The following is a 226,439-nucleotide window of genomic DNA, read 5'->3' as shown; positions in this document are numbered from 1 at the left end:
ATTAGATCCTAATCAGACACAGCTCACAGAGGCTGCTCTTTTATCCCCAGGCTTCACAGAAAAGGCAAACAAAGCGCTGCAAACTGTCAAGATAAAAACACTACTTGGGATTGGTCGTGTCTTAGGGCTTCTTAAAGGGCAGTAATCTTGCCGTGCGCTGCTTCCTGAGATGACGTGCTGTAAAGACTCCTGTGTTTGCTCTTGTGTTGGAGTGATAAGGCCGCTCCTCATCACGCCTCACTTCAGACGAGGCTCGTCTCCCCTGACGATGAGAAGATGAGAAGGTGTTGGAGGGACAGAGAGGGGCAGACGTGAAGGTTTTTTACACTGTAGATGATCGGGGTGATGACAGGAAAAGTGATGAAAGATGTTCCAAATGAGAGACAGAGAACTGAACCTGAAGCTTTTCTGTTATTTTGAGGAACATCCTGAATTACATACTTCCCTTTTTATGTAAATGTACACTTGTATGATGAGAAATGTTGATGACACTAAGTTTGAACCTGGATTTGTTCTAATAAGCTGAACTCCAACTGACCTCCCGAAAGAGGCAAAGGTACATGTTCACTCATGATTGTTTAGCCTGTGAAAAAAAAAGTGCCTGGGATGGTTTTTCACTTAAATTTGAAGGCTGGACAAAGCATTCTTAGGAATTTAAAGACAATACCCTTTCTTTTCAAGGCTATAAAAACATCTATACAGCTGTACAAGGTTTCCTGATCCAAAGGCAAAGTACGTGTCAGATATTCCTATTACCAATCAGGATGGCGTGGCCTGGAAAATAATATACAAGATGAAACTGTGGCCTGTTAAAAAAAAACGGATCCGATTTCCCTTTCTATGTGGAAAAATGGATGTGGCCTCTTGTTTTGAAACCATATTTCCCTCAAAAACACTCTGAAAACTAAACAAAATTGACAGTGTTGGATTTATTGTCTTCTGCTCTTTTGTCTTCGCTGGCCACTGTTTGTGCCTTTGCCATGGAAACGGCAGGGTTATTTATCTTTACAGCCCTTTTACAATAACGTCCCTTTCCTGACCAAACAACAGAGGAAATATCAGGTCAAGCCTCTTCCCCCTTCTAATGATCAGGTCAAATCAGCCTCAGTATTTCAGACGCTTCATGCACAGTCACACGTGTGCCCACACGCAGTTATTGTATTGATGAGAAACTACAGTTTGTGATTAAGATTTCCGTCTCCTTAGCGTGTTGTTTTTTTTAAGACTTTTTGTTCTTTAAGTGGTTGTAGTGTTAAAGGAAAAGGGAAGTGATGGTATGCTATTTATGTTCTGGATGTCTGAAAGCTCTAAAAGTGGCTTCAGACTGAAACACTAGATGGAGACAGAGGAAACTGACTCCCAGGTTGCATTTTAGAAACAGGTCTGAGACAGTTCACAGTGTGTGAAACACAGGACAAGCCAACTCACAAAGAAAGCGTTGAATATGTTGTCTCCAGTTTTTGGCTTTTTTTTTTGTGCATTTTTTCCTGTGTTAGAAGACGTGTTTAACATGTCTCTCAAAGGTTACTCAGAATTTAGCTTCTTTCTGACAGAAATTTAGAAAACCTTCTGAGTTTTACTTGCTCTGAGTGCTGCATTTTTCCTCTTCACAGGATAAATCTAATAATCTCCTTTTCTCAGATAAAATGTGCTCTGTGCAGTCATCTGCGAACATCTTGCAAATCCTTGTGACTTGTGTATACTCTAGTATACTTTAGCTGTCGGGTGCTGTCCCCTCTCCTAGCATGGGGGAGAAGAGCAATTACTCCTTTTAAGGAGCTGTTCTCGTGAAAGTTGCCTAGAGTATATGCAGACTACTTTCCTCAATCCACATAAACAGCGCTGATAATAGAGGAAACTGACAATTTAGATGAGGAGGAATAAGCATAAAAGCATGAGGTGCGTAGAAAGTGCATGTCACAATTAAATTACTTAATGGGTGAAAGTCCCACGATAGATCACATGTAATTTACATCAAGAGTCACTGTAATAAAGACTTTGTAAAACTTACATTGAAATTCAATTAGAGTGTTGAATGCATAACCAAAGCCGTGAAAAATGAACTCATTGGGGGTCCCTTTTCATTACTGCCCTGAGGCAAAAGAGACCATTAATTTAATACATTCCGTGTTTTTTCACATGAGCATTTTTAAGTTAGTGCATATTTCCGCCCTAATGTATCTAATACAAAGAGAGAGCCTGCCAAAGACTGCATTATACAAGCAGCAAAGAACCCCCCCCACCTCTACATCCACCACCACCACCACCACCCCCTCTCCAGTTGTTACCTTGAGTAGTCAGACCACTTTCAATCAGTCAAGCTTGAAAAACGACCTGGCCCTAAAAAAAACAAAACAACAAAAGAAGAAATTATGATATTGTTTTATTGATTCATAGCGCGGTTGAATATTCCTATACTGCAGGTGCCGCCTCTGGCACAGGGGTACAAACAATGGCGCTGACTCTGACTGTAAACAGTTAAACGGCACGTCTTAATTAAGATATTACTGTTTTATCTTAGAACAGTGGATCTGCACCCTTCAGTCAACCACAAAGCCAAAACAAAACAGGGACCCCTTCAGATGTTTCACCCTTAAGAGGAGTGCTAATTAAAAGACTGTTTCATTAACTGTTCCAGCTTGGTAAACTAGGGGTCAATAGACTTTACAACACATAATGATTTGGAATATAATTACTGTGTAAAGGGAGCTATGAAAAATACCTTCAAAATGAAGCAAAGTTGTTTGTCGGTCCAACAATGACCCAGTGTGTCAGTCTTGGTTAACGGAGTGCAGAGGGCAGGTCATGTTAGCTGCTGTCAACTTGATGCACCAACAGTTTATCAACCTCCTTTGCACCTTTATACTTTATACACACGGCTGCCGTTAAGTTAGCGGCTAGGGAGTCACAATAAACCACAAACACTCACTAATACTTTTATTCAGCTTTGTTGCAAACAGGTGAGGTAATTACAAACCAGTTAATATTATCTATAATAACTTTGTAAGGGCTCTTTTTGCTGAAAGTGGTGAAAACATTTGAAATCATATTCTATTGTCATTACTCACATTGCAGGTGTGAAAACATTTAAACTTGCCAGCACTTTTGAAATAACTGTTTTCACACGCAGGAGGAAAACCCATAAGCAGGTTTTCACATGTAGAAATTAGTTTTAATTGTACAAGCTATGGTCTTGCTCAACTCATGATCCCTTTTTTTTCCCCTCTCATTGTTTTTCCAGCTCTGTACACACAGGCTGTTAATGAAATCAGCCCGTAGAACAATGCCTCTTATAGTCGACAATTCCTCTAATGAGTGAATGCAAACAGCATGTGAAAAGTCTTAAAACACATATTTTTTTTAGGATAAAGATGAAAGAGAGTGACACTGAAGCCCCGTCTAGGCGAATCCTTGTGGGGGAAAAAAAAAACATGTATTATTCATTGAAAAACTGTGAATGTTAGTGCTTCTTTTCCTTGTTTCAGCACGCATTTTTCCATTTGTCTTGTGATGCTAAATTTTTAACGTTTTCCCCACATCGCATTGATGTTGCATATAATTAGTGGCTTTACAACAAAATCACTTCTGACACCACCGTGTTCGCAAATTAGAATACTTCAGATAGGGAAAATTCAACTGGGAAAATGGGGCTGGGAGAAGTATGAAAGTGGTCTAAATATTATATGCACGGCCCCGCAAATGTGACAAAATCATTTGAATTAACAGAAAAGATGTGAAGGCTAATTGAAAACTCTTGGTTTATTTATATACGTTTAGAAAGCTCATCATGTTTTCAACAGCAGGATGTGCCCTCCACAAACACGACACCACATTCTACGCAGAAAAAGAGCAGGAAACGCTGAAGTGCATATTTGATTTATTTATTTTCACCCAGACGGATACTCAGAGCTTTATACAGATTTTGCCATTTGGAGGTTGAAATAATGGATGGGGCGCTCATCCATTTTTAATTCCTCCATGTTGTGTGAAGGGTAAACATGCTGTTTGAGATGTCTTTTCTCTGCTGAACTGTGTTTTCTCATTATGAGGCTGTGTATAGGGAGCAAAAACTAGTCACGGAAGTCCTTAAAGTGTATTGCAACAAGTCATTGAGGGTGACTTTCCAATAATGCCTATTCCCAAAAGCCACTCATTTCTGAAGAAGAAAAAAAAATCAGCCTCCATAGGTGCTCTTTGTCATGTAATATACTGTATATACGCACACAAATCCAATGATGGTTGTGATTTTCTTTTAATTAATTTGTAGCACTCAGTGATCTAAGGACAGGGATCTTTGTTGACAGACCATCCACCCATGGGAAGTTATTCTGCTAGTAATACAGTGCAACAGCGCTCAGTTTGGACCCAGACACCAGCCCACAGATCCACTGATAATTTGGAATCATTTTTAATAAGTCATAATTACACAGAGGGTCTGATTGTGCTCTGCAGCCCTTGAAAATGAAATATGTTACATTGGGGCCTGATGGTAAAGGATATTGCTTGCCGTTCATACATAATTGAGCAATCTTGAATGTCAAACCAGTGGGAGAAAATGCAACAGAAGCAACAGTACACCTCACCACAAAACTACACAGCATCCTCTCCTCTCTGAGCCAGCCAGCAGAGAGGAACATGTGTTATGTGGTGTACCGAAGTGCCCGAAGGAGGTGTACATTGACAGGTTTCGTATTCGAGAGTGTTTTCCCCAAACTGCTGCTCTTTAAGTACAGCTTTTTTTCTATGTGTATCTATTTTTTTTTGCCAAATTGCTGAAGAAAGATATCTTTCTTTAAAGACCAAACACCAAATCAACTCATGTATTTTGTCCTAAAAGGATGATTAAATTAGCTAAAGAAGAATACCGTTTGTATTTAAATGAAAATGGAAGCGTAGATGATGAGAGATGAGGATCGTTTTCTTCCGGTCTCTTTCTCTGTGCCTCTGATGGAGGATGGAGGTCTGGCAGGAGGAAGAGAGTTGTCTGTAAACAGATAACCTGACTTTGTTAGTAAATGAAATACACAAGAGCTCGGGGATGGAAGCTTTTTATTTCCTCCTCCTCTTCATAGATAAATGACTCGCTGTCTCCTGAGCAAAGAGCCAGCTTTATATTTTTGACGTTTTCGTGTTTAATGTGTTGTATATTTTATATGGCCCATCTTTATGCTCTGCCTTTTTGCATTTTCTTTTAAAGCTCAAATGCAGTTATTGATGCCCTGCCTCTAGTACATTATGCATTATTTGTTAGTAAGTACCATTTTTGCATATTGACGGTAACAAGAAAATGCATGTATGGAAATTCTAATATAAATTGACTTATATGTATAGGCCTAGACTCTGCTCACGAAGCTCTTCTGCAAATAATATATAGTTCTTTATGTTGCTAATCCTGAGGAGCAGTCTGGAAGACTACCGGCTTGAAGTGGGAGAAAAAAAAAACCAACCTGGACATTTAGCTTTTAAAGACTTTTATCTTATATTACAGGAATGACAGATTGTGCCTCTTTCTAAGGCTTTTATGCTTTGTTTCAAGGGGCCTGGGAAGGGGGGAAGAGAGATGCACGAGGAGACGAAGGGTGATATTGATAAGGATGGAAGGTGCAGAGGAGTGTACTCCAGTGTAATGCAGCTTTATGATGCCCTTTTTCATTTAGCATGAATGGTTTTTATGATTCCATTTCTTAGGTGAACAGGGATGACAGAGGACACACTGAGACACCCTTTGCCATCTTCACGGTCAACACAAAAAAAAAAACAAAAAAAAAAAACAAAACCTTCCACTAAGTGTCTAAAATTGATATTCAGGCAGAAATATGAGTGGAAATCTGGCTGTGAAGTTAATGTGTTTCCTTCAAAACAGCTTTCGTTTGTACAACCTGGCTGATAATAAGCTGCTACAGCTGCTCTGAAAATATTCACCCCTCATTAACAATTTGCACATTTTGGTAAAGCTACACAGTTATTACCTTGTTATCAGATTTTTTTCTTTGGGATTTTTGAAATGTGGAAAAAAAATCACTTTTTTTAATCAAAGCATTACATTTAACACACTGAGCTCTTATTAACACCCTTTATTAAACACCCGTTTTTCCTTCTGAGGAGTGTTTTCCCCACAAATTTGTGAATTCTCTTAAACCGATTGAAAAGTACAAAACCCTTACTGTCGGCTGCTACAAATTATATTCAGGTGGACTCATATAATATAGGACACTGTATGTGTTTCCAGTCCTTTCTAACATAGATCATCACCTTTCTGTCACTTCAATAAACACCAAGAGACAAAAGATGCAATCTTGGTGTGTTTTCTAACTGCACGAACCAGAGCTGCAAAACATTCCTGAACCTTTATTATTTACATTTTCACACACAGTAACAAGGAGGTTTGTTTTTTCTTTTTTTTTTTTCTTTTGGTCTTGTTGCCAATTCTTGGACAGCATCCACAACTGAGCTCTATGTCCCTTTATGATTTTTTCTAAGGGTAAGTCAACCTTATATCGATGTTTGAGGGGCAAGTTCAAGAAAAAGAAAAATATAAAAACATTTTAACAAAAGCATTGAGATACAGTGTAATCCAGCGATACAGCCTGAGAAACATGAACAGTCATGTAAGTCCAGAAGAGGGTGAATCCAACTCAGTAAAGAAGTTATTTTAAACATTGATTTATTCCTTAAATTATTCATCTCTCTTTCCATTTTCTTTGTTTTGTTGGACATCTATTTGCTTACTCAGTCTAAGCTTTTCTTCCTCAACTTCGAGTGTATCGGGGTTAACTTTTCTTTTCCTCTACACATGTTTGCCAGTACTCGGTGTTAGCTCTGTAGGGATAAGGGGGGGGAAAAAAAGGACATGAACTTTTTATGGGTCATATTTCTGATGCTTTTGTCATTTTATGTTCTTCAGTTGGGTTTATTTCTGTCATGGATAATTATGTTTTAGATCCCATCTAGGATTATAGATCTTTTATGTTCAAAAGTAATGAAACATCTGTTATTTCTGTCAGTAAATGTTGGTGAAACTTTAAACAAACATTATTATATCACGCAGAGCAGATCCTGTCTATGACTGTAAGCTGATTGATACACACTGATACATCTTTATCCACCGACTTTGAGTTTAAGCAGAACAGCTGATGTGTTTCTAAATAAGAAAATAAGGAAATTGTAATAATGCGGAGGTACTCAGCATCTGATAAACTCATATAAATCCTTTAACGCTGGATGTAAGCGCACCTCGATGCTCAAACAGAGACCTGAAAAGGTTTGTAAAACATATTAGAGGAATGCTTTGGATGGACGACTTCCTTGATTCTTACTTACTCATCTCCGCTCTGTGATCCCGATACCGATACTAGCGGTTAAAGCATCCACTTCCCAGGAGCAGGGCATCATTTTTCTGTCTCTCAATAAGGTTTTGTGGGTTTATCCTCTGTGTCTAAGGCACATAAAGGCTTTATAAGGGTGCTTACAGACAGACTCGAGCAGAATCAGGCTTTTTGAATCTGTTTAAATGATTTTAAAGGCGGGGCTGAAGGCTATGATTTTCTGATTTATTGCTTCCCCCTCTTAGTTCAGATTGATGTTTTGCTTTTCAATGCCTTCCTGCTTTTATGGCATCATCTTGTGTCCAGAGATGTGGCTCCTCCAATAAAGAGCCTTTTAACTTTGCTCACATTTCTATAAAAAACAAAAGGATGAGCAACTGTTTTGAAAACTTATGGAAATGTATTGTATTTTAACAGTATTCCTGCATGTGTGTACAAGGCATGTGTGTGATGTGAATGAGAAACGATTCCTGCAACCAGTAACACAATGCAATATAAAAAGAAACTATGTGGATATTTTACCACTGGCAGTATACTTATAATTCTCCTTGAGGCTTTCAGTAAGGGACAACAAATCACATGTTATTTTATGCTGCTGTATTAAGACGCATGCAACAAGAAAATCCTCTGAACCACAGCGTCCTCATGTCATAAGTGTCACATTGGGCTGTTGTCTAAACAAAGACATGGCCTGGAAACAAGAAGGAGTTAGGGGGACAGGTTAGGCACAACGAGAGACATCCATTTTAATTAAATGTTACACAGTCCCACTCCCAGGCCTTAATACAAGTAGGCTTACTGCAAAGATCTCATTTAGGACAAACAAGATGACTGCATCTTTCTCTAACTATCACCCACAGCCGAGGAGCGCCCTGTGATACAGGGCTGTAAAATGACTGATGTTTGTAAAAAGCGACATTTCTGCCTAGTAAGCACTTCTACAGGGACGCTCCTGAGTTTTTATGTGCGGGTTCATAAACTCCCAGACTAATGCACCCTGACACTCTGTTTTGATATCATTACGGCATTATACTCATCCTTTTTTGAGTGAAAAAATGCAAGTACTTAGAAAGTCGAAATTCATAAATAAATTTATGTCAAACTGCACTTAATATTGATTTTGTTAGTGTACAGATTCAATAATAAGGTACCGAGTGCATGAATATTTAAATATAATCTTCATTTCTGCATCTCCTAATGGCCTTTTCTCCTCTACACTCAATTTAAACACAATTTGGAAACTATAATGTATTGAAAATGACTGGAATTCAGCAATAAATCATTGCTGGGATACTGTAGGCCTTTTATAAGATAGTCCAATATTAGTCCCCGAGGGGATCCGCACAATTAGATTTCTGTTTTTTAAACTTAGCAATTATCATTCCAACTATCGTTTCACTAGAAAGTGTTGTCTCCCCCTTTTCCAATTTCCATGCAGAAATGGAGAAAAGCCTAAATGGACTGCACAACAAAGAGGCTAACCAGAGACGTCAAAGGTCAAATTACAGGCAGTGAAGGACAACCACAGACCATGCAAATGATCTCCACTATGTTACTTTGTTTTTACTGTTTGCTGGAAACTCAGCAACCTGCATAAAGTCAGTTATTGTTAACAGCTAATGGATAAAAGTAAAAGAAGAAGAGTGATGTGTAGTTCAAGGCAGCAGTCCAAGCTGGCGTAAATGAATGAACAAAACCCTCTAATAGGCATGTGGAGCCACAGCGTGCGATCCATATGATGGCTATCAATAATTCATTCTTGGCTTTGGCCTTTTGGGAGACATTAAGGTAATATGAAGAGCAGTCAGGCCAAATGGTTTGCAAATCCCTTTTAAGCAGGATACACGGTATCATTTACCTGATTTCTGCACAAGTAGCAACTTTATAGTGTGTCTAACTGTTTTTGATAAGCACAATCAAAGACACTTGTGTTTGTTTCACTTGATGTACTTATAACGTATTGTGTGTATAAAGATCGGAGCAGGATAGCAATATCAACACAATTGATCGATTTTGCTCATTGTGGTTGCTTCTTTTATTGTTGTGATGTGACAAAACATAAAAGTGACATTAAAAATTAACAAAACATAAATAAAAATGAATATTTAACAAGAAAAAACTGTTTTTGTTATAAAAGTAATTTATAAACCAATTAGATTGGGACAAACTGTGGGTCCCAAACTCATATGGGCTTCACACTCTGCCACATTGACAGCTGCTAATAGTTTGTTGTTGGAACTTCCTCTGTAAGCAACTTTGCCCCGGCCCATGTGGTTCTTGTTCCTCAATCACACTTTGTTGTCTTTACTCACCCTAAGAAAAGCACCGCTTCAGCATTAATAATTGGCTTTTCAGAGACATTTTGATTTGTCCCCACTCTTGGATGGCATATGGATATGATTTGTTTGCAGAAACAGGCTTCCATTCACACACAAACGGTCAATTGATCTCATATGATAAAAGTTAACTGAGGAGGATTAGCAGACTTTAATCGTTACCCAAAGCTGACTGGAGGGGAAGGATTTTCCTGAAAATGGTTTTCCGGGTGGCAACAGTATAGAGCGCATAAGCAACACATGAGGAGTTTGTTATCATTTCTGCATCCCAGCTTGTTTTCCCTGCATGTGAATGGAGTGAATATAGACTATAGGCTTAAAGCAGTTTGACTCCTCAGCTCAGTGATTAGTCCACACACACCATATTATGTAAAGGTGGCCCGGCAGTGGCGGCTAATGGCCTTCCTGTCTCTATAAGTTATTGATGTAGCCTTTTGTGCTGCAGGGTCGCACATAAAGGCCCCTCTTTTTAATTCACAGTCACCCATGGTCAGGCTAAATGGCTGACAGTGGAATTGGAGGCCCACGTTTATTCCAGTACACACTTATATGCACATATACTTTGTTTCGAAAATGGCTATTGACATTGACTGAAGAGCTTGAGCTGCTTTTCTGCAGTGTTTCTACAAGGTTAAATATCTGAATCTATGTGTTTTGTTTTGTTTTTTTGCTTGTGTGTGAAAAATGTCTTCCTATGACAGATTAATAGAAAACATGTCTTGAAAATATATGTCAGAATACGCAACACAGAGGACATCTAAAGGCACAACTGATGATGTATGTTTGCTAATCAGAAACTGACAGTTAAAGTACTTCAACTGTCTTTGTACTACCAGTATTTAAGCCTGTATTTCTCATTTGTTTATGTTTTCATTTGCATACACTTACATGCACAAACATGTCTACACCGAATACACTAAGAGATTGTGCTGCTTGCAGAAAAAGGAGACATTTTTACTAGTTTTTCCATAAAAAAAAACCTGCCATGAAGTAGCTGTATAACATGTGGTACAACATGTGTAGTGTACCTGGCAACTGTGGCTGGCAATATCTCTAATTCAAGCTTCATAATGTAAAAGCGAGGCCTGGCAGCCCTTCATGTTAATTGTGTCTGCGCCTTAAAACAAAGCTTGTTTTTGCAGCCTAACACTGATTACAAAATGTTGCAGAATTCTGATCTGTGCATTTCTGAGCAGCACTTCATTTTTTTCTCCCTTGAGTAGATTATTAAAAATTGATCATTCTTTGTAATAGCCTCATTTCTGTCGGTTTTCATATTTTAATCCTGTTTTAAGGAAAACATGATACATTAATCAAATATGACAGAACATACTCTTAATGTAATCATGCAGGGGAATATGAATTGCAAATGCCTCTCCACCCCACCGCCCCCCCTCCACCCAAATGTACTTCCATTAATGTTACAAAATAAAATAATCATGACCATTTTAAATAGAAATCAACTACATGGAATGCGACGGAATATTTTAGAATTGGGTTTGTGTGAAATGGGCGAAATGTGGAGTCTTTACATCAAAAGTCAGCGGTGTAATGCTGTGAACAAGCGCTGGCGCCTTGGGACAGCGACTCAAGACAAATGCGAGACGACGCACGCTTCGCCAGGCCCCATTTCCTCGCTGATCGAGATGGAACACAAGTTTTCTGTGTCAGGAACAAAGATTCTTCTTAGCTGAGATGATTCTTGACTAATGGTACTGCGTCATTTCCTCTGCTGTCCTTGTTGACTACATTGACAGGTTGAGCCTAGGAGTCCTGGATGTATAAGAGTGCACTGCAGAGATTGCACGACATCTCTCCGCTCACAATGGATGTTTAAGAAATTAAAGATAAAGACGCATGATTTAAAAGAAGAATGAAAAGCCCTCCACAACTGCAAAAACAACTGGTGCCTTGGAGTTCCTGAGATGTGGAAATTAGTGCACTGATGAGGACATCCTGCAATTAATGTAATACATTATGAACGACTAGGCGCCACTATAGATCTGTACAGGATTGCATTTAGAGACTAAAATATCTCATCAGCGTTTGGAAGTTTTCCTTAAAGAGATTGGGACCGAGCATTCCAGAGACATTCACTTGAAATGGAGAGGCACCTTTCAAAACAAGTCAATATTCAGCACAGAAGAAAGAGGTCCTAATTAGATTCATTTGCCTCGTGGATCAATGTTTTCCTAGGGATGTGAGTTATAAAGTCAGAGTGGAGCATAAATAATCAAAAACAAATAAAGTTGTGTGTTTGGAGAAATATGGCTGATAGTGCTCATAAAATCTCAGCCCAGCATGGAAAAGCAGAATGAATATTTAAAGATGGGAAGGAAAGAAAATAGCTCAGGTAGGAAAAAAAAAGAAGCAGTTTCTAAAAAGGTCTGACCTTGGCCAGCAGAGTGGAGGAATCCTTTAGAGGGTACCTTGGCCATACTTAGTGAAAAGTAGATAATTTGTTAATGTCACGCACTTGTTGGAAATGGCAGATAAATGGATTTCAGCCATTATTTTCCAGCCTAAGTGAAGTGAAGGAGGAAACGTTGCGGAGAGGACAAACCCAGTTATGACTGATAAGTGTCTAAAAGCTAATGAAGGCTGGCTAGGCCAAGGTCAATGGCTGCTAGTGAGATGCTATGTGCTGCTCCGTTGTCCTGCCGCTTAAATATAGAGGAAATATACATTGAGCTTTTAACACCTTGAAACATAGGAGAGACTGGTATATGAAATATGGGCATGTAATGGCTTTTTAATGACGGCCTCCCAGCCCACTATTCTGGCCTGAGATTGGAAATCGGAGGTGAACCTTGATATCACTGCGCTAAGTGCTTGTAATGCACCGTAACTTCTGGCCATCCTGTTGAGCGAGACAGTTCAGGCCAGGAGATAAATGCCCCTGTACTGGACAGGGGCTTGTGCTGGCAGGAGGACACGGCACTCCCTGTGATCCCAGCGAGACTTACTCCGTAGGTGAAAACAGTGACAGCTCAGTAAGCAGTGATTTGTTGATTTGCAGGTCAAAAGATGTCAATAAAAGCGGGCTGGAAAGTTGGTTGAAAAGTGAAGATTTTCAGACAATGCAGGTAGGATCTGCTCTTCATTGACATAGTCATTTAAATGCTGGTGAAACAATTCTTATATGTCTGCACTTCAACCGAATTTAGCCCAGTTTTAACCAACACACACATTTTAAAAGAATAATGTTTGTGAATACAGCCTCCTAGTTCGCAAACACATCATCAGCCTGCACAGTGAGAGTCAAACACGCAAGGGAAGTAATTCAATTTTTCCCAGCCTTTGAGCAGTATATTCACAGACCTCACATGAATATTGGAGTGACGAGAGAGTGGAAGTTGCTTTACATGCTGCTGCTACAGTTTGGGTACAAGCTGACCCTTGGCTGGACTTTCAGTTTTGACTCCTATAATCCAATCAGCTGAGTGAATAATTACAAAATGATAACACCGATGCAACATCATCTTGGCTCCATCCAGTAGAGTGGCTTCCCTTCCGCCACTTGTGTGCTTAATGTCCTCTAAAGACCCATATTACACCCCAATTAGATGGCACTCTTGTTTCCTTACATCAAGGGCTTGACTCTACTGGCTTGTCACCCTCCCTTGGCCTAATCAATTTCATTACTCCAGTTACAGCCCCAGCCCCGGGAAAGCTGTGCCCTTAAACTTCAGCTCCTGCTTCAATCGATCAATAGCCCGCGTTCCTGCCAAGGTTCCATTTAAAGTTCATTTATTTCAAGCCATCATATAAAACAAGACAGAGCATCGATGCAGCCCCACTTTGCTTTATTTGACTGAGGATTTCCACCATGACACTCAAATCCACTCCAGTTTACTCCCAAAGCTGTTCTGAGAACAGACACCAGGTAGGATCACAATACTGCTGAGTTTACTTACTTCCTGTTTTCCGGCCCTGTGCTCTGAGTCACATGTGCACTTCTGCTTTGTGTGCCGTAACACGGAGAAAACACCACTTATTTCCCTTAAATGACATGAAACCTATTGTTGTATTCAAAAGCTGTCGCCTCAACATAAATGAACAGTTTTCTATATGCAAAACACGCCTTTCATGCATGTTCAAAACTCGTGTTTTTCTCCCCTTGGAACAAAAACAATTTAAAACAACCTTTTGCTTGAGGATACAAACACTGAGCAAGTGTTCACGAGTTTCAGGGAATAATCGCACGCGTAAAAATTCACAGAAATCTGTGCACCTTCTGCACATTACCGCCTTCACAGTTCCCCGTGGATCCCGCAAGTGTAACATCCTATATTATCACCAGTTAATTAATTTCAATGATTAATGAAATATAGCTAGGTCTGTCTCCTCCATTACATACTTTATTTGTGAAGTCTATAGAGATGCCAAGCTTTGGTGCGCAATTATATACAGAATTAAGGACCTTAAATATTCATAAGGGTTATAGAAGATGATCATGATTGTGAAAGCCTGCATCTTCAGCCCTTCATTAACCAGACAACTTCATTATCATTCACAGCTTGACAAATCAGTGGAATGGTTTTGGAAATCTAATGAAGATAATTTGCTTTGGATATTGTGAATGAGGTCCCAATTTACATGAAAGTGGCCCCCAACATTGATTGAAGTGGTATGTTTTACTTATTTTGCTGCTTGGAGTGTGTTGCTACTCTGCTACTGTATTTCACAACTTACAGTAGGAACGATTATTGTCGAAAGTCTATTTGTTTGGTCCAGAAATGAACGCCGAGCTTCAAATGAGCAGCCAAAGCAAGTTGCTTGGATTTCAAGTTGCATGACAGGCGTCAGGACAAAACTCAAGTGACTCTTCCTGAGTTTGTTGATTTGTGCTGCTGGTAGTGAGTCAAAGCATGACGGGTCAACCGGACTCCTCAGACGTCCAGTCACTGCCACATGAGAGTGACTTCACAACCTGTCAGAGGACATTTTCACCCAGCAATTTTTGTCCTTAACCCTCTGCAGTTACAGCTTCCAATAAACAGCATATTCTAATGATATTTCTAATTTAATCATTGCTCAGAATATATAAAAGTTAGTGGACGAATTGAAAGTTTGAATATTTTAAGGGTTATTTAAGTCTTAACATGTGTAGAAAATAAGGTTTGTGCATTAAATCCTATGTCACATGAACAAATAGAATATACAAATACAAATAGATATGTTTTGAATATTGTTTGATCACAAAGACTTATTTCAAAACTCTTAAAAGTGCAGAATGCAAGCTTTAAATACATTTACTTTACCAGACATAGATGCAGACTATCAATGAAAAGATAGCACTAAATTTGTACTGTAAAAAGAAAAGATCCCATTTATTAGAGGTAAAAAAAAGGTAGTAACCAATACAAAACCCAGTCACTAGTGGAAAATGCCTATAAATGCCTTAATCATCACACAGTAACTACTATATATATATAGCACCTTTCAAGAGCAGAGATGTCACAAAGTGCTTCACAGAAGAAATAAAGCATGAACATACATACAGGCATAAAACACAATAAAAACAGAATTAAATAGAAAATAGAAAAATTACATAAAGGCAAGTCTGAACAAATAGGTCTTGAGCAGCTCAAGACCTATTTGTTCAGACTTGTCAAGGCGTCCACAGAGTTTACAGATCTTAAGGCCAAAGGGAGAGAGATCCAAAGTTTAGAAGCCACAACCTCACACACACACAGACAGCCATTAATATAAAGTCAGGGCCCCTTAAATGTCTGAAAATAATGCCTTAAACTTCCCTTAATCTGCAAGATTAATAAAAGCTGCTCAAAAAACCTCAAATCATATTAAAACTCTTAATCATTAATGTTAGACTAAGCTAAGGAGCATCAATAACGTTAAGGGCTTCATTTTGGTTTCTTAAAGATCACGTTCAGTTTTTTTTCTCCACTTAAGAGTGCTTATTTCATGCACATTTTACTTTAATTTCAATGTGAAAGTGATAAAAAGCGTATAAAATTAAAAGGCTCTGTTTGAAAACTTACAAAGATTACCTCAGACTCTATGGGGTTTTAATAACAACTGTCTGAGTTTTAAGAGCGATGTTTCATGCTGGCCTGAGCGGCACTGACTGAACTCTGAGTTACTGTGGTCTTTTAGAACACCACTTTGATGAAACGGGCTTGATTCAGTAGCACATTGGGCTTTAAACCAAATAAAAAAAGCCTCTCTTGGTACAATGAGCATGTCAGCTTTGCCACACATGGCAAACCCTACTGTAGTAGGGCTTGGCAGGGAGAGGCCCATCTCTGGGAGTGATTTCTTCCAAAGCTGGCCCAAATGAAAGCATCTTGTTTTAATCAGGGATTCTGGCTGCGATAGCTGCAGTGGGAGCTGTGAGGATTTGGCAGTCGGTTGCAATGCAGACTGTGGCACTCGTACAAAATACACAAATATTTCCACAGTAATTATGTGTCAAGTTAAACAAGCAATTGAGGGCTCGGGCTGAATGTGTTGGGAGGGAGTACTAAGCGAAAGCGCACGGTGTGTTACTTGGATGCAGGGGATTGAGTGAGACCCCCAACAAGACAAATTAGGCCATCAGACTTTGATAGGCTTTAGGATATTTTTTTTTTTTTGCTCTGGCAAATGCAAGAGACCACATTGTAATTGTGAATACTCAGAGGATTGAACAATATCATGTGGTATCGCCACATCTCGTTCCAGTGGAGGAAGGCGCTCTAAGTTCAGTTCACAAGATAGAGTTCAAAGACTGGGTGGATGGCCAAAAGGACTAAGTAATTGTGAGATCAGTGACTTGTGCTTTTTTGTGGTCCCTGGTTTATATAGGCACATTTGTAAATCTACATTGGCATCAGTACTTGAAAATGAAATACAATCGCTGTCTGACTCCCTGGTTCAAAAGCTGCTGGAAAAGGGTAGAAATTTAAATTGATGTGTTTTGCACTGAATTTTTAGTGTAAAAACTTATGCACAAGTAGAAAGTATTCATACATCTACCAAGGCTGCACAAGCCTCTAAATGTGTGTTTTATCGACAGAAAATGTTTGGAATATTTCAATGTGCAGCTGGATGCAATCTGCTTCAAAATACACATGATGTGATAGACAGTCATGGGATACAGATTTTTTCAAAAAAGGTTTTAAAAAGGTTTTTTTTTTTTTTTTTTTTTTTTTTAAAATCCTGGATCTGTACCAAAAACAAATCAATACTTTCTTGGCCCAGGGTCTAACTCTCCATCAAATTTCACAAAAATGTGTTCATATATTTCACAAACAGGACCAAAAGCTTAACCTTTGTGTTGAAAGTAAGATAGTAAATACAGTATATCAGTACAGTTATCTGCAGTGTGGGTGTAGTTGTCTTTAAGGGCCAGATTTGAGTCCATGGAGGGAAAACAAACAGCTACAAGTCAGCCGAAGAGTCATCTCACCTGGCTGAGGGAGTCTGTCGCAGCCACTCTGTCGCACTAACTTTTCCATGACCTTCCAACCTGAAGACACTTTCCACACGTTGAGTATCATTGCACCTGATTTAAAGCTGGCTGATCTGAACAGGAAACCAAACACTTGCCATTCAGCAAAAAGAACCCCCCCCCCCTCTTCACAGACAGACAGATCTCAGTGCCGTCCAAAAGAGGCTTTCGAGGTATCAGGAGGCTGAAAAAGTGGCATCACAGAGATTTCTCGCAATTGTCCTATTGTAAGACCTCCAGTAGGGGAAGTATTCACATTATAGAGCTGCAACTAATGATTATTTTCATTATTGATGAATATGTGAAAATAGTAGTAATGAAAATAGTGAAAAATGACCCTAACAGAGATGTACAACAGCAGCAAATCTTCATATATCAGAAGCTGGAACAAATATCTGGCATTTATACTATAAATGTTGTCAATTCGTATTCTATCTGTCTATAGATTAATAGATTAATTGATCATTTTAGCCCTAATTCACATTCTTTACTTAAGTAGCAATTCCCAAATGGATTTTTTAAACAACTATTAGGATTAAAATACAATTAAGTCAAAAGGCAAAAGTAAAAGTAGTCATCCAGATGACGGGTCCCTAGTGTTGAAGTTTACGACATGCATGAATATATGAAGTAAATCCTGAATCAGAGAAAATTAAAATGTGGGTTTTGGGAGGTTTTTATGCTTTCAGATTACACACTCTTGTACTCTTCTACTCTTCTTCTACAGGTTAATAATAATGTCTTGATATATAAAAATGTCTAAAAATGCATGTTATCAAGCTGAAACGAGGATGTTTTTAATGCAATAGTCTCTACGGACAACTGTATTAAATATATTTATCTCATTGTGATTCCCTCTGAAATGTAGCTGAGGTAAAGTAGAGTCTCCCAGTCTTAGCATACTCTAGTGAAGTGTCAGTACATCCAAACTGTACTTAAGTACAGTAAGCACCTCTGCTCAAGTGACCAGCATGCAGCTCTTTTAGTTGAGCACAATCCATCCTATCATAAATATTCATAAAGTTCGTCTAACCAACAACGAAATCTCTGTCAATTTTTTGTCCAAACAGCATCTCGGGCCTTACTGCTGTGTATGTCTGAGCTCTCCCACTGAGCTTCTCCCAGCAGTGTAGCTATGACACTCTCATTACACCCAATCCAATATAAGCCCCCTCATTTCTCTCCTTACTGTATGGAACCGGCACTCAGAAGTGACACCACCTCTGTGAAAGAATATGCTCATTAGCAAAACCAGCTAACAGTAGATCTCCCCATGTCTATTAGTGTTACATTTACCTTTGGGGTGACAGTGATTCATCACAAATATTAGCTTTGACTGGAATCCTGTCTCTGTACACTTCTATTGCTGCTGTGACAACCATTAAATCACCTGCCACGGAGCAACCACTTTACTGATGCTGCTGTTGATGCCTGGCTGACCTGTCTAGCCCCGCAACAGTACATACTTCTGTTTTATGTCACATATAGTAGCAGTCCATGACCAGACAAGTCTTCTTTTGTGCCTCTACTTCCTGTGAAATCAAATGATTTACCTTTTCCTCTGCAATCCATTCGAGCAAACAGAAAAGTGAAAATTACATGTGACTTTTTTTTTTAAAAAATCTAAACGTGTGAGTGCAAAGATGCATAGAGAAACATGAATAGTGCACCAGAGATTTTTCATAATTATCACATATCATAAAGCGACGTTCTTTTTCGTTGCACCACTGTTCTCTGGTTTCAAACTTGTCATTTCCTGATTTCCTGGTTGTTGGTTTTTTTTACACCTAAAGAAAAAAAAAAAAAGAAAAAAAAAAGCGCCTGTTTCTGTTTTCTACTCTTTTTTGTGTTGCTTTCATGAACTAAGCAGGGAATTGAGAAATAAAGTAAACAGTTGGGCTCAGATTCCATTTCTTATTTAAATGCTCGCATTGTCTGTGCCAAAACCATGATTTCCCTCCTCACTCTGCTACACACAAAGCCCACCTTCCCAGGTGCCTGCTACAGATGGTGATAAAAGGTATTTGCTTTTTGAAGGCATTGTCTTGGGTTTTTGTGTAAATCCATTATTTAGGATATCCTTGAGTGGATGTTTATTGTTATGAATTTTTAGAAAACTTCCTGGTTCCTGGTGGTGTGGAGTATGAAGTAAATGCCCCTGGATACTTCATCTGTGCAACTGTGCAAATTCAAAAGTTTTAATGAAAAGTGAGACAAGAATGACAACTGTTTATGTGCAATAGACCTGCGGTTCTCAGCCCTGCAGGTTTTCATCTCGACCGAACACCGCAGCGGCCGATTTAGCTGATTGGCTCACTTTTAACCAGAGAGAGGGAATATCTGGTGAAATCATCTAGGGGTTTGGTGGGAAAATAAACTTACAGATTTGTGTGGCTCAGTGGCACATTGCTGAGACACAGATGTAACCAAAGTCAACTTGTCCCGGTGGCTCGTTTGGCAAAGGTACTTACCGCGCAGTTTGAATCCCAAATGAAACCTTTGTCAAATCATCTGTCTTCCATATTTTCTGTCTCCTCGCTGTGAAGTTGCCAATAAAAACAGAAACACGCCCTAAATGCCTTTAAAAATGACTAAATAGACAGGAATGACATTCATGCTTCCAAACAGATTTTTTGGTAAGAGCCTCTGAATAACAGCAGCCACACAGACAGAGTTGCCAAGTGGGGCCAATAAGCGCCAATAACAGTTTAGTGGAGCACATTTTAAGGCTCTTAACCAAAGTCTGAATTTAACACACATTAAACAGTGATTGTCAGAAAAATGTGTCTTTGGTGGATAATTCAACCAAGAGTCGCAGAGAAAACCTGATTCTTTCACATGACACAGGATTTTGCAGAACACTTACATACATCACATATATCTACAGATTATGTCCTTTAACACAGTGATTCTCAAACTTTGTCATGTGAAGGAGCCCTAAACTGACTCATATTAGACCACGGACCACCCAGGGTCCCCCGTCTGATGAGACTTCTTCTTTTAGATATGTTATCAAAGAAAGTGTAAGAAACCCATGACCAAAACAGTCACACTTTCTGTCATTGTGTTACTTATGGATGGAGTAATAGTGAAAATAAATTATTCCCCTTTTTGCTGGGGACCCCCTGGTACTCCACTTTAAGAATCACTGCTTTAACATTTAAAAATACTAGCAGGTAAAGTCCAGCTCAGCAGCCTTCAGAATTTGAGTGTCATAATTTCTAAAAGGCCCATAAAAAGGTGCAAAAATGTGCTGTCTCCTCTCTTACTGATCCTATTACATGTCACACACTATTTTACACAAACTGTACTTCCTTAAACAGTCTTTCCGTTTTAAAATCAGACTAACAGCAGTCGTTCAGGTGTGTGATGAACCGTGCAGAGCTCTGGTACTGAGATGCGCCAGTGGGAGGCGCTTTAGCCTTTAGCCTGTATTCAAACTACCAGTGTGCAGCACGGAGAGAAGCTTTTTCTCCTCAGAGTGAGAAAACTTTTTTTGACAAGCACTTGGTTTATTTTGTACCGCCTAACAAAAAATATCATCACATTCACAGCTCTTAATAACACGTGGCCTAATCATTAAGGCGATCATAGAGGAAAACAAACACTGTGCGATACATTTATTAATGTTCGTGTCGTGCAGAGGGACAATGGGCAGTTTCCTATAGATGTTACAAACATGTCGGTGATGCACATCGCAGCGTGTTTTGCTGTTTGCATTATATACATGCCAAAACTATTGACGCACACGCTACAAATAAAGTTGTTCATATTGATGGAGCCTCTTTCTGCATGCGCGTTGAACCATTGTCACCATCTAAAGTGACAAAAAAAGCTGCAGAAGTCGGTTCTTCAAAAGGTAGTTTGAACAAAAAAGTATATATATATATATATGTATATATATATATATATATATATATATATATATGTGTGTGTGTGTGTGTGTACACAACACACACATGTACAAATGATTTAAGAGTCAAACGCCCAAATATTGTTTATCCAATTAATAAAGCTCGTGCATCTGGTGACGGATGGGCTGGGGGTCAAAGTGCTGTTTCTCACATTTCAGTTCATTTGCACAAAGACAGTCAGACGCCTCGACCTACTGCGAGTCAATACCGTTAATAACAAAGGACAGGATCCTGGTGTGACAACGCCTTGAAGTTGGACATGTCTCCGGATATACTCGCAAATAAGGAGAAGGCGAAAACACACACAAACAGAAACGCAAAGTGCAGCACAACACTGGAAAGAAAAAGGGAGCATTAAGCACCAAAAGGAGACTCTCCCAGGACTCTTGTCATTTAGCTGTTTAGCTTTATCACAGGGGACCTGCTGCAAATAGCAGGGAGGAGAGAAAATAGCTGAATGCAAACGATCTGCTCTCTTCTTGTTGGGTATTAAACACTTTATAGAAAATTAAACCTTTCAGAGGTAGCAGTAAAAGACCTGGGTGCATCTGTCTTTTCTCCACTATAATAAGGCATTGGTATCCAAACAATGCTGGGATAATGCATTTAAATACAAGTCCTATTATTTTTTATTGTTATTTTGCATTTTCTCATTCCCTGCTTCGCATCTTTGGCTACCAGATGTGTCTCCACATTGAAGAATTATTTCTCCTCCCCAGAGTCAAATAAATGCAATCAATATGAGTATTGCTCTCAGGCCTTGAAATATTACATTAATGTTCCATGTGGTGACATTTTAGCTGGAATTTTCAAATACATCATGAAGGCTCAAATTAATATTTATCAGCAAGAGGCTTTTATGCTTTGCAAAACAGTATTAGCGTGAACTCCAATAATCTTGTCCTCTAAGCAGGGAAATGGTGTCGGTATATAGGCTTGAACAGACAGGTTTGGGATTTTATAAGCCTACCAGATGTCTCATTTTTGTCTCAGATCCGTTAAATCTACATAAATTAAAACAATAATAAAGCAAATGTCTGTAATCTTCAATCTGAGGGTCATTAATAAATATTTACATTTCACATGTATTTATTGCTTTTCTTTTCCTCCCTCAAGGTGGTGAGAGTCAGTCTCATCTGACGTAAGTAAGGGGGTGGGGGTCCTGCATTGATATTATTATTTATTCAGGTATGTTAAACAATTTGTCCTTCCTATCCTTGCTGATCTGAGCAGAAAAGCCTAAGAAATTCAGAAAAGATCGATTTCTCAATATGTACTTGAACTCACCAGATAAAGACACAGAGCCACCAAATAGGGCAAAGTGTGTTTATGCACACACATACATAATATTATATAGCATAGGTTTTTTTTGTTTTTTTTTACACATCCACATGTGCAAGTGTATGTATATTTTGTAAAGCTTTTGGAGGTTTATCTTGTCAATCTAGAAAAAATGTTATGCATCTGTGACCATAGGGAATAGCATTCTATCGTTTATAGATCTGTTTTAAATTATTCTTGTCATTGAGCCCCAAATTTATGCTACCATTGATCCAGCAAGGAAAATATGAAACGAATTGGGGTTGCTATTTGATGACCTGCAGGTCAAGGAGATTTTAACATTGGTATTATTGAGCGTGGCATCTGTCGTTTTTCACCTGGGCCGCTGCCCTCCTCACTTTCCCCCTGCTCTCCACTGCCAGAATGAAAACAAACGCCTTTTCTTTCAGCAAGCAAAGATCAAAATCTGACGCCTGCAAGGTGACAGTTGTAGATTTAAATCTGAAAAATACATCCAAGAAAGAATCTCAGCTAACTTTAAACTTATTTAATACTGATGTGTAACATAAAGCCTCTAGATTATTGTTAAATTGTGTTAAACAGCATCCACAGGATTTGGCACAATGAAGTTCTCACTCATTCATACATTCATTCAGTCATTAAATCATTCATCATGTGTTGTGCAAGCTATTTACATTTGATTATTTTGAAGACATAGTGTGTAGTCCATGCGTCATAAATCGGCCAAAAAAGAAATGTAGTTGGTGTGTTTAGTTAAAATCAGCTCAGCCACTGATTTTTCAAGAATATTTAATTTTATATTAGAAACTTAATAGAAAAACAGGAGTTGTCCTAAATGCAGGCCTGGTAGGTCATATACACTTGTATATTTGTGTGTGTTCAGGCCTGTGCAATATATCCACTATTCATTATTTACACAACAGATTGTTGCTAAAGTTTCCATAAGGGAGTTTAAATGACACAGTCCATATGAACAGTGGATCCTGAACTATCCTTGAGCAGTATGAGTCTATTTTCACTCCGATAGCCAGACTGTGGCAGAGCATCACCGCTCTGCCTCCGAGCTCAGAGCAGAATGAGCCAGGTGTTGTGGTAACAGACTTCCCCTGTGGCCCACTGATGAAGAACATCTGGAGTGCTTCTGTTCCGCCACTTCTTTCCTGTCCCCAATATGACCAGGCGATGTAGCTAACAGTGCGACGCTTGTCGACACATGGCTCCAAGGTCCCTAGATAGGGTATGAGATGCTCCGATATTCATACCTGACAGGCCTGCCCCATTGACACAGTGTGCACTCTTTCCATATGTGTGGCTGGTGTTGGGTGCAAGGGTGCTGATCCCAGTCAGAGAGTTTACAGCTTAACAGGTAACTGCTTCCTGTAACTCTTTCAGGCCTGAAGGGTGAGAGACAGCAATACTCGGTGTAAGGTAAATGGACATTTTGTCACTAAACTTAAAAGTGAATGAAATCACAGAATGGAAACTAAACTGACTTAAATATGTGAAAATACAGCTTATTTTGTGTATTAAACACAAATAAGATACTTTTTTTAAATAACTGTCTTTGTTCATAATTCTGAGATGTTTGGGGAAACAAGATTCCTCTTTTTGTTATATATAATTACTTTAGGTAAGTTTGGTGTCACATTTTCCAGCTGTAATAAATTACAAGAAACACTATGGTAGCTTCACTTGTACTTTTAACTTAAAGCTTTAACTATATCCATTCCGACAACCTACATTTACAACATGATTAATAGCTGGGAATAAAAGTCTTCAGCAAACAAAGTAATGCAGTAATACAACTTTTGTTTTACAATGCTGCAGTCCAATCTGAGTACATGGATCTTAAATCATTAGGAGTGACGTACTGGACCTCGCTGCCAGGTGCGTATTTAAAATGCAGATACAGATTCAGCTGCAGTATGTGCAAGTATGAGAAATTGTCAAATTTAAACATTTGAATGATAATCAGAAAAAACTGTAGCACAAGATAAATGTTTTATTATTTCAAAGTACAGATTTTAAAAAAAAACTTCATTTCAAGAAGAAGTGTAATGATTTTTATAAACACGGCCTGAAGGTGCTTTTAATCCCTGACATTTAGATAATGCATATGCAAAAGTCCTGTCCTACTTTTATTCACACGAACAATTCATCTAAGATTGTTTTTGTCCTTCTCCCCTCCTGACAGCTGAGGCTATAAAAGAGTTAAATCTGCTGGAACCTTGCCCTGCTGGCCAATTGAATGGCAAGCACAGTGATCCAAAACACCCTCTGCAGAAATAAAACAATATATAGAAATGTGCAATACTGGGATTTAATTTTCCTACCACCATCCATTTATATAATACATGAAATGAACCTCAAATTAATTTGCACCGAGGCTCTAAAGTAACAATGTAATCTCAGTGTTATAGCACAGTTGCAAATGGATTTCTGTCTCTTGTAATTTTATAAGAAGCACTCTAGGGGTCACCTTAAAAGATGTCGCTATTTTTTAAAAGCCAAAACTATCCCGTGGCCTGTCAGCAAAGGGAATCTCTGCAATGCAATCTGTTTTGTGCCATCGATTTGTCTGGTATTGCGCCTTGTCACATGGTTTGCCTGTTACGTTTGCTGGTATTGGCAGAGAAGACTAATATTATACGCAGATGTCTATAATAAAGTGTGGAGTATCTGCTTACTTGTGCGCAATCTGGTCCTTACAACTTCCTGACCAGTGCAGAATGACTTGAACCCTGTTAAATGTTAAAGGAACAACATTACATTACATCGCATTGCAAGAGTGACGGAGAGAGGGGCTCAGCAGAATATGATGATCCTTCTATTAGTGCTCTTCAGCTGAAGAACATGCGGCTGATTTTATTAATGCCCTTTATATTACATTCATATTTTACTGAATTGTTCCAACCATTTATTTAAAGACATAAAGGAAAAATGTCCATTCTAAGATTTTAAACTTCAATTCTTGTCAAAAATAAGTATTTACACACTGATTAATATATTGTAATGCTCTGAGTGTATCCAGTCATTCCCAGTAAAACACAGAAAAGGTTCTCCAACATTAAAAAGTCATAAAACCAGTATCTTTCCCATTCCAAAAGGGCACATATGTGACATATGTCAAGCAGCACCTGTCATGCAATCAGTCACTACAGAGCACATCTCCACAGCTATAATGTATTCCATCTTATACTTCAAATCCACTCAGCCTTTCCAGAACTTTTCATATGTCACATGATCCCACCCAGATATGTCCTGGGCCATAACTCAGTACCTAAATTTAGGCAATATATTAAGACGCTTCCCTCTGGACCCGATCATGACTTTTGCCTTTTTTTGGGAGCAAAGCCTAGCGTTTCACACTGGCTGGATCGGAGGCTGTCCTTGTGTAGTGTTTAGTTTTCAAATTACCACAAAGACTCGGTGAAGGTCGCTCAGAATACACAATGTGACGTGATTTAAAGAGTGTTTTCATGACGGTAGTTGAGAGCACAACGCTGCCAGAGAACACAGTTGACCCACACAGTATCATAGCTTAAATAAGACAAAATACAGAGCATTAACATTATATAATTTGATAAAAGTTTATTGTTTGCATTGTAGACCTCAATAATGTCATGATAATGACACTATAAATGGCACATCTTGATTTGCTTCTGGGTGAAGATGACTTTGTTCTCCTCAGTGTGATTGTCTGCTTGTCCTTCGACCTTAACGCCCTGCAAGTACCCTGATCAGATGGCTTGTTAATTTCCTCATTTCAGAGTTTTATGGATTTTCCAGTTGCTGTTGTGTTCATAAACGAGCATTTCAGCTGACCCCCCTTCACTCTTTGTGTGTCAGCGTTTTCTCTGAAGGAGGAATTTAGAGCTCAGAAAGTTTATAAATAAGCCTTCTATCAAGTTCCACAACAGGTGTGACCCCTGTGTCCTAAAACTGAACACTTTCAGTGGGTGCTATTTGGTAAGTGAGGAGGGGAGGACAAACTACTAACTACCTCATCATATAGAAACCTTGCCTTGGCATGTGTGTGTGTGTAATATATTTTTAAAAGCCACAGTCGCTACATCATGACAAAGTGTTAAACGGGCTCAGTTTGACTTGACAATAGCAGCTGTAGTGAGGACAGACATGTCAAGTTCTGTTCCTGCCAGGGGAGTTTGAGGTATTCAATAAAGCTTTCAAGGATAAACGCCATATCAGGTGATATACTGTACTCAACAGCACTCAGTATGACACACTGAAAAGAACGCAGCTTGTCCCTATGGTGTTTCAACAAATGCAAAAGGAGGGGGATTGCAGAGCTTGCCAGGGAAGTTGTGAAGGACCAACTTCTTTTCAACACCTAGCCTCAGAGTTAAGCAAGCTCCCTTTAACTGCTGCCACAGCTCCAAATATTGCTCAAGATATAAACAGGCAAGGAAAAAGGAGATTAAAAAAACATTATTCAAATGTAGAACAGAGAGGCATTTTGGGAAGTATCAATACTTAACATGTAATATATCGATCCTACTGCCATAATCCAGGACAGGCATGTATACACAAAAGCCAGGACACACGTTTAGGACATACTGTACAATACTTTCCCAAAAATGGTCATTTTACAAAATGATAAAACACTTACTGCAGTTGAACAATTTGTACTTGTTGCGCAGTTACAAGGTGTAAGTGGAGCACAGGTGTGCCTGTATGCATCTGTTAATGACACTCGAAGTAACAGGAGAGTGCTTCATGTTTTCTCTCTGAGATGAAATGTTTGAAATGTTTGAAACTCCTGAAGGAATGATTTTTAAAGTACACTGCATAACTGTCAAGCGGTTTTTCATGCCTTTTTCCTACATTATGCTCTGATTTGAGTATAAGCAGGAAAGTTTTTGAAAAATTGAACTGGAAGGAGCTTTCAGATCCCGAGGGAATAATTATGGTCAATCATAAAACTTTATCACAGTGTGAGACGAACACAGTGGCAGAGTCTGAGCTGATTGCTCAAATACAGTCTAAACAAAGACGCTCAGTCATGCATGACTGATGTGCTTTACTCTTCAAACCCATAAAGGTTATCAGTTATAAGATGCAGTTTACAATTATGACTTTACATTTCTCATGTAGTCTTAGTGTATATAATGTGACACACTTAACATAAAATGAAAGCATTTACATTCAACCTGGGAGAACAGCAAGAATAAGAGGGATGTGCTGTATGTATAGTACAATAGTTATGGACAAACCCACCTTTAACCACCTTTAACATTTTCACCTCTGAAAGTTCAATTACCTTAACAGGTGAACATACTAGAAATGATTTTTACATTGTACACATCATATGAAGTAGCAGACATAATGCTCTATATAAATAGCTGCTTTTTTTTGTGCTCCTATCGGCAGTCTAACACAGCATTTTATTTACCACAACATCGCTGGTAAGAACAGACGAGAAATAAGAGACGATGGGTAATGGTGGGTAAAATGTGCTCCTCCATGTCACTCCCATGCCCTTAAACGTCCCTCCCTGTCCCCTGTCAACTGAGAGCAGTCTTAGAATTAGGAGCAGGTGAGCCAAGAATGAAAGCTGGCTGGATTACTTTACGTTATTTCAATCAATTATTCAAATGTCCCTATTGCCTTCATGATGGCTTGACGAGGCATGCCAAATAATGATCCTTGCCCACACACGCACATGCTCGCATGTAAGCACGCATGCTCACCTAAATACTCACGCTCACTTACAAATACTCAGCTGAGCATGAAAAGCTCACATGCACAATCTCACGACAACAGTTAAACAGTAATTTCCTGTTGATTGGGCCAAACTGCGGAAAGATGTCTGTGTCAGGTCGACCTGTGTGAGGTCAGTACCAGCGGGTACTAGAGCTAGTTGCATTTAATGTCTCTGTCACCTTAGTCACAGATAAACAGCTGAAGCAGCACAGCGAGGAGGGGGAAAGGAATAAGTATAGCCAAACAAGTGCAAGAAGAACAGCGTACCCTTTGTCCCAGACTGTGACTTTAAAGAGTGTCAAAAGCTAATAAATATTTTAGAATTAGGTGTGTGTCAGGGGCAGGCCCACTCTATCAGGCGTCTGCTCTGTTTACTCTCCCAGGGAAACAGGTGCAGCCACATGAAGGAGAATTTCATTTCAAAAATAGCATTTAGCATTTTACTCCTCCTGGAGGCCTTCTCTGAGAGAAATTCTCATGTAATCATACACCATGGTTACTGAAAACTTCTGAAGTTGATCCACCGAGACATATGGTGTCTTAGGGAGGGGAGGAGCCACAGTTGCTTGAGGGACGTAAATAGGATTTAAATGTTTGGTTTGTGATTATTTTCAAAGGGGAAAATTGCTGTAACAACTGCATGAAATGACATGCTTTGCTGGTTCATAATACAGGTATCATAAGTAATACTTTGCAGTAACATAAAAATATGTGTTCTTAAAATATTTATCATTTTCCATTAGTTGCACATTTAAATGGGCTTACATCTAAAAACATAACCGATTAGTGTAAAACATCTACAGTACAAATGCCAAACAAAATATCCAACCTCACCATCTCTTTATCTAGAATCCTAACAGCATCTTTATATCTTTCAACATTTTCCTGAGATAGCTTTGTGTAAGGCCCTGTTCATTTTGATTATTAGAGGAGTGTGCTGTCTCCCGAACATCCAGGTCGAACTCACACTCCCTCTGAGCCTTCGCATCTTATTTTTGAGTTTTTCCATTCGCGTCATCAAATGCTGCCTGCAACATAATGAGAGATGTGGCAATTAATTTTCTTTTAATCAAGGTCGAAATGAAGTAAATTGGTGCAGCTTGGCGAGCCCTCATTTTCTATTTTTGCAGTGATGCAAAACAAATACGATAAAATTATGGCCCTCCTCACCTTCTGTAATTAGAAAGCATGAATGATCAGAGGGAGATGATATGTACTATACAGTACCTCCGCCGATGCCTCTCCCCCCAGAGATCAGATTTCAGCTCTTTTGAAACAGATGACCATGTTTTCCTCCCCTCGCCTCCCTTATTTGTCTGTTCTTTTTTCCCTCTACTGGAGTTACAGACAGAGGGAGCAGCTCAACATGACATTGACTGCAACGTTGTTGTAATGCCTCTCAAATCTTATTAAAGACCACAGCTGTGAAAGACCTTGCTGACTCTACACATTTCCATTAACTACGTTGTTTCAGTATCCCTCCAAGCTGATTAGGAATTTATTAAAATTAGATTTTACCTGGGCACCTTATCATCACCATATGGTGCGGTGACCAGCACTGTTGAAGATAGCATTTGTTTGTCATTTTGACATGTGAATACAGCTTCTGTAATGATATTTTTAAGCAATAAGTCTTCCCTAGTTATCATTTCACACTATGAACTTTCAGTACAGACCCAAATCTCAAGTTTCTCTTTCTCTTAGCTCAGAATATACCATTTGTCCTGGGAAAAATTTAGATTGGTGCGATACTGCAGTCTTCATGGAGGACCCACACCTTAATTTCCTGTTGGAAGTGATTGAGGAAGTAGCCACCTACCTGTTATTGTCTGCTGCTTAAACATGTAAATAACCTAGATGGAGAAAACATGTTGCCCCAAAATGAAAAGACAAACAACCAGATTTCATAGAGACTTTGAACATTTATATCTGTGTTTGTTACTGGTAAAAAGATATGATATAAGTGTGGGAGAGAATATATTCTTCACAATGCCATATTTCCAGGGCCACACTCTTTGAGGTCATGAGACATTCATGCTTATGCCTGAAGTTTGTAAGAAAGAGTAATTCACTGTCTAAGGCATTTCAGCTTTTGCCCTCTGCTGCTCATGTGCTCCGTACATCTGTCACACCAAATGTGTCTCTGTGCGGCCTCAAACACTAGGTGTACACAGTGTTGAAATGCACTGGAAAAATATATACAAAGGCTTGATCGAGCATTAGCTCTAAGTCAGCACAGTGAGGTGGGTATGGCGACAGCTGTCCAATCTTCCCCTCGCCCCCTCCTCCCTCACCAGCCACCATCACTTTTCAAAAATGTTCCCTGTTTACCATACATAGGCAGCTGCCACTACCGTTAACTTCCATAAGACAGCCACCTGCTAAAGGACATTTGTACATGTCTTTATTTAATTAAGGTGAATGCCAGTTCATTGGCCCCCTCATGCAATGCGACTGAAAATAAGTCGACCTTGATCAGACTCATGCCAGTGGATGTTTTAGAGGTTTGTGGAGGGAATGTCTTCTTCATTGATCAAAATGTCAGTTTTCACAAAAAAAATGTTTTTTTTTTTTACAAAACAGCTAATATCACACTCTACAACCAGATGCATACAGTTTACCTTTGCTTGAACTCAAACAAAACAAAAAGAAAAGCCACACCACACACAGCACTATTCCACCAAAACATTACAAATGATCACACCCATGTTCAACTGTGATCTTCTGTCCTACACAGTATATATATACAGTATCACTTACCTCAAGTGTGAAACTTGAGATTGTTTTGATGAAAATAAAACAGGTATTTGTACTATTACTGATGATATGCATACACAGAACTCTTTGCCAACTGCCGTAAGTCTTTTTCTGTTTATGAGTTTTACGTAATTCAGTCTTCTGGCAGGTTGTGTTTAGGCTGCAGAATTTTATTTTCAAACCGTTGTATTCTGGTAGCAGTTGCTGCAACTATCTTGAAAAACAGGTAAAATACTCGCAGGCGACAAGGATGAATGTGATTGGGCTAATAAAAACGCTACTTGCACTAATGCACTTTATTTGTATGTGTATCAATAGTTTTTTCAAATTTATATTTTAACAGCACACCTGGGTGACTCTGGAGGCACACTGGTTGAAAATTACTGCATTACATAATTAGTAAGGCTTATAAAGGAACCGTCTGACATTTTGGAAAATGTGTAATATACAGTCTGATGACAAGTTTGATATAAATTTCATCAGTGTTTCCAGCACTGAGATAGGTTCAGCCAGGGTGTGTTTAACCTAAAAAAAAAAAAAAATTGTTTTAAAAAATCTGAAGCTATATGTTGAATCTCTTTTTCTGAAAATGTAGAAATACAGACATTAAACTGAGACATTGTCGCATTACGAGCAGTTGCAAGTTGGAGTTATTTCTTGACCAACAGCTGCTGGAAGCGAAGAGTGCACTCAGAATCTCCAGAAAGTCCTGTCCTCATTTTGAGGTTGCCATATAATCTGTATGACTTTTGATAGTAATGCCGACTAACTTTAATGGTAACAAGATACATCATAAGACACCTTTCAAGAAGTTGGAAGATGGATGTTTTTTATTTTTATTTAGATGGAGCCGGGCTACTAGTCTACCGCATGCTTCCAGTCTTGTCTGTGCTGAAACTGATATCGATCTTCTAATCTGACATCCCAAAATATGTCTATTTATATATATAAATATATATTTCCCAAAAAAAGAGTGTTCCTATAAGCAACAGAGCTAATTCGCAGTATCATATGATGCTATTCATAATCAGTACTCCATCATCCTTTTGACATAGATATACATCATGCTGTTACAAGCTTCTGTATGAATCAAAAATATGTATCTTCTCTCAGGATGAAATGAACCATTTAGTTTAACCAAACTGTATGTCTTTTCTAACCTTGGACTGCCATGTGATTAGCTTTTAATGTTTTATAATTAGTAGTACCACTGGCAAAGGAGTCAGCAGGGCAGAGGTGGGGTGGGTACGCCCTTGAGAGCAGGCCTTATGAATCAACGGCTGGCGATAAATGGACTGGATCATTACTGAATCAAGTGATCTGCAGAATAATCTATTGATTTTCTGGTCTTTCTTACTTCTTTATTATTCTGTATCACAGTATTGCAACATCAGGAGGAACCCACTGATGGATGGGATGCTTGGACCTCTGCAGTGACCGTGGGGGGGTTTTGTTTAAGAGTGTAGTATATATAACACATTCCAGGGTACTGGGCATAAAATATATACAATAACACATGAGTTTATGCCTCATAAGGTGTGCTTTTTTGAATTTACCACCGACTTTCTTGAGTAAATATAGAGCATGAATGTTTTTGAACGAGTCGAAATGTTGACGTTTCGTTTGAAGTGGTAGGAGAACTGGTAGAAGACATTGGTTGTAAGGCCTCAGTAGCATTAAATATGTACACTGTGTAACAACATACAGCCACAGATAATCGGAGAAATGTTTCAACTATGGACAAGCCCTACAATATTTATAATAGAGATTTTTTTAGCTGAATATATTCCAATCTAATAGTGGCAGGTGTTAAAGGCTATCCATTTATAGAGAAAAGTCAAAATGCCACTGAAAACCTTTAATCCACTTAAAAAGGCATGAGGTGAAGTTCTTGTCTGAGATGATTCAGCCTAACCTTGAATTTCTGTGAAATGGTCATTTTTAGGTTCAAATGCTGCAGAAAAATTTAAAGAGGATTTCTGAAATGAGGATAAAAAGGTTATTGGATTATAGTATGACAAATCAATTAAAAATATCTTAGATGTATTGGAGGTATACCAAGCAGTAGATCACAATCCTTGAATCCTAAACCCTACAAGCAAGGTAGAGATTAAAGCACTAGCTACCTTGTTCGTTGACTTTGCTATTGATCTTCTTGATTCTTTATTATGTACAACGTGGTACATCACAAAACTGCTAATTGGCAATAATCTGTTTGTCAATAGCTCACAAGACTGCAGAATTTAGATAAGGAACGTTCAAGTTTAAAATACATTATCACAGCCCAACTACTCCTATGGGCTTTGCTCCTGGAATATCTTCAAGGAGTCTCATGCTTAGAATATTTTACAGTAAATTATTGATGTATGGTAGGTGGTAGGAAAGGTGAGAGAGAAGGAAAACAAAGAGAGGAGGTGACATTAGTGTTCTGCCAATAGGAAGGTAAACTTTAAATGGACATGGAGAGTGCTGTAAACAGTTATTGATTAACTGTGAAACTTAAACCACACAAAGAGTGATCCTTGTGAAATGATAAAGGATACATATATATATTTTCTTTCAATTTAAAGTTTGAAACAATGCAAAAATATTATTTATGCCACTAAAATAATATAATAATTTCCTTACTGGAAATGAAACATTAACCTCAGCCAAACCATGCCTGGACGTGACCCAACTTTAAGGCTGCACCAATTATTATTTTTTCCTATTTTTCCCCTCTGAGAATTATCACCTCATTGTGGTGAAGGTGTGACCCTGCCAGCTATGTTGTAGTGGTAAGGTGTCCCAAGGCAAATTGTTTCTAGGTGAGGGACTAGACAAAGACCCTAAATGCAATGGCAACATCGTAGCTACAGCGCCACCCCAAGAATAGGGAACACCCGAGATTCAGGTACTCAGTCGGGCACAGCCTGAAGGAGTTACTTGGAGCCTCTGCCCTCCACCCACTGGGATAGGTGTTGAGGTCAGGTGTATTGCCAGTCAGGCAACAGGCAGGGGTCGTACTGACTGGATAAATAACGAGAGGATCGCCTTTATGCGACTATGTTTACAATTTACAATTTACAATTTAATTTAACAGATGATTTTATCCAAAGTGACATATATCTGAGGGCTGATACAACACAAGCAGGGATCTAGTCAGGAGAGAACAACACAAGTAAGTGCCATAAAGCTAAGTTTGAGTCTGATAGGACGTGGAATCACTTCTCTTCTCTTTGCAGATTATGTGGATCTGTTAGCTTTATCAGACTGTGACTTGGAGCACACACTGGGGTTTTTTGCAGAGTGGGAAACTGTTGGGACGAGAGTCAGCACCTCCAAGTCAGAGGCATGGTTCTCTGCTGGAAAACAGTTGATCCCTCCAGGTTGAGAGTGAGTTGCTGCCCCAAACGAAGGAGTTCAACTATCTCAAGGTCTTATACACAAGTGAGGGTAGAATGAAGTCTGAGGTTGACAGGTGGTAGCAGAAATATGGGTATTGAACTGGACTGTTCAGTGAGGAGGGAGCTAAGCCAGAACCCTCTCTTATGGTCACAAGGTTTTGGTAGAGGTTGCTGGACTCACCCTTAAAAGTACGATAAGGAGCCCAGACATGCAGCCACTGTAACCCAACCTCAGATAAGTGACAGAAGATTAATGGATGGATGGATAATTTATATTTATATTAACGATGGATCAAATGGCAATGTGTAATGTTAGGCCAGTAAAATTTGAACTCCATAGTGTGAACAGATACATCAGAACTATTTCTTTAGCATTCAATGACTACAACTCCCATGAGGCTTTGACAGGAGGTTGAACTTGGTTAGAGTGTTGAACAGATAGGCCTACTAATTGAGCTGAGGACATGAACAGGGAACCCCAATAAATGTCTTAACTGTAAAATAAGACATGTGATGACAATAACGGAGTAGCTAACCACATAAACGCTAATTGGGAAAGAAAGTTTACTACATGTCTCTCATAGTGACAAACCCACAGATAATCATCACCCAACTCTGTGGTTTATCTCAGTTCAGAATGTTTTAGTGCCTTTCAGCTCATTGTTTTAGTTTCATAGCGAGCAACTTAATTATTTTGATTTAATCTCACCTCTCTCAAAACCAGCCACAGCAACTGTTTTTGGCTCAAAAGGTCTGATAAATCCACTGTACGCTACTTGCCTATCACTGGCTAAAGAGCTCAGAAGATGGTGGAAACCCAAAATAGAGCTAAATTGAGAGAAATGAATACAAACATGGCTCTATGTCTGCTGGATGTATAAATAGATTGTTTGCTAACATGTTTCCTACAACAACTTTAATATTAATATAATAACATTAACATAGTTGTATTTACAGCTTGCTCCACTACACCAAGTGGCCAAAAGAAAATAATTTATTTATGTTTTAAGAAAACCAAAAATTGAACCAAAGTGGTATTACAATAGTTTTGTAGTTATTTTGCAGTTGCATTGTTTAGTCAAAGGAATATCTGTGCTTCTTGTAGTGTGTCCTAAGTCACAACTATTGCATTATGCCTGCGATTATGCTTTATATAGATAATATATGGGGGTCCATTATAGGGTCCAGCTTTCTCTGGACAGAGTGCTGTCTATAGCTGCTATATAATATTTGACTTTTTCTACAAAAAAAGCATTAAGAAATAGATTACATATATTAAATTTCACTTAAAAGACTTCAGGTGGAGTTCCTTTTCCTAATACCACTGAAAATCAACGCAAAATGTATTTTATCATAATGTTTGACTTCATTTGAATTGTAATTGTATTTATTTTGACTTCATTATACAAATCCAGTACACTACTCTGTTGAATATTTATTATATGTTTTGGATGTGTTTTTTTTTATTTTGTGGAGTGTGTTTATTTAGGCAAATATATTACAGGGGCTATATATTTTGTTATGACAGAATAAAACCAAACCAAACCAAGCGTTATGTAGCTGTAGAGACCAACAAAACAAAAACAAGTCATACCCCACTTCTTAACTATCCTTTTTTTCATTTGCTTCTGTAACAGGTTTTCTAGTTGAGTTTCTTTCAAACAGGGTTTCTGTGCTTTATCTGAGCTAAATGTATATACTAATATACTGTACTGGCCAGTAATATTTGAACTCCATAGTGTGAGCAGATACATAAGAACTATTTCTGTAGTATTCAACAACTATAAAACCAATAAAGCCTCCCATTAGGCTTTGACAGGAGGTTGAACTTGGTTTGAATGATGAACAGATAAGCCTCCCAATTGAGCTGAGGGAACAGGGAACCTCAACAAATGTCTTATCTGTATAATAAGACTTGTGACGACAATAACGGAGTAGCTAACCACGTTAACGCTTATTGGGAAAGAAAGTTTCCTACATGTCTTTCTTTAAAGGACCAGTGTGTAGGATTTAGTGGCATCTAGTGGTGAGGTTCCAGATTGCAACCAATTGAATACCCCTCCCCTCCCACTACCCTTCCAAGCGTGTAGGAGAATTTACGGTGGGTGTGAAACTCGAAAAACGCGAAAGGCCCTCTCTAGAGCCACTGTTTGGTTTGTCCATTCTGGGCTACTGTAGAAACATGGTAGTATATGGAGTTTTTAAAACTGGTGTCTGTGGTGACATTCCTGCACTGGTTGGATGAATGCATACTGCGCATGTTCTGTGGACTTCTGCTGGCCGAGCAGCTAACATCCAGTTAGCCCTCTGCTAACTTAAAATAATTAAAGTAATTTAATCGTGCAGCTTTTCAAATGTTATCGGATCAAATGGATCAAATTCTGACAGTGAAACGAGTTATTTCACGGGGGTTGTGTGACACTCAAAACAATTTATTCACCGCTTTGCAGCCGCAACAGTAGCTATGACAAAAGCAGTCGACAGTGTTTTTGTAGTTACTCTTACTACCAAAGGGAGGAGACAAAAATCCTGAACTCGAGCTTTAAAGTTCACATACATTTGCTAAATGCCTGGAAACAATGGGTTCAGATCCAGCAAGTGGTTAGAAGGACGAGGGTGCCTGATACTATGTGTAAGTGCTGTAGATGAGCTTGAACGACTTGATAGGCAAAAGCCCTGTCCCATAACTTAGTGATAAAACTTATTTGACACAACTTTGGGTCATATTTTTTTGGCAGACAAGGTGATGGTTCATCACACTATTTATTTATCTATCTAGAATGTCTGAATTATCGTTTCTGAAATAAAAGGTAGCAATGGAGCAAACTGTTTTGACAAGCTGTCAGCTGAGATGGGAACAAACGCTAAACTCCAGTCCAGCTTTTCCAACCAACACCTGCTAACCGAGAAATTCAATTAAGGACTCCTCTTCCCACTTGGAGTGGGTCTCCAGGGCAGATCTTCCGGGCTGCTCGCCCTGTAAGAAATTAGAAAATGCTACAATAAAACCTGAAAAACTGAAAAAAAAAAAAAAAATGTGGCAACTTTAATAATGAAAGCTCTCACGCTATCCACCGTAAACACACACGTCCCTTTAGTTGGAAGTCACCGAAAGACAGCGAAGTACCACAGGTAAGAGTTTTCCTTTTCCTCTCAACTACTGTTCATTTCCAAACATATAACTCGCTGCCGTAGAGAGACATCAACGTGCTCCTCGCCGCAGAGGTGACACGAGAATGGAGGATGAATAAGCAGTTTAAAAATATTTAAGAATTGACAGAAGAGGACAGGGACTTGATGTGAGGACTTGTCGGTAAACACGGCGTGACTCCCAGCCTCGATGCAGCGGCAGGAGCAGCGCCGGCAGACAGCGGTGTCGGTGCGGAGCGACCCATGCAGTCTGTTAGTGAACCTCTTGTACCGACCAGGCTCCCCTTCAACTTTGATAATTCACACACCGGTCAAATTATATGCCAAAGACCGGATGGAAACCAAACCAGCTTGGTTACAAAGTTGAGACAGATATTGCAACTCCCCCGCCCCCCTCACTGTTCGCACTTTTTGCACAGTCAAGGCTCAAATACTCCCCAAATGTAAAGAATAGAAGAGACAACGTTAAGACAGGAGTGATAGGAGGTGTTTTATTAGCAGCTCAGACCTGCAGTTTAGTTTTTACTGACCGCTGACACTTCTCCAAAACTGCATAAACGAGCGACTTTTGGGTGCGACTTCAGCGCACGAAAGTCCCGGTTTTTGACGAGAAAAACTTAGTGAAACTCCGCTGGTTGCCCCTAAACAGGTAGTAGCCCACGGTATCATTTACTGTAAATAGAGGAACTACTATAAATGCAATCAATATTCAAAGTCTAAAAAGCGGAAGTTCTGCTGTTGAAGATTGTCTGTAAATGACTTTTGAAAGCATGTTTTCTTTGTTTTGCTTCCCCCCCACCCCCGAGGTTAATTTGCACTGCAGTGTCACATATAAGCCTGAATTGCAACCTGCTAAATGCAGGAATTCATCAAAAATGTTCTACTAATTATTTATAGTCTCCTCAGGCCATTGTATATGTAAAATGTATATTTTTAATAAAAATACCATTATAAATATTACATTATTAAATAGTTTTTAGAAGCTGACCATTCGCCCACAGAAGTTCAGCTTTTGGCAGGTTATACACCTTCGTGACAACCAGAGACACACACACACACAAGCACACACAATGGATTTGCAAAGGTAAATATGATTTTTCTGCAGTTCCTGCTCTCAGTGGCTGTAAGGCAGGTTTTTTTGACTTCCACCTCCTGTAGAACAAACAATCTGTTTAAAAACACTGTACGTACTCTGCATGTTTGCTTAGTTGTGATCTCTACAAAACACCACTAGGATGTGAGATTTAATTTAACATGCTTTTGTAAAGGGTCACTGTTTGTTCTCATGCGCATTTGTAAATGTCTGCGCTGTGTGCTTGCCACTGTGTTTGTTATTATTCTCAGGGATGAAGATGAGGACAGGAATAGATCACTGGCACTTTAAACCCGGAGTCCTCATATTCTCGCCGGATCTTTCTCCTTTGCTAATTATTGTGTTGTTTTCAGAGCAAATATGTCATATCCATGGCGACCAGGCAGGTTTATTGTCTCTCCCATGCAATAGCTCACAAAAGTAATTAATTATCCTTTTTTTTCCTCTCCTTCCTGTCTTTGGTTAAACAGATCATTCATGGAAAGCCATCTTCTATATTAAAAATGCCACTGCTAGTACAACACAAGGTAAATGTTAAAGTTTTTTTTTTTTTTCAATTTTACAGTTCTGATGTACCTTTTTGTGCTTTGATCTTTTTGTCTTATAAAACGGTTGTCGATGGAATAATTTCATGATGTAAAAGATGCATTATGCTCACAGTGTTTGCTTTTGAGGTATTTTCCATAATACCCTCATAATGCAGCAGCTGTGCAGCCTAACTGTTGCAGATGTATTCATGCATGCAAAGCAAGCACACACTTGACACTTAAACAGGCAAGCTTAAAAACACATGTTTAGGCATGAAATCAGCTTGCATTTTGTGTGATTTGAATAGCAAGCATTAGTCGGGCCAAAGGTAAGTTTACTTTAGTGGTGTCTCTTATTTTATGAGGTCACCAAAAATAATAACCGGCAGCAGGTGACACCACAGGGTACAATAGTTCACCTCGGTGCATAGCAGTGGCATTGTACAAGCGCTTTTCTACTGTTTGTCTAAAGAGAGCTGTAAGTTGAAGCAGTTTCCAGCTCTTCATCCTGTGTGCTCCCTCAGTGTAAGTCTGGAATGTGACGGCATGTATCTGCTGTCCGGAGGTCCCTCTTCGGCTGGGCACCAGCCAGCCTTCACTGTCAGACTGGTGGTACAGGTTCTCATCTCTCTTCAGCATTAATGAGACACCGCAATATCCATCTGTCAAACATACTACCCTTCTATCTCTACCTCTCTTTTGCTCGCTCTCTGCATGCCTTCCTTCATAATTTTTCATTGTCACTACAGGTGAAAGTAGAGCAAGGTAAATCTCCTCAGCTGAGAAAGCAGACATGCTAATTGTCCATTCGTGCTGTTTTAATTTGGTTTGTGTGTATAGTTCAGTGTTTATGAATGTGGTTCTTTAGGCCTTTTGATTGGGTCTCTCTCTCTTTAAAACGGCACTTGAAATGTTAGTGCTGTGCTCCCGGTCCATTTGACTAGTTGAGAATCTCATTGGTTAATCAGTATGTGATGCCGCCAACGTTCTTATTTCCTGCAGCCCTATCCGTCAGTGAAATGCCTCATGTCTCATAAGTACCCATCTGCATCTGTCAGGGGGTGTGTAGAATTAAACCCATGTGTATTCCTTTTCTGTTTGACCTTGGCTGTGGACCTCAGGTCTTTGATGTCAAATAAGCGCCAGTAATCCCAGGCGGCATTTGACAAGCTTCAGGAACCATTACTTTTGTTTCCCAGCACATAAGCTTTATCAATTGCCCTCAGTGTAATGATTTTGTATACAAATTCACACTACCACAACCATAGTGTTTTGCCTTGTAAAAATATACTGCCTTCAACACGTACTGTTATACCAGCACAAATAGCACACATGTTTTTTTAATCATCATTATTGTTTTTATTTTAGTGCTGAGGAAATGTCCTTTTTGCATGCTTGATCAGCCAGTAGAGAAATCCAATATAATGGAGGTTCAAGGTGAATTGCATCCCGTGCATTTCCCCCCTTTCGACTGAAGGAATATTCCAGAGCAAAATAAACAAATCACACAGACAACAGTAATATAGGGTTGATTTTGAAGGCATGAAATAAGTATCGATTAAATCCTGCAGTTCATAGATGAAAATGGCCTTTTTGGTAATTTGTCCTGGGTCCTTTCAATACAATGGAGAAGGAGAGAGAGAGAGAGAGGCATGAACTGAGGGGAGAGGGAGACTGCAGAGAGAGAGAGAGGGAGAGAGAGAAAGAGAGGGGGAGAGAGAGGAGAGAGACGGGGAGAGAGAGAGAGAGAGAGAGAGGGAGAGAGAAAGACAAGTGAACAGTGAGAGAGAAAAAAAGACAGAGAGAAGAGCTTTCACAGAGTTGAGAAAGGGACATGCTGCCCCTTTCCGAGCTCATTATCATTCTTAATAAGTCTTAAGGAAAGAAGGAGCATTGAGTGTAAATGCACGGTAATCCTTACACTGGCCAAGGTTAGTAGGGACGTCAGCACATGCGCACCGTTCCCAGCTGGCCACTTTGGGACAGGGAGGGAACCAGAGGAGCACAGTTAAGGATAGATGTTCAAGGAGAAAGTGAGGACATTTAGACGCTGTATAAAGGTTAGGCCCTTTCCCCCAGCCTGTAGCTTTTCAGTGGCTGCACCACCTGGCATTCAGTGAGTAAACAGTTCAGCATCGCACTAAAAACAGCCTTATTTGGCTGTAGGACCTGGTGCGGGCTGTAATAACTTAGAAGAATTGCCAGGTGAGATTTAGAGTACAAAGCTTCATTAAAAATCTAAATAGCACAGTTTTGAATTTGGCACTGTTAACCACAAGGGAACTTGAACTTGTAGAGAAAGTAACTGTTGGCTGCACTGCATGCCTAACTCACTGTTCCTTGGGTGTGGTCCAAAACCAAGCATTAAGATGAATTGGATGAACTGGTGAACAATTAACTCATTTAACAAATTACCAGCCACTTGTAGTGGTTGTTCAACCATGTTGCTTTAATGGAAATCCAATGTAGTATTTATTTATATACTGTTCTAAGCGTACAGTCCAATGTGTAACCCTATGCATTCTACAGTGTTGGTAATATTACAGTATTCCTGTTCATTAATCAAGTCAGATGTGAGACATGTCTGGCACATTAATCTTTGTCCACAGTGAAACCACACCAAGAGGTGCTTTTTCTACTTTCATTAATTAGTACAGTGAGTGTTTTTTTTCTGTTACATTGTCTGTCAGTTTTTAAACACTCATCACATATGAAACCAGAATGTGAAACTGATGCTGTATGAGTGTGTATCTCATTGTGAAGACTGTTGAATATAGAACTCACTTAAGTGAAAGTCAAGTTTTTCAGTTTTTCTCTTAAATATTACCAGACAGTCCTGCTGACATCTACTGATGTAACAGACATTCATCCCTGTCCTCGAGTTTATTAAACAGCCTGTAAAAACCTGAAAAACATTTGATTTTCATAGCACAAGTAACTCTTCAATCTAACAAGAATATGCTTTGGTCTTTTAGTAATAGGTGTAATCCGGAGTTTCCCTAATGAGAGAAATGATTTTCAATAAAAAGTTCTAATGTCATATGACCAAAATGTTTATTTAGAAAATTTCCCTCCAACAAAAAGAATGTAAAACTTGGAGCATGAATGTGTATAATTTGCTGCAATAAAATGGTCACAATTTGAGAATATTATTAGCACACAGTATAGGCTATAAGATTTCTTCAGGCCTTTAAAAAACTGAGTCTCTGGAGGGTGACAAATTATGTCTCATATTTGAACCTTGTGGTGAAGTTGTGTTGTAGCCATTTTGGCTTGTAACCAGAAACTTTTTTCCTACATGGATATTTTGGTTGTTCAAATGTAATATGTAGTTTTTAAAGTCTGGGATTCAACAACCACATTGACTGTTGGGAGAAAATTTGTTTCCTGGCCCAGTCTCCAGCTCCATACTGCTGGCATATTTGTATCTTGATGAGAACTCTGTGGATCCTCTTGGGAATGTGTTTGCTTAATTGTCCAAGAAGGGGACAACAGTTAAATAATCAAATGAAATTTGAGCTGGTGGTGTCTTTTTGTCTTGCTCAGTGTAATGCCATCTCTGTGCCGTTCTGTCATGTAAGGATGATTTACCCAGAGACAGATGTTCTCAGACCTTTGCTCATGAACCTGCACCATTTTGTTCTATTTTTTAACCTTTTAAAGGTTAAAGAGGCTTTTCCTGCAACATGCCAGCCTCTTTTGATTGCTGAGGTGTCTGTTGGTCTGTTCTGCCGTGTGCTGAGTTTAGAGGCTGCACTGATAGTGGACTTAACTCTGACTGGGCTGAAAACACGTTAAACATGGAAGATGCTTTTTGCAACATGTCTTCTTCGCCATTCTCCTCATCTGGGTGCGTTTTGGTTGCAGCTTGGTTGGCAATGTACTTCCTTGCTGCCCCCCTCCTCCCCACCACCACCAACTCTCCAAACCCCTCCAGGGAGCCTTGGGAGGCAGAGAGCCATCACCATGGTGATCTGAACACAGATCCCCCACACACCGGTCCATTGTGACTGGCGTGCGTTGAGGTGAGAGGGAACAAAATGTCACAGCAACAGGTTTTTTTGTGTTTTTGTTTTTGCCTCAATTCTCGGTGGGATTGTGCTCAGATCCATGCGCTCAGTTACACTGGAGGGACCGCTGGAGAGACTGTGGGAGTTAGGGAAACAAGTTGATTGGAGAAATGAATAGAGTGGCATGGAAATAGACTGTAAATACTAATCAGTCTGTGTGTTTATTTTTCTTTTTTTCTGTGGTCGTGTTCAGCATCAGGGCAAAAAACACAAAAGAAGTGTCATGAGTGAGTGTCATTGTTATTATCTAATTTGCAAACACTTTTAATCAAAAGTGTTTGCAAATTCTCCAAATATGCATATCCCAAAGTTAAATAAAACCAACAGAGTTTCTAATAATTTTTTTTTCACTTGTATGGCTTGAATCACACTATTAATTTAATTAGCATCAGAGTGTTGCTAATAGGCAAATATTTTACGATAAAAAGACGGCTTTCTTTGTGTCGTCCACAGAGATTACACAGTTTTCCTGTCCAATTTGTGGAGATGGTGGATAATAGCGGTCACCAGGAGGCCCTTTATACTCCAGGGTCTAACTTGCTCCATGCTCCACTGTACTCCTGCCATTGTGGCTCGTGATTAGCTTATGGTATTGCCCTTTAAGTGCTCAGTTTATGCTGATCTTTGACCTGTCTTGATCCGGGCAACATGCTATTGGCTACAGGCCTTGGAGAGGGAAGGGGGTCCATAGATAATGTGGCATTGAAGAGGTGGAGCAGATTTTGCCCCCAACCCTGAAGAGGATGTGGGCTGTTCCTATGACAGGTCCAGGGTTGCCCTCAGTCCCAGAGGTTGGGAGGGACAGTCAGCCTGTACCAAAGGGCACAAGGGTGGCTTCAGACACACAACCCAAACGTCTGGCATAATGTCTGGGCCTCTTGCCCTCTGCTCTGAGTAGGATACCACCCCGTGGCTCCTATGATATTAAAAATAAAAGTGATCTCGTCTTGTTTTATCTCAGTATTTCTATACATACATGTTTGTTTTGCAGTCAGTGAAGCAGTGTGTACACTGCATACATATGTGTTAACTCAATAATCTGTTTTATTATGCAAGAACCAGAAGTCTCATTAATATTTGTTGATATGTAGCTATAGCAGTCAGGTCTTTTCATGCCAAGTCTGTAAGAGTAAAAGCTCTTCCTGCCATCTCTTTTCCCCGAGCAGATGCAAAGGTGCAGGTCCTGAGAGATCCTTTTATGTTTGGAGACCTCTCCTTGCTCCTTTGACTGCGACCTCAACCACAGCACAGCTCTGTCTCAATCAGCTCTCTGCTGTAATCCCACTTCAGACTTCCTCTTGGCTAAAGGAGTAAATAAATTTTTCAGAGTTTATTAGAATACAGCTTGCCAGAAGGGACTTCTTTCTCCTCTCCTATAGCTGCTCCAGTAATTAGCAAATTGATTAGGAGAACTTCAACACACCTCCTTGGCTCTTATCTCCCTATTCTAGGACAATATTGCTGTGCCATGGGACAGCGTAAATATTTTAAGGGAAACCCTCAGTGAATCTCATTAAATGGCTATGGGGCAGAGCAGCTGTCTCCTGCTGAAGGTCCCAGCCAATTTTCTAAACTATGATTAAAGAAAAGTTTTGGATTATTTAAACATGCCATGTCCTGTGGGGGTTTTCAGTGCCACTGAAGACCTCTGTGATTCTCCCACCCCTCCGTGCCAGGACCGCTCCTCTCCCTTTGGATCTATTAGTTTGAAATCGTTTGGGTGATGACTCTTTGAAAGTGGTGGTCATTCTGGGATGCCATGTTCAAAATGCAACAAAGACCTCTCTTTTATGCACAAATGCTAATTAAAATTTTTACCCCCCATCCCCAAGCTGCAGAGGGAAAGACTTGGTAGCAATTTGGCAGATAATCAAATTGCATTTTAAATGGAGCCGTTTAAAGATGACTGGGTCTGCTCACAGGAAGACACAGTGGCACAAATTAAGCACGAATAAGCTGCTATGTGCACAGAGGAACAATACAACAAAATTCACATCACAATAGGACGATGCTTTTATGTAAATGGACAACATGCAACGTTTGATTTATGTTTTTTTAATTAGTTAAAAGGAACTCAGGTACACAGTCAGATTTGTTTTCTCTAAATGCATGCATGCAGGAATATTGTTTTTCTTTTAATTATGATTTCCCTATGGCTAAGTGGCATTTTTTTCCGTAATGTGTCCTTACAATCTGACCAATTGAGGCAAAAATGCTAATAAGACATGATTTGTTAACGGTTGCGGTACCTTAGAAACATTTTGTTCTTAATTTTAGATTTTCAGCCTGACAGAAATGGCAAACTGGGTGGAAAATGTTGTCAACAACTATGTTTGTCTACAAAAATATGCGCTTAGAAGCTGTCCCCCCACATTTGGTATACATCATTAAGTTCTTCGTAGCCAATCAAATTGTCTATTCACACAGCATTCCAGTACATATTAGTGACATCTCGTTAGCAGAAAACAGAAAACTGACACAAAAAATTTGGGAAACAGGCCTGAATTGTTTATCTCTCAGAATAAGCAGAAAGTGTGATTCTTATGAAATGATAGAACTAGATCAAATGTGCAGTTCCCAAAGCCTCTCTTATCCGCTCGCTTTGTGTCCCTGAAAAACTGCACCAAATGATCTGTTTAGTTTTCAACACCACTCTTAATTCAGGCCACATTTCCTGTTAAGTTTAACATTCATCACAAGACCAATACAGCCATCAGAATTGCTTCATATCCATAAAACCCCATTATGGACAACACAACAAGTGATGCTTGACTTGTAAGTTTAAAGGGTTCTTAATTGGCTGTGATTTTCTGGCTGTACAGCAATGACTGTGGAAGTGGCATAATGACCCTCTGTGGATGATACATTACTTTTCTGGCAACTTAACGCACCTTAACGGTGCTTGTATCTGTAGTCCCCTGATAAAGTGTTGCCTTAATCTCAGCATCATAACAGACTCGCATAGTAACAATGGTTTTGACCGGCAAACTGCAGGTTGCACATGAGTAGACGTGATGTTGACCTCCTTCACCTTCTCTGCAGTCCAGAGGAAGTCCCCTGAGACCTTTTACAATGATCCCTGAAGGCAGTTTCGCTGTTAGATTTGTGGTTGAAAGCAGCTGAATACATTTAAAGGAATATGAAGCACCAAAGCAGCTTTGCCTTACAGGATTTGATGCTCATTATTGAAGCATTTACAGTGTGAACATAGTAGACCCCAAAAAACAATCACATAAATTAACAAAAAAAATGAAGTGTCTCAAATTCTTTACAACTTTCCTGGTAGACATTGTAAACATGTTTTACAGTAATCAAAAGAATGTATCCGTGAAACAACATGTCAGTTTTTTGATTTAGATTTTCTAAGATTACCTTTAAAATAGGTATTCTACTGACTGTTTTATTTGTCCATCGTGCAGCATTATTATGAATAAATCCCTTCAAACTGCCTTTTTCATATTAAACATTTTCAGTAATGAAATGAATAATTTCTTTTTTAATATCCATGTTAACTGGACAAATATCAAGACAATAGTCAGTGTATTTTAATTATCTGCCTGTTTTAGTAAAAATCCCATTTTTAATATGCTTATATACATGGTAATATTGTATTGGAGTTGTGTAAAAAATTGTCCTTCTTTTGCACATTTCCTAAAATCCATATGGTAATTTCCAAGTTGGCGTTTTTATAAAGAAGCATGTTTTTAATGTTAAGCGCAAATTAGATTTCTCTTTGGTAAAAGCAACAGATAGGAGAAGGCGTCCTAATTGGAGCAACACAATCCCTGTCTTGTGACGCTGATTGACAAATATTGTTGCAAAGTTAATGGCACAAGAGGGATTTGATTGATCAAGTGGATGACTGATCATAAAACTGCAGTCAATATTTGGCTGAAGCTTTATTTCCCCTCTGAACAACAGTGTGCCAGGATGTCTGAGATGTATGGTTAGACACACAGCGATGGCAAAACACATATTTACACTTCAATCTCTCTTGAGCATGATGATGCTGCCTCCGTTTGCCATACTGTAAATAATATCCCATCATGCTAAAATGAGCAGTCTTGGAGTATTTATTCAGTTGGAGCAAAGGGTATTGGTTAAACCTGACCAATTTTAGAGTAGTTGGGATGAAAATCTCCCTCTAATTACTGTACTGTGTGGATCCTTTGGACCCACTCCCTCTGCTGCAAATGATGGTATTAAAAAGTCTCTTTTATTTATAGAAATAAAATTTTAGCTGCAGAGACAATAGGCTAGTTCTGTTTTACGGTACAGCAGACTTTATCTTTTTAATAAAAATTCCTGACTTGGTGAAAGTTTAATTAATAAGGGACTTAAAGCTACGGGAATGAGCAAGGGAGTTGGGTCTTTAAGGGGGTACTTATTTTTCCATCTGGGCTATTCTCCAAAAAAACTGTCAATTAGTGTGTTAAGCTGAAGAGACAAAAAACGTCATTAGTTCTAGCAAAAAGAATAATGGGTTTTAAAGGTTTTGCTTTAGAGGCAGGCCAGAAGCACACAAGTGAGTCTTATGTATTTTCATTTATTTCTTGCAATTATCAAAGTTTGAAGGAAAGGCTTTATTGTTCTAAGGTGCATGATTGAAGAAGCAGACACAGTGGCTTGTTTTTCTAAGTAACTGTGTAACTTAATTGTCTAGATAAGACAAATATCTCAGACAGCAACTGTTGAGCGCTTATCTCCTGTTTCTTTACTTTAATTCTTCATCTTTATTTCCAGGTTCAAATATTCTCAGCTGAGCAGCTGTGAACTGTATTATCATAGAGGAAGAAATACGTCATACATTACATATATTTGCATATGTCTGGCTTTTCAGCCGGAAGACAATACAAAACCAAGTGAGCTTGGTAAACAAAATTTTGTGCAGTAATGTTTCTGTCGGCATTTTGTTGAACTCAGCAGCAAGTGCAGTTGTATAAATGAATTTTGACAGTGGTCACACATGTTAACTTTACTTAACAACTAGAAAACCACAAATATTTGACTGATTCGGCGGGAGCTTTGGCTGGATGCGACTGTTAAACAGCTTGTTGACATTGTCTAATGTGTCCAACTCCTTCCCTCTGACTTAAACATGCACAGTAAAATACAGGCCTTGTTATGCTATTTATTGGGTTGTGTTGAATTGATTTGTCGCACATAAAAGCTGCTGCCTTTTCTCACATGTATTCATGCTCTGTCAGCAATCAGCTCAAGTTAACAAAGTTTCATTGGGCTACTTGGGTTGCGTGTCGTGAGGCTGCTCTGCTGTATTTTCCCCTCCGGCATTATTTACATGGTCCTCTTGATTTACATGTAACAGAAATGTCCCCACCATCCTGAATGGGCCTTTTAATAGTTATTTTCATGTTCAACTTCAGAGTAGGGCTGGGTGATCACTTGACGTCAGTATGATGATTAATTGTCACATTCACCTTGATAACGATTAATGAAACGATACCTTTTAAATACGCCTGTGTCCTCACAGTGGACGTCTGTACTGCGCAATGAAACTAAACAAAAGATTACACTAGAACAAAAAAAAAGCATGATTAGTTGTAACTGCTATAGCTGAAACAACATAAAACTCATTATATAACTCACTATAGATTCACTGTTGCAGCAAGTAGAGTGTAGGTGGCGACATGTATGAAGGATTTAATTTATGGAACGTACAAATGCAGCTAAAATAAGGTCAGCTAGAGGGTCATAAGGTTATGGTAACTTTCCATTAATTGCCCAGCCCTACATCAGACGCTTTGCATAGTATATCATGTCTACACATGCATGTAAAAGATTACTCTAGACCAACTTTTATATAAAGTAACTATTGTATCCTGTTTCTTTATGGTATTTATTCATAATGCACATATTAAAGTGTTGAAACATGAATCCTAATTACCAACAGTATGGTTCTTTCACATAAAACTGGCCCAAGGCAAAGTGAGCAAATGAGCAGTAATGAACTTCCAACATTGCAGATAGCCATTTGAATGTTTTTTTTTCTCTCTCTGTGGGCAGAAAGTGTGACAGTGGTGCTTAGATGAGGCTTACATAACTGGTCATAGTGCAAGAGGTTTCAGGCGCTGAGCCCAAAATATGTCATTGACTTGTGCCACACACAACAGGAGATTGCTTGTGCATCACAGTGTGAATGCTAGTAAATGATTGGTTACAGGAGATCCTCCAATAAATTAATTGTTTCCACTTCATGGTTAAGTATGTGCTACTCTTCCAAATCGAGTGCTGGTACTTGGTTATTACACTTTAATAGCTCGCTTGCCAAACTAACGATATATTACTCCATGTGCTGGCTCAGATCAGAGAAGATGAATTGGCTATTAATTAGAGTTGCACTGAGAGGGCACAGGGGAGAGACTACTCATAGCCTCGCAATCAGTGTCAACGGGGGCCCTTTTCTGACTGGGACAGCCAGGGCAGGCCCAGGTCACTGAGTCTTATCATAAAAACCTCTGAATCTGGTGGGAGGAGCAGCATCAAACATGGCCACCATCTTGTCGAGTCAAACAAAGGACAAGACTTTTTAACATCAAGCAGCTGCCATTTCATCTGATGATTTGAGTCAGGAGCACAGACAGAACAGCAGAGATGCGTGGGAGGTTGTTTGGCTCCATGAGGTTCCTTAACAAAAGCCTCACGTCCGAAGGACTTTGAATTAGAAAGTTATGGAGGAAATATTTGACGGGCAGAGATGATTTGTGAGGAATATTATTGTTTGGCTCACTTTTCTTGTGCAGCCTCTGAATTAGCCCTTTTATCACAATTAATTAAGCTTGCCTATAGGAGATGTTCCATCTTGAGCTCATCCACACAGGATAAATAAGTCAAAGCAGCAGGATATATGTCCTTTTATTGGCTGACTTGATCTCGGAAGCATCTGTAGTGGGGGGGAAGCTGTCTCTGTGGTGCGACTTTGTGGAAGAGTCTTTGCCATCACTCACTTTGAATGCTTCTTTTATGATTTGTTAAAAACCTCTTTTTTTAATGCAAGGTATCAGGAGTTATGGCCTGTCTATGCAAATTAGAAAATTTTGACAGTTTGTTATTCATGTCATCGCCTTTTTAAACACTTAAAGGCAATAAATTTCATCATGACAGGCTGCTCCGAAATTGCCACTAAATATTATTAAATATTTTAACAAGTTCCTTGTAAATATGCCTTAAATGTTTGAACGATGGGCAGGAAGAAAAACGGCCTTGCATCAACTTATTAGAGGCTATAAAAGTGGCAGTGATTTATCATAGATGTGGAGCAACTCAGGCCATCTCTTTTTTTGTTTTGCTTATTCTGTAAGCTTGCTTTGTCCTGATGCGCACAATAAAGAGAGAATCATCCTGTTAAAAGCCTGTAGTTTCACAAGTCATGAAAATGTTAGCAGCGGGTATTGTTGTACCTGCGGTCCTTGAAAGGCAGAGCAATATATGGCAACAGCATTTTAAAGTTTTAAAGCTTCTCGTACCCATTTACAGTGTTAAGAGTTAAATTTTGTCATATAACTGGCTGTAACTGGGTGTGTTTATCAAGAAATCCCGTTAAATTTACGTCGCAGTGCACTGATTTGGTTTGATATACACCTGAGGTAACAATTTTCTTTTTCAGCTTTCATTTGACTCTAATTATTTTCTGCCACATTTAAATGGGCAGTAAAACCTAAATATTTTGTGTGTTGTATGACCTCTAGAAGGAAGAAAATTTTGTGCATAAAGAAGTCTTATCTGTCACTGCCTTGTCACATTGTTGTACCTCCGTCCAGTGATGCTGATCAGCAGAAAACTTCACCATCAGTCTGTGTCTTGCAGATGGTTTGATATTGTATTAGGTCGTATCTATAGAAACAAATGAAAACATTAAAAGCCTCTCTACAACTACAACTTCAGTGTCATCTGTATTTTCCGTATCTTCCAGCTACCGCGCTGCTGTCCAAGACAGTAATGGTGAAAGTTTGATAAAAATCAAAACAAAATTCTGTCAGTTGTTGTGTTTTTTCCAGATTTATAATCATCAATCATTTTCACCAGCAATACTACAGATTGGATGTGAAGTTTTAAGTGTATTTAATTACAAACTCGAGCTAAGAAGAGGAGCTGAAGTGTCTAAAAATAGTTTGAGATGGGACACAGTCTTGTGGTCTGTGGTGCACCTTTCCACTGGTTTAAGGCAGTGAATTTAGCATCACATCGGGGTCATTTAGAGTAACATGACTGTGATCCAGAAGATTTCTCTTTTACATTGGCAATACACAGCCACATTCCAGCTTTTAAATTCAGAAGTCAACTTTTTTCCTCAGCAGCCTATCATTTTGTGACTTAAAGTGGTTTCTTAATTTATTGCACTTCAATTACGATTAAGTTCAACTTCAAGTTCTTCTTTATTAACTCTAAGAGGGGAAATCATGTCGGCCAGCACCCACAAAGAGAGGGGAAAAAAGGGGAAAAAAAGAAAAAGAAAATCACAGCTCAGCACAAAATTATAAGACACAAAAAACACTGTCATATTCAAAAAAAGCTGATTGTGCATGTACAAAGAGTTACCTTGGTAGTTTTATAGTCAGTGAGATGACAGAGCCATCCAAAAAGACTTGTGCATATTTATAGAACATGATTGTGCTCCAGTACAATGGTTTAAGCACATGGATGTTCATCATTATTTGCTTTATGTTGTTACTCATCTGTTTAATTCATGCATTGTCTGCGGCCCCGACTGGCACCTGTTATCTTACATATTTAAGAAGCTCCTTCCTGTCCTCAGTGTGCCAGAGATGCACAGCCAGTACAAAGACAAAAAGCTCTGCAGCTCTGTTGTCATTGATCAAAGGATGTGAAATTTATTTTGGATTTTATTCATTTTTCAAGGTGTCCAAACGGTAAATACTACTTACTTAATATTTATACTTTATTTATACGGAATTTATCCGGAAAGGTTGGCCTGTTGTTGGTTTATGTGTCTGTAAATGACCAGATAGGAAAATAAAAAAACAACTATTCAATTATTCATATACTGCAACATTTTTATTGGGATCTGATGACCAGGGTTGAAAGAGTGTTAAGATCACCTTACCTTTCCAGACGCCTTGAACTTTGAATGGTTTTGTTTTGTTTTATGCTCATTATCGACTGCTTTTGCTCCCTTATGCTCCCTTTTAGACACTTAGGTATAAATAAAGCAATCAGGGGTCACGTGATCCACAAACTCCTCACTGTTTTGGTTAGAAGCCACTACAGTGTTCTACAAATCTCAGTGCTGTCTGTGCACATCACTCTTACTGGTTAGTGTGACGTGACGGCTGCCATGTCAGCAACACGGCACATCTCTGTTCTCCCTCTCTGGAGCCCTCTGTGAGTTTTCCCTGGGGTTGGCAGAATACGAGTGCCCCCTTGTCTGACTGGCTATAACCTTGCCACCAGCTCGTGTGTGTGTGCGTGTGTGTGTTTTTTCCTACTCTAAAGACTTGAACAATGATGACTCAAGCCACGCAGAGTACACCTCAGGGAAAATACAGTGGAAATAAAAATAACAAGTGGATTTTTGACTGCAGTCAGATGTGAGAGGAGGCACAGTGGTACTGGGCTAAAAGCCTGAGCAGATTCTGCCCCCCCCACTTCATTTGATTAGGCTGTCTCGTGTTCAGGAAGTGCTGAAAGGCACTGCCGATTGTATCTGCATGAAATGCTGTCCTTACGTCCAGAGACAGTTGCCAGTTCCAGTCTTTGAAATTCCAGAGTAGTTCTCAATTCAGTTAAGGCCTGATATCGTGGTTGTCTCCTTGTTCCCCCCCTGCTGAGGGTTCTTATTAGAAGGGTTAAGTATGAGGATGCCTGTGTTGGTATTTCTGCGGTTGCTGATCTGTGTACCGCACATGAATTTCTTTAAATTATTTATTTTCCTGACACCACCATATGGTGCTGTAACTTGTTTGTCTTGGAGCATACTGGAGAAATGCAAGACCGAGACTGGATTACTTCTTGTGTGTATACATGGGAGACCCTCTTCAAACAATGCCTGTTTTTTGTTATTTCTTTTGTTGGGTGGGCTCTGTTGATGCAATTCTGCGCAACTCCCTACAAGACTTCTCCTGTCATCTACTTGAGAGCGAAGAGATGATAAACATAATTGGGCCAAAATATGGAGATGTTTCAAAGAGATGCACACACACAGACCGCTGTCATTGGTCTGCAGCAGATGGGGCAACTGAGCAAGAAGCTTGAAGAGCCCTGGAAAAATGGGGTCCTGATCTTCTTTGAAATGCCACAATTAATTGCTATGCATTGTCCCCAATGCATGGATGATTAAATGTGCTCCTAAACTGCCCTGATTTGTGGGGGCACCTTGCCGATTTTATTTGCCACTGTTAACATTTTCATTCCTGCATTATGCATGGTGCTGTGGGGCAAGGAAGTGCTGCAAACAAATGGCCTGAGGGATCGGCGTAAACACAGCGTGCCATAAGGGCGAGAAGACTAACAGTTCAGCACCGCCTCCCTCAGCCAGTCTTCACTGACAAACTAGACAGCCCCTCTGCAGTGTGGCTTTAGCTTAAAAGAGCAGTACAATGTAGTTGTCAACAGTCTCACATCAAAATGTGTAATAGCTACGTTGGTCCACAAAACGTATTCATTTCACAATAACGGCTCTAAAATTATGAGATGCCTATGTTTGTTTTGCATGTTTTGTAGTTTTGCCTTTTCTGCTTATCTTCTAATGGCTGACATCCCTTTTATTCTTTTAGTATCTTTAGCACAAAAACAATAATAACAATAATCAGCAATACATTAGGTTAATGTTAAGGCCATATGGTTTTAATTATTTCTGCTTAACTCTGAGAAATCAAGTTTGCTTTTTATTTAGTTTTTGATTGCAGAAGACTATAGAAGTGCACTGTGTTGTGGGCGGACTTGGCATGTTTGATTTCTGTTTTGGGTTGTCTGCCATGGGTGGGCCACTATCTCTGTTAAGAAAAGGCGTTTTATAGCCTGTGATTGTAAAATGTGAAGTTTCTCATTTAATTTTATATTTCCAAGAATATGTGGCTGAGGATATTTCATATAAAATCATCTTTCTTAAAACAGTCTTCCTGAATTCATATTGAGTCACATCATTCAATAAAGCACTCCAAGTTGCGTGTGTGTGTGTGTGCATCAAATCTTGTATCATGCCTGCGCTTGTTACTTGTGCATTGTAGGGATGTCAACGGTCAACTGTTGATTGGCTAACTGCAGAGAATATGTTTGACTGGTTATGCATGTTGGTCTATAGGTTAATTTGCATACTAGGGTTGGGTACTGAGCTTCTTACTTCACCTTATTCACATTAGACCAATCGGTATCTTGCGGGACTGAGAGTGAGCGCAGGGCAAAAATAAATTTTAAAAACACACATTTACCAATCGAAGTGTCTCACACTGAGGTTCTTGACACTGACGGGAGCGCCAACCCGCAGATACAAAGAGATGTGACAGATCTATTTGTACAGCAGCTAGCAGCTAGTTAGCATGGCCAGCATTGTTAGCACAGCTGTGCCGTGCTGTGTGATGCCCATAGACTTAGGGTGACCATATTTTCAAACCCCCAAACCAGGACCTTTAAGTGTACCACACATTCATGCAAGCACACATGTATGTACTTATGCATGCACCATAGGTGTTTTCATCAGGATGGGGAACAGTTATTTCAGTACTTACTGAGGGCATCATTCAACACCATGGACAGTGCCTCAACAGACAAAAAATTATGTTTTTTCTCCCAAAATCCACCAAAGTATTTGTCAGTGTTCACAAGCGCTGGCTAAATGGCCGATCATGACACATTTTCTGCCGGCTTTTTTTTTGTTTGTTTTTTTTAAACAAAAGAAGGTACAAATTTCTTTGTGGCCTATAAAAAAATGTATAGGCTATAACATCAAAATAACTTAAACTTATATCTTCACAATGCTATGCCACGAGCATGGCGTGATTTTACAAAACGAGTTTACAATTGCTACAATTGTTTACAAAAGATAGAAAAAGTAAAAAACGTCAAAACATTAAATCAAAATTGCACCTCGTTAATAATAAAAACCGAGAAAGAGCCTTTCAAGAAACCTTTACCTACCTACCTTTTAAGAAGATTGGCATGTACTTTACGCTTTGCAGTCTTTCTTCTTAGTTAGAGTTTCTTTTCTGTAGCTCTCAGCTCTCAGGGAAACCATCGCTTATGTTTGGCCGTCTTAATATGATCTTTTATACTGGCGTTTTCACTGAGTGTGACCGAAAATGTTTTCTTGCAGTGTGTGCAGAACACAGTATTTTTGTTGCTGGGCACTTTACAATGGAAGGAGTACGTCTCCTGGAGCTCATTAGAAAGTGCCAACTCTCTCTTCAGCATGTTAGCTAACCGTTAGCATGCTGACAAGTTCTGTCAGAAAGAGCCGCTAGCATAGGCTAGCACAGCCTTGATTGAGACCGATATGCTGCCAATCAGTGTGGTAGAGGGTGAGGGAAGGATTGAAAGAGCTAGTTTAGTACCTCAAACCCAAGTATATTATGCCATCGAGAGCTACTGTGGCAAAACACATTGAAAAACACTTTGAGGAAAAGAAGGATGAGCTAAAAGTCAAGCTAACATTAGCTCTGACCACTGACTGCTGGACAGCTCTCACAAACGAAAGCTACATCACAACTTTTCTCAAAAATTAAGTTAGTTATCGGTTAATGGGTGTCGGCCTATCGAAAGCAAAATTAGCTGAAACCCTAGTGCATTGCATTCAACCTCTGCTGTGACATAATTTAATTATTTATGCACGTCACATCTAATTTTTGCCCGTCACCTTCATATATTTCATACACTTCATTTCTTTGCCCGTAGCGCAGTCCATATTTCCTTTGTACAGTCAATATTTCATTTCAAGTTTTATATCCCATTTCAAACTATTACTATTCCATTCTGTGACTAGATTTTAAAATTTCAATTTAATTATAATGCTACTTTTATTTCATTATTATTATTATTATTATTATTATTATTATTATTATTATTATTATTACCTTTCGTTTGTCTACTTTTATTCTTCTGTGTTGTGTTTTTTTGGAGCAAACGCCAAGACACATTCTTTGTATGCTTGCACTGGCTAATAAAACAGATTCCGATTCATGCTGACATAAAATCCCAAAACCAAGAATCATAAAGATACAAAAAATGTCCAGGGTTGTGTCAATAGTAGCCTACGCTTTAATGAGAACGGGTTGTTCTTTTCAGCCCTAACCCTAACCTAAGCACATCAGGCCTTCCTTCAAGCCTGTAGTAAAGCCCTAGATTGTCAGCAGAATTGTAATCTCTGAAGGTGACTAATTTTGGTCACTATTTCCACTAAAAAAGAAAAAACAAACAAACAAAATCAATTCATCCCTGGGCGCTCTAAAACCGTGGCGTTATTTCAGCAAGAGCCAAGGTATGGCAATGTGACATGACGTCATGGAAATACTCAGTGATGATGGAATTTGAAAAATATGAACGTACCTAAAACTTCATTTAAAAGCTGAGTCCCTTTTACTGGCCAGGTATATCTACACGCTTTTATAATAAAAGCCAGTCTCAATTAGAAGCCAGATCTAAATAAATTGTTTTTATGGTTACCACGGATGCAGTTTTGTTTTTCTTTTTATTATCATTTGCAATCAAGTAATGAGCAAAACTCTAAAATGCAGCAGCAAGACATATCTCCATCCTCTCTCTCTCTCTCAGTCCAATTCAATTCAAAGGGCTTTATTGGCATGAAGGGTTCGAGAACAATGTTGCCAAAGCATCAAAATACAATTTGTCCAAATATTTGGACAGTACACAATAACAGTAATATGAACTTTCTCTCTATCTCTGATTTAGCTTGATGCGCAACTTAGTGGCTCCACTTACGTAGCTCTCTCTCTCTCATACGCCTCTCTTTCTCTCTCAACATGACATACAAATCCATCTATCATACACCTGCACAACATAGGCTACACGCAGCAATCATGATTTAACACTGCTCGTCACAACAATGCTTGCTAGTACATATTATTAGCCAACTACAAAAGTACAGCGCGCCTGGATGACATCTGTAGGATTTACTCACCATTAGTAGTGACACTTGTAAAACTGAGTGAAACGTCATCATAGCTCCATTTATCCCCACTGCTGTCTCTCTCTCTCTCTTTCTCGGTTTTAAGCCTTGATATGTCCCCGACCCTGACTGCTGTTGTTGATACATCTGTATGTTTTGTGAAAAATCTATCTGTCTTTATTTACCCAGGCAAGATTGTTGAGCACAAATCATCAATTTTAAGGCAATACAAGTTAAATTAGTTTCTTATTTTTATTTATTTTATTTTTTTTAAACTGATTTCGAGGTATGGCAGCTGACATACTTGCCGTACCCCAATTGACGCCTAAAATCTTTTTATTGAAAGAACATCATCAGTTACATAAAATAACACAGATAACATAACAGCTCAGATAAGTACACAACGCAAAGACAATGATTCAAACAACTACATGGTTTCAGCAATGGCAGCATCCATAGCAATCACCATGGCAACAATAGATATCCAAAATTTCTGTAATAACTGACAAACTAAACATATACATTCACTGAACAAAGATTATATAAATAAAATGCACCTTTTTTGCGAGAAATGTTATCAAAACGCATTTTTAATGCTGAAACTATCTTAAAATATTTCATTTTCCACTGAGAATAAAAGGGATGTCGGCCAGTTTTGTTTGTTTTCGCAGACAGTCATGTCACGTGGATGCAGACCAAGAGAAAAGAATAGGCAAAAAAAACCCCCCAAAAAACAAAACGTGGGCATCTCACAATTTTAGAGCTGTTACTGTGAAACTAATACATTTTTTTGCTGTGGACCATTGTAGCTATTACACATTTTGATGTGAGACTGGGTTGTTATCAGTGTCATTTATCTCAGGCATTCAAAAATGTTGACTATAAATTAGCAGGTGTATATTGAAAATGTAAGGACAGTTTGGGGTTGATAAAATGGAATATGCTCATCTGTACCTTTATTAATCAACAACGAATGCATGTCTGACAGAATATTTCTATCTAACTAATTGAGTATGATTCCTCCTCCTTCAGCATGTATAGGCTGAGGTCACTTTCACTAGTTAATTCTGACAGCCAAAGCAGTGTGGTGCTGGTTCCTTTGTGTTTAGGGATTTTAGCTCCTCATTGCAATAATCAGTGACTGATGGAAGCCCTAGTGTTTTATGAAGGCATGCCAAATGACATGTGCTCCCTTTTGAACATCAAACACAGAGTAGAAATATGAATTTTCACATTAGAGGCATATTAACTCTCTGATTAGAATTTACTTGATCTGGGATCTTGGCTGTTAGAAGTGCAACGCTGCATGCATGGCCTGCCCGAGTTGTCAGCTGTCATTGCATTGGCCCAGAGCCTTATACTTGGCATGTCTCCACCCTCTCACCTCCGGCTGACAATGCAAATACAGGCAAACGATGTGTAGCCACTGGACAGCTCTGTATACACTCATGTAATTCCATATGGATCAGGAAACTTGATGGTGGTGTAAGGTGATCATCACAATAATAGTCTTTTCCACAGTGACAGTTTGCTGTTTTGACAGTGGGATGATTTCTTCATCCTCACTCATAAACCAGTTCATACTCTCAAGTTCCTGCCAGTATATGCAGTATATGTACAGTATTTTTTTTTTTTTTTTTTACCCAGCCCTTGCCATCAAAACGCTCTGCTTGGCATTAATCGTAACTAATGCACTAGGCATTGGAAAGAGGGCAGATATTGTATTTTATGGCCTGACCTTTGAAACATTATTATTTTTTTGATGAATAACTGTTTACTCTGAATGCGGGCATTAAACAAGTTTCCTTAAGGTTTGCAGTCATTGCCCCTGACACAAATGGCAAAACAAAAACATCTCATCCTGTTCACAGCCAAAGTGAAGCGTTCTGTCAGGGGGATATGAAAAGTCGGTTTTAGTGGACTGGAGAGTAGTGTTAAATAGGTGGCGACCAGTTCATTAGGATGCCTTTCAGAGCATGAAAAATGACCTTTTCCCATGTAATTGTAGTCTGAGTTCATAGATAGTTGACTGGAACCAGAGCATACTGTACACTGACAAGGATCACTGGAAACAATTAGCATTGCATCTCACTAGTCTGTCTGTAAGCAGCTCTCAGTCACCACTTTTTCACACCTTCTTGCTTAAATGCCAGCTTGATTTGATTATATGTGACAGATATGTTAGACAAATAAGAAAAATACATCATTTAATTTATTAAGTGTATTGAACTGCATCTAATATCTTTTGCTGTATTATATGTCTCAAGAAAAAGGGAAGTTACAGACAGTGTAAACAAGTGGTGAAGTATTCTTGTGAAGAATAGCTATTGATTTACTTTTAATTATATGTGTGAAATTCATTGTATGTTTTTTTAAATGCAAAAGTACATTGAAATGCTATGGTTGATGGTTTATAACGTAATGTGAGCCTTACAGTGGGCAGACATTAACATGGATTTGTAGTCCTACAGTAAAATGATTAAACTTTTTGACAGTAATGGATAATTTTCAATCAGATTTACAGAAGCATTATCAGTTCACCACATCAGATCACATGGTGGAAGTCAGCACCAGTACTGTGGCTAGTTGGTGTGGCACTAAATATCAATATTTCCTAATTAGATAAACATAAAGACACAATTCATGATCCAAATATAATCAAAAGAGCAGTCCCACCACCACAAGTCAAAACACAACATTGAACCTGCTTTCACCAGCGTATTGATTGAAACATTTTCAACAGAGCGACTAACACTGGTTAACAACTTAGTCTAAATAATTAGTGCTTTCTAATGTCATTAAGGGGTTGTTTACATTCTTTAATTTATGTTTTGAATATATGGAGAAAAACAGGTATATATTGTTTATTATAATGAGGTGGGGAAAATTTTCATATATTTGAAAATCTTCAATTATCACATGGTGGTGCGTTGACACCCAGTTATTACTGTGTTTTGCTATCTGAAATACATATTATTAATGGCAATTTTAGGTTTTTTTCAAAGGTAGTCAGGACTTTTTGTACCTGCATGCTCCTCAATTAGTGTTTTAAATTTTGTTTTACACACATTTTGGGTTCATTATGCTCCATTAACCTATAACTGTCATTTAACTCTAATGCACTTGGTAAAGGTAATAAATTAGATTGAAAGAGATACAATGTTTAATGTATTTGTCTTTTAAACAAACACTTCTCAATCTAATACTATGAACCTACAGTCTTAGGGGAGTGCAGTAAATTTAGGATGCTTGTGGAAAGCATCAAAAGTTAGTCAATATTTATGTACATCTGTTGTTTGGCAATGTTTGTTGCCATATACTGCTTAGGTCATAGCTTTGATAAAACAGTCAGATGTGGAAAATGTTGACTTTTCTTCTTTTTCATCTTCATTGCTGTCATCATCAGTAATGTCTCTCCTTCTCTGTGGTGTTTTGATAAAGCAAATGTGGTTGAAGAGAGCAAATATTTAAGGTATCTGCAAATGTGATGCACATCTGTCAAACAGCCCAAGGGTGAAAACCAGCACATAACAAGGCAACAAATGCTGATCCGGGACTTCTCTGCGGCAAAATAAAATATGGCTCAAGTTTTCATTAAGGTGCTATTGATTAGCTTTTCCTGGCAATGAATTATGGGCGACATTAAATAAAAGGGAAAATATTTTTATGACTTCGCTTAGGCCATGCCAGATTCCCCCTTTGCCTCATGTATGCTCGCCCTGACAGGCATTTTGTTTTCTCTCAAATTCTTGTGGCTTTTGTGAAACTTAGACTAAGGTAAAAAAAAAGTTATTTCACTTTAATTACGGTTCTCACTTTATATATGTATATATGATTTGGAGTAGAGACTGCAGAAAGGGTTTAAAATATCTAGAATTTAGTATTTTGAAATCTTTAAGTGACTAACTTGATATTTTACGCTAGTTTTGACTTGCGTCTCTCTATTCTGGCCTTCAGGATTTTGTTCACTTCATTGCATAGATTTAGATTTCATATTATAGATCACTATTTGTGAGTAAAAGTGATACTCAATTCAATTTATTGAGAATCAAACACTCTTTAATGACAGATTTTAAAGTCTCAAAATGTCCATAGAAACTCCTCACTCTTCTTTTGCATCATAACCCATGTTGCTGCTCTCCCTTCGTATGCAAAGCAGTATATTGCAAACACAGAAACATCTACTGTATGAGGGGTATAATTATGTGGTTACTTGTTCTCTGAAGGCCCAGGTTTTCTACCTGTACCTGGGAATAGTAATTGCCTGAATGAAGAGTTTGATTACGTTAAAAGGATATTCTTGGCATGATATCTTGAAATAGTAAGTCAGCGGTAACTGTACTTGTTCCAGATTCGTTGTGTTTGTTCTGATGAAGTCACTTGGATGAGTGGAGAAACATCTTCAAGACAAAAACAGAAAGTCTATTTGCCTTTGATTTAGTGCTTAAGATATCCTTGATGACTGAGGTTCAAATTCACATTTGCTTCATGACAACAATAATGTCAAAGCATCAAGAGTCAATGAAACAAAATACCAATTATCAATGATACATTTAAAAATGTTGCTACACCCCCGTGCTATTACATCAGCTATCATATCAACAGCTTCTGCCTCTTACAATTGCGTAAGAATTCCTCATGACTTTTATCCCCATAAGTCATCCAGTGTTGAAGCATTGCCTCTGGTGGCCAGGAAGAATGAAATAAAACATGAGTTATAACAAGAGTCTTTTCCCTGACATATGAGTTGAAGTTGGGTGGGGGTAAATTTTTGCGATAGCTGTCACCAAATGCTTCCACAAAGGGAATCAGGGGGTCACCCAAGTCATTGCTTTTCAGATTGTGACACATAGGGTCAAACACAGTGTTAATGAAAACAAAATACAATATCCTACACATATTGTTTTCTTGGGGGGGAAAAACAACAAGAACAAGAAACATATTTTCTCTTCCTTTCTGTCATGCGCCCCCACAAAGGAACACAGTATTCATATTCCCTCAGTATTCACAATCTTGGCATGAGTTTAGACCTTACTATGTATCAGAGGAATGTACTGACTGTTGGTGTTGAACACTTTTATTAGAATAATTACATCTCTCTACAGTAAATAATAGTTCAACCTGTCTGTCCTGTTGTGTGTTCTTACATCCATTTTGTCTTCCTGTATGTAAATTGTCTCTTTCCTTATCTAGGACAAGTTGCAGGGCGAGTTTCACTAACTGCAACATTTTTCATATGTCACGTTTTATCCAGAGTTGTGACAGTTAAGCACAATGTGGTGAATGCTAATATGAGGAGTAGTAGATTTGTTAACATGAGTTAAAACGTTCAGATACTGTATTATTTTAGTTATTGTGTGCATATACGTATATAAGACAGGAAAGGTGCCCTTAGTGATAAGAAATGCAGTTGCAGTAGTGCTACTCAACTGTATTTAGCCCACTTAAAATTCGCCAACAGGTTTGCCCATGCAAGCTTTGCAGAGTGAGGCCTTTTATTCTACGTGGCACTTAAAACAGATTCATTTTTAGAGGCATGTTTGAGAATGAGCATTCCATGCATTCTGTTTGCTTGGTTTCAGAAGACTCAGAAGACATACAGAAGTATGTCCTTGGCATTTACGTCACTGAAAAAAAAACTTGCACTGTTTTTAGAGAAATGCAGCCGCACCTATGTGGCATTACAGCACATGCACATCAAAAGCATAACATTGTGTTCCTTTTTGTGAAGTGCTCAAACTAGTTTCTCAAGGGGAATGACTGAAAAAAAAACTAAATACATGTGAACTGAGTACATTTTTTATGACTGCATACAGGTGGGAAGTTATTTTGTTAGAATTAGATTTATACTGTATATCAGAGCATTTTTAATTGATTCCAGCCAGTAAATAGGTTTTAAAAAAATCATTATTCATTTCATTTCTGATGGCCAGACAGTGAAGTAATTCCAATATGGTCTGGCAGGTTGTTACTTAAACAGCTTTAAGGGTGGTGATGTGTAACGTCTGCAATGAAACCTGCTTCACCCTCCCTCAATGAGCTACTAATCCATCTCCTGTACAATAACACATCATATGTAAACATTTTAGGCATGAAAATTGTCAAACTGAAACTGAATGTTGGGACTGATTTTAAATTAGTTGGTTAAATTAAAAAAAAATACCATAGGCACACTCAAAAACCTATTGGTATAAATCTTCTTTCAGCTGTATTAAAGACACCTGTGGTCTAGTCCTCAGTCACAGAACAGGGTTTTGATGCATTTAATGTTAGTTCATGAGGAGCACGAGCTGACTGATTTGAATGATGTGTTTTTAAACAGACTATTTTTGTATTAATTTAGGTAATTCACAAGTTAAAAGGTGTTGAAATCTGACATTCTAATAGTAAATATAGCTGCCATGCATAATGACAATCAGGAAATGACAAGTCCAGTATAAAGCTGCAGAGCGTAGTTAATAGCAAATGTTTTAGATGTGACAGTGCTTCATAAAAGAAAGCCATGACTGCTAGCTGCTCTTCAGTGTTCAGACTGCAGGCACTTAGTGCGCCAGGTGTTTTGCTTGAGATTTTTCCACAAGACAAATGGAAAAGTGCCATATCCTTTAAACATCCCATTAATATGTCTTATAAGACGCACCACAACTGAGAACCAAAAGCTCAATTTTATTACAGTTTCTTGTCTTTGTCAGGCATAGCTTCCAGTTTACGTTTTCAGGTAATTATAGCGTTGTGCACACAAGAGTGGCACAAATTAGCACTTTGGGGGGAGAATCAGTTGGCTGGATGCCCATCATTGCCTGTATGGCCTGGACATGATAAACACACAAGCACAAATGCCCGTAAAAGGCACCTGAAGCATGCGTCAACATTTTAATGGAGGATGTGTCTCGGCTCTGCATGATTTTGACTCAAGGCTCGATCAAAAACTTAACTGTTTTTTAAGCACAGCTTTTCATGGTAACTAAGACAACTCTGTACACTTATCTCTTCTGAATTCACACAATGAAATGGTTTAATATTGGGCTTTCATGATAGGTGAACCTCGAAGAGTTACTTGTAAAAACAGGCCATCATGCAGGCTAATGCAAGGCAACTAGATTTGAGACTGGACTGAGAAGACACATTATCCTGATGAGCTCAAAACACAGACAGTGTCAAAGGATGTTCTGACTTAAACCCTTCGGGTCAAGTATCTTTTCAAGTATGTGTTTTTTTATGGCTATATTGCCTGGTTGTAAATGGTTGTACTGAAAAAACATTGTTACAGTAATGGTGTGAGGACATCTTATTAAAGACATAGTCAGGGTTGAGTATTTAGACCTTGCCTGTGCATGTGCATATTGTATGAGAGGTTTGATGTGGTCCAAAGAGTTTTTCTATCTCAGATGCCATGAAAGAGAGTTTATGGCTGTACTATATGGCCTGACAGCTGAAACTCATGGTCGGAACTGTAGAACAGAGACCAGCGATTCCTCCTTATTACATGTGGAATTTCCTCCTAGCTGATTGAAGTACTGTATCAGCATATTGCTGCCATATTCCCTCCCACAAGAACACAGTTTTAATAATTTGCAGAATGGAGGGGGCAGATGAGAGGCTATCAAAGTCACTTACATTTGTTTAATCTCTTAAGCACTGCTGTTCACTAACTTTTCTATAACAACAAAGAGCGTCTTATAGTTTTCACTAAAAAAAATGTGTTGAAAGCAGACAACTAAAGCCATAACAGACAAGTCAGCATTAATGCACATTGTTCACCTAGTGTGTATGTATTGTATGTATATAGTAATCAATATGTGCCAAGAAATACTATATATATTGCGTTTACAGTATGATCATGTGGAGGAAAAATAACAATAAGTAATCTCATGTCATTTAGCTGTTCTATGCAAAGTTAATGTAATCCTCTAATGTTTAGTGTAACACATCAATCATGCAAAAATCTATTGTTGCATTAGCCTTGAAAGAACAATAATAATAAAAATGCTGTAATGGTTTTAGCTTCCTTTCCATAAATCATACTTGGAGGCTGGGGAGGGGGCATCTTAACTTGCCATTTCAGCTCATCTGAGCAGCTGAAGGGATGCTGAATACTGATATGATATTGAACAATAACCAGAGCTGCAGTTGGTCACTTTCAACCTCAAGTGGTTTGAAATACTGCGTGACACAGTCAGTTGCTGCTTCTAACCGAAGTTGACCCAACACCTTCTACAATGACATAAAGCAGTTTTCTGTTCGATAGCCACTCAACAAGGGACTGTAAATCAACAGTAAATGCATAAAAACAGTGCAGAGAGGAAGATTTATTGTAACACTGCAAATCCTTTTAAACAAATATTAAAATAAGACCCAAATCAGCCGAACGTCATTTAACAGGTCATGCTCGCTTCAGTTTTGAGCTCGGCCTCGGTAGCTGACAGGCTGTCGGAATTTACATCGATATTAACATTTGATTAATAACGCAGCTCTCACTCTCAAGACTGGTTATGCTCTAAATGTATATGTCTGTGATGTATGAACAAAATGAGAATAGAATCAACACATGATTGGAGCGCGATGTATTTTCCAATGGTTTAACAGCACATTAGGATACATACATGGATGTAAAAGTACAACAGTTAAGCAAATCTCCCGTTCAATAATGTATCATTATACTAACAGTCATGTAGCCAAACACATACATATAGAGAGAATTGCTGAAGAGCACAGCTTTCAGATTTGATAAGTGGAAGTGCATTTCTACCATGTGGTTTCAACCTGGGACCTTTTACAAGTGCTTGTCAGAGTAGCACTCAGAGTACTGCCTGAAGAGGCTTTTCGATTTCACAGAGAATACACTCTTAGGAAGTGGGTGGAGAAGATAATATTCAAAAAGAGGATGAAAAAAAAAAGAAAACTAGCGAATTAATAAACCTTTTTAGTTGGCATAATCATTCATTTTGAACTTAAACTGAACAGAGCAACAAAACAAATCATTTTTGGGGAAAGAATACATGTATTTTAATGCCCTCAAGCAAAACTAATTAAAGACGACACCTCATTTACATAAATAAGCATTATAATTTGCATGCATGCACAAGGGAATAGAGTCAGAAAAGAAAGCAATATTTTGCAGTCTGCTAATTTCATTTTATTCAGGATTTAAGCTTAATAAAGATTCATTTTGGAGGGGAAAGGAAAATAATCAAAGGGGAAATTTGAACTATCTCCAAAGATGCAGCAGCCTTCTATTCAAAGGGCTCTTTCCGAGTCACCAGATGACTCCTAATCTGGAGTGGCACTTCCTGGCCCAGCTCCAACACCAACTCCTTGAAAGGTAAAAAAATTTTAGAGCCCAATTTATTAGTATGCAGTTCTGGCATCGGGTAGAGAATTAATGGCGGTGACTGATAATGACTGTAATCGTGGCACAAATGGGGTGTTGAAATAGCAAACAACGGGCACAAGGCATGTAATGGGGATTTTATTAATTACCCGAGGTCCCTAGCATGAGCAGTCTCCAGGATTTACTGTGGCCATGCCAGCCGGTCGTGGAGGGGTCGGCCAGTCTAATCTGACAATGAAAGGGTCACTACAGAGACTGCGGTGTGGGCAAGAGGGAGTAACGTGGCATGCTACTGCATTTGCTTTAAAACGTCTTTATAATACTGTGAGACTTACTTGTATTGAAAAGATGCAAGGGGTTGTATTCATTTGGCTTATTTATTCATGGTTGGATCATATCGAGCCACAAAATCCTTGAATACTTTTCAGTGAATGGCAACAGTGAGCTGAACTATAACAAAAAGAGGCAAAATTTCCCATTTAGCAAGTGTTTATTCACACAAGAAAACAGATCAATAGACCAGAAACAATTCAAATGAATTACCTTCTTTCTTTAAGGTATTTCAAATAAGTTATATAGTAAATGCAGTCACCTGCACTGAAATAAGCTCCCTTTATCTCTTTGTTGACTAATAGAAAAAGAAATCAGCATATGGTAGCACTGTCAGGTAGGATAGCCCATTCACACATCAACTCATCAACTAGAGAGGATTGATTAAAAGTCCTTTTTATTACTCACTGCATCCTTAATGGACGCTAGACTTTCAAAATGGAAGAAACAATTAGAGTTTTACTGCTTTGTGGGCACTACTGATTTATATAAATCACTGCACGGGTGTAAATTTTCCAATAAAAGACTGAACCACTCCTAGCATACATAATCAACATGTCCACACTTGGTACACACTCTAGACTCAATCACACACAATCTCTTGAAATTGGAAGGACTCAACAGTCACACCAATTCAGTCTCACTCTATCAACAGATTAGGTGTGCTTGATGACATTTCTAAATGGTTTCTATAAGCTTTACCACTACTAATCAAACTCAGTGCTTTAGGCCCAAAAATATACTTTATATCCCAGAGGCAAACAAATATGACCATGGCTGCTTATATTTTAATGTTGTATGGAAATGAAATTGCAGTTTGCTCTAGTTCATTTGGAGCAGTTAATATGAAACCTTGTGTGATTTACCCACAAGTTTAGTTTGTCCAGGCATGTGCGAACACTACATTTGGAAGTTAGAAGCTAGAGGTTAATCTACCAAAGTTGGGTTAATAAACCAAATGGAACTGGACCGCTAACATATGATTTTGAGGATAAGTATGCAAACACCCAAATCTAAGGTTGGTAAAGTGAACGTATAGTAGATGTCCTGGGAGATGTGGTCACTGTGACGCCGTCAATTGGCTTGTTGTAGCAGCATGAAACAGGTGGGGTCATAGCGTGCAAGACAAATATAAAAATGACACTCCCTGTAATATAGTCAATAACCTGAGATTAAAATAGCGTTTTAAAATTGAATGGGTACCTAGATGCAATTTAAACGATACTCCACCCAAAATCTATCTTTATCAAATAACCACCCTCTGTAGGCTTGAAAGGGTGCCGTAAAAAGTTAAAAGTTTTTATCCTCATTGAGAAAGCAGCTGTGGACATATACAGTGCATTACAGTACAATAGAACCTAATAGTGAAAAGCTTTCACAGCAGAAAAAAAAACACATTAAAAGATCCATAAAACTTCTGAAACTGATGCTTTGGCATAGTCTACTTGTCTGCTGTCCATCTATACACTGTATGTTCCAAACAGTCATTGCTTTATCTAAATATATCTCAATCAAATCACACAAGAAAATTATTATTTAAACCTTCAAACTTGTTGCTATTGGAATATATTGTAATCCACATAGATTTAAGTTTTCCTTCTTCCATGTGAATATAGAAAGTACAAGTTTTGTAGCCTGATTGAAAACTGGTGTTTGATAATCATAAGTGAATCTATAAGTGACAGACATGCCCTTAACATGTATTGAAATTCACATAAATATCTCCCTAGTGCTACCATAATTTGAATATTCCACATTAAGAGAGGCACTTGAAAAAGGAAATGAGACTGGCTGTTTGTAGTGTACCTTTTTGTGGGAAAAAAATAGTGACTTATAATTGTACATTGAAAAAATGCTTTAGTCACACTGAATCACATTGTGGTGGATGGGAGATTAAAATGGCTCTTCAATCAGCTACGTATTAGTAGTCAGCGGAGCGGCCGGCTTCACTTGGATATTTCTGCATTGCCTTTAAAATATCAAGTCAAGCCATGAAAACTTTGGCACTAAAGTTCCAACACATCACAGAGGCATGAGCAGCCAAAGTTCAACAGAAGACAACACAGTGGGTGCAGTCTTAGAGAAATTCAAATAAACTAATATGTTAATCTAATAGAGTAACAATTTGTCCTGATTTGTGTTGCTCTGAGATTATAGAAAGAAATGATTCTTCTTTTCCTCTCTCTCTCTCTCTCTCTCTCTCTCACTCACTCACACATACACACACACACACACACACACACACACACACACACACCCTGAAACTAGACAGCTGACAGAGAGTAAAACCAACAGTTGTTTTAAGATTTTGAAAACCTAAATAAAAGCATGACTGAAACTGTGAGATTTAGATGATTATGTGAGCAGTGTGTTAGTACAGGCTGTGTCTCTATCACCAATATAATATAATAAATTGCATTTAGATCTAGTCTTCTTGAAAGGAACAGATACATTTAACATTTTTACTACTGATGTAAACAGTGATTGATATTACTGTTCAGTGAATAAGAATCTTTAAAGCTGGCTATCTTTCTGCCAGCGAAGACTCTATAAAGTAAAAAAAAAAAAAAAATCAACTACATAAAAAAGTAAGCTTGGCCAGCTGCACGTTGCATTTATGGGAAGTGTAATCATGAACGTGGATTCTGTTTTTGCTTAAGTCACATTGCGTGACAAAGGTGTGTGTATATTGTACAGTATATTTATCTCATACTTATGCCCAAAGGCAACTGTTGTTAACATACCCTCAGAAAATCTCACCATTCAGGTTCAGATTTTTTCTTTTTGTCATGCGCTTGCTTTAATGCATGAGTAGTAATGTTTCAAACCTCAAAGGTCTTTTTTTCTTTAGATAGACTCAGTTTTTTTTTTTTTCAAATATTTTACTGTAAATTTGTATACCGATTGAACTTCTTAGAAATGATGAATTCTCATCTGCAGACCACCATAAAATATTTACAGTCACTGAACAGTTAACACATTTCAGCTCCTGTGATTGCTGTTTTATCACCAGAATCAAAATATGCACTTTTTTAGAACCTTCCCTCATTCACATGTTCTGACAAGGCTTTCACAAGTGGCTTGGCTCTGGGCTGTGTTTATAGTATTACTGTGTACTTTAGTAAGTGTACCTTGTTTTTATTTAAATATTGTTTTTAAGGGGATTGCAGGAAAATGTCACATTTATGAAAACAACTGTTAAACTCTCTGGGTAATAATAAAAAAAAGTTCTTTTAACATATTCCTTCCTCTTCTACTTATGTTTCATTTCACTTCAAAACAGTCGAAAGCTTCACAGTCATATGTAACTGTAGACTCACCTGACACAGTGAGAGACAGAGCTGCGGTTAATATCTCACTCTTCAGAGTTACTGGCATGAATAGTTCTTGTAAAGTATGAAGTCTATATACTAAGAACCTGACTGGTTTCTTTTTGAAATATAAGCATTGCATGTCATCTCCCCCCAAAACCCTGATACATACATCCTTTCACATGCTTTGTAGCATTGCCAGTAGCTTTCCTACCCATCTGTGCTTTCCTGTCCCAGAAAGAGTCATCACTGTAATGGAAAATACCAGTCTGAGGCAAATACCAGAAAGTACATACCCCATTTACTTGTGAAATACCCATCTTCCTGAAGCTTTCTGTTGTGAGTGTTTTTTACCTCAAGTACCTGTTCTATGGGTGTGTACATTCTTTTTTCAAATTGAGAGGTCATGTGTAAAAAATGTATTGAAAAACAGTCATGCCGTAACATATCAAAACCTGTTTTTTACGTAATGATCTAGATTTAAAAAAAAAAAAAAAGAAAGAAAAGAAAAAAAGCCATCTTAAAACATCGTTCCTTTCTGGTTTCATTCTTTGTTCCTCTTCTTGTCCTGCCTCTGAGGTGAGAGACTTTGAAACTAAGGTTGGCAGCATTCCTTGGCAGTGACACACACAGATGTATCACCTTATTGCTCACTTTTTGAACACATGAAAAACACAAAGAGCTGAACCAGATGTTCAGGTTCTGATCTTAAAACAGATTGTGTGTATAGCAAGAAAACTGTAAGTATACTTGAAAATTCAGGCAATTTTTGGGTCAAAATTACTTCCGAGAGCCATTGTGGCCATCACTACTCACGGTAACCACCCAGCTCTTCGGTTTATTACAGATTTTCAAAGTTTGGAGCGCCTTCTGGTAATGTAGAATATATCTTTTATTTTCTGGAATGATCTTCCCAATAATGGATATACAGAATGTCAAATGTAAAAACGCTTTTTAAAGAATAGACTGAATGAGTATTCTGTTTTATGAATCAGCAATAGGATAGAAAAAATGTACGTCGCGGTCATTACTGGAACCCACCGTGAACAAGTTCCCTGCATGTCGGAAGTAGCCGTCCCGTGGGTGTTGAAGAGGAGATCCCTCTGCGTTACAGAGGTGTCTCAGACAGGCGTGTTGCCTCACCTGGTCCTGTGTTTACCTCAGATGGTAGGATTAGGAAGCAGCCATATGGAAATATGACTCTAATCCATCATGCCTTTACTTGGCACTCAGTTACGGTCCTCAGCAACACTTCTGCTTCTGTAGAGCAACGCCCTTGAGGAATGCGAGAAATATCAGCAGCATTTTGAGAGTCTCAGAGTGTGATACAGCAATATTTCGACTGCCACACGGGGTGCAGTTCGCCTTGTCGTGGAGGGTCGCAGGTGGGCTGTTGGGGGGATCAGTGATAAGAGGTGTTATGATGGTCCGTGATAGATTCAGATGCACAAGATAGAAAAGTGCATCATATACTATCCAAAGCAGGAAATAACTGAGCTCCAGACTCGTGCCTGGCCTCTGCCAAACATACTTTCATATTCCTTTTTCATCTTGTAACATAGTGAATATTAAACTCTCTTCCAACCTGTAGCACATAAGCTGTGCCTTAAGTTTCTGGTATGTTGTAAAAAGACATATTTTTCCAATGAAAAGAACATATTCTTCACGATCAAGTCATGTTAGCTGAAACATGTATTTTTATATTGTGCCTAAATTCACTAGATGTTGAATGACTCATAATTTGTCACAAGGAAGAATTCTCTAGATGACTAAAGGTACATTTGGTTCGTTGTTGCGTCAACTAAAAAAAGTTGAACAAATTGAGTTCTACATGTACAGTACTTTTCTATCTGCATCTCTTTCTTTTTGTTTTTGGAAATTTAAAAGTTGTGTTGATGAAATTTCAAATACAGGTCAGATTTTGTTTTACATTGAGAAGGCAGTTAGTAAAAACTAATAAATCTAATAAAACAGTGAAGTATTTCATATAGCTGATCATATGTTGATAAATTGCATCACATCTACTGCAGAATAATAAAGGCAGTTCTTTTCAGGCCCAACTTGTGATAACATTGTTAACAGATGAAGAAGACATTTGCACACAGCATAGTCAGATCTAGATTATTGCGCATATTATTTGCATTATCGTTATTTAATGACCATCTGTGCTACTGTGTGAGTCTACAGCTTTACCTTGGGTGTTTTTGGTCATGTCGTAACCACATCACCACCTCCATCACAAACAATAGAAAGCAAAACTCGTATTTATTCAATGTGCTGATAATTAAGCTGTTCTCATTAGTGACATAATTGGAAATGTAATTAGCAATAGTAATAATTATTGCATTTAATACATTTTCTCTTTAGTTATCAGGCTCATTCAAACTGGTAATTAGCAGTCATGAGAATTTCATACTTTTTGTCCTATTCATTTTGGTCACCAATTATTTCTGTTGTATTTTACATAAATATATCATTATCACATTCATTTAGATTTTTCAGTAAACATACAAACACTGCTCACACACTTTTTAGAGTAGAATAGAGGAGAGGAAATATGTCTTCAGATGAGATCTATGATTTTACTTTTGGTTTCACTGCTGTGACATTCCTCGCTATGCTTTTATCCTTACACTGACTGAGAGACCAGCAACAGGAAAGGTTCTCGCCTCGGTGACAGCTCAGGCTGTGTCAACACGCAGTTTGTGAGTTAGCGAACATGAATATGTCCCACAAACCATTAACTTCATCTTCACACTAGCTTAGCTTAGTTGATAACAAGCAAAGTTACATATTGGCGAGATAACAATCATAATTCACCAAAAGACAGATTAATAAAGGATGTTAGGATGCGTCCAGTGGTAATTGCGGTAAAAATAAACAGGGTTATGAGAGGTAGTTTGTGTATATCACTTAGTGGAGCCATAGGTAACGCTAACTCTAATGTTAGTTTACTTTGAACTGTAGCAGTCACCCTCCTAAAGGCAGCATTAGGATATTGTATTGCAGCAACAATCAGTGATGACAGAAAAATGTACACTTCAACGTAGTAACCAATGCAGAGCAGAAGTTGATGTTGGAAGTTGCATTAATGGCAGAGTAAAGCAGACGGCATCTTAGAGTAAGCCGTTGCTTTGCTTATTTCCACATTGTCATTGTTGGATCATACAGGGTTAATATTGTCTGACTGCGCTGTTTGTCATTATCTTTTTTGGCTGGCTGACATCCTTCCGATTTGGCTTTTTTCTTACTTGTAACACTCAACGGCTCCAATTGATGGTGGCTCTTGCATTTCCCCCAATGTATTTGTTGTAGACACCTTCCTTCTTTTTAAATTTTGGCTGGAAAACAATGAAATGACTCACTACCGCTACCCATCGCTATGGAGTGTTCACTGGTGCCGTAGCATTTCCTTCAGAGTCTTTATTTACATCTGGTTGCTTGGGAACACAGATATGAAGATGCTTTCAGCCAACACACACTTCAGAAAAATACACTGTAGTGGCCAAACATAGAGATTAGGGTGGGTGTGGTGCATTATTTTTATTTTGCTTCTATTTTTTTTTAATGCAAAATAGTGTACCTCTTCCATTTTTTTTGCACCTTTTAAAAGTTACATGGTTTCGCTTTAAGACTTTAACCATTAACATCAATCTGTTTGCACAGAGGTTGCTGATCATTATAGAGAAATAATCTCACAAGATCAAAAGTTTGATTTAAATAACAACATTATCATTATTCAGACATCATTATTTATCATTATTTACACAGAATGCCAGAATCAAATTTCCGGCTTGACGTTAAAATATAGTGTGTACTGTATATTATCATTCCAGGGGTGCAGAGCTTTTTCCTGGTGTGACTTTGTGTGACTGCTTTTGAAGATTTGTACATTGACATCCAAACTGTTATTGGTCGCATTAGCATTGGCATCTTTTGTGCAATCTGGTCAAATTCTTGGTGCTTTAAATCTCCAGTTTCAAAGAAACTCTGTGTGATGGTAAACAGCTGTTTTATGTTTATCTACAGAAATCAGGTGGCGGTGTGAGCATCGGCCTGAGGCGATAACTGCTCAGCGGATTCAGCTTTAGCACAGACTGTTCAACAGGAAGGTGAGTCTCATTGTACATGATACACCAATATTTGCTGTAAATTTGATAGCAAATGTATCCAATAGTAAAAACAGTAATGGGAAAAAAAACGATTTCAAGTATAAATTGGTGCCAGATTGGCTTACCATCACCGAGAGATCAAACTAAATGATTTGTAATTCAGTTTTATGAAAAAAACATTTCACACAGTTGTCATTAATTTTCTGTTTCTGTCGGCGGGAAACAAATTATTGGATAATTGACTCTACTTTCACAAAACACAAAATGGGGCCTGTAATGTGCAGTATTGGTGTCTCTGCTCCTCGTTGAAGTTGCACCTCTTGTTTCGTGGAACAACTTAATTGTCTCAAACATGCACGCAAGCAGCACGCACGAGTCATGATACCCCAAGGCCTAGATTAATTAAGCTATGAAAACCCATGAGCAGAGAGCATTCAGCAGGTGCCTGTTTGCCTTGGTATGGGACTTGTTTTTGGCAGTGGTGCACTGGCTCATTATAAATCTATAATTAAGTTACAATTTTATTTGCTTTTTTTAACATACTGTCATCGGGGATCAACATGGCTTAAACTCTGATTTTGTTAAGTGCACTCTTGGCTATATTGCTATTGTATCCTCTATTCTTCTTCTGGAATTATACTTTGACAAATGTGTGAATGAGAGGCTAACAGTGATACCGTGTGTGTCTCTCACTGGTTGCCATCCTCTGCCTTCTACAGGTGTTTTTGTTTTCAACTTGCTGTTGAGACGCATCTCGTAATTCTTAAAATCTCTTGATTTGTTCTTAATCCAAAATAAGCTGATTTGCAGCCCCCCCTCGCCCCAACCCGCATGCTTCCTCTTACCCCTCTGTATCTCAGCACAAAAACAAACATCGAGCCCTCCTGCTGGTTGAAGGGATGGTCCTCAGAGCTCCCACAGTTCAGCTCATCCCGTGTTGGGGTGTGTTGGCAGCGCTGAGTGAATGCGGTGAAGCGGCCCTCTCAGGGCAATGTCTGTTATTTTCAGTCACCTGCCAGCAAAGAGGGAGGGTGAGATGCACAGCAGGAGCCTGAGGGAGGGATGATCAGGGGCTGTGGGAGAGAATCCCCCTGCCTGCAGGGTGGTCAGACTGAATGAGAGTCACCACCACGGCAGTAACGTTTGCCAAGAGCTCGCTCAAGCTAACAATGTGGCCTGTGGAGGGGCAGAGTGGGCAGGAAATTGAGGTTAACAATGTTGTTACATATTAAACAGGGCTCGTGTGTGTGCATAGGATGTGGAATGGTAAATCCCTGAATAGTCCAGCATGTTATTTAGTAATGAAGTCTTATAAAAAAGAATATTTATTCATAATATTTGTTCTCTCTGGATACACTGTTGTAAAGGAGCAAAGAATCAAGAACATTAAAGGTGCAGTGAGTTTATATTTGCTGTGAAAAGCAGCAGTACAGACAATGTTGTTTGACAGTTTCAATGTCTTAGGTTTATTTAATGTTAACTAATTACTGTTTCTATAAACAATCTATTAACTCTTAACTCTAATCACTGAATTTCAGAAAAAGTCCAAATAGATATGAACCAGCTCAAGTTCTGTTATCTCTGAGTGGTCCCAGTGAAACACAGTAAGGTCTTTTAAAAAAAATAGCACTATTTAAATCTGAATGTAACGATACGTCCACAAACCCTCTTCAAGTGATGTGACTAGTCAGCAATTCTGAGTCCTGTGAGTGTTTTCACAGGTGCTAATTGTACATTACAGTACAGGTCTTAGCACTGGTTTTCACAGCTCAAGCCTTACTAGTGAATCTCACCGCTTTCCTTTACTCTTTCCCCCACTGTGCTTTGCCCAGGGGAGAGACGCCTTCTACGTGTTGTAATAAGGGTAGCTGATATAATGAAGGTCATTGTAATCAGAGCTAATGTGCCAAGGAGTCAAGACACTGTAGCTTTATTTGCCAGCAAGGCCCGGCATTTGGTACCCATGGGGATCAGGCTGATAGTGTTATCTTTGCTAACCTGACTCTAATACAGGCCTTGCTCCGCTGTTTGTGTCAGTGTCGGAGCTGAACTTTTCCCAGTGATCCCTTCCATGTGTGGATGGGCATGGATTGGGCTCCACTCCGCTCCATCCTGGTTAAATCCCATCCCAAGGTGTTTGGCTTCTCTCAGTTCACATACTGTATTTAGAGAGCTGTGCTCCCTCTCTCTGACTGTCTGACTTGGAAAACAGACTGGGCTCACATAGGCTTCAATTGAATGTACTTGACATAGAAACATTACTTTGGCGTCTACTGAGTACTGGCTCGTAAGAGATGACCTCTAAATCTAATCCTGTCCCTCAGGATATGCAAATGTCCTCAGCTCAAATTTGATTTGTTTTTGTCAGTTCAGGACACAGCAGTTTGTTTATAACTGTTATCCAGCACAGAGTAAAAAACGGATGGTATATAACATATATTATAAGACATTTTGCTGCTTTGCTCACCAGACTGTTAACTGATAATTTGCCTTAAACTTTGGCATTTCAATTATTTTATCTTAGCTAATCGTTCCGGTAAAAGATAAATTATATATCAAGGCTTTGCTATCAAACTTAACCAACGTCTGATGAGATTAATCAACTACAGCAGTGAATAATTGGACGCAAATACTTCATTGATAAAATATTATATTATATGTAAAATTTGCTGATTACAAACATGTTTGTATATGAACGGAGGGTTATTACCAAAGCTTGAAATTTCAGTCCTGTAATTACAGTTTCACAGCTGTCTTGGTCCTCATTTTTCATCCGTGAGAATTTAACATCAGAGGTCTGATGAACCATATGTGACCGGATAATTATCAGGAACCCCAAAGTCCATAAAATCAGAAACAAAACCCATCTCTATTGGGGATCCTCAGAAGAACTTGAAGGTTGATTACAATTTCTCATATTTTCTATACTTGCCTTCTTAACGTGCCGCTTTCTGTAAGAAACATCAAAGGCCTTTTCCCTATTCATCTGAGCACATCCAGGAAAAAAAAGGCTACCCATATCTAACCCCATGCAAGTCCCCTGGTCCCATCATTCAAACTTCCAAGCCTCTCTTTGTGGCTTCCTAGAGGACCACGGTGAAATGATCTCTTTTGTTTCGCATCATTAGTTCCATCTGTTGTGCGAGCAGGCCTGTCTGTTCCGGAGCATGGCAACGTGATGGTCGCCAGGGGCGATTGGAGACGCTACCGTCCCGGTGGCTTGTGGCTCGACCTCCTTCACCACCATTGCCTCGTCCGTGATCCCCATGACACTCTCACACTCGCTTGACTGTTTTAACTTATTTATTCATACATCTGGAGAAAATAGAAGCACACGTGTACTTCATACAGATGAAAAACAGTCAATTGAGTTGCTTTTTGAAGGATTTTTTTTTTTTTACCATTTATTGTACATCATTAGTACTCTGTATTTGCAGAGCACAGTTTATGAAGTTGTGATAGTAAAGCAATATATACTTGTTAAACAATTTTTAATCTCTCTGAAGTAATTGTGATTTGCAATTTAGTGCAAATCACGCAAGTTGTCAATTTCACACTTTATGTCCACTCTGTGTCAAAAACAGGCTTTAATAGGTCAGATTTGTGTGCTTATTTTGTTGCAGTCGGGAGTAAACGATGCACCAAACAGATGTAGCATTTTCTCTCAACAAGGAAATATTTTATTCATGATTTACATGAATGATAAATCTTCAGAAAGTCTTAGCGCTGATGGGCATACACAATTTAACATCTGTCTTCTTCAGAATAATTAATCGCATACCAGAACACTTGGGACTCAGTGTTGGATTTTTCCTCTCACTTTACTTGATCTAATTACTTCTTTAAGAGCAAAACATTCTCTAAAGAACACTGGAATGATAAACATACCAACTGTAAGCTCCTCTAAAGAATAATCCAGGAAAGATGCAGGAAAATCTCTGGTTTTTGTAAAGACTGTTTTTTAGCCCTGTCAGTGTGAAACTATGTAAACCCAATCATACCTAAGACATGGAAATATGGCCTTATGTTCTAATTATAATTCGTAATTCCCAAATGAATATTTCCATAATGTCTCCCAAGTGAATTGCTCTGGCCTTATCACCATAGTGTGAATGTACAGCACAAGGGCATCTGTGTGCATGTCAATGCGGAGATCACCAGATCATTTTCATTGAAGATGGAGCCATCAAAGGTCATAGCCATCGAAATGACCTAACCTTGCAATGTAACACCTGGGTGTAAAAGTGGACTCATCCTATCCACTGGGATGGGTGTAATGTACCTCTAATGTATAAAGTGCGGAAATAAAATAAGAGTTATAGGTTGGTGGGGGAGATTCAGTGTGAGCTAGAGAATACTGTAACTCTATAGGGTGAAATAGCTGTGTTGGTATCACCCGAGGTGACAGGCTATTGCCAAAGTGCTGTATTTGTTGGAACCATTATGAAATAAAGTCTGTGAAAAAGGCCAATATTCAGTTTGAATTGATTCCTGGAAAACTCCAGAAGTGAATATGCTTTCATTTTGATAGTATTACTATGGACAAAATGTGTTGTGTCAGTTTCACCTCGCCATTACTTTGCTCCATTAAGGCAAAACCGACTGATTTTATTTTTGCCCAGTCTATTTTCTGTGATAAAATGAAAATCTGAGAGCTTTATTAAGTCTGAGTGACACCTAAAGCTGAGAGCCAACAGGAAAATAAGTCATGTGGGATCTAGTTTCAGTTCATTTCTGCTCAATTCCCATCTCCTGATCAAATACTGTGCTTTCCAGTAGGGGCCTAATGGGAGTGTCAAGTTCACAAACGGCCTCTCTCTTCCTCTGACTCCATTACCTGATAACAGTACCCGTTTTGGCACTTATTTGCACAGCGCAGTTAAGCTAGGCTTGTGCTGTGAACATTTGTAGCAGGCTGTAATTGAAGCTATATTGAGGCCATTTTATTAATTTCTACAAATCTTCCCTGCTTATTTTCCCAAGTTGCTGTGGGACTAACCCATCTCATTTTCTCTTCTGTACTTTAACTATTTGGACTGTTCTTTTTTACTGAAGCTTTTGAATGTTGCTCCTCTTTAAGCCAAACAAACATGACCACTGATGTCTTGGGTTCAGGGCCTTTCAAACAACCTTTCAATAAAACAAGCTCAGCTGTGAGACATACAGGATCTCTCATGCTGGGCAGCCCCGCTGAAAATACCCTCCCCTCCTGTTTCAAAGCCATCAGCTTTTGGTGCCCCCAGGAGAGCCAGCATTATCCTGCGGGGTTTATTTAAACTTGTTGGGAAGGTCTAGCCTTTTTTCATCCAGTAGGTTATGTGACATTTAGGAGAACCTCACCACATATGAAACTGATTTTATTGGGCTTATTGATCCGAATTTTGAGACTATAGGTGCCAATTTCCTGTGACAGGTAAATGGCGGCAGGCTTTCGGTTTGGCCCACATGATGCTGGACGGGCCACGCCTGCAGCTCATCTGCCTGTGACGTAAGCATAGGATGATGGAAGCTGAGATGCCTGGGAGGCCTGCTGTGTTTGTCAGACTTTTAGCACTTTGCAAGTGACAGTAACCTGAAAGGTGAGAGGAAGAGCAAGAGAGGGAAGCAAGGAGAAAGACAAATGAGGAGAGATGACAAAGGCATCCTTTACAGCTTGATACTGAGGTATCTGACTTGTTTTTATTGACCTTTTCTCTTTTCTTTTCAATATCTATCTACAGTAGAAGATATGCCACTTAAATAAATGTCATTTGACCATCTCTGGTTTCAGTGTCACACATTGACATGTGGTATTTTGATAGAATCCATTCGTCCATGCGGATAGTGTATTCATTCTGGCTGCTATATTGCATCACCTTATATAGATCTATACTTCACAGAATAAAGGCGCTTGCAGTTGGGGCTTTTCTTTATTTGTCTTTGGCATTTTTACCTTTATTTAAGAGCAGACAGTATAGAGGTAGACAGGAAATGGGGGTAGTGGGGCAGTGTGACATGCAACCGAGATCTCCGGACGGAATCGGAGCGGAGATGCCACGGCTGCATGCGCCTCTGCGGTTTGGCTATCAAGACGCCCAGTGCCAGTCCCTTTTGTAATCACTCCTCCTTTAACTGCCTCTTAAATCATCATACTGGTCAGTCTCAGTGTGTTACTTTTTTGTACCATCTTGGGAGGACAACTATGCTTTGCCTGAGACATTATTGGACCATTAAACTGCAGCCCCTCCCACTCTCAAGCACTTTCAGTTCTGTATAAATGCATCGGAATTACTTCCAGAGGGGGCTGAGGGTGGTGGTGGTGCAAAAAGACCACTGGAAAGGCTACTTATTCTCTTAATGATGTCTTGTCCTTTTAAAAGTCATCATCTTCATTCACAAATGGATGAGTATGGCAGAGGAGCACCTCAGGGACCGAGGTCATCCCAACCTTCTTGTTCCAGCACAGGAAGTTACTTTCTATGAAATGAGGCTGTACAGTTAGCGTTAAAAGTTAAATTTGTTGACAGGGGTGGGGAAGTGCATTGCCACACACTGTACCACAAAGTAATTATTATGGGGGTGGACATTAGTTGACAGGTATTTATGATTAGTTTGCATCCCACTAATAGCTGTGGCAGGAGAAACACTGTAAACATAATATTTGTTTTTGAATAAGTTAGTTACATGTCAAAGCTGAATCCTCAACTGACAGAAGCCAGAAATCTTCTTAATGAATGGCTTTGTTGATTGTTTTCATATATTTAAGCTTGGCTCTGTTAACTTCATCAACTTGTTGTAAATATCTTTGAATTTAAGTATGCATTGTGAAAGAAGTTAGGAATTTTTATCATGGGAGTGTACAAAAAGATAATCCGTTCACTGGGAAACTAGGGCATTAAACTATCAACACCCATCCATTGTGGTTAGTGTCATAGTTACGTGAGTGAACTGTTGCCAAACTGAAATTTTGGGACAAACAATGGGATAAAAAATAATTAAAAAATAGATTTTGATTGCTAAAACTGAGAGAGTCATATGAGTATCGTTACACTCTTTACTCAGTAGTGAAAACCCCACTGCAGGCTGTGTTTTTTTTTTTTTTTTTTTTAAGTAAAACTACACAAAAACTCAAATGTATTCTAACACTCAAGCATTATAGTCCCCAAATATTACACTTTAAATGTGAAACACTTGTCAAAATAAACGTTTTATTATTTTTTTATTCAAGCTACGGATATTTGGGGCAACAATTTATTAGTCTTGTCAATCTCTGTGTCTCTTAAGGCATGATGGGAAATCCCCACATCATTATACAATTTCTCTCTTTGTGGTGTCTTTTAATTTTCTCCTCATTTAGTTTCTGTTATCTGACGCAGGTGAATCGTGCAAAAACTCTCTCCTATTGAACAAATTAATATCTGCATTAATAGTTTGATTTAACTGGAAAAATTGAAAAGGTGAAAGTGTGACAGAATTTTTCTTTTTTTCCCCCAGGGTTGAGTGTATTAATACAGTGAATTTTAAATTAAATTAAGTGCACAACTGATAGTGCTAATAATGAGTGACATTTTTGAATTTATACTTTTTGTCTATTTGGAGGACAGTCACTTAATACTTAATAGATTTGACTTTCATGTGACATAGAAAATATAAGATTAAGTGGATTTGAAAGTATCATGTCAGTGTTGGAAGTAAAAGAGCAGCAGTGCTGGCACAGTGGTACAAAATACCGCTTTAGATTTATGGTATAACGTTAATTTTTTTTTTTTTTTAATCCCAGCACCTTTGGGCTGCCTACAAGCACACATCAAGCGGGTGAGGTGTAGTCAGTGATATACATGACACGCGTCTCTAAGGACCCTCTGATTTGTATAATATCCTTCAGACAAGGTCATAGCAGTTCCTACGTCTTTGAAGATAGAGGAAAGAGAACATGTTCCCCCTTCATTGTGCCTGTGGAATAGAACAAACGTGAGATCATGGTGTCGAGGGGCTTCCACTCTTCAAAGTTGATATGAATCAGACATGAAACGATTTAGATAAAGTGATAGTTATCTTGATTCCTGGCGCCGTCCGTTGAATAGAGTATAACGCGTAGGGAAGCTGAATAGTAGTGTTTTAGTGTGAAATCCTGGGGAAACGTATCCATCTGGTGCATGAATAATTTAGATGGCTCAAGTTGGTTCCTGTTGCTGTTGTGTTTGCGCTCAGCTTTCTCTCTCAGCTCAGCAGCCCCACCACCCTCCCTCCCTCCTTGACATCACTCCTGAGGCTTGTTTGTGATGCTTAAAGGGAAGTTGGGCCACATGAGGAATCGTGGGGAGGAGAGACTCAGTTTCCCTCTCTGCTGTGCTTTCTGTCTCCCCTCTTCTGTCTTTCCTAGACCTACACAAGCCTCAGATAAACAGTTTAACACCCACAGACACACATACTCCTCCATACACACACACACACACAAGAGTAAATATTGCTTGTGGAGACACTGTAGATGTGCTCTGCACTAGACATACAGTACTTCATGTGTACTCACCTCGCACACCTTTTTGGAGTTTAAAAGGCTTGGATTTCAATAATTTAAATTTGATCATTACTGTGCACTGAGCATAGTGTTAATAAGACTGGGTGTGACTGATAATAGATTTTCTTGTGGCACTTATAAATGCATTATGCAGCACTTAACAGAGATGCATCACAGTCGGTGAAAGTTCTTCTCATGTGGAACATGAGTGTAGGGAGTTTAAATTGGACGCTAAAAGTGCTGAATTGCCTAACTGACCCCTCAATCAATCAAACATACACACACACACACACGCACACACACTTCAGAGGACATTACATTGACTTACATTCATTTCCTGAAGACTTACCCTAACCTTAAAATGACCCTAAACTAACCTTAACCTTAAACCAAGTCTTCACCCTAAAATTAATGATTTACGTTAATGGGACTTGCTTTTTGTCCCCGTAAGGCACAAAAAGCAGGAATACCTGGTCCACACACACACACACACCCATCCCTCTTACACAAAATATAAATCTCACTATTCAAATTGCACACATACAGCTATATACCAAATGTGCACATGTTCCTGCAAAAACACACACACACACACACACAAGCTCTGACACAAGCATGCAAATCCAATATAATATGCGGGGCCAGCTATACTTGCCCTGCATTGATTTATTTATTGTAAAAATGAAAACATGCTTAGGTTGAGTTGTGTCCTCTGGTATAATCCAGTCCCTGTCTTTAAAGGAACCAGTCAGGATGAGGGGGGTGGCATTGAGGAATAGGAGGAGGGAAAGACTGAGAGGGAGAGAGAGAGAGAGAAAGAGAGGGAGGAGGGAGTGAGGGAGGGAGGGAGGGAGGAAGGGAGGAGGGGGATGTGACAGGCCCTTGGAATCTCAACCTCTCTCTCCTGGCGCCCGCACTAATCAACCCCTGTAATTTATGCAGAAAATATGATTTATATTTAATTTCACTACACTTGCATTGTTAATTTCAGATGTAATTAACGCGTCGCCACGGCAACTAATTTCTCAATGCCGTAAATTATCACCGCCTTTTCATCAAAATTCAGTTACTTTGGCTCCTGTGTGCAGTGTTGTGATGCAATTAGGTTACCAGGGCAACCCCAAAGTGTTAATTTTCTTTTGTTATATTGCAGCGAGGCAGAAGTTTTTATACCACAAGTCATATTCACTTTTTTTTGATGAACAAAGAACTTTTTTTTTTTTTTTAACTTGAGTTAAAAAAAAAAGCGCGGGGGGTGCAAGGGGTGTTAAACAGGGCCTGTGGAACATGCTGCTCGTGAACACAAGTATACAACGCTGCATGCTGCTCTCTGAAACACTTGTTATACTGTTGTGAAGTAAACTGATTGATTGCTGAGAATTCTCTGCTATTGCAAGTAGAGGTGTTTCCAAGTTGTCCTTTGGGAAAGGGCATATTTGTCAAAGGGAATCTATATAAATGAGAAATGTGTTCATTGTTCAAATTTAAGAGAGCTCGGTCATTCTCCCTCCCACAGCCCCCCTTTCCTCTCTCTCATTTTCTGTCTCATACATACAAACACGCTCACACACATCACAGCACATTTTCAGTACTCACACTCCTTTTATTCCCCCAACAGTGACTGTGAAATGACTCAATATTTTAATCAACTGTATCTAATTTGCACTCCAGCAGAAGATAGGGCCACATGTGTGCTGTTGTTGCCCTGGCTGGCACTGAGTATGCCCACCGGATGTCTCTGAGCCGCCCTGGATTGCCACGCTTGCCAGTCTCTGTGGCCCACTCGGCGCGTCCGTCTCCAATCCATCCCCCCTTAGCTAGTCTTCAGTGGAAATATCAGGTCATTGGCTGCTAAGCTCTGGTTAACTGCAAAGGTAATTAAATTTGTAAGCAGGCTTTTTGAATCTTTTTAGCCTCTTCGGTAATACCGGCAGGGATTACAGCGTTTTTGAAGCACAGCTCTGTTTTGAAGCCCCGGCAGAATGGGGCCAAGTCCCAGTGACCAGACAGAGTTCACAACAGCCTCACTGACTGACAGATCCAGAGCCATGACGTCTTCTTTACTGCAGCGATACAAAGGGAGGAATGTGAGGAAAATTGTTGTTTATTACCAAGAGCAGCCCCTCAAGCCAGATGGAGTTATTCACCTCTGTAGTAATGAACATGTGTGTGTGTGTGTATTTTTTTTGTATTTTTTTTTTTTTTAATGAGTCTAAACAAGTTTATTTGTTATTTAATACCCACTGGGACCACTGGGTCTTTTCGATTGGCACTGATTTGCCACATTTGTGTTTCATAAGAAAAGAGACCGAGGTGGAGAATTTCTTTTTCATATTTGTGATATCGTCTCTGTTAACTTTAAACACTAGTTTGACATTATTTGCAAAGACAGCATAATATAAATGGATTCAACATATGCTCTTTGTAGAAGAGGACCATAGGGAAAGCCCCAGCAGAGGCAATCATTTGACTGTAAAAACACCCTTCTGATATAATTTCCCTCTATTTTAGATTACCTAATAAATGCAAGTGAGGTGATTTTGGTTCCAGTATAGATACTTGGCAACATGTACATGGCAGCTATGTAACTGTAGCTGAAAACCCCAGTGTTTTGATCCCTGCCTGTCTTGATCTTTTATCTATAGATTAACTCCACCTCAGAGTATAAAACAAGCTCGCACTTGCCTTAGAAACTCCTAAAATCTCTAATGTATTTCATCATCTCCAAAAACAGGAAGGTGTATCATATTCTGCTTTAGAGGCTGTTGCTTGTGGATGACATTAACATGGAACTGTATAATTTTGAAACAAAGTTAGCAGCTTGAATAAAAAACTAACAGTCATTTGTCCACTGATGTCAAACTTTGTCTTAATAACAATTAGCGACAATGAGGCTGAACTGCCTAATCAAAAGCAGCATAATAGGACATCTAACCTGTCTGGTATGTTTGGCAAGTCTCGCTTGATTAAAACAACATAGTCAAAATATTCTTGCCATTGTCCTGGTAGATGCAAAGTACGAGTGTGAGGAAAGGTCATCAAGGAAGTTTTTATGTAACTCGCTCTGTAAAAACACTAAGTTGATTAGACTTGTTTATTTATTCAGGTCCAAAAGAGTATTTGCTTTTGTCGCATTTATTCCCATTTTGCCAGCACAAGGGGCCCTGGAAGACGAGTTACCAAGGAACACAAAATTTTAATTAGTGTATTTTAATCATTCAGGCTTTTCAAGCTAATCCACAGACCCCTGAGAATTCCCAAGATGCAGCTCTGTGCTGCTTTACCATTTATTGTTGAGTCTATTATAATTACTGTTAGCAGGTGGGGGAAGGGAGACGTTTATTATGTTTTTCCATCTTTATTATAATTACTAGAAAAAATGAAAGGATGCTGTTTCATTAAGTTTAGAGATGATGCCATTTTCCCCCTGTTTTTCCCCTCAATCTCCTTCCTGCCTTTGTTCCATAATGCTATTGTGCTGGCTTTCATTCGAGGGCTTTCATACGTTGCACAGCTTTATGAGAAAAAAACAACAAAAAGAAACAGATCTCTTATTAAGAACAGAAGAGGGGAAAGATGGTCTTAAAGAACTTAATTTCTGAGACAGTTTTCCTCTTTCTTTTTTTTCCAGTCCAAGCAGTTGCTGTGAGAATGAAGTTGATGCTTCCTCTGAAACACAAATGTTTAATAGAGTTGGACTGGGATCAGAACAGAAATGCAGAAACTAAAATATGTTTGCCTCTCTTTCACATTCGTCAGTAATGAAAGATAAGAGGACTGAAGTAAATCTTTAAGCCCCATGCTTTTGGTGCTCTGCAGGGATTTTAGCATCTTCCAGAAATATTTTATGTTTGTCTGTTTATTTAAATACTATTTCGCCACTCAGTCTTCCTCTTAAATCCCAAATGTGCGGTACTTGTGTATCTAAAACAATCAGGCAGCTGAAGTTTTGAACCAAATAGACGAGTGTTTTCTCTTTTAGATTCCTTTTAGCATCCTTATTTGTGATTCTTTGTGAAAGTTACTGTGTATGGACAACCAACTTGTAGCAAAGTAGTCTCGCTTTTTAATTGAAGATAGGCTGGATTTAAAACTGAATGTGTATGATAGAGAAAAAGATGTCTGCAGTTTGAGTGGATGCCATATGGGTTGACTAGTTGATCAGAGCTTGTAGTATGGTTATGTTGGAGTCAACTACATCTCATAAAACTTAACGCTTGTCATCATTTCAATGTCTGTCAAGGGCACCATTTTGGCAATGGATCTCATCAATTTTCTTAAGTGAGCCAATCTGAAGCTGTCACTTGGCTAGAAAGCAGTATGCAGAACTTTACTTCAGAATGATGTCATTAGACTTCCAGTTCAGTGAATGGACGCTATGCTGTAAGTCTTTATTCACAAACACCTGAAGGGTAAAATCCATCCAAAAAGATCATTTGCATTTTGCTGTTGACAGGTGAAACCACATGTCTAAAACAGGGAGGGAATAAAGGTTTTAACTGGTTTGAAGTCCCCAGTGGTGGTGAAGATCACTCAGCACCCATCTTTGCAAACACGTAGTTCATAAAAGAAAAGTTAAAACAACAATATTTCAGTTATTTATTTAGCACCCAGCAGAGACCGAGAGCTCAAAACTGGTCAAATGGGGGCAAACAGACAGATTCTCACAGTTTGGATGGAGCTTACTTTGTAAAGGACATGGAGGCTGTGTTTGCATACAAACATTAAATTTTATGGTTGAGTGGTTTTATTTAATACGATGATTCAAAGAGGATTCACACCTGTTGCACCTGCTTCAGTAAAACAAAATCAAGTTTTGTATTTGATCTCTCAAACGTTCCATGAGATGGTTTAGTGGAATATTACTTGTTGAATTAACATGTATATATTCATAATAAATAAATGAATGTCAATAATATATAATATATTATATGTGATATTGTATGAAACAATGTAATGGTAACATCATAAATGTATGTTTAAAGAAAAATGTTGCCACTAACTGTGTGGACATTCAGTCTGTGCTTGTGGTTGATTATGAATTAAAGCTGTTACCACTCGTTGCTATTCATAATGATAAAGACGTTGGTTTTCTTTTACACAGAGAAGCTGTTTTACAGGTCCTGCAGTACATGAACCAGGATACATCGCGTGTTATGCTTTCAATGGCAAACCCTCATACCGGGCCAGTTTGGGTGCCTGGCTGTAAGATAAGCTGTCTGTCACATGTTCTGACTAAAAGCAAGTTTATGTTTGCCTGACAAATGGGCAAACACACACTGTAGGTATTGCATGTGTTGTTACAATGTGCCAAATGAACAATGGCACATTTTGCACAGTTTTGGAGAAGCAGGCAAAAGAACAAACTTCCCTATGTAGCAGCCAGCGACTGTTAGCGACTCCACTTGCTGCATTCAAAGTCCAGATGAAACGGCATTTTGAGAGTATCTAACTTCCACATTGTGATGTATTTTTGAGTGAAACAGGATAAACAGGTGGGACATAACGTTGTGAGGAATTTGATTTGAGTGTTGAGAAGTGGGCGAGTCATAACGAATCCTAGCTCTCTGCCGCTAAAAGTTGAAGACTGAGTGATGGGTGGATGTCATATTATTGGTTGAAATGGGTTGGTTCAAGCCTACATAAGCACACATCATATTTTGTTTTATAGGAAGAAAACATGATTGGATTTTGATATAAGAGTACAAAGAAATTGATTTTTTTGTATTTTTTGGCATATATTGTTAAATAGGTGCACAATATGACCGGGGATGTGATCTTAAAGGGTTAAAATGGCATTTTTCATTTCATCTCGTCTTCTGCTTCAGGTTATAGAAACACTTTTCAGTCATCAGCTGCCCCTGTTTCTTTTGGTTCATTTTCCTGTATCTGCAGAAAGATTTAAAAAACAGTCCAGTGAAACTTGTCAACAACTTGTTTGTGTTTAAGTTGGCATTAATAGGAAATTGGAGCACAGGTACTACTAGCTCGCTCTACCCGTTGCCTTCCAGCAGCTGTTGTTTCTATCGTTAAGGAAAGCAGCGCTACCACTGGTTTCTAGCCACTAGCCAGTTATACAGCTAAGGTGCTGTCTATAGCAGCTTGAACCTGTGCCTATCATTGTTGTATCTTTTCAATGGTGCACTCTGACTCAAACACATACCCTTGACTCTAACAACACGTGTTAAAATATGAAGTAATCCATAATTATTTGGCTGTCTGAAATGTGGTTCTGATCTGTAGTGATGCTGAAAGGTGAAGAAAGCCAAGAAAGTTATCTGAGCCAAAAATGCTCAGTTTGTCCACCATTAATCGACACCAGAATACCTCAGACTACTACAGCGGGCCAGAGTGATACAGAGAACTTTGGCAGGCAAAGTGCTCATCAGGTTTCATACTGCAGTTGAAAGTTGATGTTTCCACCTTTTACTCCCCTTAAATGTGTCTCTTGCACTTTAAACTGTCCTCTCTCGATCCATTTCTGAAATTCTTTAGGCTTCGCTGTGTATTTAGCACCAAATCATGGCTCTATTCTGGGATGTTTTTGAGGGCAGAAAGGACAGGAGAGTAAGTGGTCATCTCAAGTGGATATTTTTCGTGTTTTCATGAAAAATTCCACATCTTCTCATGAGGTGGCTTTCGGTGGGGAAAAAAGAGATATATTTCAGGACAGGTCCTAGGAAAAATAATTAATAGACCTTTGAAGTGTGAAAGGCCATCCTAATGCAATTATAGAGTCTTTGTGAAGTGTCAGGATTTTGGAATTATAAAATCACTCTGGATTGGCAGCAGTAATTATTGTGGGTGAAAGAGACATTCTCTCACACCTTTGCTGATAGAGCCCAACTCTTTCCACTCTGTGTGAGGGTTTTCTAGTTTTATATACTGGTGTTTCACTAAAGGCTTTGTAGTTTTGAATGAGTTATGCAATGTGTGCCTTTATTCACAAAATGTATAGTAGGATGTAGCCTCATAAAAACATACTTCTGTCACAGGTGTACACATACTGTAAAGGTCAAGCTTTGTTCACATTATCTTTGACATGATCAGCTCTTTTATGTGTCTTTTTCCTATTTGTGACTTTACAGTCTATGATATTGTAAGACTGTCAAAAAAAATGGTAGATTTATGCTCATTAGTTTATTGACTGGGTGGACCAGCAACACATTTACAATGTGTTCTTTTGTTAAAGTTTAACTGTGGCATCTGTTCTCTCATTTCTGTTGACTAGTCTCTTAGTCACTGGTACAAAAACAATGGCTTCCTGATTAATTACATTAAACTTCCATGCAATCTCATTGTTTTGACAGCGTTTCGTTTTGACAGCGTTTCTATTTTATTTGTAGATTGGAAAAGTGACTCCTACCAGACGAGCACTCTGCCAAACAAGTTTACTGGTAGAGGGGAAGAAACAATAGAAAACAACAAAAGAATTGTGGAAGAAAAGGTTTGAGTTAGAATAAAGAGAAAATGGCCAGTGAGAGCGAAGAAATAAATAGGAAAGGAAATAAATTAATCTGAAGCAAGTTTGGACTAAAACATTGTGCTTGGACCAGATAAAGAAAGATCACATTAATGACAACACCACAAATTTATAAAACCATCTGAAACATCATCACAAAATATGGTATGAAGAAGCAACATGAACAAGCTCTCATATATACACAAGGAGTTTACAAATTCATTGCAATAGTTTTATTTAAAAAATGGTTTTCCCAAGCCGGGTAACAGAAGACGGTCATCTTAACACTGCACAAGAAAACTGTGATTCAAATTTTATCCAGAATCGTTCAGCAAAAAGAAATCAATCTGGATGTTGTGTCCTTTCCAATAAGCTGCTGTGAAAAAGGTGGACTGTAACTGTAAGAGAGGTTACAATAAAGTTGCACAGTTGGTATCCGCATCGCAGTAGAGAATAATTGCTCTGCCTGTGGTACAGTAACAGGACGGTCTTTATTGGACCTTTCAGTAGCATGGCCTTGATAGGCTTTGTGGAATAATAATGAGTGCATCTGTTGTTCACACACAGACAGCCAGGTGATGTTTAGGTTTTTGTATAATAGTCGGGCAAGTGATTCCATTAGCATCCATGATGGGTCTCCTGGGGTTATTTAGGACAGAAAACCTGTATACTGTTTCTGCCTGTTTCCCCCCCTTTTTTTAATGAGCTTGATGTCTGTTGCACCGTGATGTAACACAGAGGCTCTTTTACTATTCTGATCCAAAGGTCCATGTGCTCAGTTTGACTGAGGCAAGCTAACCAGGCCTGATAAAAGTGGCATTAAACCATCAGACTTCTCCCCTCACACAGCACCCACGTCCACATCGTACAAATTACTGCTCAATTTGGCTGCAATCATGCTCTTAACATGGAGCTGGTTTGGAGAGGAGCTTTTCTAATTATGGGCAATCTGTAAAAGATTGTTGTTGTGATTACAGCACAGACATATGCCCCAGTGCAGAGTACATACAAACTAGACACCAGCAAGCTAAAAGCCCATAAGAGACCCTGGTTACTGCTTTACCTCTGGCAGTTTGTTGTGAAATTCATGTCGATATAGTGTGTAATAATTGTCATGATATGATAGCTAAGGAAAAAACCAACAGAGCTAGAATCCAAAAATAAGCTTTATCAATCAACACTGATTTGGACTTTGTATTTCTGTTTTTGAGGTTTTGGTATGACGTAATGATGGAAAAACGGTCAAACTCGCTTGTAAACATATGGCACAAAAAGGCACTGTGTGATTCTTTATCAGGGGTGCAATGATTAAACTTGGACACATTTCCTTTCAGCAATCGTATCAAGAAGAGAAGAGACAAGATCAAGAAATCCTAATTATAATTACAAAATTACACAGGGTACAACAAGGGCATCCAGTCTGATGCTGATAATTACAGACATAAAGGGCAAATAAGAAATACGGCATTATGAGAAACTCACTTTTGTCACTCCGCGGCCTTTTCTATGGATGACTGTGTGTGTGTGTGTGTCTATGCGTCATGTTTGTGTTCTGTTGCTTCAGCTTTCAGTGCTCTGATCAAGAGAGGTTGAGTTGATACCACTGCGCCTTTCAAAAAAGACTTTGGCTCCATCTCGCCTTAGAAAAACTCCTCATCCACCCAAACCGCCACACGTGCCCTTTTCCTGTCTCTGTTTATTACACAGCCATGATCCTCTTACGAAGGCTTCCTCTCCAGTGGAATACCATATGTTTCTAGTTAAGCCCAATTTCTTTTTCTCATCATTCAAGACAAGCATTTGCCAAGCCAAAAGCGTTGAGAAAGCCCCACTTCTGCCATTCTTTTTTTTTTATTTCCCCCCCAACAAGTCTGAGAATATTTCAGAATTTTAAATTAATTTACAGCCACAATAGAAGAGCTCAGCATTTTAATAGCATTGTTAGTAATTTTAAGTTAATTCAGTAACCTTTGAAATAGAGTTCAGGCAGCCACTAAATTGTGGTTGCTGTTGACGAACACAGAGGTCACACAGAGGGTTTCAGCTTATTCATCAAAGGATTAGTGGTATGTGGTAGTATCATTTAGGAATTGCCATTTTTTTTAGCCAATGGCACTCAAAAATGGTCACTGAGACACCGTGGAAAACATAAAAAAACAATTACTAACTTGGTTTAGATTATTTTTATAGCTTCAACTTCTTCACATACCATCTCTAAAGGGAAACTGTTATGTTCAGAATTAAGCAAAAGTCCCTTTTGAAATCACCAAAAGTGTCTTTTCGGAAGCTTTCAGAGGTACATTATACAACGCAGGTAATTCCAGAGCACGGCAGGAGATGTAAATTGAATTGTGAATCAACCACAGCAGTTCTACCAAAATATTACAGAATTCCTCTAGCATGCGATGTATTATTTTGTTTCTATAAGGAGAACTCATCCAGATACACTGTTGAACACTGAACAGGAACGCAGCTTGTCATTAGTAACAGAGAACCATCTGCGTTATTCCAACTACGCTTTTTAACTCCTACAACACCAGCCAGTTAATTTCCTACTCTGTGTTTTTATCCTTTTTCACCCATTAATGCTTTACAACCAACAACAAGAAATAAGTGGTTTCCTTCATAATGTATTCAACACTATGAGAGTATGGCTGTGGTGTCACCTCCTTTTTAGTGTGAATTTCCCCCCCCACATTAAATGTAAGCTGTTATAGGGCCCAAAGGAGCTCAGTAGTCTATTTTCCAATGATGTTGTCAGCCATGTGGCTTACACCCCTGAGAGGTGAAGGTAATCAGCCTTTTCATCTCCAGAGGAGGGGCAATGTCGAGGTCCTGGCTGACTCCATATTTTCCTCAGTCATCCTCACAGTGTCTGAGCAAAGCTTCACTCTTTCTCGACTGAATCTTTTATACTTGTGTGGACCTGTCTCTCTCTAATCGTGCATCAAGGTGTTTTTCATGATTTTCCCTTTAAATGCTTTTTGAAATAAGTGTGTGTGTGTTTGGATGTTTACCGCTCAGAGACCATATTTAAGAGAAATGTTGGACTGTTTAGTTCTCCCAAGATTAACACAACCAAAGCTGAATAAAATAGCTTGAAGATGGGTCTTTGAAGTTTGTCATTTAATAAATATTTGTTATGAGCATGAATTAAATTCAAGCATAAACTAATTTCAGTCCATGGGTCACTCTTATTTACCAGTCTCATTATGTCCTGGGGTCTCTGATAAACATCAGTGGCAATTTATATAAATATGTATAAAAATGTCAACATCCTATGGGTATAATCAGATGTACCAAACTACTGAAGAATGAAAGCTCTTAATTTATGTTGTGAATACTGTGCATGAATGTGTTAATGTTGTTTTGTTGTGGATGAACAGGAATCAGCACTTTGACATAAAATCAAAACCCAATTTTAAGGAAAAGATCAAAACTAAATTCCCTCATTAAAGAACAAATTTCCTGTAAGGCTTTGAAATCACTTTTCTTCAGAGAGCACATCCCCGTTTGCATTTCTTTTGTGTAGGTGTTGAAACAATTGCTCTCTTCTGTGCACCTCCCTAAAATAGCAGACGTACAGGTCTTGTAAGAAAATTAGTCAATTTAATTTACTTGAGTAATGAAAATGTCATGCACCATTTAATAAAACTGCAAGAAAAAAGTCTGCGTTTCACACGTTGGAGATAGCTAGGGCTCCATGGATTTGAAAGTTTGACAGTTGCTCCTTTTGATGTTTTCTCTGAGTTTTGTTTCTTTTTTTTTTCTTGATGTGATTTCAAATTAATCTCAACAGCTTGGATGTAAATATGAAAATGAGACTTGTTTGGTCTCCCCCTGACAACCCAGAGCACTGCTGGCTGAGGTAACCGATATCTCTTTCCCCTTTAAACTGCAAATTATTTTACGTTTATGAGTTTGTCTCATCTTCAAGGTCAAAAATGTAATTTTTGCTCTTTCAAAGGGTTATAACCTTAAAAGAGAACCTCCATCCTTGCTGATTAATGAGAGACTCCTGCATTTGATGTTTCAACGGTGACATTTTAAACTTTAAATATTTTATATGCATACCTATGAAAAAAAATGAAGATATGCATTCATGTGGAATAAACGGTATTGCAGAGAAGAAAGGCTGGGCTGGGTATCATTTTAATAGAACAGTTAGAGTGCAATGGTTTTTCTTGGTGATTTTTATTTGAGGTTTTTATGTGTGCGCAAGCTGATTTAAAGGCACACTAAATCATTGGGGATGGGGAGTAGTGGATTATGCATTTAATCAAGGAGTAGGCCTTGGGAGAGTGGCTGGCCGAGTCACCAGGGCATCAATGAGGGGTTGGCTCTAACATGGGGCCTATCCTCTTTGTTCCTTGCCATAATGGGCCATTTTCACATCATTTGTAAGGAAAAAATGGATGAATGTGCTTCTGTTCCAGCTGTGTTCCCACTGATCACTGGAATTGCGTTTAATATAGAATACTTTATATCAAATCCGTAAAGTCACTTGGCATCTGTGTGAGCAAGCTCTTACAGTAAAATTTTTGCTTTTAGTGCAACACGTAATTGTTGCTGATTTATTGTGCAGGTGTTTTACTTTGTGCTGTCATTTACTTGGATAAAAGTCTGTATTCACAGTTACTTTCATAATGAGTCAGTTAAAGCTCAGATACTATCCAAAATGGTGTGCATGCAGCATACTCGGTTCTGTTTGTACTTCATTGGGTGTCTACATAGGCGAACATGTACATACATGTGCAGATGGCATATACAGTTGATGCCACCCATTACGGTTATGCAGATATGGATTATTTGAGTTTTTTGTCAGTTTTATCGTGGACAGAATAATTACTAAACAAAACATTTGCTGGTCACGTTTTCATGGATGTTAAGACTTGCTCTCCTTTCTGTTTCATATCCCCACAAATTTAACACTTTTTAAATTTAAGGTGTTGTTAACCATTCTTTGTTAGCTGTTTATAATTTTAGTTGTTGGTGGGACTGTGCAAACAATTTTAAGATGGGATGTGATTGATATTTGTCTTCTCTGTAACTCTGTAGTCCGCTCCTTGTCTCTGCTTAAGGCTAGCGGCTCAAGGCTACATTAGCCGCTTTATTAGCATAACACACCCAAATCTGTACAGTCGAGTGAATAGAGTCAAGTCGCCTTGTGAATAATGTTGGCGCCCGGTTTTGACAAGGAAGAATGCGTGGAATGAGAAATACCATATCTCTGGTTCTGCTGCATCGATTTTTATGTATGTAATTTTAAACTGTCCATCCAGATTCTGACAGTGTTATAGGAGAGCGATGCCGAATTGATGGAGAACTCCTTTAAGGGGACTGCAAATATGATAATCTGACCAAGAGGCCACTTTGCGTTTTGTAAAGATACTCTTTTTTTAATTGCTGAAATATAATTATGAAATTGGACACAATCCAAAAAGCATCAAATAGTATAATATCAAGGGGCAAGATTTCGGTGTGTAATTCAAATTTTCTATATTTAAATGATCTTTTGTACTTTCCTCTTGTCAAACTGACCATGCATAGTGAAGGCTTTGTGAATTGCACCGTAGAGTTTCCACATATTTGCAGTGTCTGTCTTGGTTGTGTCACCAACCTTATCACAGCTCCCACAGTGTTCTCCATGAAATTGAAGTACTCTGTCAGTGGTTTTGTCTTTAGACATGGATTGACTGGTGACGTCATGTAAAATATTTCAATGCAGTGATACTGTACATTTTGAAGTAAGGGTGTATGCATGTAGAAAACGTGGATTTTTGGCTTAAACCACATTTAAGTGTTATATTTAATATGAGTGCCCTGTCAGCCTCAGGCAAGTCAGCGTCTGTCTCCAAGATCTTCCCATTACCACCGGTTCTTTGAAAATTAATATGTGTGCTTAATGCTTGATGACTTGCTTTCCTACTGGCCAGCAAAGCTTAATGTTTAATTTAAAAGCCACAGTGTGCTTTGTATGTCAGAGCTGTGCAACTGTCTCGGGTCTTAATCAGGCTGGCAGCTCACAAATCAAGGATGAATTTAGAAAGCAAATGGAAAGTAATGGAAACACTAGCATTTAAGGTGCCAAATTCATTATTTTAATATGTGGTAGAAACTACACATGTGTATGGATATTCCTCTCATTATCAGTTGTGTACAGTTGCTCTGTGACAGCTGTGCATGGGGTTGCATGTATATATAGAAGGAGTACAGCCTTCCTGTGCTCATTCAGCATTGTGTCCTAGAGTTGGTTGTCATTTATTCAAGACAGTGATTATGTTTTTTTTCCTTCAAAACATTAATTTGGTCAATTATGCAGCTTAATTTCTGTATAACATCTCAAAGCCACCTCCAGTGTTCTTGGTTGTGTAGTTAGACAGGTGAAATATTTACCCAAAGTAGGATTTAAATAGAGACATGTTTTCTATAAGGGCATGGTTTGTTTTCTCCTCCTATTTGCTCCTGTGGGGGATTAATACTGTCAATCACATTGACTGGCACCTCTCAAATCACACCCTTGCAGCAAAGTGGCTGATTTTGTCAGGGAGAGAATGGCGTTATCGGTAGAACCTTGTTTGGAGACTCACAAAACCGCTAAACCCGCAATTCATGGGAGATCTGTTTACAATCTGCACCGGCCATTGACTGCTAAACAGCCCGCGCAGATCCATCCTGGGCAACTCCGAGGAGGAGAGGAGCAGAGCAATTACATCCTCAAACAGCAATCTGAGGCTAGGTCGGCATGCAAACAGACATCAAGTACACACACAAACACTGACAGATTCAGACACAAGCAATACGTTTGCTCAAGACTTTGTAGAGTCTTGTTAAGCTTTGGGTATGAATATGTTTGGCCTATCCAGCGTTGCACATGTACAGTAGTACAGTCATTTTGCTGACATGGAGGTCTGAGTATGTAATTTTACCTTCCCTGATTGAGAAGCAGCATAGAAAACCCAAATCCTGCATGTATTATAGCTGAAATACAACAAAACCTGTCACCAAACACTTTTCATGTCAAGAGCTCAGATGTTCGGGATCATTGAAGATTAAAGAACATGAGGAGAAGATTTTCATTCAAAAAACAAACTCCATAGATAAGGTTTGTAATTTGATGCTAAAACACTGGCAACACATGACAAGCTTCCTTCGTCATTTGGCCCAGATGCAAGTCAAATGTTCCATGCCCCACCAATGCTAAACCTGGCAAGTTATTGCTGCACATGATCAAATCTGACTGAGTCTTAGCTTTAGTTTCTGACATTGATACACTGTCACATTACACGTCAAACAGTTTCAGGGGTGGTCAATCGCTGACATTTGCTGTACTGAGATCCTCTGTCACCTTCGGCATTCAGATTTTTTCAGAAGCTCAAAATATCACATAATGTAAAGTGGCAAAATTAATTCTTGAAATGTCATCCACAGTGAAATAAGTACAGTACAGTTTTCTGAAAGTTGGCTATTTGTTAGAGTGAAATCAAGAAGCATTTCTAAAATATGGTTCTACAGGCGGATTTTTCAAGCAATCATTAATGGTATGTTCACTAAAGAAGTGAGATATATCTATATTTTTTTCCTATGGGTACATAACATTCATACTCTTATTACAAAATCAAAATTTGGTTAAAACTTTTCCATAGACCACAAGATACAGCAAACATTTGCAGATGACAACCTGACAACATACGCTGCAAATGTTCTCAAGAAGTTTTGTACAAATTACTATTTTGAGCCATGACAGCAAAAATACCAATTACCAACCGTACCGCTTGTTTTATAGTTTTGAGCAAGAAGGGAGATGTAAGCAGGCCTTTCCACTGAGCCAGTGTAAATCCACAGACTGACACAACTGGCATCGAGAATATATAACACAAAGATATTACAATTACACTTTAGATTATCAGAGCCATGACACATTTATGTCCCTGGCAAAACAACTTCTCTGATACTTCCAAATCTGGATCCAAATGCTGTTCTTTGAACTAACATTGAGCCAAGTGGGAGGTTTGTCTGTCTTACAAAGCAAGGTTAAAAGCTATAAAGATATCACAAGAAGATTAAAAGCATTAGAGGAGATGTCAGTGGATCATTTTATTCCACCCACCACACTGCTAGTCAGCATCTTTTTTTTTGGTTGTTGTTAAAGGACATATGGCCTTTTAATCCAAAGAGGCTGATTGTTGTTTTTATGGCCCCGGAAGTGTTTCTCGATTGGGGCGCACTAAATCATCGCTCTGTTCAATGCTGTATAAAATGGCTAAAGGTTGTCCAATGGGGAACATATAGTACACGCGCTTTCCTTTGCAGACAAAGCAGATTCTCCGGTCTGGCTGTGTGGCACTAACTATTCCATTCAATGAACGTTAAATAAAAACCTATCGAAAATATAGCATCACTGAATTTATGCTGAGATCGGCTCCAACTCCCCCACGACCCTCTAGAGGATAAGCGGTAAAGAAAATGGATGAATGGATGGATGGATGAATTTACGCTATTAGTGTACCAAGATCCTGCATAAGACAAATAAGTCAGTTAAATACATCATCAGCCAAAAGTTTGGACACACTTTCTATTTGAAGCGATATGTCACAATCGGTGTCAGTCACGCTTTACGATTCTTCAAATGTAAGACCTCTTGTGTATAGTGCCTTGGGCGTTAAAGCTTGAGGATGATGCAAACAGCTAAGTATATTGCTTCATCCATTAAAGGATTTTAATAGTTGAGTTACATTATTGATTTTATTTTTACAGTGATAAATATATCAATGATTGAAGGTTTTCCACGTCAAGGATGAATTGCATTAGTCTGGCTTTTTGAAGAGTTGAGATAGAGAGAGGATGTGTGAAAGCCATTAAACCTGTATACATGACACTTAATGTGGACATTACAACTGTGCTAGTGCAGCCTTTTCACAGTATTGTTTTGAAAAGCGGTAATGAGTAGTAATCAGAATAAGGAACTAGGTGTATCCTGAGGCTGAACATATTTGATGTGTTATTCTATATATAGTGTTCCCCTAAAACGTAATGGACCAATTGAACATACTGTACATATTCAGATCTGTAATATATATATGATAATAATTTGATTTACTTTATGCTAAATTGAGCTTAAGCAAAACATTTGTGTTTTTAATAGAATTTATTTATCAGACGAATTGCAGAGGAGGACACTGGTTAAGCATACACTATCATCATATGATGCACTTTACAGCGAGAAAACTAATAAACGAACAAGAATAAATTAATCTAACTATGTGCATGTAAGAATTTTTATCTGAATTTTGGTATTTAGGAGATTCGGAGTGAATGATGATATGTGACAATCAGTCACAGCAATTAGTGTTACTGTTAAGAAGCCTTTTTGTTTTCTCTCACCCATACAGAATGTCACAAATAAATCCTCACTTGCATTTGCATATTAATTGGATCTGAGACGTCAAGCATCTTTCATTAAGCAAAATGATCTGCATATTTGGAGACATAAAATAGTTTATTTCAATGTGGGAAAAGAAGTCATTGAAAATTGACCGCATATGGGATGTAAACTTTGGCTGAGCCATTAACCCTTTACCCCCCTGCCAGTAGATTGAACACAAAGCAACAACAGGCTGATTAACAATGAGATGATGTTTCTCAGACTGAAACAATGCTTAGCTAAAGGAGCATATCAAATCCTTATTATGGAGTATTATTTGTGTTATATGTATTTTCAACATGGTGACATTTTCTAAATTGATGAAATTGATGAGAGAATTAAACAGTTGCGGATAACTTAACAATACGGTAGACTGCAGTGTTGCTATTTTAGATAATTATGAATAAAGTTTTACTTGTGGAATGAAACAGACAATCTGTGCACAGCGCAACATGAAAATCATGACTGTACCAAAAATACTGTACTGATCAGCAATTTCACAAAGTCAGAAATGTGTAATATTTTTTAAGTTGGGAAATTCTGTTATTGCATAAATTATACTCTTATTTGAATCAGCAGTTTTGTTTATCTTCTTTTCGGATTAGGCCCTTAGGGAACCCAACCCCCTGATTATCAAAATCCCTTGTGTCATCTGCAGTTGTCTTTCAAAGTTATTCTCAATAGCTCCAATTCTGCTCTGCTAATTACTACAACAACCAACTTCCCTTGAAAGCATCATTTGAACATATTGTCCTATTGTCTTTAGATTGTGTACTTCCAGTGATAAAATTCTCTCTCTCTCTTAGTGTGCTCTGTTCTTCAAAAGTACATAAAATCCCAGGACAATAAGAAATGCCAAACAAAGTGGACAAGGGGGGGAAAGATGTTGTTTGTCTGAAATCTTTGTGTGTCAGACACAACCACGCTTTGTTTGCTGCGTCTGTTGGCCATTCTAAAGGGAAAAGTGACATTGGTTGGTTCGATACGATTAAGGCGCGGAGGCTGGTAATGGAAAGGCTGTGTATCGCGGGGTCTACATAGTTAGGGGCTAGACTTGTGAATAATTTGATTAGGTTGCAGGGGAATATATCTGGAGGATTATGTAAATGGCGGTGCCCCCATGCAGAATTCTTTTGAACTCTTCAGAACTCACATCTGCCGGGGTCGACAGCTAGACAGGACGGCTGCCTTCTTGTAGCCTGATTCCTCAGTGTTGGAGGAAGGTGTTTAAAGGTCATTTTGAGTACAAACAGACTTGTCCTGAAAGACCTCTCTATTCTAAAGAACTTCAATTTATTTTTTGTTGATGCCCATGCAATTATCATTTTCTTTGAGTCAACAATAGCTGAGCTTAGGACAATTATTGCTGTATACTAATTAGCCAGACTGTGTGTGCGTGTGTGTCACCAGTAACCTCTTGCAAGTACTGTATATGTACACACTGGAATAGCTTTGACCTGTTTACAGTATATTTAAGGTTATATCTGCCTCTCCCTCTCTGCCTTCTGATTATGAGATTTTTTCCCCCAAGCCTTATTTGGTGTATTTCTGGGTGGGGATATGTTTGTGTTGAGCACTATGGCAACCAAAGTCAAGGTGACCAAGAGCATGTTGCACACATTAGATTACCAGAATAGAGGCAGGAGACAATGCAGTCACCACAAAATAGCATTTATCTGCAGCCTGATTGTAGGGATTTCAGAGACCATCCCTGGGCTGGCTGTGGATTTATTGTCTCGGTGAGTTTGACCACTCTTAGCTGTATGAAAGCAAAGGGACCTCTGCTTGTACAGTGACTTCTCTATATACTGTGTGCCTTGTCACATACTCTACAAACACCTTAACAACAGAGGACTGGAGGATATTTTGGCTTTAAATAGGCAGCAGTTGTTAAGTTGAAGCCAATTGTTTCACTTGAGTATTTTTTAATCATATAAGTAGTATTCGAGAAGCCTTGTTGAAGTTTCCTCAAGAAAATATTATCCTTATTTGTTTTGTTGAGAGTCGGATAGAGTATAACAATGTTATCACTTCAACTGTACCATAATTCATATCTTATTTGACAGGCGATTGAATTCCATTTACAGTAACTACATTATACTGTGCTGGGGGTGTTCTGGGCTTATTTGATCATTCTCCAAAAAAGCTAAAATACTCTAACATTAGCAGCTGGTTGAAAATCTGGCAGGCTCATAGTAGCACATGTTAAGTAACTCTGGCAACTTATGCTTGCTCGTGCACTGCGGCTGCAAGTGTATGCTCGGGCCTTCAGAGATGAAGTGTTTGGGACTGCGCTGCAGAAACTGAGGCAGTAGTGCCAGCACAGTAAAAACTTAATCACTTTGGCAGGCCGTGTAGTTGTGGGATTCAGTCTCACTCAACAAAACATGAAAAAGAAAACAAGCTGATTTTACAGTGCTTAACCTCTTAGTTTATTGAAACTTCCTTCCACATGTGAACCCCCATACTGTGATGGATATGTGAAATATGGGGAATGTCTGACTTGGTGCTTATGTGTGCTCTCTGTGCTCTCAGTTAGTTTCCCCTCTAAGAAAAGCTGAAGTCCTGAAATATTGACTGAAAATAAGCCTGACAAAACCTCCCACTTCCCCTCTTTGAGAATGTTTTTTTTTTATTCCCAGGAATGTATGCAGGGCAGTAAGCGGTTGCTTCACCAACAGGAAGGATGATACAAGGACATACTGTAATTATGTTCAAAGATACAGATTCAGCCCAGTTTTTACTTGTAAACTTGAGCAATCAGTTTTGGAATCTAACAGAATCCTCTTTTGTGGTTGTCATGTGCTATTGAAAGAGTCTGCTTTGCCCCGGCTTGTGACCACTTGTTGAAGGGGTTGGGAGTGATTTAGGGAGGGCAGCTGGATAACAGAGATTTTATTTATCTATTCTGAGAGCCCTTTATTTTTACAAGCAGTTCTCAGCTTGCAGTTGCTGCTTTCATGACTTTGTGGCAGATTTTATGAATTTTGTGAAATGAGCATGACTAAAGGGAGGAACAGCTGAGAGGACGAATGTGTGGAAAACAGTGAAGAAAACGGAAAATGTTAGAGATGTTAACCAGAGGGCAATCTGGACCTCTGGAAGTGCTAAAGTGCTAAATGCTGATTTCCTCTGGCTCTTTTAAAAGAGAAGGAAGGGAGGGTAAAACATTTCATAAAGGTCAGGGACTGGAACATGGGAAATGTGTAAATGTTTTCTAACTTCACATAGGTTGGATTCAGCATATCAATATTTTTTTTCATGTTATGATTGAAATATTTTGATAAAGTAGATGACTTTTCCAAGAGTCCATGACATAAGAGCCAACATAAATAGAAACTTTTTCTTAACCGGCAATGGTTACTCATCATTGTTTCTCGTGGCTTTATGAAACCACTCCAGGCATCTGAATATGTGATTGTTCTGTGCCGCTACGTGTGTGAAGATAGATATGGAGGCATTATTACCCAGGAGAGGTCAAAGGTCAAGCATTAAGCAAGCTGCCTGCTTGGATCCCTGCATCCGAGATTTCACTCTGTTGGCCCGTGAAATACTCTTGTGTCTTGTCTAAATAATCAAGGAGTCCTTCAGCGTACAAATTTCAAAACTGATAAATAAACACAAGAGACCGAGATTAAGTGGAAGTATCACTGTAAGGGGCCCACAGTGCCAATGTGAAGATTTTTTCTCTTAATTATAGATCAACAGAGTGGTGTTTACAGGGCCTTGCTCAGGAACAGGAATACCCTGTTGGTCTCATGCTGTTACCTTTAGTTCATTTTCTTCGTTTCATAACAATGTTGTTTGACCTTCTACATAGGAACAGTTTGTTTTAACCTCATTCCTTTAAAAATGCAGGAAAACAATGGAACAGGCAAGGGTAGGAAGTCACATCTCATCATATCAAAAACAGATTAGAAACTGAAGAAAAGGCCAAAAAACATGAATACATGGAAACAAAGGCAGCGGCAAAGAAAAGCTTAAAAGCACTTTGGGTTTTTTTTGTTTTTTTTTTCACAGTATGTGTCTGACAGAAATTGTTTTGTTCCTGGATCCACTTCTTACTGTATGAGCTAATGTGCTTAAATACAGTATGTGGTAATACAGGTTGAAACACATTTACACATTTCTATGTATTTTTGCCTGGATATGTACATAAGCACATTGTGATTTATGGAATTTACACACTCATTACAATAAACATTGTTATTATCATCATTATTATTATTTGTACTAGTAGTAGTAGTAGTTGTTGTTGTTGTCGTAGTAGAAGTGGTAGTAGTAGAATTAGTAGTATTTCACAGTCCTTAAAGTATAACTTCACCCCCAGATCTGAGCCTAATTCCACCTGCTGCATCATTTTGAGAAATGCTAAAAAGTGGGCAAGGGGCTGAGAGGGGGGGAGGAGGGGTCGTGGATGTTTGAGGCAAGAGGGCAGGAGTTGCTCTGTGGCAGAAAAGTATGATAATAATAATAATGATAATAATGATAATTAGAGGAAGACAGACAGTGCGAGAACATTTAAACAAGCCAGAAGTCACTTTTAAATAAACCTGTCTGTGTTTAACTTGGTTTATTTTCACATGAAGACAGTTTTAGCTTAAAGAGCTAACATCAGCACTGACCTGCTGGAGGAAAACCCTCCGTCTGTTACTGTCCGCTGCGGACCAGAGCTGCAGTCCGCTCCTGCTCTGCGGTGACTGAACCTGTCCAGTAACGGTGGAGCTCCGGTTACACCGTGACTTAACGTGCTGTTTGCTAAAAGCTAAAGCTAAAACTGTCTTGATCAACGTATATTTGAAGATGAGCGTGGGTGGGCTGCTCAGTTTCACAGACTCTCACATTCAAGGGTGGGGGCTGAGGGAGGTGGGCGTTAACATTCTACCATTTATATACATTTCATGACGTAGAGAACTCCCAAACGGTCGACTCTACGTCAGCATTTACCTCGCCTTTTCAGGGCTGATTTTACAGCAGATGACAAGTTGAGCCATTTTCAACTTGAGATATGCTGATTTTTATACGTTTGGTGTCAATGTCAATATTAACATGTGTTTCATCACAGTAGTCATCTAATTTAGTTTATAGCTCAAAAAACACATTTAAGTGTGCAGTACCTCTTTAAGCTCTTTTATCTGATCAAGCCGCCATTCTCTGAAGGTTCCTGGCTCGCCTCCTCTTAGAATCTTTAAAGAGGGACAAAGTTAGAGTGAGCATTATCACACAAACTCAAAATAACCCCAGAATTCAGACAATGCCTTATACGGTAATGAATCCACAATGGGAAGTAAGTGAACAAAAAAATTTATTGACAGGCCTGTGTTCCTTTGTATCCAGGCACAGGACAACATAACCCAAGATAGAGATTGTTGGCCACAGGCTTTACTTTAAGAACCATTAAAACAGGTTTTACATATGTTAAGATGGGTTTAGTTGTGTTAATGTAGGTAAAACTGAGTGGGACATATGTCATTGCCTGAGGCTTATCGAAGCGCATCACCTGTCTGAGAAATAACTTCCCACGTAATTGGCAGAGAAGCAGAAGTATTGAACTTTTTCCTCCACAAGTCTCTCATATATTAGGATATTACGGTTTGAAATTGCTCCCTACTCATATGATTGTTTAGCTAAAGAACAGTAATTACAATAACGTGTTAGTCTAAAACAAGACAAATTAGTTCAACAACTAAACTACATTTTAATTGTGAATTGTGAACAAATGGTCTATTTTTGGATCCAGAAAAAAACTGCCTGTCTGTTCCACAACATGCCTCACATGTGTTTTGTTCTATTTTGGACTGGTTTCTGTCCTTGAAAAGGACAAGAAAACTGACAGTCTGTGGGTGTGTGCATGTGTGTGTTTGTGTGGCAGTTGGATAGGGTGGGGTGTATGGCGTCACAAGTGCTCCAGTTTAGGAAAAGTGACACTTTGCCTTGAAAGACTCTTCGGGCCAGTCAGATAAGGAATTTAGTGGCTTTATCACAAATGCCACTATTTAATTTAAATGGGTGAGGCACTTAGGATCTGGCACCGGTCTTTCAGTCTAGTGATAAATTTGCAAGAAAGTGGAAAAGATTGGAGCCTGAGAGCAGATTAGCAGGATACAAATATAGAAGTGACATTATAGTGGGTATTAGTCAGGTGCTCCTCTGAACAAGTGGCTGGTTCCTGATAGGCCTGAGAATGGGGCCTGACTACAGGCTGTGGTTTTTTTTTCTCTCTTTTAAAAGAAACACCTTAAAGCGCCTACATGTAATATTTTGTAGTGCTCAATATATCCTTATCAAATTAGCTATGATTGCTTTGTGCAATGGCTGTCAACATATGAGGCCACTGCATTGTAAACTGGTTAATTCTTTGTTTTGATTTCTGTGTCATTATTCCATTTGTTCCTGGATACAAGTTGGCAGAAAATATGTAGGAGCCTCAGCCAAAAAAGAAACAGGACTCACATTGAATTACTCTATTTGTTTGTACAGAAACAAGCACACAGGCAATACAGATGTAGTAGCTGCCATTATAACGTCTCAGAACCAAAGCTGTTGTTTTCAAATAGCTTGTTTTATTGGACCATTAGTCCAAAACCTACTGTGAAGACAATCAATTTACTCACATCAAACTAGTCAATGTTGCCATTTTCACTTGAAAAATAACTGAAACAATTAATCGTACACTTTTTTACAATAAACATTGTTGATAAATGAATCAACTAATCATTTCAGAGCTAAATCTATTGTCAGATTCTCTATCGTCATGTGGTTTCTGTCACAAACAATAGTGGAAGTGAGAGATGGGTGTGTCATTAGCATTAGACAAGAAACTCACAACTGAGCCTCCACCCCAACCAACCAATAGGAGTCACTACTGCATTGACAAGTGCATGATCCCATGCAGACCTCCCACCAGAATACATTGCTAGTTGCACCAGGGGCTCTGTGGTCATGGACAGGTGCTTCTTTACTTCTGTGCCACCTGGGAACCTACTTGTCCACTTTTATGGCTTGTCTGTGTTCTAGCTAACTGGCATAATACAAGACTGAAAAGCCCTGTTAATTTCACCCAGTCTAGCCCATCACAATATGGACAAATGTAAAACAATGTTTAATTGATATTGCTTCTTTTGCAGTATTCAAAATATGGATGCAACTAACCATTATTTTCATTATCAATGTATCTGTCAATCTATCTATCTGTTTGTGTATCTATTAGTTAACTGATTGGTTGGTCTAATAGATGCCTGAAGGTCTTCAGTTTACAGTGAAAAACAGAAAAGCCACAAATCATCACGTGTTATAAGCTGGAATCAGCAAATAATTAGCATTTTTGCTTGATGACTTAAATGATTACTCAATAATAGGGGTGTAACGGTACACAGAATTCATGGTTCAGTATGTACCTCGGTTTTGGGATTACGGTTTGGTACATTATCGGTACTGCAGGAAAAAAAGAAAGGTAGAAAATAACATTTTTGTCCAAAACTATTACTGAAACAGTTTAGTTGTGCCGCAGTGGAAACTATTATGAAAACAGTTCAGTTTAGTTGTGCACCAGTGGAAACTATTACTAAAACAGTTTAGTCGTGCTGCAGTGGAAACTATTACTGAAACAGTCTAGTTGCTGCAGTGGAGAAGGACAACAACCTCTCTGTTTCAGGACACCAGCTGACAGCTGTTTATGATATTTTATGGCCGCTCAGAACTGGTTCTTACGATGTGTTGTCCATTGTCGGACAACACATCGAAATCAAATGTGTTTATAGTTGTTCCGAACGGCTTCACTCAAAGGTGGAGTGAAAAGCATCGTGGAGAAGAGAGGGGGCGGGGGAAACCTGATATTACTTAAATATGGGGATAACACTGCATATTTTAGTAATAGCGTTGCACTCCGTCAGTGTCATGGGAGGATGATCCAGCTCGGGTCTCTTGTTTGTCATTCTGATGGCAGCGACACTATATGAGCATGGGTAAACTGGCTAACTTGGCTAAGCTGGCCAAACATCCAGTACCGAACGGTTTGGGACAAATACACGTACCGTTACACCCCTACTCAATTATCAAAATTATTGTTCATTAATTTTCTGTCCTCTGACTATCTGACTAACCATTTTAGGTCTAATTCTAAGCAAGTTTTTCAGAGATTTCACGTTTTAGGTGACACATTTTAAAGCCACTATTTGAAATTCCACCCAAGTTGGTATTTTAACACTTGTTTATAGCTAATACGTTCTCATCTAAACAGCAGTGTGCTCTGCAGGACTCATCGGAGGTGTGATTATGGTCTAAAACATGCTAACATTGTGCTTGCTAATTTTCAAATGTAAAAGAGAAAAGGATTTTAATGCCTAGATATAGGAAAGTAACTGAAATTTAGATTTCTTCACTCAGTGTACATAAAGAGTTATTTGTGGAACTTTGCATTATGAACTGTAATTACTTTACTACAAGCTGTCTATTTATATACACATACCTTTCATTTGACTTAAAGCAGCAAGTTCACACCTGTTTTAGGGTGTTGTTGAAAGGCATTTTGAGATATAGTGGAAAATGCTAACTGAAGTAGATGAATAAAGTTAATAAAATTGATAAAATATTGATGATACTGTATGATACTCCAACTATTACATACAGTAATAGTTGGAGTACTGATGGGTGGGAGTTTTCTTGCAACTACACAGCAACACCAATTTCCCTGTTTCTCTTGTCTTTTCTCTCATTCTCTCAGTCAGCCAAAATGCTCCTTAATTTTTATCTTTATTTTCCTCAGATTCACTAACATACATTTCTATCTTGTTACTAAACCTTTGTTTTTTCCCATTTGTCTCCCCCTCCCTCTCTTCCTCTCTCCCTTCCTTTTTTTTTTTTTTGCAACAGTTGGTGTGTGTTCGTGTTGGCAGCGCTCCATAGGCTGTTTGATGTGGTTTCCAGAAGTCCTGAACTGCAGTCCCTGGCCACTCTTTCTGTCATCGGTAGACCTGCTGTCTCTTTAGCCTCCATTGACTCCTTTTAACCTCTTCCTACCTTCCTCACATTGAAGCAGCTGCTTTCCTTCCCGCTGCACATTTCTGCATGGAAATGATCTGATTCCCATTATTTAGTAGTAAACTGGGTTTCGCTGTGGGCTGCATACACAAACGTACCCTTGCAAATACAGTTTGCTCTCTAGTCAAGCGTACGCTACATTGTCGAACATCTTTGTTCCAGGCTCCATTCCAGGCACTGAAGAAAAATTAAAGAAGGCTACTATTTCCCTGTTGTAAATATAAATTAGCGAAGGCTAAATTTATGATTCGCTTTAAGTCATGAGCCACCCCAGACTTGTATTTTTTCCCTCCCAATAATATGTAAAACTAGATCAAAGTTAATGAGCTCTGTTGAACCCATTTCTACCAGCGACCTCTACACACTGTAATTTGAGTGATAGAAGAAGGGGGGAGGTAGAGCCTGCAAGATAGTAGCTTCAAAGAGGGCCTTGTAGAGGACAGTCAGTGACCCTATATGGGCGCCTTTCCTGCATATACCAGCACGTTTAAAGGGAAACTGATAGGCAGGTGAAATATCTGCCACTTACAGAAAAGAGGCAGGGAGGACAGACAGGACAGAATGGATATGGATTGGGTCACAAGGCTGACGAGGCCTTCCTAAGGAAATGAATATTCCTTGCAAAGTACACTTGGTGACACTTCAGGTCTAAGGACAAAACACAAGAGCAAAGGAAATTCATTCCTCACTTTTATGTGGCATACAAAAGCACTGGATCATAGTTTTTTCATCACATACTCTAACACTTTACATGCTATATTAGGCTGTTTATGGCGACATTACTACAAAGTATGCTGTGTTGTTCCGACACCATTTATTGTATGATGATGATTTGCAGAGTCAAGCAACAAATGTAGAAAAATCATTCTTCAATCTCTTCAATCTTCACGTTTGAAAATGAGAAAAGAAGCGATTAATCAATCATCTTTTTTCATGCTCTGAAGTGTATTTGTATCCACTTTCACCCTACCAGCGGAGATACATATTATTATCGGGTGGACTTCCACTTTGTATCAGATGAAGGCGTTGCGGTGGAGGCAGAGCTAAACATGCCCAGGGGGCTGGAGTGAAACCAGTGTCTCATTTTCAGGGGCAAACAAACACATACAGGGAGCAGACATGGCTGTCACATCTCCCTTAGCTTCCCTGTCACCCCCGAGGGCAGTGGGCAGGGGCAACCTCTGTGCTGTGGTGATGCCACGAAAATCTGCATCATGCAGGGACAGAAACGCACGACCAGACACACACATTTACAGTACATGGACAGAAATGCACAAGCATATGCTGAGTCTGTTGAAGGTGCTGTACAAACCCTCTCAAATACAGCAAAAAACAATCTTGTTAAATCTTACTATTCCTCTTAAGATCACCAGTTTGACCTTCCAAGCTGAAAAGCAGCAGATTTAGTCCACAAACCTGGCTCCATTTTTAACTTTCCCAGATTGATCAGTGATTGTGCTGGCGCCGAGCAGCTGTATAGCTTTACATCAGCGAGGAGGAGGTTTAGCGGTTTTCAATAGTATTTCAGGATATCCTTGCTGCTGCTGCTGCAGTTTTTGGCAGACTAACAGCTGCCACCAGCATTAGTGTACAAGCAGACACTTCTTAATGTTCCCCAGCCCTGGCCTCATGTGTCACATGGACTCGATCCAGCCTTACCCAATTGCCATCCACATTGGCTGGATTGGTTGAAAGCAGTGTGAGACCAGCAATTTACAATATGATTGAGGCTATCCACTCATTTTGGTTTAAGGTTAGTAACAATAATGTCACCAGCCCTGACGTTTTGGTGGCCTGTGTTTGCCCACAGAAGACAAACAGAGTAGAGACACCTTTCTAATTATGTACTTTTTATTATCACAGTTGAAAAGTGATTTATTACTTTTTTTTTATAACAGTCTCTGGACCAAGGGAAATTAGTTACATAGCCCTGTTGCTTATAATTTGACAACACTGCCTTGAATTCACTGAGATGTAAAATTAATTCTTGCAGTTGTTTTCAATGGGACTTTCATGTTTGCCTTGCTCACTGTTAAAAATCTGAGAAAAATACAAATGATTGGGCTTGGCTCAGTAACTTCATTGTGCAGGGAAAAGAAAGCCAAACATGGCCGGGGTTCAGTGATTTTAGGTCTTTTGAGGGTTTGTGTGTCAGGATTTATGTATTTAATTACACACTCATTCTATTAATGTAAGTGGAGAAAAAAGGGAAACGGATAAAAAGCCCCATCAAGCCTATAAGCTTGTAGTTTCCCTCTTACTGAAAGTTGGCTACCACTGCTGTTTAGCTCCCCTTGAACTGGGCTAATACTTGTCTATTCCGATTAGGATTAGTATGTGAAGCATGGGCTCAGGGACCCGGGACTCGTAATCTAATAAATCAAGATAAAAAACTCTGAGATTGGTTTACAGAGGGCTCGGATTTACTATTGGCCATCTCAGAGAAACAGGGATTAACACAGCATTTGGTGCTGTAGCCACACACCCCCAATTCTGTTCATAAGGCGAGGCAGACCGAGGCAATGAGCAGGGAGGGAAGAAGACTTAGTGGGAGGGAGTGGAGGAGAAGGGCTGGCTTGGGCTTTATATTGTCTAACAGACAGCAAGTTAAACTCGCAGTGACAAGGTCAGGTTAGTCCTTGTACAAAAGGCTTTGTTCCATAGGCAGATTAAAGGTCTCTTTGACAGTTTTTACACTTTTGGATCATGTTGAACATGTTAGGAGTTAATCCTGTCTATGAGGAGAAGAAGCCCTGTTGTCACATGGTGCAGGGAATGGTGAGCATACTGTGTTCAACAAAAAGAGCTGCACAAAAAAATAACAATATTTCCTCTGCTCCATTGATCAATGAATGAAAAGAAGGCACTTGCACATTTTATCCCGTTATTTTCTGGGTTTTTCTTTTAAAAAAAGTACAGTGGATGCTAGTGAGTGTTACAGAGGAGAAAATGAGCACCAGAAGAGACTTCAAAACTGCAAAACAACAATACAACTCAGGGTTACATCACTGTGTAATTTGAAGACAAGTCTCACTGACTTTTTGCAGTCAAAGATGCATTTTCCCATGCAGAATCTACAAATGAAACCGAAATGACACTGATAATTTAAGGACACTTGGTATGAGTTTGCATAATGTCTCACATTTACTGATAATGAAGCGGCTCAGAACAGTTTGTTGAGATGACACGATAAGAGAGTTGGTTTTCTGGTTTCAAGGCAAGTTGTTTAAGATCACAATTTCATAACCATTTTGTGTGAGAAACTAAGAGTTGTAATTTTTTTTTTTGGTTGTTAGCTTGCTGGTTGTCTGGCAGGATGAATTACCTAGTCTGTCTGTTTGGAGCTTTTACCTGGTCTAGGGATACTAAGCTACTCACAACCTATTATTGTCCATAATAGATACAGCTAATGGCTAGAAGTTAGTCCCTGTTTATCCCTAATGCATTACAACATTATCATTCTTTGCATTCGGTAAAAGTGTTGAGAGAATTAAATATGGTTCGGTATATATCATATCACTGAAGACTATAAAATATTTAATACACATTAGGTTTTGGCTTCCTGCTGTCTAAAGTGTATGATTTGGATCGGTATGTGCAGTATATGTTAAGGGAGCAGTGTGCAAACTGAGGACCTGTTTTCCAACTCAGCCCTGCCATGTGATATAGACGTTAAGAGTTTTGGTTTCCTTTTTCACATTTGCAGGGAGTTGATTTTGTTTACAAATGCTGTGTGGACCATCCATGTCAGTAATATTACTACTATTATTATCACCTTAAACTGAGTCAGTTAACAGAATGTTACATGTGTTTTTGAACTAATGAAGTGATTATGATGTCCAACGTCTTGCAAACACATTTGTTTAGATTAGTGATATTTGGTTGAGGCTGGTTACATTCATTTTAAATAATGATGTTAAATGTCTGGGGTAAAACAGTGACAGAGTACTACAGAGCCTTTGTTCTCTTGCCTGATAAAATGTCTAGACTTGACATATATTTTTGCCACAGAAATATGCATCTGTGGCAGTTATCTATCCGCTGCAGTTCCCTTTTCTGCTAAGCGTTTTTCTGAGAAACAAGCCAAAAATATCTCCACCTGAAATTTGAGCTCTTTTCTATTTTCTCTCTGATGACAGGGTTTCACATAAAGTTTTACATATCAAAAGTGGAATGTTCTTTCATCTGCTTGCTTGTCTTGTTAAGCAATATCAAACACAGGAAATTCTTTCTACATCCACATATAAAGGTTGAAAAATCCTAGCAACACATCCCAGCTTGGGCAAAAGAGGCCTTTTCTTTCTTTCCGAGGGAACCGTTAGCAATATCACTGGGCAATTAGCAAGGAAACGAGAGAGAAATGGAGAAGCCAATTACTTCTGCGAGTTAGCTAAAGGCCATTTTAAACTGTGTGCCCATGACATAATAATGTTTATGGTAAATATTATAGTTGGAGACAGTGAGTGCATGGCGTGAGAGGCAAGGAAAAAAAGGCATCAATCTCAGATCGAGAATAATTTATTAAGATCTGAGATGCGGCAATTACGTGGAAAGGACCAAAAAGAAAAAAAAAAGAAGAAGCCAACTCTCCAGGAACCGCATACATGATTGCAATCTTGATTAAATCCCCCTGGATCTAATGAGTTGATTTTCTGCTGTTAATATTGCATTGGCTGATGATGGATTCGTTAAGATAATGGAACGAAGCTAAAATATAAATGACTCCCTGTCAAGGAGCAGATTTTCGTCATTTTCCGTCTGACACCTCCGCCGTGGGGATTTGGTGAGGCCTTTTTGTGTTTAGAACCATCAGGATCTGGAATACTAATTGCTCATGTGTGGACGCTTCTAATGCCTCTCCTCCTCTCTACACCCCCAACCCCTCCCTATCGTCTTGGTAAATATCTCCTCCACATCTCTACACAGAAACAAAGAGACAGCATTAGCTGTCTTTCTTTAATGTTGGTTAAAGTATTTCTCTTTTTACTACACAGTACATGATATAGCAACATATTTCTGACAATATAACAGTATCAGTCCTGTTTGACACCTCCAGTTTAACTATCAAATCTCAGAGAGAGGCTAGATATTTAGAGCTATTGAATATGACGCAAAAACTGCCAACAAAAAGAAAACGTGTAAGCAATAGGCTTCTCATATCGACCTGTGCTTTTGAGATAAATTAATAATGTGGTCTCCCTTTGGTGCCTTGCAGAGCAGATGAGCCAGTCTCTCTCTGTTTTAAATGGTCTGTCACTTAGGTCAAATGGAGGAGTAAAATGTCTGATGCAAAGAATATTGATCCCATATCACACTTGAACCACAATACTACATGTATAATTTTTCTCTCAAGTGTGGCAGGAACTTAATGCAAAAAGCATTTGTAATAATCCAGAGGTACACTATAGTGTGAATATGCTGAGATAATATGCTATCATTAGTAGCGTCCGGGCAGAGTATCGTTAATCAAAAAGGAAGTGACCATGTTTAGGTTCATACTATTTGTATGATGTTTAAAAAAGGCACAATGGAGAAGTTTTTTTCTTCAGCTTTCCGATAACAGAAGTTTCACACTGTTTGAATCACACCGTTTGTGTTTGAATCAAAACTGCAGTTTGGGGTTCCAGGAATATCACACACCTCATAGTGTTGTGTGGTTTGATGTGACCTACCCACCAAATCACAAACTTTTTCCATCATTATCGTAATCACCATTGTTGTCAAGTTTCATGCTTGCCCTGACCCTTCCTTTGTGGCGATTATGATATTGTTTCTTTTTCTGTGCGATATTACCAGGGAACCCGTCTGATTGGGCCATCCCCGAGGGCCCTTTCTTCTGTGTGTCACTTTTTGTGTCCTTTAACATGGTTTTACTAAAAAGTCTTTTTTAATCAATCAAGAAGCAGGCAGAAAATAGGCTTTGTCATGGCCAGGCCTGGGGTCGTGTGATGCCTGCTCTGCCTGGTGACAGGTCTTCAAAAGGGATAAAAAGGAATATTTTGGGGGGAAAACGGGGGTTTCCATGGCACCGGCACTTGTTGCACATGGATCACCATTCTTTGGTTCTGCATGAGATTGAGGTTTCAAAGGGCCGGACAACAAAAATTAGGCGAGGAGGGGACAGCGGGACTGTGGAGGTAGCTGCCCTCAAGCCCCCCGACTCTGTCCTCTCCTGGGGGAAAGGGAGAATAGGAGCCAGAAGTGACAGCACAAAAAGGGGCCTACTAGGTGCTGTCAAATATGCATGAGTAAATGGTCAGTTTCTCATCCTGCAGTGTGTTCAAAAAGTCAGAGTGAAACACAGACTAGAAGAGACAAAGTACAGACCTATTCAGTGAGAAGTGTATTCTTGCTGCGGCTTCCACTTCATGTAATTAGAGGTTGTTTCATGTACAATGAGGTCACGTAAACTTGTAAGTTTCTGAGTTTATGTGTGGGAAATGAAACCAGGAAACTGAGACAATAGATTGGCAGTCATTACAGCAAAGAGGGTTATTATTTTAAACTATTCTGTTTAGTTGAGTGCCTGTTTGTGTGTGTGGTTATTTAAAGTTGTAATAATTTAGACACTACAGTGTGATAAGTCAGTTTCAATTGTTTACTTACTTTTAAGTTTAAAAAAGCTTAACTGTGTGCAGGGTTGGTTTGCATTAACTGTGTTTATCGTTTTAAAATATGCATGCATGCAGTCATATCTTAAACACATGAATGGCTTTGAGCTATTTTCACTTCTGTAAAAATGCAGTTCATAGTGATAATCTTTGTGCTCCACCTTGATTTTTCTTACAATTACGCATTCTTCTGTCTTTGGGAGATGGCATTGTGAGGTCAAGGTTTTTGCGTGTCAGGAGTCCTTTAAGCAATTTGCAAAAATTTCCATAACATCATCACTGCCACCTTCAATAACAAACAAGGTTACGCACATGTATTTGCTCTCAACACTCACGCAATCAGAGCTGAATGTGTTTCAGTGTTGAGGAGCTTTACCTCATTCACACTTGGATCAAGGAAGTAAAAAGCTCCAGATACATGTTTAGCTTCAGGTACTGATGAATATTTAAGAATTTAAGCATAAGGAAAGGTGTGTATATGTCCGTCCTACTATAATACCAGTGTGTCATGTTGAAATTTCAAACTATAAGGATGAATGTAGTTGCATGTTATTATAACTTCTTTGTATTTATTTGTTTATTTATTTATTTTGTTCTTTGAGGTTCTCAACAATGTGCTGTCAGTCTGTTTAAAAGGTTAAGGCAGTTGGGATATGTTCCTTGATGGGATTTTATCATGCCAGGCATGCTCTGTTTCCTGATGAATATATTAAAATTATTACTGTGCAAACAGAGTTTCTAATTACTGACCTGCTTGCCATTGTACTGTGCGTTCTGTATGCCCCCCCTTCTTCTCCATGCCTTGTTTATTTATCTGCACCAGTGAATACAGAATAGTCTATGCAATGTCATTTCCATCCACATGAAAATGATTTTGAAAATGCCAATCTTGCCTATTATACAGTGTAATTACTTGTCTGCTTTTTGATTTTATCATATCTTCAGCTAGTGGGGGAAGATACTTGGAGAAGCTAAACATCTTAGCGGAGCTTGTCAGCTGATTATTTGCTGTGGAAAAAAATACAAAATCCCCCAGTTTGCAAAAGCAAGTGCTATCTGCTGTATTTACAAAGTCAATGATTGTAGTTTATTGAGGATTTACCTACTGTGTGCAAGACTGAGATTCAGGCCAAGTGACAGAATATGTTGTCATGTCCTAGTTGAACATATAGGATAGAGTAACTGACACAACACTGAACTTTTTAGGGACAATTAATCATAAGCCTGCAAACAGGAAACTTGGCATCAGCTCTGTAGATAAGAGTCAGTCTTTGAGATTCTTATGGAATACATTTTTCAAATAAGTACTCAACAATAACCTTTTGAAGGAGGTATGTTAAATATGGCAGGTGGAACCACCTTGATACATTCTTATGTTATGAATGAGCCTTTGCATATTAACCTTTGTTTTCACGTAGCAGGTTTTTCAACTTATGAGGCCAAAAACGTTATTTTCGAGTTCAATTTGAGTGCACCTCTGACATGTCACGCAACTATTCCTTTTGAATAGGTGCATATATTGTATATGTGCATGTGCAGTGGGAAAGTGCCACCCATTTTACGCGAGCATCTGCACTACATCATGGAAAAGGGCAACCCTGTTGTTTACTTGTCTGCCTGCAATGTTGCACAGGGGGTTGATCAGGGGAGTTGATAGGAGCTGCAATTTAAAAAGAGGACACTGCAGCTCTGAACAAAAACAATTAAAGGAAAATGAAAGACGGCCCCCAAGGGTTAAAAATAGAAAATTATCAACATGCATGCTGGAATCCACTACCCCCCACCCCCCACACCGATACCCGCTCCAGCACCCCCCACCCCCACCCTCCTCAAACTTACTGGGCCTGCATTGTTATGTATGATCAGATCTGCCAGTTCTTCCTCTAAGCTCCTTGTCACATTTTGACTTAATGAAGTGCAACTTAGAAGGGAATTGGGTTCATCATGCTAGTCGCACGATGCTCCCTTGTTGTAGCAAACAGGAGTGGCATGGGACCGAAGCGCTACAGCGCGAGTCGTTATCATTCCGGTCAGTCTGTTTAACACAAAATTAAACAAAGAACTAATTAGTGCCTCATGAATTAATAACTGCACTGTTGCCGAGAAGAAGTTAGGTTGCTGAGGGGAGATATAAAATAAGTAGGAAGATCAGGTTAGAATTATTATTACTTTTTCGGGGATGCATGGGCTCTCAAGGTTAGGAAACTTTTGAGAGGATTTAAGAGTGACTCAACTGGCTCTGCTGAAGTCTGTTTCTGTCCTGGTTTTACACTGTGTCTGGGTTAATGGGTGTCATATAAGACACTGCACTTCTACTTTTCTGCATATAAGGGAAAGACATACAGTTGTAATCATCAACTGTGTTGAGTTACCCTCAGCTAAAAAGTAGGAAGTTGCTACTAAAATATCCACCTCATTCTGATTTTAAGATTACTGCCTGTAAGTAAATTATTTTTGACAAACTACTGAAATATGCACAGACATTAGTGGCTTTTATACAGCCTGGTCAAGGCAGGAATGCTTCACCGTTATTCTGCCTAGCAGTTCTGTATAAAACGTACAAACACGAAATGGGGGGTCATTGTTGTTCTGCCATTAAGCCAGCATCAGTAGTAGTCACAGAGCCGAATCGACATCTGTATAAAAGAGAGAGCCGGCATGGTGGGACAGGAGTTTGAAGTTTTGATGATATGTTATGTGTGCGAACTGCCATCTGGGGATTTAAAAATCCCTGAAGAAACAGTTAGCAGCTAACCTACAGCATCAAATAGTGGTATACATATGCATAGCTAGCAAAAGCACCTCAGCACTCAGTTCACCTGCCATTATTGTTTAGAAAGCAATGTTGCTGCCCGATGCGTATGCTATACGTCACACTAGATGCTGACGCTGTTGTGTTACACGTCACGCCTCTGACTACGGAACAGTAGTCGGAGGCGTTATCTAAGTTATCTAAAATCACACACTGGGGCAGCAGCATGCCGGCTTTGTTTGGTTCAGTCTAAAAAAGCAAAGCCGGTGTAATGACAGGTCTTCTTTACAGCAGTATTGCAGGATCTCAGTTTAAAATGGGCTATTGTTAAGTGTACTCAACAACTGCTCCCTATGCTTGAATGGTCTCCCTGTTGCCCCTCCCTCTGTCCCCAACCCCTCTCCCTAAGCTGTGATATGGGGCCTGGGTATGCGTGTAGTTATGTACTCTATATCAAAAGCACAGGAGTGAACAAAAGTACAAAATTCCCTTTTTCATCATGTGGAAGCCTGCTACATTATGTCAACCACTGTAGATTAGATGAGTTGGGTAAATGTATGGATTTCTCTAGAACATGTATGTGCATGCATATACGTTGGAATAATCAGTGTCTGGGTTTTTAATGTTTCTCCTTTGCTCTCCTTCTCAGATGAAGTGAGCCCCCGTATGGAGTGACTCCCCAGGAAGAGAAAACGAGGTAGGACAAATCCCCAACATGACTGATTACTGTCCCCACCATCTCCCCTGTTCATATCTACAACAATATCAGGCATCTTCATTAATCCCCATGGATCAATGTGTCTGGGGGTTGTAAAAATTGACAAATGACTTATTAGAATCCCACCGTTTTATTTTCCAACTGATTAACTCACAGCAATGTCGTACACTATACAGGCACACTGATGTATCTGTTTTCCAAAGAGGGCCTCTCTCTCTCTCTCTCTCTCTCTCTCTCTCTCTCTCTCTCTCTCTCTCTCTCTCTCTCTCTCTCTCTCTCTCTCTCTCTCTCTCACTCTCTCTGTCTTTCTGTCTCTCTCTCTTTTGCTATGAGGGATCTGTACAGTGTAAAATACATGCCTAACACAGTGTATTAGAAACCCTACCAGGCTGCAACAACTCAAAACTGCAAGAACAATAAGGTGCTTTGACATATAACAACTGCCATTTTATTAGTTTCCTGACATAAACAGCTGCTGAGCAGTGCTTTGGCTGTCTTGCAGTACTTAAAATACAAAAATACAACAATGAACACAAAATAAACCATTGGAAAATAATCAGCGAGAATATGAAATGATATAAGCTTTACATTTCCAGTAATAAAAATATTTTTATATGTATTTTAGCACCATATGTAGTTTCTCATAATTTTGCCAGCATGTATGCCATGTTATTGTAATCTAGGTTGCACTGTTCTGTTAATTATAACTTGATGTTCTTTTATGCCTGCTTTATGTCTGGATGTTGTTGCGGCAACATCCCACATTGTCATCTTGACAAACTAATATAATTTTTCCACTATATGGCATTTATTACTGTAACAGACATTAGACACAGACATCTAAGTACAGATGACATCCACCAAATTAACAAGAGTATAAAACCTTTTGTTGCTGATAAAAAATCTGCCTCTGTACAATTTGACTCTCGAGAGGACACTAATGACTTGTGACTTGAAGAAACTGGGTTGCTTTTTTTTCTCTCCCTGAGATGAAACCTTCTGTGCTAATGATGTTAGCTGGTATGAGCACAATGCTGATGTGGGAGTCTGTCATGAGGATGCATACAACAGCCCTTGCCCCTGGCCTCCTAGTCAAGAGGGATCTAAACATTCAGTAGTGACACCGTGGGCTGCCTCATGTCAAACCAGAGACCCTCGCTATCACTGGGGGGTGGCATGGCCGTGAATTGAGGCGGAGGGCTACACCACACTCCTTTGTTTCTGGTGGTGTCACTCACACACCAGAGAGAAGACACACTCCTTGCATCAATCAGACCGCCCTACAACACGATGATGACACTATGCTCAGATTCCCACATAGATACGATAACAGCAACAGGAGGATGAAAGCTGCACAACAGAGTCAGTGCAGCCACATTTCCCTTCATAAGCTCTGATAGTATCAGTTTCTGCTATTATATATAGATGTTGATGATCTGCTCTTGTTGTGATCTGGATGCGTAGCTGTCAGTGCTGATTGATATTTTTAAACAGGTTGCTTTGAAAGTCCCACGAAGCTTAGTGCAGTCTGAGTCAACTGAAGTGTAGACTATATATCCTAACTTAAGTTTCCCCTTGTCAAACCACATAACAACAACATAACTGAGTACAGTTAGTTAATTGGCTTTTGATATATGTTAATGCAACTAATCATGAGGGCCAACTGGCTCAAACACAGGGCTGGCATGACATCCCCCCTCTCCTTTTGGCTCCCGCAGACTTAGGCTAGGGAACACTCCCAGAGCGGAGTCCCTCTCTTAGACAGTGGGAAGAAAATTAAACTGCCAAATTTGTTTTCATTGGTTCCAGGGACAATCTCAGGGGACTTCAAGGCTTTTAATTGAGCTCACTGAGCAGAAATTTGTAGGGCTGCTTACTAACAACAATGGTATCTCCCTTTAACTTCTCTCAGGCAGATTGGGTATGATTGTTAAGTAAAGTGATGATTTGCTTAACATTTGCATATAATATGTGTTTTGTAGTTGAGGGCTCTGTTAAGGTTCTTTTCTTCTTGTGGAAAATGTAATATGGGTTTGATTAGGATTGATAATTTAGAGTCAGACTCACTTTGTTTAGTGTTTTGTTGTTTTTTTCAGGGTCTGTGTGTAGGAGGGCAATGATTCTCTAATAAACAGGAGCTCATTCAGTCATGGATAAAGGTAAATAAAGTCCACAGTTCGCCGTAAGAAAGATAATTTGTCTCACCGAGAAAAAAGAACAACTCATGAAACTCAATTCAGTATTATTGCATCATTCAGTGTAGTATAATAAGAAAAACGAGAAGCCGCCTTCTCATTTCCCCTACTTTTCTCTCTCCTACACTTTTTGTCCTTTAAATTTTTCCAGTGTGTCAAAACAAGTAAAGGCTACATGGATACGGCAGCCCTGTGTAAATATTTATGATGTAACATCTCCATGTGAATAGACTTTCCTCCGAATCCATCCATCATTACGGGCATATCGTGAAAGCCCACCTCCCGGTGGTGGCCCAGGGCCTTAGGAAGCTCAGACAGGAGCAGCGTGTCCCCCTCTCATTCAAAGTATTTGTTTTTCTTTTGACTGGGGGCAGCCCAGCTGTGAGGGCATTTCATGTGTCAGCCCCTCCGTTTTCATTCAGGGCTGACTTCAAAGTCCATTTTGGTCCATTGTTTCTGTGACGTGGCTGCTGGACCCGAAAATGCCCAAACAGAAAAATGTGATGTAGGTCAAATTACAGCAGTTGCGCCCCTGAAAAAAGTGGAATTCTTATGGTCAAAACATAAAGCCCTGGTTACCGCCTAACCCTAGCTTTTGTGTTTGTTGGCCACATACCTCTTTATTTGTTCATAGTAGAGCTGAATGGAAGTTGGGAAATGTAGAATAAAAAGGCTTTCATAGTTTTAAGTCTAATCCTTTTTTTGCAGCTTTTTGTCTGATTTATAACACTCCACTCAGGAACAAAATGTCAAATAGCTTAGCTGCTGAAGATGTGTTATAAATTACGTTGGAGACATTTGGTTGAGGACTGTTCTCTGGCCCTGTATTTTGAGGTTATTTTCTCCTGCAAATGTGAATGAGACATAAGGACAGATAGAGGGTGTCTGTTAGGGCCTGTGCATGCACAATTCTTTGACTTGTGCAATGGTTTGAAATGTGAAACATGTCTTCATTTCATGCAAACAAAGTGGGATGAAGGATCTGCTGTATTTTTTCAAGCTCGGCAGTCTCTAAGAATGTGAAGGCGCAGTAGATTTATGAGGTTGTGTGTTTGCAGAAGTAGGTAAGTCTACTGCCTTACCTAAGTGGATTACAAGGTTTTAGGCTTTTCTCCTTGCACAACTTATCGGCAGAAAATAGGCGTTGCAGACGTTAGCGAAATATTGCCACCCAGACTCTCATAACATTATCATTAGCCACAGAGGATTGCTGAAATGTGATTAATACATCACCATTTTGACAGACTGAGCCTGAAAAGGTAATATGGATTATTACAATGGTTGTAAAGCTCAATACCGCCATCCAAGTTTATCCATTTATCTGCAATGATGAGACTCTTTTGTGTTGTATAGCATTGTAACATCTATCTAAATAACAAAAGATATCTCTCCCATACACAATTGCCGTGCTGTTAATATTCAGCCCATGCAACAATGCACATGAGAACGGAGCGTTCAGACAAAACTTGACTCAGAACAGGGGAAAAGTCCATAGAACATCATGAACATTATGAATCGATGTACAAGCCTGTAGTACTGGGCACTTTTTTCTTTGCTTGGGTATCTGATTACCTTCAAACAAAAATATTGCTCCTATATTGTTCAATTACAACTGGTTGAGTGCTGAATGATGCAATTCACTATCTAAGAGCTATTTTTTCTTTCTTTGTGTATACACTTTGTGTGTGTTTCATTTAGTTGCCCTTGGACGATACACGCTGAATAAATGCCATTTTCTGTCGTTTCAAGTGCCTCTTTTCTCTCTGTGGATCCATTCAAGCTTTCAATACCTTTTCTCCCCCTCTCTTCTCCTGTCTCTTTTTTCCACGAGCAGGAGGGTTTTACTTTACTCCTTTGTCATCCTAATTGATTGCATTAACCTTTTGAGTATTGAATTTCCTGTGCATCACGCCGAGCACAATGTGGAATATTATCATAATCCTTCCAAGTAATGGACACAGGGCAATCAACAATGCTTTAGGAAAAGTACATCTTTGAAAGATGGAGCATCATATTATTTTCAGTCCAAAGACCTGGATAGGGTAAGACTGTTGAGCTTTAAGAAACTTTGTCAATAAGTGAAGTATGTTTTTTCCATCTATTGAAGAAGTCAGGACAGCTGCTTTTACTGTTGCTGTGTTGGGAAATGATGTGAAAGTTTCCGAGATTCTGTTGTCTTGATGAAATTCACTGAAATGTTCAAGACTAACATATAAGCACATGAGTGATCGGTCTGAAATGATTTACTTAATATTTTGATATAAAATATGATTTCATGATAATATACCAGTAATGAGCACCTGGATAACTACAAGCAGAAATTAATAGAGAAAATTGTAATATTTCCCTCTTTTTTTTTTTTTTTTTTTAAGCCTTTTTTGCACATTATTATGATCTTTCAAGGGACCCAAGCTGCACTTAAACTAATAACACAACAACTCAGAGTTCTGTTGCAATTTGTTCTCATGGCCTTGCCATTTTCAAACACCAACTTTCATACAGCAATTAATTGCAAAATAACTAAAAAAAAAATACCGCCTTTTACCACGATGCCACCATTTAGGTCCCAAATTTTGAAAAAAAAATCAACATTCTTGTTGCTACTGATAAATATACGCTATGATTCACACAATCAGATACTGATTTGCTGTGACACAATAACCAAAAGTTATCTAGCATGCACCATGACCACACATAATATAAACATCTGTGCTCGCCTACTGCCCTGGGTATTACCACGTGGGCCCACCTGGGTCTTTGGATGTGGTTGTGTCACTACTCTTGTGTGGAAGTAGCCAGAGCTAGCAGCACTACGCAGTTATAGTTGGGCTCACCTATGCACAGCACTTGCGCTGAAACCAAAGTCCTGGACTCTGGGTGGACTATGTTGTTGTTTGCCATAGTGAGAGGTGGGTGACAGGTCCCAGGGAGGTTTTTGGGATACTCACAAGCTCCTGGTGGCACACTGATGTTTTGTTTTGTTTTTTCCTTGGAGAATGAGACGGTCACTTTCATGTGACTGTGTGTTATGAAGAGCATGGCCCTTACTGTTGTTTCCCTTCTGCTTATGATTCAGTGGAAGGTATTGCAAGCCAAAAGGACCATAGTATCTGTGGTTGTGGAAGCAAAAAAACAGATATTGGAGGAGTCTGGGGGCGTCATTAAGAAGGACTTTTGGTTGGCTTCAAAGAGGTTCGGGAAAAGTGCCAGGCAGGTAAGCGAGACCTTGCCCAGGCCGTTCACAGAGTTGTTGGCGGTTGCAAATAACTCTTTGAGGAACTCCTGGCCATGACCAGCACCTTCTGTGGTGGAAAGCTTGTTTTGGGGTACAAATGTCTGTGTACTGGAAAGGAGGCTCCATCAGAGTGTCAACGCAGATTCAAGAATAGCAAAGCAAATTCCTGGTCATTGAGAAGTGGACCAGCTTTTAATTCTGTGACATATACTGGACAGATCATGGCAATTTGTCCATCAAATCCAAAGCTGTTTTATGGAGGGGGCTTATGACTGTGTCCCTCAGGATGTCATGCAGGGGCAACTGTGGGAATATGGGACCATTGCTACATGTCTTAATTATACATGATTAAGCATAGGATAATAAAGGAAAAGAATAATAAGGCCTTTAAAGGATAACAGGAACTTAAGTCATTTAGAAATAGTGGCTTGAAGTGTTTTACTCGAGGCTAATGTATAGCAATGGGGAATGCTAAGGGAAGCTAATGTACTAAAGAAATTATGTTATTATTTAATATTATTCAACATCAACCCTTGATCACAAAAACCATTTTATGCCAACTGTGTTGAAGATTGGTCGCTGTCGATGTCTGGTCCGGAGTTGCGTTGGGTTGAGCTTTAGTTAGCTGTGCTCGTGCAGGGGCAGGGGCTTGCTGCCCAGGGCAGGCCATGGGCTGTGGATAAGTAGCAGTTTTCTCTCAGACTGCCGTTCTGCGGTTGTAAGTAAAGCGGTCTCCAAGTGGATGATAGCCGGCCGTTTAACATTTTAACCATCTTGCTGTGACAACAGATGGGCAGGGATCCAATTCGCGCTGCGCTGTCTTCTCCAAAGCGATGTACAAGTTTTGAGTCAGGCTTCTGCTGACTGTGTGATGTTTAAGGTTGACACAAATAAAACTTGGTCTGGCTACGCTGACTTCTACTACACGTGAAATGCGAGACTTAATGTTGCAAATAAAACAAAAAAAAAACTGAGCTTGTTTCAATAAAAGTTTAAAATGCACGCAAACTTTGTTGAAAAAAAAAAAGAAAAGAGACGTCTTAAGAGAAAATAGAAATGTCTTAACTCATGAGTTTTTGGGAGACCAGCTCACAACACAGAGGCTAATCAGCTGTTTTTATCAATTTCTGAAGTTTTGGGTGTTTTTTGAGGCGTAGAGAAAACACTCCTGCCGAAATTTCTAATGAATATTCATTCATTTGTCTCCAGGGACCTTAAGGTGTAGCTGACAGTGATTCCTATCTTCTGATTTGAGATGGGAAATTACTTTCCTACACTGGGGAATTAAGTTTTGAGTTTTGAATGCAAAATTCACACTTCAGAGTCACTATGTCTGATTGCTTCCTATCAATATTGTAGATGGCAGTAGATGGCAGTATATTGTCAAACCATTAAAGAAAAACATAGTATATATATATATATATATATATATATATATATATATATATATGAATAGACCAAACATTAAACATTCACATTAATGCTTATCTCATGATATTGAGACATTCTTCCTTCATTGATTTACCTATCAACATTAAAGTAAAGATTCCATTATACCACTAAACAGGGGGTAATTTTGTCACATGGTGATAAATGTAATAAAATTGAATTCTATTATTTCATCAGGAGGCCAAGAGGGAGTTTTCTGGTCCAAATGTATATGGAGTTGTTCAGGTCCAATGACCCCAAAGGTCAGCTTATGCTTTTAGTTCAGGTGATAATTTACTTTCTAAGGGTTTTCGATACCATGTTTGGTCTGTGGTCAGTGTCATGTTGTCAGACCCCCACTTGGGTGAGGGTCAGTTCATCTCTTAGGTGAGACACCCATCCCATGTCTCTGGGATTCACTCACCTTCTCACTTTGGAATTAAAGAAGAGTTGTTTTATCCAATGGAATTGAAGAAAAATAGGCAAAATCTCCTACACTGGTGATGACAGGATTGCATTTCTGCTTTTTGCAGATGATGTTATTCTGTTAGCTTCATCCGACTGTGACCCCCAGCGCGCACTGTGGCAACCTGCAGCTGAGTGTGTGGCAGTAGGGTTGAGAATCAGCCCCTCCAAGTCTGAGGCAATGATGTTTTGGCCACTTTGGGTCTGAAATTGATTTGCTGCCCCTAGTAAAAGGGTTCTAATATCTGTGAGTCTTGTTCACAAGCGCTGCTTGTTTGCACTCAGAAAATACAATGCACATGCATGGTTCATGCTGTCCCTTCAAGATCCCAATCCTCTGCACAAGTGCCTGAAAAAAGACATGATCCTTCATCACAATCTTACACAGAGCACTGGCAGTTGCGTTCACTATAGTAACTGGCTAAGCTTGAAGCACCACTGCCAGGTTTCTATATACAAAGTAGTAAGCTCCTCAAATACGGTTAGCCCTTGGATAAATGTTACTTTACTATTCCCTCAAGTGGGAGAAGCTGTTGCGTTGTCGTTTAATTACTAAACCTATCTCTACTGTATGTATTAATGTTGAGAAATGAGTAGGACATTACATCACAGCTGTGTGTTATCTACTGTAACAAGACTTCTATACTATACTATACAAGACTTCTAAGAATCTATAGCCATGCTTGTCGCTCTGTGATGCTGTACCTAGGCACAATGTTTGAGCTAAATGCAAAAGTCAGTATGCTAACATGTTCGCAGTGACAAGTGGTTTCAATTTTGAGTGGAAAAAATCGTGAATTGTGATGCACAGGGTTTGGTAAAACAATGCACAGCCTGGTAAAAAAGTTGAACTGGGCACTAGTTTTGACTTCATCTTGCAAGGTGTTGTGTTGGCCAATAACATAATGCAAGTGCACATTCCTGGTGGATTACTTTGTAACATAAACACTGTATTTGAGTGTTTGCCTCGCAATCATCAAGACAAAAGATAATTTGATAACTTGATAATTCGAGTGAGTTGTAGAATCCTGTCTGTGAGTATTACAAACTTCAACTCAACTTCCTGGATTGTATTTCATCGTCTCACCAGTACCTTAAACAACATGCCCCTACCAACGCAGCCCCTTGCATTGTTTTAATGCAGGGCTGATTGTGGTGTGAATGCAGGGACTCAGACACAATGCAAAACTAAACCCTCAGCACCAGCAAGGGAGTATATCTGAACTTGCATCACAACAAATAGTACTGCAGATATGCTGCAACTTTTGACTACAAAATATCAAAAACAGAGTCACCACATCCTGTGTTTCTGTCTATGTGAATCTAAATAAGACCAAAGGTGTAAAATGTTATGCAGATATTGACGTGCTTCAATGAACTGACTAGTTTATCTACTTGTGGCAATAACTCTATTCTTATTCTAATTTGCTTATTATTTACTTACTGTAAAATTGTGACTGTATTGTTATATTTTTTACTAAATACTTTTGTGATTGCATTTATGTTTTGGAGTAAACAGCATGAGCAACAGTGAACATAGTTTGCGTTACAGCTCATAATGATAACCTGTTCGGGAGGTTTGTGGGATTGAAGTGACAACACAGTAAAATGAGACTAAGGCATTAAAGTGGAATCTAACGGCTGAATCTTAACTGCAGATTGTTTTGAGTTGAGGGGTCAGGATAGACAAGCTTTAATGGCAAGGTAAGCCCTCGATTTAACATGGCACGTACTTTAATCTCTTTACCAGCTTGACAATCGCCTGTTTTGGTTTGGGGGGGAAGTGTAAGTTGATTTTCCCTGTGTTCTTTAGCGTCTTTGCCTTAGAATTATTTAGTACAAATATGCTCATATTGGTTTATTATTATCTGCATTACTGGCCCAGAATGATATGAATGGTGTGACAGTGAAATAAATTTAAACAGGCATTACTAGTATATTCCTTCACAACACTTCACCTCCACTACATCAATAATATTAAGGCCTCAAGTCTAAAACCTACAGAAGATGCTCCAAGGATAACAGTACAATAGTAGCCTGTTAACAAGGCGGGAGGTAGCCCGTTGGTCTATTGAGTTTAATCTATTGCTATAGTTATTTTATTTAAACATGATGGTAAAGGCATAAAAAGTAGTTTATGTTGCAAGACCAATGTAATACCCATAACTGTCTTATAAAGGCTTAATGTCAGAAGGCTTTAGGGGAAGTGTCACTAGAATAACACTGATAAGCCTTGAGCTTGGGAATTAGAGACAGCAAATCTTTGAACATAATGTGGCAACTGGGATAGTTTGGAAGCATACAAGTGGGTAGCAACTTTTGCTGAACAATTTATATTTACTCAGCATATTATATCAGGAAAGGCCACCACACATGATATCAGTGTCATAGAACAAAATCATGGAGATTACCTGCATTTAGACACCAACAAATACTATGTGGCATGTTGCTGCATAATATGCTAGCTGTGTTAGCTCTGCAGTGGCAGCTAAGGTAGAGTTCATTTGTAATAGAAGGAAATGGTGTTGATAATCTACATCCCACCTCAGAAACTCATACACTGTATGTTGCTGCTATAGATACAGTATTGGTGACTTGTTAAGACTGTTGTGTATTTCTCTGTAAACACTAGCATAAATACATTAAAGTAATTGATTGTTGAAAAACAGACAAAAACTGTTACCATGTTTCCCTGGCAACGGCGAGTATTATCTGGGTTGTGTTGATGAATTGAAGCAAAACACCCTGTAATTCATATCAACTCTATTATTTTTTCAGCTCAAAGAGGAAAAATCAATTGAAACAAGCTCTTATGCATGGATAGATGCTAGTTTTGATCAATACCATTTTCACAGGGATAGTGCCTTTGAGTTTGATTGAGGCCAGGTTATACAAAGCTAGCCAGTGGTGCTCAGGATTAATATAAAAATGTTGATACGCAGATGGGGAACAGTCAGTATTTGGGCACATCTTTTGGCACATTCACCTGCGTTTTATTGATCAAAATAGAATAATTTGATTGAGTGAAGATGTGGGTCAAAAAATAGGTCAAGGTCAGTCAACAGCACAAAGCCTAATCCTGTCCATCTTTTGTATTCCATCAAGCGTCACTGGTATTCCACTGGGAACCTCTGTGCCCTCAGCATATGGAAACTAAGGGCCCTTAGTTCAATTATACAAGCCCATTGAGCTTCAGAATATTGACATATCTCGGTATTCTGAAAATGTCATGGATAATGATCAACCAGTTCACCAGAAAATGCATTCAGAAACCAAGATGTGGAGGTTAGATATGGAGTGCATTGAATTTGTGGACTGCAGCTATAAGGTCAGGATTTACTTGCTTAAAGGTACTGTAGGTTTAATATGCATGAGAGCAGGCAATGATTATCACACATCCATAGCCACACGCAATGTTTAGTAAAATAACACATATCATATTGTAAATCAGATGTTTTGCAGTGAAGAGGCAGTGAAATGCAGGATGATTGTATCTTAGACTTGTATCTCTTTTAATTGGTCACACAAAGATGTCCAATATTTCACTATGGTAAACAAAAAAAGACAGCTGACCACAAAACAGCTTCAAGCTGCTCAGTGGTTCCAGTAGAAAAATTTTGCCTACTGGAAGAATTTAACAGTTAGACTTACATCTGCTTTACCATGTTGTCAATGCTGTTAGCTGTGTAGTTGGGGGATCCAAGGGGCACACAGCCATACCACAACTAACAGTAACGATAGATTTCTCAGGGTCTCACTTACATCTTGGATGCAGAAAGAATTTTGGGAGGTTTTGTTCATTTAATTGACATTTGGGTAGCTCATGTCTTGACATTAGCTGACCAAGTAAATGAAATGTTGCACTTACGTTGCACCTCTTCTAAAACATTAAATGATGATTAACATGCTGCAAGGGTCTGAGGAGATGTGACAAAAAACACCATATATGCAATACAATATGTGTAAAATCTGGCAATCATGTCCAGATACTTCATCGCAAATAGAATTGGCATATCTTAATTTGGCTCAGTCACAAAAACTTCACATCGTGGAAAAAGTTTGTGTTGTGGACACAATATTTTTTTCTTCTGTTTTGTATTGCCACTGTTTCTCTGTCTTCACGTTTAAATTCTCAGTCTCGCTCTATTCAGCAACAGATACAGACAGAATCTTAATTGATCTAATCTGGTTACTGCTTGCTATTTTCAACAGTTCCATTAGAAAACTCCCGTCCTCCCCCACTCTGTCTCTCTCCCTTCACCTCCCTCACTCTCTACCCCCCATCTGCCCTGACCTACATGGTAGTCACATGGCCCCGGCTCCCTGGCTTGGCATTTTATGGAAAATCTGCAGGAGATAAAGCCACAGGGTTTAAAGTGTTATCCCTGCCTGTCCTTTGAGAAGGGCTAAACACTGAATGAGGTGTTATTGCATCAATGCTGTTGGACACACACAGGCAGCAAAGAGGATATCTTCCTCCCTCCTTCTCTCTCTCTCTCTCTCTCGGTCTGTCTCTCTCCCTCTCCCTCCTCAGTTTGATTGGATTTAGTAGAGTGTCACCACTGTGACTTTGGGGGATTTCTCTTTCCCTGTCACTGTCTTCTGCATGCTTGCTTGGGTTATTTACTTACTGTAACTTGTCCAGAAAATGGACTGTGATCTGCAGCTTACCGCCAAAGCTAGGGAGAGACAAGTGCCTCATGCTAGTTAAGATATGCCAGACAGGCACCTACGACACTTGCCTGCCTGCTCTGGCTTGCTTACTCCCTTGCCGGTGCTGAGGGCTTAGATTTGCACTGTGACCGAGTCCCCTTCACACTGTTGTCTGCCTGTAAATTTTCTGCTGCCCTTGCTATTCAGCCAATTACAGCAAAAGAGCTTTAGCGATTTTTTTTTTCTCCCCCCTTCTCTTCCTCCTGGTGTATATTTATATATTTATTTTACAAGCGAATGACAAGCATTGCTGAAGGTTAAAAAAATGCTGAATTTCATAGTGCATATAATGTCAACTTTTTTCTATAGCAGCTCTAATCAATAGAAGTCAGCTCTACCTTGTGTAGAACAATACACATGCTGCAGACTAATACACCTCCTTGCCTGTTGCGTTTCAATTTTGAATCTTTCTTACCTCTACTTAAATGTAGAGAGTGCTAAAAGAACACATTGCAAGTTGATAAAATTTTGGCTTTTGGTTTTCTATTTTTATAGTCATAAGTTGTGTTGTGCAAAGTTAACATGGTCTCACAGGATAAATAAAAAAAGACAATCCGGTAAAATTAGTGCTCTGTTATGTAAAAGACATACATATAATTTTGGTTTTCTCCTTTAATTTCTTGGATAAATATTCCCTTGTCATGGGACCTGTAGCATTGGCAGAAACAATTATTGCTGTTAACATGAAAGTGACTATAAGAGATACTATAAGTTGAGTTGAGTCTGGAGTTTCCAGGCCTTATGGTTTGTCCCTCTGTACCTATTGTAGGTTTTATGCTGTCAGCGTCTTCCCTGTCCTAGTCTTGACATTAATCTGCTCTGTCCCAACTGTCAACCTTAGTACTCGTAGCAATATATTCAATAATAGGTTTAGAAGTACACACCTTTAAACCAATCTACAAGATAATGAGTTTCAGTGTATTTTAATGCATACACCATATGTTCCTCTTAGGTACGTTTTCTGAGTTGTTTATTCTTTTTGAAGCTAGGACGTGGTACTAAATATGTTTGACCTGATGTCTGTGAAAGGCTACAGAATGACTATCAATACAATGTCAAATGTAATACAGAGCCACAAAGCAGTTGAGGAATGCTTCTAAAGTGCTCTGCCATGTTGCATTATGGTGCTATAATGACTAGAGCAAATATCCTCCCAAAATATTGGATAAGATAAGGCAGCCAAGACAGCTTTGCCACACTGTGGTGATTGGTCATTCTGTATAAGTGTACTTCACTGGGTTAAGTGCAGGTTTACAACAGTCCCACTGCCACCCAAAAAAGAACATCACAGATTTTATTGTTCTATCTTTCATAAAAACAAAACCAGAAGTTACACAAGTGATAATTGTTCATAAAAGAAGTGACACCACAAAATGCACAGTGTTCCAAAACAAGAGAGCAGAAGAATAAAGGGCTCTTTCCACCAGTGTAAATTCAGCCACGCCTAGCAGTGGGAACGGAAAGCAAAACTGCTTAATGTGATAAAATAAAGACAGAAACACTCCAAGGGAAAGTTAGAATTAGGATCCTGAAAGATTTATGCCTCCATTTTATTTATAATTTGTTTTCTTTTCCTTATTGGAATTGAGTTGCAACTGAATATTTGATGAACACAGCCTAGAAGTAAGGATGTTATGTCAGCAAGGAAACAAAAAGTAAAGAGAAACAACCAAGAAATGTATTTTGCAAAGTTTGCGCTTTGGAATAAACTAATATGCCTCTGCTTTCATAAGTGGCTTGTTAATTGAATGTGGGGGGAGTTCGCTATCTGCAGGTTGTGTTGAGCCCTAGCGAGGCTAGTGTGCGCCTTTCCGTATGCACTGCACTGAGTGCTGGGTACTCTCCGTGCACAGAACACCATCTGCATTTTGCTGTTAACGCGCCTTCACATCCAAGGGAGGATTAGGAGAAAATCCCCAGGTTTTTTTCAACCAGTTGACAAATATCAGATTTGTCTCTAAAAAATTAGCTCCATCTATATCTCCCACCATATGACACACAAAAAAGATTATCTTTAATACCCAGCCAGCTTGGGTGTGGAAAAAGCAGATTAAAGTTTCAGTTTGGTCATATTTACTCAGCCACTTCAAGTACGAGACTGCCTGCATTACACAGTAGACAGACCTTTTCACAAAGACTCCTCCCCCCACTTGTACACCCACTCCCACCCTCAAGCCTTTACCTTCCAGAAACGAGATGTCTGCCTTGAAACAATTAGACATCATACTTAAATAATTTATCATTTCCCAGTCAGTCTTTCTGTTTTACGTGTCCTTTAAACAGACAGAGTGAGCTGCCAAAGGGGCTAAAGTGAATAACAGCAGCAGGTGCCTTTTCAGATGCAGCTTTGTAGTCTGCAGAGGGTGCTGAGCTGTTATTTTAGTGGCCCACTGGTGAGGAGCAGGGGGTGGCTGGGAAATGGACCTGGTGGCTGACCTGAGACCCCAGAGCTGTCTTATTAGCAGTGTGCTCTCCACTTAACGATACCAGCAATAATTCCTGGCCTCAGTTGCATCCATGCAGAAGAAACAGAGCTGAGATACAACAATTCAGTATTCATTCACAATCACCTGTGGAGGCAAAGAAGCCAAAAACGTCGCTTGAATCCCCATATAACAGTTTAAAAACATTACCTCACAAAGATAAACTCCTTTGACCCCAAAGGAGGTCATTTGTGTTAGCAGTGACAGATTGTAAGACTGGGCATGCATGATTATTACCCATGAGCATGCATCAGAGGGATTTAAACATACGAGTAAGATGCTGCTTAAGCCTCTGCTAAGTCAGTATGTTCTTCCTGACCATTTCATTATCAAATGCATAATCATCATCTGCCAAGGACAGTACTGGAGGCCTAAGGCCCTACCTGGTGTCCTGGATTTTGACTTCCTTGCTTCCGCTCAAGACCACTGCCCCACCCAGAGGTTGCTTTATGAACACAGGAGCCCCATAAATGAAATTAAGGTGTCAATTAGTCAATTACAGCATAATAACTCTGAGGGCAGACATTTAGAGACAGAGAGAACCTCAGCTAAGTTCATTTCCTCCGGCCCAGGAGCCTAGCGCTTGGCACATGTCACTCCCCACCCAGACACGCTGAATAAGGGCCCCAGTGCTCTCCCTAATGTTATTTTCCCCTGGATATCTTTTTTGATCAACAATTTCCTTTCATGGGTTTGTTTTTCAGATGCAGAGGATGCACTTTTTCTCTCCCCAATTTGGCTAGGGAGAATTTTATAATTTAGTAATTAAAATCTTTGTTAGGCTTTAGAAATTGCAGCTAATTGAATTTAATGGGAAGATGAATTTCAATTTTATTTGATTAGCAAGACCCCAGGCATAGGTATTTATGGAAAAAACTCTACAAAAATATGCTGTGTGGGCTAAGATGGCATAATAGAATTACAGATAATCGGATTTCACTGTCATGAATTTCACTCTAATTTCACTATAATTTTCCATTAGATAGCTGGTTTACAAATATTTGCTCATCTGCGATGGGAAAGGCTATCTGTCTAAAATGATTACGGAGCGAGCCTTCAGAAATATGTCCCTTTTTTCCCCTCCCTTTTAAAAACCAGATTGCGAGGGATCAAAATTAGGAAGATTGCATTATGGATGTCTGCATCCGGGAGAGCAATGGGGGAGATATGATGATTACGGCCGGGGGATGAAAGCAGTGTCAAGAAAAATGTATGACTCAAAAACATAGGCCTATTCTATCTACAAAATCTCTGCTCTCAGCACACTGCCGCCAAGTAACATGCTATATCATAATTCATGTAATATCATAAACAGTGCACGAATAAAAGAAAGACATTGCAGCATGTTGACATACAGATATACCTTTTGTCTCATATAAACTCCACGTTAATTGCTTTCAAGTATGTCCCTATAATGAGATTTTGCCACATGGTTTTCATAGTGTATGTATGTAGATGTATATACAGCTACACAGCAATTATGAAAATCAAATGAGATTCTGAGGAATCATCGTTATGAGTAATGCAGATGATTGTCATCAAAGAAGTGGTGTATTGCCATCATCATTGTACTGCTGTATTTGTGTGTAAGTTTAATATTCAGCTCCCTCTCTGCTTAAAAATAAATATATGCAGAGTCCCTGGTTCGATTCCTGCCGGGGACCTTTGTTGCATGTCATACCCATCTCTCCTTCCCTTTGTTTCCTGTCTGCCTCTTCACTGCCCACTATCCAATAAAGGCAAAAATACAAAAAAAAAAAAAAAAAAAACATCTTAGAAAAATAAAAAAATAAATATATAATGCAATATAAACAGACGTGAGAGGGAATAATATCCCACATCACAGACAACCTCGAATACGACAAGGGTGAACTCTTGTTGAATCCCCACTTTAAAAGCCCCTGCTTCAGAATTAAGCTTTTACACGTTCAATTTCCTGCCAATTTGACAACAACATGACAGTGAATACCAAGAATAAACTTGATCTATTGTCTGCTGAAAAACACAAACTATTTTAATTTGTTGTGTTTAAAGTTAGATGCAGTAGAAGTGCTTCGTGCCGCTCCTCCTGTGCAACCCCCCACCTGTACACTCCACCAGTCAGGACAGACTAACTCTACTCTCCGCCCCACGCCAACTCGCACCCACTCCATCTCCTCCCATTCGCTCAGTCACTCTTTGCCCCGAACTGCCAGAGACAGCAAGAGGGGTTCAAAAACACAATCTGACTCTCAGCAAAGGTCAGATTTCTCACTCGGCATGTCTCTGGGCTTTGGGCACAAAAGCCACTGAATTCACATCTTTCAACTGGGCCCTGGCTTTTGTCCTGGGGAATGGAGGACTCGGGAGTAGGCCCTGCACCAGACCAGCCCCTCCTGGAGTGCACTGTCAGGGGCAGCCAAACGTCTGGCCCGGCGGCCCTTTGACTGATGTACCCCTGCCATGTCACACGCACGACAGCGCGCACACACACTCACACGCATACATACTCCACCTTGCCCTCAACATTCTCCCGCATGAACCATACAATACCCTCAGACCACATCAAACGAAAAGCCCCACAGCTCCTTTTGAAAAGTAATGGTTTCGCCCCCAAAGATGGCAGCTCGAGGGCCAGAGGGCTGTAATGCATGGACGACAAACCCTCCCTCCTGTGGACAATGTTACATGAATAGAATTCACCCTGCAAACCAAAACGTCCCCTAATATCAAGTTTAGAGGTACTGTAGAAGTTTTTGTTGTCCTTTTTTATTGATATGCTGTATCTAATAGGTAGTAGGTGCTACCTGTGTGGAACAAAGCAGCACAGTGTCACAACCAGAAAAACTTATTTTCAACAACATTTAAAACTTTCATTTAAAGCTGCTAGAAATGTCAGTTTTAGAGCTTTTTTTTTCAATTAGAAATTCAAATAATTCACATACGCTTTCTCTTACCACCTGTTTTTACGTGCATTTTCAATTTGTGCATAAAAAACCTGAGTGGAAATGCTGGAAATTAAAACAAATATATATTGCAAAAAAGCTTTTAATGCTTGACTGAATTGGAAAAATTGGTATATCAAAAAACATAAAATGGGACAAGGTGCAATGGAAACAGACTTAGTGAATAAGTCGTGACGTACATGAAGCATGTGACTTGTGACATGCGCCACTGAAGAGACAAAAATAATGGCATCAAATCTGTTTAGACCAAAGAGGAGACTGACAATCCTCTAACTGATACATGGCACAGACACAAATGCATGTTTTCCATTGTTTTAGGTTTAACTAGTACTCTTTTTAATTACATGATCTCATTGCAACATCTCATTTAATGGCACCAGACTGGAGAGTTAGCAGCATCGACTGTTTATCTCGATGAGCCCAAGTGCTAATATAACTCACTTTATTTAACATTTTCTTTTGTAGATTTCTTGGAGGTTCTGTTAAAATTGGAAACTTGACTAGACTGTGGTTAGTATACCTCTATTTAAATTTCATGCCTTGTGCACGATATTAAATAACAGAGATTACAAAAAACAACCTGTGTTCTGGGAGTTTAGCACAAAGTTTGTTCAGCGATGATCCACTAGGGAGTTGGAGCTCACCAGGTCTCACTAATCCTGTTTGTATAACATGTGATTGATGAAGAACAGAACTGACATTTGACAAAAGATTTCATCCAATGCCTTTGCAACAACAACAAAAAAAAAGTCTGGTTGCGTAGTCGAGTCACATACAACAAAAAACAATTAGATTTTTATCACAAAAACTGGAGCAATATTTACAGTACAATGTTACGTCAAGGGTGGGACCTTTCGATAGAAACTCTTTTAAAGACATTTTTCTTTATGTGGGTTGGGAAGGAGGAGACAAAGGTTTTTTTCCCATTATTAACCAGGATGAGTCATCATAATTTCAAAATCAACCAAAACCTGTTTTATGTACATACTTTGGACTTTGCTGACAGCACTCAGGAACTGAAGCCAGGACTGTGGATCATTGCATTATAGTTCACAGCCATAAACTTATTCATTTCCTCTTTTCTATAACCAGTAAATACACCACCTATATTCAAAATAAAACTGCTGCGGAAAACAGGAATACCCAGTGACCTTTCAAAGTTTAGACCTTTTGTTATTTCATGTCACTTTGTAAATTCCACATTCTTGACATAAAGCCATGTTTACAGTATATGGGCATTATGCACAAATGGTCCAGAGGCACTTTGCATGCCACTGCGGAAGAAACTGCCAGGCAAATAAGAGGTTTGTCTTATAAAGTATTCATTGTCACCTGGTAACGGCTGCCGTTTATCATTTCACCTGAAATTACAATGAAAACTGATAGCTTATCAGAGGGAGGAAAGGAGAAAGAGTGAGCTCTGAGGGAGAGAGGTAGAAAGTATACGAGGTACTGAAACAGAGAGGATCTCTTTCTTTGTGAGAGAAAGAGAAAGAGTTATTTGCTTTAAGCTAAAGTGTTAGACCAGCTTTCATATTTTGTCACACTTGATGCTTCTGGCAAAAGAAATGAGAAGGACGTAATACTAATGAAATTTACTTGATATAACTGACATTTAAACGTGTGACATTCAATGATGACTTTGCATGCAAGATTGTGAAAGTATCCTTTCACTTACTGTAGTTGTATGTTAGACAAAACAATAATAAAATATTGGTATTTAAAAAGCAACTATCACAGTAGTAACATTGTATTTCATTCAAATTAAAACATCAAACACACATGCGCAGTAAAAGTATAATATATTATAATATACGTGTAATATTTTCCTCCCCAAAAGCTTTTTTAAAGTGTTGTGCTCCCCTCATTTGAATGGAGGCAGTGGAGGCTCCACCCCAAGAGAGTTGAAAGGCTAGAAGACCACAAAGATGGAAAAGGCCAGCCCACTGAGGGAGGGAGAAAAAAACTGCTCCGGTTCCTCTGCCATAATTTCCTATCAGCCTATTCAGACAACATCACCAACAGCTTGGTCTGTGCGTGTGTGTGTGTGTGTGTATGGAAGCAAAGCAGAGAGCGAGAGAGAGGCAGCGCACGAGAGGCAGAGAGAGAGCGACATAGAGAGAGAGAGAGAGAGAGAGCAGGGAAGGGTAGGGGGAGGCTCCATATTCTTTCACCTACCCCCCGTCAAAGCAGAGGAAGGAGGGGCCAGACCCTAAGCTGCCAATCAAATCCGCTCGTGGCAGCCGGCATTATCTCAGCAACAAACTATTGACAGATTACATGTCAAGGAGTTTAGTGCATGATTGAAGGAAGCCTTTTTTTATCTAGTTACTTTTCCGCTTTATTTCCCCCTCCACCAACCAACATTCGAATGACTTTCTAACAGAGTTGAGTAATATTATGAAAGTTACATGTCTGAGAGGATTTAACTTCGACTTCCCTGAATATGGTGAGTACTCTTCTTCTTTTCTATCTTTGCCAGATATGTTTTATTAGCTGACAATTCAAGGTGTGCCTTTATCTCTGACTAAATATACAGAGAGGGGAAGTTGTTCATGATTAAACTATGTGCCAGTGCGTACGTATACTCAAGTGTTGCGACACCCTTATTTATAGCTCTTTGACAGTGCCCAAAGGTGACTGCAATATCAAATATGATTACCCATTTCTCCCGCACACTACTCGTGACACTGTGTTACATGCAGTATACATGTGAAGAAAGTTCACAAAACCAGTTTCATTTTCTCTTGTCAGAGTGTATTTCTGTTCTAGGACATGAGAGAAGCACAACTCCTTGTCAGGCTTCTTTTTTTTTTTCTTCTTCTCTTCATCCGTGTTTTCTTGCTTGTTCTGTCCCTCCGTTTAATTACATGTTTTTGAATAAGCCAGCATTCGGTACTGTAGAAATACAGGTATTGGTTTTACCCACAGAGGCACTGGCAATGCCATTAGGGTGCACTGAATGGCCTAAGGGTTTGTTGCCAAGGGGACAAAGCAAACAAACTGTTGTGTGTTGCTTATGTTGTCACACATGTAAAGGGAAGAGCAGTGCTAACACCTTTCCAGGTACTTCCAATTAGTGCATATACAGTTCACAGGTGTATGTTACATTAATACATAAACATGCTGATGAATCGAGTGCATTACATGTTAGGTAAAATTAGGACAAAAACATTAAATTTAATTTAAAATACTTGGTAAGATCTCAGTGATCGGCATTTTTGTGCAAATGCACTTGAAGGGCAGATTCTTTTAAAGTGTGTTAGACGTATAACTGTCAAGTAACAACTCATTCTTTGCGTACTTTTGGGGGGATAAACTTGTAACGGGATTACACTTTACACTTATGAGCGTCACTGTCCTCACAATGTTACTTCTAGGAAGGGTTTAGCGTGTGTTTTAAAATAAGCCACATTTCACGTACACATCTACTTCTTTCAGTTTTGTGTGTGTACTGTATATACGGGTGTGTTTTCACTTTGCGTGCACTGAGTGGTTTCTTCTCTTCATACGTATGTGTGTGTGTGTGTGTGTGAGTGTGTGTGTGTATTAATAGTCCCTGTGTATTTCATTATTTGCACCATACATAAATATATCTACTCAATAACTAAACTATTACTTTTTTTGAAACATGATAGGTTCCTTTTGACTTTGATCTATTTTATCTGCCCTCATTTCGAACCACTTTATTTTAAACTCATCCAGCATATAAATATTTAGTAAAGGCTGTGGAGATATTTTTTTAGTAGTCTGTTATTTTTAAAAAGATGGTATCACAGTGTTTTAAATTACAGAAAGGATGCTTTGAAAAATATTTAGATACAGAAGGTTTCTTTTTTTGTCTTTTCATATTTTTAGAAAAAAAATTCTGTAACTCAAACTTCATTCCAGCCAGTTTTGCTCCAGTCTGTTATTTTTAACACATTTATTTGCCAGTTACATACTCTCTATGTATCTTATTTGAATCCCTTTAACTATCATTATCATTAGTTTTTTCTTGCTGTCTAATCTTTCTGTTCAGCACTCTTGACACTATATTGGCTTCTCTGCTCTTTCACTGTTAAGGCAGCATTAATGAAAAATGAAACCCAACCTAACGATGATTTTTCGTATTAAATAAAACTCTGAGAGATTATATAGTAGAGCAACGTGACCACAGGGTTTACAAACACATGCGTGACACAGACACCAGGGCTCGCTTATTATGTTTGGTTATTTAAGGTGTACTGTGCTATAGTTTAAAATAACAACAAACAAGTACAACTGTAATCGTGACACACCCTAATTTCAAACTTTTCGTCAGCTTGGAAAATGTTTTTCTACCCTCTTATGAGTCATAATGTTGATTGCCTTCTCCTTCACTGAGTTGTCTCATTAACCCTTTGTGGCCCTCTCCATCTTTTACGGAATTCCACAAAACCAGGATGAAATGAGGGAGAAAAACAAGCCCAGATCTGAAGGCCCCTCAATAACCTTTTATCACAATTTAGCAATAACCTGAATCAATTTGATGTCTTAAGCAATAAAATATGCTGTTGCACTCCTATTTCTGCTGCTCCTTGGATGACAGTAAATTTACATTTTTTAATTAAACTAGCCGGAATTTTTATTAGGGGGCTGGGCTATGCTAATGGCAATGTTGTGTACAGCAGATTAACAGAGTTTTGAAATAAATTTAACAGGGAGACATTTGGTGGAAAAAAATGCGAGTCATTGTCTTTAACCTCTTTCATGCCGATTTCTCCTGGGGGATCCTTGTAGTCTAAGGAGCCTTGTCAGGGAAGAGTGCGTCTCAGCAACGAGGTGATTAGTATCGCCTTGTCAACCGAGGAAAAACATTCACATTCTCAGATATTTTAAATACCTTGTTCAGATGTTAGCAAAATATTTGTTTTTTGCTATCACTTACATATGCATTTGAATACACTGATACAATTCACTCTTTTAGTTTGAATCTAAAAATGTTAAAAGGAAAAAAAAATGTTTCCATGTTTTTTTTTTTGCTTACTTTTGTTTTGTTTTTTTTAAAAAATGTCAAAAATAGAGACATTTCATTTCAACATTTTAATTTGTGTTTAAAAACAAAACTCCAGCAACGGATTCTTTTTTAAAAAATGTTCTTGTCTTAATTGATTCCTTCTCTATCTCTAAATTGAATATTACTATTTTACACGTACGGTGGAAAAGAACTATTAAAAAAAAAAGGTGCAAAATACAGTAGTTAATGGCAGCGTATATGTTTGTGTAGTTTTATGGTCCGCTCTCAGTATTTGATTGATGTTACGCGAGGCTGTGTGTGTTATGCCTGGTTTTAGCAGAGTGGCAGGGGGAGACAAGGGGGAACACAGACAGCAGACAAGAGGAGGGAGGTGTGTGTGTGGTGTGTGGTGTGTGTGTGTGTATGTGTGTGTGTGTGTGTGTGTATGTGTGTGTGTGCATTGGGGGGGTAGACAGAAAGAGAGGGACAGCTGAGTCCTGATTGAGCATGTGCCCAGTCATCAGACACAAGCCACCCAACACCATAATTACCTTAACCCCCGTCTTTTAATACCCAAATCACACCAACTGGCTTTTTTTTTTTTTGTGACCGGCAGAAAGAGGAAACATCAGAGATCAAACGATCAAATAAACTCCAGATGCACGTGGGCTGCCATGCATCTTGCCGCAGTAGCCAAAGTGTTCAGGGCTACTTGATATGGGCCAGGAGCAAGGCAAGTGGCATCACCACCCCCTTTCCTCACTCCTGTGCACTCATGCAGTGGCCAGCACCTAATTAAAACCTCAAAGCTCCCCGTCACCAATTTGGAGTAATGGCCTAATTAATACTCGGTGAAGAAATATTCCAGAATGATAAACAGGTTGCACCTTGGGTCTTCATTGCCTTAATTATCTAAAATATAACAGGCCAAGTTTTTATTATCACAGATAATACATGTTTGTTAATCTGCTCTACTAAAACTAAGGGAAATGGACACAAAGATATCCTTTTTAATTATACTATCTTAAAAAGGATGGCAATGAATTAGAAATTATATCGAGTAAAAAAAGTTTTATCGTGTATTATTTTCCTGGAAAAAAAATCCTTTTTTTCTGTTTTTTTCCCTCTCATTTGTCGCAGCGTAACTAGACAAAGAGAAATCCTGCTTTTAATCTCACAGCTGAATATGCCGTGTCATGTATTCTTGTGTGCAGAGTCAATGAAGAAGCCTCCAGTAACTTCTTCACTGACTCGATTTCCTAATCTTACATATGAAATTATAATTTCATGCAAAGTAAGGGAGAGGAATAATCTCTAGTCGTTGATATGCCATATAAGAGGGGAAAAGGGGAAAATGAAGAGGTAATTAGCAGAGTGGAAGACTTTGGCGCGTTTGTCTGAAAGCATGGTCTCCACTGGCCATGAATGAATTTGCATGCTTCGCTTATCGAAGCGCACTTATTAGGCCAGCTGAAAGAGAGATTAAGCCGGCACAAAATGTGGTGACTAATCCTTTTAAATGTGGCAGGGGGTCTTTAAGGTGTGAACCAGCCCGTACGTAGGTTAGTGGGTATGGAATGTGACAGACCTCAACTTTCAAACAACTGAATGTGTTTGAAAGGAAGCAGCGGACGCGGGGTTAACTGTTTAATGACAAGGACAGTGATTGACATGGGTAATAAATTGATAGTTTATCTCCTGACCCTCTTATCTCTGGAACAAATAGAGCAGGTGGGGTCAGACTAGGTTGAGATAATGACGGAAACACTTTGTGTGGGCCAAGATCAGTGACTTTTCCTTGTTTTTTTATTGATTAATTATTGCTGGTTAATCATACATGAATGGTAAAAACTGATGAGATGAGAATAGTAGGTGTTAAAAAAAATCTGTCATCTCACTTTACTGCTGTTTTTCAGTGTTGAGCACATGTCGCAGTTTCACTTCTCTGTCACCTTTTCTTTGACAGGAATTCAGAGCCTGCTGTACTGTCTCTGGCTTTCTTTTCTGATAAGTGGAAAGCGAAAAAAAAAAAAAAATCAACGCAAACAAACATGGAACCTTTTTTTCTGTCACCTTCACTGTGAGGGAGAAAATGTTTGCTCTGCCGAGTTACAGAGCCAATACCCCTGTCCTCGTCCGTAATTGACTGCAAACAGGAACGTAGTGACGTTTAAACACTGCCCTCCTCTCTTTTCTGTGTCTCTCACACACCCACACACTCACACACATCTTCCACACAGTTCCCAACCCGGCACCCTTCAACTTCAGGTTTCCCCTTCTGCCGTGTGTTTTTTCATGTGACATTCTATTCACTTGGGTCAGTAGCAGGCAGCACCAGCAATAATTACTGTCTGTACATGATAAATCTGAAGCCCAGCTGTTCATTTCTGTCACTGCCAACAGAGAAAGAAAGAGAGAAAGAAAGAAAGAGAGGGAGAAAGATAGAGGGGAAGAACCCAGGAGTTTGCCGGATTTCTCCCTCCCCCCCCCCACTTTTTTTTTTTAGTTGGTAACTTGATAGGATTACATGGTTCTAGAGCCCACACCTGTTAAGAGGCTGTTAGCAGAACAGTTGGCAGTCCCATAGCCAGAGCTAAGCCTTTTTTTCTCTCTCTGCTGTCCATTCTGTATCCCCTTGTGGGGATTTCACCCGGCATGTATGACGAGAGTTTGTTTCTCCGGGCTCCTGCGTCAGTCAGGGGTGAGGAGGGGAGCGCGCTCCTTGTGACACGCGAGTGGTGTGTGTTTGATGTTAAGAGCACGTATCCTACGTTATGTGTGTGTGTGTGTCTGTGTGAGAGTGAGGCCGGGGTCGACTGACATCTCTTTTTCCCTCCCTCTCCTGAGACACGTTGTCTCTCATCAGTTGTGCTTCCCTCTCCGACCTCAGTCGCACCGGAGCCACCCCCGGAACAACATATATACAAGTAACACGACAGCAAACAAAGAAAGAATTCAATTTGGTTTTTTTTTCATAAGGGTGGGGGACAGGTGTTGGCAGAGTCATAAAATGCCCAAATACAGGTTAAACCAGATTATTTAATGATTAAGGGTTAGGTTGAGAACATTTGTGCATATTTTAGGAGTGCCAAAGCCTTGCTGTCAATTAGAAATACTTTTGGAAGGAGTGGAGAAATGAGTAATGCATAAAATTCGTTGCTTGTTTTCTCTTGTTCGTCTATTATTTAAGTGGAAAACAGCCCAGAATATTGTCTCAACACAGGGAAATATAGTGTTGGAGACAGTTTGTGCGGGAATTGGTGACAGTCAACAGACTTTCGCATTACAGTAGGTTGTTTTGTGCCTTGGTGCAACGTGTCTCACTGCCTTATTTGGCATTCAGCAGCAACCCAGCTCTTCAGCTTCGTCACTTTCTATGGGCCCTCAGCACCTGTTCCCCCTATTGTGCCGGAATTTTCTATATTTGGCAAGAAGTTGGACTCATTCAGTTGGGGTGTAGGTCACTGTTTCTAATAGTTTGAGAGATAAACTCAATATTCACATGGTTATTTTTGTTTTTCTCATGCTGTTGCTCAGTTGTTCAAAAGACAATATTAGAAAACATGATTCAACTTGGGAGGACTACGAAACATTTCTCACCGGGGCCTCTAAATGTCATGTTGTCCCTTGCATGATCTTGACACGTTGCATTGCCAGGAGTGCAAATTATCTTCCTTTTGAAGCACAGGAGAAATAAAAAAGAGCAAAGTTAATAGATATCTCAGGCTAACTTTTAATTGTTCTGATATGTAATCGCTAAATGACAATAAAAAAGGAGCACGGCCACTTTAAAAGCTTTATCTCTCCTGCTCTGTGCCCAAAGTGTCATGTCCATAACAGCACCACCTGATCTACAGAGTAAAATAACCGCTAAGGCTTATTGTTTGGACAATATTGGAGCCCCCCCCCCCCTCCCCACACACACACACACACCCCACACCCCTGCTCCCCCCACTGCTTCACTCCCCTCTCCCTTGATTCATTTCACCCACTGTCCTCGGCTGCTGGAAAATGGCGTTAATTTTTTTATTACCTGTTTGACTCTCCAGCCTTATTACTGTAGCCCCTTAATGTTCTCTGTAACCGTGGAAACCAGATGAATAAATGTCCGCCAAAGAAAATGAGATGATTAAACAGGTCACCCTTGCAAAACAAATTCGCTTGGTCGAGCGCAATTTGTGTACCAAGCGGCTGTCTTAACAGTTTGCTAACAAGGGGATTGTTTGCCAGACTAACTGACAGAGAAGGGAGGGGGAAATGAAGATATCTGGGGGGAAAGGATATGATTGAAGAGATAATATTTTAAATCACTATGCTATTTGTCTCATCTCTTTATTCTTCATGATAATGTGGTGTTTGTATATGATTTAAAGTCCCACCTTTCTTTATTTTGTATTCCTTAAATAGTGAGAGACACGTACTTAAGAAATTATCTTTTCCAGTGTACTGTATATTTAACCAACATTTACAAGTAACATTTAAGTTTAAAGCAGCCATCCATATTATTGTCAGAGGCATTTGGTCTGTGATCATCAGCAAGTGCAGTAGCAAATAGAATTTCCCTCATTTAGGTGGCAACCAATCATTACTGCTAATTGTCCTTGAGGCCATCTGTATAGGATGGCTCGTCCTCTATTGGTGTTGGAACGGTACTGGTCATGGATTTACAAGTCCAATAATAATACTTAACTCATCCATAGTCAGCGCAAAACAGTTCATACTCACGACTCCAGTGATAAATATGTTTTTTTTTTTCTCTCCCTGAAATTAAACAGTAGCTTGAACAGCATCCTGGTTTCAAAGTGTCACTAAGTTCCTTTCCCATGATGCCCCCGCCCTTCCCCTCCTTGTCCAAGTGTAATGTTCTCATATGACTTGTTTAAAGCGAAGCTCTCTGACAACCATATGAAACGTCTGGTGTTTTCATCGGGGGAAAATAAGAGACTAGGTCGGGCAGATTTAGCCATGTAACGATAGGGCTAACATGCAGACTTGGATTAGAATCAGGCCTGTGTTGCCATTCTGACCACAAATCATAAATGTCGGGGACACGGCGGTGGTGTTGCTTATGGAAGGATGCCACGCTGCGCCACTCGAGGGTGTTGCCTGTTTGCATTGATGCACCACCACCACTTACCGCCTCTTGCTCTAAAACAACTTCTGTATCCCGCTCGGCCCAGCCATTTTGTCCCGCTACCAAAGCAGATCCCAAATGTTCACCACAGCTTTAGCCTCAACTTTAAGAGAAGGGGGGCTGTTACTCTAAGCAGAGCCGTGGCTTCTTTGAGCTGCTTGTGGGACAGAAGATGGCGAGCTAGAGTTTTTCCACTGGTAGAGGGGGTATTTCATCCCAATACAGGGACACTATAGCTCAAAACTGAAAAGCACTTATGCATTATTGATGTTTTAATTTGTGCAAATGCCCAAGTCTTTGTTAAGTGATTATAGTGCCAGGGAGATAACAGGGGAGGTACTTCTCTATGAAACAAGAGCTTGCTTGCTGGCCGCACTGGGAAGCCATTGGACTAAATCTAACAAGTCCACGCTTCTACTCAGCTCAGTGCGAGAGAGAGAGGGAGGGAGAGAGGCGGGGGTTGGGGGGGGGGGGGGGGGGGGGGGGGGGGGGGGTTTGAGCGGGAGGGAGTGAAGAGAGTTGACTCAAAATATCAACGTGTCTAAGATAAGGAAAAATTCAGCCGTTGATCTTTTGTCCTTATTTCAGCTACACCTCTCCCGTTTATGATGTTGGGTTTATAGGTCTTTTACATCCCTTATCAAAAATTATTTGATGTAAATACAATGGAACTGACCTGAAAAGCCCCATGTGTAAATAGTCCTCGTGGCACACTAGAAACTGACCTTGGGGGAAGAATGCAAAGTTATAATGCTTGCAAAACAAGCCAATAAAATAATATCCAATTGAAAGGAGGGAGTTTGGGTAAATATAAAAGAGAAGAGAAACAGTTTTCTTTCCCTGCAATGATTAACTCAGAACAAAGGTTATCAAGGATGACATTTTTTTAAACTCTGTAATTTATATAATTGCTCACCACAGCTACTTTGCCAGATAAACAGTGACGATAGGAAAGGTTGAAACGTTCACATGAAAACAAACGTGCATGTATATGCAGAGTAAGAGACGAGCTAAAAAGATTTTTGTTTCATATCCTAGTTGATCCAAACTCCAGCTATGTCTCAGATCATTGTCACTGGTGCATCTAGGCCTCTATTGTGCTGTTTGATGTAATGGTTGTCCAAACTCGGCCTCAGCCTCCCAGTTGCTCTCACACCTGCAGCTGTTCACACAGCCTGCCTTCCTCCAGCACATAATGCATGTATAACCTGTAAATTATGCTTTATTCATTTCGCTCAGACTGCATTAATATGGGCTCTATCAATGACAACCCATGAGATAAGTGTCTTAGATTTGGCTGTGGTTTCGGTGTTAGTCATTCCCTTTTGTTCATTGGCTTTATTCTTGCTTTATTCTTTGAGAAAATCTGCTTGAGTGTAGAACCAGGCTTTGCCTTCTGCTTTGAGGTCCCTGGTGGAGGTAAAACACGAGAGCATGCGTGTGCACATAGGCACACACACATACATATTCACACACACTCACATGCGCACACACGCACACAGTAGGCTCTCAGGCTTCCCCAAGCATTTACTGCTTTATTAAGCTGTCTCATGAACCCACTAGCAGAACATGAGAATACTGGAAAAAAAGAAAAGCCCATATTACTTAGATGATTTGATGTCATTTGTGGACTACAAAACGCTAGGCTTTATTGTGTGCGCAGGGAGAAAGAGAGGGAGCAGGGAAAAAAAGAAGTTGGCTTAGAAATTCAGAATTTCAATTAGCGTACGTAATCTGAACCTGCCGGCTTTGATAGAGGCTTTTTTTTTTTTTTACTAAGAATACAGCAGCACTTGTAAAACATTAATTAAGCAGACTTGTTTTTTTAAAGGATGGAGTAAAGTGTGCTTTATGCAGTCCTTTTCACATGAACAAAAGGCAGTTACCTCACAGAGAGGACCGCTTCACCCAAACCATTTGGAAAAAAAGGGCAATTTGAATTGGAGAAAAACACAAAAGACAAAAAAGACGAGCCATTGAGAGTAATGTTGTAAAGGAGATGATATCATATGAGAGCTCAGCCTTTTGCTGAAGAATTGAAATGTATCCCTGCCTCAGTGAAACCTAAGCTTGGTGCAGGAAAACGAGCCTCTATTTTAATGACTTTCTACCTGACAGATGACTTTAGCCCGCCTTTTGGATCACATTGCTCTGACTTTGTCTCTTACATCATCAAACCATTGATTATTAATAGTTTGTATGAATTGTTAATTGAAGGGTAAAATGGACTATTATGGTAATATCTTTCTAAATTGAAAGAGATGACTGTTGGTTTGTAATCTAAAACTAAAAAGTCTTGAAAGAATCTTGATCTTATCTGGTTTGTTTTTTTCCGCGTGATGATGGTTTGTGGCAAAGCCGTGGTATGTGTGTATCTGCTGTGCATTGGCCTGAACCTTCTCTGAAATTTCTACTCTTTTCTGGTTAACGCGGCAATGTGATACAGCAAGCTGAGATGCATGCTCTAAAAAACACTGGTTAGCATTAAATGGGATTACAGTACATTCACACCCTTTAGTTTCCTTTTCCATGAATGTATCAAGATAAAAATGATACAGTTTATTCCCAATAGATCATTAACCAAGTTCAGTAGAAGATGATATCAAAGGTATATAAAGGGACGGTCTTTTTTTCATCTATTATAAAACATAAGAGATTTTATGACTTGCACTTCTGGGAATATATAATAGAAGAAGAAAAGAAAAGGATAAAGTCCCTTTCGTGCATTTGCACACAGAGTGTTGTATATGCGTTTTCCTCTGACTATTGTAAATCCTCTTGCAGTGGGTGATGAGTACACATACAGATGATACATTAAAACTGCCATAACTCGCACACCCAGCAAAGCTAAAAATCAATTGGAATGGATAGTTAAGCTGGCCCCTAAAAATCAATGAGCAATTCATGTCCTTGATCACAGAGTGTCATTCCTCTCAATGTTAGAGGCTGATGAGGGCTGAACATACACACGGATACTCACATTCAGCACAAATATACAGGAAACTTGAAGACACATCCACTGTGCTAAGCGAAGAGTAAATTAAACAGACAGTTCAAGGACGCATACTTTAATACGCTTGGATTTTAAACAGCTTCTTTTGACATCCTTAAAACAGGTTTCAGCTGTATTCAGTTTAACACAGCACTGTCCTTTTTTACTTACTGTTAGAGTCTTTAATTCTGAATGAATATATATATGTAAGTTTTTTTTTTAATCTAAGTATATTGAGACAGTGTTAAATGAAGCCAGGATATTTTGTTAGGGACAGCTGGTGAATACAACAGTAGTAGTTAAACTATCGAAAATGGCAGGGAGTCGAATTTCAAAGCTCATGTTGTTGTTTTTAAACCGTGCAAAATGTTGCAATCCAACGACATTGTACACCAAGCCTGGAAAATAGAGATGACCTTATAGCCATTACATGGTGGGGCCACAAACACACTCAAATACACTCACACACACACACACACACACACACACACACATACAAGCACACAAATAAACACAGTGGGCATCCATGTAGGAAGAGGAGAAAGGCAATAAGGTTAGCCAAATGAAGAGGATGAAAATTCTGTGTTTCAAAATAGCAATTTTGCCCTTATTAATGCCATTAGTGTAACAGTCATAATGGATCAAATCAACGGATGACCGAAGCAACTCCTCTGTCTCTGCGCTATGACGGGATCATGTCGGGAACAATTTGGGCATTTTGTGTTGATGAGTGAAGTTTCTAGTGCTGTAGTATCCTCCTCTTCATCTATTTCTCTTTTTATTTCTCTCCCTGTTTCTCTTTACTTCTCTCTTCAGCTCTTTGTGTACATTTTATTTCATTTTTTTTGTACTACTTACATCAGGGCCAGCTAACAGTAGAAATGACCCCTTCATTGGGAGCTACTGTATTTTAAATCAAGATTTAGATAATGGCACTGTGACAGTCATCTTTGCTCCTAGGCTATTTGGGGCCGTTCTTGTCACTCACACTTTATATCCCCACCGTTACCAATTATAGCCACACTGACCAATTCAGAGCAAAGCTACAACACAAATGATGTTTATGCAACACCATATCTTGGTGGCATATCTACCACAAATCCTAATATCTGTTCTCTCAACCTTTTCCACAAACTATGTTCTCCTTATTTGCCTATAGAGTCTGTGGGATATTAGTGAGTTAGCAGTTGCTTGGCCTTAACAGGTGGTCATCTTTTACGGTCTATTACTCTGGTAACATTTGAAAGGATCATTCAGCCCACTAGCTAAATACCTCAGATTTGGGGAGAGGAGAGGGCCTTCGAAACAGTTGTCGCCTGTCAGGAGGAGCAGAGAGTCAGAAGGACCGGTGGAACAGTTGCTCGTCCCCTCATCGAGGTGAGAAATTTTCCGGCAGCTGTCACTCGGCCTCTTTACCTCGTTTTTTTTTTTTTTTTTTTTTTTTTTTCACTCATTTCCAATAAAGCAGAAATGAATGTTTGTGGCAACTGGAGGGGGAGGGCAAACTCCAGTGCTGTGCCCTGTCACTCACAATCTCGCCCGTGTGTGTCCTCCTCTAGAAGGGTTACATGTCTCATCAGCCGCCAATCATGAGACGCACGTGACACGAGCCTAACGGCAGACTCTTCTTTTTTATTTTCCTGTGTTTCCACCGCTTGAAAGGGTCTGGTGCTTTTCTTTAATGTTTGGTGTCACAAGACTTGTTCTGGTTTGCCATGTATAGTAGCAAAATGGTGTGTTTCATTTGCCTCTGTTCTGTCTCTCCTTTGACTGCACTACCCTTCTCTCTCCCATTCCCTCTTCCTTTCCCTGTCTCCCTCACTCCCCCTTTCTCCCCCCTCAATCCATCTGCATCATGTCGATCTGTCAGACTGCCAGTGTCTGTTCCAATTAGATTCCACTTAATACACGTAACCTCGATTAACACGCAATCAAGCCCAGATAAATCACGTCCTTTAAGTCCCCCCCTCTGCCTCTCCTGTGTTGCTTTGCATCACTCAGTTTTTCCCAACAAGCTTTCTTCGCCACAGTCGTTGGTCACAATGTATAAAATCACACGCTGACTGCACGAGCAGGTAAACTTAGCAAATGTCCTCAGGAGGTGACATTTTGTTGCAGAGACAGGTGCTTTTCACCTCTAACCAAATGTTCTGACTTAGTGTGCGTCTCACCTCTGTTTCCAGTAATGGTAAGTTCCCCTTGTGTTTCCAGCAGAGTCTTGTTGGTGCCCTTCTCACCCCTGAAGATGAAGGTGTCTTAATTACATCTTTGGTTAAAAAGCTACAAAAGACACCCTGGGCTTTCTCTACATTGCGGGAGGCTGTGTAGTCTATTGTCTCGGTGACCTTTTTAGCTAGCGGACAATTGGTTTGACTAGATTACAAATTAAGACACAGCACCAGGCACTTAGAAAGCAAGTCTGTTAGAGAGCAGTTCTATTACTACCAGCCTGTGAAAGCCACTGGGCCATACATTTTAAGCATCACATAAATGGCCACAAAGTCAGGCATCACATGCACATTGTTCCATATCCATTAAATATAAAGTTACATTTGTTTTAATGATATCTGCAATGCCATAGTGAGTCTTTGCCAGTGGCAGAAAGGGAAAAACACACAAAGCTACTACAGAGCTTACTATTCACAGCCGATTATAATTCTTTCAGCAAAGTTAATAATTTACACTGTTTATGCTAATAGGTGAAAAGAGGACTGTTGAATTACCAAACAGCAAAAAACACTAAAAATACAAACCAAATGAAAACAACCTGGGGCACTGAAAAAGCACACACAGCACTCTTGGGGTCTTCTTTTATTAATCGCAGCTAAAAGTGCTAACATTGACATGTTGAACAGATTAGCCTCTTTAATAACTGGGCGGGTCAACATGGCTACTGCTGCTGATCCAGGAGGATATCCTGTCGGGAGGTGGATAGCCTGTGTGTTTCATATCCTGACCCCTGCCTCTATGGGGTTAGCTTCTGTAGTAAACTGTACTAAAGATACACTAAGATACACTATGCATTCACTAGAAGACAAATATAGTGCTGTTTTTCTTACATCACCCACTGTATATTTTGTAATTTTTTCCTCACTCTTAAGAGGCCCTGGCGGTTGTCCTTTGCTGTGTTATCGTAATGTCTGACTGCATTGTTACTGTATTTGTAGCCATGCTGTGTTCAAAAGTGGAAGCAGTGGCAGTTAGAGATCTGGCTTTGTTTCACACAGCGACAGCTTGTGTCATACACGCTCAGGCTGCTGCTGTTGCACAGCATTATGGTTTTAAATATCTCAATGCTAGTTGGAGCTGACGAGGCCTGCCGGTGTGCAGTGTGTAAATAGGGCTTGGATTTAAAATAAATTAAGCTATGAGAAAGGCTCACGTTGATCCATTTCTTATCTCCTCTGCTGCCTTGTCAGCCCCAAGCCCTTTCAAATTGTGCAGACAAGTCAAGGGACAAGCAGTACTCTTTCACAGTTTCTTGCATGTAAGAATAGCCTCTTATTAGTACTTACTAATGAATAATGTATGTGTAACCACAGTAGATACTATACTTGTTCAACTTCATTGAAACTGTTGATCTCTGTAAAACCAATTAAAAAGTTGTGCGTGTTTTATTTAATTAGTATTGGGTGCAAACAAAATGACTATTGAATAGACACCCGATAGTCCTCTGCCCTGTCTTTTTCCATTTATAAACTCTGTCCACAGGCACAACAATGTTGCACTGTCTCTTTAAACGGGGTGACAGTTTTGACTATAAGTTGAGCTAATTTTTTTCTCTTTCCCAGAGAAAAAAAATGTGAATAACGCTGATGAGTTTTAACAGCTTCAGCCAGGCGATGGGCAAATATAATAAGTGTTTTCGTAGACGTCACCAATGATTATCTCATCTAGGCATTTTGGGTGAATGTAGTGGATTTAGAGGCTTGTCTCCCATTGTGCTGACATCACCCTTTAACAAACCAAATTAAATCATGGCTAAAATCATTTGAAACTCTCCCAGAGTCTGTCTCAAATGGCTAAACAATGAAAGTCTGGGAAAAATTTAAAGGGAACGCTGTGTGCATTTGGATGTGCGTGTGTATGGGTGGGTTTGAGTGTGTTTAGTCGTGGGGGATGGGTGGGGGTGTATTGTGGAAATGGGGGCAAATTTACCCTCACACTGAATAATGAGATAAGGCGAGCCAATATTTAACAAATTCTTAAGACAATTTAAAAGACGGCACAGGACACAGCACTGAGCAGCCATCACTTTTTACCATTAAAAGTATGTTTAGAAATAAGTTTTTATTTTCTGTATTTAATTTTTCTGCGGTTTATAATTATATTTGAACTTATGGGAAAATGTCAGCAGCCTCGACATGGAAAATTCTCTGTAAGGAAAATCTTGAAAGGCATATAAAACACAGCCTAAGTCAGTCTTGATATAGCTGTACTTTTATAGATAGAAAGTCAGATTAAAGGGCAGGAGTGTCCAGTTTCCACAGCCAGGCAATGTTTCATGGAAAATGTGTTTGATACTGATACCTCTATGACATATTACGAGCAAGAAAAGACAAAGTGACACCTGTATATTTTATAAACTCATTTTGGTGATGTGCCATAACGAGTTACACGCATGCATTTCTCTTACAGCAATAATTAAAATCTCATCTTAAAGGTCATTAGAAATAGAAGAAAATAGAGGACAATAATATTTGTTATACGATCACATTGCAGACTTAAATGCAACTGTGGGGATAAAAAGTTACCAAGTTGCAATCAAAGTACGATAATGTTTTTTTATTTATTTATTTATTGCATATTAGGATATTTACTTCTTGTGTTGCACATTAGCCATAAAATAAACTCCTCCAGCACGGCTGGAACACGCAGGGATTCGTCAGCTGTCCCGTCTCACCACTCGCGTGCTGTAGGCGGCCACCCGTGACCTTGTGAAATGAACAAGGGAGTAAGAGAGAGAATGTGAGTGACTGAGTGAGAGGAGTCAGTGAAGGAGCGGTGGCGAAGTGTGGAGGTGCATGGAGGTGGTGGTTTGGGGGGGGGGGGGGGGTTGCCGCTAAAGGCCTCAACTCAACCAATGTGGCCTGATGTGACAGGATTAGCTAAGCCCCGGTGAGCATGGCTGGTACTGTGTGCCTGTGTGTGTGTGTGTGTGTGGCAGGAAGGCAGCGTGCACAGCAGACTGGGAACCTAGAACTGCTGCTCGCCACCAGCCGAGCCAAGACAAGACATGGGAGATCAACAGTGTGTCGGCCCATCGCTGCCATCAAGTCTTAGCCCTCATCATCACCCTCCCCTTCCACCAATGGGAGAGAGCCAGACCATAGAAGATACAGCCAAGGGAGTCAAGATACAGAGGGGGGGAGACACTGTGGGGGACTAGTGGGCGGGCAGCTGGGGCTAAAGTGAACGTGAGTTGGAAAATGATCCTATTAAATTGAATTAAAGAGGCAGTCTTCATTTACCCCAAGAATGATGGATTTGGATAATTAACAGTGTTAATGGGGACTGGTTAAAGAGGGCAAGGGAAACCAGTGATTGCAGACGCAGAGTAAAGGGGCCAGGTCAGACCTGCATTGTATCCAGTCCGGCGACTCATAAGAGACGGCCTTTTATTTGCCTCACACCAACCTATGGCCTTGTTGGGGATTATATTATAAGCATTTCCAGACTGTGGCGTATTAATCAGAAATGCTACTCTTTCCTTTTCAAGGTGTTCTTTTTTTTTTTTTTTTTTACATGATTCCACCTTAATAAGAGAACCGCAGCTGTAAGATGATCTGAACACAGCAGATCAAAGGCTGTTGCGTTGTGTTGTGTTGTTTTGTGCAGGGGCCTGCTGAGTAGCATGCATGTGAATAAGGAAATAAAAGCAATAGGCGAGTGTCACTGATGAGCATATACTGTAGGTTTGGTGTCAATGTATTTGGTGGTAGTGTGCTGCAGTAGTGAGTGCATTATACCAGTTTAATGCCCTCATCTCGGGACCTAATTATGGCAGTAGTACTGTGTGCAAAGTGTATGTGTCGTGGTGTGCTTGTGTGCCTGGGTTTTCACTTTGGTCAGTGCACAAACCCTATCTGCATGTCCTTAATTCTTGATGATGTGCAGGCCTTAGGCAGTGTGTGTGATGGAGAGGATGCCTGTGTGCCAAGTTGAAGTGATCAGGCGGCAGGGCATGGGCCCTCACCCCTCTGAAAAATCCCGTTGTTTTGCTCACAGCGGCCGACCGGCAGTAGTGCGTCGCTAGTTTCCACAGTTTAGTCGGGACTAGTGACACCCTGCCACAAAGGAGCCAGATTTATAGGGCACCGTGTGTCACTGGATAATCTGCAGCTCGTCAATTGCTGGGGAAATAATAGCTAATCCTGAGGAGGAACTAGTTAGCTTCATTTACATGATCTTGGCCACTGTTTTACTAATTCTGTTTATCCTTTATATGCAGTGTATATTATGTCCTGTATTGTTTAAGGTCGAGCAGTTTTCTTTTGACACAGAGTTGTAGATGTAATCAGTTTGACAGTTGTAGACGCACACTCAACTCTCTTACCTTGAATGATGTGCACCACAGCTTACCTGAACCCTGATTAGGCAGAGAATGTCTTAAGTAAGGGGATCAAATAATTTTATGCTACTTTTCTCCTTTCAAAAAAATTAACACCACAGTCGCACCCGCGTGTGTGTAAGCGAGAGAGTGATAGAGTGTGTGGAAAAAAACAATCTCATCAAGCAGGAGGCCGTTTGCTTAGCAAGAGCTGACAGTCTTTGTGTATGTAAATGAAGAATTTAGACTAATGGAGTTGAACCATTTCTAATTTTGTGATGGCAAGAGGATTTTGATTGAAAGTAATTAAGCAAGCTAGCTGTAAAATTAATTAAAGCAAAAGGAGGGGGGGACTTTTATTGGATTGGATAGCGATATAGCTGCTGTCAGGCAGGGGGACAAATGGGGGTGACCTGGATTCTCTGCCCTCCCTCCTCCCACTCGGGACTTTTATGTCACTTTAATCTCCTTAGAGCGGCTGGTGTGCATTTGTTCGAAATAATCAAGGAAATATGGTCAGAAATTGTCAGCTTTCAGATCTAATTTACCTGACAGCCTCGCAAGTGTGCATGCACGCGCAAGCATGCATGTGACAGTGGCAGGTCTTTTTTTCCCTTGCCCTCTCCTCAGCTTTGTGGAAAATGCTTTTGACAGTCTTGAAGCATCTTGGTTGTCGGAGGGCGGGGGAGATGAGGAACTTGGGTGGCTTTAAGATGGACATTTCAATGAGGCATGTTTGGCCCGGCTTAGCACCTCTGACACTGTTGTGTGCGTGCACACACACCAACATGCTTAATTGCCTCTGTAACATATTCAGACTCCGTTTGGCCACTGTACCAGCACATCTCAGCCTCTGTTGTCTGCAGGTAGCCTAAACGGGCAGAAGCAGATTACAGCCATGACAAAGCCTGTTACAGCTACTTAACCACTGACAAATAAGATTGGCCAATCCCGCACAAATAGAAATGGAACGTATTGTTCTTTTAGTTTTGAAAAATAATAACATCTATGTCATATTTAGAGCAAATGCTAATTTCAGAATATTTTTTCTCTTGGAGTTTCATCTTGAGTCTATAATTCAATGGCTATGATGTAAAAATATCAACCACCTGTGCAGTTTGTGCAAAGCCAATAACCAGTCATAAAATAGCCCTGCTAATGTCATGCGACATCTATATGGCTTTGAGCTGTATGTGGTCCATATTAAAGGTCCACAGGGTTTCCAACGATTCCACAGTGGGTGAGATGCCACTTCCTCTTAAAGCTTCTCAGCACTTGCTGGTGTTTGTGACACAGGGTCTCAGTGTGGCCCTCAGTACCCCCTGAAGAGATAGTTAATTAAGGCCTAGGCCCAGACAACACTGCCAGGACTCTCACCCACCACACCATCGTCTGCCCCTTCCACCACCACTCCCCTCCCCAACTCTGCAGCCGCTGGGGCCTCTGGGAAAGCAGAGCGCCGGGGCTGCGCCACCATTGGGGCCCCTAACAGGATTAGGAGTCCTCTGAAAATAGGACCTTAGTTCCAAAAGCCTCTCACCCACCTTCATCTGCCCAGAGGATCCCCCTCAATACACCCCCATCCCTATCCTCTCCTCCTCCCCCTCATAGACGGCTCCACCCGAGCTCCGTTTTATCAATTAATGTAATAAAAGGTGGAACAAAGAGCTTTCTTTCCCCCGCTCTGTAATTAGAGGGGGAGATCTCCTGAGGACTGGCATTCCTTGGGCCCGAAAAAACATGATTCTTCTCACTCCCCCCCTCTACTCTGCCGCCACCACTCAAGCGGAACATGGTTCCTCGATGTATAAGAGTGATAATGTAAATGTAGTGTAGTCTGCCAGGCAAAGCCGGCACAACCTATTTTGCAGTAGCTTCATCTAAGTGTGAACAAATGAATGTAACATTTGGAAGAGTGATACATTATTAACTCTAATTGATTCCTTTATAACACTATACATTCACTGTCACCTTCGCTTTGGCTCGCAGGAAGACGTACGCCCTGAATCGCTCTTGTCGCTGTCCCTATTCTAACACGTTACGTGTCACCACACACTGTTAACAAATGTGATAAAACCACCTGAATCGAGAATATCAGGTATGGCGTCTGCCTATGTGTGTTTTTGTCTGTTAATTTGAGATACAGAAGACTTTGCTAGGTGTATGTGAGTGTGTGTTCTCCTCTCTCTCTCTCTCTCTTCTGCTTAACTGTGTCTACACAGGTGTGAAAGTAAAAGAGAGAGACAGAGTGCCCGCTTTCACAGCCACTGGAGCTTTCGATAGGAATTAGTTTTACAACATATGCAAATGTTCCCCCTTGAAAAAAAAGGGGGTCTTTAAGTGACAGGTTGATATGTGATTAAACGACAATTAGAGTGCTGAAAATAAGTGTCGGCAGTAGGTCAAGCACTGGGCGGCTCAGCTAAAAGGTAGCAGACTATTGAGGAGAAAAAATTCCCAGGCGGAGGCCATGAACAGGACCCAAAACAAATTAGAGAGGTGAAGGGGGAACAAGGTTGGCACTGTGTTCCAATAAACCTACAACAAAAACAAGTTCTGTGTTTTGCCTGGATGACAAAAGAGAGACTATTCACGATTAGCGTAGGATCCTGTTTTCAGTAAGCCAGCGCTGAACATAGATACAGTCCCCGTGTTTTTCAGTCTGTATTGTGCAGAACCTGCCATGACATACTTGACTTTCAGGGACTCCAGCATGTGACAGTGATGCCCTGATTTTAACCTTTAGTACCCCCAGGCCAGATTAAACCCAGTTCTCTGCTCTAGTGTAGGCTGCACCCCGCACCTCTGCTGCCCTTTAAGTTAAAAGTACAGAGGCATGAGGGATTCTGTGTCTTTCTCTAACAAACACATACACGCTCAGTGGAACACACCGTCACACACACAAACATACAGGCAGAGACATAAAAGGGCTCACGCTTATTCTGGCAACAGATGGCCCTGTCCCTATAATCCCCTTTGATGCTGCGGTGGGCAGTGGCTCCTGAACATCTCTGAAGCCAAAGCCCCAACAAAACTTGAGCTACTTTTCCTTTAACTGACCCCAATTGCCAAGGAGCTGTCAGCTGTCAGACCTGGTTAAGAGCATCTTTACTGGTAGAGACTGAAGGGCACAGGTTTTTCTCTCTCTCTCTTTCTCTCTCTCTCTCTCTCTCTCTCTCTTTCTCTCTTTCTCTCTCCTCTCTCAGCTTCCTGTTTGTTTTCTGTCACAGACGGTTCATTCCACCTCCACAGCACGGCTGTGAAAGCAGGTTGGCTGCGGTACTCTGACTAGTAGTATAGATGGCACTTATTTCTTCTCCTTCCAGAAGGCGAAAGAATGAACCTTCCCGAGCTATAATATTGGAGCCACAGATGGCAGGAGGTGGGCTAAGAGGCTTAGATTTCATCAAGGAGCTCACCTTAATTAATGTCAATTGTAAGAAAGGGTCTTCTGTTGTTTAACCTGTGTTGTATATACAGAATGAAATAAAACCACTGCACTGTCTCACTTATTTTCTAGAAGCTGACTGATCTGAATATATTTTTGCCTCTCTTTTTTGGGGGGTGTTGTCTTTGCAGGCATCTGTGCAAGTGGATGCTTTCTAGTTAAGAGAGCTGGTCAGTTGATGAAATAAATCTGCTATCGCTAAAGAAAGTGGTTCAGTCTCTGATAAGGTAAAATCTGAGCTCACTAATAGAGTTTTTAAAAGAATTGAACAAATACCCTCAACCACACTCTCACATTTGTAAAAAGTTGACATTAGTTTAGTTCTTAACACGGGTATTATAGCTGAAATTTTGTAAATTTTGCAGGATAGTAAAAAAAAATTTTTCATGTTGTCAATACCCTTTTATTCCTATAGTCAGTGATTGTCAAAGCACAGAGTTTTAACACCTCTAATTAAGTTGAAAATCACTCATCCAAATGTCTGAGAGAACCAGCACTACAAACCACTTTGCTTTCTTATTATTGTAAATAGGGACTGTAAATAGAATCGAATGTGAACTCACGTCTTAACCTTTGTCTTAAATAATTTTCCAGGCCACTGATTGCAGCCGTTTCTTCTGTTTCAGTTGGAAAGCACCAGATTCTAACGCAAATGGGGAAACCCGAATTAGTGCTCGCTGCGATTTCAAAGAAATCTTCTGTACCGTTCGATAATGTATTATCATTTGAGAGCTTTGGGGGATAATCATCACTGAGATTTGCTCACGTTTCCAGCAGGTCTGCTGAGATGCATGTACGTAGCTAATGGGATTGGGCTTTTTTTTCTATCCCTCTCCTGTGGTGTTATGGAGCTGGCAGCTGAACTTGAACGGATGCGCATGGTGCTGAGTCGTGCACAGGACTATTTCAAGACTGAAATGCGATTGTTTTAATACTTTAATCCACCTGTCCTTGGCATTCAGGATGTTGCAGAAGTCGCCTAATTATTTCAGTGCCCTCTATCCTTCCTGGCTGAAATACAGTAGAGAAAGCAACACCCCTCTGTTGATAAATAAGTCTATCCTAAAATAATTCTTTTAATTTTTCCTAATAGGGGAAAAAAATGGTCATTTTATATCAGGAAAATAACTAAATTTTCTCTTTTTCTCCAGTGTCCAGCATGTTGATAAAGTTCCAAAACACATAACCTCCGAATATTACTTTAAAAAAATCTATAGTCTAATTGAAATTTTAAAAATGCATGTATGCAAAGAGGATCTGAAACACCCCAAATCACTTTAAAGAGCAAGCTATTAAACAACCAGAATTCTCGGAATTGTCCCAGGTTCCAGCAGCGATAGTATGCAAACACAAATATTTTCTTTTAATTAAAAAGGCCTCATCTCGCTGTATCCTCCCCCAAGCCTGCTGCCAGCTCCCAACTAGCCCCCAATGCATGCATACACAGACACACACATTACACACACACTCTAGCGCTGCTTTTTTCAAATCCACACATTCTCGGTCACATACATACAGCCAAATTTGAGAAAAGTGATTATTTTAATTGTGTCCTGGGCCGTGGATTCCTCTTGACTAGCCGCTAATCTGTCAGAGCCTGGTTGTCAATTGAGAACCAGGGACACCAGCAGTGACGGCTGCCCAGTTCACTGATAGCCCCCTGAGGGACAGTTAACCCTCAAACACCCCCACCTCTTAAAAAAAAAAAAAAACACCAAAAAAAAAAAAAAAAAAACCCTCGTGCAGTCTCACTCCCCACTTCTACCCTTCCCCCAGTCTGGTCCAGCCTACCAGAACCCGTGGTGGCACTAAAAGGTGGGGAGAGGGGGGTAAAGGATTGGTGGTCTCTGCGTCTGTGTGTGCTGTTTTGGGACAGTGGTGGTGGTGGTGTGTGTTTGTGTATATACGTGTGGTTTAGCGGGGGGTGGCGGCTTGATAGTAATGCATGTTGATGGTTTCAGAGATACTTCATTTCAGAAACAGGGGCCTCATTAACCGTAGTCTTCATCAGGCCAGCGAGCAGCGGGCACATTAGGGGTCCACAGGAAGTTAGAGTACAGCAGGAGAGTGCATTAGGGAGGCCTGGGGAGACGCACTCCCTCTCTTCCCCTCAGTTCCACTTCCACCTCCAGTGCTTTTCTATATCTTAATGTACCTTTCAGAGGAATTCGGATAGAGGTCAATAATTACGCTCTTTAAATTATTCAGTCGAGGTCCTCTGTAATTGAGCTTTTTAGAGGCTCGGACAGCATGTTTTACTGCACCACGTTTGGGGCACGGCCTGACCGGATGAATCAGTAAAGACTAAGAGAAAGAGTTTGTGTGTGTGTGTGTGTGTGTTTCACTGCTCTCATCACCAACTCACAATTGATGTGGGACTGATCTTCATTTCTAAAATTTCAATACATGTCAACACCAAATGAACAAATTAACTCTTCTGCTTAGGGAATTTGTCGGCACATCAAGTTTGGATCCCCTTTAAACAGGCGTCAGTTGTCTGTGGTGGGCATGCTGGTGTCAGAGACCTACCAGACTACCAGCCAATGTGTGGGAATGTTTAGTTTGGGACACAACCATGTTATTTTTGTTACATCGAGGAGAGGAAAGCACAAACTGCAAGGGTAGCAGAAAAAAAATCGCCAAACTTTCTCTACAAAGCCAGCCCCGGCAACGTTTGACTGCACACGATAACATCGTCCGTCCACACAACAAGTCCTCTTTCAGCTGCAGATTATTAACACATCGCTGAAAGCGGGAGAGAGCATTTCACTGTTGTCACAGGGTCTAATATTTATATTTATCTAGTTGGGAGAGGCATTGACAAACATGTCACACACCTGCAGTTTTGTAGTACGTGCTACTGCAGTTTGGTGTCAAAGAAAGAGCCTGTACAGTAGAGTTTTGTTGGGGCGAGAGGAAGACTGTAATTACTGTCTGGCGATTCATCTAGTCACTGCATAAAATAGTGTTTATCCAGTCGCCCGTGTTTCTGTCATGGCTGAGGGAGGGGAGGGTCATGTTTTGCACAACTGAGACAGCTAGGGCAATCAGGAGAAGAATCGTGACTCCAAAACATTCAGCCTTTCTTTCTTTTCTCTCTCTTCCTCTCTTTGTCTCTCTCTCTCTCTGTCTCTCTCTCTCTCTCTCTCTCTCTCTCTCTCTCTCTCTCTCTCCCTCTCTCTCTCTCTCTCTCGGGTTGAGAACTGGTGCCTTAGAAAATGAGATCTCCCTTTCTCCCCCCTCTGACACACCCACACACAAATAAACATAAAAAGCTAATTTGTTAGCGCCCTCATTTCAGAGGCCTGAGCAGGAGAATATTGTTGGGGGGGGAAAGTAATGCTTTGTCAAATGTTGACATGTGTTGCAAACATGGGGCCTTCAGCAGCAGCAACAGCAGCAGCGCTTCGTAGAGCGGCTCAGGCACATTGTCGGCACATGAAGAGAGGATGCTTTGAAACAAGATTAGCCTCCAAATGGCCCTGCCTGCCCCCCCCCCCCCCCTACCCCTTGCATAATGTCTGTGTGTGTGTGTGTGTGTGTGTGTGTGTGTCTGTGTGTGTGTGCGACTGCACTAAGATGCTAAATGATCAGATCCACTGAAATATTTGTGGGCCTGTTTTCTCACAGAATGAGTCTGGGTGTCATGTGCTGTATATCACTGTACAGCTGAAGGTGTGTGTACACATTTGTTCCGCTGCAAGGCCCCATTGTCTGGCACATGGTTTGGCTTGGTTTCGTTGGCCAGAAAGCACACGTCCCTGTCACTGAGGCTGCCTCCCCTTGGCTTTGGGTCAGGGTGACACTGGGCAGGGGGAGGAAAAAAAAAAAATCCATCACCCCCACACACTGGCCCACAAAAATGAATAAAAATTGGAAAACAACATGCAAGGTCCGCCTAATACAGGAACACTTGCAATATGCTGATGTTTTCTTTTGCACACTGTGTTTGCTAAATTGCCTTTGACTGCGTGCATCAGTAATGAAACTTTATGTCCTTGTGGAGAGGGCAGCAAGTCCATTCCAGTTAGGACCAGGACGATCTCTCCTGTCTGGCTTTTGTAAGACTTTTTTTTTCTAATACACGTCCTTATGAATAAATGAAGCCCATGAAGTCATTTTTTCCATATTTGTGTAAATTGCTTTAAAAGCATTTTATCATGTCATAAAAAAGCGCAATTGATCTGCTGGGTTTAGCCCATTGGACAGCTGTGTGTTTTGTTAATGGCCACTTTGCTCCAAGCAGCTTATTAAAAAATTTATATATAAATGCTAAAATTGCATAAATTATTTAGATACAGTAAGCATTTTTTTGTTTTGGTCAGGCAGGGAGGGGCTGTTATCAGTATGGAAATTTACCATAGTATATTATCTGCTGAAATATAGTAATATATCTGCCCAGACACATATGTGTCCTCCTCACTGCACCCCCACACATGCAGAGGCGCAGGGAAAAAAGTATATATTTTTTGATGACTTCGTTTCAGCAACCACGGAATGTCACCCATATCCTGGTTGATTGTACTTTCGAGTTTTATGATGTTTTTCCATTGATTTGTTTCCCCGGCGCAGCTGCCGACCTCTATTGAGGGACGAACGTAATCAGCGCTGACGCAAATTAGATGGTTATTCGTTTCGAAAATTGACAGAAAAACAATAAAAAAGATGAAATGCTCCCAAATCAATAGATATAATGAAATTCAAATAATCCGAGAGATGAGGTCTCCATGGCAACTGATAATGTGGAAAAGAAAACAATTTAATAAAGGACAGACACGCTTTGAAAACAGATTGGGGAGGGGGGTGGCTGTAAAGCGGGGAGAGGGAGAGCAGAGGAGAGAGGAGGTGGGGAGATGGAGGGATAGAGAGAGGAAGGGAGGGAGGAATGAGGGAGGGTGGTGGAGGGGTGTTTGTGGCTGTAGTGGTTGCTCTATAGCTTGTTTCCCCCGGCGTGTGAAGGATCTGTGTCTGTCCCAAGGACACCGGAATAATTAGAAAAGCTTTCAGGCCAGAAAGTGCAGATTCAGGTTTTAATACACAAAATTATTTCAGGGGCAGTGAATCGGAAAACCATTTGTTGGTGACCTTCCTGAGAGGCCTCCCCCTCCCCGGTACAGGGCAAGATGGAGGCTATGTGGCAGCACCGCCTGAGTTATAGCATATTTGTGTTTTTATAGAGGCATGGGGAATGGAGTTGGGGAAGTTGGGAGGGGGATGTGGGGGTAAATGTGTGTGTATGGTTGTGTTTCGGTGCGTGTGCGTGCATGTGCAAGGGTGGGGGGTGGAGGGGGGGTGGTGGGTGGAGGGGGGGTGGGGGGGTCACAGGGAGACCTTCATGTTGTGTGTGTGTGTGTGTGTGTGTGTGTGTGTGTGTGTGTGTGTGTGTGTGTGTGTGTGTGTGTGTAGGTCTGGCAGGAGTTTGGGCAGAGGGAGGGAGAGCAAAGATGAGAGGGGAGAAAGTGAGGCAGCGAGAGAAAGGGGGAAGTTGCAGATCCGGCTGTATGTATTTCCAGATCAGTTGTCAAAAGGAGCCATTTAAGGGGAATGCGCCCGTTCCTGCACTGTGACAGGCGAGGTGCCTGTTTAAAAAGCAAAAGACAACTATGAACCTGAGAGGGGAGATAGTCAAACACAGGCTTTTTCTGTTGAAGACAGACAGAGCAGGGGGTGGCGAGGGAAGCGAGTGGGTGTTAAGTGACTTCATTTGTAGTCTATTTAAGGTATGTTTTACTTGTCCTTGCGCTGTTCCTCCAACATCTAATACAGGGCTGCGTTCTAGTTAGTACAGCAAGGGAATAATGATTGAGTGCATCGTTCTTATTTCCTGTAAATACAAATGACTTTCCTTCATCTGGCTAAAAACCTGTATTTGATTTCAGTCTTGCTGTCAAGGGAGATTTGCTACTGATGCAAACAGTGATAAGAGTCAACCAAAAGCACAGCTCTGTTTCGCTCATTAGCTTATCATGACTTTAAGTACACTTTCTTGTGGCTTTATTCAACATCCGTGTCCTGCTCTTTTAACATCCTATTTTCTTTATTACTCTTTGTCAACGTTTTAAACGCAGTCTGGTTGGGCGTTGGAGTCTTGTCTGTCAAGCAGTGACTACTATTTTTGTGTCATTAGAAGGCTTTGTTTGACTCAAATAAAGGTGATCCACCCTCTGTTCAAATGATACTAACAGCAGGTCCGGGATATCACGTCTTTAGTACAGATACCCTTATCCTGTTCCAGAGAGCAATAAATGGAAAAACAAGTCCTCACACAAAGCTTGGCCTGATAATTACTGTTCTGATATTTTAATAGTATAGGATCCAGATCAGGATTAGTGCTTTCGCTGCAATATAAACCCTCATAAAAGTTGAGCAATAATTTTGATAAAAATATGTGGGATCAAGTTCCACGCAATGTTAATCTCAGTCCGTTCTCTTGTCTAGAATCCACAAATCTGTCAAAAGAGCTGTGCCATTCAGCAGCTGTTGCTGTATACACAATTAAGAGTCTATAAACTGTGATAGCATGGCGACATCACACTCCTCTGTCTACTTTTAAACAATGGTTTCATTCCTTTTCTTACTTGATTTTTTTTTTTTTTTTTTTTTAAAGCAAGCCCTTTTAGATCACTTGTTAACATGATGTTTCACATGTAAGATAATTATAGGTTTATTTAGACTCTGATAGTCAGATCTTACCTTCTTTTACTCAGGGGATTCTGCCCTTATTCAAAGACTTAGCAGAGATCTGACATTCTTCAGCAGGACAGCTAATATTCTCCAGTATTGATATTGCAATGTGAAAAGTGCCCCTCAAGTAGGAGAGAAACTAGAAATTCCCCACTGTACACTAGCTAAGAGCCTTCAAATCTAACATGCCAGTGTCAATGAAGACTGTTTTCTTTTTTTAAAATGAAAAAAAAAAAACAAAAAAAAAAAAAACAGATAGACTAGAGACCTGAAATACGAGAGCCAGTAGGCATCCGCTGTGTGTTTGTGTGTGCGTGCACATGCATACTGACACACACACATAGGGCACAAAGCACTGTTATCACTGTCAACAGCAGCAGTAGCAAACAGCGGCAGTTGTTGTGTATGTGTGTGTGTCTGTGTTGTGTATGAGAGAAAGTGTGTGCTTGTGCATGCCCAGAAATCTCTCTCTTGCTCTAGCTGCTGGCTTTGAGGGACCCACTGTAAGTCAATCTGTGTAGTCATATGCCTGAGAGAGAGAGCGAGAGAGGGAGAGAGAGAGAGTGTGTTTGTGTGTGTGAGCCACTACTGTACTACACTTCAGGGGCCAGGAGCCAGGACCGAGCCTAGCCGAACAGGGCTGGAAAGGGCCGAGGGCCAGCTCCCTGTACACACCACCCTCTTCACACCTGTCTCACACACACACACACAAACAGACGCGCACAGCTCGTACAGCCGTGCTGCTCGGCACAGGGCTCTCATTGTAGCAGTGACAGGAGGGCGCCCGTTAAGTGGCTCTCTCTTCCTGGGGCCTGTGTGTGTGCGTGTGTGTGTGTGTGTGTGTGTGTGTGTGTGTGTGTGTGTGTGTGTGTTTTGTTCCCCCATGTGGCTGTGGGGTGGAGAAGGGCGATGAAGGACCCCTACTGGTAAAGTGGGTAAACTCGCACAGCCTCGACATCTGTGCTCAGAGAGGGAGGGAGGGAGGGAAGGAGTGGAGAGAGAAGGAGAGAGGGGGAGGGTAAGGAGGGAGGAGAGATAGAGAGTGACAGAGTGGGAAAGAGGAAAAGGAGTGAGAAGGAGAGAGGGAGGGAGAGAGAGACACAGAGAGAGAGAGGGGGAGAGAGAGAGCAGAGCCTTGGCAGAGAGCAGTTGAGGAGAAAATGCCTTGCTTTGTGGAGAGAATTCTTCCAGGGCAGGAGGGAGAGGTGAGACAGAGCGCAGAGGGCGGTCTGCTGCCAGGTAAGACTCTCACACACCTTCTTCTCCCCCTCCCTCCCCCTCTCTTTCCCTCTCTCTCTCTCTCTCTCCCCCCCCACACACACAGCAGTTGAGTGCTACCTCGAGGTGAACGGGTCTGCTACTAGTTGCAGTTGGCATGAGTCAGGCACGCATGTGTAGTGATGTGGTGGGTGGTGTCAAAGTGTGTGTGTGTGAGGGAGAGAGATAGAGTGAGGAAACAGAGCAGGTGTAATATTTGTTTTTTGTGGAAAAATGTGTAGTTTAATTACAGATTCACGTTTGCTCCTATTGTGCACTGAATGGCAGTGATGTGTTTAATTTTAGTGGCATGTTGCTTCCTCAAAAGTTTTGTTGTTGACTTTTTGTGCTATGCCTCATATCACAGTTCCACTTTTTCATATTTTACAGTTATGTTTATGACATTCAATGGTGGAAAGTAACTAAATGCATTTATTCAAGTTCTGCACACCAGTACAATTTTAGATACTTCAGTGTATATATATATATTTTTTTATTGTTATTTTTACTTAACATTAACATAACATTTCACAGGGAAATATTGTAGTTTTTACTCGTCTACATTTGATTGACATTTTTCTAACTAGTTACTTTGCAGATTAATATTTTACATATGAAATATGATCAGTTCATAAAATATGATGCATTGTTATAGAATACATAACCCAACAGTGTGCGAAGTAGTTAAAATAAGCTTCAACACTAAAATGCTGCTTACGTGATAATGTATCACGTAAATTAATCCAGTTATATAATATGCAATAATATAGCTCTCTGAAATGGGCCGTCCTGCACAAACAGTACTTTTCATTACTTCTGATACTTTACATTTATTTTGCTGATAGTACTTCTGTACTTTCAAAGTACAACTTTTTTTTAATGCATGACTTTTACATGTAATAAATTATTTTTACATTGTGGTGTTGATAGTTCTACTTAAGTAAAGGATCTGAATACTTTATCCACCACTAATTACATATTACTTAACTTTATAGCAATTTATTTTTATTCATTATGAAGCCATATTCAAGCTGTTACAGCGATTAAAGGCTACACAAATACACGTAATTTGACTTGATTTGTAAAATTATGATCTAAATACCCTGTTTTCCGCAGGTTAAAAATAGAAATAATTTAAAAGCACCTAAAATCCCTTAACTCTAATGTCAAGTGCAGATGTTTTCAGATCTGACATGAGGTAATTTGCAGTGTTGAGATTGATTGGGCTGTTTAGATACAGATGTTGTGATGGAGAGGTTTGTCATCTGAGGGATTTTCCACTCTGCTGATGTAAACAGTGTCTGTTGTAGAAAGGCTAAAGAGTCCTTTTCTCCCCTTGTGGAGACATGGTTGTGAGAGGAATAATCCTCCTCATGTACAATTAGATTTACTCCTTTTGGTTAAATAAATACTGCGTCTCTGAACATAAACACAGATTTACATGCGGCCCTGTGGGTGTCTGTCTCTAAAACAGCCTACTGCTACAGCCTGGGCCTGATATTTCTTGCCGAAGTCCACGGGAAAAAAAAAAAAAAAAAGAAAAAAAAAGAAAAAGAAAAGACAGACGACGCAGAAGTTGGCCGGCTCTAACTTCATGACTGCTGTTTATTTGTTTTTATAACAAATGGAACTAGCTTCCTGAGTGAAAGGTGAAGTCAGAATTGAATTTGGCTTGCGTTACTGTGGCGATCTGGCAACCGCTCCCATGTCCCACAGGACTGCTCTGGTTGCTGTGTGCCGGGCGCGTGTGTTTGTTATTTAACTGGTGTGTGTGTGTGTACACTATTGCTCTGCATGCATATTGTGTGCGTGCGTGCATGCGTGTGTGTGTGTGTGTGTGTGTGTGTGTATGTGTGTTTGAGTAGTGGGTGGTGGTAGCAGCATTCACGAGAGAGACATTTTACTAAGCAGACATTTCCCCCTCTGTTTTCACTCTGACCTGGTAGGAGATTGATGACTGAATTGTGGAGTACATGTTAACAGTAACTGGTGATTTATGAAGATACTTAGGGTAAGTGAGGCCGCACAGGCTGGAGGGGAAGAAAAAGATATAGCCTTTTAAGTTAATGCAAAAATATAGCCTTTTTAAGTAATAATTGTTATTACTACTGCAGGGGTTTGGAGAGAGGTCTGAGTTAGAGTTGGATGTGCACAAAGTGAAATGTGAAGCTTTTCCTTTTCCGTTGGCCATGTGCCGTCCTTTGTGTATAGTTTTTTTTTTTTTTTTTTTAAACTTTTAACTCCACTCAACCTTGCAAGTTTATTATAAGTACAGGAAGAATTTAAGTAAAATATATATAAGATATTGAGATGGATTCATTCAGATAGCGGAATTAAAATATTTCAATTGAGAAAAACTACTTTTTCCTGGGTAAACCACAGTGGAAAACTTTTCTTGGATGAACCCTTGCACTGCAACAAGTGCACTGTGTGTTTTGGCAGCCCCGCTTAGCCAAAGATCCCTCAGAAAATCCGCATGCAATTTTAGAAGAATCAGATTCTTTCCCTTTTCTTGGCTCATGAATTCCCTTGATATTATACACACGGAGAATCCTCCTCTCTATTCAAATATGAGATTCAATTCACTTGGATGTGATCTATAGCATTTTTAAGGAATAAAGCAATTTTAGGGAATACAGAATAGTGCTTCCCCTGGAAGAGGGATGGCTTTCATTTTTTTTCAAGGCACCTCTTAGACTGAGTGAAATGTTTCCCCTGTTCGCTCAGGGACGACTTTATTTCTTACCAGGGATTTAACACTCACTCAGTCCCCTCATAAATACAGCGTCCCTCAGCCCTTCGCTAGCCATAACTCATGCACTAACTCTCTAGCTAACTAAACTCATATAGCAGAGCCAACACTTGTTTGTCTTTTACCTCAACCTTTCTCTCTCACTCTTCCTCTCTGTCTCTTTTCCTCCTCTGAGCTGATTTATACATGAGAGAATCTTCTCTGACTACCGTCTCACCAGGCTGCTGTGTTGATCTCCTTGGCCCACTCGTGTAGTGGGTTTTAGAAGAAATGTGCATTTGAATATGAGCCAGCATAATCTCCTTGAGGCTATTTAGAGTGAGCCTAATGCTCCAAGAATGAGCGAGAACAACACCGGAGAAAATGCGGACGTCCCTCTCTGCGTGTCACAACACAACTCAGTTCTCCAAAGAACAAAGCACGTGTTTGATTTGCCGATGAAAATCTCTATGTGAGGCAAAGGACATAAAATTCCTGCTTTCAAGGCACCTGTTGAAGTTTTCTTAGAAAATACAAGTCTTTGTGTGCGGTTAGGTTTTATGGCACCTACCTGTGGAATTTTTTACTTTTTAACATGTTATCCCAATGGTACAATAAAGAGCGGAAAAACAGCAGCTGATAAACTTTCAAGGCATTTCACTTTCAGGTGATGAAAGTGCTCAGGTGGGATATTACAGTGTGGTGGAAGCCTTTACTGATCTGGTGCCGATTGGCATTTTGGGAGGAGACGGTCTTTCTGGCGTGGTTCCCGTATTGGTTGTTAACAGCCTGCTGGTACCTTCTGTTCTCTCCGTTCAATCCCACTGGCCCGACACTGACAACTCCTCAAGCATCTGAAGACCCTCTGAAGTCAAAATCGTCCATTTTGATGTCTCATGGTAGCACCCGGCGTTTTGTTGTATTTGCGTCTGAAAACACAGGCCCTGCTTGGAGGAATTACCCTCAGCACTCGTTGTTGTCGGATGGGGGAGGAGGGTATCGTTCCTCTCCCCCCCCATCCCCCCCCATCTCCCTGCTCTCCTTGCTGTCCTTCCCTTCTTTTTGATCTCACCATCAAATCTTCCCCGGTTTTTATGAGTGACGTTTACCCGAGAGCGGCTAGGGAAATGGCTGGCTGAAGAAGACATTTGAGAAAATGCGCCCGAGCAAGCTATCACCTTTGATAAAGCCATAGTTCCAGTGGGAGAAGAAGAAGAAAGCCAAAGAGTAAGAGCATTGTTGGTAATGAAAAATGCCATGCAAGAGGGAGCATCTCTCTGATCCCAGCCTGTTAAACTAACAGTGTATAGTACAACAGATACTGCAGTAGTACATCAAGCATTTCTCTCTTGTACTAAAATGAGTGTTTGACTCAGAGGACAAATCTGGATCTGGGATACCACACCGTGCTTCTTATTGCACATCAGCTGGGCACCAAATAATCTCATAATACAGCTCTCTCACACACACACACACACACACACTGAGTCACACAGGTGCTGCCATCAACACCGGCATACCTTCAGCTGTGTCACCAGTTGCTAAAAGGCTGGCAAGGCACTTGAGAGTGCTGCAAAAAGAGAAATAAATAATGAGGAAGTGGAGGGTAGTTGGAGACACAGAGAGCAAGAAATGTTAGCTTTAGTAATTACTACTTCCATAGAGAAGCAGTGGAGAGGACAGTGAGGCAAGCAAGCGCACGAAGGAGGCCCCGTGTGCAGATAATGAAGGGGTATCATTGTAACTCTGACAGTGTTAATCTTAGAGTGCTCCACAGTGTGTGTGTGTGTGTGTGTGTGTGTGTGTGTGTGTGTGTGTGTGTGTGTGTGTGTGTGTGTGTATGTGTGTGCTCTGTGCAGCATTTGTATATACTGTCGGGGTGGATGGAGGTCGTGGTACAGTGCCGTTGACTCTCGCCCCACTAGTACGACCAGCCGGCCCACCTGACAGCGCAGTTTATCCAACTATTTTGACAGTCGCCGCCTCTCACAGCTTCTTAGAAAACATTTATGAAACTCTGCAGCCTCTCTCTCTCATCCTAACAAAGCTCCGGGATCACCTATGAACACCCGAACTTGTCTTCTTCGCAGAAGAAGGAGGAAGAATAGAGTAAAGCACAAAAACGGGGGGAAGAGTAGTCCAACTTTCTTTGTGCCGGGCTTATTCTTTTCTTTTTTTCCCCTCTTTCCATTTGAAGTTGTGAGACACTCATTTAAGCCTCATTGCACACCGACACTCAACACACGAGAAAGTGTTATGAATATGTATCAACACAGCATATGGCAGCAGTAGCGCTGGGACTAGGTGTGTCCAGAAGGTAGAGTGCTGCCGATGCATTATTCTCCATTCAAATTACCACAGTAAGAATGCAGCGGGGAGCTGAGAGGTGTTCACCACCTCTTTAGACGGGGCAGGAGAAGAAGCTGGATCATGCGAAACAGCAGGAGCGGAAGAGCTGTGATGAGCACAGTAGTAGGCCAGCTGAGTTTCCTTGATTTGGTAGATTTTTTCGGCAGGTTCAAACCCAGCACTCGCTGACACAAGCGTGATTAAAAGTGATATTTCTGACACATTAGGATGCGCACGGGAAGTAACCTCCTCTAAAGCGTTCATTATTAGATGCATGACAGACCTGAATATTTATAAAATAGGTTTTAATAATTAATAACAGCAATCTGCTCCCGTAATTCATCAGATTTGCACTTCAACAGAGTATCCGTTTTCACTTTAAAATAATAATAAGAGGAATATTAATGTTGCAGAAATGTAAAACGGGCAGCTGGATACAGCGCAAATAGGCAAGCGCTCCATGTTCACTTCTGAGGCTTTCCTTTAACCTGTCACTTTTCAAACAAAATTACATTTTAAGCCGTCAACACTGCACTGTTTGAAAACCTTCAGTTGTTTGTGCTCAACAATTTAGTGAGTGGCTCCTCACAAATGTGGCAAGTCATGAAGATAAAGATGCAGGAAACAAAGTGGGTTTGGTGTAGAATGCAAAAGTAGTCACTGTGGTTTTATCAAAAGCAAATTTATTTGTTTGAGTCAACTTAGCAGCACTTCCTTTTGTATACTGGGACCCAAAATAGACAGCATTTCGTTTTTTCCTGTAAAGCAGCTTTGCTTGTTTCATCGTTTCATTTTTATTTTTTCCCTCCTCATTGTGACTGTTCTTTTATCACACCTTCAAATTCAGTCACAGCACATTCCTCCTTCTACTGAACTCCCAGAAACAAGAATGTTCCTGTTTTAGGTGAAAACTGCCACGTTTAGCTCTGCCTCCAGTTCACATTGAACTTTTTGGTAAAGCTCACTATTTTAGTGCTGTCAGTGACGCAGCGGCGTGTTTGTCCTCACTGTGGATCAGTTTTTCCTGAGTGTGTATAAATGCCAGTGTGTGTATCTGACAGCGTGTGTGTCTCAGAGCAAATGACGTGACCTGCAGCCACTAGACAAAGAGGAGCAGAAGGAGAGCACAGAGCACAATGCCCTGCTGTCTACAAATCCTGCTTGCAGGCACACAACACATACATACACCAACTCACACACACACACACACACACACACACACACACAGAGTTAATATTGGTAACAGCCACTTAACATATGTGTTTACAGGGTATTGTGCACAGACCTACCCTTCCCCAACCACGTACAGACTCACATACACTTTAAAATGTCATATATCATTCCAACCCCATTGTCACTCCCATCCTGCTTATCAGAAAAGCAAAAGATAACAAACTAAATATCTGGCAGGGGACTCACAGCCACAGGGTCTAAAAAATGCAAATCCCACGAGCAGGAAGACTCATTCTCATCACTTCCTCTCTCAGCTCTACAAAGAAAGTATTTTGATCAAAATTTAATTGTGCTTCATAAGAAGACTGCATTGAACATCTAATGCAGAATGTAATAAAAAGTTACTCAGTGTGCATAAAAAAAGCCTCAGATTTTTTTTGGAAGCCGTGGGTCATTTTTGGACAGGTAGACAACCTGTCCAGGATGACATTTTAACGGGCACCTGTGATTCATTCTAGCGCATATAAAGTCCAAAAGAGGAAAAGTCTGTCAGGCAGAGCAAATGTTTTAATGGTAGCCAGGGATCGATGTTGTCAGCACAGGCATCCTGTCTGGAAATACATGCTTGTTTGGGTTAATGTCACCTCCTTCTTTCTTTTCAAGGAGAGAGAGAGAAAAGAAAAAGAGCAAAGGGGGGAAAGGTGGGAGGGGGTGGGAGGAGGAGGTCAACGAGATCTGATGCAAACATTCCAAACCGGGATGAATTTAGGGAAATTGCTTGAAAAACATTGACTTGCACTCTCGTTCACAAGGCCCCGTATCTGAAAAACAAATTTGAAACGTAACCTTGGAAATCAATTAAGAAGTCCCCGGGAGCTTGAGAAAAAAGAAGGATAAGGTCCACCCTTCTCCCCCTCACACCCTCCCCCATCCCCTCCACATGTCTTTTCCTCTCCTCCACTTAGCAGGGACTCGGATCTGCCCATCAGAACACTGCCTTGTGTGAGGAAGCTTTGTCAGTGGGGGCTTTATTTAATTTTTTTAACGGCAGAGTGCCGTATATGCTGTCAAAATGTCTTAAGAGTCTTATTAAAGAAATGCCACAGCTCATTTCCTTGTAATGCAATTCATATGCTGGTGAAAGGGGGCATGTCTAAAGATCTAAACAGCTTTGCTTTTTAGGCTTCACATTAGGGGTTATCTGTGAGGGCTTGTCATTGATTGACATTATCTGGCCTGACAGGGCCTCATATCAAGGTTAACCTCATGGACAAAAGTGCCACCCGCATGGACACACAAACACACTCTCTCACTCACACTTACAGTCAAATAAGGCATGCTCTCCTCAACTTCCTGTTGAGAGGGGTGCTACGTATGTGTGCCGGCTTCATCTGTGTGTGTATGCCAGGTGGAGATTTCCAGACTTAATTGATAACTAATGGAGCGACGTGTGCTGAGTTTACCCTGGAGGATTGACACTGTGTGTGTGCGCGTGTGTGTGTGTGTGTGTGTCTGTGTCTGTGTGTGTGTGTGTTCTGTGGAGAAATACAGGGGGGTAGGTGATGGTAAGAGGATGGGGATGACTTACTCAGCAGTGCAACTCCGGATTGTGGTAAATTAAATATGGCCCCAAAGATTATGACATGGAGTGACACACACCAGTCTGGGGGTTCCTGACCTCTTACTGTAGGCTGTTTGCTTCGCAGCAGAAGAAAGTGTGTAACTAACACCCGTACAAGCACAATACACACACTCACACACATCTCCCCCTCTCCCTCCCAACAAGCCACAAAGGCGAAGAGAGATCCCCGTGACCAAAATACAACTGAAGCAGTTAATCTGTACAGATATTAGCTCAAGGGCCCTTGAGAGGTGCACCGCTGAGCCCCTTCTCCACTGTACTACCCACACTGCCTTGCTGCCGCACCAAGCGCAGCAACCATGAGGGAGGGACACAGGGGTCGTCTGCTCATTTACCATGGCGGATGGCTTATCAAATTGCACTCCTGGTGTCTTGAAACTGAACATAGAAGCTGAGCTTCAAAACAAAGCTGCAGGAATAAATTTCCCTTGTTTCAGTTTGTGGAAACATGGGACTGTGTGCATTTGTGTATTTTTTTTTTTAAAAGCAAAGTTTTTGCCTCCTGCAACACATACACTCACAAATTAAGTCGTCATCTGGTGCCAGCTGTGAGTCCAGATTTGATGTACAATTTTAACAAGTTAGTCGTGTGTTCTGTGAATAACCCTAAGCAGCAAACTGAATAAAAGTTGGCTGTTTTGGTACGTGGCTGTCAGAATGGTTCTTGTCACTCATGTCAGATTGCTTTTTTTTCTCCCTTAGACCATTTTAGGCTGCTTGTCCTCTGTTCTGGAAAATACCATAATTACCCTGTTTGTGATGAAGCCAGAGGGCGTATTTGTCCTTAGATTTCAACTTTCCTGCCTGATTGCCCTCAAGTTCAACGTCTTTCCTCTTCCGCCTGCACTTGAAATATACATTGTTTTCTTCAGCCATTGTCCTGTGCAGTCAGTGTGTGTGTTACTGGGGGCGTTTTGCGTCCGCCTTTGTCCTGCAGGGTCTTGTTTGTGTTTTGCGGTGATGTGACGGGAGCGTGGCACTTGGCTGAGGGCTTGTGTTTGATAACAGCCCTTGGACGGCGCAGAAGTGAAATAGTCCAAACGGGTCCTTCAAGGTCGGCACCCCCAGAAAGACAGCACACAATGTGCAAGGTCACATTCTAGACTAAAAGCAATAAGTGCTTTATTGATAGAAAAAAAAAACAACAACAACAAGCAGGCAGATGTGCAACCAACTGATTAATAATAAAATAGATTTGTGAGAGAGAGGGACAGGGGGAGGGTAGGGGGCAGGGGAGAGAAGACAGCTACGTCCTCACTGTATGTCCGCATGTCTGTGTACTGTATGTGCCTGCCTGCCTGCACGCATGTACAGATTGTTACAGAGCGAAACATTGATCCTGTAGTGGAACCTAAAAAAAAATCCATTAGAAATCCAGTTGTTAAAAAAAGAACAAAATGTGACAGATAGGTGCTGGTGGCAGTTTCCCGGTTGTACAGTCTTTCTCTTCATGCCTGAATCATTTCCTATCATCACTTCAGTTTGTGTGATGTGTAAAGTACAGTGTGAAAGTACAGTTTAAAAGAAGATCAAAAGCAACTCACTTCTCCTGTTTTGACAGTAATCTACGTATACAGTATATCTCATCAGTATCATGTTTTATGACAGAGACAACAGTCACCACAGGTTCCTTTTTTCCATTCAGTCCCTTTATGAACAATGTGCCTTTTGTGCTGCGCCTACTGTGCTATTATCTTTTTATGAAAATAAGCAGAGGGTATTGGACTGTCGTCATCTTTTATGTGCCTTTATCGTTCCTTCTCTCGTGCTCTCTTTTTCTCTCTCTTCCCCAACATGGCAAACCTGCCAAGTGAGTAGAGCTCCAAAGTGGATCAGTCAGTGGCAGATTTAGATTTGAGGTGGGGAACACTAAGTCCCAGTGCCAGCCAAACCTGTTTCTTCAGGAAGACTCTGAGGGACAGGAGGGTTGGGAGATTTCCATATGCTCTGCCACCCCCTTCCCCTCAGTGAATACCTACAGTAGTAATCTCCCCCCCACCCTTCTTGCTCCTCGGTACTGTATACCCGCCTTTACAGCCCCCTTTCTGAATCCCCTCTCTGCATAAACTTCTCTGATGTGCCCACCCCCAAACCCTCATCTATCAACTAGTTGGCAATGGCATTGTTTTTAATCATCAGAACCTCAAAATTATTATTATCGCTTCTGATGCGGCAATTAAAACTTCAGGTCAGAGGCACAACGAGCGGTGATCAGCAGCCGAGCTGAGAAGTTTTAATTAGACGATCAGAACCATTAATGCACAAAAAAAAGGTGTGCGCTGGGAAATTAACGGGAACGTCTTAATCAGGGTTAGCGACTCCGAAGAGGAGTCAAGTGAACAGAGAGCAAAAAACAAATCATTTCCGCACCACTGGGACAAAACTCAATTAAATATGCATGCGGAAAAATGGAAATTTCTCAGCAACGGCTTCACCGACTGTTGGAAAACTGTGGCAAAATCTCACGGCGGGGTCGGCGACCTGCTTATTGTTATTCTTGTGTAATAAAAATGAGAAAGGGGCCAGATGCTGGGGTCTGGGTGTCGTGGCGTAGTTGTCCATCAGTGGCTTTCCGCTTGACTTCTTTGCGGCTGCTGCAACCTCTCTACCATGCAGGGGGAGAGAGAGAAAGAGAGAGAAGAGAAAAACATTCTCTTCCTGCAAGCCGTAAATTTGCAAAAATAAAAACATGGTAATTTTTAAGTGTGTCTGTGTCTATGTTTACCTGTGTGGCTCAGTGATTTCCCTAAAACACATATGCACGCATACTCTCTCACACATACAACTCCCTCAAGAGCCAGAGACACAAAAGGTTGACTGAGCTACACACAGGGAGCTGCAGCCTTGTTGATTAATCTGCCAAAGTTTCATAAAGTTGTAAGCTTTTTTAAAGCGCTAGAGCAACTCTCGGTTACATATTGTAAAATAATCCTGTGCTGAACAGACATCTCCCGGACCCTGTTTGTATTAATTAACTCGAGATATTGCGGGGGGTTTGTCCCTGTGTCAGTCATGTTGAAACTCAGCAGGAATCTACAACAAGCCCTGTACCTGTGTTTGATTAGGTGAAGAGATAAGCCTCAGTTTAAACAGGTAATATCTACCTCTCTTATACACAGACCCTCCTGTGTGATCGCTCCATACAAACTAACAACACTGCAGGGAGTCGGCGTGTTTATGGCGCAGCGCTTCATTCTGAATGAACAATAAAGGCGAGTTATTCAATTTTGTCGTACATGTGACTTTACATCTTACATAAGATGAGTACACGAGCGTTTTGGACGCACATAAGCTGCGTCGTCTTGTATGTCAGAAAGAAGTAAAGCTGTGACCCTGCCAGTCACAACCATTGTTAACTCCCACATCCTTAACCTGAAGGAGCCTTGATTACAGTCTGTGCACGTTCACAGAAATAATGCACTTCCAACAGCGTTATTAGGATTTGAAACACCACTTGATTGGGCGTGATATTATTCTGGCACACAAACAGAGACTCTGCATCAAAAACCAACAAGACCTGTGGGGCTCAGAGCTGTGGAAGTGTAAGTTTGCCAGTGCAGAGGGCTCGACTTGAACACAACTTGTGTCATCCGGCTCTGAGAAGAAACAGGGCCTGAAGGAACTTCGATGCGCTTCTTTTTGACTGAAGATGAAAAAGAACCTGACCTAGTCCAAATGTATTTAGAATAGTTTCCGAACTTTTTCCTCGGGTTTTGGCCTTATACAGACAGTATATGGCGCTCCTTTGTAGCCCTGCACTGTTTCCAGTAAAAATAGTGTCACAGTTAACATAAGCAGTTGGAAAAATTAGTTTCAGCTGTTGTGTTCAAATTCAATCCTGCCTCTTTTTTTTCCAACTCCCAGTGCTTACTGAGGTGTCTTCTCCTTGACAATTAGCACACCAGGCTAAAACAGACTGTAAATAATGTCCGATCCATGTGACAGCGTTGTTTTTCTTTCTGATATTCATTAATAAGGCAGAATGCTTACTGGACTCTCTGGGAGGTGGGGGAGTTAGTCCCAGAGGGAAAAGTTGTTCTTTCATGTAGGTCCCCTTAGATTTTATATCATTGTACGCTATCATGCACACAAACGACTTGAGGTAAACAGCTTAGTGTTACCATAGCAATCCCTATTGTAAGCAACGGCAAAAAGCTGCTGTGGACAGAAACCCTCAGCATAAATAATAGTTTAGACAGCTTCCATAAACCATCGAACCATAGCATGTTCCTCCTCAGGGGCAGCTCACAATATTAAATTTATTTTAAAGTACGCCTTACTTTTAAAGAAAGGAAACATTGAATATATGCTTAAGATGTCTGATAAAACAGTTAGAGGCCTGCTTAGATACTCAACCGGTAGCACTTGGTCCTCTACTCACGCTCCTCATTGTTAACAGAAAATCACACATAAATACTCACTAATGGAAAGAAACAACTGTGTAGGGGTCATTTCCTACAAGGAGCTTGAGATTGCAATGCAAAGGAAATCGGTAGTTAAAGCATGAAATACTGAACACAGTAAACAGAAAAAATGACCTCCACTGCAACACCCAAATGACCTCAATCTTCCTTGGGGGGGTGTTTCTGAAAAAAAAACTTATGTCTGAAAATTTATGTCTTCCACCTCCTAATAGTTTTTCCAGCTTATTTTTTTTCCCAAAATTGCTGTCCTCTAAAAGGTGACCCTTTCACCCCGGCCTGCAATTGTCTAACACTAAATTGTAGCGTAATGTGCTGCTGATATATGGCCCCCCTCAAAACTACATAATTCCTGAAGTCATTGTTTCAGAGAGGAAGCCTGCAATGTAAATACAGTAACTGAGAAAGCATGTGTGGGGAGCACGGGGGTGCATTGTCTGGCGACGGAGTGATCTGTAAACTCCTTCAAATTGTATATCCTCTAATGATTCCATAGCTTTGCAAAAGAAAATGAAAACAGGATTTTATGTTGCATCGATGTGATTTACATAATGCCGGCAATGGCTCACACATGATTGTGCTTGGCTTTATGGCTGAGGGGAAAATGAAGAGGCTTGTGCTCATTGTTATAGAAAGTGAATTGAGTCTTTAAGATAGAACTTTGTAACCTCTGATATCACACATTTTTCTCCACTGAAATGGTGTGTCCGTACCTCAGGATAGCGTATTATCTTAACCACTGAGTTAAGATGGAGATTCAGGACAACTTCACAAGGAGAATTATCTTCACTGTGGCGTGGTGGTTAACTGTTTTCACTAAGCCATAACCGACAAAGCTTTACATACAACTGAATAAAAAAGACTTAACACAAGTCAACAAGTTTGTCCTCATTCTTGTTGATTCTACCGCTTTCCTTTTAATATCATAAAAGCTTTAGTAGTCATAGTCACCACCTGCTTGCTTTTTAAAAGTTATTTACAACTTGATAACGATCTGGCCTTGATTTTGAGTCTGGAAAATGCCGCTGGAAGGTGAACTTTGGTGGCTCTGGAAATAAAGTGAAAGGTAACAGAGTGCAGTTTCTGCCCTAAAAAGGCAGCTCTGGATATGGAATGCCACAGGCAGCTGTTCCTGCCTCATCACAGGACATGTTATAAAGATAGCCCCACTTGGGTTGAAATAATGCCACCCATTCCTGCCCCAAAGCACACTCTATCATGCTCTATTGTTCAGAGAGGCCGCACCAAGGAAAAATGCAGAGACTGTGCAGTATGTCAAGTAAAGTGTGAAGTAAAGATATGTAAAACACGGTGACTACAACATGTTTTTGCACGATGTACCCCGTGTTACCCTGTCTCGGTTGGATCACCAGTAAAAAAAAAACAGTAGAGGGTAGAAAGAGAGTAGATGGATGGTGCATTTTTTTCTCTTTAATAAAGTGAAATAAGCAGCCTCCACAAAAACAGTTATGAGTCTAATCCCACTGAATAGCCAACATGAGAACGCGGCTCCAAAAAGCTCAAAAGTGCTCAGCATTTTCACTCTACATCCTGACAGCTTTAATGCTGTGCAGCCCCCCACTCAGTGGCAGGACCACAGCCTCTTGAGGTGAGAGTGAAGATAACATTTCACAGTGTCTCTATAGCGCTGTCATGTGAAGGATTATGTAGCAGTGTATGTGCTGCTTGTACTGTAGTAGGGGGTCTGATACCTATCTGCCTGTGGTTTCAGCTGCCGGTGCTTTTTTCTCCTTTTTTTTTTTCCACTACTGTTAAACTCTGAGCTGACCGTGGAGGTGTGACTTAGAAAGATATGTACAGTATCTCTCCGTGTCCTTCCAGTCTTGTGCTGTTATTGTTAAGTGCTTTTGGATGTTATTAATAGCAGCAGTCACCATTGTTCTGTCAGTTTGTTTTTCCATTGTGATCTTTAAAATCAGTACAAGTTAATGACACTGAAAAGCTGCTTCAAATGTTGTTTCTGTTGATACTGGAAGCATGCTGGTCCGCAGCTTTGACTAATCTTATATATTTTTTCTTTGTTCTTGTTTCCATCAGCTGAAAGGAGTTTATGCACTGAAACGACCTCAGGAAAATCCAAGATGGCCGCCAAAAGGAAAGGTGGCCTAAAACTCAATGCTATCTGTGCCAAGCTGAGCCGCCAGGTGGTGTTCGACAGCAGCTCCCAGAACGCAGAGGGAGACCAGAGTGTAGCAGAAAATAGTGAGCGTGGCAGTTCCCACTACGATGACAATGAGACCAACTTCCCCGAGAGCCTGAGCCTAAGTCAGAGCTTAGAGGAGGACCAGAAGAGACGCGAGGCCATCGAGAAGTGGGTCAACGGCGAGTACGGTGATGAGCCGCCAGCTCCTGAGTGCGGGGATGAGCAGGAGCACGAACTCAAAGTCAGCAATGACGAAGATGGCCCTCCTGAGGGCGTGTACATGGTACAGCCCAAAGGCTGCAGCGATGATGAAGACAATGCAGAGGAGGCAGAGCCCTTGGCAGGGTCTCAGGATGGCAGTTACCATGACGACAAAGAAGTAGAAGACAGGCCTTCAAAAACTGACACCTACATGCCGGCAAGCGAGGCCCAGAGTCGCCAAGCACCTTTCTCTTCTCCAGGTATATTTCGACTCGCTATCCGCCAATAAATTTCCTTATGACGTCCCGGCATTACTGATTTATACATGCTCATCTTAAACCAACACTACCTTTGCCCTTTAAAACATTCCACTTCATAGTATTAAGGGGCAAAGGCTTAGATAGAAGGCGGGTGACATTGCCACATCCACATAAGCTTAAGTGTGCCCATTATTGGAAAGAGACGCTCTAGAGTTACATTATGAATAGCCAGTGACATTATTACCCTAAAGACAGATTCAACTGGCAGGCCATGGGGGGAAAACAGGAACTTGTCAGTGTGTGGTTAACTGTACGTAGAAATTCATAAATGGAGTAGGCTTACAACATAAGGCAGTTTATGCACTCTCCCAGCAGCTGCGGGCCAAGAGCGCATGGCAGGGCCAGGCTAAGCTTCATATTACACCCAGGATTACATATTGAGTCTTTGATTTTTCCCTAAGCTCACTAAACTTAGCCACCGCTTCAAGCTCCTCTATTACATGGAGTCGTAGTCTTGCAGTGGAGGAGTGTGTTTCTGGCAAACACTCTTTTTTTCACAGTTGTCAAATCCAAGAGATCAGTTGTCAAATAAAGTCAGAATAGGGAAAGTTATTATCTTCTCACAAACTGCAGTGGCCCCAGTTGTTAGCAGACATGAACATATTTTAATAAATGCATTGAAACTATGTGCTCTTGTAAATGACTCATAATAACCCCTGTTTAATTGTGACATGATGTTCCCTCAGTATAATTCACTGATTATCAAATAGATAAAGCTGGCAGAGATTTTCAGCAGCCATTCTGAAGTAGCACAAGAGTGTGTTAACAGCACAAACAATCTTTTCAGAATGTACAGTTTACGGTCGTACACTTTGTGACCCTTGAAACTAGAAGCGTACCGACTATAGGAGAGATTGGCCTTTTTATAGCAGAAGTTAAAACACAGAGCTGTAAATAGGAGAAAAAAAACAGAACTCGGTTATATGAATAGATAAAGCCTGTTACACAGACACCCAGAGAAAAAAAAACGGCAATTTGAAGGTGAGACCGGTTGTTGCGGTACAAAAACAAGTTTTGTTTTGTGCTTGCTCACCTCAGTATAACAGTTTTTTGGCCTTTCATCTAGGTTTAGGTATATACCTCAGAGTCATGTACACATGCTTTTTTTTGTCGTAATTTTTTTTTTTTTTTTTTTTTTTTGTTTTCCCCAAGTATACAGCAGTACTTTTGGCCACACAGAGAGCTGGGGGCAGGGGCTTCTGAGAAAGTGAAGCAGGTTTCATTTCAGAGACAAATGAAAAAGGCTTTGTGGTTTAAATTAGTCATTTTGTGTTTATTTCATGACCATAAAAAAAGCCTGTCTGTAAATATGTATTTCTGTTGTGCAGCAGGCCTACACCTTTCCCTCCACTGGCTCCCTTTACTACTTTACATCTCACAACAAAGCCAGAGTGTTTGAAGACAGCGGGGAGAGCATACTGCATCAGTTGTAAATCTTGTCTTTGGAGTGTTTTTTTTTTTTTTTCAGAGTTGCTCTTTGTTGATTGTAACTAGGGCATCTATATTGCCATGTTTCTGCTCAGCTCACAATTAAAACATTTTTCCTCTCTCTCTCTCTCTCTCTCTCTCTCTCTCTCTCTCTCTCTCTCTCTCTCTCTCTCTCGCCGCTGTCTTTCAAAGGCTGATGCGGAGTGCACATAATTATGCATATAAACATAGTGGCTTAATTATCTCTCACAACATCAGTGACAATGTAATTAACAAACATTGCAAGATCAATGAGAGAAACTGCGACCTTCAAAACATTTAACTCCTCACATTGAGGCATCGTGCGGATTTCCTATCAGTGCAAAACCCCAGAATACTTTTCCTAGATAATTTAGATGTCGCATTAGAGCCCTCATAAGCCAGTCAATGGAAAAACCAATGAATAAAAGCTATGAAAGCAATGACAGAGATGCTCATAGCGATGGATCAAACAGGCTTGACCATGACTTCCATTTGCAATTCTGGGTTCACTGTAAAAGGTTATTGTTCATTTCAAGCTGTTTCAAAGCCCTCTCTATTTACTGCCTGTTAATTAACTAACCAAACAGCGAGGAAGTTTGAAGCTCCGTACAGTTTTGTGTGTGTTAAATTAGTCCAAACAAATGCATATGTCATTTATTCAAAGCTTTATTAGGATACCACTGTCCATTCAAACAAAACACACTTAAACTAATTCAATAAGATGAACACAAATTGCTTTATAAAACTCTATTTAAATGATTGTACCATATAAAAAAAAAATCCACTATTCAAAACTTTCTCTGACTGAACTCACCTCACATTATTATGTACATTGTGCATATGGTGGTTCAAAACTGACACCCTTTAGAGGGTATTCAAACTCTAGATTAGTCCATATATAGCCATTCGCGTGCACCTTTATCATCAGCGACACCTCTGCCTCTCAGTCCTGCGAGCAGAGAAGCTATGCCACACTGATGGCCATGTTTGGTCAGCCAAGAGGAGATATAATGCCCATCTGTTATCATATCTGGAAAGGGGAAAATGTGGCCTAATTGCCTCAAATATAGACAAGGCAGGTCTGTGTCGTGTTGGTTTTTGCTGGCCTGAAGTGTCAAGATTAGGAAGATTTTCCAGTGACACCAGAGAGAGCAAAGAGGGTTATGTCAGACGTGTTAGGGAACAGGAGAAAAAGAGGTTTATTTATTTATTTTATTTTTTGAAGGGATCGGGTAGTGGGACCAATCGTACTTTAACTCATTCGCCAGCCGTGGTTTCCCACCTGGTGTCACACAGAGGCAGGCAGATAGGACTTGAATAGAAAAGTCCTTTACATAGTGTTTTAGAAAGCTTATCTCCTGACGGTCCCAGTCATAATCCTTTCAAGTCCATACATTTGCCTTTCATTGATAGCATGTCACATGGCTTCGCTGATAAATAAAGACACTTTTCCAATTTTTTTTTTTCTTTTTGGAGAAGGTGATAATAATACCATAAGCAAATAGAATATGAAAAAAGGGATGTCAGTGCTCCCGTGACAGAAACCGCTTGTCTCTCTGCAGCAATTAGAAATGAAATCTGCCTCAAAACTTATAGATGTTTTCTCTAATATGATAACTACTCCAAAGACATGAAACTACTCAAAGTCGCTACATAATCAACGTAACTGACAGCATTTATATAAATTATTATAATTCTTTTTTAAATTTTGCATTTAGAAATTTGGAGATATGATTTCCATCCAAAGACGTCTATTATAATTTGTCCTTTTTAAATATCACCCCTCGCTCAGTAAAGTCTAGTGCCCTTTTCAGTTTCATTTTCTGGTGTGGGCGGGTCTGCCCTAACTTTAGTGCTATATGATATTCTGTGACCTGAGATGCCCTTATAAATACAGTATCAGTAAAATCTAGCCAAGCACTAAGGTTATCGACACCTAAATCAAATGAGAAGAATGTTTAGCCAAATGTGTATATGTGTTAAATGATATTTCAAATGTTCAGATGTCGTTCTTGTGATCTTATGCCAAGTGCTATTATCACAACGGCTAAAATAAAAAACGAAAAGGGAATCAGTACCAAGAAAGTATAGAAAAACAGAATTCTAGTATAGTTTGTAGTGTGTCACTCTGTGGTTTCAGTACATGTGGAAACATGGTAGATTTGATAAAATAATCTGTGGCAAACATGCAGGTATTTCCTCTCCATTTCTCTTAAATTTTTCATGCCCTTTCGATCCACCAGATACTCTTTCATACTGATCCACCGCGCAGAGGAGCAACCCCAAAGCAGTGAATGGAAATTTAGGGGATTATTTTACATGCTACACAGGAGATGTGAAAAGCAGGGCGCAGCGACTGATTTAGCAATAACTGAGAAATCTGAGACAAGAGCAGAAATATTTGTGTATTAATTACCCGGGTGGTAGGTGGTATTACCTCTGGCCAGCTCATGTGTTGCTGATGAAAAAAGCAATAAAACACATTTTAAAAAAAAGCTTTAGACGCTGATCCTGTGACTGTACTAATGATGATTTAAGAGGGCCAAAAGTTTTACATGCCTCGGGTGAAATTATTATCTGGTGCATTACCAGCATGCTTGTATTCTGAGATTCTGCCTAACATGCAAACTGACGCAAGAAGAGATTTTTGGAATTAAAACACAACTGTCCTCCCTCTCTCTCTTTCTCTTTGTGTCTCTCTCTCACCCTTCCTCTGCACTTTTTTCCTCTCCGCTCATGCTCTTCTTCTTTATGCAGAGTCCCTCCACTGCTTTCAGGCAAAACCATTTTTCCCTTTTCCCCACTCTCTGACCCCTTGCGCTAACCTGGATGAAAGTTAATGGGCCAGAATTAATCTCCACGTAATGCAATTAAACTATACATTGACTATATGTTGTCCATGTCCTTGGGGAAGTTGTCCAATTTAATGGACTCTTAAAATGAAAGTGATGTTTCTGTTCACAAATGTGTAAAAAGATTAATTTCACTTTTGAAGGTGACACAATTATCATATTTTCAAATACTTTACACCAAGACTCAAAGGGGAATTTATGAATACTCAACATGACATATTCAGCAGATAATTCAAATTTGATCATTTTCATATCTTTCAGCATCAGTCATTTAAAACAGGGAAATTTGCCGATAATGCTCCTTCATTTCCAAGAAGGTGTATAAATAGATTTTCTTTCTAAAGCTTCACTTGTACATTTATATTATAGTGTCAAATATGTTGTTGAACTCTTAATGTAGTTACTAAGATTTTGTGCTCTTATGAGTGGAATATTCATGTAAAATATTGACCACTACAGCTTATCTCAAACTTAATTTTGATAGCATAACATGAGCTGAGAAAAATGAGAAAAAAGTTTGTTTATTCAGTTGGCCCTTGGTGCATTCACCCGCAGATTCTGCAGGACTGACTTATAGTGCAACCAAAACAGGAAGAGCATTGCCTCAGACTGCTTGTTTGTAGACACCTAAATACAGAGAAATGTACAGATGTTGTTGTAGCTTGCTGTGCAGAAACACTTTTCCTGTTGTTAAATTCACTTTTTTACTGTCTGAAATCAAGAGGATAACAGCATCACATCAGTTATATTTGATATTCAGAAAATAGATACACTTTACCATGTTGCATAATGTAAAAGATGTAGTTCTCTTAGTTAGCAGTCTTCCAGTATGAAAGTAACAGTGTATTTGCCAAAACATTGAGGTGAGAGCGTTGTTTCATTAATTGAGCCGACAAAATATAGTCTACACTTGTAACACAAAGCTACTTTGCCAGATTAATCCATTTGTAACTAGAGTAATTGCTGCCAAATAAAAACCTTAATTATCGCACATACAGTAGACCATCCATCCACTACAAAGCATAGTGACAGTGTAACACTTGTCAAAGGAGCATCATTCAACATGAAGTGAGAAAACCATTTGGTAAACTGATTGAGTGACCTGAATTTGGCTACTGATTAACACGTCTTGAGCAAAGGCTAAAGTTGGTTTCAGTTTCACTACTGTAATTAAAAAACAAATGTACTAATATAAATAACTATGTGCTGTTTAGCAAGTAAAGACTTTGTTACATTGATTTCAGTCAGCACCAATGAAGGACTCTGTTTGCTAAAGTTTAAAATCATAATGTTTTAAAAGGAGGAATCTGAAAGCAGTTATAACAATCCTACCTCTTACATATGAGCTCTCTACTCTTTTTCAGGAGAAGCATCTGCCCTGCGAGACTATGCAGCCAACACCATGAATGAGTTTTTGGGAATGTTCGGATATGATGACCAGCAGGTAAGGGATGAGCTGACCAAGAAGATCAGCTTTGAGAAGCTCAAAGCCGCTACCTCAGACCCCTCATCCCTCAGCAGTGAGGAGGCTTCACGGCGTGCCCGCTTCTCCAAGTACGAAGAGTACATCCGCAAGCTAAAAGCCGGTGAGACCCTACCTTGGCCCATGCATGCTTCCCCACCCAAACCAGATGACCTCAACTCAAAACTGGCCCAAGAGAAGAATGCTACCATGCTCCAGAATTCTGGGTGCCTCCCAGGGTCCGAGGCACGGATCTACCCCCCCAGCCTGGATCACAAACAGCCAGGAGGACCTCAGCTGGGCACTCCACAGCCATCCAATCCCTCTCACATCCAGAATATGGCGTCCAGAGCCTCCAAGTATGACTTCTTTATCCAGAAGCTGAAGATGGGTGAGAGTCTACAGCAGCAGAATGGTAATGCTTACAAGCGACCCTCCAAGTATGACCTGGAGAACGTCAAGTTTCTGCACCTGTTCAAGCCTGGTGAGGGCAACCCTGACATGGGTGGTGCCATTGCCTTTAAGACTGGCAAAGTCGGCCGCCCTTCGAAGTATGACATTAGAACAATTCAGAAGCTGATGCCAGGAAATTCCGAGGCTTCACTGATGCCCAATGTCCTCGCTACAGCACCAGGGAATCCTGGAGCTCCCGGTGTCCCTACCGTAGGTGCAGCTGGGGCCAGCATCGCCCCGGGGCTTACAATGGACCAGGCGGGTAACATTAGCTTCAACACCTCTGACTACCTGAAGTCCAGCTTTTCCAAGACTGACTCCATCACCACTGGCACTGTGTCCTCCGTTAAGTAAGTCTGCCTCATATGAAACTATAAAGAACTCAGAGAGTTCATACCTCTGCTAAGGTTACACAATGCTTTTAATTTGTTTTGATACTTTTTTTTTAATAGAAATAGAGAATGCTGATTATTTGTGGGATTTATGAATGTTAGTGCTTTGTACAAGGAGCAATTGTGCAAAATTTTAAGTAAGTCAGACTAATGACCAGTGAGTTATGGCCATTTAAATTTATCTTTAATCTTGCAGAGTTGATATGGTACTTTGTCAAATAGGCCGTGCCCTCAAAAGGCAACGAGTCATAGGTAAACAGTATGAAATATCAAAGACCTATGCAGATTTTAAATTTTCATATTTGTTTTACATTATAATTATAGGTGGATGATGAAATAAGTGAGTGAGTAATGAGTGAAAAAGTAAAGTACAAATGCTATCTGCACTAAAAAATAATAATCTATTATTCCTTTGCCCATTACAGAACTTCCCACTAAATTTAATTGAAATCTGTGAAGTCGGTTTTGAGACATCCAAAGCCTCCTCAGTGGAGTTAACAATAAAGTGATAAAATATTCAGAAGTTGAGGGGAAGAAAAGACAGCATGTAGCTTCTTTAAGCGTCCTCTCTCTTATTGGTAATAAGTGTGCACTTATTGACGCAAATTTAAAAATCAGCTAATAAATCATATAACAATTCATTAAAATTCCAATTTAAAGTTTACTGGTGGATTGAAAAGATTCCAAGCTCAGAGGTCTGTCTTCTTAACACTGATAGTCTCTCAGTGGAACACCTTGGAGCTAATGTGAAGCTCACATACACTTAACTGCTACTATGAGTCAGTTAGCCTAAAGCAAAGGTAATTGCTACCTCCACAGCAGCCAACAGGAATGTAGTGTGAAATAGCGCATAGCGCCCAATAGATCCACAACATGATGAGTTGCGAAGGCACATGAAGTGTTTACTCGCTGTAGCACTCCGTGGAGACTGATTTAGCACAGTCATCGCAAAGTGAGTGACTTCTTTCGTTTGGCTAGGGTGTAACAACTCTCTCTTTAATTACTTTGGAGCCATGACTAACCTCCCGGCGAGTCACAGGGGCCGACTCAACACTGCCTGATGAGTGCACTTTAAAGGAAGCAAACGAGGGGTTTGGGGAGCTAGCCTACAGTCGCGTGCACTACCAGTAGGAAACAGCTCCCAGAGTCTGTTTGATTGGTTTTGACCTTGTCTCTAGTTAGTCAAGACCTATCAAAGACACTGTTCAAGAGCCCTCAGGCACTTCTCCCTCAGGCTTTGGCCTTTGTCAGGTTGGGGCTCAGAGGAGCTGCAAGCTTGGCTAACTGACCCAGTCTGGTGCTTGTATACAGGGATGACGGGGGGGTGGGGGGGTAGGAGGGTGGCTAGGGAGAATGTCTGGCAGCGCATCCTCCCCTCTGGGCCAGATTAACCTCAGGTCATCCCCCGTGTGGAGCTGCTCACATGGAGCTAAATGCCATTGCTGAGAGGGAGCAAGTAGAACCAATACTGTATTATGACTGTCACTCTACAAACAGTAGTGCTATCAGCTTCGTGAAGGGAATCACATCACAGGTGACAAAAAGCACACAGCATTGCTCAGCACACTTCTATATGACAAATCCTTCTTGATTTCCTGTTTTGACCTGAATCTGATTGAGTGGAAACTGGCACTAAGTTGATCCATGTGCCTTTAAAGCAGCGGTGTAGTCTCACATCTTTGACTGAGCTGAGTCCAGACTGATTGGAGACAAACTGACATCAGCATTAGAGCCGAGGCCCTTAGAGATGATCAGAAAAGACCTTTTCAGAGCTTTTCTTCCACATCCCCATTATCCAGTTTTGCATACGAGCACTCACCAAAATACCCCCATAAAAGATTAATGTCCTTTTGCTCCTGCATTTTGCCTTCCATTGGTTGGGAGACCATGCATCAAAGTGTGCTCCTTCTATCTCTGATTCATACGGCACATGAAAATGCTGTTATGCCACAAGAAAATGTATATTGATAGTCCAAAGTTTGGGAGCGGCTTGTAAGTAAATATTGTGTCAGTTTGTTTTTATTAACAACAGGCAGCCCAACCTCACCATTAATCCTGTCTCCTTTGTGTTTGCTGTTGCATTAGGAATGGCCTGCCACCAGATAAACCCGCCAGCGACGACATCAACCTCTACCAGAAATATATTGCCAGGTATGCAAATCCCTCAACGTGCTACACCAATGAAAAAATATACCCAAAACACAGACTAACCTTTTTTTTTTTTATCCACTGATGGTGTGTTTTATTCAGTGATGTAACTAGATTGTAGACTGCTATGAGGATGTTCAGTGCGCAGTGAATTAATTAAGAAAAGACTCCAATTTATGTGGTGAGAGGAAGTAGAAGGATGAGGGGTAATGAAAGAGAAATGGTTTGATGGTAGCTTACTGTAACTGTTTGAATAAAAGCTCTCGGTGCGTATAGCACTAAAACACTGAGGAGAACATACGTCTGCATCGCTGCGCGGTGACTGACACACGGAGGATATGAGCTTAGGAGGGGTTCTTCTCGAGTTCTGCCGTTTATTGTTGGACACATGAAGAACTGAGTGATCTAAAAAGTCAGTCACTCACACCAACAGAGACAAAAACATCAGGGGAGGGGAGGTATCTTGCGTTTCAATGGACACAGAACAATGTCCCCCATTCTGGATTCATTTTGAGCCGACACTAGAAGGTGATTATCACTTGTTTGTTTATTCAGTTTAAAAAGAAAGAAAAACAGCATTTGAAAAGCCAAAGTGGCTTTGGCGTTAATGATTACTTCTCCAAGCCATAACATGAAGGGCACAAATCAAAGCCTTGGCACTGACAGACACACACACACACATACACACATACACACACACCCTCTTCTGCACACACACACACACACACACACAAAACCTCTTCCTTGGACTGATTACATTTTGCAAGAAGATTTAATTAAGGAATTTTTAATGAGGCTTCTGCTGGCACTGCCAAGAACTGTTTTGATATTTGCGCTGCATAATGCATAAAATTTGTCTAAACATCTCGGCAGTTGATGCACGGGGAGGCTGCAGATAAGCCCAGATACAGTTTCAATTTCCGTGTTGAGGTTGGGAAAAAAAGAGAAAGGGAAGAAGAGGAGGGAGGAAAAAAAATGGAAAAGGAGGGCTCATAAAAAGGGCAAATGTAGCACCGAGAGGGGAGGTAGAAGCGGGGGAGGGTCCTCTTTGGAGCTCGGGCTAATGAGTGCACACTAATACTAAAAACCAGCTTTGTGAACGTGTTTGCACCCAATCCTTGTGAAAAGAGAGAAAAAAAAGTTCTTCATCTCCTCAACACACTACAGTTTGATGTTTAAAAGAGCTACCCTGGTAGTGTTTAGTTGCAGTTTTCACTCTTTAAATGCTTTCATGCACCCACTATTGCCGCGGCACTTTGATCTGTGTATCTGTATTGTAACTGGAGATGCGCTGCAATCTCTGTATCGTGGCGATATTAATATTTAATCTGCTGCTGAATAGCAGCGGCCCATTAGGCCCCCTGACGCGGCAAGTGGGAATTGTCCAGAGGCAAAGTGATACAGCTGGGCAATGAGCAGAGGGGTGGGCTACAGTCTCAGGGGGCTGGGGGGGTGGAGGGGGGGCTTTGTGTGTTCATAAGTGTAAATGTGTGAGTGCGTGTGTGTGTATGTATGTGAAAGGAGAGTATAGAAATCACTAATGGTCGGGACATATGTTGGCTTTATTGTGGGCACGCACGTAGTTCAACTTTTGGTTTTGTCTTTTTTAAAAGAGCCATCAAACCTTCCCAAAACCCCCCTCTACATACATCCCCATTTACCAGACACACACACACACACACGTTCACTCACTCACACAACCAACTTAAAAAGAGTAGTGGATATGCCGTTCAATTAGCTTAATGAACTCAGCAAAGTGATCTGTAAATGCAGCTCTGGGATAATCCTAACAAGGAAAAAACAGAAAGAGAGATGGAAAAAATATTACTTAGCCCCCTTTTCCCCCTCTCCTCTGCACTACCAGATGGAGTTCTTGGCAGCAGCAATGCAAATGTTTATTTGTGTGTTTTCACTGGTAATTGGAGGATTTTAACAGTCATCATCGTCAGGCTTATAATCACCACCGTAAAAGTGACTGTACTGTAGCAAGCAGCAGCCTTTTTTTTTTTTTAACTAGCACCAGGCTAAAATCTGGTTTTTGGACTCCAGATGAGAGCGTGACAGGGTTTGGAGTGGAGACTAGACAGAGCTGTTCCCTACATCTCAAGATACCTAACCCTTTTCCTCACAGAGTAAAACTACGGTTAACCCGAGAGAACTGTGCATTGATTTGACAAGGATTTTCACAGCGTTGAGAAATAAAGTAGTCACGGGGTTCCCGATCCTTGAGTGAGTGAGTGATTGTGTGTGTATGTGTGTCATAGGAAAGGGTTTCAGTGTAATAAGTGTCTCTTACGGCTGCTTTGGAAATAAATGGAGATGATTTGGCTGAAATTGGTGTGACAGACGGGTAAATTGTTGCAGCAGTGTGGAAAGCAGAAGTCAGTTTGAAGGTGTGAGCTTTGTGACTCTGAAGGTGAGATGAGCATAATGCCTTTGAAAACTCCCTCACTGGTTTTATTTTACCCTGTTCTTGGAATTTCAAATAATTTCTTCACTAATCGTTCTTGATTTGCTGTTGATTATTTTTGAACCCCACTGGCGTCTTTCTGAGCTGCTTTATCATTCAGCTTTTTCATCCCTGTGACTGTTCTCTGTGCGATAAGCTCTGATGTGTTCTGGATGTTGTTTTATTCACTGTTTTGTGTGGGGCTTAAAATGTTTAACTGTTGAAATGTCATGCAACTTGGTTTTCAGGTTCTCTGGGAGTCAACACTGTGGACACGTGCACTGTGCCTACCAGTACAGAGAGCACTACCACTGCATGGACCCTGAGTGTAACTACCAGGTGAGCGTGAGTACTTTATCAATTTTTTGAGCATCACCCGAATACATCTTAAATGTTTTCTCCTGTATTCTGCAAACTTTCATATAACCTGAGTGCCTCAAAGTTCATATTCTCACACAATGAGGAGAATAAGACAAAGGTAAATTTGATGCTTCAGTCACCAAGAGCTTGTTCCTTCATAACAAGGAGGGGTTACAGAAGGTGGCTTGAAGCTAAGCATTTTCTGTTTTTTTCAGGACATGACAAAGGGGACGTGGTGTTCCTAGGATAGACAAACAATAACGTGTCATCTTTTCATTAGTGGTCACACCCAGTCAAAGTTTACGCAGATGAAAAGTTTATTCTGCCAAACAGGCTATGGGTGTTAACACCCATTCAGTTTGCAGACACAGTTGGTCTTTGACAGTTGGCCTTTTATTACAAGGGTTAATTGTAGATATGTTTGAAATATGGCTCTTTTTTTTTTATCCGTGTTCTTTTTTTTTTCTAAAGACATCTGCCACTGTCAGGGGCCTGCCTTTAATCCCGTTTCACGTTATTAATCTTGTCCTGGTCCCAGGAGTTGTCATGTATGGCACAGGAAGGAGAAAAAACACAAAGCAGATCACAATACAGACCTTGTGTTTGCCGTAGCATATGGCCTGAGAGAGTTAGACAAACACGGGTAGATTTGTCAAAGACGTCAAAAATCCATGCACAGCCAGAGCCGTGTGTGCTTTCCTTCCTTTCTTAACAATTTTCTGAATTAAGCCATCTTCAGCTGTAATCTCCTTTGTCTGCTACTGATCAAGAGAGATTACCGCTCGATAAATATTGTTTATGTGGTGAAAAGCATTACAGATCTAAGCTTTCATTTTCTGCATGAATCCACTTCACAGTCTGATGAGACACATTCTTGGAGGAATACAAAGGAAAATAATTTCATGTCATTATTTAGACTGTTAGTTCAGGTTATCATGGCAATTTCCACGGTCAGGTCCACATTTCTCTGTTGCTTTTGCGTTGCGTGGAAACACAGATATGCTTTGGAAGCCAGCTCTCTGGATGTCAATACCCTGAAAAAAACAGGCAGGCAGTGATGAGCAGCCCCTTTCGAAGCGATAACTCATGAAATGTTACATGACACACACTCCTGGAATATTATCCCACTGCCAGCCTCCGGGCGATTGGCTGAGTCTTAACATTCTCCTTTCATGGGCTTGTACATGAGCGAGAGTGTGCATCTTGCCACACTAGTGGGAATCCTAAAATAAATGTAGCAAGTGGCTCCCAACCTTCATCACCACTCAACTGAAAATGAGATCTTTTTCCCAGTCAGCTCTCTCCATGGCCTATTTTGGACGGCTTGATGGATCGAATGTACCATGACCGCAGTTCAACTTATCTTCCGTCATCATCAACCGGTAGATACTAGAAAGCCCAAAGCCAGGAGCTGAGCTCAGAATTTTTCAGGAAAATTATTAAAGAAATGCTTAATCTGAAGCATTTGACAATTAGAAAGAAAATCCTAATGAAGTGTTTGCTCTTACAGGAGTCAAACATCTCAGAAATATGCAGTGGGAAACAGGCCAAGAGCAAAGCAATGAACAGCTGTGTGAGATCTTCGCTTTTTACTTGTGCGCGAGTGGAACACATGACACAAAGCAATTACCCTACTTTGTACAGCAATTAGTTGCTTTTTAGAATGGTTCTTTCTGATGTTTTTTCCCTCAACTGATATGGATTGAAGACAGAACTGTCTCATTGATTTGCGCATCTCCCGTTACAGTTTCAGTAACATCAGCTTAAGCCCAATTACAGCAGATTTGGTTGCTGCAGGTCTCTGTGGAGTGACTTTTCTGTTTTTCCCTTCCTGACTCCTGGGTGTGGGAGGGATTTTTATTTATTTATTTATTTTGCAATTTCAGAAGGAGGGTCTCTTAGCATATTCACTCATCATTACAGGCAGAGGCTGCACCAAAAGCGAGTGCTAATGCTTTAATTAAAAATGGAATCATATCTCAGTGAATTGAAAGGGAAAACGTTTTTTGGTTGGCTTGTTTGTTTGTTTGTTTCTGTTGTCTTCTGTTTTCCCCTGTGCACCGCTGAAAAACCATCTGCACGGAACATAATTTTTCCAGAGCCAGAAACATCAGAACTGTGATCTTGCATGTCAATTGATTCATCTTAATTAAAAAAATACGTTTTGGTGCAAGGGAAAAAATAATGTAGAGACAGGGAGTGAGTGTGGGGAACATACTTTATGTTCCATGTGGAAGCTTCTTGTGTACTCATAAAGTCCCAGAACCTTTGGTGCTGTATTTGGATAGGGCACAAATTTGAGATATGCAAAGTAAATCAATAACCAGAGAACGCGTCATCTTTAAAAGACATCCTGGCCCTCTCCATTGCAGTCTGTACAGCCCTCCCCAGCTGCCAATTGGCTCCCGCATGTTGCAGCTGCTGCTTCCACAGAGATAAAGTGACTTGTTGCTGATTCTGTGACTGGTTTAAATAAACACCAACCTGTTGCCGTACATTTTTCCCCCCCCTCCCCTTTTGCAGAGGTTTACCAGTAAGCAGGATGTAATCAGGCACTACAACATGCACAAGAAGAGGGACAACTCACTGCAGCATGGCTTCATGCGCTTCAGCCCTCTGGACGACTGCAGCGTCTACTACCATGGCTGCCACCTCAATGGAAAAAGCACCCATTACCACTGCATGCAGGTACATACACAGACTCACACCTCCCCTTCCACCTACACACATACCAACAGTATACCCACAAACACGTACAGTAGTTACGCATGCATACACACACACGGAAACAGAGCGAAAGACAAATGACAATGAATTTAAAAAATCAAATAAATTTGACCACCCATGCTTATGCATTACACACAGTTCAAATAAACCACAACTTACTTATGCAGATAAAAGAAAAGTTCCATATAATGTTGCAGATAAATGCACAATTCAGCTTTCAGTTTACATTCCACAGCCTCACAACAAACCACACACTGTCTACATAGAGTTTAAAGCCTGGTTTTGTTCCATTAAGAGCCTTAAAACAACTTTTTTGAAGCATTTACATCATTTAAGGACTGTTTAAAACAGGACAAGGTGGGTAGAAAAAAGGAGTTGCAGAATATCATGATATAGTCGATGTCCTGATTTGTGACAAGGCCCACGCACAAGACGTACACAACTTCTTCGTGATGATTGAGAGTCACACAGTTTACCTACATCTGTGAAGTGGAGTTACAGTCCCACACTTTTTCCATTTACACCAAAGTGTCTTTAAAGAGCAGTTTGGCAAAACGTGTCCTAAAGTAAATAAAAGAAAATCGAAAAGGGTGAATACACGTGAGGCTGCTTTCCTCCCACCTCTTCACTCTCTCGCTCCTTAATTGGCATGGATAAAATTCAGTTAGGTGTTTATATAAACTACACATTTTTCATTTTTTAGTACCAAGCAGCCAGATGAAGATTATTCCCCCTTCTGGATTTGTTTAATTTTTTACATCTGCTTATTTTCAACGTGTCATTGTGCCGAGAGCTTTCTCACCGGCAGGGCAGCAGCTCGGCGGAGGATGGTTTGAGATATATTCTTTTTTAAACCCCTCTAACAGCGTAATTGTTATTAGGACATTTCAGCTCTTGTTTTAACAGTCCCTGAGAACCTGCAGATGTTGGCATCCGCACTCTTGATTTAGGGGGGAAAAAAACAGAGTGGCATTTTTTTCATTGTTTGACTCAATATGGAGAAGTTGCCCGGTTTGTGCGTGTGAAAAGTGCCAGGGATGATATACAATTGCTGCTTTTAATTCAAACATTACCTGTTTTTTCCCCCCTCTGTTGGCTCTGAGGGCTCCTGAGTACTAGAACATTTTAAACTAAAGACCAAGACAGTCATCTTACTCCCATCTGCTTTCCTCTGCCCCCTCTACCTCTCAAACCCGTTCTCAAACTGAGTTACAGTAAGTTTGTGGTGACTACATCGTCACACTCCAAATATGACATTTCATTTTCTAAAAGGCAGCTTTGCCAGGAAGGTACTGTAGTTTCAGCTGCCTGTTGTGTGATCACTGCCTCTTTCAGTCATATTTTTTCTTTTTTCCAATTGTCACAAAGATAAAATTGTTTCCAATTCATGAGGTTTGACTTGAAACTTGCACCTCTCTGTTGCGCATTACCACAATTTAAAGTTTGAATGTGAGAAAACAACCTTCCTCCACCCATTTCTGGGCCACTAGCATTTTCTAAACCACATTGAGCTCTATAGCGTGTACAGTATATCAGATCTCTTTAATGCACTGCCTTTTAGAAGTAGGCTTTTTTCAAACCATTCTTGCAAACTGAAACTCTCATGTCTGCTATGGGCCCAGATCTTTTTTTCGATTGCCATGCTTTGTCTCTGCTTTGCAGGTGGGCTGCAGCAAGGTGTACACCAGCACCTCGGATGTCATGACCCATGAAAACTTCCATAAAAAGAATGCCCAGCTGATCAATGATGGCTTCCAGAGATTTCGTGCAACCGAAGACTGCGGCACAGTCGGGTGTCAATTCTATGGGCAGAAGACTACACACTTCCACTGCAGGTGAACAGAGCTGACGTAGTTAATGTTTCTCAGCATGCATTAATAGTAACAAACAGTCAGCTGTCGAGGCCTATATTAGTATCGGCATATTAGCAGTTTCCAAAAAGCAATGAATCTGCAGAAAAAATGGGGAATGTAGACACATTCCTTATTTTAAATAAATAAATAAATTATAGGCAGCATTACCATCATCGCCACAAGTGAAATCATGACTAAAGGCTGATCTATTTCCTGGTCGCATGCACCACAACACAATTATCAACAGTCAGAGAGAATCACTTGGTTGATTCTACATACTCCGGTCATGAAATGTATCCCTCTGGCAAAGGTTGCAGGTGGCGACGTGTCAATGAGCTGCTGCTGTGTCACTGAACCTCCTCAGTTATCATTCCTCCATTGTCAAGTATTTCAATCATGTGGACCCTCTCCATGACTCCCAACTGCACAGAGGTACTGAGGAGGCTTTGTAACACAGCATCCTATCTAATCATGTTTTCCCCCCGTTTTCCATTCTTTCCTCAGGCGCCCAGGCTGCACATTCACCTTCAAGAACAAGTGTGACATTGAGAAGCACAAGAGCTACCACATCAAGGATGATGCCTATGCCAAAGATGGCTTCAAGAAGTTCTATAAGTATGAGGAGTGCAAGTATGAGGGCTGCGTGTACAGCAAAGCCACCAACCACTTCCACTGCATCCGCTCAGGCTGTGGCTTCACCTTTACCTCCACTAGCCAGATGACCTCCCACAAGCGCAAACATGAGCGCAGACACATCCGCTCCTCTGGAGTCATGGGCCTCTCTTCCACCTTCCTGGCGCCAAAGGATGAGCCAGAGGAATCGAGCAACGATGACCTGATGGACTTCTCAACCATCAGCAGCAAGAACTCCAGCCTGAGTGCCTCGCCGACGACCCAGCAGTCCACCACTATACCGCACTTGTTGGCCACGCCCACCACTGCTGTCTCCTCCTCCTCTCCGTCAGGCCACACCCTCAAGCTTACACCCTCACTGCCCAGTGCGGGTCAGCGAATGTCCAGCCTGCTGTCCCAGGCCCTGCCCAGCAACATGCCGGTGGCCCTTGCTCTGTCCAACAGCGCCCTGGCCGCCTCCAACCCGTTTTTCCCCCTCATGCCCAGGCTACCTCTCCAACCGCCTCCTCCGGCTGCTAGCCTGATATCAGCTGTATCTTCTGGGGCCCACTCAATGCCCACCGACTCACTGACCCAAGGCTGCTCCACGGCAGGGGCAGAAGGAGCCATGGCGTCTACCCCGAACTCCTTCACCACCTCCTCCATCATGGAGAAGATCTCAGCCAGCAAGGGTCTGATATCACCCATGATGGCCAGACTGGCAGCTGCTGCCCTCAAGCCCTCTAACAACCCAGACACAGGTCAGTCACTTCACAGAAAGTCATTGTGTAATTACTAAGTGATTTTAGAGAGCCAAATAAACAATGGAAAATAATGAGTGCCTTTTGTGTTGCTGGTCGGATAAAACAAGCAATTTGAAGAAATCATTCTGGGCACCCTGGTGATCTCTGTTGCTGTTAACTGAACCAGTTAAACACACTTGCAAATTCTAAACACACAAATGAATTAGTGTTGTATTTGGAGACAACAGTGTGAAAATATGTGAAAAAAACAACCTTTTCAATTGTGAAAGTGTCCAATGAGAGTATACTGCATGTATACTAAAAGCCACATCCTTATTTCTTTGTGTGGACTTGTTCCACTACAGCCAGAGCAGAGAGAGTGCACTCAGAGGTCATTTCTATCACTATCCCACAGTGGAGAGAAAGGCAGAAAAACTGCCGCTTTCAGGCTTAAAGGGACATACCGGAGGCATGGTCCTCTGCTCTGGGCTTGTTATTGTGTTGATCGTTTGTTAGATACCCACAATCCATTTGGAGATAAATGCGCTGACAGGGGAGAGTAGAGCCTGTAAAAGTCTCTTATGATGTTCAGAGTGGGGGCTCATGGGGCTTGTGTCGAACATGTTTCCTCATCATCGGTCTCTTATCTATGTCTGCGCCCGTTCCAAGCAAATGGAGGTGGAATGAAATTAAGTTCAGAAATTGCGAGAACAAAAAAAATGTTTTTTTTTCCGTATCCTCTATGCAAACTGATAAAAAAACAGAAATCGCTCAGGCAGAAATGACTCAATGCACCAGAGCTGAGAAAGAAGCTTTTTTTTTTCACTGATACAAGAAGTCAGACACACTTGCATGCATCAGCAAAGACACACTTTTTGAATTTCTAGAAACCCTCTGTTCCCAGAAAAACATGTCAATATCTATTTAGCATAAACACAATTCACATAAATTTTGGAGGTAATTGCCTTGTCTATGTTAATCATAATGCTCTAAACAAAGCTTCTGAAAATGAAAATGAAGTTAAAGCATTAAATTGATAATGCACTGCAGAGCACAGACTTGCATTCTGTAGCAGTGGGGCCTCCTGTGCTGAGCCCGAGCAGGTGGGGCGCGGATTGTAAATGGGGCTGCAAGGGGGAGCATCTCCGGATGTTGGGACTGGGAAGGATTACAATTCCTCGTGGTGTTCCTGGAGCAGGACAGGCCCTGGGAGAGAGCTGGGGCAGCTGCTCCGGGGAGCTGAGCTGAGCCCAGGCTGTCAGGCTGAGCTCCACCTCTGGGCTTCCAGCAGGTAGTCTGAACACTGAGAAGGCCCCCACTGAGGGTGGGGCCTCTACAGATGGTGCCTTCACCACCCCTCTTGTTGGCTCACTGAGAGGCTGCAGCTCAGATCTCTCTGTTGGATAACAAAGCTGGTTTGAAATAAGCTCCTCTATGTCAATCTAAAATTTTAAAAGTTCAGTGCAGGTACAAGATGGAGGGGTAGCTGTGGTTTTGTTTCTCATATTTGCTTCATAAAATGTGTGAACAGGACATTTAGGGCTAAATTGAGGAGGAAGTGGTTTGTGCTTCTCTGTCAAAAAGGTGTGAGAAAAGTCACTATGTTTGTGGCTATTTTCACATTTCACATTCACAGTGCTTATCTTTTTCATTAGGGTTGTGAAACTTCGCCTCTATTTTTAGTGAATTGTGCATTTTTCCTGTTTCTGCTTTCAGTATTTTCACAGCATTTTTTTTTTGTATTAATGTTACACTCTTTTACCCTTAAGTGTTTTTTTCCCAGAGATTCAAGCATATGAAAGGTTTACTAATTAGACACACAGTACAAATGATCTTTCACAAGCTCTGTATCTTATCCGGAGTAATTACATGGTGGTACATTATTCTTGGATAATTTCCAGAAAGTAGCTGTTTTGAGTCAAACTCATTTGTTCTCCCTCTTTGGGAAGCGGATATAAAAAAAACAACTTCATAATGTGAAACAGAACAAGAGACTTTCGCACTTTAATCCACCTTAAACAGTGAATTTATCCTCTGAAGCACTGAAGGAATTCTTTAATCTGCTTGGTGATCATGTGTAGATCATATAGTGAGTGGCTGCTCTTGATATAATGTGCTCCCATTTGGTCTGAGAGTTGATTTAATTGTCAATGACAAGGCAGGGTTTGTCTGGCTAGTTAATTTTGGGTGTATTCTTATCAAGTTGGGGGGAGGGAAGGAGGGCTGGATGGACAATTGGTAAGGATTCATTGACCTCAAAGCAGACGCAAAATTGTTTGACTGCTGTTTTCATTTAGCCCCACCCCTGCCCCACCCCCAGCCCCTCCAACCTCAGCTATTGTCAAACTGAACTGACACTGACACTTCCCCATCTCTTAGCTTTCAGCTGACAAGGCCCAAGACTGGCTTTTCCACTCCTATTCTGCCTGATATGTCTCTGGGTCATCTTGTAGCAGGGGGGAACTCTGGTTGGTTTCCCCCTTACGTAGGCTGGTCTTGTTTTCTCCCCAGCAAGAAAAAGGAGAGGGGCCTCACCCGGCTGAGGGCCAAGGGCATACACTTGGTTGCCCATGACCTTGCTTGTCACAATCCCTCAGCACCAGCCTCAACTCCTAAACAACAGATTCCTCACCAAACCAATCACGGCCGCTGGTGCTCTCCAGTTTTAGTGTCTGAGAGGCTACATCGGGACCTTCACCCCTCCTGCTCACATATTTTTTTTAAATAAAACACCACTTATTGTCTACCAAAAGCCCAGCTTTCTCTGTATAGCCCCAGGACAAATTAATATTTCAATCCCTTGGGGATCGGGGTTGGAGGGGGGGCAGAATTTCACCTTCCTGTCAGCATTTTTACCCCACGCTGTCCCCTGGTCTTTATTTATTTCATTTTAGCGCTCCTGTCCTCGCTCACAGCATCCACTGAATACCTATTTGGAGGCGAATGTGATCGAGAGGTCACGCTATTTGAACCAATCTGATTGGCTGTCAGCTCCAATCTGACCGACATAGCACCGCTGTTCCTTGTGGGTATGCTCAGTGGCATTGGCTGCCGCCCGTTGTCAGGCCAACGAGGAGCCTGGGAAGGTGGGAAGGGAGGGGGGTGGCCAATCTGAGACTGCCACTTTCCCTCAGCATTAGCATCTCACTTAATGACCAGTTAAGAGGCAGCCTGGCAAATGAGTTGTGACAAGTGCTGCAGAAAAAGGAGTCTTTTTCCCTCATATCTCCCGCCTCTCAATCACCGTTTAAAAGGCTTGACGGCCTGACATAATTTCACAATAATTATCACTCGGAGTATTCTTTTCGGGCCAGGACAGAAGTCAGATTGGATCTCGTCATAGGGTAATAATGCTGACCAACAATAACTTTGTTGTCTCTCCTCTCCTCTGCGTCTCTGGCTTGATCCTCAGGGAACGGGCAGCCGGCTTCAGCCAGCCAGTTCCATCTGGTTCAAGTGAAGCAGGAGCCAGTGGACGCCACCTCTGGGGCCTCCCAAGACTCCACGCAGGAACACAGCCTGGACCTGAGCAAGAAAGACCACAGGTACACAGCCCCAATGGGAAACACAGGGTTAATGATGTATAGGAAACGTTGATTCTTGTTGTAAATTCACATAACATATTCACAAAATCAATCAACAAGGAAATAAGATTTCTCTGACTGATAAATGATTTCTACAGTCTTGGCAGCCAGGGTTATATTCACAATTATTTATCAAAAATATTCCATTTATATACATGTGCATACCAATTATAACATCCTCAACATATTTCTCCATTTTTGCGTGAGAAGGATGTTTACATAAACCTTCAACTCCAATCTTCCCTCCAACTCACAGTAGATCTTATTTCTTAAGAAGACAGCATTTTTCTTCTTCATTATACAGGCACACCTTGTGTGATAAATAGTAATATTTACTGTTCTCATGCAAATCTTGACTAAACATTGTTCATTTTCCTTGTTCCAGTAATGAATCAAACGGACACCCTGTACCAGGGAATACATCTCTTTTATCCTCGCTTATGAATAAGGTAAGATCCATCCATCAAACGCCTTTCATCCCAAGACAAATTAGCGGGATACGGAGGGGCCTGTTTGTTTTTTAATGTTTCACCGCTAATAAGATGAGTTTGTATCATTTAAATTTTCCTGCCATTTTTCATACAGTGTAATTTTCACTGCACCTCACACAAATTAATACAATGAAGCAGTAGCTGGGTGCCATGCCAGATATATAGAGATGTTTGTTTTTTGATGAGCTGTTTTGAACTCGCCGTCCATTTTTTCTCCTCCTTTATACTTTTTCTTCCCCCGCCTCGCTCTGCATTTATTTATAGAGTTTGTAAATTATTTGATTAAGAAGTCAGAGGAGAAAAAACAGGAAGGCGCTGCCCTCATTTTTTAGCGAGTCTAAATGTTAGCGTATGGAAATTTAAATGTGTATTTTTTTGGTGAAGATTAAAATGGACATTGTCTTCCATCACTTTGATGATGTAATGACAGATAAGCCTCCATTTGTTTTACTCTCGGAAACCGGTCAAGACTTCCCTCCTCCTACATGCTTCCCCTCTACAAACTGACACACACATCATCTTTTTCAACTTTTCCCTGGGAGAGCTCAACTTCAGAGTCTCCCTCCTCAAAGCAGTCACTGAACCCAGTGGAGGAGTTTGAAGACCTGTTGTCCAACAGCTCTTCATGTCATGTCGGCATTTGGGAGTTTGATTCAAGCCACCACATCACATAAAAGGGTTAACAGTTGCTCCCAGTGGACACTTGGCAAACATGCTTGGCCTGCACTCAAGCAAAATCCTGGGCGTTTGTAAATCTGGCTGTGCTTTTTTGCTTCGCCAAATCATTTGTGTGTGTATGCGTTTAAACTCTTGCACGCATCCGAACATATGCGAGTGCCCCGCTTACGTATGCTGAGCTAACGCAGCGGCTGCTGGTTTTGTGTGTCGTGTGTTTTGTAGATGTCAGAGGTGAACCCTGCCCTCTTCAACGCCATGAACCTGAAGACAGAGCTGGAGACAGGCCAGGGCAGCGACACCTCAGAGGCAGCACAATATCTGAACAGAGTGCTGAAAAGGCCCCTGGCAGACAAACCCACTGAGATCTGGAAGACATACCTCCGCAGGTATAAAACATGCAGGAAGTGCATTCAATGTTCAGTTTTCGGATTCATTTTAATAGTGAGAAAACGGGAGTGTTTTTAACAGTGCGAGAGCCTTTTTCTGTAAACACTATTCCTCACTGGAAACCCCCTGAAACACAAAGAATCTGGTCTTACAGGAACTTGAAATGATTTACTGTACGACATACCAACAGACATTTACTGTCAGATGAGGAGTTTAACCAGTTGTCTTCTTACTGTTTGTTGTTCATTTGGGAAGGCAGTAGATTTACAGTCTTCATTCTCTGTCTATAAGGTTTGACACAGATGACTTCTGTGAGGCTCAGTGTGACTTCCTTCAGAAAGTGCATTTTCACTGCCTGGTAGAGGATTGCGGTGCACTCTTCAGCACTGTGGATGGGGCCATAAAACATGCTAAGTAAGTGTCACACTGGTTCATGATCAGCAAATATACCTTTCCCACATTTTAGTTTTCTACTTTATTGATCAACATAAAAATGAGCTTCCGTGTTGTTTTCAGTTTCCACCTCAGAGCTACATTGAAAGTGAAGTCGGAGCCTCCGTTCAGTGAGGGCAAGGCCTCTGGTGAGGGAGCCCCTATGCAGCCTGCTGCTCCCGTCTCTGTGGCCAACAATTCCTCCATGGATGTGGCGCACCTCACCTCTTCTGGTGGCTACAGTTCCCCTCCTCCTTCCCTGCTGGCCTGGAAGCAGCTGACCGGCAGCATCCCCCAGATGCCGGCCTCGATGCCCAACCTGCCATCCAACTCCCCTCTGGCCACCACCTCTCTGGAGAATGCTAAGCCACAAGTCAAACCTGGTTTTCTGCAGTTCCAGGAAAAGTATGAGGACCATTTGTATCTTATTACATGACAGTACAGTATGTTCTTTTTCCTCTTTTGGTGTTGATTAAACTGCATTTCCCATTTTTATCCATCCAGTGATCCTTGTTTGGCTACTGACTGTAAGTACTCAAACAAGTTCCACTTCCACTGCTTGTTCGGGAATTGCAAGTATGTGTGCAAGACTTCTGGCAAGGCCGAGTCCCACTGTTTGGACCACATCAACCCCAACAACAACCTGGTCAATGTCCGCGACCAGTTTTCCTACTACTCTCTCCAGTGTCTCTGTCCTAACCAGGTGAGTGTGGCTTGATAACTCAGCCAGGAGCTGAATCACCTACTGTCATCTCCCACAGTTTTCTAAGCATGAAGTATACTATCTATTAGACCGGTATTTGAGGTTATTTGACTCAAGGCTTTCACAACCGCTGCTACCCGTCTTCCATCTCTGCTGAAAAAGACAGTCGACTCACCCCAGTAATGCCTGTTTATATGTCAATGATGTCATTCTGACTGCCGCATTCTCCTCTCAGAAAAGGCCAATTTAGCTGATATTACCCAATAAATCATTGTCACTTGCACAGTAAACAAGGCTGTCTGGAATAGGGCAAAAATCAGGGGAATGCTTCACAAATGAAACCTAAATGGCAGCCCCTGCCTGCTCTCATGAGCCCATATTTGGAAAACCGTTTAAATGAATTCATTAATGTGTCGAAAATCACCCCTCTCACAAAAAGTCCCCCCCTCTCTCCTACTCCTCCTCCTCCTCCTCCTCCTCTTTCCCTCCTCCCCTTAGTCCCCATCTCCTGAACTGAGCAGATCTTATTTGGCCCAGTCCTTTGGGATTTGGGCCTCACAAACAGATGGTGGTGTACAGACATGTTCGAAAGGAGGGGTGTTTGTGGGAAGCCTGGAAAAAAAAAAAAGTCATCCTACTTAAATATGTGAGATGTTCCAAATGACTGGAAAGGAAAGCCCTGTGAGGTGTTGATTATGTTTTTGGAGAAAGTGTGTTATGTCCACTTTGGACAGAAGATGAAATATTATTTGGCTCTCAAACATTCAGCACATTTGACTCTTGAAATTGTAAATCTCTCTGCAGCACTGCGAGTTCAGAATGAGGGGCCACTATCACTGTCTGCGGCCTGGCTGCTTCTTTGTCACTAACATCACCACCAAGCTGCCGTGGCACGTCAAGAAGCACGAGAAGGCAGAGCGCCGTGCCGCCAATGGCTTCAAATACTTCACCAAGAAGGAGGAGTGTGGGAGGCTGGGTAAGCTCTCATAAAGAATACTTCTCCTCCTGTATGAGTTTTTGCCTGCTGTCTCTCTTCTTTACATTTTCGTATTTGCCTCTTGTTCCGTACATCATCCCGCAACCCCTAAACACTCCGGCTTTTGATATTATTTTGCTGGGAGAGATGTGCAGATTAAAGGTGTCAAATTGAGAAAGATGTGGATTGATTTTTGGTGGCTGTTGCAAGAGGATATTCTCTGTGTTTACAAAGGGAGAGAGACCAGTGTTGGCAAACACAGTGTTGTGCTACTAGAGTGGTTTAAGAAGCATGAAACAAATCTGCCTCACAGGTTTTGTTGCTGTGTTTTGTATATTCACAATGGTACCTCAAGTCCCAAAGGAAGTCTTGCCTGTACTATATGAGAAATAACGTCAAAGAGGGCAATCACATCCAGGTTGTTTTCTTCTTCCTTTTGCCCCTGTCAGAAATGAGCAATTAGGTTTGTGTTTGTTAATTATCCGGCTTGTCTGGTTTAGCCTGTTTGTGTTCTGAAGCTGCGCCTCACAGCCACCGCTGCCATCGCACAGAAATGAATTAAAAGTGATCTGTTTTTTTCAGGCGCTTACACAAGCTTTTCAGAACGCAGAAACAAAGCAAACAAAAACAGGCCCTAAACAGCTGTTTTTTGTCCCCAGCCTGATCTGCCAGCTGTATTGTTTGGGCTGGGGGAAAAACAGAAAGGATTACCATCGCTAGCACTCCAGTCATAAAGAATTGATGGGTTGCCAGTATCCATGGCAGCAACATTAAACTGAACACCGCTGATGATGTTACCTGGTTTCTGTCTCACAAAAGGCACTCCGTGTCACGGGGGTTACTGTTATTTGCTCAACTTTGCGTGTTTAAAACATTGTGTGTGCAAAAGCTATTTGATGACACAGACGTGTTGTGCTCTTAAACTGGGTGCCATGGTTACTGACATGCTAGCACCTGCCCAGCATGTTACTCTTTCAATTATTTCTGCCTGCTTTTATATAATGGTATTTGATTAACAGGCACAAAACGGAACATTCATTTAATTTGAAATCATAAAGCAATTAGAGCTAGACCGGTTAAAACACGAGAAAAGAACAGAAGAATACGAAGCAGACAGGAGTACAATGGAGAACAAAAGGAAAAATGACAATGGAGATACTTTGAAAAATGAATTTAATATGGTAATAATTGTATATTTACTTTGGTTTGCAGGGTGTGTGCATTATTGGCCCACAGAAAATGAGAATTTATTTATGTAAATTCCTAATTGAATAAAGCATGTCAGTGTAATAAAAGAGCTCCACAGGTTTAGTGCACAGAAGCCTTGACTTGCTCAGTGTGACACCATAGTGATCTAATATTCCTCCTACATGTACACTCCGAAACACTTTGAAACCCGATCCCTCTTTTGTCAGAGCTATATCATGAAATTAAAAAAACCTAAAAATATTTCACTTTGTATTTGATCTAATGATAACACTGTCACACTGATAATATTGCGTTCAGCGCAGTGGCTGCTCTCAGACGCCTGACAAGAAGCCAAAGATAAATTAATCTGCTGATGGAGAGTTTACAGTTGTTACTGTTTTCTTTTTCGCAGGTTGTAAGTATAACCAAGTGAACAGCCACTTCCACTGCATCCGTGAGGGTTGCCAGTTCTCCTTCCTGCTCAAGCACCAGATGACCTCACATGCACGCAAACACATGAGACGGATGCTCGGGAAGAACTTTGATAGAGTCCCATCCCAGGTACTGATACAAACTGGCTTATATGACACATGCCATTCTGAAAGGGTAATTATCTAAAGAAAAAAAGGCTGAACACCTCAGTGAAACTATACAAGTTTATTGAGACATATTCTCACAAAGCCAAATACCTCACACACCCTTTTACTGATTAAATAGGGAATGTATTTACTGCGTCAGAGCTACTGTGTAGCTGTTTAGATCTTGTTTTCTTTATTAAGGCTCATTGATTTGCTTTTTTAAAACCGATTTTCACCAAAAAATAACTAGATTTTTAAAGTTGCTTTAACTGATAAATAGATTTTCACTCAGATTTTATCTTCCCACACAGAGTCGTTGCGGTTTCTGCTGCAAGAAGATAATGACTGTAGATTACAATAAATAAGGTCCTCTTCCAACAAGCACAGAGGAAATCTTCGGGTTATATAAAGTTGTATGTAAAATGAAATGAGCTACTAAACTCAAGAGGGTTTTGCTGCAAAAGGCCTTTTTAAAATATGATATTTTTTCAGGGAATAGAGTAAAAAGTAAAAGTAAAGTTAATTCAGTGTTCTTCTGCAAAAATGAAAGTACAGCTCATATCCTGTCATACCAGTCAATGACAAATCACTCATGACATTCTTCTGATTAAATTTTTCACACTGGCGTGTACTCGTTCACCTAACTCAGCCTCTGTGGTACATGTTGTACCATACATGAATTTAAACATGTGGTTTTTCTAGTTCTGTTTGTTCTTTTTTCATTTTGAAACCTTCATATAATGACACAAGTATGAGGTTCAGTCTTTCAAAATACTTTGGTATGTTGAGAAACACTTGGTTGTATGCCAAGAGACAACACCTGCATTAATAACATGCTATATTCCAAGATGTTTGTTTCAAACATCCTTTTACAATGAAGATTATTTGTTTTCCAGGTGATGCCACTTGGCCAGAGGGCAGATGATATGCAGCATGCGTCTGGCATGATGTCCGGGGCCGTAGGAGCCCACCCCGGTATCACCTCCGGCTTCTCATCCGGCATCATGGATGAGACTGATGATTACATGGACTACATGGGAGGAGGAGGCAGCCCCTTAGGCCTCTCCTCTGAGTCCTCCAACCAGGACCGCAGCTGCACCAGCACACCTGTAGGCAACGATGGTTCTCCAGCAGGTGAGTTCTCCAAGACAGTGCACACATGTATTAAAGTGTCAGCATATAGAGAGTTTAGTCCAACAGGTGAATAGTGCATTACTGGTTTTGTAAATTCAGCATTGTGCATCATGCTTCACTCAGTCCAAAGCACTCATCTACCTTACCCAGAAAAACAGCAACTTGTCATTTCATGCATTCTTAAGTCATGTATTTCATGATGTAGTAGTTTGACTTACAGTCAATAGCATAATGACACATCAATCATAATGTACTGTATGAGGGTGATGACAATGCTGTATTCTTATGTTCTGAGTCGTGGACAGTTTGCCTGGTCATCCTCATAAAACATCCATTTTGTACATCGGTGGTTTGAGTTATTGCACTGTGTGTAGCTTATTACATTTTCCTTTGGCCAGAGATCACCCCTGTGGCTTTATGTCTACTTTAGCACTTTTAGTGGGTTGAATTGTGGGAGAAAGGAAAAGAGAAACAGCCTATTTTTCCTCAAACTTACTATATAAAAAGATTCTCCTCTGCTTTTTTCTAAATCTGAGCCTGCCTGTGATTTTCACATTTCTCCATGTGTTGCCAGTATTATCCACTACTCTCATCATTGTTGTTTTGGCTGGTGTTTGGGTTACTTGTCTTGAATGGGCCTCATTTTGTATCATTCTCTTATCTTTTATCTTTCCCTTTTTACCTCCCATCCCTATATGTGTATGTGTGTGTGTGCGTGTGTGCGTGTGTGATTTGACCCTTGTTTTTGTGTGCGTGTGTACCCGTCTGTGTGTTTTTCCCCTCTTGTCTGTCCTTCACCCTCTCTGGTCAACCTGTCTCTCCAGGACAAGGCTACCCCGCCACCACTTCTGCTCCTACCACCCCTGCTGACACTAGCGCTACCCAAAATGCACCTCCTTCTTCCCCTCCTCCTCCTCCTCCACCACCACCACCTCCTCTCTCCACTCCTCAGCCTGGCTTCCAGTCCCAGGCCCCATCCCTTTCTCCTGCTCTCCTCCGACCTCCTCTCCCCTCACTCCCATACCTCCTCTCTCCATCCTGTCTGTCATACTCTCTGCTCAGCGCCTCTCTGGGAGCCACTCGGAGTGTTGTCATGCCAACCAACACACCAGCTTTCAGCCCCATCATTGCCACTCCGTCTCCGGTTAAAAATGACGTCCCTATAGTGCAGGATGCTGCAGGTACTTATCCCCGGCGCAAACCAACACTGCAGCTGTCACTCTCAATTGAGTCCTGTGCAGCATTTAACTGTGTGATCCAACCTTTCTCTACAGAAAATCAAAGGGGCTTTCCAGCATGCAAAAAAAGAACATTCATATAGAAATGATGAAAAGTGCATGCTTACTGAGTACCACAATTATGTATAATTACTTAACTTACACCCTTGCGTATGTTTCCACTTTAGTATGACCAGGATTTACTGATAGAGCAGTAAATTTGGTACCTGTAGTGCGAAGTCTGGGCCTTGTTTAGCTTCCATTAACAAGGCTGCATCAGCAAGCTCTTATTTTAATCACGCCTCAAGTTTTATCGAGGCCCACTGCTTCCTGTCTTACAGAACAGGGATCACATCATTAGCAGTGACCCCAGGGTGTTGCAAAAGGTGGGTGCCCCTCATAAAACAACATTGGAGATAAGAGGGTCGGTTAAGACCCACAGCTCCGCCTCTGTTTGGAGGCTGGAGACACCCTGTAAAAGTGTCATGTTCCAAAGTCAATCTATCATTTTCCCCCTCCTTTAATCATTCTGGGAATTAGGAATAAAAAAATTTGTGGCTCTCTGTGCTTACTCAGCTGTGAACCACTTCTGGCTGAGTAAGGTCGCACATTTCAACCAGGACGATCTCACAGTGTGATTTTTCTTGTAGTTTGTGAGTTTTGTTTGTGAACCAACTGATTGTTCTTTAATGTGCTTTTTCTTCAGGCAACACCATCTCCATTCCGACGGCCACTGGAGCAAAGAAGCGCTTCTGGATCATTGAGGACATGTCACCATTCGGCAAGCGCCGCAAGACCGCATCGTCACGAAAGATGCTGGATGAGGGAATGATGCTGGAAGGCTTCCGGCGCTATGACCTGTACGAGAACTGCAAGGACTCCGGCTGCCAGTTTTCTCTGAAGGTGACCCACTACCACTGCACACGTGAGAACTGTGGCTACAAGTTCTGCGGCCGCACCCACATGTACAAGCACGCGCAGCACCACGACCGAGTGGACAACCTGGTCCTGGATGACTTCAAGCGATTCAAATCCTCTCTCAGCTGCAACTTCCCTGATTGCCAGTTTTCAGGAAACAGCACCCATTTCCACTGTCTGCGCTGCGGCTTCCGCTGCACCGACAGCACCAAGGTGACGGCCCACCGCAAGCACCACGGCAAGCAAGATGTGATCAGCGCCGCTGGCTTCTGCCAGTTCAGCTCCAGCGCTGATTGTGAGGTTCCCGACTGCAAATATAAGCTCAAGTGCTCGCACTTCCACTGCACCTTCCCTGAGTGTAAGCACACTGTGGTGGGCATGTCCCAGATGGACTCCCACAAGCGAAAGCATGAGAAGCAGGAGCGGGGTGAGATGCCGTCTGTGTCACCCAAACAGGAAGCGGTGCACCACCTAGGTGGAAGCGTGTCGGCGGTCCCTCCAGCCTCTTTGGGTCTTTCTACTTCCTCACCTGCTGGTTTCCACGGGTTGTCCCACACCATTAACAGCAGTACTCCCTCCATGCTCTATTCAACAAGTGGCATTGGATCTGAGTATAACCACTCGTACCCGCCGTCCTCCATCAGCCTGGACAGCTCCCTCAACCTGGGCACCGACACCAGCAGCTCCCTGTTCTTCCTCAAGAACGCAGCCGGTCTGGGTCTCAGCGACTCACTGGACCTCAGCAAGAAGATGCCCCATGACACGGCACGATGCACCCCCGGCCACAACCCCACACCCCCGCTAGGTCTGCCGGCAGCTCAGGAAGATACCACAGGAACATCCGGAGAGGCTGAAGACGACCTGTCGCCAGAGGAGGAGGCGCACGCAGAGGAGGAGGAAGAAGAAGAGGAGGACGAGGAAGAGGAGGAGGAGGAGGAGGAGGAGGAGGCAGAGGAGGATGTCAACTCTGACTCAAACGATGATTCGATGGCAGAGCCCGATGGTGAAAAGGACAATGGGGAGAGTTTTGATGCTTCCGTTAATCACACTGATACTTCCCAACTGGAAAAGCAAGATGCTGACCCATGAAAAAAAAAAAAAAAACTAACAGTGACTGTAGGAACTGAAGAAAAACCCTGTGTACTATGAACAAACAAAAATGAAAGTGGCCTCATTTATCATGTTTAGAGACTTCAGATGACAACAAAACACAACAACAACGTGGAGAAAATGACGGCCCAAAATGATTTATTATGATGTTTACAAGATGACCAACATTATTAATTCAATTATGCATTAAAAAAATATGAACGGAGACACACAGAATTAGGCCCTGTTTTACACACGGGGCAGCAATGTAAAGCATTTTACTACACATCAGTCTTTTTGTGTGCGTGCATGTTTGACTTTAATTTATTTTTATTTTTTTCACTTTTTTGTGTGTGGAAAAAAAAAAGTTAGAAAAACAAAAACAAATCTCTCTATATAACTATATATGTAAGTGTGTGTGTGTGCGTGCGTGCGTGCGTGCGTGCGTGTGTGAACGATGATATACAAAAAGGAAATCGCTGGCCCAGACGATGAGGATGAACTGCAGGGCCGTGGATACGTTAGAAAAAGGGAAGTGAATCACTAAGGGGAAACAGGATGCGTTCAAACATTTGATCTTTTTTTTTTCTGTATTAATATTATTATTAATTATTATTATTAGACACTGAGAGGAAGGGGAGACATTTTGCTCGTTCTCATCACTCTCAGATGTTTGACTTTGTTTCTCAATGACAAGTGGAATTGACCAGTAACTGTTCAGGTCAGTCTCAGCTGCAGTCGGGCGTCCAGCAAGCCGCCAGTCTCAACAGTTCTCTCTGACATTCTGCTAGAAACGTTCGACTAGCACCAAAAACCAAGCTCAGCCCTTGTAATTTAATCCCCCTGTGGAGGAATCAAGTTTGTGTGTGGATAGTGCACTTTTATACTAGCTGACCATGACGATGACGATAGATAACTCATAAGCATATTTAAAGATATTTTTGTTACCATTTGCATCTTTGCATTACAGTGTCGTTTTGTTGTGTTGTTAGTCAGAAGCATATCGATCTGTAAGCAGGCGAGGTCGTGATTAATGACCGGCGAGTCGGGTGGGGGCGGGGAGTGGGAGGGTGGGGGGGGGCTAGGGGTGTCAGACTGACCAGAGGAAACGATGAGTCACTCAGATGTAGCGGGGGGGATGACAGAGAGAGCGTCAGGGAGTGTATTTAATGTTGAAAATGTACAGACCGAAAATGTCTCAACGGCATTTTGTTTTCCATTCACTATGGCTGTGGTTGAGCTCCTGTTGTAACGGTTTTTATTTAATATTTATGTGACCTTCCAATGAGAAATTTTTAGGGTGTTATTGCACTTTTTAGGTTCATTTTTACCGTCTGAAAAAAAAAAATGATATATATCTTTTAACAGGGACTTTGCTTTAAGGATGTTGTTTTAGTTCACTTTGCTTTAATGCACAAATAGATGTTAGTGTGACAAAGAACTGTTGTTTTGTGATTTATTTAAAGACTGGTTTTTATTTTTGCTTCTGTGATTGGACAGTTTGACAAAAAGGAAATGGGTGCGCCAGAAAAATGGCGCCCTGTTAAGAAACACTAATACGGATTGTGATTTAAATAAATTTTTAAGAAGTTCACTTACTGTAGTACTAAATTATAAATCTGTCAAAGCCACCTTCTGGTTTATATTGAGCGAATATATACGACTGAGGAGTGGACACACTGATCATGAATTATCTCCTGAGCTTGGCATTGGAAATAAATGATCATAATATAGGGAATAATAATGTGTGTAGATGATATTCCTCCAGATATTGTTTTGAGAAGAAAAAAAAAAAAAAGGTTGTACAGTATTTTCCTCTGTAAAAAAATAACTATATATGAACAAAATGCTCTTTGATGAACAGCTTCCTTTAAAAAGAAAACCGTAAAAAGGAGAAATGAATAATAAAAAGTTAAAAATTCAAATAGCCTCATTATAGTTTGATTGTGTGCGTGACGTTTGTTTTTTTTAATTACCCTTGGTCCAGATTTTTTGGGAAAAAGTTGTTGCTACTATATAGCATTGGCAGATTCCGTTATATTTGCAGTATATTATTTTTTCTCCAAACTATGTCAGAAGCTCAAACTCAAATACACTGATTTGAATTCATTCATCAATGTTTCTGTTTTATTTAACAACTCGTTTTTGTCATTTTGTGTGTGTGTGTGTGTGTGTGCTTTTTTTCCTCATTAATTGAAATTCTTGGTTTATATTTTACTTTGCTGTGGGCATGCCTCGTTCAGACTGAACTGTCTCCCGGGACTCTGCTGCAAAGCGGAGGCGTTACTGCATTTGTTTTGTTTTCTCATCATTTTGCTGAGATAACTGTGGGGGCTGGGAGATATTGTGCACTTGAATTTAGTTTATGTGTGTGTGTGTGTATGTGTGTGTGTGTGTGTGTGTGTGTGTGTGTGTGTGTATGTAGAATAGTAGGATTTGTAAAAAGCTGAAAATAAAGAAACTATAATTATTATAACAACACACATGTAGTGCTTGATAGTGCTTCAGCTTGAGGACATTTTGGGTCACACATAGAGGGGAAAGGTCACAGCAATGCACTCTCTCTTTTTTTCTATCTGTCAGTGACACTACTGAAGTGTGCGTGCATGTGTGTGTGTGTGTCTGTGTCTCTACCCCTGAGAGAGACAGATAGGCCGCGGCTGTAAGAACACAGACCTGTGGCTCCGTCCCAGCTGCTCAGAGCTTCGATTCATATTTCATGACCTTGTGCGTCTTTTGCCTGCTTTGTTCCGCTCTAAATCCAACTGGGACCTTTTTTTGTCACAGATTTTGAAGAAGAAGAAAAGAAAAGAAAAAAAAAAAACAAAACAAACATCTGCATTCACGCAGGTAGAGGAATCAACAATATTTGTTGTCGGGGTCGCCCGTTGTTCACGCTTGACGTTCTAGTGCGAGAACAAGATCAGAGCCGAGGACCATTAGGGAGATTTAGAGGCCTGCTACTGCTAACAAGACGGCTCTCTGTGTCTTGTTCAGTGTTAACAGGGCACATTTATTTTTTTTCGTTCATTTATTTCTTTTTTTTTTTTTTTTGCCTTGAGCCATGTGCTGGGTTCTCCTCCCACTCCCTCATGTCACCCAGTGGCCAGTGTGCTAGTTCTGTCTGTCCCCTCGTCTACAGCTGTTCCTGTCCTTCCTCCTTCTCTTCCTTGTGATGTTTTCTTTTTTTAATAAAAAAAAAAAAAAAGAAAGAAAGAAAAAAAAAAACATGGGTAAAGGCATCACCATCTGTCAGCCAGCTGGCATCCTGTATATAATCTTCCAGAAAAAAAAAGAATAAACATGAAAATTATATTACACAAAAACCAGACGGAAACGACCTCCAAATCCTGCATAGGCTGCTGCCGAAACGACAGATCATTTTACTGTTTTAATTAACAGAGTAAAAAGGATGGTATAAAAAAGTGGTGGGGAAATAAACTGAGATGTATTTCCACTGCTGGAAAAATGTAATATGAAAGCTGCCTGCTTACTGCAGCGTAGTGGATAAACAGAGCAACATTTTAGACTTTGTAAAATATATTGCACTTTTGGACTAAAAGCCATCTCCCGTTAGCATTCAATTTGGCTAGATTCATGAGACATTTTATATGAAAAGTAGACAATGAAGCAATTTTTTAAAAAGTCTCTACTTGAAGTTGTCGCCCTCAGCACTACTATTCATCCTAGTCCTATTGCTTATTTCCACTTGGTTACAGTGCTGTTCATCTTCATTGTGCTATATTTATGTTTTTCTTCTGTTTCTGCATGTCTTATGCAAAGATTGAGCTTTTCACTCAGTGAAATAAAAACATACTGAACGACTTTAGGCTTGTTTTCAGTGTCGATATCTTTCTGAGTCACTCAAAAGAGTACGCCACATATTTCAGCCAATGAATCCTGTCTACGTTATCACAAACACCTCCAAGTAGTATACATTATGATTGCCAACAATGTGTGCGGTGGGTATGCATGCGGGCTGGCCCTAGCTGACGTCTAGTCGGTTGATGTGCCAGGAACAGGTTGAGTGAGAGTGTGAGCATTGAGGAGAGGCAACAGTCGGGGCTTGGAACACACACGACAGGTGTGCACTGCATATGTGGTCACATGATGCCTATAAGGCAGATTAGGGCCCAAACAGATGAAGCGCTGCTTAATGGCAGCTTTTATTAAGTTCACAAAGCGTGGAGGGAGGGGGTGAACAGAGGAAAAGCAGGTGGCTGGGCCTGTGCACTCTTAGATGAAGACAGATATTGTACAGTGGAGTCTGAAGAGGGAAGCCACTGTGGAAGGATTTATGGAGATTTGCCCGCCCTGGACTCGCTGCTGTTCCCGAATCCTGCAGTAATAGCCAGAGAGGGAGAGCTGGAAAAGCTCAGAGAGAAAAATGTGCCAGCCATGAAGCCACAGTGTGATCATATAAGATGAGATGAAACTGTAATTATACCTATGAGGACAGACACTGCGACAACCAAAAGGAAAAGCACGCACAGAAATAAACAGAAAAAAAAGAGCAAGTTATAAACACACAACCAACTGTTTAAATGTTGGAACGTTTTTAGTTTAAATAAAAGCATAAAATGTACAGATGACAGCAATAAGACTATCTGCAATTATCAGCAGCAAAAAAACTACTTGTCACAAACATAAGTGACAGAGATTTTGAAATAAGTACACACCTTAAAAAATCTGTATAATAAATGTCAAATGACAGACATATCAGATATATGTATGTATCCACAATACTGGGTTTAAAGATAATGCTGAGACATGAAGATGTGCACTGTAAAAATAAATTATACACCATAAAGATAACTACAGCTACAGCTATAAATGAAGAGCAACATGAAGCCAGTAGAAAAAAGGTGATAATATGTGTAATTATTTCTGTTGTCATTATCACTTTATTCTGATCATACTTGAGGATACAGAAAAGTGAACAAAAATAACTGATCCGTCAGTCGGGGCACACTGGCATTGACTGGCTGCGGTTTTTTGGACTGTATGTACTTTAGTTTGATGGCTGCCAACATGAAAGAGCACAGACAGTGCAGCGCTCTGTGTCTGGGCCTGAGATACTTCAGAAGGAGGTGTTGTCTTCGACACAGTCCAGTTTAATCCTCATCCTCCCTTCTGCTAAAATGGGGACTGCCCATTGGTCCAAAGGCCTGTTATTCCAAAATCCCACTGGTTTGAAAAATGTCCCATTGGACTGAAAGCCCTTAAGTTGTTGAAGTTCAGTGACTGCCAGCCCTGTCCATGGTGCTGACACTGCCGTTATTTATGGTTAGGCGCTCCGATTAGGCTACCTCTGTTGTCGTTTGCCCTTCATATCTCAGTGTATTTTGATGGGCTATGGTTAGTTAATTAGTTAATTAATTAGGTTATGGGCACACTAAAAACTAAGCATTTTATAAACGTTTATAAACGTATAAACGTTTGCATGTCAGACTACACTAAGATATTAAGGGCAAAAAACTCCAGGGAGAGTGTGAATTTTCGGAGCAACGGTCTTTCGGAGTAGTGGGCTTTCGGGCCAATGGGCCGTTGGATGAATGGCATGGCACCACTAAAACTGCCTCTAGGTATGCACTATTGCAACAAACGCACTGTTCACTAGTCTTGCACATCATTTTTGGAAATTGCCTCTAAAGCAGATATAATCTCACTTCATTACTGTATCCCTCAAAGGGTGGAGCTACAGCGGTTCAAAACTAACTTGCAAATGTGAATAATTAGGAGGAATTTTAAGAAAAATAATTTACTTTGGTGCAGCCACGGTAAATGCCACTCACTACCTAGCTTGCTATAGCTAATACTGCTATAGGCTGGTGTGGCTAGTTTAAACCTGCTAGCTAGTGTTTGTAACTCAACTGAGCATATTCTACACTAAAATCCAAACTAAATCTAAAATCTAAAACAGTGTGGGATTGTAAAATTTGAGCAACTCATAATTTTAACCAAGATAAAACAAACAAAAACATTGTTACTACTGAAAAACAACAATATATCCCATGTGTCTTAGCCATTTGCCTGTTGTTGAAGCCTCATGGGAGTTGGAGTTGTTGAAGGCTAACAAAAAATTGTTTTTGTCTTTGTAAATTCAACATGGTGCTCAATTTAGTACAGAAGGAGACACACAATAAGTATAAAATATGAACAGACAACCACAGGAACAACTTTTTTAAACAGATGAAAGAAACCCTCTATGAGAAAACCCACACAGTCACATAAACTAGGGCAAAACTAGACTAGAGGCGGCAGTATTTTTGCAAATCTAAGCTATGGAGCTAACCGACATTTTAGCATGGCAAGGGTGTATTTTTCTGTAGCATCACTGGAACAGTTCAACTTTATGGGAAAGATCAATATCAATTTCATGTCTGTGTTTTAAGTGCAACGCTGGAGGTGGGACATGATTTGCCTAGCTTAGCATAAAGATTGGAATCAGGGTGAAACAGCTAAACATACACAAGCTGTACTTGGTCACATATTTAGGAAAATAAAAACAAATTTAAGGGATCCTAACAAAAGATGTGTTTATGAAAAAACAAATAGCTTGAATACATTTTAAAACCTCGAATTTTGATTTCAGTATTGGCCTCAAAAATCCAGTATTGATAGGACTCCATACTTGCAAAATTAAATGCAAAATTATGAAAAACTCAAAATATGTGACAACAACTGCAAAGTTGATCATGAGAACTTTGCAACAGGTTGATATAATAAGTGAAACTGAGGTTTATCGGCTCTGCCAGTTGCTGTTTAACTAATTCAATGAGTTTATTTCTGCCCCAAATGTGGCAAGAGACGTTTTCATAACTAAGCCCGAACACCACAGCAAATGACTGAAAGAACAAGTAGAGAAGCCTTTTGCATAAAGTGCATGACCTGCCTTCTCTCCTATCTTATCTTTGTCATCAGACACAGTCCAGCAGCTTGTTGTTGATAGGCCCCACAGGTATACAGTATATCATGTATCATGTGTTTATGACATGGCTGCGCCACTCATTTTACTGCTTCATTTGAAGTTAACGTTTTTGGATGAGATGTTTTCCTCGTCTCTTTCAGCACACTGCCCCGGTTAGACCTCTCTTTAAATCCTGTGCCCTTTGCAATAGATGTTCATTTATCTATTTTTGCATGTGTATGGGCTTATTTTGGAAAGACCTCGGTCACACGGCAGAAAAGGGGGCTGTGTGAAAAAAGCTGCTTTGCCATTGGTAGCAGCTGTTGCTGCTGAGACACCTCTGAGGAAATGGAGAATTGGACACACACTCATCCAATTTACCATTAACAAGACCGTATTGGATGCAGGGCCATAGGAACATGCAGCTTTGCCTTACGTGGCTCTGTTTAGATATGCTGCTGTTCTTCTTCAGTATGTGCGACTCGGGTTTGTGGCTGTCTTGGCTTCTGCGATAGGAGATCAAAGCGTGATGTACATAGTGATCTTAAGACTGTTAACAGTCATTCAGTTTCAGACGAGGTGCCCTGTATTGTTACACATAAAAAAAAGAAGCATTTGTTGAAATAAGGAATTAAATGGGGCCACAACATGGAAAATGTCACATTTAAGAATAAAACGTAGGGGAACATAACAGTCACTGAAATGAGAAGAATTTCCATGTCTGTGGAAGAATCACTATTAAAACCATCGGTAGGAAAGTCTTAGTTGTAACATGAGATACTTTCGAACATCAAACACTGAAGCTGGTCTACAAAGATCTGCAAAAACGAGAGATTTCCATCCGTTTTATATTTTCCACATTTAAATCTAACCACACCAAGAGAACTAGGTTGTTAAGCTTTTCAACATAGAAACCACCGGTCAGACGAGTATTGACTTCATCCGCCTCCATGATTTCATGCATTAACAAAATGTGTAATTATCTTTTAAGATCTTACGCTACATAAAGCGCACATCTACTTCTGTATACACTCAGCAACTTTTGAATCAGATATTCTTCTCTTCTGTTGAGCAACACCTATGTGTTTTGTTTCTGGCTGGGTAACATTTTTTTTCTCCTTTTATTCCATAAACACACCTCACATTCTTTAGAGGGTGGTGTATCTTGAAATCTCTGTCTTTCAACACATTTTTTTTCAGTTAGGACATAAAGATAACAAAGCATTCTTCTCACCATTTTGCTGGAACATTCAGTTAGTGAAAACAAACAACGGTGTGGTTATTAACTTCAAAAACCAGAAAAACTGGATTCAACTCTGGCCAGTTCACACAGAAACAAAGTTGTCTGGAAACTGCTGATCAGATCGTAACAGTAATGAACCACATAACCTTTTATTTTTCTTTAAAGACATTTTTTGTTTTTTCATCTCTGCAGAGAGGTCGGGGGTTTGTTACAATAAGTGATGCTCATCATGGATAATGAGGAACATAAAATTCAGTGAAAACTAATAGAAATCTATATGACTTTATCATAAATATATAGGTATTGTAGGTTATTCAAGGCCTTTCTTGAGAGACACTTTAGATTATGTGTTTGACCTTTAAATCAAGTTTCCTGAATATTAGAATTAATTATTTCAGCACACTTGAATAGAAGTCCTCTAGATGAGACAATACACCAGATGCTTAACACTTGCTGCATTTTAAATGTTGACGCATGTTTGATTTTAAATTAAAAGTGTTCATGTCTTTGATCACTCGAGTTAAAATGCTGCCGCGATGCTCAGAATGAATCATGATTACTGTGCTGAGTTGAGAACAAGCAAAGTTTCTGTATTTCTCTCAGCTCTGTTTGAAGTGAACACATTTTCTAAAACGGGGAGAGGCAGGGGTGTAATGTTACACGAGAGATGTTATTTGGTAAACACGCAGTTGTCGTCTTACAAACACAAACAGAATCCAATGGAAAGATTAGCGTTGAGGCCCCTTAAACAGCTTGTGAAAAATGAGCCTCCTGTCAACCCTGTTACATAAATGTTTACTAAGAAATACCAAACATTGTGTTCTATTTGTTTTACTTTGCCTCAAGTTTGCCCATTGCCATAGATTAGTCATCCCTAGAGTTAAACACGACTTTGCCAGCAGAACAAACAACTAGTAGCAGACAGCAACCAGAAACAAGTGCATAAAACGGTTGATCCGGGCTGGCGTGTAGCCACATGGCCATTACCCTTCAAGTAGTTTGCTTCAGAATTGGACCAGAGGTCTCCAGAGTTGAGTGGGAGTATTTCATCACTTTATAAGTCTTATCCAAAAGGAGAGAGCTTGGAGCAAAAAAAGTCTAATGGCCCTTCGCTCTCTGAGCAGCCAGAGTAATTCTCATTCCACTTCAATTGCCACAGCGCAGCATCGCTAACTGGCAAGTGAGGCCTGCTGCTGCTGCTGCTGCTTTCTTGGCAAACGGAGAAGTTCTTAAGTGCTAAGCTGTAAATTTGCTTAATTTGACGTGAGTCCGAGGGGAATGGGATCGTTTTCTTTCAGGGAAAAAGCCTGGCATATTGGCTGACAATAAGCTGGAATGGTCCAACATGGTGTTTCTGCTCTGCGACGATGGCTGGAACACACAACGGACAGCGTTTGACAGAGCTGTAAAACCGCTTGATTCTGGCACCAGCGTTGTATGACTCATTCTAATGTTAATACTGTGAAAGCCTTTCAACGGTAATTCCTGTGGAGGAAAATGGTGATTTCCTCCTGAAGTGGCTTAAAGTGGGCCGTCTCTTTGTACATACAAGGAAATTGGTATTTATGCGTGTATGTTCAACTCAAACACACCTGTATTGATCTGTCTTAATAAATTCCTCTTATTCTAAGCCACATGAGAGTCTCATTTACATAAAGAAATGTTTGCAAATTATGGTCACCGGGTGCAGGAAGGGTCATTTATTTCTGTTTCTTGACATGAAGCACTCACATTTCAAATATAAGCTGAAGTTGAAGTTTTTGTGAAAGATACAGTGAAACAAATCTTTTTTATTTTTTTTTAGGTCAATGCTGCAGTAAATTTTGCAGAATAGAAATATCAGAACAGACTGAAATAAAGAGGAAATGCAGAAGGGTTCGTGAGCTCAGGCAATGTACTAAAATGTACTATTTTGTACAAATTATAATCCATATCTCATCTGAACATTGAATCTTTGCTACATTATATCAATGCGTTCACCATCTGCTGGATGGTTTTTCATTATAATTTCTCATTTTAAACCACAAGGTGATATGCATAAGCGCCAACACTGCTGTGATCTTCTTTTTCTGTCTTAAAAATTAAGAAAAAATCTCTGAAATGATCACATTTTTGCTCTGTGCAGAATTTACATTTTACAAACACAAATTAATCTTTAGCAGCTAAGTGACGACTTAACACTGCAGATGGTGAATGATTGTCAAAAGACGTGTTAATCTAGTTAGCTGTGGTTAATTAATAATTTCCTACTCTGACACAAGCTTGGACTTTATTTGCTTTATCATGATCACCTTACCGAACTCTGTAAAGATTTTGCAACAAACTTAAGCAATCATGGCTTGCTAGTTATTTTTGCTCTGAAAATATGGGAAATAAGCATCTCTTAAATGTAGCATTCATGTCATTGCTCCCATGCGGTCGACGGTGGCTGGGTGGGAATGAGGGTGAACTTGAAATAGCACGGTTGAGCAGAAATGTGACAACTGTGGTATTTAAAAGACAGCTTGTGGTGGAGTCTTTTTTTTTCTTTTTTTTTTTTTTTTAAAGAAAATACTTATGTGTTGCAGCAGATTTGAATGAGAGAGTTAAGTATAGTCTTTGCTTGGTTACATTGTTGCTGAACTGTTGTAAAACTAAAGTAAAGCATTACAATCAGTTTTATTTCTGTTGAATGACTCTTGAATATCACCAGCCCCCCCATGACCATCACGAGTGCCTTTAAAAAGACCGGTTTCAGTATCACAGCTGTGACCTTCATAAAACAGAGCTGGGCAACAGGTGGGCATCATGTGTGTGCTAATCTTCCACATTATGGTTGTTGATAACATACACTGCACAGCCCGCTCAGTTAAAACTCAGTAATTTAATATGGAATACATCAGCAATGTGATATTTGTAGCATGGAAGAAGCAAAGGTTGGGAAGATTCTGCTGATGCTAATTTTAGAAAAAGTCCATCATTCACTTTGGGTTTCTGTTACCAAAAGAATCCTGTGAGTACCGCAGACCCTCCAAAACAAGACATTGGGTGTCCACTGAGGGATTTTGGGATTATTTTTTTTCACTCGCTCTCCTCCTCACTAAGGGCATGAAAATGTGGATTGTATTTCGCTGTGACAATCCATGCCAATTTTGGAGGACAAGGTCAGGGAATGTACAAGCCTTCCCCTTTTTCACAGACCATCCTACTTTATCCATCAATTCTCACACGTGGTTCATGATGGCTAGAAGTTTGGGCTTCTGGACAGCACGAGAGCTACAAAAAGAAGTGACTCAACAGCTATGATTAGAAAGCTACAGGACTGTGGTGAATTTTCAGTTTAATTAGTATTGAAAATTCTGGATTTAGGAAACTGAAAACTGTCACCATGAACTAATTTATTAATTCATTTACTGCATCTTTTTCATTGGCGCGGCTAAGACTCTGTGCTGTCATTGGTCTTGCTTGTTTCTGGACTGGAAAAACATGGTTGCTGTTCGGGAAACAAGGTGAAATTCACCAAAATAAGTTCACTGTTTGTTTGGAGAAGTGGTGAGATTGATTGTCATCTTTTTTGACTGGTCTGGTATGTATCTGACCAGGCTGAAAACACTTGCAGAGTTCAATCTTGAAGCGAAAAATGAGCTAACTGGACAATAAATTAGACTCTTGAATTGAAAACCTTTTAACTTATTGTTTTTGCAGGATTCATTTATGGAATTTTGTGTACCCCTGATGTTTATTTTTACAGTGGTTTGTGTTCAATTTTATCTTAAATTGGTCGCCACTATGAGCTCAACAAATGTTCCTTACTTTTGTTATAATAGCAAACAATTGAGCTTGCAAGATGTAGTCTAGATGTTTGAGGCTAGTACTCAACTGGATTTGTCAGAAGTATTTCTTGACTCTACCTATTCAGCTTTACAGTAAGTATATTATCTTAGACATAGACATTTCAGTATTTTCTGAAAAAGTAAATACCACTTTTGCCAGTTCATAAAACTGAGTGGTCATTACATTTACATATGTCATGTTTTTGTCTTGTTTTTACACGGATGAGAGAAACAGCATGTTGAATTTGCCGTGTTAGCAGAGTGCAAAGTTCATTGTGACTGCAGAAAGCCATGAAGAAGACAGTGCTAGACTGTATCCCCCATTATTTTCTTCTCCTTTCACCACCCCCCCCCCCTCTCCTGCCTGACTGGCCGCTAGCATGCTTCAGGTGTTCCACAGTCAGGCCCTGTGATTAGTCTAATTTGCACAAACGCTGGCGAGCACCGCACCTGTTGCCCCTGCGCCGCCTGCAGCCGCGGTCCCTCAGCGGGCTGACAGGCCTTCCCTCGGATAATCCAATCTCCTCACAACAGCGTCGCTGCTCTCCACCAGCGCAGGACAAGGGCATTTGTTTGTTTTTTTTCTATGTCTTGACTCCCTTCGTGTTCTCATGGCCACCACGCTCCTGATGGCTCATTATTGGGCCATTCATAAATACTGCCAAGCCAGTGCCCACTTCCCTGTTTTTTACAGTCTGACAGTGTTTTTCTTCACCCTGTCTCACTGCACCTTCCTTTACCTGCCAATAAGGTGAGTAAAGCTTTCCTTCAGGTTCAAAAGAGGCCCCACAGCCTCCCACATGACAGCCTACTAGTATCCACGTACTCCATTTGGATTTGAAACGGCGCCAGGAGAAAATCAAGTGACACAGGCCACACAGAGTGGAAGGGTGGGGGGGGGGAATGTGATCCCACTTGATTGTTGAGAGTTTATATAGCGAGTGATGACAAAGTGCTTTATGACTTTGCAGTGTTCGCTGGGCCCTGCGATTGAAGCCTTATACAGGCAAAGGCCCCTGGTGACCTTGGCTTGTCAAATGTTCTCATTTTCACCAGGAAGGAGCCAGTGTTCAGCGGCTGCTCAGAGCTGGTAAGCTGCTTTTAGAGAGACAGCCGTGGAGAGCTTTTGGAGGTGACCCATGCTTCTTTACTTTCACTGCTGAAACACTATTGAGGAAACACATCAGTCAGAGAAAAGGCTTTGGCCTGCCCACCCAGTGAATTTTAAGTCTATGTGGACTATAAAACCATGGATATTTTCAAAAAGTCTATAGTCTGCAGCCATGCTAGCGGCTCTGTGAGGCTATACTTAGCATGATAACATGCTCACTTTACCGATGCTAACATGCTGTTTAACTGGTATAATGTT

At 40.3% G+C, this 226,439-nt stretch overlaps 1 protein-coding gene across 8 annotated transcripts; it reads left to right on the top strand.

Annotated features, from left to right (window-relative positions):
• The first annotated feature begins 37,132 nt into the window (after positions 1-37,132).
• On the top strand, positions 37,133-213,904 carry casz1 (castor zinc finger 1). 8 transcript variants are annotated; one of them, XM_044352870.1, is made up of 23 exons: positions 37,133-37,332; positions 38,914-38,970; positions 74,137-74,219; positions 108,474-108,568; positions 118,654-118,701; positions 181,604-182,170; positions 187,896-188,796; positions 190,924-190,989; positions 193,684-193,780; positions 196,319-196,483; positions 198,185-198,357; positions 198,880-199,748; positions 203,143-203,275; positions 203,700-203,763; positions 204,706-204,869; positions 205,162-205,284; positions 205,387-205,707; positions 205,807-206,005; positions 206,810-206,981; positions 208,582-208,730; positions 209,644-209,881; positions 210,706-211,062; positions 211,805-213,904. In XM_044352870.1, the coding sequence occupies exons 6-23, from the start codon at positions 181,648-181,650 to the stop codon at positions 213,103-213,105; spliced, it is 6,015 nt and encodes a 2,004-aa protein (XP_044208805.1). In that variant the 5' UTR covers positions 37,133-37,332; positions 38,914-38,970; positions 74,137-74,219; positions 108,474-108,568; positions 118,654-118,701; positions 181,604-181,647; the 3' UTR covers positions 213,106-213,904. The 8 variants fall into 8 exon arrangements, with proteins under 8 accessions (XP_044208805.1, XP_044208806.1, XP_044208804.1 ...); XM_044352871.1 differs by lacking the exon at positions 108,474-108,568; XM_044352869.1 differs by lacking the exons at positions 37,133-37,332; positions 38,914-38,970; positions 74,137-74,219; positions 108,474-108,568; positions 118,654-118,701 and adding an exon at positions 138,240-138,635.
• The last annotated feature ends 12,535 nt before the right edge of the window (positions 213,905-226,439 follow it).

Source organism: Thunnus albacares, chromosome 5, assembly GCF_914725855.1.
Source record: "Thunnus albacares chromosome 5, fThuAlb1.1, whole genome shotgun sequence".
NCBI classification, from domain to species: domain Eukaryota; kingdom Metazoa; phylum Chordata; class Actinopteri; order Scombriformes; family Scombridae; genus Thunnus; species Thunnus albacares.
The sequence above is the reverse complement of the archived record's forward strand: the minus strand, read 5'-3'. Positions and strand labels throughout refer to the sequence as shown.

Bases quoted from the DNA above. Each gene is read 5' to 3' on its own strand.
- casz1 (XM_044352867.1), top strand. From the start codon at position 167,133: ATGCCTTGCTTTGTGGAGAGAATTCTTCCAGGGCAGGAGGGAGAGGTG. The intron at 167,212-181,603 runs GTAAGACTCTCA...TGTTTCCATCAG, and splicing joins AGAGGGCGGTCTGCTGCCAG to CTGAAAGGAGTTTATGCACT. The intron at 182,171-187,895 runs GTATATTTCGAC...ACTCTTTTTCAG, and splicing joins AGCACCTTTCTCTTCTCCAG to GAGAAGCATCTGCCCTGCGA.